Source organism: Melospiza georgiana, chromosome 3 (genome assembly GCF_028018845.1).
Source record: "Melospiza georgiana isolate bMelGeo1 chromosome 3, bMelGeo1.pri, whole genome shotgun sequence".
Lineage (NCBI taxonomy): Eukaryota > Metazoa > Chordata > Aves > Passeriformes > Passerellidae > Melospiza > Melospiza georgiana.
Window position 1 is genome coordinate 137,883 of NC_080432.1, and position 264,100 is coordinate 401,982.

The 264,100-nt window shown below is 60.7% G+C and overlaps 22 protein-coding genes and 8 non-coding genes across 43 annotated transcripts; 15 read left to right on the forward strand and 15 right to left on the reverse strand.

The window, feature by feature from the left end:
• Positions 1-1,047: 1,047 nt before the first annotated feature.
• FNDC4 (fibronectin type III domain containing 4) lies at positions 1,048-12,057 on the forward strand. 2 transcript variants are annotated; one of them, XM_058019728.1, is made up of 6 exons: positions 1,048-1,164; positions 6,802-6,917; positions 7,414-7,618; positions 8,453-8,542; positions 9,753-9,886; positions 10,828-12,057. In XM_058019728.1, the coding sequence occupies exons 1-6, from the start codon at positions 1,092-1,094 to the stop codon at positions 10,861-10,863; spliced, it is 654 nt and encodes a 217-aa protein (XP_057875711.1). In that variant the 5' UTR covers positions 1,048-1,091; the 3' UTR covers positions 10,864-12,057. The 2 variants fall into 2 exon arrangements, with proteins under 2 accessions (XP_057875711.1, XP_057875712.1); XM_058019729.1 differs by having other exon boundaries at positions 10,831-12,057.
• Positions 12,058-13,756: 1,699 nt separating this feature from the next.
• On the reverse strand, positions 13,757-20,668 carry LOC131080946 (low density lipoprotein receptor adapter protein 1-like). Of its 3 annotated transcripts, none has more exons than XM_058019727.1 (9): positions 20,584-20,668; positions 18,851-18,993; positions 18,244-18,356; positions 17,307-17,421; positions 16,922-16,994; positions 16,450-16,562; positions 15,507-15,556; positions 14,512-14,549; positions 14,108-14,349 (listed from the first exon to the last, which is right to left on the reverse strand). In XM_058019727.1, exons 1-9 carry the CDS (start codon positions 20,666-20,668, stop codon positions 14,192-14,194), a joined length of 888 nt encoding a protein of 295 aa, XP_057875710.1. In that variant the 3' UTR covers positions 14,108-14,191. The 3 variants fall into 3 exon arrangements, with proteins under 3 accessions (XP_057875708.1, XP_057875710.1, XP_057875709.1); XM_058019726.1 differs by having other exon boundaries at positions 14,512-14,552; XM_058019725.1 differs by lacking the exon at positions 14,512-14,549 and having other exon boundaries at positions 13,757-14,349.
• A 444-nt stretch (positions 20,669-21,112) lies between these two features.
• Positions 21,113-60,549, forward strand: IFT172 (intraflagellar transport 172). 3 transcript variants are annotated; one of them, XM_058020073.1, is made up of 48 exons: positions 21,113-21,197; positions 21,622-21,765; positions 21,880-21,992; positions 22,474-22,513; positions 25,063-25,128; positions 25,514-25,593; positions 26,863-26,950; positions 27,783-27,997; positions 28,089-28,212; positions 29,742-29,837; positions 30,435-30,596; positions 32,326-32,379; positions 32,892-32,995; positions 33,616-33,701; positions 34,442-34,554; positions 37,276-37,443; positions 37,758-37,894; positions 38,688-38,795; positions 39,305-39,389; positions 39,694-39,786; positions 40,101-40,178; positions 40,550-40,798; positions 42,319-42,397; positions 42,785-42,905; positions 43,241-43,385; positions 43,458-43,547; positions 43,946-44,043; positions 44,271-44,406; positions 45,748-45,864; positions 46,836-46,978; positions 47,584-47,677; positions 47,895-47,959; positions 48,084-48,264; positions 48,793-48,902; positions 49,318-49,447; positions 50,045-50,143; positions 50,497-50,606; positions 51,098-51,161; positions 51,746-51,832; positions 52,911-53,027; positions 53,514-53,624; positions 54,452-54,571; positions 56,037-56,132; positions 57,166-57,225; positions 57,755-57,853; positions 59,244-59,397; positions 60,081-60,169; positions 60,393-60,549. In XM_058020073.1, exons 1-48 carry the CDS (start codon positions 21,159-21,161, stop codon positions 60,480-60,482), a joined length of 5,247 nt encoding a protein of 1,748 aa, XP_057876056.1. In that variant the 5' UTR covers positions 21,113-21,158; the 3' UTR covers positions 60,483-60,549. The 3 variants fall into 3 exon arrangements, 2 of the variants coding, with proteins under 2 accessions (XP_057876056.1, XP_057876057.1); XR_009114243.1 differs by lacking the exons at positions 60,081-60,169; positions 60,393-60,549 and having other exon boundaries at positions 54,452-54,629; positions 59,244-59,334; XM_058020074.1 differs by lacking the exons at positions 54,452-54,571; positions 56,037-56,132; positions 57,166-57,225; ... (2 more) ...; positions 60,081-60,169; positions 60,393-60,549 and adding an exon at positions 54,247-54,390.
• A 248-nt stretch (positions 60,550-60,797) lies between these two features.
• KRTCAP3 (keratinocyte associated protein 3) lies at positions 60,798-63,003 on the reverse strand. Its single transcript, XM_058020075.1, has 6 exons — positions 62,794-63,003; positions 62,653-62,712; positions 61,956-62,156; positions 61,637-61,771; positions 61,277-61,368; positions 60,798-61,145 (listed from the first exon to the last, which is right to left on the reverse strand). The coding sequence occupies exons 1-5, from the start codon at positions 63,001-63,003 to the stop codon at positions 61,285-61,287; spliced, it is 690 nt and encodes a 229-aa protein (XP_057876058.1). The 3' UTR covers positions 60,798-61,145; positions 61,277-61,284.
• Positions 63,004-63,256: 253 nt separating this feature from the next.
• NRBP1 (nuclear receptor binding protein 1) lies at positions 63,257-98,122 on the reverse strand. 2 transcript variants are annotated; one of them, XM_058021086.1, is made up of 19 exons: positions 98,058-98,122; positions 97,664-97,883; positions 81,603-81,725; positions 81,132-81,233; positions 80,960-81,049; positions 80,358-80,398; positions 79,246-79,340; positions 75,594-75,617; positions 68,725-68,808; positions 68,411-68,469; positions 67,154-67,252; positions 66,945-67,077; positions 66,594-66,696; positions 64,976-65,026; positions 64,750-64,885; positions 64,601-64,654; positions 64,196-64,259; positions 64,059-64,114; positions 63,257-63,886 (listed from the first exon to the last, which is right to left on the reverse strand). In XM_058021086.1, the coding sequence occupies exons 2-19, from the start codon at positions 97,865-97,867 to the stop codon at positions 63,788-63,790; spliced, it is 1,617 nt and encodes a 538-aa protein (XP_057877069.1). In that variant the 5' UTR covers positions 97,868-97,883; positions 98,058-98,122; the 3' UTR covers positions 63,257-63,787. The 2 variants fall into 2 exon arrangements, with proteins under 2 accessions (XP_057877069.1, XP_057877070.1); XM_058021087.1 differs by lacking the exon at positions 75,594-75,617.
• A 545-nt stretch (positions 98,123-98,667) lies between these two features.
• Positions 98,668-114,315, forward strand: PPM1G (protein phosphatase, Mg2+/Mn2+ dependent 1G). The gene is made up of 10 exons (XM_058021580.1): positions 98,668-98,855; positions 103,040-103,109; positions 108,213-108,298; positions 108,576-108,708; positions 109,982-110,451; positions 110,870-111,007; positions 111,738-111,972; positions 112,980-113,109; positions 113,235-113,337; positions 113,652-114,315. The coding sequence occupies exons 1-10, from the start codon at positions 98,736-98,738 to the stop codon at positions 113,844-113,846; spliced, it is 1,680 nt and encodes a 559-aa protein (XP_057877563.1). The 5' UTR covers positions 98,668-98,735; the 3' UTR covers positions 113,847-114,315.
• A 2,504-nt stretch (positions 114,316-116,819) lies between these two features.
• Positions 116,820-121,785, reverse strand: LOC131081393 (E3 ubiquitin-protein ligase RNF19B-like). Of its 2 annotated transcripts, none has more exons than XM_058020496.1 (9): positions 121,732-121,785; positions 120,466-121,031; positions 119,864-120,039; positions 119,208-119,358; positions 118,724-118,886; positions 117,761-117,875; positions 117,556-117,690; positions 117,269-117,461; positions 116,820-117,153 (listed from the first exon to the last, which is right to left on the reverse strand). In XM_058020496.1, exons 2-9 carry the CDS (start codon positions 120,891-120,893, stop codon positions 116,994-116,996), a joined length of 1,521 nt encoding a protein of 506 aa, XP_057876479.1. In that variant the 5' UTR covers positions 120,894-121,031; positions 121,732-121,785; the 3' UTR covers positions 116,820-116,993. The 2 variants fall into 2 exon arrangements, with proteins under 2 accessions (XP_057876479.1, XP_057876481.1); XM_058020498.1 differs by having other exon boundaries at positions 117,066-117,153; positions 118,732-118,886.
• An 802-nt stretch (positions 121,786-122,587) lies between these two features.
• On the forward strand, positions 122,588-127,197 carry ZNF513 (zinc finger protein 513). 2 transcript variants are annotated; one of them, XM_058021109.1, is made up of 3 exons: positions 122,588-122,816; positions 125,209-125,802; positions 126,125-127,197. In XM_058021109.1, exons 1-3 carry the CDS (start codon positions 122,603-122,605, stop codon positions 126,874-126,876), a joined length of 1,560 nt encoding a protein of 519 aa, XP_057877092.1. In that variant the 5' UTR covers positions 122,588-122,602; the 3' UTR covers positions 126,877-127,197. The 2 variants fall into 2 exon arrangements, with proteins under 2 accessions (XP_057877092.1, XP_057877090.1); XM_058021107.1 differs by having other exon boundaries at positions 122,594-122,642.
• A 143-nt stretch (positions 127,198-127,340) lies between these two features.
• SNX17 (sorting nexin 17) lies at positions 127,341-133,890 on the reverse strand. The gene is made up of 15 exons (XM_058021106.1): positions 133,723-133,890; positions 131,803-131,877; positions 131,547-131,664; positions 131,124-131,188; positions 130,903-131,013; positions 130,449-130,539; positions 130,193-130,280; positions 129,800-129,869; positions 129,611-129,703; positions 129,294-129,497; positions 128,876-128,998; positions 128,683-128,760; positions 128,433-128,507; positions 128,110-128,151; positions 127,341-128,021 (listed from the first exon to the last, which is right to left on the reverse strand). Exons 1-15 carry the CDS (start codon positions 133,783-133,785, stop codon positions 127,902-127,904), a joined length of 1,416 nt encoding a protein of 471 aa, XP_057877089.1. The 5' UTR covers positions 133,786-133,890; the 3' UTR covers positions 127,341-127,901.
• A 251-nt stretch (positions 133,891-134,141) lies between these two features.
• EIF2B4 (eukaryotic translation initiation factor 2B subunit delta) lies at positions 134,142-139,902 on the forward strand. Of its 4 annotated transcripts, none has more exons than XM_058020525.1 (13): positions 134,142-134,204; positions 134,278-134,321; positions 134,431-134,569; positions 134,949-135,158; positions 135,355-135,437; positions 135,636-135,727; positions 136,065-136,179; positions 136,447-136,523; positions 136,712-136,814; positions 136,998-137,125; positions 138,268-138,448; positions 139,280-139,460; positions 139,659-139,902. In XM_058020525.1, the coding sequence occupies exons 1-13, from the start codon at positions 134,189-134,191 to the stop codon at positions 139,856-139,858; spliced, it is 1,569 nt and encodes a 522-aa protein (XP_057876508.1). In that variant the 5' UTR covers positions 134,142-134,188; the 3' UTR covers positions 139,859-139,902. The 4 variants fall into 4 exon arrangements, with proteins under 4 accessions (XP_057876508.1, XP_057876509.1, XP_057876510.1 ...); XM_058020526.1 differs by having other exon boundaries at positions 134,952-135,158; XM_058020527.1 differs by having other exon boundaries at positions 134,431-134,539.
• A 1,528-nt stretch (positions 139,903-141,430) lies between these two features.
• On the reverse strand, positions 141,431-141,594 carry LOC131082157 (U1 spliceosomal RNA). Its single transcript, XR_009114315.1, has one exon. It is a non-coding gene; the product is annotated as a U1 spliceosomal RNA (small nuclear RNA).
• A 1,475-nt stretch (positions 141,595-143,069) lies between these two features.
• On the forward strand, positions 143,070-143,233 carry LOC131082169 (U1 spliceosomal RNA). The gene has a single exon (XR_009114326.1). It is a non-coding gene; the product is annotated as a U1 spliceosomal RNA (small nuclear RNA).
• A 1,426-nt stretch (positions 143,234-144,659) lies between these two features.
• Positions 144,660-144,823, reverse strand: LOC131082177 (U1 spliceosomal RNA). Its single transcript, XR_009114333.1, has one exon. It is a non-coding gene; the product is annotated as a U1 spliceosomal RNA (small nuclear RNA).
• A 367-nt stretch (positions 144,824-145,190) lies between these two features.
• On the forward strand, positions 145,191-155,943 carry GTF3C2 (general transcription factor IIIC subunit 2). The gene is made up of 18 exons (XM_058020984.1): positions 145,191-145,323; positions 145,430-145,745; positions 146,514-146,805; positions 147,473-147,567; positions 147,989-148,066; positions 148,306-148,404; positions 149,050-149,277; positions 149,491-149,602; positions 149,689-149,806; positions 152,237-152,268; positions 152,447-152,576; positions 152,972-153,116; positions 153,349-153,510; positions 153,935-154,022; positions 154,129-154,257; positions 154,416-154,547; positions 155,109-155,216; positions 155,324-155,943. The coding sequence occupies exons 1-18, from the start codon at positions 145,191-145,193 to the stop codon at positions 155,525-155,527; spliced, it is 2,601 nt and encodes an 866-aa protein (XP_057876967.1). The 3' UTR covers positions 155,528-155,943.
• Positions 155,944-156,048: 105 nt separating this feature from the next.
• On the reverse strand, positions 156,049-160,677 carry SLC30A3 (solute carrier family 30 member 3). The gene is made up of 8 exons (XM_058020986.1): positions 160,587-160,677; positions 158,870-159,033; positions 158,651-158,797; positions 158,422-158,575; positions 157,673-157,871; positions 157,463-157,568; positions 157,038-157,172; positions 156,049-156,685 (listed from the first exon to the last, which is right to left on the reverse strand). Exons 1-8 carry the CDS (start codon positions 160,667-160,669, stop codon positions 156,540-156,542), a joined length of 1,134 nt encoding a protein of 377 aa, XP_057876969.1. The 5' UTR covers positions 160,670-160,677; the 3' UTR covers positions 156,049-156,539.
• Positions 160,678-162,782: 2,105 nt separating this feature from the next.
• On the forward strand, positions 162,783-172,066 carry LOC131081905 (uridine-cytidine kinase-like 1). The gene is made up of 14 exons (XM_058021300.1): positions 162,783-163,059; positions 163,288-163,394; positions 163,625-163,795; positions 164,231-164,302; positions 164,546-164,735; positions 164,829-164,890; positions 165,170-165,186; positions 165,809-165,907; positions 170,202-170,295; positions 170,401-170,463; positions 170,563-170,685; positions 170,760-170,867; positions 170,939-171,095; positions 171,216-172,066. The coding sequence occupies exons 1-14, from the start codon at positions 162,798-162,800 to the stop codon at positions 171,287-171,289; spliced, it is 1,599 nt and encodes a 532-aa protein (XP_057877283.1). The 5' UTR covers positions 162,783-162,797; the 3' UTR covers positions 171,290-172,066.
• A 714-nt stretch (positions 172,067-172,780) lies between these two features.
• Positions 172,781-175,816, forward strand: DNAJC5G (DnaJ heat shock protein family (Hsp40) member C5 gamma). The gene is made up of 4 exons (XM_058020767.1): positions 172,781-172,939; positions 173,913-174,126; positions 174,285-174,438; positions 174,959-175,816. The coding sequence occupies exons 1-4, from the start codon at positions 172,827-172,829 to the stop codon at positions 175,036-175,038; spliced, it is 561 nt and encodes a 186-aa protein (XP_057876750.1). The 5' UTR covers positions 172,781-172,826; the 3' UTR covers positions 175,039-175,816.
• Positions 175,817-176,553: 737 nt separating this feature from the next.
• TRIM54 (tripartite motif containing 54) lies at positions 176,554-180,687 on the forward strand. The gene is made up of 10 exons (XM_058020663.1): positions 176,554-176,721; positions 177,151-177,323; positions 177,927-178,098; positions 178,176-178,271; positions 179,113-179,346; positions 179,540-179,562; positions 179,640-179,764; positions 180,062-180,163; positions 180,278-180,316; positions 180,493-180,687. Exons 1-10 carry the CDS (start codon positions 176,554-176,556, stop codon positions 180,501-180,503), a joined length of 1,143 nt encoding a protein of 380 aa, XP_057876646.1. The 3' UTR covers positions 180,504-180,687.
• Positions 180,688-197,181: 16,494 nt separating this feature from the next.
• Positions 197,182-206,673, reverse strand: MPV17 (mitochondrial inner membrane protein MPV17). Its single transcript, XM_058021750.1, has 7 exons — positions 206,601-206,673; positions 201,465-201,580; positions 201,043-201,135; positions 200,727-200,822; positions 199,061-199,093; positions 197,957-198,009; positions 197,182-197,872 (listed from the first exon to the last, which is right to left on the reverse strand). The coding sequence occupies exons 1-7, from the start codon at positions 206,671-206,673 to the stop codon at positions 197,803-197,805; spliced, it is 534 nt and encodes a 177-aa protein (XP_057877733.1). The 3' UTR covers positions 197,182-197,802.
• A 64-nt stretch (positions 206,674-206,737) lies between these two features.
• Positions 206,738-224,205, reverse strand: CAD (carbamoyl-phosphate synthetase 2, aspartate transcarbamylase, and dihydroorotase). Of its 2 annotated transcripts, XM_058020913.1 has the most exons (45): positions 224,108-224,205; positions 223,755-223,894; positions 222,681-222,810; positions 222,369-222,511; positions 222,127-222,268; positions 221,481-221,652; positions 220,458-220,643; positions 220,267-220,379; positions 219,955-220,100; positions 219,739-219,870; positions 219,281-219,514; positions 218,955-219,176; positions 218,467-218,655; positions 218,147-218,271; positions 217,937-218,070; positions 217,752-217,864; positions 217,417-217,667; positions 217,100-217,346; positions 216,802-216,900; positions 216,487-216,711; positions 216,230-216,412; positions 215,921-216,139; positions 215,673-215,840; positions 215,420-215,602; positions 215,244-215,348; positions 214,918-215,166; positions 214,632-214,713; positions 214,294-214,460; positions 213,858-214,022; positions 213,643-213,774; positions 211,506-211,707; positions 211,245-211,435; positions 211,036-211,176; positions 210,833-210,928; positions 209,948-210,086; positions 209,809-209,856; positions 209,316-209,360; positions 209,058-209,212; positions 208,898-208,972; positions 208,426-208,638; positions 208,117-208,242; positions 207,888-208,043; positions 207,712-207,813; positions 207,532-207,626; positions 206,738-206,863 (listed from the first exon to the last, which is right to left on the reverse strand). In XM_058020913.1, the coding sequence occupies exons 1-45, from the start codon at positions 224,190-224,192 to the stop codon at positions 206,761-206,763; spliced, it is 6,768 nt and encodes a 2,255-aa protein (XP_057876896.1). In that variant the 5' UTR covers positions 224,193-224,205; the 3' UTR covers positions 206,738-206,760. The 2 variants fall into 2 exon arrangements, with proteins under 2 accessions (XP_057876896.1, XP_057876897.1); XM_058020914.1 differs by lacking the exon at positions 209,809-209,856.
• A 406-nt stretch (positions 224,206-224,611) lies between these two features.
• Positions 224,612-224,775, reverse strand: LOC131082178 (U1 spliceosomal RNA). Its single transcript, XR_009114334.1, has one exon. It is a non-coding gene; the product is annotated as a U1 spliceosomal RNA (small nuclear RNA).
• Positions 224,776-227,017: 2,242 nt separating this feature from the next.
• Positions 227,018-227,181, forward strand: LOC131082179 (U1 spliceosomal RNA). The gene has a single exon (XR_009114335.1). It is a non-coding gene; the product is annotated as a U1 spliceosomal RNA (small nuclear RNA).
• Positions 227,182-228,669: 1,488 nt separating this feature from the next.
• On the reverse strand, positions 228,670-228,833 carry LOC131082158 (U1 spliceosomal RNA). Its single transcript, XR_009114316.1, has one exon. It is a non-coding gene; the product is annotated as a U1 spliceosomal RNA (small nuclear RNA).
• A 2,262-nt stretch (positions 228,834-231,095) lies between these two features.
• LOC131082159 (U1 spliceosomal RNA) lies at positions 231,096-231,259 on the reverse strand. Its single transcript, XR_009114317.1, has one exon. It is a non-coding gene; the product is annotated as a U1 spliceosomal RNA (small nuclear RNA).
• A 4,055-nt stretch (positions 231,260-235,314) lies between these two features.
• LOC131082160 (U1 spliceosomal RNA) lies at positions 235,315-235,478 on the forward strand. The gene has a single exon (XR_009114318.1). It is a non-coding gene; the product is annotated as a U1 spliceosomal RNA (small nuclear RNA).
• Positions 235,479-236,167: 689 nt separating this feature from the next.
• ATRAID (all-trans retinoic acid induced differentiation factor) lies at positions 236,168-239,395 on the reverse strand. The gene is made up of 7 exons (XM_058021759.1): positions 239,312-239,395; positions 238,727-238,857; positions 238,370-238,441; positions 237,557-237,628; positions 237,277-237,398; positions 237,088-237,188; positions 236,168-236,530 (listed from the first exon to the last, which is right to left on the reverse strand). Exons 1-7 carry the CDS (start codon positions 239,393-239,395, stop codon positions 236,426-236,428), a joined length of 687 nt encoding a protein of 228 aa, XP_057877742.1. The 3' UTR covers positions 236,168-236,425.
• A 287-nt stretch (positions 239,396-239,682) lies between these two features.
• Positions 239,683-247,190, forward strand: SLC5A6 (solute carrier family 5 member 6). The gene is made up of 18 exons (XM_058021760.1): positions 239,683-240,181; positions 241,139-241,203; positions 241,286-241,697; positions 241,838-242,319; positions 242,465-242,530; positions 242,682-242,733; positions 242,809-242,876; positions 242,964-243,118; positions 243,634-243,774; positions 244,396-244,525; positions 244,594-244,682; positions 244,772-244,884; positions 244,976-245,043; positions 245,168-245,254; positions 245,348-245,535; positions 246,286-246,389; positions 246,455-246,576; positions 246,712-247,190. The coding sequence occupies exons 1-18, from the start codon at positions 239,683-239,685 to the stop codon at positions 246,859-246,861; spliced, it is 2,991 nt and encodes a 996-aa protein (XP_057877743.1). The 3' UTR covers positions 246,862-247,190.
• A 1,113-nt stretch (positions 247,191-248,303) lies between these two features.
• PREB (prolactin regulatory element binding) lies at positions 248,304-252,324 on the forward strand. 2 transcript variants are annotated; one of them, XM_058020622.1, is made up of 9 exons: positions 248,304-248,451; positions 248,915-249,107; positions 249,492-249,712; positions 250,258-250,338; positions 250,410-250,537; positions 251,333-251,506; positions 251,575-251,647; positions 251,717-251,876; positions 251,968-252,324. In XM_058020622.1, exons 1-9 carry the CDS (start codon positions 248,317-248,319, stop codon positions 252,060-252,062), a joined length of 1,260 nt encoding a protein of 419 aa, XP_057876605.1. In that variant the 5' UTR covers positions 248,304-248,316; the 3' UTR covers positions 252,063-252,324. The 2 variants fall into 2 exon arrangements, with proteins under 2 accessions (XP_057876605.1, XP_057876606.1); XM_058020623.1 differs by having other exon boundaries at positions 250,413-250,537.
• An 892-nt stretch (positions 252,325-253,216) lies between these two features.
• Positions 253,217-255,165, forward strand: CGREF1 (cell growth regulator with EF-hand domain 1). The gene is made up of 5 exons (XM_058021765.1): positions 253,217-253,299; positions 253,685-253,756; positions 254,187-254,257; positions 254,338-254,459; positions 254,536-255,165. The coding sequence occupies exons 1-5, from the start codon at positions 253,217-253,219 to the stop codon at positions 255,163-255,165; spliced, it is 978 nt and encodes a 325-aa protein (XP_057877748.1).
• A 364-nt stretch (positions 255,166-255,529) lies between these two features.
• On the reverse strand, positions 255,530-259,136 carry KHK (ketohexokinase). Its single transcript, XM_058020995.1, has 8 exons — positions 259,021-259,136; positions 258,706-258,822; positions 258,425-258,559; positions 257,723-257,795; positions 257,458-257,604; positions 256,739-256,827; positions 256,513-256,670; positions 255,530-255,676 (listed from the first exon to the last, which is right to left on the reverse strand). Exons 1-8 carry the CDS (start codon positions 259,134-259,136, stop codon positions 255,591-255,593), a joined length of 921 nt encoding a protein of 306 aa, XP_057876978.1. The 3' UTR covers positions 255,530-255,590.
• Positions 259,137-264,100: the final 4,964 nt, after the last annotated feature.

A 264,100-nucleotide genomic window follows, 5' to 3' on the forward strand; every position in this document is an offset into this window, starting at 1 on the left:
CCATGTCTGTACACATGCCCGCACTGATGTACTTCTGCTGTGGGCTGATCCCATCCAGGGCATGGTCTAAGCTGCCATTGGGGTCCAGCTATGCTACACAGCAGGACAATGCAGCTGCAGCCAAGGACACCAGCTGGACGGAGAGGAGTTCCTCAGGAGTTCCCAAGTCTGCCCAAAACCACAGCTAGGCTGAGGCACCTTAGCAGCCCTTGGAACCATTGATTCCATCTTGGCTTGACTCCTCCTTCCAGTCTGCATTGCTCACAGAAATTAGTAGGTTAGTGCTGCAAGGTAATGGAGGATGATTTGGGTTCATTTCCTTATTTCTGTACTGCTTCATTGGGCACACCCAGTGCTGCCTTTCCTGGGGATGGGGCAGCCCCCATGCCTGTGTCCTCAGGCACACGGAGAGGAGTACCCCGGAGGGTCAGAGCGCCCGCAGGTGCAGAGGAGCTGTGGGAGAGTGCCAGGGGCACCAGCCCGAATGTCGGCATCTGCCGGTGGCCAGCAGCGGCGACACCGGTGCTGCTCGCTGCCCACGCCAGGACACGTGTGCTGCGAACCCGCTGTGGAGCCTCCCGTGCCGGGGATGCCGGCGGTGCAGCACGGGAGGAGCTGGCACCGGGGATGCCGGCGGTGCAGCACGGGAGGAGCTGGCACCGGGGCTGCCGGCGGTGCAGCACGGAAGGAGCTGGCACCGAGGACGCTGGCGGCGCGGCACGGGGAGAGCGGACGCTCGGGGCTGCCGGGGGTGCAGCCTGTGGCGGGGCGTTGGGGGTTACCGGAGAACGATACCGACAGCGGCGCTGGCGGTTCCGGGGCTCCGCTGATAGGGCAGGGGCGGTACCGGCGGTGCCGGGGTACGGCGGGGGGCTGGGGGCGGTGCCGGCCGCTCCGGGACACGGCCGAGAGGCGGCGCCGGAGCCGCCGCGGTGCCGGAGCCGCCGCGGTGCCGCTCGGGGGCGGGCCGGGCCCGGCGGCCGTTCCGCCCCCCCGTGCTGCGGCCGGGGCTCGGCCCCGCTCCGTCCCGCGGTGCAGGGAGCCGGGCCGGTGCCAGGGCCGCGCCCGGCCGGGCCGCAGCCCCCGCCGCCATGGCCCGCGTCTCGGCGATGATCAGCCCGGTGCTGGTGCTCTTCGGCTGCGACCTGTGCTTCGTGCGAGCCAGTAAGTACGGCCGGGCCGGGAGGGCACCGGGGCTGCCGGGCGGGGACACCGTGCCGGCCGGGGACACCGTGCCGGACACCCCGGGGGCTGCGGTCATCGCCGCACGCCCCCGCCGGCCTCTCTGCATTCCCGGCGTGGCCTTTGCCGCGATCCCCGAGGGCTCCTCGGGCACCCCGCGGCCTCCGAGTCCCCTCCCCGGGGCGGCCGCTGCCGCGCTGCCCTTCCCGGGGCTCCCGGGGCTGGAAACGGGCGCTCTGCCCCGAGGGAGCTCCTGCCCCGGGCACGGACACTCCGGGCTGCGGCGGGCTGGGGCCGGCCGGATGGCGGGGATCCTGTCCCTTGCTGCCGGTGTTTGCTGGAACATCGAGCTCCGCGCACCCGAGGTACCGCTGTCCTTGTGTCCTTTGACTCGCCGGGGTGGCCTCTGTCAGCAGCCGCTTCCTGCTGTCTGTTTGCCCCTCGACAGGTCGCTGAGAAATCGAATTGCGAGTACCGGACGTGTTCTGCTACATTCTGCCGTGTTGCAAAACACGTACTGACGGATTCAGGAAGAGATGCAGTCAGGAGTGTTAAAAAGGGGCCACTTATTTTTAGATGTGCAGTCTGGTGCTTACTCCCTGCTGCAGCAGTAAGTTGGGCAAACATCTGGGTGCCCTTGAGCGGCAGCCCCAAGGGCATGGGCCGGGGGGCAGGGTGGCCCACTCTCCGGATCACAGCAGGACGGCGAGGGCACCGGTGGAGACGTGCCCCATCCCTCATGCCTCTGCAGCACCACTTGTGCCAGCATCCCTCAGGAAGGATATCTGTCCGGCCCCTTTGCTGACCCATGGAGCTGGGATGCATGGCATATCTGGTCCCATGTCCAGCTGCCCACCACCCATCCCTCCCAGTGCCCTCTGGCCATCCCTATCCAGCACAGGCTGCCGTGCTGCTAGCTCCTGTACACAGCCCAGCTCTTCCCACCCCTTCATCAGGCCCAAAAGGAGCATGCTGCTGTGCAGACAGCACAAATCCTGTGCCAGGCCTTAAGTTAGTGACTGTGCTTTCTGTGGGGGTCCCCCTTTTGTAATATGGCTTCAATAAAAAGTGAAGCTGGATCATTTATCAGTGATGTAGAATTATTAGCAGTTAATGCATTGAGATAAACAGTGGCACACTTTTCCCAGAGAGCCCAGCAGCATCTTGACTTTATAGCCAGGATGTGTTGGCTTCAGAGAGCATGCTTTTTGGTGCCCTTGCATTCACAGACCTTTATGGCAACAGCTTTGGCACCAAACTGCTCTGATCTCAGCTGCAGAACAGGCTGAACAGTATTAGATGCAATGTGGGGATTATACACAAAGCTTTGTCCTTTGGAGGCCTTAAAACAGCTTTGAGGTGTCATCTTGAATTTCATAGAATCCTGGGATGGTGTGGTTTGGTAGGGACCTTAAAGCCCATCTCATTCCACCCCCTTGGTATGGGCAATGGCAGCTTCCACTACACCGAGGTGCTCCAAGCCCCATCCAGCCTGGCCTTGAGGACTTTCAGGGATCCAGGGGCAGCCGCAGCTTCTCTGGACAGCCTGTGCCAGGATCTCACCACCCACACAGGGAACAACTTCTTTCCAATATCCCATCTAACCCTGGCCTCTGTCAGTGAAAAGCCATCCCCTTCTTGTCCTGTCACTTTGTCCAAAGTCCCTCTCCAGTTCTCTTGGAGCCCCTTTAGGCACTGGAAAGTGCTCCAATATCTTACCAGAGCATTCTCTCCGGGGTGAAAAACCTCAGTTCTCCCATTCTCCCAGTCTCTCTCCAGAGCGGAGGTGATTTGGATTAGACACTGCTCTGTGTATCTAGGGTGAACTTCCCACGTTTTGACTTCTGAGGCTTCTTGTCTTATCTCTTCCTGACGGATGTGCAAATCCCATGTGCTCAGAAGTGTATTTTCTGCAGTTCATTCAGCATCAAACTGATCAAGGCACGCTGGTTGTTGTAATGCAGAGCTGTAGCCTGGACACCAGGTGTCCTGTCACACAGGCCCTGCTGGCCTGGGTGTGCACCAGGTGTGCTCAGGTGCGTGGGGTGTGGTGCATTGACAAGCCATGTGTGTGGTGGCTCCGCTATGCCCCCATGTCCTCTCACCCTTCTGCTGCTGGTGAGTGACAGTCCCTGCACAGGGCCTGTGCAAACTCTGGCTAAATACAGCTGGAGCACTTGTCACACCCATGTGGACTCGGCAGAATGGCTTGTGGATTGGTGCAGTACCGTTGTTCTCAAATCATCAAGTGACTCAGTCCCTGGGCAGCAGCCCCAGTTTGAAAACCTCATCTGGGACAGGCTGAACACCTCACAGAAGCCTAGAAAATTCTTGAGCAGAGCTGGACAGCTGCGACAAACTCCATCCACAAACTCCTATGTCGCAGAGATGTCAGACCCCATCTTTAATTTCCTCACGTACACTTAGAGGTTGGTAGTCAAACTGCCCCCATCACGCATATTCAGGACTTTTAAAATGTGTTAAAAAAAAAAAACAACCACCTACACCTAATTCATTACTATGGATGTATCCTGTGAAGCACAATGTCCTGTTCTTGTCCCGAGGCCAGCTGGCAGGGTCTGCTCATATCCATGGTATTAAACTCACGAGTTCCAAAGAGGGAAGCACGTCAGTGCTACTGATGAGGAATGGTTTTCTGGCTTGTCCATGCCCAAGAGTGCTTTGGGCACATACTGGCTGGTGCAGACCAAATCAATCTTGGACCAGTCTCCACCCCTGGATTCTTGGGCTGTTCTGACCCCGTTATGTCTGCTAGCAAAACCTAGCTAGCAACCTAACTAGTGGTAACCTGGGACAAGTGTTGTTATTCTTGCAGAGAAGCAGAAATGTGCAGCCCCCCATAGAGCCCCCCTTGGAAATGCCTGTGTCTGGGACACAGCCCAGGCAGGGGGCAGCTGTTTGCACGCTGACAGGGTGCTCCTGGACTCAGCTGTGGGCTGAGCAGCTGACCCGACCTCAGCCTGACCCCAAAATCCAGACAATGATGGAAAATGGCCCAGTGAGAAAGAACCTGGGGGTGCTGGTTGACAGCAGTTAAATGTGATCTGGTCAAGAAAGCTGAGAGCATCCTCCTTGTGGCAGCAATAGTGTGGCAGTAGGAGCAGGGCAGTGACTTTCCCCCCGTGCTAGACACTGCTGAGGCACCTCAAATCCTGGCCACTCACATCAAGAAAGACATTGAGGGTCTGGAGCGTGTCCAGGGAGGGGAACAGAGCTGGGGAAGGGACTGAGGCACAGGTCTCGTGGGTGGCTGAGGGAGCTGGGGGAACTCAAACTGGATAAAAGGAGGCTCAAGGGGGGGGCTTCTCATTCTCTGCAACTCCTTGACAGGATGGTGGAGACAGGGGGGAGGTTAGGCTGTGCTTCCAGAGAACAGGAACAGGACAAGGGGAAATGGCCTCAAGCTGTGCCAGGGCAGGTTCAGATTGGATATTGGGAACAATTCCTTCACTGAAAGAGTGGTTAAGCACTGGACGGGCAGTCCAGGACAGTGGTGGATTCATCGCCCCTGGAAGTGTTCAAGAAATGACACTTTGCAATATGGTTTTGTGGGCATGGGGTGATGCAGTCAAAGGTTGGAGTTGATGATCTTGGAGGTCTTTTCCGACCACAGTGATTCTCTAATTTAATCTACAGGAAGCTCAGCTCCTGTGCTGACAGAGTATCTACAGCAGGCAATGGACAAGGCTGGGTCTGCAGCTTTGTTCAGCCTGTTCTGCTGTTGGCTCATAGGCAAGCAAGGTGTGCATGCAGACAAGGCTTAGAGATTCCCTCCCTCTCATAGGTTATGTAGAGATTCCCTCCCTCTCATAGGTTAGTGATGAAGCAGATCCCCACGGGCAAAACTCTATACAGACACACTCTTTGTGGGATAAAGAATGTTTGAGTGTATCTTTGAATCCTTTCCAGTTTTCCAGACTCGTTTTCTGAAGGAGATAATCAGAACACTGTGGTGTCCTTATCTTTGGCAACCCTCTCTTCTGGTGGTGTGTCAAACTTCTGGAGACACACTCAGTCCCAAGGTCTCTCTTAGAACACGTTTTCTGGGCTCTCTTTTCTGTTTTAATTGCCCCTGGCAGACCACAAGCCTGAATTTCTCAGAGTGGGAACCAAGCCTTCCTCTGGTTTGATCCAAAGCTGGGTATATTCAGATGTGAATGAATGCACTTAAACAGCTGGCCTGCAAAAATTGCCTTTTTTGCAGTCACTGTAACTGGGGTTTTTGCTGGTGTCATAGTTGTCCTTTCTCTTGTTCTCAGGTGCCTCCTGGAACTCTTTTTCTATATAAATCACAGCACTGACCCTGTAGCCCTAGCTACTATGCAGGCAGCTTGTGGAAGGGCACTGACTTGGATGTGGGGAGTTGGAACACACAAACAGCAGCTTCAGTGTCTTTCAAGTGCTCCTGTGTCTAACTTCCAGACAAAGCTTGGCTTTGTGTGCAGGACTGTGTGGGATCCTGTTGTGCTCTCAGTGCTGTGAAATCTCAAAGTGGCCATGGTGCAGACCATGGGTCAGTCAGGTCAGCTTGCCATAGAACAGCAATGGCCAAGCATTGTTGCCAGCTTTGCAGTCAACGGCCCTGCACTGCTGGTGATGCCTAAGATTATTGGGGTTTTATATTTTTCATGTCTTTGTGGCTATGTAGATTGTTAATGCATGGTTGTAGCTTCTAGTACTTTTCCTATCTTTCTTCCCCACATTTAAGAACAATAAGCTAACCTTATAAATACATTCCTAAAAATATTGTTTAGTCTAATTCCAAGAAGAGAGATAGCTACAAGGACGTTGTGTTTTTCAATCACAATCTGGACCAGGCATAACAAAAGTGGGGCAAGAAAAACTTCTGGACTCCTTCCAGTGGGGCAGGACCCCAGGAATTACTACCTAACCAACTAACCTTTTAATTGGACAGTATATGATAAGTACACTAATTGACTAACCTTACAAAAATTGTAGCATTACTATACCACGTGCGATTTTCACAACACTGTGTGCCTGAAAGCCTTCAAGTAAAGGTTTGCTTATATATTCACTCTTAAAGTTGTTGGGAAGATCTATTTTCCAGGCATTACTGGGACAGCCAGCTCTGCCTTTGGCATTGGCCTTCTCCCATGCCCTGGAGCAAGGAGTAATTCCGGGCAGAGGAGATGCCTAGATTGAGTGTAGAGTGTGTCTATTCCAAGGTGCCCCATTTTTCTGTTGCAATCAATATATCATCCCTGTGTCTGGGCTGCTTCCTACGCAGTTCTGGGTGGTGCGCCAGGCATTTGTGGCATGCCCATCTGTGGGACAGCCCCAGAGCTCTGCACCTGCACACTCCTCAGGCACAGAGTGGGCACTGCCTGCCAGCCCAGGAAGCACCGTGCTGTGCATGTGTTGCTGCTGGCAGGGCTCAGGCTTCCCCATCTGCTGTGCCACTCATCTCCTGGGGCCAGGTTCACCAGGGAAGGTGTCCCTGTAGCCCTAGCCAATGTGCTGCCATTGGCAGGTGTGGGAGAGGCCCCAGGGTGATGTGCAGGGCCGCATGCCTGTTCTGAGACATCTTCTTTTGCCTCTTTCCTGTGCCTCACCACGGTCCATGCCTGGCTCACCCAGACAGGCCACCGTCCCCTGTCAATGTGACTGTGACACAGCTGAAGGCGAACTCTGCCACAGTCTCCTGGGATGTACCAGAAGGAGATGTGGTCATCGGCTACGCCATCCTACAGCAGGTATCCAGCATCTCTCCCAGGGGCCTGGGGACACTGATTACCAGCATGCTCCTATGTCAGTCCTTTTGCTGCACTCCGGGGTTCCTCTGGCATTTGCCCAAGGACAGCTCTGCTGCTGAGCAGCCCTTGCCAGGGTGCCCCACGTGAGCCATCCATCCTGGTGGAAGGCAGAAGACTGTGGCTGCATTGGGTATAGTCCCTCCAATAGTTTCCCTGGGATTTCTCTAGGTAAGGATGGTGCTTTGGCCATGACATAACCCTTCTTTGCTTCCCTTGCTCCACCTATGCAGCCCTGGGTGATGGTGGCTTCTCCAGGAGGTGTCTGGCTCTCAGGCCATGCAGGCATGCTGAATAGGCCGTGCTGGCCAGTGTGGCCCACCCTGGGCTGGATGGTTGCCTGGGAAGGGAGGAGTGAGGCACAGCCCTGCAGCTGGGGGCCTGTGCCTGGTGCAGCTGGCAGCAGCCTCCTGGGGGTGACAGCTCTTCCCTCTGGCAGAGGCAGGATGGGCAGATGCAGCGCTTCATCCGGGAGGTGAACACCACCAACCGTGCCTGTGTGCTGTGGGACCTGGCAGAGGATGCTGACTACATCATCCAGGTGCAGAGCATTGGCCTGTATGGGGAGAGCCAGGCTAGCAAGCGTGTCCACTTCCGCACCCTGAAGGAGACCGACCGCCTGCCTTCCAACAGCTCCAACCAAGGTGAGGCACCTCCTTCCAGCCTGACCAGGTGCTGCTGCTGGGGCCACACCTGGAGGCCTGTACAGCAGATGGGCAGGGATTCTGCAACCAGTGAGGAAGGTGCTGCACTGAGCAGCAGGCTGCTGGGGACACACAGGGCTGTACAGGCTGCTGTCGTGTCGACTGTGTGTCCATGCTAATGTCCCCAAGTAGTTTGCAGCCCTCCTGTCTCAGGTCTTGGCACCTGTTCAGCTAGGCAGACTGGCCAGGACAGCTGCTGGGGCCTGCCCAGCTGCTGCCTGTAGGAAACCAGTACTGAACAGACACTCAGATCTCCCAGTCTGCAGGCTGCCCAAGGACAAATGACAGAGTGTCATGGTCTCCTTTGCTACTCATGTCTGTGTTGCCTTGGGGTTGCCTGCATGCTGGTCCATGAGAGAGCATCAGGAATCCAAGAGAGATGATGCCCCATGGAGGGCACAGCACTCTGTCTCCAGCACTAACCATGAGAGGGGTCCTGAGTATGGCAGGGCAAGCAGATGGCTGCCTTTCCTCAGAACTTCTGTGTTAAACTGACCTGACCTACCCTGTTTGCTGTGTAGAGAGAGACCTTAAGGCATTGCACAGTCCCTACATGAACCTAAACAAGCCTTGGAATCCCTGACTACCTTTGTAGCAAGGATGTTCTATTTGAGCCAGGAAGGCCACAGGATGCATGTCTTCTCCCCATACAGGATGTCATCCCACACCCTTCCTTGTTTGGGGGAGGTGGGCTTCTCTGCTTTGGGTTTCTCAAATCCCACTACAGTGGGAGGGTATCTGCTGCCAGCCCTGCTTGGGGTCTGTTCTCTGCAGGTGACATCACCATGGAGGGGCTGGACAAAGACCGGCAGCTGCAGACAGGCGAGATTATCATCATTGTGGCTGTGCTGCTCATGTGGGCAGGTGAGTGCCACAAGCAGCGTTCTAGCGGGCTGAGGCAAAGTTACAGTCCATGGTTCACAAAGAGGATGTGGCTCACGAGAGTTCAGAGGCACATTGCTGAGGGTCTGGCACCCTGCCTCATCAGTCCCTTGAGAATCTGTAGGTGCTGGGGTAAAAGGAGCAACCACAGGCACTGCTCAGCAGTAATGGCCTGGAGTATGTTGAAGAGCAGGAGACAGAATGGGACCTGGAATTACAGGGTGGGAGCATCCCAGCTGACAGTGACCATTGAGTTGCTTGGGCCTTAGATGTCATGACTGATAACAGTACTTCACTAGCTGGTGGACGCTGTGCCTCAGTCTGCTAAAGCTGCAGAGTGGGTGCTTTGCTCCTGTATAGCACAGCAAGAGCCAGTGCAGGCAGGGGCTGCCCTGGGAGCATGGCAGCCTAGGAGGTAAGTCAGCTCCTGACTTGTCACATACAGCTGCTGTGAATGGGAAGTCATTGATCCCCCACTCCCTCCCCAGTAAATGTGGATTTTGTAGTGGCATCTTGCAGAAATTTCTTGTTGCCCTGGCCTTGACACTTTCCTAGGGCACTGGGAAAAAAATGCAAGATGACTGCTGGTAGTTTACACCTGGCCCAGGTTGATGTGTACCAGCTGGGAGGAGGCAGGCCCAGTCTGTGTGTGCCTGTGTGTTACCACACACACACTGGGGATGAGTGAGTCCAGCATGGTCACCCCTGGGGCCATTGCTCCAGACTCCTGTGCCCAGGGTTCCCAGGTGTGGGACATGCTACTTGGGATGCACACTGTGAAAGCATTACAGAGGGACTGACCCCACAGCCAGTTTGCATAGACAAGGGCTGGCTTTTGTGAGGGTCACAAGCACCAGCTCAGTAACTTTAGTGAGGCACTCCAAAAGCCACACAGCTGCCCATCGACTTCACTGTCCCTGTTTGAGTGCCTCAGCATCTGCCTTTGGTGAGTGCTGAGCACCTCACGTGTGGCCCAATGGCCTTAGCCACATCCGTGCCCATCTGCCCAAGGAAGCTGGCCTGGCCGCACGTGCAGAGGTACCTGGGGTGGTGCAGGCTGATGCAGGTGGGGGTGTGGGTTTGCAGCACCCCAAGGAGCCCTGGGCACACCTGCCCTGCAGCTGGGATGCTGTGGGGAGGGCAGACAGGCAGGCACTGCGAGGGATCCTTCATGCAGTGTGTCTTTGGGCAGCGGTGATCGCCCTGTTCTGCAGACAGTATGATATCATCAAGGATAATGACTCCAACAACAACAAGGAGAAGACAAAGCCCTCCTCAGAGCACAGCACGCCAGAGCGGCCGAGCGGAGGGCTGCTGCGGAGCAAGGTGAGTGGGGAGGGCTGCCAGCAGGGGTGGCACGGGGCTGCCTGTCTGCTGGGGCTTGCAGCCTGCACAGAGTCTGCCTCTCTCCAGGAATGGAAACGCCCCAGCTTGTGCTCTCACCCCAAAGACTGAGGACTTTTAGGGTTCAGTGAGCCCTGGTCTCTGGGGCAGTGTGTATACCCCATGGGTGATTGCAGGAGAAACACTGGAAGAGACAACAAGGTGTGTAACAGCTGGGATGGCTCTTGCACTGCAGGGTGGTACCTGACCTCTGACTGTAACAGAGCCTTCATCATGCCCCTCCAAGACTGCACCTCTCCTGCACACACGGACAAATGGACACGCTAGGCAGCTGTTCTCATGGTTCCTGCACTGGTCTGTCACTGCTCCCTTTCTGCCTTCACTGCAGCTGGCTCTGAGTCATCAGCACACAAGTCATTGCAGAGCCCCTTCCTCACACTGATGAAGTGCTGTGCCAGGCTGTGGATGGGGAGGGAGCAGTACCTTCGTCTGGCTGTTCCCTCAGCACCTGACATTTCTCCCTTTGTTACCTGCCAAAGACAGTGATTTATAGCCCAAATGCTCTAATGGGACCATATGTTAGGGTGTTGCTTGTGTTTCATCTGCTGCCTCTGTCAAGGGTGGGAACTCCCCTCACTGTGTTGACTGACTGCCCCACTGAATCCACATCTTGGTTTCCAGCAGATGTCAGGAGCAGAAACTTCCTGTTTGGACTTGAAATCCCCAGTTCCCCTCCAGATTTTTCAGCTTGCTGATTACCCTTTGCTAGGAGATCTCTCCTCTTGGATCCCTACTCCAAACTGACCCTGCTCTGCTGAGGTCTGCTGGTCTTGATGCCTGCTGCAGGCTGAGGGGCTCTGACATTGGGTGTGATCCCAGAGGTGCAGCAAAGCAGGTTCTTAAAGCAGATTTTTCTCTCATAGAAGAAATCTCCCTCGGTCAATATCATTGAGGTGTAAGTGCAACACCAGCTCTGCCGTCTGGGATCTTGGGTGTCCTGCCAGAGCCACAGCAGGCCTTGGAAGAAGAGGCAGCACCAGGCGCGCCGCCTGGAACTCAGCATGCGACGATCCACGTACCAGAACTCCCGCTTTCCTGAGGGCACCTGTCTGCGGATGAGCATGGAGCCGGCTCCCAGCCATGCATGCAGAGCGTGGCTCTGCCCGTCCCACCCAGCCCTCCTCCCCTCCGGGGGAAGCATGACCATAAGGATGGGTGGGAGGGAGCCAGGGGGAGCCGACGGGCTGAGGCAGGGGCCTGAGGGGAGCCCACGGCCCTGTGCACCGCCTCGGCCTAGGCCCGGGCTGCAGCTGAGGCACTGCATGGCTGTGGGGCAGGGGCAGATCTTGCTCTCAGCTGCCCGTTTGGCCTTGGGGCTGCTGCAGAGAGCAGGAGCTGCTCCCCTCAGCGCCCCGGGGCTGCAGGAGCAGGGCGGTGCAGGCACTGCCCAGCACTGCTGGGAGAGCTGCGGCCTGTAGGAGGGTTTGGTTTGTCTGTGGGGCTGGGCCCAGCCAGCTCCGAGGATGAGTGGATTGCTGCTGGAGAACAGGGCTCTGCTGTACCCTGTCACGGCTGTGCAGGGCCTTCAAATTCTCTGTCTACTGCAGAGGACAAAGACACGAGGGACAATGAGGGGCTGGTGCTGTCACAGTGCCTGGCAGCCCGCAGAGCCTGCAGCAGGGCAGGCAGTGCAGGGCAGGGGGAGCGGGCACTGTCAGGGCATGGCTGTGGCTGCGCTGTGTCCCCACAAGGGCTCGGTGCTGGCACATTCAGGCTGCCTGAGGGGAGCTGCAAAGAATTTTCTGAGCAGCATGGTGCCTGTGCTGCCTGGAGGAGACAAAACGGTGAGGCCTGCAAGGTCTCAGTTGGAGGGAATGGGGTGAAACGAGGAAGCTCCCTGCTGCCCTGGCTGCTGCTCGCCCTCCATGCTCTGCTTTGCAGCCTGCCACAGACAGGCTCTGCAGCCCTGGACTCAAGCATCACAGGATCCAGTGTCTTCCAGGAATAAATCTCCTAGTAAAAGCACTTTCAGGACTTTTCCTTCCAGGTGCTACTCAGCTCCTGCTGCAGGACTAGGTGGGGAAGGGACAGGATAAGCAACTCCTGTGGCAGGGTCTTTTCAATAAAAGCATCCTGGCTCAAAGGCAGCATCAGAGCTTCAGGTCTCTGTGTGTGTCCATGCACGTAAAAGTTCTTGAATGTGTGTGTCCTAGCCCATAAGAGATCTGCTCCTGCATGCTGTGAAAGAGCTGGAGGTCCTCCATGGTCACCTCGCACCCCCCCTGGCCCTTGAGGGAGAGCTGCTGCTGCTGCTGCTGCAGGCTGGGCCCTGTGGTGCTGCTGGAGCAGCCGCAGGCTGTCCCACTGAGGGGACATCGTGGCTGCTTCTCTGCAGAGAGCAGACACATCCCAGCAGCAGGGCCGAGAAGGGGGACAGGGTCTGAGCCCGACAGGCTGCTCCCTGCTCAGGTGAGGAGAGGGGTACCTGAGGAGCAACAGCACCATGGTAGTGGGATGCAGCTGCTGCTGGACTGTGACCTGGGCTGCAGGGAGCATGGCCACAGCTCCGGAGACATGAACACCTTGTTTTGCCTGCTAGCTTTTAGTAAGGAGGTACATTAGAAAAACTAGGGCTGTCAGGGAAATACAAGAGTTTTAAGAATGTTCTAGTGCCCTGGAAAATGTTTAGAAGTTCTATCTTGGAAAGTCATAGCAGACATGCCTGCTATCATGAGATTTTTTAGCCAGGCCAGAGGCACACACAAAGAATCACAAAGGGTCAGACTGTGTAGCAGAGGTGAGGAACTAGGGCAGGCACAAAAAACCATCAAAATGCAGAGGTTTTGACCAAATTAAAAAAGGAACACAATTCTGACATTAAATGTAAAATCAGGGTTTGTTGTTGAGGAAAAAGCTCTTTGCCTCTAAAAAACCCAAAAAACCAACAAACCAAAAAAAACCAACCCAACAAAAAAACCCCAAACCAAACCCCAACTCACCACTTCTTCTCAGACTATGGCTGTGCAGGAGGGCAGGGAAGTGCAGAAAGGAGTGCTGGAAGCTGAGGGCCTGACAATGACCTGCTCACCCTGACAAGTTACATGTTGCTCTGTACTACCAGGTGAGGGAGAAAGGCATGACACCACATTCAATATGCAAAACCTCAAGTGAAACAAACCATGCACAGCTCCTGAGTGGACCATGGCACCCCAGGCCTCCCCAGTGCCTATGGCACTTGCTGGGAGCCTGGCCCTGCCACCCCAGCTGCAGCCAGCCAGCAGTGCCCAGCTGGGCTGAGCTCTCAGTGCCACCAGCTGGGAGGGGCAGCTGTGCAGAGATGTGTCAGGAACCCAGCAGTGATGGGCTTGGCCAGAACACAGCTGCAAGCTGGCACTTGCCAAAGAAACCAGACATGCTGCAGCCTCCCCTGCGCCATCTGGGAAGGAAACCAAGCCCGTGGCTTGCCTCTGTAGGGCACAGCTGGGGTGCAGCAGGGCAGAGACACTTCAGAGCAGCTGGCACACAAGGGCTTGTGCCTGCCCTGACCTCAGTGTGGTCAGCATCAACTCCTGTCAGTACAGGTGACATTCACAGGTGCTCAAGACACCAGGGCAGCACAGCCTGAACCTGCTCTTCCCAAGTCACAAGGCACCCTGGGCCCTGGCAGCCCTCAGTACAAGGAGGAACTGCTCCCTCAGGGCTTGCAGCCAAGGAAGATGTGGGAGTTCAGGCTCCATGAGCTTGGGGCACAGCAACCCTCACCACAGAGTGCAGGAGACACAGTGCCCTGCATGCTTATGCATGGTGCCTATCCAGCACCCAAATCCAAATGACAACAGTAAAAAACTCAGTTTATTTCTCTCTAAAGGCAGAGCAGCTTTCCTTTAAAAACCAGGTCATTTCACTTGTGAGAGAGTGTGGGGCTGAACTGCAGGGAAAAGGCCTTCATCACACACTGCTCCAGGCCAAGAGCTTTTGCTCCCTGAGGGTGTACACTGCCTGCATCAGGCAGGCTCAGAGCATGCAGGGCAGCCTGCACGGCCTGGCAGTGGGCAGAGCAAGGAGCATGGCTGCCCCGCCCCAGCTGGGAGCAGCTGCAGCTCCAGGCGGTTCATGCAGGCGGCACAGGACGAGGAGCAGGTGCTGCAGGCTGTGCACTCCATGGCAGCAGTGCCAGCAGCCCCCGTGCCAGCAGGGCGGTGCCAGGGCGGCGGCAGGCACTGGCTGGCCCAGGTGCAGGCACAGGGTGAATCCTGAGTGGCTGGTCTGTTGTTGCAGAGGTTTGGCTTAGCCCAGGGGAGCACTCGGGCCAGCAGTCCTGGTGCCGGTGCTGGGGGAGCCTCCAGCCCCTCCCAGCCCCGTCCAGCTGTGCGGGGGTGGCCCCAGGTGGCAGCACAGCAGCTGTGCCCGAGGAGAGCTCGATGGGGGCACAAGAGGTATTAATCCTGAAAAGGGAGAGAAAGGAAGACACGCACCATAAGGTGTACAGCTGGGAGCCCAGCACAGCCTGCAAAGGGAAGCAGATGTTCCCAGGCGAGCATCAGCCCCACCTTGCCTTACAGAGGACATGCTGGGGGATGAGCCAGTGCAGCACTGAAGAAACTTACCTGCTGGGCTGTGGAGTCCCCTCCCCAGCTCCTCCATGCTGCTTTGGAAGAGAACACAGCATCCATCATACCCCAAGCATGGCCTCCTGAGAGACACAGCATGCTCACAGCCCTGGCACGGCAGGAATGGCACAGCAGCAGCAGGCACTGGGGGTGCAGAAGGCCCTAAGCCCCTTTGCTACCAAACTCTCCTCCCAGGTCAGCCTGTCCCGAGATTGCAAAGCCATATCTCCTTCCCATCAGGAGCTCCATGTCCAAAGGGCTGTGTTTCATTGGGCTACACATACAGCTCCCGCCTGTGCACACACTGGCTCCCGGCTGACACTGGCTCAAGCCAAGCTCAGACATGCCAGACCCAGCTGGGTGCCCACTGCATGTACATGGAGAACAGCCATGATGGAATGAGCCTCACCCACAGGCCTGCAGACCCACAGGCCTCACCCACAGGCCCACCACCCACAGGTCTGCAGACCTGCAGGTTAATCCTCTGCTGCTGGACTGTTCCATCAGCTCCTCCCCAGCACAGCACACACACCATCAAGCTCAGTCCACAGCCCCAGTCCACGCAGAAGTCAGCATGACCCAGCCTCCATCCAGGTCCAACCCCCAGGGAAATCAGTGAGAGAAGAGGGACAAATGAGTCCCCTGTGAGAGGCATGTCTGGACAGGCTGGCCTCATCAAAGACTGGCAGAAACAGAGTAAGAAACATCTCTGGGTGCATTCTGGGGGCCAGCATCTGTACCCCAAATCTCTGCTGCAAAAGCTGGACTGCATGGTCTGTTCCTCCACCACTCAACCCTCTGTTCACTCGAGCTCTCAGCGGATAGAGGCAGAGAAATACCAGGAAGCTTCCCCCTTGGTTCCATGCAGCTCTCCTCCATGATCCCACCATGCCCACGGCCCGAGCAGCTCCCCTTGCACGGGGCACAGAGAAGGAGACAAGACAGGCTTCATCAGAGAGATCCCTGAATACAAGCAGCAGCTCACCACCTACCCAGACAAGGTTTCACTGACATTATCATCTTCCTCCTCCTCTTCCTCCTCCTGGCAAGCAAACAAACAAAAACCCACCATGACATGCCATTGCACAGGGAGGTCTCTGCCAGGAGTGAGGCTGGGCCCCTGCACAAGACAGTCACTACCAGGCACAGTACAAAGGTTTCCCACAAGCAGTGAGGGACAGACTGGAGTGCTGGGTTGCTAGAACCCTCTGGGCTCAGGCACACAAGGACAGACAGGCTACAGCTCATCCTACATCCCCTCCAGGTGCAAAGCCCCAAACACAAGTGTGAGCATGGACCATGCTGACAGAGCTGCTGATACAGTGCACCTCTGCCCAGGGACAGTGGTGGGTGGTGGGTGGGCACACCCTGCAGCTGGAGGGGCAGGCAGAGACCACCAGGCTGTGCACAGCTACAACCCCAAGCACTGCCAGGCTGGACTCACACTGGAAGCATGAGGCCAAGGACCAAGCATCCAGAAGTTCCCATACAGGGATGTAGTGAGACCAGTATGACAATGCTCCAAGTGCTGTGGCCATGCAGGAGGTGCAGTGTAGATGGGCTGGGCTGAGCCTTAGCCCAGGCTGGCAGGATGATGATCCAAGGGTCCTCTCCTTCAGAGGCAGCTCTTATCCTAGCCATGACACCAAGTGTGCAGCCCAGGTGCCAGGTCCCTGTGTGACAGGGCCAGCAGAGCAGGGCTGAGGCTGCAGCAGTGCTGGGCCTGACAGCAGAGCTCCTGGAGCACAGACACCAACCAAGGAACTGCCCCTGTGTGAGCACAGTGCACCTCCTCACATCAGACTGCCACGTGCGACAGGGACTGTGCAGGTATCAGCAGGGCTCTGGGAGGAGCAGGGAGCTGCAGAGGGGCACTCTGTCCCTGCCCTAATTGCAGACAGCCCTCAGCACGGGCCTGACTTGCACATACTGTACCCCAAAGTGGTGTGTGAAGGGAGCTCTCCCTGGGGGGGCCGGCTCACGGGCTCTGCTGGCCTCACTGCTCTCCAAGACACATGAAGGGTGAAGGGGCTGATCCTGCCTAGAGCCTGGCACGGGGCAAAAGCAGCAGAGTTAGTGCCTGCAACCTGCAGAAAGCCCAGCTGGGAATGTACAGGCAGGACTGTGGGTGAGGAACAAGGAATCCCTGCTGTGCTTGCAGGAGGGTGCAAACAAAGGTGAGGGGGCACTGCTCAGGCCAGGTACCAGCAGCCCTGAGCTGGGCTACAGCTCAGGCCATGCACAGCAGCTCAGCATAGAGAGCAGCTACACCTCCCAGCCCAGCTGAAGATGGGGGAATGGCAGAGAACACCACCATAGGGACAACATTCTCCCTGCCTGGTGTGTTTCACCAGAGACACTGATTCCAGAGCTATGCAGTGAGATACATCTGAGAAATTCCTCCTACCTGCATGTGCTGCTTCCCAGAGATCCAATGCCATCTGAAAGGCCTGGGCCACAGTCAGAGTCACAGCCTGGGCCTGTGTACATGAAAGAGAGGGAATGCCTGCTTCCACCTGGGCCATCAATGCAGGGTAACATTCAGATGGAAGGCCAGAGCTCAGTTCTGTGTCTGTCTGCCCCTGGGGGCCAGCACCCCCAAGAGCAGACCCTCAGGAGCTGGGACAGGAAAGCCCTTTTGCTCACTGCCTGCCTGTGCAGCACGTGAGCACACCTGATCCCTGGCTCCAAACCCAGCTGAGGCTCTCCCCTTCTCTCGCTGAAGCGGAAGAAAGCAGGACCTTGCTCCCACCCACACCTCATGGAGCCAAGAGCAGAAGGTGAGTGCTTACAATCTTCTTCTTGGGTGAGAGGAAGGCATGGCACTCCAGTGCCCCGCTCTCCTGGCTCTGGGCGACATAAGCAAAGACTTTGTTCTGCAGCTTGTCTGTTGTGCAGTAGGAGATCCTGTGGGCAGAAAGGAGCTGTCAGATGCTGGCATGGCACTTCTGCTGCCCTCCCAGGACATCAGCAAGCACTGCTGACAACCTGAGGCTTTCACCTGCCCAAGCTGACGAGGCAGGCCAAGCCCCCAGCAAGGGCCAGAGGCTGCCTGGTGCCTGCAGTAGGTAGGACATCACTGCATCCACAGGCACTCCCTCCTGTGCCATCCCCGAGTGCCCTGCAGCTTTCTGATGGCCAGCTCCACCCAGTGTGTGAATTCAAGCACTGGGACAAGAGGAGCACAGAAGGGTGGGCGATTGCCTCCCAGGACACAGCTGGGGGCCAGGCAGAGATGTCCTGTCTCTGCTCCCCATTTGGCCACCAGACTGCACACTTGCTGCCCCTTACACCCAGCACCCACAGACACCCAACCCAGCCAAAGGACAAGTGGCAGCAGGAGAAATCAACATCAGTTCTCACAGCAAATGCCTTTAGCCTGTCTAATAAGCTGCAGCCAGAAGGGTGGAACCATGGCAGTGGAGGCAGACATGCAGTCCTGTCCTAACTGTGGGGCTTTCCAATCGCAAGCCTCACAATCCTGCTGAATGCCAGAATAGAGAGGCAGGGCACAGGAAGATGATGAACTCAAGAGCACCCAGGACCCTGCCTACACTCAGCCTCAGGCAGTGCTGGGAGCACAGCAGAGAGGGCACAGGCCTCAAGGAGCCAAGACCTAAGCTTGAAGGTACTGCTGACACAAGGCCCAGCCCTCCCTGGCTTCTCAAATTCCCATCAGTCTTCAGCTGGCTGCTGGGGAACACCCAGCCCATACCGTGACATGCCCACCTGTAGATGGAGATGTTCTCCACCATCTCCTTAGTGTCTGCATCCTGCAGTGAGATGCCCCTTGGAGACACTGTCAGAATCACCTTCTGAAACTTGCGAGCTCCAACCCGTGCCTGGCAGTGGAAAAACACCAGCAATCTCTGCAAACCTGGCAAGGGTCTTCACCTCAGCCCCTTGCTGGAAGGAGCCCCACAGACTCTGCACAGGACCACTCACTTGGATATTTGCTGCAAGGGCTCCTGCTGTAGGATGGGACAGCAGAGCCTGGCAATCAGGCATGCCCTGCACAGAACACTCTTCAAACCTGTTCACCTACTGCCACACACAGAGGGAGGGACAGACCCCACTCCTCCCAGTCCTTCACCCTTCTGTCCTTGCTGTGGCAGGCACAGCTCTGCTCCCAGCCAGGTCCAGGTGTGGGAGCAGGTGGCTGTCCTGCAGGAGGACAGCTTCCCTACAGCACACAGGCAGACACCAGCAGCCTCCTGCATGCCACCCTCCTCTTGGGAAGGGCACAGCCCCTCACTGGAGCTCAGGGCTAGGTCACAGACACTTCCCTGTGCAGGGGCTGGGCTCTGACCCCACACACCAGGGCCCAGGGTCTCACCGTGGCCACGATCCTGCGGATGGCAGCAGCAGCCATGTCTTCTCCTTTTGGTTTTTCTACCAGCGTCATGCCCAGATACTTGAGGGTGAAGCACATCCCCTCAAGCAGTGGCTCCTGCATATCGGCCCAGCTCTCAGGAAGCTCTGCAAAGACAAAAGCCCTTAGATAGAAGCCATGTGCCAGCAGCCCCACAGCTAGTCCTGCCAGAGTCACCCCACCCATGGATCCAGCAGCAGTGTTGCTTTCTGCCCTCAGCAGGAGACTCTCCTGGCTCTGTGACACTCTTATAAGAGGAACAGAAGGAGTGGGCGGTTCACCCTTGAAGCTTTAGTCCTCTAGCCCTGGAAGTCCAGGCTCTGTCAGCACTGACAGACAGCTCCTGCATATCTGCACAGGGCTGCTCTATGCAAAAACCTTGCGTTCCTGGGTCTCACCTGTTTCATTACAAACAAAATGTTCTCTGTAGTGCATTCATTTCAGCCACCTGAGTTGCTGGCACACCTGAAGAGCAGCAGCATTCACTGCCACGCTCAGATCAAAATCCTCAGGTTGGCCCACTGTAAGCAAAGCCAAACCCCTTGGCATCTCATCTGCAGCAGCAGGGTGCCAGGGCAGGGGCAGCTCAGTCAGCACTTGTGGTCCCAGCTGGGGTGACTGGGGAGCAACTACATCACAGATGCTTTGTTAAGAAAGAGATGGGAATTGCCAAAGTATGTACTGTTCACACTAAGCTAATACTTTTCAGGGTTATTTTCACCTCTTCCCTGGGATTTGCTCCCTGAGAATTACTGGCACACTTGCAGAAGGGTCCAACTCGTAATTGGAATAATCTGAACCCACAGGGAAATCAGGAGACCTTATTTGCACAGCATACTCTTCCGCAAGTGACAACTATCAGGGAGGCTGCCTGGTGCCATGCAGGCACCAGTGACCTCCACCCTGGGCACTAGGACCCTGTGTCACTCCAGACTCTGAGGACAGTCCATGTATACCAGGCCTGCCAGGGCAAGTGCTGGTGCTCCAGCAAAGCCTTGGGCAGCTGCTGAGAACAGCCAAACACAGCCCTGCTGTGCCACAGGGTACCTGCAGGGTCACAGGGTTATGGAATCATGGAACAGTTTGGGTGGGAAAGGACATTAAAGTCTATCCAGTATCACTCCCGCAGGCAGGACACCTTCCACTAGACCAGCTTGCTCCAAGTCCCGTCCAACCCAGCCTTGAACGCTTCCAGGCAAGTGTCATGGGTCGGTCTCGGACCCTGCCAGGCCGCAGAGAGCAGGGGCTGGCCTGGCACGCTGGCACAGAGCCAGGCGTGGCAGCCCGAGGCGCCCGAGGAGCTCCCCGGGGCAGTGCAGCGTGTTCCAGCGCCTGGCACGGCCGCCCAGGCCCGCCAGCCCCCGGCGCGGGCGGCCTCGATTCACAAGTGGGGCAGGAGGCGCCAGCGCGGGGAGCGGGGCAGGGAGAGCTCGGCCAGGAGCGGCAGCGCTCGGTGCCCCGGCCGGCAGCGCTCCGGCCCCTGCGGCCGCACCCCCGCTCCCCTAACCCGACTGACCCGACTAACCCGACTGCACCGACTGCCGCTACGGCCGCTCCGGCCCCCAGCCCTCCCGGCCCCTCCGACTGCCCGGCAGCAGGCAGGGGCCCCATTCCGAGCCCGACTGCGCCGAGCTGCGGGCTCCCCGCCCGGAGCGATGCCCGGCTCCGGCCCCGCGCCCGCACCCGTCCGCACTCACTGCGCCGCCGGCGGAGACCCAGACCGTGCCGGGCGAGGCGCGGGCTCCGCAGCACGGCGCGCCCCGCCGCCCGCAGCGCCTCCATGGCGGAGCCGGGATCGAGCCGAGCCGAGCCGATCCCTCCCGGTGTGCGGGGGCCGGTCCCGCGGGCTCGAGCCGAGCCGAGCCGATCCCTGCCGGTGCGCGGGGGGCCGGTCCCGCGGGATCGAGCCGAGCCGAGCCGATCCCTGCCGGTGCGCGGGGGGCCGGTCCCGCGAGTTCGAGCCGAGCCGAGCCGATCCCTGCCGGTGCGCGGGGGGCCGGTCCCGCGGGATCGAGCCGAGCCGAGCCGATCCCTGCCGGTGCGCGGGGGGCCGGTCCCGCGAGTTCGAGCCGAGCCGAGCCGAGCCGAGCCCTGCCGGTGCGCGGGGGGCCGGTCTCGCGGGCTCGACGCGCTCGCGTCAGCGCGGCGGAGGCGGCGGCGTTGCCACGGCAGCGGGGGCGGGGCGAGGCGGGCTCCGCGGCGGCGGCGGCGGCGGAGCGGGCCCGTGGGACCCTGTGGGACCGGCCCGGGCCCGGGCCCGGCGGAGGGCGCGATGCAGCTGCGGCACGTGCGGACCCTGCTGGCCCCTCAGGTCGGACAGGGCCGGGCTGGGGGGGATCGGGCCGCGGGGGAGCGGGCCGGGCCAGGCCGGGTCGGGCAGAGCGGCCCTGACGCTCTGGGGCGCGTAGCGGCGACCCTGAGGCTGTAGTGTGACTGCTGAGCCGAGTGTGCCCGCTAAGCCCTGTGTGCCCGCTGGGGCTCGGTGTGTGCCCGCTAAGCCGTGTGTGCCCGCTGAGCTGTGTGTGCCCGCTGAGTCGTGCGTGCCCGCTGGGCTCGCTGTGTGCCCGCTGGTGCTCGGTGTGTGCCCGCTAAGCCGTGTGTGCCTGCTGGGGCTCGCTGAGCCGTGTGTGCCCACCGAGCCGTGTGTGCCCGCTGGGGCTCGTTGTGTGCCCGCTGAGCCATCCTGTGTGTGCCCGCTGAGCCGTGTGTGCCCGCTGAGCCGTGTTTGCCCACAGGATGGGACGGCGCGGGTGACCTGCATGGCCTGGTCCGCCAGCAGTGCCCGCTTCGCCGTGTGCACTGCGGAGCGCGTGGTGCTGCTCTACGATGAGCAGGGCGAGCGGCGCGACAAGTTCTCCACCAAGCCGGCGGACGCCAAGGTGAGCGGGGCCGGGCCGGCCTGGGCATGGGCCGGGCATGGGCCGGGCATGGGCCGGGCAGCGCTGGGGCAGGCAGGGGCAGCCTCCCCACAGTCACACCGAGCCTCTCTGCAGTACGGCAGGAAGAGCTACGTGGTCAAAGGCATGGCCTTCTCCCCGGACTCCACTAAACTGGCCATCGGGCAGACGGACAACGTTGTCTATGTGTACAGGATCGGCGAGGAGTGGTGAGTGTGCAGTGGGGTCCAGCATGCTCCGTTCTTAGCCTGATCCTCACCCTGGCACACGCTGCAGTGCCCATCACCCGGCCCCAGGGAGCCATACAGGTGTCCATGGGGAGCAGCAGGTGAGGTTTCCTCGGCAGGGCCCTTATGGAGCTCGGGCTGTGCATGCAGCTAGCTGGAGCCAGTGTTGCCATCATGTGTCGCAGCTGTGCAGCAATGGCACGCATCTGGCCCAGTGCAGCCTCATCTGCTGGCAGGAGTTGTGCTAACGGTACTCAGAAGGGCAGTTCATCAGGAGTTTGGAAGCTCCTGATGAACTCTAGGGGTCTTTTTTGGTTTTTTGCCTAAAGTTGTGATAGACTAGCAGCACACAAGATTTCAATGGACTGTGTTTGGCAATATCAAACCAGACTGGGTATAAACAGTAGGGTGATCAGAATGTTTAGGGTTGCTGATAGTAATTTTTGTTTCTGTTTTTCTGTAGGGGTGACAAGAAGGTGATATGCAACAAGTTCATCCAAACGGTGAGACCCAGACTTCTGTTTTACTTCATTTTCTCCAGCATGTGTAGGAAAAGACAATGAGAGGTCTCTCTGCTCATAGTCACAGGTGTACTTGGCCAAACTGTACTTGGCCTTTAAAGAATCTCTAAATTCTGAGGCACATATTGCTCATCAAGCTTCAGAGGTGTCCTAATGCCTGGGTACAATGGACTAAATTGTTGAACGATCAATGCAGTGAGTTACAAAACTTTAGGGACTACTTTAGGCATCAATGGACAGACTGTTTTAAGGGAGTTGAAAGGGAAAGATATGCAACACTCAGAGCCCAACTATTTTTCCCAGGTTTGCAGTTCTAAACTCCAAGATGCCTTATTAAGCAAAATGTAAAGTGTGCAGAATTCAAACTGTGCAATTTCCACATGCTCAATTGCCTCAGGTTTATGATTTCCGCCCGGTTTGCTCCTTGGCCACCTCTGTGTTGTGCTGCTCTGGCCTGGCCTGCCTGTGTCACAGAGCAGCCTGCCCAGTAGGTGTTTGCCAAGGCTTGCCCTGAGATCTGGCTGGAAAAGGCAAAGGTGTTATGAATTCCTTGCACAGAAAGCCATCAGAGTGAGAAAATACAGTGCACTGACTGCTTCTGCCTTCAGAGGCAAAAGTCCAGCAGCTGCCCCAGGCTTTCCAGGGAAGTGCCATCACCACATAGTCTCTGTGTCACCAAGAAAGTTCTCTGCAGGGTAGAAGGTAGGAGGAATCATCCTTCATGTCCAAATCTCAGAAGACATAGACAGAGCTGCTCCGGGTGGAGTTGCTGGAGTCTGTGCCAGGCTTTCTCAAGCTGTCTCTCAGGTGAAGGGTGGCCTCAGCCTCTGGTTGGAAAGCTTTCATCTCAGGGTTGGGTCATGGCCTGCCCCTGTGGCTGCTCTGACTGCTGCAGGGAGCCTGGGGAGTTCTGTGTCTGTGGCAGGAAAGCTGCTTGCTGCTCAGCCTCTGTTTTGTCTGCAGTTGAGCTGCTGCACTGAGTGGTCATGAGAATAGTGTCATGAGGAAAAGATAGCAACAGGGCCTTGGTGTCCATTTGTCCCTTTGCTGAGCAGGGTGGCCATCCCAGGTGTGGGCACATTTAGCCTCCCTGCAGAGCTCTTTCCTTGTGTGCTGCTTGCTGCCTGCCCCTCCAGCTGCCAGCCCAGGGGGGTCTGCTCACCTCTCACAAGCTCAGATGCTGTGCAGGGCACATGTACAGGATTTTGTATTCTTAATGTAGAAATTCTGTATTTTTTTTCTCTCATTTCTCATTTCCCCATGCCTTTTCTATCATTTGTAACACATTAAATCCTTTATTTTTTTCTGATGCTGTTTGTCTGGGGGTTTACTACTGTGTCTGGCTTTCTCCTGTAACTAAGTACTGTTATTTACAAATTTTTGAAATGTTCAGTGAATATGAGAGGTCATTTATTGAGTCTTTTCCCTCTCCTGCCTCTGGGCCCTCTCACACACACAGTGATCCCAGTGTGTGCTCACACTGGCAAGCCAAGCCTCCTGCAGAGGGCCAGGAGGACAAACAATGACCACATCACCACTGTGTGAGGCTTGTTCCCAAGCTTCTGTTGTGTTAGAGTGGAAAATAAGCCTGACAGATAATGGGGGAAACACAAATTCCTGGGAAACAGGGGTAATGAAAATGGGTCTTGGTCATTTAAATTGTGAACAGTTTGGTTACCTTGAGACATTTTGCTGTCTGATTGTAGCTGTGTTTGCTGATGTGAATGATCAGAGCAGGGATGGAAGATGAGATAAATAAATGAGGAATGAACAAATGCTGAAATGTATCTTAAGCAGTCCCACGTGCTTAAAATGGACAGAGAGCCAGTGAGGCTGGTGCTGTTGGCAAACACCATCCTTCTTACTGACTGAAGTTCTGCAGGGTTGATGTGAAGGGCTTTCCTAAACTTTCTTGGCCCTCTCTTACAGTTGGATTTTGTGGTCAGCTTTGTTCATTCTGACTCCACCTCAGGTTTTGAGAATACCTTTAGTTTGGATTTAATGAGCCTGTTTCTACCTGGCCCGCTTGGAGCATCTAATAACCATCTTACTCGTCAATGAAAAAATAAACACTATTTCTTATTCATCAAATAAAGATCCAATGGACAAGTGTTCTCATAGCTATTACAGAAGTTGTCACAGTGAAATAATTTTTATATTTTATACTTGTTGCAAAAAACCTTTTAAAACAGCCATGATTTTATACATTCACCAATAGCATGTGGCAAGCCAAGCACTGCTCACTAAGTAGTACTCACAAAAGAGCTCCAAACTGAACACATCCCTGTAACTTTCTTGCCCTCCCATAGTCCTCCTGTGCTCAGTTACTTTGCCCCAGCTCTCTTTTGTCTAGTTTGAGCTTCAGCATGAAGTAAGGTTTGTCCAGTATCTTCAGCTAGTGTAAGGCCTGTCCACATGCCCCATCTGTCCTGCCTGAACAGTGTCTGTTCATGAACTGTTTTAGGTGGCAGTGGGGCAGGGAGCTGGGTAGGGTGGAGCTCTCACCTCTCTTTTCACCTCCTCCTTTGCAGAGTGCTGTGACCTGCTTATTGTGGCCGGCAGAGAATATTATTGTCTTTGGTCTTGCTGAAGGAAAGGTAGAGAAACTTGTTGTTTGTGTGACTTTCTTTCCCTTGTGGGGGCTGTCAGGGTCTGCCAGTGGCTGTGCTGAGGGGTAGGAGCCATCCCTGGGTGCCCCAGTAACAGCAACAGAGGGATTACACTGTGGACTCAAATTTTCTGGTTCACAGTTAGTCCCTGGAGGTTCTACTGGATCTCTTGGATCTTTTGGATCCAAACTTTTCTAGAAATGTAGGAACGTGACTCCAGCTATTCCTCTTCTATAACATACTGGGAGTCAGTGAGCTTCCTGTGATTTCTTTCCGTGATAGTGAACAAGGAAACCTCTGGGAGCATCACTTACACTGGGGGAGATCCACATTCTACTGATGACCGCAGCACTGCTCATTTTCTCTTTCTCAGGTTCGTTTAGCAAATACAAAGAACAACAAGTCTTCCACTATCTATGGGACAGATTCCTACGTGGTCTCACTAACTTCCAAGTGAGTGTGGCATTGTTTTGTCCTGCCCTGCTTCGGCTCAGTCTCACCCCTGCTGCTGGCTCAGCATAACAGGGACCAGGGTGGGAGCTTGCCAGTGTTCTCTTGCTGTCACTTTGTTCTTAAGATAATAGCATACTGTGCTCTCCAGAAGGAATTCCTTCCTAAAAACCTGGTACCTGGCTGTGCCACACGGGCAGTGCCACTGACTGTGCTCACTGGCTGTGCCACACGGGCAGTCTGGTTGTTCTTCAAACACAGTAGAGGATGAAAGTCTCCACAAGCTTACTAATATTCATTGATGTATTTCAATCTGTGACTTTATAAGGATTACATTTGTCAGCTTCATCTAAGTAGTAACTAACATTAATCATGTTTAAGGGCTAAAAAAAGTATCATCATTCTGCCAGATAAAACCTTTGACAAGACTGTAATTAGGAAAATAACCATAAAGTGCAATTTATGGTTATTTTGAAATGAATTTATAATAGATTTATAAAAATATTTCATTTATAAATGAAATCTTCATTAATAAGATTTCATTTAAACTACTTTAGTATTCTTTACCTAAAAATTAAGATGTGTCACGGTCCTAGGAGTGGAATTTTCACTAAATGCTGTCATTCTGGTGACAGGTACATGATTGCTGGATTGCTACAGTGTCCATAGAATTTGTTTCTGTTCTTGAATCTTCTAATCATCACTAAAAAGTGTTTCTCTGGGTACAAAACCAACAGTTTTTTGGCCTGTTTCTTTTTCTTTGCTCTCTTCTCCCTGCTTGTGTCGAGAAGCACAAGACATCAATGCTATAAAAAATGGACTTGGGCCTGGATTTTTTGCCCAGGTGTTTTTTTGCCTACATTGTGTTTCTTTTAGGGATTCCCAGTATCATTATACCCAGCCTCACTTCTGGAGCAGTTCCAGTGCAAGAGCTGTTTGATGTGCATTGCTGTAAGCACTTGTGAGCACAGTCATTATTCCACTGAATAATTCCACTAGCTTCTGGGTTTTAGTGATACAGAAAGTTTTTTATTGTGATTTTACATGATAAAGACACTTAACTGGTCACTCTCCTTTCCACTCTGGATTCTTTTGTCTGCTCTCTTTTTACAGGCACTGGCACAGGTACTTGATATTTGTCTTGTCTTTGGGGAAGGTTCCTTTGATGAGGAACATCAACCATGACCCTGGGAGTGGCTGCTCTGGGCAGGGATATGAGTGTGAAAGTGCAAGTGTTCCTGTAACATTGCATCATTCTGTGTTTTTCTGCAGTGTGTCGGGGAAAGGAATCCTGTCTGGCCATGCAGATGGAACCATTGTGCGCTTCTTCTTTGATGATGAGGGCTCAGGTGAATCACAGGTACCAAAGATCCTTCCCAGTGAGCAGAGTTTCTATTTGCACAGCCTGCTTCCCAGCTCCAGAGCTCTGGAAAGGGATCAGGCTGTGGAGAGAGTGCAAGTCTGGAGAGGAGCTGCAGGCTGTGCTTGCTAGCAAGGGTTTTGGGAAGCTCTGATGGAGGCAGAACAGTGATTAGATGCTTTGGAATACACTGAGGGCAGTGCTAAGGGGGGAATTCATGTTTTTGTGTATGAGGCATAAGGGTTTTCAGGTGTCTGGAAAGATCTGATGTTCAAGTGTCCAGGAAAATGATGCTTGAAGAGGTAGGGTTCCATGGAGTGGCTACTATTGCCCCACACTTAGTAGGGTGTAGTTACCACAGTTAATGTTGACTGTCAGGCTCAGATTTTGTCCTTGGACACCCAGCATTTCTCCTGAGCCTCCCACTCCTCTATGCCAGGAGTCTCTCTGTGTTTCAGGCTGTGGTGAAGGGGATGCTGTTCTCAGATCTTTTGTCTCCAGCTGAAGCAGTTTGAGCATGGCTGCTCTTTGTCATGCTATCATGAAGATCCATCTATACTCTGTTGTGTGGGGAGTTCAGTCTCAGTCTAGTTAATGGTATCAGTGTTCTTACTGGCATTACAATTTTTCTCACACAGCTGATGAATGTAATAGTTGATAAATCTCTCAGTTCTGGTTTGTCTTCCTACAGACTAGGCAGGCAGACAGAGCTGCCCCCATGGACTGGGCTTTGCAGAAGGTGCCATACTGGTCCCCACTGGGATAGCTGAGCACAGAGGCCAGCTGGGAGCTGGGGCCGTTCAGGTGTTGAGGGTGTTCTTGTCTGTTGTAGGGTAAGCTGGCAGTGCATCCCTGTCCTCCTTACGCCCTCGCCTGGGCCTCCAGCAGCATTGTGGCTGCAGGCTGTGACAAGAAGATTGTCGCTTACGGGAGGGAGGGCAGCGTGATCCAAACCTTCGACTACAGCCGGGACTCGTCAGAGAAGGAGTTCACCACAGCAGCCACCAGTCCCAGCGGCCAGTCCATTGTCCTGGGCAGCTATGACAGGTACCATGGACCTGACAGAGAATTCTCTTTGTAGTCCTTCCTTTGGCAGCCATAGACAGTTTTTAATGTCACTCTGATCTCTCTCTCCCAGGTTACGGGTTCTGAACTGGAGCCCGCGCCGCAGTGCCTGGGAGGAAGGCAAGCCCAAAGAAATAGCTCACCTGTACACCATCACAGCTCTGGCATGGAAGAGGGATGGCTCACGGATCTGTGCGGTTTGTGTCGTCAGCCAGGAGGCCTGAGCCCTCCAGGGTCCCACCAGGGGGATGTTTGTGCATGGGAGCAACTTGGTGTGCTCAGAGGGGGGCTTTGGACATGGTCATGCTGTGTGGGCACAGCTCACCCAGGCTTTGGACATGGTCATCCTGGTTACCTTACCCAGGGGGAGGCTTTGGACATGGCCATCCTGTGTGGGCACAGCTCACCCAGGCTTTGGACATGGCCATGCTGTGTGGGCACAGCTCACCCAGGGGGAGGCTTTGGACATGGCCATCCTATGTGGGCACAGCTCACCCAGGGGGAGGCTTTGGACATGGTCATCCTGGTTACCTTACCCAGGGGGAGGCTTTGGACATGGCCATGCTGTGTGGGCACAGCTCATCCCAGGGGGAGGCTTTGGACATGGCCATCCTATGTGGGCACAGCTCATCCCAGAGGGAGGCTTTGGACATGGCCATCCTATGTGGGCACAGCTCACCCAGGCTTTGGACATGGTCATGCTGTGTGGGCACAGCTCACCCAGGGGGAGGCTTTGGACATGGTCATCCTGGTGTGGGCACACCTCACCTGGGTTGCAGGGCAGACACTGGGGCCGGGACCTTGTGCTGGGTTCCTGCTGCAGTCAGGTGTGCCAGTGTGGAGCTGCAGAATCTTCTGCATGCTGCTGTGGTGGCTGACTGGGTGCAGCAGCCCTTGTCTTTTCTCAGGAGCCTGATAAGGTCAGCACAGCTTCTGCAGAGCAGTCTCAGGAGCATTCTTTCCTCTGGGCACTCATGAGAAGCAGTATACAAACTGACCTGCTCATCACATTCTGTGTTTCTGTGCTGTATTTTCAGTTCAGCCTTCTCTTTCTTTGACCTTTAGCCATCAAGCCTTAATCTGCCTTTCTCTAAAGTTAGATTATTCCTTAAATCCCTTTAAATTGATCTTTCTGCATCTTTTCTGTAGTAAGTTGACTAACTTCAAACACTTAAATTATTTATGAATGATGTTATTTATGACTTTTCCTTATTAGTTTCTTGTGGTTTTCTGTTAAACAATCAAGAATCCTTGAAATGTTTTCAGACCAAGAATTATTGATCATGTGAATAAATATTTTCAGAAAAGGGGAAGGGGCTGAGGAATAGGAGATCAGTGGAAAGAAGGGGGATGTTATAAAGAAAGAAAGAAAGGTGAAAGGATTCTTCTGGAAGGAAGGCTGGGAGGCTGGGAGACGGAGAAGTGGGAAACTGAGACGAACAATGGGAAAGATGAGGATAAAGGTGGTTTTTAACCCCACCTCCTCCCATCCCAGATTCATGCCAGCATTTGGTAATCTTCATTTTTCTGAGAATGGCTCCATCTTTCTGTTGTCTAAAGAAAGTCAAAATAGGGCTGGTCCTCCTACATGTGGGTGCTTGTGCCTTGTTTTCCAGAGCAGCTGGGACTGGTGTGTTTGTGTCTGACCTCTGATCCCCTTCATGTAAGCAGGGTCTGGAATCATCCTCCTTAACAGAGGTCACTGACTGTGTGTTTTCATCCCCAGGGTACGCTGTGTGGAGGAGTTGAACAGTTTGACTGCTGCCTTCGCAAAACCATTTACAAAAATAAATTTGAAATGACATATGTGGGACCAAGCCAGGTAAGAGACTATCTAATGAGGTATGAAAATGGGATGTTTGCCAGAAATGGGCATGTTTGGAGTTGTGCACCAATGGTTTGTTCATACCAACTTGTTGAGAAAGGCATAGGGGATATGCCTGGAACAGGGCTAAGGTTGGGTGGGAATTGGATAGCATAAGAGACCATGGAGTTCATTTCCTGCCTTGTGAATTTTTGTGAGGTACCTCCATGTCAGGTGCAGACTTCTGAAGTGATTTCATTTCAGCCAAATTGACCTTGTTCAGAATGTGGCAGTAAGGGTGAACTGGCAGCCTGGGCAGCCCTGTGCAGTCAGGGGAGAGAGTACAGGACTCTGCAAAGGAGGCTCATCCTTGGGGGCCTGAATGGCTCTCTGGTTAGGCCAGTAACTTGTGAATGGCAGAGGTAAGAATCCCACATGTCTACTACAGCTGTCATCCTATGCAAAAGGAATGGTAAGGATTGTAAAAAAAGCAGAGGGAATTGATGGGGATATCTAAATATCCTGGTATCATCTGTTGCCTGATCTTCCACAGGGCAAGAAGTCTGTGCTGTTCTCTGTGCATGGCCTCACATTGCTTTTCCTCCTTTTCACTAGGTCATTGTGAAGAACCTCTCCACAGGAACCCGAGTTGTGTTGAAATCCCAGTATGGTTATGAGATTGATGAGGTGAAGATCTTGGGGAAGGACAGGTACCTGGTGGCCTATACCTCAGACACGTTGCTGCTGGGTGATGTCAGCTCCAACAAGCTCAGTGAGGTACTGGAAAATGGGTGGCATTTCTGGAATGCCAGAAACTTCATAACTCAGAGGATATGATTTCTGCATGGGAACAATCCCTCTTTCCAAAGAATCATAGAACAGTTCAGGATGGAAGGGGTCTGTTATCAAACTTACTGCCCAAAAGGAAGTCAATATTAAATTCAGATTTAATTGCTTTAGTCCTCTATTCCAGTGCTTTACTGTACTCATGGAGGAAAGTATTTTTCTAAGTCATCTTGGTATTTTGACTGCTATTTTATCATCATTTTTCATCCTTTCACTCTGCATCTGCCAAAAAAAGCCTGGCATCACTGTATTAGAGGTTTCCTAAGCCCTCCCTTCTCCAGGCTGAAGAAGCCAAATTCCTTCAGCCTCTCTTCACAGTGTGAGTGCTTCTTGATGGGCAGTGTGCTGAACTTGCTCCAGTTTATCAGTCTTTCCTGTACATGGGGGCCCAAATCTGGATCTTTTACATGTATACATTCCAGATGTGAACGTACAAATCTTAGTGCGTTTGAAAGAAACAAAATAAAAAATCGTCAGAAAATAGTTCATGGCTGTTTTCCCACAGCTTATGCCAGTGCCATTTCTGGTAGCAGACAATTCACACAAAATTGTCCATCCCCTGATCCTCACAGTGCACTGACTACTGAGGCTGGAGAATGTGGGCAATAGACTTATGTCTAATAAAAGCATTAAACAGGCCTCAAGGACATATTTGCTTTGTTCACCAAGTTGAACACATACCTTTAATTAGACTGATGGTGAGCTAATTAATCTCTCTTGGAGCAGGAGCTCTGACTGGAGTTTTGTGCTGGAGAATGCTGATAACTTGGTAATACAACTGAGAATTTGGCCAGAATGAATCTCCCAGCTTTCTCTACATCTTACTGCACTGAGTTTTTCTTTCAATTACACAGCTATACTCAGAAAGAGCAAGGCTGTGAGATGTTCATTTGCTCTCTTGCTGTCTGACTGGAGTTCCTTTGAGGCAGTAAGTTGGAGTTTGCACTCAGTGAGGGAAGAGGACTGCTGTAGCCTTAGCTTTCAGTGTTCTGCTCCTCTGGTCACTTGTCTGTTGTTACCACAGCAGCTGTTGTATTATCCAGTGCTCTATGCAAATTTCCAATCAGTTCTTCCCCCACTGGCACTGTGCTGATGAGCCATTGCTAGAATGACTCTAAAAAAAGGGAGTTCAGCTACATGTGGTGAGGAGATTCTGCTCCCACAAGTGTTAGCAGTGATTCTGTGGCTGTGATTAACAGAGGCAAAGGATCTGTTTGGGTGCTTTTTAAATAAAGCTGGTCTGGGGAAGGTGGAGAAGGGCTTGTGAAGAATAGGATAGGATAGGATAGGATAAGAATAGGATGGGATAGGATGGGATAGGATGGAATAGAATGGAATAGGATGGAGTAGGATGGGATAGGATGGGATAGGATAGAGGGAGTACCTTGTTCCCATAAAGGCCTCTTGTTTGGAAGGCAGTAATGTACTATACAAAGAGAGCTGGAGTCTGAAGCTGAGTCTAAAGAGAGGAGAGGACTGTGTGGAATATGCAAGCTGGGAATGGCTGAAAAGCAGTGTTGGCAGCTAAAGAGATGGGTTATGATCCATTGTGCAGTGTAAGTCATGCTGTCTGAGGGAGCCAGAAGCTGGACAGAGGAGCCCATCAGGTGCAGCTGGTGCTGGTGGGGCTGTCAGCCTCACCCCTGGCATTGCTTTGCAGGTGGCCTGGCAAGGATCCGGGGGCAATGAGAAGTTCTTCTTCGACAATGAGAACGTGAGTAGGATGGGACAGAGTGCTCCCCATGAATGGTGTGTGGAGCTGTGTGTGCATCAGCAAGAAAAGTGTCACCTGCATTTGTGGAAAACCCTGTTTCTCAGCAGTTTCTGGATTTAGCTTCTTCATGCAGATTCCAATCTGCTTCTTCCCTTTTCCACATGCCAGGTACAGAATAAACTCGGTGTGTGGACTGATGAGTTATATAAGTGATAACCCTGAAGGAGAGAGAAGCAATAAAAGATCAGTGGCCAGAGAGGGTGTTAGAGATGCAGAATACAGCTGTCATGGGGACAGCTTGACTCCTGCAGGACTGATAGGCCCACAATTAAAATCCCCAACCTTAAGGGAAAGCTGTCAGTCACAACAAAAAGGCAAGAACAGCTCCTTAGTCATCCCAGAGTATTCAAATTTAGATTTGTGTGCAGCAGAGTTCTTTCCTGCACCCTTCACTGGTAGGTGCGAGTGTTTCTGTCGTTCACTCTGTAAGTGAATTCCCCTCTCACCATCAGGTCTGCATGATTTTCAATGCTGGAGAGCTGACACTAGTGGAATATGGAAGCAATGACATCCTGGGGTCTGTCCGCACGGAGTTTGTGAACCCTCATCTGGTCAGGTAAGGGTTACACCTGCCTGTGTGAGCAGCACAGGCAGTTGGTAGAGTCAGATCAGATATATAACACTGGAGGTGTCCCACAGTGCAGCATGCAGCCCCCAGACACCCACCTCTCACAGGGACCACTGATGGGTTTAGTGCCACCTTACTGGCTGTCAGGTGTTAGAAGCACAGGAGCCTCTTTTCCTCTGATCCTGGTGCAGCCTGCCATGGCTGTTGCTGAACCTCCTGTGCATATTCTCAGGCAACTCTGCATCCAGCTGCTCCTGGTACAGCATCATTAGGGACTCAGTTGCCAGCAGGACCTCCTCTGTCCCTCCAAAATTCTATACCTCATGTTCTGGTTCAGGAGAAGTGGTGATCATGGGCTGCTCAGAGCAATGTAACTAATGTGTTATTGGGGACCCCTGAACCAGAGAGGCAGCTCTGGGGGGAAGCCATGCATCAGAAAGCTTTGTTCTCTCTTGAGGCAGCTATAGCTACTGGGCAAGTGTCACAGGTCAGAGAGCTGCCAGAGGGAACATGTGCTCAGGGAAACTGCAGGGGAGTCAGGGAGGGACTCTGATTCAAATGTGAATTTGGGAATAGTGAAGGTAATAGTCATTCCCTTCAAATCACAGTGTCCGTATCAATGAGAGACAGCAGCGAGGCGTGGATGAGAACAAGAGGCTGGCTTACCTGATAGACATCAAGACTATAGCAACAGGTGAGTGTGACCCTCCTTCCCCTTCCCCTTCCCCTTCCCCTTCCCCTTCCCCTTCCCTGTATTTTGCCAGCCTTCCTCATTCCTTTTCATTTTTTGTGCCAGGCAGCACATCCCGGAAGCTCCTCTGTGATAACCCTGTACCAAGCAGCAGATTCTCAAGTTCCCCTTTGCATTCCTTGTACCAAGCAGCAGATTCTTGAAGTTCCCCTTTGCATCCCCTCTGCCTGGCAGCAGGTTTTTGGTGTTCCCCTTTGCATTCCCTCTGCCTGGCAGCAGATTTTTGAAGTTCCCTTTGCATCCCCTCTGCCTGGCAGCAGGTTTTTGGTGTTCCCCTTTGCATCCCCTCTGCCTAGCAGCAGATTTTGGATGTTCCCCTTTGCATCCCCTCTGCCTGGCAGCAGCCCACTGGAAGCCAGGCTGTCCTGCTTTGGGCAGGATGGTGCCTGTCATGGACACAGCCATGGGTGGCTGGCACTGTGTCCTGGACCCAGGCTCTGTGTTGCCTGCACTGCCCACGAGCTGTACATTATCACAGACAGTGGGAGAGAGCTGCTGCTGCTGAGAAGGCATCAGAATAAAATGTCACTGCTTTTTGGTGTCCATGTCACAGTGCAGTGTCTGTGCTAAGGGTCTTGCCGTAAACAGGTCCCAGGCGCCCGATTCCCCTGGCACAGCTGTGGGTGCTGAGCACTTTGAGGTACATCAGGTACTGACACCGTTTCCTTTCTTTCCTTCCCCAGTGGACCTTGTTGGTGGCTACAACACTGGCACCATCAGTCATGACAGCAAGATCGACTGGCTGGAACTCAATGAAACAGGCCACAAACTGCTCTTCAGGGACAAGAAGATGAGGGTGAGGCAGCCACCTCAGGCCACGTGGCAGGATGGTGTGTGTGGGGAGAGGTGGGGACAGATATGCCTGAATGGAGGGAGGGAGGTGAGAAGCACATCTGAGACACTCCTGATTTTTTGCTTACTGCTCCTTTGGGGCAGATTGACCATGGCCAGATTGCATGAGCTGGCAGTATTGCATTCGTGAGTCCTAGCTAATGCTGAACTTAGTTACTGGATGTCTTGCTTCATCTCATCACACCTGACAATGAAAATCATGGGTTCTCCTGCAGTACTTATGTCTGTGGTGTTCAAAATCATGTCAGTCAGGTGAAGCCCCAGTGACTGGGAAAAGGAGAACCTTGTACCTATCTTTAAAAGGAGTAGGAAGGAGGACCCTGGCAGCTACTGGCCAGGTAGCCTCACCTCTGGGGCTTGGAAGGTCATGGAACAGATCCCCCTAGAAGCAGTGCTAGGGCAGATGGGGAATGGGAAGGGGATTCAGGACAAGCAGGGCAGGTCATTCAGGACAGCCAGCATGGTTTCACCAACAGAGAGTCCTGACCAGCCCAGTGGCCTTCTCTGATGGAGAGACTCCCTCAGTGAGCAAGGGAAGGACCATGGATGTCATCTAGATATCTGTAAAGCCTTTCACACAGTCCCCCACAACATCCTTCTCTCTCAGCTGGAGAGGGATGGATTTGATGGTGGACTGTCTGCTGGATAAGGAATTGGGTGAACATTCATATCCAGGGGGAAGTGGTCACAGCTCAGAGTCCTGGTGGACATCAGTGACAAGCAGTGCCCCTCAGGGGTCCATGTGGGCCAGTTCTATTTTATATCCTCATTGTGGTACAGAGGGAGGGATTGAGTACACCCTCAGCCAGCCTGCAGGTGACACCAAGTACAGATTGAGTACACCCTCAGCTGCCTGCAGGTGACACCAGTACAGATTGAGTACACACCCTCAGCAGCCTGCAGGTGACACCAAGTACAGATTGAGTACACACCCTCAGCAGCATGCAGGTGACACCAGTACATTTTGAGTACACCCTCAGCCTGCAGGTGACACCAGTACAGATTGAGTACACCCTCAGCAGCCTGCAGGTGACACCAAGTACAGATTGAGTACACCCTCAGCAGCATGCAGGTGACACCAGTACATTTTGAGTACACCCTCAGCCTGCAGGTGACACCAGTACAGATTGAGTACACCCTCAGCAGCCTGCAGGTGACACCAAGAACAGATTGAGTACACACCCTCAGCAGCATGCAGGTGACACCAGTACAGATTGAGTACACCCTCAGCAGCCTGCAGGTGACATCAATACAGATTGAGTACACCCTCAGCTGCCTGCAGGTGACACCAAGCTGAGGGTGCAGTGACACACCTGGAGGACAGGGCCATCCAGAGGAACCTGGACCAGCTCCTCAGCTGTGCCCATGGGAATCCCATGAGATGTAGCAAGGCCAAGCATAGGCTGTGTCCTGAACCAGTCCCACGGTGAGGGCAGCAGGGGAGGGTGAGCTCTGTTCCTCTGCCCTGTTTGGGTGAGACCCCCATCTACTCCTTCCAGATGTAGGGTCCCAGCTCAGGACGGACATGGAGCTGCTGGAGCAAGTCCAGAGGAGGCCACAGAGATGGTCACAGAGAGGCCTGGAACACCTCTGCTATGAGGAAAGGCTGAAAGAATTGGGGTTGTTCATCCTGGAGAAGAGAAGGCTCCAAGGAGACCTTAGAACCCCTTCCAGTGCCTAAATGGTTCCAAAGGAGCTGGAGAGGGGCTTTGGACAAGGGCCTGGAGTGAGGGGATAAGGGGGAATGGCTTCTCACTGCTGGAGGGCAGGGTTGGATGGGATACTGGGGAGAGATTCTCCCCTGTGAGGGTGCTGAGAGCCTGGCACAGGCTGTCCAGAGCAGCTGTGGCTGCCTCATCCCTGGAAGTGTTCAAGGCCAGTTTGGACAGGACCTGGAGCAACCTGGTCCACTGGAAGGTGTCCCTGCCTATTCTATGGCAGGGGGTTGGAACAAGATGATTTTTAAGGTTCCTTCCAACCCAAACCATTCTGGGGTTCTATGGTTTCTCCAGCCATTTTGGTACAGACTGAAACAGGGACATTCTTGTTCTCTTTTGATAGGTGTTTCATGAGACTAGCACTGTTCTCTCTTCTGTTTCTCATCTTCTCTAGGTGAGGACAAGGAATAGAGACAGTCTGGGACTTTTCAGTCACAAGACATCATATACATAGCAAAGTTATGCCATATGTCAGGTTACACCTTCCAAAGTGTTGTGTTAGGTTTGGGGCAGTGTGTTCCACAAACAACTGACCTCTCACCTTATTGGTAGTAGTCATTGCAACAGGGCTGTGCCTGGGATGGAGAGTTCAGCCCAAAATTGCAGAGGAAGGCCCTTCTTGGTCCCTTAGCTTGTTTCCATGAAGGATTTCAGAGCCCATTTTCCTGTTCCAGCTCTGCAGCTGAGAGGCAGCTGAAGTAGCATGAGGCATATTCTGGCTGATATGTGGCTGTGCCGAGCTCTAAGGGAGGCAAGAGTTTGAAATGCTGCAAAGGTTTAGAAAGGTCTTATAGGAGTGTGTAAATAAGTATGAGATTTTAGGATGTGTGTCTTGGAAAAGGTCTCTTTCCTGGTGGGTGATGTCTGTTTCCAAGATGCCTGCTCAGCTCAGGTCCTGTGGTGAGCCTGCCAGAGCCCAGTTGAGCCTGTGCTCCCTCCCTCTGCAGCTGCAGCTCTATGACATCGAGAGCAGCACCAAGACCACCATCCTGAACTACTGCTCCTACGTGCAGTGGGTGCCGGGCAGCGACGTGGTGGTGGCTCAGAACAGGAACAGCCTCTGCATCTGGTACAACATCGACGCTCCAGAGCGGGTCACCATGTTTCCTCTGAAGGTAAAACTGCAGGCTTTGATTGCCTCCTGCAGTTCCTTCTTCTTCCTCACGTGTGTGGGAGTAGCAAGGGTGGTATGGCAAAAGGGAGACAGAAGGGAACTGTTAGTTTCTTCTGGACAAAATACAAGCTCATTTGTCAGCTTTGTGGCAGATATTTCTGGCAGAAGATGGAGCAAGGAGCTGCTTCATGGCTCAGTGCTCACTCATTCAGAAGAGCCATGACTGGCAGAGCTGTTGCAGTGCTGCCCTCACACCCTGAAACCCCCCACACTTCAGATGAGCAGGGGAGTATTGACAGCTGGTCCTCTTTCTAGGGGGATATCGTAGGCTTGGAAAGGAGTGATGGAAAGACTGAAGTGATAGTGTCTGAAGGGGTGAACACTGTGCCCTACACCCTGGATGAAGGCCTTATAGAGTTTGGAACTGCCATTGATGATGGGGACTATCACAGGTGAGTGCTGGATGTGCCGGGGGGGATGGCAGGTGGCTCATGGCACATGCCAGGCACCTGGGAATCAATGACCCATGAATGGCAGCAGCACAACTTTCCAGAGCTGAACTTCAGACTCTCAGCGTGATGTTGCTGCCACGTCTGGCTATAATGAACACCAGAGTCCTTCAGGAGAGATTCCTCAGCTTTTGCCTCTTTGCAACCTTGTGGTTTCAAACTCAGGGAGAGACTGGCCAGTCTGGTCCCACAGACATCAGCAGGGTTTTGCTGAAGGTAGCTGTCAATTAATTGCAGTGAATAAGAGTCTCCAGAGCAGCCAGATGTGCAATGGTGCTTGGGTGCTTTTACTGCTGCCCCTCCAGGGATGCTGGCAGTACCATGGAAACATCTAGGAGCTGTGCAGAGTGAAAATTGACTGCCTCAAGTGCTCATGGCAGCTGCCTGGATACTGCTGACACTCTTAGAGGGCTTTTAAAAGCAACCAGGGAAGAAAACTTCACCTGTTCATAGCACTGTTGTGTCTTCAGAGACTTTCTCAGTGGGGACTTGTATCAGACAGAACACCTTAGATTTGTCCCACACTGCTGCAGCCTTCTGCTGATAATCTGCCTCTAGGTACCTTAGCCCAGGTAGGAATAACCTGGATGTCTGAATTTCCCCCTGCTCTGTCAGGCTCTGTGTTACACTCTGCAGAGCTGGGCACCCAGCTCTGGTTAGGAAGCTCCTGTCTCATTCTGGGATTTTCTTCAGAGGGCTCTTCTGTCACTGAAAGTCTGCAAATCTCTGTCTCAAGGGCTGCTGCATTTTTGGAGACGCTGGAAATGTCCACAGAGACTGAAGCCATGTGGAAGACCCTCAGCAGACTGGCTTTGGAAGCGAGACAGCTGCACATTGCAGAGAGGTACATCACACCTTCATGGCTTCAACATGCTCTTTGCTGAACCGCAGAAACCAGGGTCCAGCTGACGATGTGGCTCTGTGTATGGTCTGGAGTATTCCCTGCACTGGAGACTTAGCTGTTCTCTGTGCCAGGCCATGGCTTTGCCTTTTCACCCCAGCTGGTAGTGCCAGGAACTGGGAACACCTCTGTAGCATAAATGTTTGTTGATGTTGGCCCAAAGCTGTGTGTAGCAAGGACTCACAGAGCTGACAGACATCAACAAGCTTGGGGCACTGCTGAAGCCTGGGGAGGTGAAACATGAGCCTTGGTCATGTTCCTGGATTCCCCCATGGAGCAGGGCCAGAAGGCACATCTGAGCATAGGTCTTGGCAAAATCCTTCTCTTGAGCCAGGGCCGCCCCACCTCTCCCACTGCTGAGCTGAGTCTGCTGCCTGGTTTCTATGTTCTTATCTTGGACCAAAAGTGGGCAACAAAGCCTGGCTGTTGACTAACTGCTTTGCATTTTCCAGGTGCTTTGCAGCTCTGGGAAACATGGCAAAGGCTCGATTTCTGCATGAAACCAATGTCATTGCTGACCAGGCAGCTCAGGAGCATGTAAGTGAAACATTTCCTGCTCCTCGGAGCAGCAGTTTCCCTGTAAACACTCGCACGCACAAGATCTTGTGTGTCCTTGCTCACCAGTGTCATGCTGCAGACCAGTATCTGTTCATGTAGAAAGTGCTAACATTGTCTTCTGTCCAAGGCTGGCCGTTTTATACTGTCCTGGCTTGTCACTGCTGGGATTCTCAATGTCTTAGTTTCTGTAGTGAGCCGGCCTCCAGCTGCAGTGCCCTCTAGAGTGTTCCATTCCAGAGCTGTTCTTTCCCTCAGCACACTGAGCTTGCTGTGTTGTCTGCAGGGTGGGGATGGCACAGACCATTACCTGGTGCGGGCCCGCCTGGCCATGCTGGACAAGAACTACAAGCTGGCAGAGATGATCTTTCTGGAGCAAGTGAGTAAAGGAACAAGGAATGGAAGAGGTTCTGTTTAATGCTGGGTGGGGAGGTGTGTGCCCTCTGCTGGAAGAGGAGAGGAAGATGTTGCTTGTTCCTAGCAGAAGAATTTTCCCCATGAAGTAGAAAAGGTATTCCTTGTTCTGAGGTGTGCAATTACCCTGAGGTGTAGGAAGAGTGTGAGGGAGGGTGTATATCCAAATGATGGAGACAGTCCACTTTTCCAAGTGTTTTCTGCACATCTCACCCTGCCTGCTGTGAGAGCTCCTTGGCAGGGTGTCTGCTGGGGTTAACACTTTGCTTTCCAATGCAGAACGCCCCAGAGGAGGCCATGGACATGTACCAGGAGCTGCACATGTGGGATGAATGCATTGTGGTGGCCAAGGCCAAGGTACAGAGTGCTGCTGCACTGGCTGTAGGCTGGTCTTGCTTGGTAAATCTTCTGGTTGGGAGCTATTCAGGGATTCAGGGTCTGTGTTCTTTTCACCTGCCCTACCTTGCTTCTGCTCAGAAGGGCTCCAAGTAGAAGGGAAGGTTGCACTGGTGTAAGTACAGACCTAGCTGAAGCTACTGAAATTGGTTTAGGAGTATCTGTGCTTCAGAAAAGAATGGATAGTGCCCACTGGTACACAGGGCTGGCATTGTAGTTTCTGATAACTGGGCAACAAGAGGCCTGGTGCTGTGAGCAGCTGCTCAGAGCCTGCAGGATGAGCTGGACAATATCTCATCCTCCCCAGGACTCCCAGTTCTGTTTCTCCACAGGGACACCCAATGCTGGAGAAGCTGCGTCGGGGCTACTACCAGTGGCTGCTGGACACCCAGCAGGAGGAGAAGGCTGGGGAGGTGCAGGAGGGCCAGGGTGACTACCTGGCAGCCATCAGCTTGTACCTGCGGGCAGGGCTGCCAGCCAAAGCAGCACGACTGGCCATGAGCAGGGACGAGCTGCTCACCAACGGGGACGTCATCGACAGGATCTCCTCAGCCCTGATCAGAGGGGAGCTCTATGAGCAGGTGAGTGCCTTCCCTCTGGGCTTCCAGCTAAGGTGCATCACGACCTTCCCCATCCTGTCACCTGTGAGGCACAGGGCCACTGAGCTGGAAAGTAGCAGAGGTAATTCTGGGTCAATGAGGTTGCAGTTAACATTTATGAGGAAATCCTCACTGTACCCATTGTACGTGGGTGAGGTCTAGAAATACTCAATAATCAGGAAAAAGATCACATCTGATTGGTAACATGTATCCAGAATATAGAGTGTCAGTAATAGTTGAGGAGGCCTTAGGAAGATTTGGAACAGAACAGAATTATGAATCAAATGGAAAACTTGATATCACTGTGGAAATGTCAATGCTTCCTCATATCAGAATAAAATATGGTGTAAGGATGGTCTGAATGGAGGAGTTAAGGAAGGAAAACAAAGAGTTGAAGACTGTCTGTAAAGCCATGCATATCATAAAGAAGGGATGTGATTATTCTCTGTGTCTAATGACACCAAAAATGGGTAACTTATTGTGAGGTGGCAGTTTTAAAACCAAAGGGTGTTTTTTCCATAGCACATCATGTTAATGCAGGAAAGCAGTGCTGAGTCTGCTCAGCATCCTGGCCAACAGGGGCTTCTGGCAGGGGCTTAAGAAATAAGCACCTGCTAGAGGCACTGATTTAAAATAAGCATAAAAAATAAAGAACAGGGCAAGCAAATACAGAGTGGCACTTCCTCTAGTGTGTTTTCACTGAACTGAACTAGGGGTTCAGCAGTTTGAAGCCTGTAATGTACCTGAACAGCTCTACTTCTGTGTTTGAGAGCTCTTGATAGACTTTACTTTTATGAGCTTGTCAAATTATTGCTTGAACCACATGTAGATTTTAAGTTACAATTTTGGCTATGAGTTACCCAGTTCAGTTAGATGTTATGTGAAAAAAAAACACTGCTTTTTGTTAGCTTGTTTTATGTTTCCTTTATAAATTACACTTCTTTTGTCTCAATTTATCTTCAGCATTTTCTGGCCATTTCAACACAAGACAACTTTGTACTTTCTCAAACCTGTCATCTTTTCTTAAGCTTTCAGTTGAAAGACTAACTGGAGCTCCCAGCTGCTGGATGTTGTTACCAAAAGTATAAATAGTCCAAGAATTTTTAGACAAATCATGGAGGTAGAGTCTGTCCAAAGCCATTAAATACAATGATGTGAGAGCATCACAACAAAGTCAGGCAGCTTCTGCTGTGCAGGTTGTCAGAGATGGACAGAGAGGGGAAAGGCTGGTATATGCTTGCTCTGTTTTTACAGTTCTTTGGATGTGTGGTGTTGGCACTGTTCAAATGCTGAAGGGGATGAGCCTTTGGTCTTGCAGGATGGCTGTGCTGGGGTCAGGAGCAGGAAGGACAGTGGTCTGGGCTGTCTTTCCTGGTAGTTCATCAATCCCCATGCGCTCAGTTAGCTGGGAGGGCAGAGCTGGTGCAGGAGGGCATGGAGCTGGTGGGGTGTGATTACGTGGGGTTGGTGGCTCTGGAAACTGGTTCTTGTCTCTGTCCTAGGCTGGAGACCTGTTGGAGAAGGTTGGCAACACACGAAAGGCTCTGGAGTGCTATGGCAAGGGCAGTGCCTTCCTGAAAGGTACTGTGCTCAATGTGTTCCTCCACTCGTCTCCAGCAGGAGCCCAGCTACTCTGGCCTGGTGGCAGCTTGAAATATTGCCCTGGAGCCTGGAGATGCCTGGGTGCTCTGCAGCTCCCACCTATCCTGTAATTCAGTGTATTTTCACATAGCTGTACTTGCACATGCAGTGCCAGGAGAGTGTCTTGTTCCCAAGCCCGTGGCCATGCTGACTGCAGCAGCAGGGCTTTGACCCAGCTCTCCACAGGGTCTGGGCTGCTGGGGAGCCCATGGGAGCTGGAGTGGCTCAGGCAGCAGCATTGCCCTCCTCCTGTGCCAGCTCCAAGCCCATGTTTGCCCCACAGCTCCCCGCTGGCCTCAGCATTACAGCTGCTGTGTCCCCTTGCAGCTGTGGAGCTGGCTCGCCTGGCGTTTCCTGCAGAGGTGGTGAAGCTGGAGGAGGCCTGGGGAGACCATCTGGTGCAGCAGAAACAGCTGGATGCTGCTATCAACCACTACATCGAGGCCAGGTGGGAGCAGGGCAAGGCTGGGTAAGCTGCAGGGTGCTGCCAGGGCAGGGAGTTGGTACCTGCAGGAGCTTTGCCTGAGTGAGCCCCACTACACTGCTTAGCAATGCCCCACTTGCTTGTGTGCAGCAGCCATTGATGGCTCCCACATCTCTCACAAGGTCTCACAGTGCTGATTGCTCTTCCCTGCTGTCCCAGTCCTTTCATCCCCCTCAGCACTGCCAGTTCCTCAGCTGCTTTATGCTGAATCAGGCAGCAGAGCACTCTAGTCTCCCTGGCACGGTGCAGCTGGAGGAGATGCTGCTGCCTGGCTCTAAAGGCTGATGGTTTGGTGCCAGGTGCTCAATTAAGGCCCTCGAGGCAGCTTTGGGAGCCCGGCAGTGGAAGAAGGCCATCTACATTTTGGACTTGCAGGACAGACAGACGGCAGCCAAATATTACCTGAAGATTGCCCAGCATTATGCAGCTTTGCAGGAGTATCAGGTGAGGCACAGACACAGTCACCTCTGCTCTGTGTGTCCCTGGGCTGTACTGAGTGTGGTCCTTTCCTGGCAGGTTGCAGAGGAGCTGTACATCAAGGGAGGCCAGACCAAGGATGCCATCGACATGTACACACAGGCTGGGCTCTGGGAGCAGGCCCACAAGGTGAGGCAGCAGCCAGAGCTTCTGTGCTCCTCACCCCACTTGGTGAGATCTTCCATCAGCAGGTGGTTGTGCCTTGTGCAGCAGTACCTGATCAGCCAGGACTCTTCCCAAATGCGTGTGCAGGGACATCCAGTAGCCAGAAAAAATCCAGTGTTCCCATCCTGACCCGTCCTGGCCTTGTCCCTCTCACAGCCCTGTGTGGGTGCACCCCTGGCACAAATGGCCTTCTCCAAGAGCTGGTCCTGTGTGCTTGGTGACAGTGACAAATGACTGCCTGTTCTTTGCAGAGCATACAGCACAGATATCTCTGTCAGATGGGAAGGAAATATGTTTTCCCTTCTCCTGTCACATGTCAGGAAATTGCTGTGCATTTCTCCCCTGTGCGTTCCTTTTGGCAGCTGGCACTCAAGTGCATGAGCCAGGAGGAGGTGACAGTGCTGTACATAACCCAGGCCCAGGAGATGGAGAGACAGGGCAAGTACAAAGAAGCAGAGAGGTGAGTTTCCCCCAGTACTGCTGTCAGCCCAAGAGCCCTGGAAAATCAGCTGCAGTGAGGAGAAGCCCTTTGCTGGGTTAGAGGGAGAATTTGGGACTGGGGTTTGGAATGGTCAGAGGAGCTTTCTCCACACACGGGGAGCTGAAGCTGGTATTTCAGGATGTGGAAAGGTTTCAGGGACTCGTCTTGTCCTTGGCTGAGCTGTGTGGATGTGCTCGTGTTGCCAGGCTGTACATCACTGTGAATGAACCCGATCTGGCCATCACCATGTACAAGAAGTGCAAGATGTATGATGAGATGGTTTGCCTGGTGGCCAAGTACCACAAGGACTTACTTGGAGATACTCACCTGCACCTGGGCAAGGTGAGTGCATCTCATGGCAGGGGATCAGCTCAACCAAGCAGGGGCAAGATTGTTGTTGTGGACGAGGTTTTGAGATTGCTTAAAAAATCAGTGGCAAGGGTATGAGCAAACATCAGGTTTAATATTAAGTATTAAAGCAGAACAAGTTTGTTGTTGAGATTCACTCTACTAAGAGGACAGCTAAGGCACAACAAGGAAAAACTAGCAACAACAAAACCAAACAAAGTGCAGGCAATCAAAGAAGAAATTAACTAAGAACTGTCTGTGGGGATGGGTGGGTGTGACAAAAGACAGTGTGGGCAAAGATAAAAAAGAGCACAGCCTAAAAGCCTAACAGCACTCAAACATAAGAGTACTTTAATTTAACTTACACCTTAAGACTAACAATTTAACATAGGAAAACATTTAACTTACATCTAATTAAACTTATGGCTTAACTGTAACAATCTAACAGAGGAATAACACTTAACAGCATTTAGCCTAACTTATAACTTTGAAGTTATACTTAGCAAGTCAGCAGAAGAGTAACACTTGGCAACACTTAGCTTATAACTTATGTTTAACAACTTTGCAAAAGAACAACACTTCGCAGCATTCAAATAAGTTTATAACTATAATTTAACCTTACTTACAGGCTAACTTACTTAGATATCCAAGATACTGAAACATTTAAGAAAGCCACATTTCCCACAGATTTGCCATAGCATATGTGCATCTTTATGCACCCAGACAGAAACAGTCAGTGCCTTCAAGGTACCTGTGAAGAATTTCTCCCAGAAGTCAGTGAAATCCTCACTTTGGAGGCCTTTGCATCTCCCAGTGGGTGAAGGATCAGGCCCCAGGAGTGAGCTATTGGCCCAGCATACATTGTGTTTGGCAATCCTCCAACAGCAAACCTGAGGGTTTGCTGGCTCTGACAGGTGCCCCCCAGAGGGAGGTTGCTGTGGTGCCCACAGTGGTGCCAGGACAGCTCCAAAGGGTCTCATTTTGGACTGCTGTTTATAGGATCACCAAGGGCTTCAGTCATAGCAGTGCTTCAGCCTGGCCAGAGTTTGGGTTGGCATTTTCTTTGAAAGTGTGAGAGCAGGAGTGTTGTGCTATTCAGGCAAGAGGAATATTTTCCAAGGCTGGTCATAAGGGAAACAGAAGCTCATTAAACAGCAGCAGTTCCTTGGAGCAAGGCAGTGTTTCTGATAAGCTCAGGAAGAGCTGAGCCCAGGTGGTGCTGTCAAGGCCAAGGGCTAACAAGCATTTCTCAGCTCACACTGCAGCCTGTGAAGGAGAATGGGGGAATGCACAGGTGTCCACACGAGTGTCACTGCCTCATTGCTCTGCCCGCAGGAGCTGGAGGCAGAGGGGCGCCTGCAGGAGGCTGAGTATCATTACCTGGAAGCCAAAGACTGGAAGACCACGGTGAACATGTACAGAATGAATGACATGTGGGAAGAGGCATACAGGGTAATAATCACTCACAGGGGTCAGTTTTTCTGGCTGTGGGATCCTGGTGGAAGCGCCTTTGTCTGTGTTCTCTGCAAGACCAGAACACTTGGTGTGCCCTGCCCAGCCTCAGAACTGTCCCAGCCCTGGAGCCCTATGTGCCTCCCAGCCAGCAGGGTTTGAGCCTTTCTGCTGGGCTCCTTCCTCGAGGCTCTGCCCTGATCACTCATCCTGTGGTACCTCAGGGGTGTTGCTGTGGCCACAGCGCCCAGCACTGCTCTGCTCAGTGCGCCCATGGAGCGCTGGGCTCCCTTTGCTGTCCCAGCAGGGATGTGGCTCTGCTGAGGAGTGCTGGCCTCCCTTCTGCTGTCCCAGCAGGGATGTGGCTCTGCTGAGGAGTGCTGGGCTCCCTTTGCTGTCCCAGCAGGGATGTGATGTGGCTCTGCTGAGGAGTGCTGGGCTCCCTTTGCTGTCCCAGCAGGGATGTGATGTGGCTCTGCTGAGGAGTGCTGGGCTCCCTTTGCTGTCCCAGCAGGGATGTGGCTCTGCTGAGCAATGCAGGGCTCCCTTTGCTGTCCCAGCAGGGATGTGGCTCTGCTGATGAATCTGGGCTCCTCCTGCAGTCCTAGCAGGGATGTGGCTCTGCTGAGCCATGCTGGGCTCCCTCCTGCAGTCCCAGCAGGGATGTGGCTCTGCTGATGAATCTGGGCTCCCTCCTGCAGTCCCAGCAGGGATGTGGCTCTGCTGATGAATCTGGGCTCCCTCCTGCTGTCCCAGCAGGGATGTGGCTCTGCTGAGGCTGCTCTGCTGCACCCTGTGTGCCTTTGCCTCACTGTCCCCTCACCAGGGCAGTGGTGCTTGCAGAAGCGTTTGTTGGGAGGGAACAGATGGTTTTGGGGCTCCCTCCTGCTGGCAGGCAGCACGTTAGAGGGGCTCAGTCTGCTGAAGGTGGAACGTACTCTGGGTTTTTCCATTTCCTTTCCTTTGGACAGGTGGCCAAGGCATACGGGGGTGCAAACTCCCACAAGCATGTGGCCTATCTGTGGGCAAAGAGCCTGGGTGGAGAGGCAGCTGTGAAACTCCTCAGCAAATTTGGACTTCTGGAGATGGCCATTGACCATGCAACAGACAGCGGGTATGCAGGTGCCCAGCACCTCCCTCTCCTCTGCCAGCAGAGAAAAACGTGTGGGCCTGATAACCTGTGCACATGGCATTGCAGGTCCAGAAAATGACATGTCTTCCATCCCACCGTGCTTCACACAGCCTTCCACACCCTTGGCACATCCCACTTCTCTTCTTTGTGTCAGTCTCTCAAATGCCACGTCTGAGCTGGCAGGCAAATGCAGTTTGTCCTCTGCAGGGGAAGGCTTGTGGGAGCCTCTGAGCATGAGAGGGTTGCTCCTCATGTCACCATGAGTAACTGTCTGCCACAAGAGCTCTGGCCCTGCTCTGCAGCTGGCCAGGCGTCTGCCTGCATGGCCACTCATTGCTGCTCTTCCCGAGGCTCCCACATCTCTTGGCTCCTGCCTTGGGCTCTAACAGCAGGTGGGAAGGAGCCAAATTTCCTTAGCAGGGACTCCAAAAGCTCCTGGTCAGGAGCAGGAGGAACAGACAGTGCTAATTCACTTGGGGCCCCCTGTATTCCACTCTCTCCTCTCCCAGTGTCTTGTGCTCTGCCTGATGTCTTGTTCTTGACGAAGGCACACACTCACAGCACAGTCCTTCTCTCCTTCATTGCAGGGTCTTTGAATTTGCTTTTGAGCTGGCCCGCCTCTCCATGAAGCAGAAGATGCCAGACATCCACCTGAAGTATGCCATGTTCCTAGAAGATGAGGTAATTTTCCCCCTGGAACAGGTGCAAGTCCTCCAGTCCCTCAGGTAACTGAGCAGTTGTCCCTGGGCTGCTGCAGCAGTCCCTGCATTCCCAGAGGGCTCCATTGCCAAGCTCCACACACCTGTGTTCCATAAACGCTGCCTTGGATGAGTAGAGGAGGTCATGTGGTGATGCCAGAGCAGGAAGGTGTGCAAACAAATCCCTTCTTCTCCTCTAGGGCAAGTTTGAAGAGGCTGAAGGAGAGTTCATTAAAGCTGGGAAGCCCAAGGAAGCTGTGCTGATGTGTGTGTCCTCCCCATCCTGCTGTGTGTGCTCTCTCCATGCAGTGCTAGCCCGGTTGCCTCTCCAGCACTGGGCTGCTCCTTGTTATCCCTGTTGTTCCACCTGGTCTCCCTCTCATCCCCAGGTTTGTGCACAACCAGAACTGGGATGCTGCCCAACGTGTGGCTGAGGCTCACGACCCAGACAGCGTGGCTGACGTGCTGGTTGGGCAGGCACAGTTTGCCTTTGAGCAGAGAGAGTTCCAGAAGGCAGAGGCCTTCCTCCTGCGAGCACAGAGACCTGAGCTGGCCATCAAGTACTATAAGGTGAGTGCAGCCTGTAGCAGCATCCTTGCCTTCCTCACTGGACAAGAACCCAATTTAGATGAAGGAGTGAAATTCACCTCCCAGCTCCCCCTGTCAGCTGAGTAGCCAAAGAGGTTTAAACCACTTACTCAGGCTTTCTGGAGGAACTGAATTCTGGCCTGAGGACTGAGCCAGTGGATTTCATGTCATAGCTTTGCTCTCTCACCGTTCTGGAGGATGGGTGGTCCTTGGGGTAGCGCAAGTGGGTGCATTTGGAGGCTGAAGTGCCCATTCCACTGAGGTGGCTGAAATGGATGAGCCCATTCCCCTGAGGTGGCTGGAATGGATGAGCATGTTCCCCTGAGGTGGTTAGGGCAGGTGGACAGACACAGGTGCCATTCTCGGGGAGGAAAGAATTGGGTGGTGCTACTGTGGTTATTTCTTCTAGTCAGTTCTCTGGCAAGATGAGGATGAGGGGATGGGTGTGTTGTGTGATAGCAGGAGCGTGGGGGATCCTGGTGAGAGTTTCTCCCCGCTGTGCCTGTGCAGGAGGCTGGCATGTGGAGCGAGGCCCTGCGGATCTGCAAGGAATACCTGCCCGGGCGGCTGGCAGAGCTGCAGGAGGAGTGTGGCAGGGAGGCTGGCAAGAAAGGCTCCAGGTAAGGAGAGCTGTGGTCAGGCTGCAGGAAATAGCCTGGAAGCTCTTCCCCATGGCCATTTTGCTGATGCCTTACAGAGACAGCCCGATGGGACCCCTGAGATCCACTTGTTTCCTTTTTGAGGACTCCGGACTTCTTACTGCATAGGTTTCCTATCATCCTTCCTTATTTCTCTGGGAGTCTTATTTCTGCCATCCAAGATTTCCCAGATGGCATTTGCCCCACTTACAAATCTCCATGGTCTCCTGGACTGCCATTGCATCTCCCCAGGGTCCTTGGTCAGTTCTTTCCTCAGCCCTGTGCATGTTCTCTGTCTGAGCTCCCTGCTTGCCTGCCGTGTGCACCCCTGCCCACCCCTGTCTGAGGATCTCTGGCAGCATGTCCGTGCTGCTCACAGCCTGCGTTCCTCCTGCAGTGGGCCTGAGGGGCTGCTGGAGCAGGCCCGCGAGTGGGAGCAGGCTGGGGAGCACGCCAGGGCTGTGGACTGCTACCTGAAGGTGCGGGACCCCAGCAACAGTGTCCTGGTGGAGAAGTGCTTGCTGAAGGTACTGTCAGGGCCTGGGGTTCCCTTCACTGCCCTTCTGCCTGGGAGCTCTTCCACATCCTGAGTGCCCTCAGGGATCTGTGTCACTGCCGGGCTCAGGAGAGCCTGCAGGGCTGAGAACCTTTAGAGCTGTTCTCTTGAGCCATGACAGGCTGTGTTTATCCTGCTTGGTGCTGCCTCCCTTGCTCTGGCACCTGTGCCTGTGCCATGCCCTGTGCCCGTCTGTGTGCCCATGGCTCCCTGCACTGCAGAGCTGCTGCACTCTGTGATTCAGCCCTTCCTGTGCTCCCTGCCACCAGCCTTTGTGATTCAGCCCTTCCTGTGCTCCCTGCCACCAGCCTTTGTGCTGTGCTCTACCTCATGCTTCTCACCACACCCATGTCCTTGTACCACCTTCAGCTACAGTTATGTCCTTGTCTGATCTTCTCCCGTGGGTGAAAGTGGCTGGGCCTTGCTCCTCTGAGTTGCCATTGCTCCCCTTCCTCCATCACTCAAGTGCTTCCAACTGTCAGTCTTGTAGTGGGACTGAGCACTTCCAGCTTCATCCCACCCTCCCACCATTTCCATCAATTGAGCTGCTGACAGTTTCTCCTCACAGGCTGCTGAGTTGGCTGTGAAGTTCTTGGATCAGTCACAGAGCACGGAGGTGACACGGACCGTGGCTCCTCAGCTGGTGGCCATGAAGAAGTACAGCTTGGTGAGCAGTGGCTGCTGCCCCAGGGCTGCTCAAGGAGCAGTGACATGGGAAGGGAGAGCTCTGTCCCAGGGCAGGAGGTCAGGTCACATCCTGGGGTGATGGGTGGATGGGTGGCCTTCTCCTGAGGTAGGCTGTGCAGAATCTTCAAGGAGGATGGAAGAGGGGAATGAATCAAGTCCTGGAAGAGTGTGAGAGAGCCAGGCCTTGGGAGAAGGCAGGAAGTAGAGGAGAGGCTTATCTTTTGGGAAGAGATTTTCTGTGGTGTCTGTGTGCTGGTCCAGCACCAGCTTCAGCCTGGGACACAGGGAACCCGTGGGGTTTTGCCTCCCATGGGAGTGTCTCTGGCCCTGCAGGCAGCTGAGCTCTACCTGAACTTGGACCTCGTCCGAGAAGCCATTGATGCCTTAATTGAGGGGGAGGAGTGGAGCAAAGCCAAGCACACAGCCAAGGAGTTTGACCCCAGGTATGCCCTGAGCTTTGCAAACTACACCCTTCCTGTTCCCCCTGCCACCCCCAGCTGCTCCCCTGTCCTGTCCTGCACTGTCCTGTACTGTCCTGTCCTGGATTCTCCCCACAGTGGCTTTCTTTCCCATGTTCAGCAGGGTCCATTCTCCACCCTTCCCAAGCCATTTCACATTCTGGCACTTTGCTATTGCCACACATCCCACAGAAACTGTTTTCCCCTTTGGTTTCACCCCCATCCCTACCTCCCTTTCCCTTGCCATGACTCTGTGCATGCACTTCCTTCTGGAAGCCCTGTGATCCCTTGTTCTCCTCACATATTCTGCTGTGAAGAGCTGCTTGGACCCTTTCCTTCCCCGTCCATCTGTGCTCCAGCAGTCTGCTAGCCTGCTAGAACCAGCTGCAAGTGTGCTGGTTCCAAAGCTGAACCCAGCCCCTGCACTGCTGCAAGCCATGAGTCTTGCTGCCTTTTGGGGTTCTTTGTGCCCGCAGGTCAGAGGAGTACGTGGACCAGCGTTACAAGGAGTATTTAAAGAAACAAGGAAAGGTGGATTCGGTATGTGGGATGCCTGCAGGCTGGGCAGGGGTGTCAGGGCCTGTGCAGATCCTTTTGCCTGACTGTGGGCACGAGTGAGGAGTCTGTGTGTGCCTGTGAGCCATGGCTGCTGCATGCCAGAGCACAGAACCACAGAAGGGTTTGCTGGGAAAGGACCTTACAGCTCGCCTCAAGCTCATCTCAGTGCACCTCCTGCCTTGGCAGGACACCTGGCACTAGAGTGGGTTGCTCCAAGCACACACTGCTAGCTCATGTCCAGTTTGTTGCCCACCAACACCCCTAAGTCCTTCTCCTCTGTGCTGCCCTCCATTCTCCCCCCGGGCTGCCTCTGTGTTTGGGGCTGCTCTGACCCAGGTGCAGCACCTGTCACTTGCTGACCTCCATAAGCTTCACTTGGGCCAACCTCCTGAGCCTGGGCAGGTCCCTCTGGTGGCAGATGGGTCACACAGGCTCTGTGGTTTCCTGCTGTGGAGGGGAAGAGATTGTGTCTGGGAAAAAAGGACATGGCTGACCTGGTGCTTGTGTGCGTGTGAGTAGGAGGCCTGGCCTGCGCAATGAATTCATGGCACTGTTTCCTTCCTCAGCTGGTGGGAATTGATGTCATGGCAGCTCTGGATATATATGCAAAGCAGGGGCAGTGGGAGAAGTGCCTGGAGGTGGCAGCCAAGCAGGTGAGTGCCCGTGTGAGCCCTAGGGACACACCTGGGCTGCTGGAGCCTGCATGGGTGGGCAGCACTGCACCTGGGGTGCTCCATACCTCTGTCCCACCGTGGCCAGGGAGGCTGGGTGGGGAAGTGCTAGAACCTGCAAGCATATTGTGTTTAAATTTTGTGATTAATGGAGCACTAGAAGAAGCTAAATGAGTTGTTTGGGCTGGAAGTAATTGGTGCCATGGAAACAGGGATCTGTAGAAGAAAGCCTTCTTTCTCTGTGTTCTTGGGAGCAGTGGTGTCAGTCAGAATGAGACATCCTAGTCAGGAAAGCCAATCTGACATTTTTTTCAGTTTTACTGACCTGAAACTAACAAAATTACCTCAGCAGAGTAATAAAATGGAGAAAAGCAAAATGAAACTGTTTTACAGTGCTCTTTCAAGGGAGTAGCAGGAGAAGACAGCTCTCCATTACCAGGATGTACTTTGAGGGATGGTTATTGATTGGTGATTGGCTGTTAAACAGTTATTGGTTAAATGGTTGTTGATCATGGAGGTAACCAAGGGCAAGCAGTTCTTTGGAGTGAGATATTGGTTCAGATTGAATAACAGGACAACCTTGGCAACAGCATCTGCAGTTAGTAGGGACATCACAGCCTGTCACCCAGGCCAGCTGGAGCCTTGGAAAAGCTCTGGGAATGTCTGGGACTGTGGTTTATAACTTTGGTTCCAATAACCTACCTTTGGATTCTGTAGAGTGGACTTGGTGTCTCTGTGATGCAGATGGTCTCTGTTGAATCCTTGTTCTTTGGGAGGCTCCCCTATTGATGCTCTGCCCATCAGGAGCCAGACAATAACTGCACACTCCATTGAATGGGGAAGGCTCAGTTTATTGTGTTGGGCACCACAAGGCCACGCTGAGTCTGAGAACATCTTGGTGTCTGCTCGTGCCTCCAGGAGAGCCTTGGCATGGTCCTTTTCCATAGCCAGGACAGAATATAATCACTGTGACTCAGCTGCTCTCCAGTGATTATACAGCAGGAATGGTGCATCCATACCCACCATGAGCCTCATGTGCTGCTTTCTGTGTCTCCTCCAGAGCTACCAGGTGCTGCACAAGTACGTGGCTCTGTATGCAACACACCTGATCTGTGAGGGCTGCTGGGACAGAGCCCTGCACCTGTACAGCCAGCACGGAGCCCCTGCCAACCCCCAGGTGAGGAAGGCGCCCAGCAGGGCTGTCCCTGTGCTGCAGGAGCTGCTGCAGGGTCTGCTGCAGGGTCAGGCTGCAGCATCTGCTGCAGGATCAGGCTGCAGGGTCTGCTGCAGGGTCAGGCTGCAGCATCTGCTGCATGGTCAGGCTCCCACCTGGGCTGGGATTGCCTCAAGTTCAGCATGCCCAGCCCTGCAGGAGATTCTTCAGAGGGCTGACGGAATCTCCCAGCTTGTTCTCCTTGGGAAGGAGCAGGGAAAGTTGAGTGTTTGTGCTTGTTTTGAGCACCAAGTTCAAAACAAAAGGAACGATTTGCCTCTCTGAGAGCATTGGCTGCAGGAAGCATCCCTGCATCCCTCTCTGTTTGCCTGCCTTGTCCCCAGCCCCCTTCCTGCAGCACTGCCCCTCTGCAGCCCTTTTCTTGGCAGCAGGAGAGCTCTGCTGGCCCCTCACCTGTCTCCTTCCACACTCGTGTCCTTTTTGTGGCAGAATTTCAACATCTACAAGCGGCTGTTTGTGGAGATGGTGAACGCTCCTGGCAGGAACTGTGCCGAGGCGTACGCGGGCTGGGCTGAGCTGCGGGACGTGCTCCTGGCTCTGGTGAGTGTGCCCTGCCTCCCCTGCCTGCCCAGCCCCTTGGGAGAGGAGCCAGCCTCTCCACAGGTGACAGGGACAGTGTTTGCAGGGCACAAGCTGAGGGCAGAGAGCTGGCAGTGTGGACAGTAGGAAAACAGGATCCTGGAAAGTGGATGTGGCTGAGCTGGAGAAAGCAGAAAGGAGACCCTGTGCTCCAGACCAGATCCTGGGAGTGGGGAGTGGGTCTGGCCCCTGGCCCTTGCTCCAGGCCAGATCCTGGGAGTGGGTCTGGACCCTGGCCCTTGCTCCAGGCCAGATCCTGGGAGTGGGTCTGGCCCCTGGCCCTTGCTCCAGGCCAGATCTGAGGAGTGGGTCTGGACTCCAGCTCTTGCAGAGCTCCAGGTGTCACTGTGACATGGGAGCTGTCGTGACATCTCTTCTGATCCTACCCCAAAATCAGCAGCCTGCATGGGGAAAGCACAGAGCTGCTGAGCCTGGAAAATATGAATTCTCCCCATGGAGGCTGAGAGCTTTCTCCTCACTCCTCTCCAGAACACTTCAGCCAGAGCCACAATTACCTTATGTCTGTTTCTGCCCTTACTGCAAACATAAGCAAAATCAGAAAACCCTCCCTTTGTCCGTGCAGGCTCACCCCTGCTCGCAGTGCTGGCTGTTGTTGCAGTGCTGGTGACTCCCCCTGGCTCCCACAGCCTCCTTCCTTCAGCATGCTTCCAGAGTCCCAGAGGTGTCTGCATATTCCAGATCCTTCTCTCTGCTGACTGCCCTGTCTCACGTGCAGTAAGTGCCCTTGTGCTTTCCTGCCCTCAGTGCCTCTCATTTTCTCTTCTCAGTGTGAGAACCTAGCGAAGAGCAGCGAGGCAGAGCCTGCAGCCCAGGAGGAGTTTGAGAGGATGCTGCTCATCTGCCACTACTGCGCCGCCCGCGCCGCCGCGCAGGGCCTGCCGCAGCTGGTGAGGCTGGGGCTGCTCTGCCAGGGCCTCACTGAGGGGAACCCATGGGTGTCTGCAGGTTTGGGTCACTATTGCCATAAAGCACCAGGAGAGGGGAGCCCCATGGGCACCTGCAGCTTTGGGGCTGTTCACGGGTCACTATTGCCATAAACCACCAGGCGCCTCCCAGAGCAGGGAACCCCATGAGTATCTGCAGGTTATGGGTCACTATTGCCATAAATCACCCATCATGGATGCATAGAATGGGACTGCAGTAACCTGGCACCCACCACGACAGGTGGAACTGTAGGTGGTGTTTTCTGCTTACCATGGGTACCATCCCAGCCTCTGTGGCTGAGCTGTAAACCAGGGCAGGAGCTCATCCTTGTGCTTGGCATGACTTGTGAGAGCAGAGGCGGTAATAGAAAATTAGGAATCACAAAATCTCTGATGTTCCCAAGAGAGGGATGGCTTCCTCTCTGCTCTCCTGGGCTCTGAGAGCTGCTGGGCTTCACACGTGGGCTGCAGAGCAGATCCTCTGCCCAGGGCTGCAGCAGGCCCGGTGCTGTGTGCTGGGCCTCCTGTGGGGCTTGGGGAGCTCATGGGCCTCTCTGGGGGCATCACAAGGCCCTGTGATCTCGTGTGTGCTGGGATTTGTTGTTGGCCTCCCTGCTGAAGTCTTGATCCCTGTGGACTGTGGAACTGTTCTAGAGCTCTGGATGGATGTGGCACTAGAGTTGTGATGGAGGAGGCTGGGAAAGGGAAAAGAACCCCAGTGAAAGCCACAGGGACGACTGGGATTCCCCATGGCTGTGTGTGTGGATGCTGGGGGTCCAGAGACATCAGACAGCAAGAGCCAAGTCTGATGTCTTGGAGACCTGTACAGATCTCCATAGCTGTGCAGTGTTGGGCTGGGCAGTCTGTTTGGGACCATGAAGAAGGGGGGGCCTTGACATTTCTTGTGTGACAATGGGTGTCTGGCAGCAGAAAAGTGAAAATACCCTTCAGTTCCTCACCCCTGCTTCAAAATTCTTACATAATTGCATACAAGAAAAAATGCATTGAGACTGTGGCTGGAATTGTTTTGTGGAGGGGCTGGAGAGTCTCCATTCCTTGAGATGGTGAAAAGCTGAGCAGGCATGTTCCTGAACCAGGCCTGCAGCTGCCTCTGCTTTGGCTGGGGGCAGCACTGGGAACTGCCAGCAATGTCAAGCCACCAGTGCCTTCCAACCTCACCTGTTCTGTGACTTAGATGGGGGTGTTTGGGTGGAAAATAGCAAGGCTTCTAAAGCAGAGGAATTTCACCCTCAGGTGACAGTCCCATGTGGGCTGTAGTGAGGGAACTCAGGGTCAGGACTGAGGGGTTTGACCGTTTTTACCTGTGAGGCCTGTGTGGGTGCAGAGCCCTTGCTGTGAGTGAGGGGAATCTCCTGAGATCCCCTCCAGGCTGTTTTTTCTTTGCTGAGTTCTGTGTCTCTGTGCCCAGGACACCATGGCTGCCCAGCTGTCCATCTCCCTGCTGCGCCACACGGATCTGCTCCCTGCAGACAAGGCTTTCTACGAGGCTGGCATGGCTGCCAAGGTAAGGGCTGCCCCTGCAGACAAGGCTTTCTGTGAGGCTGGCATGGCTGCCAAGGTAAGGGCTGCCTCTGCAGACAAGGCTGTCCATGAGGCGGGCATGGCTGCCAGGGTAGGAGCTGCCTCTGCACCCTGTGTTGGTCCTGTCCAACACAGGACCCCTCAGCTTTACCTCCCCAAATCCTGGGCTCTCTCTGGAGGCTGCTCCTCAGGCAGCTGGCCAGACCCCAGGCAGTGAGCAGATGGACCTACAGGCCCAGGGCTGGACAGAGGCCATGCTGTGGCTCTGTCAGTGGGGATGTGAGGCTGCTCTGCATCACCCCAGTGTCTGACAGTCTGCCTGGCCCCTGTGACACGTGGCAGGGACAGCAGCATGTCCTCACTGCCTGCAGGGATAGAATCATGGAATGCTTTGGGTGGGAAGGGACTTTAAAGCTCTTCTTGTTCCATCCCCTGCCATGGGCAAGGCCCTTCCACGGTCCCAGGCTGCTCTAGGCCCCATCCAGCCTGGCCATGATGCCTGTCTGCATTCTGTGGTGGTGGGCTGGGCTGGGTGGGCACTGTGGCACAAACAGAGCCACATCCTTCCCAGCCCTGGCTCTGGGAGAAAAGCTGCCTGTGAGGATGTGTGCCAAGGTTGCCTTTAAAGGGAGGTGCAAACCCAAAGCAGATAACATTTTACTGACCAATAAGTGACCCTAAGGGATGGGTGTTGGGGGATGGACATTTAGGACAGCGTATGGGGCAAGGTTTGGGGGACTGACCCCTGGCCTCTGGCTGATCACTCGACATCCTGGGCTGAAGCTTCTAGATGGAGGGGATGGGATGCTGAGTGATTGACAGAGAGCCTGGGTGGGGATTTGGGGGTGATCTCATCCAGGGAGAGGGATAACACAGGTAAAGGGAGGGGGGTACAGTCTGGGATAAACCATTTGGGAAAAATATTGGGATACAAAACAAAACTACTTCAAAGTATTACAAAAAACTACTTCAAGGATGAGCTGCCCACTCTCACCCAGGGCTCCTCTCCATACCAGGCAGTCAGCTGGGAGAACATGGCATTTGTGTTCCTGAACCGCTTCTTGGACCTGTCAGATGTGAGTATGCTCTGTGGGGCAGGCCCCCACATGCCCTGCCCAGGTCACCTGGGCGTGCCAGTGCCACCGGGCATGTGGCAGCAAAGAGCACGTTGGCAATCTAGGCCTGAAATCCTCATGGCTGCAGATGCCATTACAGCATTCAGGGTGATCACTCAAGTTGTTCCAAGGGAAGAAAAGCTCTTGGGAGGTGGAGGCCATGGCACAGTGCTTTGCCCCCTGTGATGCAGGACTCAGGAGTCCCTTACTTGTGCAGCAGGCTGGCCACCAGAAACCCCAAATCCAAGGGGCTGACACCTCAGTGTGCCCCACTCTGAGGTGCTGTCAGCAGCAGCTGGGACAAAACAAAAGCACCCAATTACAACTTTCCCTTCTCCAAGGCACCTGCACAGGGCAGAGTCTGAGACACTGCAGAGTGTGCTCATGGGGGGCAGGAGGGCCTGGTCACCAGCGGGCAGGGCCATGCTGGCATGAGCTGTGCTGTGGGCGCTGCAGCTGGCACTGCCCACTGCTCTGCCCTTCTCTGCAGGCCATCGAGGAAGGGAACCTGGACTCCCTGGACCACTCTGATTTTCAGCAGACAGACATTCCCTTCGAGGTGCCCCTTCCAGCCCATCAGCACGTGCCTGTGAGTGTCACCCATCCCTTTCAGCAGTGCTGCACTGCAGGGCTCTGAATGGGGACTGGGGTAAGGCTGGCACTGCAGAGGCTGCAGGGATGGAAACTGACCCAGAACTGGCCCCTGCTGCCTGTCCCTCCAGTGTGAGCACACAGACAGACAGACAGACAGACAGACAGACACACACAGACACACAGAGACACAGGCCCCTGCTGCCTGTCCCTCCAGTGTGAGCACACAGACAGACAGACACACACACAGACACACAGAGACACACACACACACAGGCCCCTGCTGCCTGTCCCTCCAGTGTGAGCACACAGACAGACAGACACACACACACACAGAGACACACACACACACAGGCCCCTGCTGCCTGTCCCTCCAGTGTGAGCACACAGACAGACAGACAGACAGACACACACACAGACACACAGAGACACACATACACACAGGCCCCTGCTGCCTGTCCCTCCACTGTGAGCACACACACACACAAAAACACACCTGTGTACACACACACACACACAGACATGCACACAGCTGTGAACACAAACACGTGTGCACAGACTTGTTGCACACACCCAAACACACACGCACAAAAATACACCTGTGTGCCCACCCACAGACACACATACCTGTACACACAGACATATACCTGTACACACACACCCGTGTGCATGCACACACACCCCTGTGTGCACACTCACACACAACTGTACACACACACACCTGTACACACACAAACATACACACATACCTGTACACAAATACACTCACACACTCTCCCTCTCTCTCTCCTCAGCACACACACATCCCCGCACTCAAGCCGTGCCGTGCACCATGCAGTGTGTGCTGTGTGCACATCACGCCCGCCCGTCCTGCTCTCCCCTGTGCTCCCCTGTGCTCTCCCCTGTGCTCCCTGCTCTCCCCTGTGCTCTCTGCTCTCCCCTGTGCTCTCCCGTGCTCTCTGCTCTCCCCTGTGCTCTCCCCTGTGCTCTCTGCTCTCCCCTGTGCTCCCTGCTCTCCCCTGTGCTCCCCTGTGTTCCCTGCTCTCCCCTGCTCTCCCAGCTCTCCCCTGTGCTCCCTGCTCTCCCCTGTGCTCCCTGTGCCCTCTGCTCTCCCCTGCTCTCCCCTGTGCTCCCCTGTGCTCCCTGCTCTCCCCTGCTCTCCTCTGTGTTCCCCTGCTCTCCTCTGTGTTCCCCTGCTCTCCCAGCTCTCCCCTGTGCTCCCTGCTCTCCCCTGTGCTCTCCCCTGTGCTCTCTGCTCTCCCCTGTGCTCCCTGCTCTCCCCTGTGCTCCTGCTGCCGTGGGGCAGTCCTGGGGCTGCCTTGGGGCAGCAGCAGCAGCAGCCCGGTTCAGCCTGGCTCCGGTTGAGCCCGGCCCTGGCTTTGTCCCAGGAGGAGCAGCGGGAGGAGGTGCGGGACTGGGTGCTGACGGTGTCCATGGACCAGCGGCTGCAGCAGGCGCTGCCCCAGGACGAGCGCGGCACCTTCGAGGCCTCGCTGGTGGCAGCGGGGACAGGGGTGGCCTCCCTGCCCTGCCTGCTCACAGGTGAGCTCCGGGACAGCTCCTCAGACAGGATGACACAGTGCAGGGAGTGGGAGCTGCAGGGTGGGCCTGGGCTGTGCTCTGAGAGCAGTGCAGGGACTGTGTGTCTGTGGGGAGCCAGCTCTGCTGCAGGACATTGGGCATTTTTACTGTGGGGCGGGTGAGCACTGGAACAGGTTGCACAGAAATTGTGAGAGCGCCATCCTTGGAGACGGTCAGAAGCTCTGGACACAGCCCTGGGCTGTGTGGCCCTGCCTGGACAGGAGGTTGAACCATACAGAGCCCAGAGCAGTTCTGAGCTCAGACACTCTGTGGTTCAGGGATGGCTCAGGCTGGCACAGCACAGCCAAGAATGGGCAGCACCTGGCCCTGCTCTCTAGTGCAGGACTAAAAAAGGGTCAGAGACGGGGAAGCAGGAGAGGGCCACCAGGAACGGGACTGTGGCTTGAGAGTCAGAAGCTGGGTGCCATTGTTGGACCTACACACTTGGGTGTCATTGCCCAAGGGCAGTTCAGCCTTAATCTTCATTTGATCCCCCCACTTTGAACAGCCCTTCTCCCTTTTGGTCTCCTAGAGAGCAAGGCAGCATTATTCCCCCTACACTCTGTGCTGTGGGGCAGTGCACCAAGTGGGGGGATGCTTGCTGTGGGGCTCAGCTAGTTCTGAATGTGTCGCTTTGTGCCCAGGGTACCCAGTGCTGGGAAACAAGATTGAGCTGAGGCCGGGCCGGGAAGTGAAGAAGGATGCGTGGTACAAATTCGTGATGGCTGTCAAGGTGAGCCAGAGCCCCCAGGCAGGGACAGGCTGTGGGTGGGTTCAGCCCTTTGTGCTGGCAGGGCAGCATCCCTGGGTGAGTGATGGTCCCAGGGCACTCACTGCACTGGCAGTGCTGCTTGCTGGGCATCACCAGACCCAGCCCTGCCAGCCCACAGGGTGCCTTCAGCCAGGGGCACAGGGGTGCAGTCCCTTCCAGTGCCAAGGGCTGTCTCTCTCTGCAGACATCCCACAGCCCAGCAGGCCAGGATGTGATCGAGTTCCTCCGACGGTGGTGTGGGGGAATCCCAAGCACCAGCTTCTCCTTCCAGTGAGCAGGACTAGGGCAGCTTTCAGGCCTGTTCCTCAGCACCTTCCACATGCAATAAACGTGTTATCTCAGCCCTGCAGTGCTCCTGTTTGCCAGGGGATGCTGGGCCCAGAACCCTGCAGCTGCTGGGCACAGAGCTGTAATCCCCATGTCTGTGGGTGAGTGCCACACTGGGGCCACAGCTCTGCCACCATCCCTGTGCTTGGGCAGTGGCAGGCACAGGGACAGGCTCACAGAGCAGCTGCCCTTCCCTTCCCTTGGCATGCCTTGTTCCCAACCAGCACTCACCTGGCAAAGCCACTTAGAACAGCCAGTGTAGAAAGGAAAAGTTTATTTATTCAAGAAAGCTAGAGACCTACACCAAAGGGATTCTTCCCTTTCTGTTCCCTGAGATATCTGGGCACAGGCACAGCCAGCTGCCATGCCTGCAGTGGCACCAGGACTGCCCACCCCCATCATTGCAGCCAGAAACCAAGAACTGCAGCACACCAGGACGGGCCCAGCAGCTTGGGGCGAGCATGGGAGAGCATCAGCACCTGCAGGGTCTGTGCCAGGTGGGCTGATGGAGCTGGGGGCAGGGGGCAGGGCACATCCTGAGCCCCCTGCAGGAGCTGTGACACCACCCTGGCCCCGACCTGGCTGGGTCACAGCGCTCCTGCAGCACCACCTGGGAGCAGAGGAGCAGTGTCAGCGCCAGGCTGTGCTGCAGGGCCCAGCATCACTGAGCCCTCTGCCCACGTTCCTGGACAAAGGTGTTCTGGGGGCTGCTGTGGGCATGGGCCCTTGTGGGGCACTCACCTCTCCAGCTACACTGCAGAGTCAGAAATTCCTGCCAGGAGCTGCTGCCTCTCACGGAGTGGCTTCTCCATTGCTGTACTTGGCCTGACCAGCTAGAGAGGAAAAAAAAAGACAAAAAGAAGTTAGGGTGGCAAGGACACACGATGGGCAGTGTTCTCACAAACAAAGAACAGGCCTGGCTACCGGGGGATGAAGAAGAGGGTCCCTCTGCAATTCCCCATGAAGGGGTGCTGGTCTGGCACTGAGGCTGGCTAGAAGAGGTTCCAACTCAGCATCCCCCTGCTCCTGCACAGCCTCCTCGTTCCCAGCACCTCACAAAGGCAGCAGCCGTGTGGGAGGGAGATCCAGGGAGAGCTGTACCTGCTCTCTGCCATAGCCGTGTGCGCAGGGCCCGATGCCCCGGAACACCAGAGCCACCAAGCAGCTCCTGCCCGAGAGCACGGCTTCCGCAGCTGCCAGCAGCAGGGAGAGGAACCAGAGCGCCAGGGCCGTGTCCTGTGGGACAGGGGGTCACAGAACGTGGGCACCGCACCAGGCTGGCTGAACACACCCAGCAGAGACTGTGCGGACAGCGGGGGAAAGAGGGGAGAGGGAGAGAGAAGGGCAGCGGGAGGGAGAGTGAAAAGACGAGAGGCAGCAGAAAGGAGCTGCTGGGAGGAGCGGGGCTGTGCAGACTCACGTAGATGCGCGTGGTGTTGAAGGGACAGTCGTTGGTCGCGATGTTTTCACGGGCGTCCAGGGGCAGCGCGGAGCTGTCGCAGCCCCGCACCAGGTGCGTGCCCCGGCTGTGCACCGTGAGGGCGAAGGCGAGCGCCAGCCCCACGCTGCACGCCATGGACAGCAGGCAGTTGAGCAGAGAGACGCCCAGCAGGGTCCAGTGCTGCAGGCGGCAAGAATGCGAGCGGGATGGCAGGAGCTCGGGCAAGCGCTGGGGCCGGGCACCCGGGTCTGTGCAGAGCCGCTGCCCCGAGGGGCACCCGGGACCTCCCGCCTCGGCCGGGAGGGCTCAGCCGCGCCCTCGGGTGAGGCTCTCGCACCTTTCGCATCCCTCCACCCCTGTGAGCTCGGTACCGCCGGCCGCCCCTTGGCTCGGGCTCCGTGGGGACCCCAGGCAGGCTGGGCCGGGGTCCGGGAGCCCCCAGCCCGGCGCCCGCCCCGTGCCCGTCCGCCCTGCGAGCCCCCCGGGACCCCCGGCCCGGCCGCAGCCTCGGCTCCGAAGCGCTCCCGCCCGAGAACGGCGCTGCCGCCCTCCGGGAGCGGCCGAGCAGGGACAGGCGGCACCGAGCGCCGGCAGCCGAGGCGGAAGGAGCCGCGGGGCCAAGGTCCAGGGCAGCGGCTGCCGGCAGCGCCCGGGCCCCCCACAGCCCCGCACTCACCAGGACCGCCCGGGACAGGTTGTGCGACACCAGGATGGCCACGATACCCGCGGCGATGCTCTGCGGGGAGAGCAGCGCTCAGCGGGGCCCGGCCCGGGCCCGCCGCCCCCCGCCCGCCCCGGCCCGGCCCGCGGCGCTCACCAGCAGCCCCGAGCACACCGACACCACGTTGGCCGCCGCGTACTCGGGGGTGACGGCGCGGCGGGCGCCCGCCACGTGCCGCAGCACCGAGCCGTGCACGATGGCGCCCAGCACGAGGCTGCCGTGGCCCAGCACGATCAGCCCCAGCCCGGTGCGCATGAGGCGCCGCGGCTCCGCCAGCGCTCCCGCCGCCCGCCGCCCCCCGGCCATGGCGCCGCCAGCGCCGCCGCCGCTCGCGCCGCCCCGGGGCAGGCACGGGCGGCTCGGCCCGGCCCCCGGCCCGCCCCGCCCCGGCCCGCAAGAGGCGGCACTCGCGTCTGTACAAAACAGTTTATTAAAAATAGGAAATGATAGAAATGAGATGCAGGAGCCGCGGCTCGGCCCCGCCGCACGCCAGGACGACACCGAGCCCGGGGCCGCTGCAGCCCCGGGAGCCCCGGTAAGGAGCGGGGGCCGCGGGGCCGCACACGCCTGACCCCGGCGGTGCGAACAGTAAACAAAGTGCAGCCGGCGGCGGGAGCGAAGCGCCGGGCGGGGAGCGGGGACGAGCTCGGCCGCCCCTGGGCCCGTGGCGCGGCAATGGGGGGGAGTGACCGGGGGTGCAGGGCTTAGGGGCTCACCCCTGCTTACCTTTAAATTAAAAAAAAAAAAAAAAAAGGAAAGAAAAAACCCATTTCTGTGCTGTGCAAAAGACACTGTACAATTCAAACAGAACAAACTCCATGCACATGAGTGGGGCTGCAGAACGCCCCAAGCCAGGCCTCAGCTCCGCAGCACAACCTGGCAAATCCCAACAAAAACAGGGCTGGAAATAATACTGATGCGCAAAGTCCCCTTGAGGAGGCGGGCAGGGAGGACTGTCATGAGCCCAGCCACGGCACATGCAGGATGAGCTTCCAAGCACTGCAGCTGGGGCCTTGCGGCGCCCGACAGCGAGGGCAGACACGCATGGTCGCAGGCAGCGAGGCCACGCTGGCTGCCCGGAGCCACGGGGCTAAGATGACACAGTCACGGCCGTCAGGGCTCCGTTCCGAGTGTAGTAGAACTTGCTGAACGCCTCTTCAAGTAAACAGGTGAGTCTGCTCTGGTCAGCCTGGGCAGAACAAGGACAGTGAGGGGTCAGCCCCGTCCACTCAGAGCTGAGAGCATGGCTGGAGACCCCCAGGGCAGGGACCTGGCTTATTCCTCCTGCCCGAAAAGCGCACAAACCACTGAACTCTGAGGAAGGAACGCAGGCCCATGGCCCTACCTGAGTCCCTGCTTACCTCGCTGATGAACCCAAGCTGGACCAGTTCAGCTGCCAGCTCCTGGATGTTGTCATCTGCAACACAAGGAAAGGAGTCAGTCCTTGCTGCAGCGTGCTGCTGGCCCAGTGCCCCTGGCAGGGGCAGGAGGTACTCACTGGGCTGAAGGTCACAGCTCAAGTGTCGATTCAACTTGTCTTCCAGTTTCAGCAGCAGTGTCAGCTGCAGGGCAAAGAAATTCTCATGAGGAACTGCAGTCCTGCAAGCTGCCATGGCAAGCCCAAAGCAGCCCCAGCAATGCCCTTGGGATGGGAACCAGCCCTGCAGAGCCCCTCGGGGATCTGACAGAACAGCCACAGCCAGCTCCACCCTGAGCTGCAGCTGCCAGCCCCATGCAGGGCCTGGGGTGGGCCGGGTGCCAGGGCAGCAGCAGGCACAGGCCTGGCACAGGCTCTCTGGTGGCAGCTGCAGCCCTGCAGGGCTACCCCAGGCCCCAGCAGCACATCAGAGCCACGAGCCCTGCACAGAGCTGTGACTCTCCCTGCCCAGCCACAGAAACCTACGTGGTGCTTCACGCCCTCCTCCACGGACTCGATGTTGCACTGCATCAGCACCACCTGGAACAGAGGCACAGAGCCCTCAGCAGCTGCCCCCCAGCCCTGCCCGGCCACGGCAGCGGGGCTGAGCCCCCTCAGCCAGCCCGAGCCCTCACCTTGCGGGTCTCCACCTCGGCGGGCTCTGGAGTCGGGGTTTTCACCGACGGGGGGGCAATGGGAGATTTCACCACCACCTGCTGGGGCTGCTGGGGCCGGGGCATGCCAAAGGCCGTGAGGGGATAGATGCCATTCCTGCAAGGAAGGAGCAGCATCTGAGTTATACCTCTCCAGAACTTTTCGTCTCACACACGATGGAAGGTGTCTTTAAAAAATCCCTCTTACCTCACATCCTCCAGGAACTTGTCCAGCTCCAGCGCTGGAGATTGTGAGAAGCTGGAAAACAAAATGTCCTGAGATGAGAAATCGTCTCACAGTACCATCCACTGGGGTCTGTTGGGGTGCAGTTTCACATCCCCATGTCCTGGGCTGTGTCCACAGGCAGGATGGGCATGGACAGGCAGCCACTGGTGTGACAAGCTCTTCTCTTCCCTCGCGTACATAACCAGCTGTGTGAGCTGAGGGTGAGGCAGCAGCTGTGGCAGAGCCAGCCCCACAGCCCTCACACCTGTGCAATGCAGTCATCTGGAGGGTGGCCCAGTGACACTGCCCTGGTGAGCTGTTTCACAAATACCTGCCATGCCACGTCCCTGGCTGCAGCAAACACTGGGGACAGCCAAACCCCTGTCTCAAGGCTGCTCTGAAGCATTCCAGAGATGAGGTAAGGACTACACAACTGCTGGAAGCCTGACAGGATGTCCTCGAGTGCTTTATGGGCTGCACACCTGCCCCAGCTCCCAGACCACCCTCCAGCCCCTGCCACAGCCCCAGCAGCTGGGATCATCCTATCCTCTGACACAGCAGTCGGTTCTAACAAAAACTTCCAACTTTTCTCTAGCAGCTTGGTTTGCATGGCAGTCTGATGAACCATCCAGAAATGATGCTGACATTTCAAGTGATTGCTGCTTTCTCTCCCTTGTCCAGCACCTCTGAGGTATGGCACCACCAAAAGGAAAGTTCCAGGCTGGCACCCCTGCACAGCCACACCTGCAGAGGCTGACATCCCGTGTGTGTGTGAGGATCTCTCCTTACAGCTCTGGTCCTTCACTTGTTGTCCTCCATTTTGAAACTGTATCCAAGACATTCCAAAGGGAATTTCACACCACATTTCCTAGCACCAGGACAACTGGAATGCCAGCTTTTGGAAGGGTCTCTGTGGCTCAGAGAGCTGCTTATACAGACTGAGCTGTTCTTGTCATCTTACTCTTGTTCAGCAGCCTGGGCACCCCAGAACTCTGGGCTCCCTGGAAGCACCCTAGGCTTCCTAGGAACACGGGAGTCACATCTTAGTCTTCAGCTAATCCCTTGACTGGCCAAGGCTTTGTTATCCAAAATGTACACCACTTTTTTGGCACTCTGCTTGCTCCCTTAGGGGCCACCCCTCCAGTGCAAGCAGTGCTGTGTGTCACTGCCAGCTGCCTCTCCCTGTGCACAGTGTGGAAATTAGGAGAACACCGAGGAACCCTTTCTCTGAAGTGAGAAAGTGACTCCATCTGGCCAGTCTGTGATTGGTCAGAACACTTTCCCAAACTGTTCAGCCACGTTTTGCTGGTGTCTGCTCCAACTACAGCGTGTTCATTTAATCTGCCCATTTGGGGAACAATTCATCTCAGCTGCACAGAATCTACTCGCAGGAAACAGGTGCAAGGTCTCCTCCCACCCAGGAACAGCCCTCCCCAGAAGTGTGTGTGCCCAGACAGGGACTGCTCCTTCCCCTCCAGCTCCAGCAGCTCCCACTGGCACCCAGTCAGGGGGAAACACCAACTCTGAGGTGATGGGCAGCGTCCCAGTGCCCACACCAGTGCCCCAGCACTGCTCCCCTGAGCACACCACGGGGACTCACATCATCTTGACTCCTTCCCTGTCCTCGTGGTTGATCTCTGCCAACACTGCGTTCATGTCAAGGTTTTTGGTCATTTCTTCTAAAGCATTTTCAGGAATCATATCTATTAAAAAGAAAAGGAGTAACTTGCAGCAATTGCAGTTTCTCTCCAGCCTTAGAAAAGCAATGAAAAGCGCAGAGATGCTCTCACAGCAGGTGGGACACCACAGCCCTCCCAGCCCTGTGTCCGACAGGCAGGAACCCGCAGAGCAGCAGGGCATGGGGAGGGCGTTCCCAGGGTGCCAGCTCACCGAGGGGCACTGCCAGCCCAGCAAGGCTCTGCAGAGCCCTGGCCACGTGTCTGGTACTCACGCTGGTGCCCGACGATGCAGTGAGCAGCCAGCAGCTTCAGCGAGGGCACCTCGAACAGCGCCGGGTGGAAGAGCAGCTCCCGCGCCGTGGGGCGCCGGCCCGGGTCCTGTTCCAGACACTTCTGGATGAACTCCTGCAGGGGAAACCTGCGTGAGACCACGAGCAGCAGCAGCAGCAGCAGAGCATGCAGAGCCCGAGGCCGCGCTCACCCGCTGCAGGGGATCCTCCAGCAGCTGGATGGCACTGTTGATGGCTTCCTGCGGCACGTAGGAGGACTCCCCGTTCCCCTGGATCTCCAGCACTGCCATCTGCAAACACACACAGGGCACAGCCTCAGACTCCCCTGGCAGTGACAGACTGCAGGGCACACAGGCACAAAGAGACCACTGCCAAGCATGAGATCAGCACAGCCAAGCTGCCTGGGGGAACTTAAGGTCACATTGGGAGAGACAGAGAGAATGGCTGCCTCATTACAACAGCTTGCTCCTGGTACCCGAGACTGCCAGGGAGCCCTGGGAGCTCTGCCAGCAACAACCTGGACAGCAAGTGTCTCCATTCTGAACCTCACGATCCATTGGGCTGTTACTCTGTTTGGTAATTCCATAATGAAGCATGACTGGATCACTGCCAGGACCTGACAGGGTCCCTTCTGGCGGTGTGAATAGCTCTGCATCGCACAACAAGAGCAAGCACACAACACATCAAGAGTGGGCCCCAGCCAACCACACAGACACTCATTCTCAGCTAGGAAAGGCTGGAAAATATTGCAGAGAGTGTCTCTGCATTCAGCTTCAGTTTTGTTCCCTACAAGTTGTGTCTTTCCACAGTTCTCTTCCTGCTTCACTAATGGAAGGTGCAGCACAGGTTGAGGGTTCCTGTACTGGCACTTTCTGACAATTCTTCTCAGAAAATAATCCTAACAACAGCTCCCATTACCTGGACTTGGACCTACTGACTGCAAGGACAGAGGAAGAACAAAGCTGCTATGACCAGGTGTGTCAGACTCACATTGACTGCAACCTCCCTCAGATGGGCACAGGCTGGCCCAGACAAAGTGACAGATTACAGACTCTGCTCTACACAGGCTGGCCCAGACCAAGTGACAGACTGCAGCTGTCCCCTGCTCCAAACAGCCCAGGCACTGTCACACACATGGACATTACATAAGAGTCTGCAGCAGGGACTGTTCCCTCCAGCCAAGGAGTCTGACCTCAGGACTGGCCAAGACCCACTAATTCATTACCCATTAGGAATTTGGGAAGAACTGCAAATCCCTGAGCCATTTCCTGCTTGGTGAGGCACTTGGGGGAGCCTCCATAGGGATCCCTCCAAGGCAAAGTGCACTTGGCTCTGAGAACAAAACACATTTGTCACTGAGCAAACCCACCCATGGCCATGGCCCTTGCAGAGCTCTCTCTCTCCTCAGATTCAGCATCTCTGTCCCAAAGCCCATGTCTGACACTCACCTCCAGTGCACACATCCCAAAGGAGTAGATGTCCACAGCAGTGGTGACATTGGCAACTTCTGTAACACAGAAACAGCATTGTTATCAGTCAGCTCTGCACGCAGCAGCACCACCCTGCACCAGGCTGGGACAGTCCTGCAGCTTCTCCCTCCTCTGCTACCAAACCACAGAGGAGCTGAAGCATTTCAGCAGGCAAATGGCTCAGGACTGTTAATGTTGCATCTGTCAGGAGCCTGGAACTGACAACAAGGTGCAGGACAGCTTGGAAGCATCAGTAAGGCCAAAAAATGCCCAGGCTTGCAGGCACAGCATACCTCCATACTCTGGGGCAAAGAAGTGCAGGTTCTTCTGCTCCTCACGACAGGTCTTCACGTGGTTGTTAATGGTGTCTGGCGCCACTGGAAGAGAACCAGGAATGCTCAGGATACAGAAACCACACCCCATCCCTGATGGGATCCCAGGGAACGCCTGCAGCTCCAGGCCCGTGGCACCCAAGGGGGCAGAGTGGTGGCATTAAGGTACAGCATCCATCTCTTGTCACCTGCCCCAACCCAACACATCCCTGCACTGTTTCCTTGGCAGCTTGGCACCACTCTCCAAGGGCAAACCTGGAGACCACAACTGCTGCTGTCAGCAGGACAAGGTGGGAACAACTCCCAGCAGAAATGCCTGACTTCAAACAGATCCACAGCTTTTGTCACCAGCAAGTCACTCATTCAGAGCAGCAGCCAGAGGTGCCACTGCAGTTGGTCACAGCTCAGGGAGGATGGACCTACCACACAACTCTTGCACGCTTCAGGAGGATGCTGGTGCCAAAGCACCTCCAGACAAGAATCAGGGCAAGCTGCTGAGGGAAGGGAGGTGACCACCCAGACAGCAGAACCTCCCAGCAGCCAGCAGCTCCACAAACCACTCCCAGCTGTGGGGAGGAAATAACTTGCAGCCAAAGAACAGTGAGCAGGGCATAATTATGGACCCCCATGAAAGATAACTTTTTGGGACAGCCACCTCTGCAGAGACTGCAAACAACTCCCTGAAACTAAGCAGCTGCCTGCCAGGGAGAAACACTGAGGAGAGCAGGGAGCACAGAGCCACCAGCCATTAGAAGCTCTGCTGTCACACGGGAATGTGCCCAGTGCCAGTCCCATGTCCCACCTGGCCACCCCCCGGACAATCACCATCAGAGATGAATTTTAGAAAAAGGTTCAGCCAAATCCAGTGTCTGAGCAGGACAGGTGGTAGGAAGAGGTGTGAAGCACAGCAGAGGGTGGGGCAAGCAACCTGTCCTTCACCAGCTGAACTCAATCTGGGCACTCAACGGGCACTCTTACAGGAATATGCTGTAGCTGGTCAGGCTTCCCAAACCCTCAGGAATGTGCAAAAGGAGGTGGCCAGAGTAAGTGGGCAGTCTGTGTGCCCCCTGGGTGCTAGCAGTGCCAGCCCTGGAGGCAATGGTGGCACTCCTCACTCCTTCCTGGCTGTGCCCTTGGCAGGTTCAGCAGGGCTGCCTGGGCACCCAGCCCTGCTCTGGAACCTTCCATGCTGCAGAGGACACTTCCCTCCTGTGCAGTGTCCATCTCACAGCCCATCTCTGCCTTTATCCTGCACTCAGAACTTCCCCTTGCAGGCACCCAAGATCTCCAGTGCCACAGCCCTGCTCGCCTCCTGCAGGCCCCTGGGCTGTTTGGGTTCTTGTGGGCATGCAGAGAGAACAGGACTGCCCTCCTCAGCCAAGGGCAGTGCCCTGGCCAGCAGAAAGCAGGGGAAGCAGTGCCAGTGAAAGGATCAACAGCTGATTTCTGAGATTGTCCCAGGCTCGCTGTGCAACCCAGCAATGGGATTGTTCCACCAGGGACCTAAAAATTATCAACTGACCCCAGACCACCCTCTGCAGCTGTGAGGGGGCGAGCACGGGGCCAGGAGAGCTGTGAGGCCACATTATCATCCCTGCACTCATACCCCAGGCACTTCCACTCCTGCAAAAGGGTACACGGCTGCACAAACCCACAGTGTTAGAGTTTCCTTTCTCTGCACACAGGCATGACAAAAGCTCTTTTATTAGGGAGAGCAAGGCCTAGAAAATAAGGAACTAGGAAGTTATTTGGCATAAAAAGAAGGATACAGCCATTAAACAAGGAGTCAAACAGGAAGAAGTGTCATATTTATGCTGATCACAGAGTAAAAGCTTCCTACAGCCATCAGATCTGTATCAGGGACTGCAAACAGTATTTGCAAAATGTTTGCAACACTGAGTCACCAGAAGGAACAGGATTTTATTATTTCTGGCAGTTGAGTATCATTAACTGAGGGAGCAAACAGACTCAGAGTATGAAAAGTTCACCACACACTGTTCCCAGTGCAGGTGAAGCTTACACACATATGCACACATCTACTGACATGGCTTCCAGCAGGAAACCAGCCTCTGCCAAAGCACTGCCCATGGCTCCCTCCAGAGGAAACACTGCTGGAGCAGCACCCGTGGCACTGGCGAGGGAGAGCTAATGTCACACAAAACTGGAGAAGGCAATCTCCAAAGAAATCAACACAGAATCAAAGTCATGGCATGGCTCTTGTGGGAAGAGACCTGCCCAGATCACCCTGTCCAACAGCCCTGTTCCAGCAGGGACACCCAGAGCTGGCTGCCCAGCACTGTGTCTGGGTGGGAAACTCCAGAATGGAGACTCCATCCCAGCCTTGGGCAACCTGTGCTTGTGCCACCTCCACACTGAGAATGCCCAGGTCCAGAGGGACCACCTGGGCTCCAGCCTGTGCTGTGGCCTGTGCTCCTGTGCCCTGGCTCACCTGCACTGCCCTCCCTGGAGGTGATCCCCACCCCGGGGGGCTGCTGGGGGCTGTCCCCAGCCTGTCCCTGTCCCTCATGTCCTGGGCACCCAACAATGAGCCTGATCTATGGGGGGCTGCACGGAGCACAGGGCCAGGACCATCCCCTCCCTCCTCTGGCAAAGTTTTGCCTAATGCAGCCCAGGTCATCATCAGCTACTGACTCCCAGGGCCATGGCACACGCTCCTGTCAGTGAGCCACAGAGGGACACGATCACACTGTGTCACGCTGCTCATGAAGCAGCAAGTGGTATTTTTACATTTAAAAGATTGCTTAAGAGCTCTAAGCTGACGTGTCTGACCACATGCATTACATGGAAGCAGAAAGTAGAAGTAGGCAGAGCAGGAAAAACAAGAACAGATAAAAAAGAGCTGGGGGATTAGTACCTGTCAATCCTGGCTGCATGCAGGCTCTTAAACTGTGACTTAGGGGCTTATTGGCACTTCAGCTGGAAGAATCCATTATACAAACAACTTCATCCCTAACCAAGTGTGTTGGGAGATCTGCAATTTGCACCCAAAACCAAGTTCCACATTCTAGACCAGAAGAATGGAGGCTTCACTGACCATGCAAACAAACCCCTGCTTGGGCTGCACCAATGCAATATTGCTATGAAATAGATATACATGTTCACATCACAGTGCAAGAATTGCATGCAATCAGAAAAACCAAGAACAGACACTCACTGAATGCTACAGACTGAGCTACTCTGGAGCAGCCATCTGCTCCCAGAGGACACGTGTGCACTGGAAAACAAGCCCTCAGAAACACCACTGTGAGGATCATCTTCTGCTGTGAGCAGCTCTGCCTAACAGAAGCAGGAACTGAACCAGTATAAATGCACACTCTAAAACGCAATTGGGGCCCACAAGATCAAGAATTTCAAGTACAACTTTCCCAGATTTCAAGCTCCACATCTCTGATTATCATTATTCCACAACGTGCCAAGGGACCTGGGGAGGTTTAACCCACAGCAAAGCTCACCCTGGGAGCAGTGCCAGAGGGCCCACACAGCTCCAGACTGACCCACAGAGCTGTCCAGGCTGGGTCAGGCACAGCCAGCACCACAGGCTGCCCCTGCCTGTTGGTGCCTCAGTGATCCTTTCACAATGGCACAAAGGAGCTCCCTGAACTGCTGAGGCTCACAAAGCCTTCAACCCAAGGGCCCTGGAAGGAACAGACACCTGCAGCTGCTGTGCTAATGTGAGAATGGGTGAATGGAGACCTGGATGACTACAGTTCACATCCCCATGCCCACGGGGAAAGTCACATAAAAGCAGAGAAAAAACAGAGCTGAACAAAACTGAAGCAGCAGTGCCTTCAGTGCAACACAGAAATAACAATGACCTCTGAAAATGGATGTTCCACAACCTGAAGCACTAAACAGAGACATTCAAACCTTTTAAAATATTTTACTTAACTGAAAACAACAACCAGTCTAGGTGGCTTTCTGGTGTTTTCATGGATGAGGTCAGTCCCAGCAGCACACAGAGGCTACTCTGAGCTAGGGAAATAGGAACTAGGAGAGCTGGCTTTTAAACCTTCTGCAAAACAAAATGAGTTTATTACTATCACAGCATAGAAGGAGGAGAATCTTGGCCACAAGGCCACCAAGGTGACCAGTTCCTCCCACTAAAGTGGACTGTAAAAATGCCACCAGCCTCCCCAGACACAGACCCTGAACACGGGGCCAGCAGGAGTGAGTGCTGGAGCCTCCAGCAGGACAGAGCCCATGGATGGCACTCCCCATGGCTGCTGCTCCTGCTCTAACTCTGTGCTCACAGGAAAACCCAGGGCAGCTCTCTGGAGCTCTTTCTGCCCCTCTGGTCACCACAGCAGCAGCTACAGCACTGCAGCATTACATTGTACCAGCACCATTAAAACCAACCTCACGCTGTTCAACCCGCCTGTCCTACAGCTTCTCATGAACAAGCCAAATGAGAAGTGCCTTCACTTGGAGACAGGCTCTTACACCAAGAGTTTCACACACAACACAGACCCACGGCAGTCAAACCTCTAAAAGGAAATCCAGCCCCCTCAAAAAACTAGCCTGGATCCAACCTTGAACTTTTATATAGCAGAAAGTTCCACTCAAAACAATTTCCTTGCCCAGTCTCTTTCCCAGCAGCACCTGTAGTCACAGAAAAATCTCATTATGAATTTCTGCCTTAGTTTTGCCAAGTTTCTAAGGAACCAAAAATGTTTGGCTTGATAGACAATGTGCTTGACTCACACATAAAACTGTACAGTTAGAAAAGCTAAACTACATCTATTCAAGTTACATTTTCCTAAATCAGTGCTAACACACCATTTTTATGGCAGATTTTTTTAATGTCTGATGACTTAAATTATCCATTATTTTCCTTTTAAAACTACACCTGCCATAGTTGAAAAAACAAAAAAGCCAGATCCAAGATATCCTACTAACCTCTTATTTATGCATCACCTCAGGTGTCTGTTAAGAATGTGGAAACCAGCATGGCATTTAAAGATCAGGCAACAAAATCCAAGGGAGTGAAGTGATGACTAAAATAAGATTAGTTATGAAAGCATGTCACTCACAGCCTCACCAGATCAATGCTCAAGCAAAACAGGAGCCTTCCACCCTAGATTCAGTGTTTTCAAACCCAAATCACTGCTCAAGATTTAGTGTTTTCAAACCCAAATCACTGCTCAAGATTTAGTGTTTTCAAACCCAAATCAATGCTCAAGCAAAACAGGAGCCTTACACCCTACATTCAGTGTTTTCAAACCCAAATCACTGCTCAAGGTTTAGTGTTTTCAAACCCAAATCACTGCTCAAGATGCCCAGCTCTCATATCAACAGCATCTCCTGGTACAACAAGTTCAGAGTCCAGGAAAGCTCAGTGTTCCAAGGCCATCGGATGCTGTTCCAGCACAGCTGAGGCACCACAGCATCTCCTTGTGCCTGCAGAGTGCTGTTCCAGGCTTCTCCTGCCCTTCTAGAACCAGGGCCCTTGGCTCTGCTCACAGGGGTGCCTGATTCTGGAGGAGGGGCTGGCCAGCCCTCAGCCTTGCTGCCCTCAGCCTCAGGGCCCAGGCTCAGCCCCAGCCCCGGGTCTCAGGCCCAGCCCTGGGCCCAGGCCTCAGGCTCAGCCCCGGGCCCCAGCCCTAGGCCTCAGGCTCAGCCCCGGGCCGGTCCCCACTCTGTGGGCTCATTCCTGAGCCAGTTCTCTGGCTGCTGCTCTGCCACCCTGCAGCCATCACCCTGACACCTGCCCTGCTCTTCAGGCCTCCAGCCCTGACCACATCCCCATCCATCCCCTCAGCCACTCCAGACTCCAGCCCTGACCACATCCCCATGCCCTCAGCCACCCCAGATCCCAGGCTGAGCTTCCAGGAGCCTCTGCCCCGCTGGCAATGCAGGGTGGCACAGCACATCCTCCTGCCAGCCTGGAAGGCACAGAGCCCATCTGGTCAGGCCCTTGCCCTTCCCACCACTTCAGCTGATGGTTGGTAGGTTCCCAACTCAGTAGAAACAAACTCTAACCATCGAGAATAACCCTGATGGTAAAAAATAAAATAAATAATTATTTTAAATGTAAACACGGTGTTCTACGCAATAGGGTTACAAATTGCAGCACTCGAATCCTTCTCTGGCTCCCACCAGCCCAACTCCCTCCTCATATGCACACATCTCCCCAAAACCAGAGATTTATCTGGGGAAACATCAATAGCCAAGCTTACTTCAATCCAGGGACTCATTTGGGGCAGGAGGGATCTGGCCATCAGGAGCCAGACACATTCACTGAAACATTCATCTTAAAACCAACACATCTAAGGAGTTCAAACTACAAGCAAGCAATTGGATAGCCAAGCACACAGTGGGGGCTAGTCCAGGGCTGGGCCCCAGCCAAGGGCAGCAGAGCAGCAGCAGGGAAGAGCCTGATGGACGTGGGAAGTTCAGCTGGGAAGAGCTCAGAACAAGGCATGGCTTGTTGACATGCAGGAGCTGGCATGCACGGGGCCCGTGGACTAGCACACGCTAAGAACATGGAGAGGGAGAAAACTAACAACCAGGAGACTTCACAAAGGGCAGTGCTCCCTCTCTGTAAGGCTCTGGCCAAGAGCACGAGGAACTGTTGGCATCCCAGCACACAACAGGAGCTCTCCAAGCAGGATGCACCTAAGCCAAACAGTTTTACACACAGCCTTATAGCAAGGGAACACTGTAAATACATCAGTGTGTATGTCTGTGTGTTACAAATATAGATACACACACATATATATATAAATATATATATACAGATACACACAGAGGTAAAATCATGTACATGACATAAGTGGAGTCACATCACAGGAGCGGAGAAGTTTGCTCACCATTAGCAAATATCCTATGAAAGACTGTTGTAACAGAGCAGCCCGTGAGCGGGAAGTAAAACGAGATAAAGTCAATGAGTTGGTGAACAGCAAAGCACTTACATCCATAGAGACAGCTGGGTCAGAGTCAGGGCACACAGGGACAGGACTGAGCACCGGGCCCTGCCTCAGCCACCTCTTCAAAGAAATCTACCTAGGGAACATCAGGGCTTCTACCTGAGAACCAGGCTGGGCAGGGGACACAAGGCAGCTCTGACCAAGCAGAAGATCATGGCAGACTGAGACCAAGAAGCCAGAAATTCTGTTCCTCTGTGAGTGTCCTACAGTCCCACCCACCCCACCCTTCAGCAGAGAATTCCCTTTCTCTAATCCCAGCAGCTTCTGGCCACAGATCTCAGCAGGAGAACCCACACTTACACACCTGGCCACACGATAAACAGCAGAGCTAACACCCATAGAGTCCTGCCCCATGGCCTGGGACTGAGGGCAGAGCCTGAGCAGACACAATTAAACAGACTGAGGCTCAGTCAGGGGTGGTGCAGCCAGGACAGACACACAGCAGCAATGCCTGGGGGCACAATCTGCACTGCATTCCCCTAGCCTCCTCTGGGCTCCATTGAGGTCTCACTCAGCAGATGCTGACACATTGCCACATCTCAGGAGCACCAGAAGACACTGAGACCCCCCAGCCCGAGGCCTCCCTTCTGCTGGGGCACTCCCAGAGCTGCCCAAGAGGAATTTCATTCAAACACATCACTTCTTTCCACCTGTGGATGGTTCTTAGGCTGCCAGTGGGAGTTCCAGGAACAGCTGCCAGCAATGCCACCAGGAGCAGGCAGCAGCACCAGGCACCTGTGTGAGTGTACACCCTGCTGTACACACTGTGTGTGCAGGCTGTCCTTCCCACACTGAGAGCAGCCGCAGCCCCAGCACACCCATGTTCTGCAGCACAGACACCCACAGAGGCAGCACTGTGCTGCCCCTGGGCTCTGGGAACAGTGCACAGGGCACAGCTTGGGCTTATCACAAGGAATTTCATCTGACCCCAGCCCCACAGAGCAGGTGGGACGTTCCAGTCTCTGAGTGGCAAGGTTAAGAGCTGTAAGTGTCCTTCCTATCCTCATCACAAGTTCTCCGAAGCTCTCCACTCACTTGAAACATTCTCCTTAAATCTATAACCTCTGCACTTTATGGAACTGGGGAATAAAACATAAGCAAACGAATGGATTATGGATGGCTTTTGCATTTAAACATTATGCAAAATCTTTCCTCCTTCCCAGTCCCTTTTTCTCTCACCGCTGACCCCAGCACACAGATTCACAGGCTGAACAGAGAACCAGTGCCCAGTGCAGCCAGGGCAGGTGCTCCTGCCTCTGAGGGAGCAGCAGGGAGCACAGGGCTGTTCCCACCCTGAACGAGTGTCACAGGGACCCCATCAGGCATTTCCAGGGTGCTGCTGCTCCCTGGCACACCCAGCAGACAGCAGGATGTCCTGCAGTGCACCCAGCAGCTGCCCTAGCCAGGCTTTTGCCCCACATTCAGCAAGTATTCTCTTTGCCAAAGCCACAGGGAGAGGAGCTTGGGGAGCAGCATCCAGCACAGCACTGGGGACACAGACAGCACCAAAGCACAGCTCACAGGGCACTGAATCCTTGTTCCCCATAAATCCACAGGAATTGCTGTCCTGCTGCTTTAAGTGGACACAGGGAAGTGCTCAGACACCAGCCAGCTGTACAGAACAAGGACAGGAGCAGCAAACATGGGCCTGGCATTGTCAGTGATGCTGGAGAGCTGCTGTTCCAGGCACAGAACTCAAACCCAGCCCATGTGGCACTGCAGAGGCAGCAGGGCCAGGGAGAAAGGCTCCAGCTCCAACACAACCAGCAGTCCTGGGGATGCAGCTTTGCCTTTTCTGGTTGGCATTGCAGGAACAGGAATACATCCTGCAACACTGCCAACTCCAATTCCAGCCTGCACTGGAGCCACAGCTTTCCCATCTGGGGGATTCCTCTTCTGACCACAAGCCCACTTGCAATCACTTCCTTTTTTATTTAGGAAAGGAACAGAATCTTTCAGATGAATTACTTGACTCCTGAATGTGAGGTGAGGCAGGCAGCCCACAGCTGTGGAGCAGAGAGGTCAGGAACAGCTGCACACAAGCACTGCAGCTGCAGCACATCCTGCAGCTGGAACAGCACAGACACCCACCTCTCCTGGCACGAGCACACACACGTCCCTGTGCTGCACCTGACAGCAGCAAAGCTGTGTGAAACTGAGGGGAGCCAAGGTGTGAGGCTGAGGCCACCACTCACCCACAGCTGAAGGGCCTGTGAGCAGCAGCCCTGGAGCTGCACTCTCTGGGAATGGCAGGGCTGAGGAGCTGCAGCATCTCCCTGGGGTGAAAGCAATGCCAGCTCCATGGGTTTGCTTTTACAGACAGCACTGGCTGCCCTGCAGAAACATGGCAGCTGCATGGTACCTTGAAACTAAACTGAAAAAGGGAATTTCTGGAGTACTCAAGTCTTCCCATCAGTCTGAGCTGAATGCCAGGGAGTTTGCCAGCATACAGGTACTAGATGTGCTCACTCTTGGAAATCTGTCCCACTTGGAGAAAGTCAGGAAAACACAAAGTCTGTGTGATGACATGGTGACATCAGCTTGTGTGAAGTCCCCAAGTTTACAGGCAGGTCAGGAGCAGTGAAGTGGCTCCTTCTGCCACAATCCTGTCTCCCTGGTACAAGCACAAACCTGCTACCCCAGCTCTGGGACAACACAACAACACAGGAGTTCTTTGATGGGAAGAAAAGCCACAGGTCTGCAGCTGATGGAGAGGCTATTTCTGGATGACAGGTGATGCAGAGCATCCTCCCTGTACACTCCACATCAAAGCAGAACTCACACAGACAACAGCTCCAGGAAAGCAGAGACCTATTCCCAGATTGAGAATACTTGCCGAAGTTGAACAACAGGTAGCAAAGCTGTCCCTTGAAAGGTCGTGTCAAGGAGTGAAATAATGCATCCTGACTGCAGACAGATCTTCAGAGACATGGGAACAGCAGGAAAAGCCAGAGCATGCAAGGATGCTCTGCACTGCCAGAAGCATCACTGCTCACTTATGAAATAAACCATTCTGGCACAGGGTGGCTGCTCCAGCAGGGCGCGTGGGTGCCAAGCAGGCTGAGGGCAGCTCAGCAGCCTGAGGCAGCTCCATTGTCCCATGGGATAATGGCATGCTGGATAAGCCACTGGCTGCTGCCAGTCTGTCCACTTTATAATAAACATGGGCTGCTACCAGCAGCACTCCTGTGGCTGCACGAACACAGCTCCCAAAGCTCCACAGTGCATCAACATGAAAACCTGCAGAGCAGATGAACCCACAGATTATGTGCTTACAAAACCTCCAGGTTTCAGCATCATTTCCTGTGCCATCCCCTTGAGACAAGAAGCTAAAGAAGAGGCTAGAGAAGAGTCACTCCTGCACTGACAAGGGTCCAATCACCAGTGAATCCTGCTCCCAGTGTCTGGCACACCTGATGTGGAGGTGGAGAAGCACCTGTACACACGCCTCTGGTGCCAGGCAGCTGGAAAGGAGCAGTGCCTCTCTCTGTGTGGGCAGTCTCTGGCAAGGCAGGGGCACCCCAGCAAGCATTACCTGACCCGATTTTGATCAGCCCGTTGTGCTGGATGAAGATGGTGTCACAGGTCAGGTTGCCATGGATGATGGGAGGATCACAGGAGTGGAGGTAGCTGCAGATGCAGAACAGAGCACTGGTCAAGGCCTTGAACCCCTCCCTTCACACCCTTCCACATCAGGAAACCTCAGAAGAGAACAGGAGAGCAAAGGGCACATGCCAGGGATTTACAGCAGCTGGGAGATACAATTCCATGAGTGTACATCAGCCTCTGGCTGAGAACCAAACAGGGATTGCCTCTAATGAATCTCCAGAACATGGCAGAAGGGACGAGAAAGATTTCTCCTATCAGTTCCCAAGAAACTCAGGGTACCAGAGGTAAAGACACAATTTCATCCAATCCAGTACTGCTGAGTGCATTCTAAAAGGGTTACAATTTTATTTTTATACCAAAAATACCAGAGCCTTAGTCTGCCCCTACTCAAAGGGGCACTTAGTGCTATACACACACAACTGGGCATGTTTGTCAGCAGGCACAAATAAGGCTTTTCAGTGCTGGGTCCCAGGTACACTCTGGTTTTGCATCTCACTCTGCTGGGGTTTATGTTAGCAGCTAGCACAAAGGAGGACAGTCAGCTCCCAGAGGCTTATTAGAACCCAAACTATTCACCAATAGTTGTAATTTAGCCAAGTGGCACCAGAATTTCCTCTATGGAGTGCAAGCCATGCTCTGTCATCCAGGCTGTTGTTTTCCTAAGGTTCTAATTAGATACTCACCAACTCTAGCTCAGGTGGAAAAGAGTTTTTAAAACCCATACCACATTCTACCCAGCTGTATAGCACAAAGATGGCTGCAGAAAGGCTGCACCATCAAAAAATGTACACACACACCTAACAACACTATGCCTCAATATCCCTGAATCCACTGCCTGCAACAGGCCTGCAGCCTGCCAACACTGTGGAAGTTTTCCTAAGCCCCCTCACATGGAACTTGAATTCCCTGTCATTGTTGCAACATCTTCCTGACCAAGGAGAAACTCAGATTATAAAGCTGGATACTCTGGAGACCTCCCTAATACTTAACTGCCATCAGTCCCAAAGGCTGGGACCTCAAGGTCAACACCCCACGTACCTGAGAGCAGAGAGGATCTGGGTACACCACCGTTTCCATGCCTGCAGGTACAAGAGGAAAAGGAGAAAATCATCCCCAAGGAGCTAATCAGCTAATCTGTAGTTCTGTGATTCACAGCCCACTCGCAGGAAGCAATACCTGCCCCAGCTTTTACTCAGTGCAGGTGTACGGAAATCAGTACTCCTATGGTCAGCTTGTTTCTATATACTCCCATGGGTCCAGGAACACACCTGGGCTCCAGTCTCCCGTGTTACAGACACCTTCCCCCCTCCCTGTGAGGCCCCTGGACAGGGCCATACCAGTCACACCTGAACAGGGCCATACCAGTCACACCTGGACAGGAACACACGCCCGGCACACTGTCACACCCGGACAGGGCCACGCCTGCCACACCACACCTGAGGAGCTGCAGAGCTGCTGGCAGTACAGCAGCCAGCACAGAGCTGCTGTCCCAGAGAACCTGCAGCTGACCTCAGTCACAGGGACACAGGGCAGCTGCAGCAATGTGTTATCACCAGTTCTCTCTGGGATCCTCTGCTGAAAGGGATTTCCAGGGGCTGATGGCTCTAAAGAGTTACGGTCACACAGAAAACAAGAGTTACCTTTTCATTCATGGTTTTGTGGTTTTTCTTTGTCTTCTTCAGGAACTGTTTCAAGCTCCCTGAAGACATGTACTCAGTGATGAAGATCACCTGTGGGGCAGCAGGACACGTTACCCTCCACCTTGTTAATTACCCAACAATGAGAACCCAACAGCCTGATGGCTGCACTCACCCTGGCCTTGTTCTCTTTGACATCAGCCCAGTATTTGTGGAACTTCACAATGTTGAGATGATCCAGCTGAATCAAGTTGTCAAACACTGCTTTAACTTTTTCCTTAACATCAGAAAGACAAAAACATGTCATATCAGAGACCACACCAAATATCCTTCTCTCTTCTTTGCTCTTGGTCCCCTCAAACACTAACATACATGTGCTAAGAACAGGGAGGATCCCATTTCCTTCTGCACTGCATCTCACAGAGTGTGGTTTGATGGCCAAGTCAAACTGAACACAAGGGCTCATGGAAATAGCCCAACAGTCTTCCAGGACATTTCCTATACAGGCCAGGCTTAAGCCAAATTTGCTACATTTGGACAGCACAGCCTTCCAAACCCAGGCAACAGTCAACACAAAAAGCATCCACAATCCCACCCCAGGGCAGGGCGTGCTCCTCACATCCTGTTGGGAGACACATCAACTCACTTCCTGAAGCTTGAAGTTCTTCCTCTCAGAGAACTGCACTTCATTCCAGACAACCTCCACGCCCTCCTCGGTGTCCATGGCCAGGTAGGCGCTGTCAATGCCCGGGACATTGCGCTGGTTCACCTGCAGGGAAGGGTGGAGACACCTGTGAGCCACACCTGACCACTGCCATGCAGCACCACTGGAAAATCATCAACTCTGCTCATTAACTTTAATTAATGAGGATTCCAGGACAGCATCTGCACATGGAGCAGGGCATATCCCCAACACGAGTCACTGCAGAGCATGTGAGCAGCCAGTCCTGAGCACACTGGTGGGGAAACCTTGTGTGCACAAACGCTGTGCTGCAGCAAAGCTGCCTTCCACCAACAATATATTAGATTCTCATGGTTCAGGACACCTGCAGCTCATTCCACCACAAAAAAACACTCCAACAATACAAGAGGGATATAGAAATGTCTCAGTAACTCAGATACAACTTTGTGAAGGAATCCCCTGAAAGGTGATGACACCTGAAACTCAACCAAAGCACAGAGGAACAAGGGGAAAGCTGAAGCTTCAGAGGGGGAAGCAATGACACAAGGGAAAGCACGAGAGTAACTTCTTTAGTTAATAATTGTAAACATGGACCCAGCACAAGGACATCCACACTGAATATTAAAGACACAGATGAGCACTCAGACAGCATCAAGATAAGGGGAGGGGATTGAGAGTTTGGAGCCCAGCACGAGGATGGCAAGGGCTGTGGGAGGACATAAGGCTGAAAGAGCTGCAGAGATCAGAGGTGAACCCTGCTCCCAGCACCAAAGCTTTCTTCAACATTGTTCTTCAGATATCTAGCAGCATTCCAGATGAACATGGTCTCTTTGATCCAGCATCCATGGCATTTACTGCAATGCCTTTGCAGGCAACCTCACAGGCACACAGCAGCCACAGTGGATATCCCTCTGCACTGGATTCAAAGCACTTAGAGAGGACAAGAAGGCAGAATTCACCTTTTAATTGTCAACCAGCAGTCATTGCTGCTCCCATCTGCTGCCCACACACCAAGAATCACTTCACAGATCCACAGGACAACCTGAATTGGAAGAGATCCCCAAGGATCACTGCAGCCCAGGTTCTGTTCCTGCACAGGACAGCCCCAGGAATCCCCCCTGTGTCTAAAGCACTGTCCCAGCACCCCTCAACTCAGGCAGGGCTGGTGCTGCTCTGATCACCAGGCCTGGCAGCTTCCAGCTGATCCAGCTTCCCCCTGAGGTAGCTGATAACACAGATTTGCCTGGAAAATCCAGACTCATCTTTATCACCTCCAAACACTCCAGAGCTCCTCCTTCTCCTGGCAAATCCAGACTCATCTTTATCACCTCCAAACACTTCAGAGCTCCTCCTCCTTCTCATATTGTGTCACCTTCTCTTCCCTCACTAGGGACCCCATCAGCATCCCATTGCTGGAAACTTCTCACCTTGTAGAAGAGCTCCCTCAAAAATCCCTTCTCCCTTGGCAGCCACTTTCACATGACCAAATGTACCCAATTCCATCATTCCAGCTGAGTTACTCCATTCCATTCTGCTCCCTCCATAGCCTGACCACAGAGGGACAGGCCACCAACACAGGTGGGGTTCCTTATGATCTCCCAAGGGACTGAGCAGGCCCAATGACATTTAACACTCTGGCACTGCAGGTGACACTGCAGCTCAGAGGGTGCCAGGCACAGTGAAAGCAGAGTGATACAGAGTTCTCTGGCAGTAAACTCAGCAGTAAAGGAGAATGACACAGCAGCAAGGTGTGGCACGGGCAGGAATGGGGGTACAGGCCATAATTACACCATAATTACTGCCTGAGTACAGAGGACAGCTATGGGAAATCATCACAGGAGGTGACAGCCCATCATGAACCACCCCACCTCCTTCCACCTGAGCTGCCTACACAACTGAGGGGTGAAAGGACTGAGGTTTGGTTTAGAAGGCGTTCATATTGATTCTAAAAACTTGATTTTTTAAATGTATATATATGCATATAAACATACTGATACCAACAGGCCAGGCCTGTTATGTTTCATCATTAAAGAAAGCTGAAGGAATAAAAGTAATTAAGGATAGAAGATTTATTCCTTCAAATTTTAGAATAACAAATATCTTGGGGATGACAACTGCATAAGATCACCCAGCACAATTACTAAAGCTGAATGGCAAAAGGCTTTAGCTTCAGGGAAGGTTAAAGAAGCCCAAGGCAGCAGAAATGTCTCAAAAACTCAGATACAACTTTGTGAAGGAATCCTCTGAAAGGTGATGACACCTGGAATTCAATCAAAGCAGAGAGGAACAAGGGGAAAGCTGAGGTGTGTGAGCAGTGCAAGGACAAGGTGACAGCCACCACACTGACACTCAGTGCATCCCTTGGATTCTCCCTCTGCATCCCACCTGCTGCCTGCTCACAGCAACTCCTAAACAAATGATGGAGTCCAACAGCTAAAGGCCCTCTGCAGCTTTACTGCATTGAGTAAATCCTCAGGAACCAGAAACTGCTGAAATTCTGCCCCAGTGATGCAGCTGGGGCCGTGGACCTGCCACATCTCCCACTTGTGGCCCAGCTGCCCGAGCATGAATGATTTCCATGACTCATAGGCAATATCCCAGAGCTCCAGATATGACTCAGGACACCAAACCCAGCTGACATCACCCATGGCAATTCTGTTCCTCGGGAGATTCAACAGCCTGGGGAGAAGAGCAAAAGGGGAAAATGCAGACAGACAACTGAAAGGCAACAGCAGACTCCTCCTGCTGCCTGCCAAATCCCTGCTGCACATCCCTTCCCATGCTCGGCAAGGCAGAATCCTGAGCCCTCGTGAAAGCATTGGGATAATTTATCACTCTGGTGTTTGTCCCAGAGCAGGCAGCTTCTACACCCCGAGGGAGGAAGTGATCTGAGCCCAGCTTAGCCCAATTTCTGCAGCACAGCACAGGAAGCAGCTCTGCACTACAGAAGAGCAAACACAGCTCTGAGTCCACGTAAGCAAAAGGCAAGGAAACTCAACGGGAATATTAAATACTTAAAGGAGTATGGGTGGAGTGGCACAGTAGCTCTAAGGGGGAAAAAGCCTGGAAGTTAAATTTCCCTTTGGAAAGCTATTCCATTGTCCAGAGCATATTTTTTGTATAGCTCTCAAACATCTGTGTATCTGTAGCTGAAAGAGCATAGACCTTTGGAGAGACATTCTGCAGTTCACATGATCTGTCAATTGAACAAAAAACAAAAACAGCCTAAATCACAAGTCACAGTGATGATTTACAATCTAGGGATAAAAGGTATAAAAACTGGGGAGAAGATCACAATAACTAGAGTGTCAGTACAGAACGGAGTTGCACATTGAAAAAGAGCTGGGGAGGGGCAGCACACCAGGCCACAGCCTCACAAGAAGCCCCAGACCTGGTTCAGAGCAGCATGACTGTGTTACCCAGTTTTCCTGGACACCTGTTTAAGCCAGAGAAAGGTGAAAGCTCTGTCCAACCACCTGGGAAATGGTTGGGACTAGAGATAAGAGACCCCCAGAGCCAGCAGCTGGGCCATGAGCAGCTCAGCTTCTCTCTGAGCTGTGGGGAAACTAAAAACAGCAAATTTACCCACAGAAATTGAACAAAAAGGGCTCTCTGGCATCTGAGGCTAATCCAGAACACAATAAAGAACACAATAAAGAATGTCAGGTCCACTGCAGGCAAAGGCAAAAGAAATCCAACAAAGCAAAGCAACAATGCTACTTCATGTTTTAAATAAACTGACATATTGGCCTTGGCAATTACAGTCATGGTAGTGAAAAGCTGAAAGGCTTTAATTCAACAAGAAAATTAAAACAACCAGTGTAATTGAACAGCAGCAAGGAAAGGGTGGTATTGATTATTACCATGGCTGTGCAGACACCTCATGCAGCAACTAAACTGTAAGGAGAAGACAACCTGATCATCAGCACTACAGTAATTGGTTCTTCCAGACATGCTGCAACAAGTAACAGGATCAAACACATCCCCAAGAGTTGGTCTGTTAACCCAAGGCACACATCTGGACCGTTTAAAGACAGAGCTGAAAGCCCTCCATGTGCTGAGATTGCTCTCCCTCACTCCTGCCTTCAGTGCTCCAGCTCAGGAGCTGCTGTGCTCAAACCCAGGCCACAGCTTGGTCCCTGTCCCCTGCCATGGGCCCTGCCCCGTGCTGCCTGCACGGCTGAGCCCTGCTGGGAGCCAGGGCTGCAGCTGCTCCACGGGAAAGGGACAGTTTTGGAACCCTGCACAGTGTCACTGCTGTCTCATACATCACAACACTTCTATTACCCTTATGGTGCAAGGATTTCATATCCTCAGTTTCATACCTCCTCTAGGACTGTTCTTGGTCCTTGCAGCAGCCATCTGACTTTTCCTCCCACCAATCCACTCTTTTATACCACCAGCTCTTATTTGCTACAGGTGTTGCCTGTTATCATCCTACTCTTTTGTATTAGGGTCCAGCTGCAACTCGTTGGGGGATAATTACATTCTACATTCATTACCTTCATTTACCCATACTGTGTCCCCCTACATGTCACACCACCGTTCTACAGGCTGTCACCCAGTGGCCATCCAGCCTCTCCAGAAGCACTCTGACAGTTCTGGCTTACACCACACTGCAGGACAGACCTAACCACAAACTCCCACCAGGAAACTCTCCAGGCAGCAGATCAGCAGTTTACAAAAGCACAGAACTATGACAGGAGTCAAGATACTCTGAATAGAAACAGGCCTCCTCTGGATACAGTCACTGAGATTGGAAAAGCAGCCTCAGATCATCGAGTCCAGGCACTCCCCCAGCACTGCCAAGGCCACCACTAACCCATCCTGCACAGTGTCACATCCACGCTGCTTTTAAATCCCTGCAGGGATGGGGAACACTGCTTTAAATTCCTGCAGGGATGGGGACTGCACCCTGCCCTGCTCAGCCTGGGCCAAGGCTGGACATGGCTTAAAGGAAGGAGTTTTCCTTAACACCCACCCTGAGCCTGCCCTGGCCCAGCCCGAGGCCATTTCCCCTTGTCCTGTCCCTGTTCCCTGGCTGTCCCCTCCTGCCAGGGACTTGTGCAGAGCCACAAGGTCCCTCCTGAGCCTCCTTTTCTCCAGGCTGAGCCCCTTCCCAGCTCCCTCAGCCCCTCCTGGGGCTCCATTCCCTTCCCAGCTCCCTCAGCCCCTCCTGGGGCTCCATTCCCTTCCCAGCTCCGTTCCCTTCCCAGCTCCATCCCCTTCTCTGGACACTCCCCCGCCCCTCAGTGCTCCCTCCTCTGGAAATTCTCCAGCCCCATTCCCTTCTCTGGGCACTCTCCAGCCCCATTCCCTCCTCTGGGCACTCTCCAGCCCCATTCCCTCCTCTGGGCACTCTCCAGCCCCATTCCCTTCTCTGGACACTCTCCAGCCCCATTCCCTCCTCTGGGCACTCTCCAGCCCCATTCCCTCCTCTGGAAATTCTCCAGCCCCATTCCCTCCTCTGGGCACTCTCCAGCCCCATTCCCTCCTCTGGACACTCTCCAGCCCCATTCCCTTCTCTGGACACTCTCCAGCCCCATTCCCTTCTCTGGACACTCTCCAGCCCCATTCCCTTCTCTGGGCACTCTCCAGCCCCATTCCCTTCTCTGGGCACTCTCCAGCCCCATTCCCTTCTCTGGGCACTCTCCAGCCCCATTCCCTTCTCTGGACACTCTCCAGCCCCATTCCCTTCTCTGGACACTCTCCAGCCCCATTCCCTTCTCTGGGCACTCTCCAGCCCCATTCCCTCCTCTGGAAATTCTCCAGCCCCATTCCCTCCTCTGGAAATTCTCCAGCCCCATTCCCTCCTCTGGGCACTCTCCAGCCCCATTCCCTCCTCTGGGCACTCTCCAGCCCCATTCCCTCCTCTGGGCACTCTCCAGCCCCATTCCCTCCTCTGGGCACTCTCCAGCCCCATTCCCTCCTCTGGGCACTCTCCAGCCCCATTCCCTCCTCTGGGCACTCTCCAGCCCCATTCCCTTCTCTGGGCACTCTCCAGCCCCATTCCCTCCTCTGGGCACTCTCCAGCCCCATTCCCTCCTCTGGGCACTCTCCAGCCCCATTCCCTCCTCTGGGCACTCTCCAGCCCCATTCCCTCCTCTGGGCACTCTCCAGCCCCATTCCCTTCTCTGGGCACTCTCCAGCCCCATTCCCTCCTCTGGAAATTCTCCAGCCCCATTCCCTCCTCTGGGCACTCTCCAGCCCCATTCCCTCCTCTGGGCACTCTCCAGCCCCATTCCCTCCTCTGGGCACTCTCCAGCCCCATTCCCTTCTCTGGGCACTCTCCAGCCCCATTCCCTTCTCTGGGCACTCTCCAGCCCCATTCCCTTCTCTGGACACTCTCCAGCCCCATTCCCTTCTCTGGACACTCTCCAGCCCCATTCCCTTCTCTGGGCACTCTCCAGCCCCATTCCCTCCTCTGGAAATTCTCCAGCCCCATTCCCTCCTCTGGGCACTCTCCAGCCCCATTCCCTCCTCTGGGCACTCTCCAGCCCCATTCCCTCCTCTGGGCACTCTCCAGCCCCATTCCCTCCTCTGGAAATTCTCCAGCCCCATTCCCTCCTCTGGGCACTCTCCAGCCCCATTCCCTCCTCTGGGCACTCTCCAGCCCCATTCCCTCCTCTGGGCACTCTCCAGCCCCATTCCCTTCTCTGGGCACTCTCCAGCCCCATTCCCTCCTCTGGAAATTCTCCAGCCCCATTCCCTTCTCTGGGCACTCTCCAGCCCCATTCCCTCCTCTGGGCACTCTCCAGCCCCATTCCCTTCTCTGGGCACTCTCCAGCCCCCTTCCCTTCTCTGGGCACTCTCCAGCCCCATTCCCTTCTCTGGGCACTCTCCAGCCCCATTCCCTCCTCTGGGCACTCTCCAGCCCCATTCCCTTCTCTGGGCACTCTCCAGCCCCATTCCCTTCTCTGGGCACTCTCCAGCCCCATTCCCTTCTCTGGACACTCTCCAGCCCCATTCCCTTCTCTGGACACTCTCCAGCCCCATTCCCTTCTCTGGACACTCTCCAGCCCCATTCCCTTCTCTGGGCACTCTCCAGCCCCATTCCCTCCTCTGGAAATTCTCCAGCCCCATTCCCTCCTCTGGGCACTCTCCAGCCCCATTCCCTCCTCTGGGCACTCTCCAGCCCCATTCCCTCCTCTGGGCACTCTCCAGCCCCATTCCCTCCTCTGGAAATTCTCCAGCCCCATTCCCTCCTCTGGGCACTCTCCAGCCCCATTCCCTCCTCTGGGCACTCTCCAGCCCCATTCCCTCCTCTGGGCACTCTCCAGCCCCATTCCCTCCTCTGGGCACTCTCCAGCCCCATTCCCTCCTCTGGAAATTCTCCAGCCCCATTCCCTTCTCTGGGCACTCTCCAGCCCCATTCCCTCCTCTGGGCACTCTCCAGCCCCATTCCCTTCTCTGGGCACTCTCCAGCCCCCTTCCCTTCTCTGGGCACTCTCCAGCCCCATTCCCTTCTCTGGGCACTCTCCAGCCCCATTCCCTCCTCTGGGCACTCTCCAGCCCCATTCCCTTCTCTGGGCACTCTCCAGCCCCATTCCCTTCTCTGGGCACTCTCCAGCCCCATTCCCTTCTCTGGGCACTCTCCAGCCCCATTCCCTTCTCTGGACACTCTCCAGCCCCATTCCCTTCTCTGGGTACTCTCCAGCCCCATTCCCTTCTCTGGGTACTCTCCAGCCCCATTCCCTTCTCTGGACACTCTCCAGCCCCATTCCCTTCTCTGGGCACTCTCCAGCCCCTCACTGTCCCATTCTCTGGGCACTCTCCAGCCCCTTGCTATCTCTCTTGCTGGGAGAGGCCCAGGATTTGATGTGCATCCCCACCAGTGCCACGTATCCCAGAGGGAAAGAAGCATCATTCCACCTATTCAATGGATACCAGAAATTAATACAAACTGCAAGACCAAAGGGAGGAGTGCTCAGTTGCACTCGGCGCTTCACAACAAACACGGAATCCGGTGGAGCCCGAGAGCTCAGCCACACTGAGCTGGTCTGTGGCAGGAGGAAGAGGCAATGATTCCTCATCCCTAACTCCCAAGGGGAAACAAACATCAAAATAAACAAGGCAGTGTGGAAGAAACCCCAATATCTGTGAATGAGCCCATTCAGACAGCTCCTCAGGAAGGTTCTGTAACTGCACTGGGAAAGAGTGCCAGCAGAGTGACACTCAAGGAGAGAGGGAAAACCAGACAGGACAAACTCCATGTGACAAACCCCCAGTCTGCTACAGCCCATCCTGTTCTTCTGTGACACTTTCATTGGCAGAGAGACCTTGAAATCACTGCAGGTAACTGAACAGCATCAGTCACGCAGGAGGGGCTGAAAGATCAGTACTCTGAACAGAAAATGCCATAAAAATTGGTATGCTGTGGAAGCGCCACTCTTGGAAACAATCCCTGAAGTCACATAAAACACTAAAGAAAAGCTATTATTTCATGTTTTCTGATAATACCGGAGAAAGCAGGCAATGAGGGGAGCAAACAGCATATTTTAAACAGGACCATGACCACCTGATCTTGACACACATCTCTAAATGGCAAAGCTGACTGCCATAAGGTGTCAGAAGTAAAAACGCCTGCAAGGTGAGATTATCAGTAATTCTGATATGGAATAATTGTATTTGTGTACACTGTTCATGGGATGCTTGAGGGAACTTCCAAAGGTACACAACAAGAACGATCAAGACAAGTGTCAAAGCCAAGCCCTCAGCCTTGTCACCATCACCTGTACCGTCCTTATGTTAAACTATTTTTCAAACCATTTTCCATGCCAATGTGCTTCTCAATCTGTGTGTGTGTGCACAGGCAAGCACACATCTGCAAGCAACCTTCACACCAGATGAGCCAGAGCTGGGACAAGAGCTCCTGGGGTTGGGTTCTGCAGAGAAAGAGGGCCTGGGAGACAGGTACTACACACCTGAGACGGGATTTCTCCTGAGCACTGGTCAAGAGAAACAGGGGGCAGCTGTCCTGCCATCCATGTCACTGTGGGATGCCTGAGGAGCACCACAGGATGCTGAAGATCACCATGGGATGCCTGAGGATCACCATGGGATGCTTGAGGAGCACCACAGGATGCTGAAAATCACCATGGGATGCCTGAGGAGCACCGTGGGATGCCTGAAGATCCCCATGGGATGCTTGAGGAGCACCACAGGATGCTGAAGATCACCATGGGATGCCTGAGAAGCACCGTGGGATGCCTGAGGATCCCCATGCTTTCAGGCTACCCCAGGTCTGGCTGTGCCTGTGTCCATCAGGATTTGCCAGGCCCCTCCCTGCAGCCAGAGCCCCACAGAGCCTCTCTCTGTCCCCTGTGCTGGCCCAGCAGGCAGGAAGCCTCTCCCCAGCCAGTCCAAGCTCCCCCAAAGCTGTGGCAGCTGTCAGGACACCACTGTGGCTGCCTGGGCCCCCAACACAGAGGGCTGACCCGTAAGGCTTTGGCGCTGCTGCAGACCAGGGCCACCAGGGCAGCTGTCAGGACACCATGGCATGTGTCCTTCCCCAGACAGAGGGCTGGCTTTGGCGCTGCTGCAGACCAGGGCATTTTTAGAACAGCTCTGTGAGGAATGCAGAGGGAGCTCAGCCCAGCCCCTGCAGCCTCCCAGGAGCAGCTAGCCCTGCAAGGATGAGTGCCAGCTGTCCGTCACAGCCTGTGAGCACGGACACAACGGGGCTGTGACAAATGCTCGGCACCCCCGAGTGCCCCTCGGCCATTTCTGGCACTTCCCATTTCTGTCAGGAAGCCCCACATGAGCCAATAAAAATGTTAAAAGGGCTTCACAAACTCCCTTCTTCTTAATACCTTCCCTGTGGTCAAGGAATGCTATAGAAACTACAGCATGGCATTGGTTTTCTGCACCAACAGGAAAAAAACCAAACCCATTGTCAAAGCCTGTCAGGGAGCTGGCAGCCCTCTAAGTGCCAGCCTGCTTGGAGGACTGGTGCTTATCTTTTACTGCCTCAGCAAGTTTCCTTCCAGTCACAACAGAGGCTGAGAAAATCAGGCTCCAGCATCCCACAATCCAAACACTCAGTATGTTAGCATTTTTTCTCCAAGAATCCTGCACTCTGTCCCCTTGAAGAAATCCAGGGGTACAAAAGTCACCAACTGCCTTCAAATGAAAAATTATTCAAGCAACTGAGACTCCCCCTGGAAGTGAGAAGACAACAAAGAGATAAAGATGCAGCAGACCCAGTGTTTCGGTTCCTGTCTCTCTGAGCTCAGGTCCTCATCAGTCACAGCTCTTTTCTTAACATGGTTCTTAACATAGTTTCAGCATAGATTGAGAGCATCTGTAAGCCTGAAATCCAGCTGTAACATCCAGCCATCAGCAGCTGAGGAGTGCCAATCCAAACGACAGACAGGTCTTCCATAGAAAAAAGAGAACCAAACTCACAGCAGTGTGCTGCCTAAATGAATTTTTTTAACTTCCAGCATCCACTGAAGAACAGCAAGACTGGATTCACGTGCACAGGTGCACAGTGTCTCAAACTTTGCTCCCTGAGCTCTGCTCCTGAGCTGGCAGCCAGGCCCACAGGGATCTCAGCCCATCACAATCCAAACGACAGACAGGTCTTCCACAGAAAAAAGAGAACCAAACTCACAGCAGTGTGCTGCCTAAATGAATTTTTTTAACTTGCAGCATCCACTGAAGAACAGCAGGACTGGAGTCTCGTGCACAGGTGCACAGTGTCTCCAGCTCTGCTCCTGAGCTGGCAGCCAGGCCCACAGGGATCTCAGCCCATCACGCTGTCACAGTCTGCACGCCACCCTAAGGGAAGCTGTGCAGGGCTGCAGCTTCCATCCCACGGTGAAAAACCCCACACAGAAAACAAGAATTACTCAACGTGGCAACCACTGCATGCACAGCCCCACTGACACGAGGCAGAGAGGAACATCTCGATCTCAGCAGTCACTGAAGTGGGGCAGAACACGGAGAGTGCAGCAGGGGAAAGTCCAGCTGCTGATCCAGCACTGAGTGAGTAACACACGAGCCACAGAGCAACAATCAGCCACAAGGTCATCCTTGGCTACCAGGAACTGAAACGTCCCTTCAGCCAGCCCAAAAACCCCCTCAACACTCCAGAGGCCGTGGGACAGCTGCCCAAACCCTGTGCAGGACAGCACAGGACAAGTTTCCAGAGGATGGGCAGGACACAAGCAGGGCTGCAAGAACTGCAGACATCTTTTCATGAAAAATCTCTTCTTTGGGATTTTTCCTCCTGAGAAGCTGAGAGGCCTCAGGAACAAAAGGTAAATAATGGTTATCTGCTGCTGTGGAGTGCAACAGGTGCATCTGTGATTGGCCCACGCTGGTTTGTTTGTAATTAATGGCCAATCACAGCCAGCTGGCTCAGACTCTCTGTCCGAGACAGAAGCTTTGTTATGATTCTTGCTAATGCTATTCTTAGCTTAGCTAGCCTTCTGGTGAAACCTTTTCTGCTATTCTTTCAGTATAGTCTTAATATAATATATATCATAAAATAATAAATCAGCCTTCTGAAACATGGAGTCAACATTCTCGTCTCTCCCCTCATCCAAGAACCCCTGTGAACACCGTCACACCCAGTGCTCTCCCGCTGCCCGAGCAGCCTGGCACATTCTCTGGGAAAACGCAAAGGTATTTAAGCACAGATCAGTGCTCAGTCTCCCATTTTCTGCCTCTTCTGCTCCAAGCGCCAGGCTGAGGAGAGCAACAGCACTGGATGAGAGCAGCACCACCCTGAGCAGGCTGTGCCTCCTCTGTGAGGAGCCCCCAGAACAGCCAGGCCCAGGCTCTGCCCTCCTCACCCTGGCAGACACAGCCACACACCCCAAAAGGGGACCTGCTTGTGCCCACACACACGTGGCACGGACTCCTTCTCTCCAAAGCACACCACAAAGATGCCAACAAAGTACTTCTCCTAAAGCCTTGGCTCACACAGTCACACGGCGCTCTCCTCCCCAGAACACGTACAGACAGAAACTTGCTCGAGAGGCAGCCCTGACACACAGCAAACCCAAGGACAGGGCCATCGAGGAGAGGCCGAGCCTCTCCCACTCACACGAGCTTGCCAAGCCCAACACCATTAACGCTGGGCTGGAAATGAAGGCTGTGCTGCAGCGGTGCCCAGCTCTTCCTGCAGCCCTGTGTCACCCACGGAGTGCCAGCAGGGACAGCAGGCACCCAGCTCTGTGCCAGGAGGCTAAACCTGACCTGCCAACGTGGTGCTGCACGCCTGCTCCATTAGGGAGTTTCTACTCCTAGGAGGCACAGCAGATGATTCTCGAGATACTCGGACAACCCAAGAAAAGCAAGCTATGATCATGCGGACTGCAAGGAGGAAATGGAAATGGAAATGTCCTGGCACAGCAGGGCAGCACGAACAGAGGTTTTCAGGGCCAGCAAGCACAAGAGAGCCAGGTGAGCACAGGCTGGAGACCCCACCAGCCCTGTGACCACCCTGCCCTCACGCTGTGGGGCCTGCCCTGTGCTCCAGCCACGGCACAAGACACTCTGTAAAGCCTCACCCGTGCGCTGGTCGGGAGAGAAACCAGGGATGTGGCACCATCCCAGAGCCAGATTCAGCTCTGGGAGGAAAGCAGCACAGTCCACAACACTGCAGGAACCACGGGTGCTTCCCCATGTTCCACAAAAAATGGAATGTGGGGAACACAAGCTTTTTCTATCTTGTTAAAAAGGGTTTCTAATTAAAAATGTCACAGAAGCATTTGATTTTATTAAAACTACTCTGAACTTTCATGGGAATTACACTCTTTGCACTACAGAGCTCCCTGTTTATAGGAAGAATTACAATCAATGAACTCAACACTCAATCCTTTTTTATATCTGAAATTTAAGCAGGAATAGAATACAGAATAGCCAGCTGGAAGGGACCTCCACAGATTTCCTGGTTCCACTGTTGAACCCAATCAGGGCTGGCCCATGTCACAGCATGTTGGGCATTGTCCAAATGCCCTGACCACGGACAAGCCTAGGGCAGGTGTGACCCCCTCGTAAGGAAATGCTCCCTCTTGCCCAGCCTGAGCCTCCCAGATGAAAGCTTGGAGCTGTTCCCTGGTCCTGCCCTGGATCCCGGGGAGAAGATCTATACAGGGAGCATCCCCTCTCATCAACACCTGGCTCTGCCATGTGCAACAGCCCCAGGATGGGGTTCCATGCCGTCCCACGAGGTTCGCCCTCTCGATGCCAGGGAACGTGCTCGCTCCAGCCGAGCTGCTGCCACCCAGGACCGATCCCTGTGGTTCCTTTCTGCAGGGCTGCGCTCCATCCGCTCCTGCCCCGCTCAGCCCCGTTCCCCGCAGCATTTCCCCTTGTGTGTTTCCGTTAGCGGGCACGGTTCGGTCCCGCTCGGTCCCGTTCCCCGCAGCATTTCCCCTTGTGTGTTTCCGTTAGCGGGCACGGTTCGGTCCCGCTCGGTCCCGCTCCCCGCAGCATTCCCCCTTGTGTGTTTCCGTTAGCGGGCACGGTTCGGTTCGGCTCCGCTCGGTCCCGCTCCCCTCCCCGAGCCCGGCGCAGCCCCGAGGGTGTGGCCGCCTCGGGGCGTGGCCAGAGCGAGCCGCAGCCAATGGAAGCGGCCGGCGGTGATGTAAGGCTCCGCGCCGCCTGCCATTGGCTGGCGAAGCCGACCCGCCGGCCCCGCCCTGGCCCCCGGCCCCGCCCCGCGGTGCCCCGGGACCGGCCCCGATCCCGGTACCGGTCCCAATCCCGGTGCCGGTCCCGGTTCCGGACGGGCCGCGGGCGCTAGCGGGGGCCCGAGGCCGCTTGCCCCGAACCGGGAGCGGCAGCCCGTGCCGGGACCGGCGGCGCGGGCACCGTCCCGCCCAGCGCTGCGCGTTCCAGTAAGCTGGCACCGACAGCCCCGGCGCACAGCCAGTCTGCCCCTCCCTGCACTGTCTGCACAGCTCCACCTCTGCTGCAGCGAGCGCATCGCATCGCTCATGGATGGTAAAACTATCTTTAAAAAAATAAATAAATATAAAGGTGAGGCCATTACATTTCAAAACCTATAGCCGGAACACGGCACTCGGAGCAAGCAGGAAAGGATGTCACACATAGGAAGTACCAGAGCAGAGGGAGAACACGCTGTCTCAATGCTGTGTGTGCACCCATTCCTCTCCAGATTATCATGTCTCATTGTTTCCACGGTGCCAGCTCATCCCACATCCAGCAGACACTGCCACAATAAAAGATCGGGATTGCATCACCGGGAAAAGGTCGGCAAACGCTTTTTCCACAGTGACACCATCTCCCTGAGAGCGCCAGTGAGTAAGAGCCTGTCAGCACACTGCACAGACAGGAATAACCAGTGTGGACAGGGGAACAAGGGCACTCTGCTCTGGGACAGGCAGCAAAGCTGCTACACCAAATAAACCCCAGGTCAGGACAGCTGCAGTGCCACAGTTTGCTCCAGAGAGCACAGCAGCCCGATGATTGTGACAGCAAAGAGAGTCTGCTGTCATGCAGCCCAGGCAACAAAAGCCTCTCCACAAGCTGGGGGCTGACTGAGACACAAATTCGCAGCAGGATTTCAATGCAGGGTCAGCTGCAGCTGAGGCTGCTCCCAGTCTGAGCTGAGTGAAGGCTCCGGCAGCAGCAGCAGCCCCGAGCCCACCCAGATCACCCAACAATGATGAGTTCTGCAGCCCTGACACCCACTCCTCAGCCTCTGGGGGTACAGCAGAGCTCTGGCCTCCACAGTGGCAACCTGAAGCCGTAAGACAATCATTTAGCCACGCCGAAATGTCAATGAATTTCATTTGCCTGCTGAGGGCCTACTGAAAACCAAAGAAAACACTAGAGCCTCCCAGATGTTACTTGATGTGTAGGAGAGCACAGAAAACCCTGTGTCTCTTTGCGTCAAAATGATCAGTACTAAATAAAACACATTGAAAAGACAACACAAACAAGCCAGCTTTGTTCTCCAGCACGTGCCCCTTCAGTGCAAAGCAAGAGATAAAGCACTTCAGGTATGGAATATACTGTGAAGGACACAGCCAGACATTCACACTTCTCTAAAAAATAGAAAAAGGAAACTTTTTTTTCCTGTTAAAGCTACATTTGTAACCAATCTGCAGAGCCACACCAGAACAGGCACATCCTGAGCACACCAAGCCAGCGTTTGGCTCACGTTAAACCAAACCATGACAGCCCTCAGCAAGCAAAGGTGAAGAACTGCAGGGAATCCCTGACCTTACTCTGACCTCCAAATTTACATCAGAACAAACGCCTCTCTCACCACCCCCGGGGTTCGTGCTGCCCTTTTCGCAGTGCTGGACAAAGCAGACAAACGCCTGTGCTCAGCCCGAGCCGGCTGAGAAAAGCCCCATCAGCACTTGGTTGTGTGGCTGTCAGCACCTGCCAGGGCTGCACAGCCTGCCCAGCCAGGGAGAGGCACCGTGCCAGCACAGAGCAGAACCAGTCCGTACAGACAGCCCCCAGGAAGGAAAACAGGAGAGGTCCCAAACACCACGATGTGATCTCCCTGTGCCCTGACACAGCACGCTGCCAGCACACGCACCGGGGCGGGCAGGGCAGCACAGGCCGAGGAACGAGGCTGTGAGAGCTCACTGTGCGGCATCCTGGCTGCAGACCACACAGCAAAGCCAGCTCTCAAAGCCAAGGAGCCGGCTCGAGAACCGGCAGCAGGTACACCCACTCCCCAGAGAACACCCAGAGCTGTCCAGCCACCGCTCCTCGCCGCTCCCGGAGAGACACATCGGAGAATCTTGCACCGGGAGGGCCGGAGCCACTCCCCGCGCCCAGCAACTGGCCGTGACAGCGGCCTGCGGCAGGGCACGCATCCCTGGCCGCGCTCCAGCCGCACGCTCCGGGCCGAGGAACGGCAGGAGCTGGGCCCCGCATCCTCTCCCCGCCTCCCGGGAGCGCGGCGGGCCCGCTGCGGGGCCGGGCTGTCCGGGAACAGGCGGCAGGAGGACCGGGGATCGGGGGGAGCGCCCGCCGGGCCCCGCCCGGGCTGCCCGCAGCTCCGGGAACCGGCTGCCGGCACTGACCTCCTCGCGCCGCTTCTGCCAGCGGCCGCACGGCGACTCCTCCAGGATCTCGGACTCGTCCTCGCTCTCCTCCTCCTCCTCCTCTGGGGGCGCCGCGGAAGTCACCGGCGCAGACACCGAGGTCATCCCCGGGCCAGACGAGGCGGGCTCCGGCTTGGGGTCGGAGCCGCTGCTGGGCACCTGCTTGGACTCGCCCTCCGACATGCTGCGGTCGCACACCCTGCGGGAGAGCCGCGCTCCGTGAGGCGCCGGGCCGGGCCGGGCCCACCGGGCCGGACCGGGCCGCGCCCGCCGGGCCTATCAGCCGGGGCCGCGCCCCGGGCCTGCCAGCAGCGGCCGACCCGGCCGGTCCCGGGGCGAGGCGGGGGCCGAGGGGTGGGAGCCGCGCACTTACCGGGCCCGCAGCGCCTCCCGGTCCCGAGCACGGCCCCGCCGCAACCGCCGCGCTGCGTAACGCGCCGAGCGGGGTGGGGCCTCCGCCGCAGCCAATCAGCGCCGCGAGCGGCGCGTCAGCACCCGCCAATGGCCGGCGGGCGGGGCCCCGCGCTGCGTCACGACAGGGGGCGCCCTGCGCGAAGGGCCGTGAAGGATCGTGAATGGGACGGGGCAGCCCCGGGAAACAGCCAATGAGATAGCGAGAGCGGGCCCTCAGGTCGCTGATTGGCCGGTGGGCGTGACTCAGCCTATATAAGGCGCTGTGTGCGCAAAGGCCTTTCATATAGAGGGGCTGGGCAATTATTCTGCTAGTTGTGAGTCTGCGCGGTTTTATCTGTGCGAGCGGCCGCCCGCGGCACCGGCTGGCGGCGGCAGCGCCGGTCCCGAGTGAACTGTTCCCCCGGAGGAGCCTCAGGGCAGGCCGAAGCCGCCTGCGGGCCGTGTAGGTAGTCCCGGGGCGGAGCGGGCCGCGGTGCCGCTCTAGCCGCGCCTCTATGGTCGGCGCTTCCGGCCGCCGAGCTTCCGGCCGCGCGACTTCCGGTCGCCGCCCGCCGGTGCGAGGTCCCGCCGCCTCCGCAGTCCGCCCGCGCCCCCCGGTCCGGTCCGGTCGCCGCCGACCGAGGCCGCCGCGGCCGCAATGGGCGCCTACTTGTCGCAGCCCAACACGGTGAAGAGCTCCGGGGACGGCGCCGGGCTCGGGCCGCGCCCGCTGCACTTCGGGTTCAGCGCCATGCAGGGATGGCGCGTCTCCATGGAGGTGAGGGGGTGAGGCTGCCGGGGCGGCGGCGTCCGCGCCCGGCGCTCCTCGGGCTCCTGCCCCCACCGGCGCCCGGTCCGGGGCTCTCGGTCACGCCGTGCCTCCCTCACGGGGCCGGCGGGGGCACTTCGGCGCTCCCGGGGCCGCCCCTGCCCTTCCCGAATCCCGCACGGCGGCCGCGTGTCCCGGCTCCTGCCCGGAGAGTCCCCCGAGTGCTGCGGGACACGTGCGGCGGGTGAATCCCTGCGAGAAATGAGGAATGCGGGGTAAAAAGCGAAGGGAGGGAGCGATTGAGTGAAAGCAGTGGGAAATTCTCAGGGGAAATGCCGGGTTTTGTCCCCTGAAATGAAACCTTGCTGTGCTTCCTCCCTGCTTTTATTTTTTTATAGGGAAATCTGTAGGTAGGATTCTCATGGCTGCTCTCAGTCTCCTGGCTTTGCCGGGCTCGTTGTGGGCAGAGGAGCTGCCCCAGACCCACATCTGGCTGAGGTTCCAGGTGCTTGCCTGCATTCCCCAGTGCAGGAGGCTGCAGGAACTGCTCTTGGCTGTTGCGAGGGCAGTGTGGGGCTGCTGGCCCTGCACTCTGTGAGTACCAGTAATGTGCTGCTTTGTTTTCCCTTTGGGGCAGCCAGCTCACAGCTGAGTTCAGTAAGGATTAATCCCTGCAGCCACCCCAGGGGCATCTCTGTGTTTGCTTCCTAGCCCTGTGACTGGTTTAGAGAGGATGTCCCATTCAGACTGTCAGACATTGAATTTTTGCTGATCTAGGTCCATAAGCCATTTGGTCAGACACTTCTCTGCCTCTTGGAGTGCCAGAGCAGCCACACAGGTGACAAATCCGTGACCAGAGGTGCTCCTTCCTCTGTGTGTGCAGCCCTGGGCTCTGGTTTTTGGGTAGAAGATGCAGAACTGGTGCTGAGATGCACACTCAGGTGCCTGTGCTCCTGAGATTGCCTCAGAGGGTGTGTGTGGGGCTGGCTGGGAGGGTCTGAGTGTGTCCAGTGGCACAGGGACATTGCTGGGGCACTGAGTGTGACCTCCAAGGTGTTAATATGTGTGTGTGAGCAGCTCTGGCATGCCTGTTCACAGAGCTGGGGGACCAAACACCCCTGTGCTCAGAGCTGGGGTGTCCCAGGGACCCAGCACCCCTGTGCTCAGAGCTGGGGTGTGATGGGGACCCAGCACCCCTGTGCTCAGAGCTGGGGTGTCAGGGGGGACCCAGCACCCCTGTGCTCAGAGCTGGGGTGTGATGGGGACCCAGCACCCCTGTGCTCAGAGCTGGGGTGTGATGGACCCAGCACCCCTGTGCTCAGAGCTGGGGTGTGCTGGGGACCCAGCACCCCTGTGCTCAGAGCTGGGGTGTCAGGGGGGACCCAGCACCCCTGTGCTCAGAGCTGGGGTGTGATGGGGACCCAGCACCCCTGTGCTCAGAGCTGGGTGGTCTCGGGGGGCCAGGCTGGGACGAGGGGGGCAGACTGACCCTGGTTTATGGTGTGGTCACCCTGGCCTCCCCCAGCTGGGCCAGGGCTCTGCCCTCCCTCCCCAGGGCTGTCCCTGGTCCCTGAGCAGAGCCTGGGCACGGCCCCAGCTGCAGGGGGGTTCTGCACTCCCCAGCACCTCTGGGCTCTCCCTGCTGGCACAGGCAGCTCTGAGGCCATCACTGTGGATGTGGTTTAGTTGAGTTATCCCAAGAAGGGAGCAGATGGCCGGAGCTGGACGTGCTGCCGTTTGCTTCTGAGCCTGAGAGAAATGGGAATTTCTGGGAGAGAAATGTGTGTTGTACACACAGGTGAACAGCCAGTTTTCTTGCATTCCAGCACTCTGTCTTACCTTGTTTTGTTTTGTCATTCTCTTCCTGTTCCGTTTTGCTCTTTACCAGGCTTGGAGAAAGCCCTGAGCTGGTGTTTGTGCTCATTGCTGTGGTTCTGTGTGTCTTGATGAGGCCAGTCAGTGTGCACCTGGTGAGACACAGGTGTTTGGGTGTGAAGGAGCTTTTTGTCACCTTGTCCTTGGGTTTTTGGAGCCTTGAGTGAGGTGGGTGCACAGGGCTCTGAGGAAACACTCTAGCTGAGTCCAGAGAGGTTCCTTTGGGACTGAGGAAATGTTTGGGGCAGTGAGGGACCCCAAGGATAAGGATACACAAACAAATGGTAATAGGTACTAGGTGCAACAGAGAAAAGGGCTGAAGTGAGGTTTATGGTGCAGAGGAGTGCTCTGGGATACAGAGGGAGGCACAGGGTGTGCTTGGCTGGGGCTTCTCCAAACTCTGCCCCTGCTTTGCCTGCACCCCCAGTGAGGCACCAGCGGCCCCAGTTTGCAGCTTCACTCCTGTCCCAGGCTCAGGGCAAAAACTGACAGAGTTTGGTTCAAAACGTGGAGATTTGTTAAATGAGCGCTCAGGTTAATTTATTAATTTGCTTGCTCATTTCAGCTGAATTGGGTGTTTGATGTTTCAGTTTTTCACCAGCGTCACAGTAACCACTCAGGCGGGTGGGGAGAGTGGGGGATCCCAGGGTGCGGGAGCTGCCTTTGGAGCCTCTGAGAGCTCTTCCAGCACACGAGGTGACAGCGAGAGGGCAGTCAGTGCCTGCAGCTCCCTGGGCAGCGCCTGGAGCCTTCAGAGCCCTGCTGGTGGCCTTGGCAGTGCCAGGAGACCTGGCTGTGCCCCCGGGCAGGGCCCGCAGTGCCGGGAGCGGGGCTCTGTGACCCGAGCCCTGCCCGTGTGCCAGCCCTGCCCATGTGCCAGCCCTGCCCGTGTGCCCTCGGTGGCGCTGCTGAGGGAACACATCAGGACAGGCCCCAGGGGCTCAGCAGGGGCAGCACGGTCTGGTTTTGGTGCCAGTGCTGGGTTTCCTCTGCAGCAGCAGCATTTGCATCTCTTTAATTACACTGCTGTTTGGTCACCTGGGGCTTATCCCAGTTATTGTGTTGGGGGTCACTGTCTGTCTCAGTGGCTTCTGTGAGTGCTCGGGAAAGTGAGCACTGAAATGCTGCTGCTTGGTTTGTCTCTGTTTCCATTTGCTCTCCAGTGAGGGTTGGGGACATTTCCTGCATTGCTGTTCAGTCATTGCTCATTTTGAGCTCAGGTGGTCACTGGCCTGTTCAGAAGCTCCATTGCAAAGAGTGCTGCACAAACCCAGAACCTCACTGTTCCTGTTTCCTGAGCAAGGAAAAAAGTTCTCTTTTTACAGAAAACTGCAACTCTGGGGAGTCAGGAGACCTTGTCCAAGGAGTCATACCTAAAAAAGCAGTAGAGCTCGCTGGTTGCTGGGCTGTGATCTAGTTCTCTCTGTGTGTGTGTGTGTGTGTGTGTAAATTTTGGAATATTTCTGGCAGCATGGACATGTCCAGATATTTCAGACTGGTGTCTCGGTGCAAGCCCAGTGTTTTGGGGCAATTGGAGCACATTGAGGGTGATGAAGCACAGAAGAGATCACACTGTTGAACATATTACAGGATCCGTGTCTTCCCTGACCAGGAGTGCGGGATGTGCCAGGTGGGGAGGGAGTGGAGGAATGTCTGGGGTCAGCTGGGCAGGGGAAGGGCTGGGAGGAGGTTCAGCCTGGCCATCTGTTCCAGGCTCTGCATTGCAGTAGCCAATAGCCTAGGTGGGTTTGCCTGCCCATAGGGGAAAGGGTTCAGGCTGTAAAGATCACAGGGGTGCCTCCCTCAAAGCTGGCTGCTCCACAGAGCCCTTGTGGAGAGAAGGGCTGTGCTCTGTCCATGGCCCGGGGGGGTGTTGAGCCTTGAGCTTTGCCCAGAGATGGGAATGGAGCTGGGGAAGGTTTGGAGCATGGGGCTGAGGGAGCTGGGGAAGGTTCAGCCTGGAGGAAAGGAGGATCAGGGGGACCTTCCCACTCTCTGCAGCTGTGATGGGAGGGTGCAGCCAGGTGGGGATCATGGACAGGAGAAGAGGAAGCAGTCTCAAGCTGTGCCAGGGCACTTTCAGGTTGGCTGCTGTGAGCAATTCCTTCATGGAGAGGTTTGTCCAGCCCTGGCACAGGCTGGCCAGGGCAGGGATGGAGTCCCCATCCCTAGAGGGGTTTAAAAGCAGTGTGGATGTGGCACTTTGGGTTGGCAGTGCTGGAGCAATGGTTGGGCTCAGAGGGCCTTTCCAACCCAAACAAATCTGTGTTGTATGATTTCCTGTGGGTCTAACGCAATCCCCTTGCTCTCTCTTTCAGGATGCCCACAACTGCATTCCTGAGCTGGACAGTGAGACAGCCATGTTCTCTGTCTACGATGGACACGGAGGTAACTGCACCACTCTGTCTGTCTGTCCTTCTGTGGGACCCCCTGGGACATCCAATTGTTGTTGGGAATTCTGCTCCTCAATGGAAGTGTCTTCTTCCATGGATACCATCAGCAGAGGTTCTGAACTCTTAGGGGTCCTGGGAGGAAGGGTTTGATCTGAAATTGAAATCAGATTTGTATTCCATCTTTATACCTTTTGAGAATGGCTGGTTCTATTGTGGATAAGCTGGGCAGGAGAGTCACAGAAGAAAAAGTGGTAAGAAAAATCACCTGAGATTGACTCTAGGCAGTGTGTTCTAGTGGATGCCCAAGGAAAGAGTGAAAATCAAAACAGTCAGATCCATTCCTGTAAGGGTTCCTTAAACTGGAGATTGCAGCCATTCCATCCTGGAGACATGGTGGAGTCTTCTGGATGAGCTAACTCTTCACAAATTTGTCTGATTGCATTTTGAGAAGGTTTCTGTGTTTGATGATTGTTTACACTGTGCATTTTGCATAGAATCATTATTTGAAAAAGATATGGTTAAATCTGCTACCTGATAATTTCACTGCACTATCCATGACACAAGGAATGACTGAATACTTTTGCTTTTGAACTCCATATCTTTTTTTTTTTCCAGTCAAGAGGAGTCCAAAGCTTCTCTCTGCTTGTATGACTGAATATTGGTATTAAATATTATTGCTAATATTATTACAGAATTTGCTCTGCCAGTATAATGTCAAGCAGCTCAAGATGCTGCTGTTAAATCTTGCAACTTATTTTAATTTTGATCATCCTGAGTGATCCATCATGGTTTCCTGACCTCTTTTCCTGCTAGTTTATGTAGATGTTGAACACCATAGCTTTCCAAGGAGCTCTCCCAGTGGCCATCCCCCATTGTGAAAACTGCTCCTATCTATCCTCCCTGCTTTTCTTGTGGCAGCTTAGTTTGGAAAATGTTTGATGGTTTATTTGAAGGCTCTTTGGAAATCTGTGTGCAGAACTGAGCTGCCTGTTTCCTCCTGTTCATTGGCTCTGTGGCAGTGTCCAGTTTGTGACTGTCACTGCTGGGATGTAGCAAACAGCTCTTCCAAAGAGGTCATCCCACTCTGAAGAGTGTATTTCATATCCTGAAATTACTTTTTTCCTGAACTTCGCCTTAGAGTGTGCAGAGACGCTTGTGGAGCAGTCACTGGTGTCCTGAAGGGTCTCTCTGAGGGCCTGGGGATGATGAGTTGTGCTGAGAGGCAGGGAGTGACAATGGGTTGTAGGGATCAGGAGCCACCCACCTCAGAAACGGTGTGTGTGTGTCAGGCAGAACTAAAGACAAGGAGCATCTGCCAGAGATGGGTCAAGAATGAGGAGTATGAAACCATCTGCTCTCCTCTGAGCTCAGTGTTGGTTTCTCAGCTGCCAAGGTCTTACGCCATGTGCTGGGTTTTACAGAGGCTTTGCACACTCGTGACATTCCTGCTAGTACAGGACATTAACTATTGTGTTTGGGGTTCTTAAATACAGTAGGGAAGATCTGAGATAGCCATGGGATGGCAAAGCACTGGCATGAGTTTCTAACTCATATTTTAGATTTCTAGTGATTGAATCTCTACATCTCTCCCTGGACAAGCTGTATCAGGAAGGACATGGATAGATATATGTAGATAGATTCATTATATTCATAGATAGATGTATATAGATTCAACTATGTCATGGATACAGTTGAATCTGAATTAGAAGAGCAGCTTTTGCCCACCCCCTACTATTGTGTGATTTTATTGATGCATTAGTTCTTAAGTTTGAAGCAATTTCTCAGGTCTGTCCCATGTAAGAGTAGGGTTTTGGGTGGGAACTTGCTAAGCTTTATTAGCTGGCAGTACAGAAACTGAATTTAGCTTCTCTTATACCTTGCTCATCTCTCAGCCTGGAACATTCCAGTGAGCTTCCTGCTCCAGATAGGTTGGGAAAAGTTTTTATTACTGTCTTATTTGAAAAAGAGTGAGTTTGGGGTTTTTTTTACATATTAGCATTTTCCATTTGATTGATCAGTTTTTCTCTCATGTTCCCCTCTTGTGGACAAGGCTTTGAAAAATGCTGCTGGGCAGGTTTTTTGCCTTCCCCAGCTCATTTTTGATGTGCTCTGGCCTCCCTGCCCCCAGATTGTGGAGGGTGATATTTGGGCACTGTGCTCCTTGGGTGGGAGGCAGGCAGTGTTGTGTCTGTCAGCAGCTGCAGGTCTCTGTGCTGGTTCCATGTTCCCAAGGGCCACAGGGGTTTGTGTCTGTCAGCAGCTGCAGGTCACTGTGCTGGTTTGGTGTTCCCAAGGGCCAGAGGGGTTTGTGTCTGTGAGCAGCTGCAGGTCTCTGTGCTGGTTCCATGATCCCCAGAGCCAAAGGGGTTTGTGTCTGTCAGCAGCTGCAGGTCTCTGTGCTGGTTCCATGTTCCCCAGAGCCAGAGGGGTTTGTGTCTGTCAGCAGCTGCAGGTCTCTGTGCTGGTTCCATGATCCCCAGAGCCAAAGGGGTTTGTGTCTGTCAGCAGCTGCAGGTCTCTGTGCTGGTTCCATGTTCCCAAGGGCCACAGGGGTTTGTGTCTGTCAGCAGCTGCAGGTCTCTGTGCTGGTTCCATGTTCCCAAGGGCCACAGGGGTTTGTGTCTGTCAGCAGCTGCAGGTCTCTGTGCTGGTTTGGTGTTCCCAAGGGCCAGAGGGGTTTGTGTCTGTCAGCAGCTGCAGGTCTCTGTGCTGGTTTGGTGTTCCCAAGGGCCAGAGGGGTTTGTGTCTCTGAGCAGCTGCAGGTCTCTGTGCTGGTTCCATGATCCCCAGAGCCAAAGGGGTTTGTGTCTGTCAGCAGCTGCAGGTCTCTGTGCTGGTTCCATGTTCCCAAGGGCCACAGGGGTTTGTGTCTGTCAGCAGCTGCAGGTCTCTGTGCTGGTTTGGTGTTCCCAAGGGCCAGAGGGGTTTGTGTCTGTCAGCAGCTGCAGGTCACCATGCTGGTTCCATGTTCCCAAGATCACTTTACCTGACCCACACCACACTCTGTTCTGTGCTCTGCCGGTCACAGGCTGCCTGGTTCCTGCTCTTTGCTGGGCCCTGCAGTGATTAGTGGTGTTTGACCAAGTTACCATTGTTTTCTGTTATTCGCGATCTGTTATTCAAACACTGACCTTGAGCCTCAGCTGGCACCTGGGCTCTGCACTGAGGACATCACTGTCCTTCAGCTTCCATCTCATGGAGACAACTAACATTTTTTCACCTCCCTCCAAGCGGTGTTTTTGGAGAAAACAAGGAATGGCCACGGCCTTACAACCCTCACAGGCAAGATTTTCTGCCTAGTATCCCATCTAGCACTGCCCTCTGTCAATGTGGAGCCATTCCCCTTGTCAGAGGTGCTCTCCAGTGTCCCCAGGTCAGAGCCAGTCTCTCTGTTCCCTGCACCATGGAATGCTTTGCAGCACTGGGTAGCAGCAGCCACTGGGCTGTTTCTGTTCTCTGTCAATGGCCACTTGATCCCTTCTCTGCAGGTGCATTGGCAAAGTCCCTTGTCTGTCTTTCTCCCAAGTCTCCCCACTTCTCTGCTTCCCACTGTGTTCCCTTTGTGCTGAACTGATGGCTGGTTGCTGCTTTCCTCTCATTCCCTTGCTCCCCATTCCCCCACAGAGCCTTGCTCCTGCCTGCACAGCTCCTCCCAATGCCCAGCTGCCCATGCCGTCCCTGCTGGGCTCAGAGAAGGGCAGGAGGTGGGAATGTGCAGCAGGGAGATCAGGAGCTGTGTGGCTGGTCCATCCTGTGAAAAACCCCCTGTAGCCCAAAGGAGAGGAGCCCACAGGCTCTGGTGGCACCTGCAGGAAAGGCCCAGGTGCAGGCAGGCTCTGCCTTGCTGTGTCCTGCCATCCACCCTGCTGCTTCTTTGCACTGTCACAGGGAATGGTTGGTCCAGCACAGCCTCAGGATGTTCCTGGACCCTGCACTGGGGCCCTCCGCCTGCCTGCAGCTTGCCCTGCTCCTCTCCCTCTCTCTGTGCAGTCATTTCATTTGTTTCTCAGTTTCTGCCTCTAATTTTCCTCTTTGTGAGGTGTGAGCCACGTCCACATTCCTATGTCCTGCACTGTTCTTTGCTCATGTAAAAACCTCAATGAAGTGTGATCTCTTACAACTCACACTACTCTTTCTTGCCCTGTTCAAGATAAACTACAGAAATTCATCATCCCTCAATGTTTACTCTTCCTTCTCTCTTAATAGCACCTTCAGGATCTGAACAAATGCCCCCCCATGCCCTATTCCACACCTGACACCATTACTTACCAAGCTGGGGGAGCTTCTGGCTTTTCAGAATCTCTCAGCTGCTCTAGGATGAGCCCTGGAGCTGTCTCTCAGCACAGAGTTCTGGCTGCTGTTTGTCTTGCTGTGCTCTCTCCTGTACCGAGTGACTGCCCTGTCTCCTGAGAGGTTCATATTACATTATAACTATACTAAAAAGGAAATACAAGGAAAGTTCTCAGAAGGCTAGTTAAGCTAAGAATAGAAAAAAACGAATAACAAAGTTCTGTGTCTCAGCAGAGAGCGAGAGCAGCTCTGCCGTGAGTGGTCAGTAAATGCAAACATCCACAGGAGACCAATCACGGATCCACCTGTGGCATTCCTCAGCATCAGATAACCATTGCTTACACTTTGTTGCTGTGGCCACAGCTTCTCATAAGGGAGAAAAATCCTAAAGAAAGGATTTTTATGAAAAGATGTCCGTGACAGAGACAGAATATTTTTATGTGCTCACTGCACACTGGTAATGCTCCAATAGAGTCTACAGTGAGCAAAAGCTTCCCTTTCCTTCTGCTTCCACTGACACGTGCAATTAAAGATTTCCAGGTAGGCTGGACATAAAGAGTCAGCCTAAGCTCCCTCTCAGGAAGTCACAGCACTGGCCACACCTGGTGTTTTGGATGTGTGTGCCAGGGCCATCTGCCCATCCCACTAGGGAGGTGTCCCCTGATCCCCACACTCAGCTGCTGTGTCACTGCTGTGTCTGGAGCAGCTCTGCCTTCTGTCCCAGGATTTACCTCAGCAATTCAGCTGCTCAAGGGCAGCTTCTGTCTGGAAGGAGCAGCCTCTTTAAATAGTTTCTGCTCTTTTTCAGGAGAAGAAGTTGCCCTGTACTGTGCCAAGTACCTCCCTGAGATCATCAAAGACCAGAAGGCCTACAAGGAAGGCAAATTGCAAAAGGTGAGGAGCCAGGTCTGCCCTGCACTGAGTGCCAGCACAGAGGAAAGCCCCTGTGTCAGTCCCCAACTGGGTGTGGGTTCTCCAGAGAGTTATGGAGTCTCCATTCCTGGAGCTGGGCAGGGTCCTGGGTGTCCCTGCTGGAGCAGAAGCCCTGGGTCCCTGCCGGCTGCAGCAGTGCTGTGGTTAGTTAGAGTGTGCAAGCTGAAGAGACTGGATTGCACACATGGCATCCTGTGGGGAAGGGCGGCTGCCCACTCGTGTCTTTGCCCACACACAGGCCCTGGAAGATGCATTCTTGGCCATTGATGCCAAGCTGACCACAGAGGAAGTGATCAAGGAGCTCTCTCAAATGGCTGGGCGGCCGCAGGACGATGAAGATGAGAAGGAGAAGGTTGCTGATGAAGATGATGGTAAGTCAGATGCCACTGCACAGACAAGGCTGCAGCTCCAGGACAGGGATGTAGAGCAGCAGGGTCAAGCCTCCTTGGGCACAAGGTTTTCTGTCCCAGTTTCTCAGTTAAATTTTGGCTGACTTGAGCTACTGCCCCTTAGCATTGTCTGTGGCAGAGGGGGGAACCTTTATCCATTTCCAAGCTTGATGCTATGAATAACAAAACAGCCTGTCCCCATTTTCTACAGACCCTCCTCCATGGGTTGCAGGGCTCCAGGGTATGTCAGGAATTCTGAGCTGGCCTCAGATGTGGAAGGGGAGTGATGTGGTGTGCAGTGCTCAGCTCCCCCTGGCTGGTGGCAGCCACCAAGTGCAGATAGGATTGAAGCAGAGCCTGGCCTTTTCAGCAGTTCTTCTTCCCACAAAGAAGCAAGTGTTCCACCAGCAAGTGGCTGCCAGCCCAGGAGGTGTTTCCTGGGGTGGAATCCTGTGCTGCTCCCACTGGGTACCTTGTGACCAGCCTTGAGACAGATGCAAGGTGATCCTGTCACCTGGAACAATATGTCAGTCTGGAAATGCTGGATTTGTTGTTTTGTTGTTTCTCCAGCTGACAGGGATGAAGTGGGTGGTTGGGTTTTCTTTTTTTTTGTTCTGTATTTTCAGGAGCATTTGGGATATCTGTATTTGTTTTCCTTTTGGGATTAAATAGCAAAGCAGACTATATGCAAGGGGATGTCAGTAGGGAGCAGTGGTGTTTGGCCCAAGGTCACTGGGGAAAGTCATCCCACTCTCTGTCCAGTCCCACCTGGGAGATGGCCAAAGCTCTGCTCTCACCTGTTGTAGCTGTCTAAATGACAGCTGGTGGGCATCCCTGGGTGTTTCAGCTGTTCTCTTGTTCCTAGCTGCAGCATTAATGACCAGACCTGCACAGGGCAGTGGTGGCTCTGCTTCCCTGCAGCTCCCAAGGAGCTTGGGCAACTGAGGCTGTGCCCCCTGGGCACTCACCTGATGTGCACACTGTGCTCCCACCAGCCCCATGATGGCTGATGCAAATGCCCTGTGGTGCTGTCAGTGGGCCAGGGAGCACAGCTCTGGGGCTCTGGCAGGCTGTGCCGTGCTCAGAACTGTTCCATCCTGCTCACCTGGAGCTGTGGCAGGGCACAGCCTGGCTGTGTGCTCAGAGCCAGCCTGGGCAGCAGCCTCGGCTGGGGCAGCTCAGCACAGCACCCAGCGTGCTGGGGTCCTGCTCCCTCACCCTCTCTGTCCTCGTCCCCTCCCTCCTCCATTTGCAGTGGACAATGAGGAAGCTGCTCTCCTGCACGAAGAAGCCACAATGACCATCGAGGAGCTTCTCACACGCTATGGACAAAACTGCAGCAAGAGCCTCAAAGCCAAGTCTGTAGCTGCAGCTGGGGATGGCGCTGTGGAGGGGACAGGCAAGCAGCATGATGGGGAGTCAAATATGAATGGAGAGGCTGACCCAGGGGAGCTTCCCGACCACAAGGAGAGGAAGAACGGGAAGCCAGACGAAGAAGTCACGGGTATTTCCTCCACCTCAGACAAAGCCAGCGCTGGAGGCAACAGCCCTGCTCTGCAGAAGCCTGACCTAGGCAAAGGTGACGAGGCCGTCACCTCTTCCACTGGGGAGGCCGGGCCCTCCTGCTCCTCCACGGGAAAGCCCCAGCGCACAACCAAATCCAAATTTTTTGAGGACAGTGAGGATGAGTCAGATGAGGTTGAGGAAGAGGAGGAAGACAGTGAGGTAGGAAACAGCACTGGAACAGAGTGGCCTTGTGGCTGGGCAGAATGCATTGCTTATGGTGGTACTTGAGACGAGCCTCTGGCCCTTCCTAGGTGTGTTCCTAGGAGCAGGTGTTTCAGGCTGATCCTTTGAGGCCATCCCATGGGAATGTTTGGGATTTTTGAGCTAACCCCGAAGAACGCACCCTCATCCTGCAACAGCCATAGCTGATAGCCCCTGGTCCTGCTGCATGCACCATCCCTTCATCCACTGCTGTAGTGGTGCCAGCTGCCCTGGTTGTAGCCATCGGTGTGGGGGACACGTGGCAGGTCACCTCACACCTCTGGGGGACTGACCATTGGTCCCCAGGATGGAGGGACCGGGGGGGACAGCACCAAGGGGCGTGTGTGACTCCTGTGGTGTCTCTCCTTTCTTGTAGGAATGTAGTGAGGATGAGGACGGTTACAGCAGCGAAGAGGCAGAGAATGAAGATGATGAAGATGACACTGAAGAAGCAGAGGAGGATGAGGATGAAGAGGAGGAAATGTTGTTACCGGGCATGGAGGGGAAAGAGGAGGTGCAGACCCTGGTTTTGTGTTCTGCAGCTTAGCGTGGAGCCAGGGGCACTTGGGAGACTCAGCTAGGGGTTGTTGCTGTTCATGTGGGGACAGAACACCCTGTGCACTCTCCTGGGGCTGGGGGAGCTGCTGACAGCCTGGGTTTGTGCAGAAGCTGAGGGATGGGCCTGGGTCTGGACGGCAGGTTGAGACCAGAGGCTGATCCTGCTGCTGGGTGTGAGGTGCTTGGAAAGCACTGTGGAGGGGGAGCGTGGGCAAGAGCAGGAGGGCTCTGCTGGCACCTCTGCTCCAGGGCACAGCACAGCTCCTCACCGGGCAGGGCTGTGGCTCTTCAGCCCATGATGGTGCAGGCAGGCAGGCCAGGGACCCAGGGCTCAGCAAAAGGGGACGTGGCTTCCAAAGGTGCCAATTTCTGCCTTTGGGGAAATGTCCTGACCTGAAGTGAGGATGTGCTCAAGCTGGGCTGAGGTTGGAATTGGCACATCAGAGCCGAGGGTACAGACCTGTGGAACGCCACAGAATCCTGACCCGGCACCCTGCACAGGACTGGGATGGAGGTGCTGCCTGCCCCTCGGTGAACACACTCCTGGTGTTTCCCAATCCCTTGGGCCTTCTCCATTGCTTACCCTGGGATCTGGGACACTGCTGGGGCTGTGCAGCTGCTGCTGGTGTCTACAATGACCTGGCATGGAGCTAGAAAAATAAATGTGACCAGAGCTCTCTCTGCAGCCTGGCTCAGACAGCGGGACCACGGCGGTGGTGGCGCTGATCCGCGGCAAGCAGCTGATCGTGGCCAACGCGGGCGACTCGCGCTGCGTCGTGTCTGAGGGCGGCAAGGCCGTGGACATGTCCTACGACCACAAGCCGGAGGACGAGGTGGAGCTGGCCAGGATAAAGAATGCTGGTGGCAAGGTCACCATGGACGGGAGGGTGAACGGCGGCCTCAACCTCTCCAGGGCCATTGGTGAGCAGGGAGGGGGTGCTGGCAGGGCTGGCCTCGGCAGAGCCACAGTGCTGGCAGCACTGCCAGCCTCTGAGGCTGCGGGACAGTATTTAATGAGATAGTGAAACCTCTTCAGTGTTTGATGGGAGATTTAGTCTAATTGGAGAAAACAGCCGTGAAGCAGTTGGACGCCAGTGGAAAGCAGCGTCTGACACATGCCAGGCTGCTGTGCCAGCAGCTGGGTTGTTAGAAACTGCCTCATGTAAATTGTCCCAAAACCAGACTGCTGCCTCTGGAACAGGACTTTTCCTGCCTACTGGGTTATTGAGGAATCTTGGTGTGTTGCTTCCTGGGGACCTGCCTTCATGGCAGTTTGAGCCCATTTATTTGTCTGAGTGTGTACAGAAGGACCCAAACCACTGAAATCATTCTGTCAGTGTAAAAGATATAAAACATACCTCTAGGATGGAAATAAGGAGTTTATCCAGGGAGACACTGGCACTCCCACCTGCTATTTTGTGGTGGCCCTGGAAGTCCCTTCATAGGATGATTCCTGATCAACTGCTAGTCAGAGCTGAGGGCCAGTTTTCTCAAGGGAGCTTTGTATCATACAATGAACCCTGGAATGGTTTGGGTGGGAACAGGGACCTTAAAGCTCAACCAGTTCTAGCCACAGCCATGGGCAGGGACACCTTCTCTAGATCAGGTTGTTCCAGGCCCCATCCAGGCTGGCCTTGCAGGCCTGCAGGGATGGGGCAGCCTCAGCCTCTCCAGAGGTGACAGGGGCTGTGTGCTCTTGGCCCCAGGAGGTGGGGAAGGGACACTTGGTTTGGAGTAAAGACAGGTGAGCTGGCCATGACCCCTCTTCCCTGGGCTTGCCAGAGCCTACACCTGGAACCTGCAATGGTTCCTCTGCTTGGTGGCCCACAGCCTGATGCCAGGTTGTGGGAGCACCTCTGATCCCACTGGGAATGCCCTGTGGCAGGGCACACACTGCCTGTGCCCAGACATCTTCCTCCCCACCACAGGGGATCACTTCTACAAGCGGAACAAGAACCTGCCTCCAGAGGAGCAGATGATCTCTGCCTTGCCTGACATCAAAGTGCTGACAATAAACGATGACCACGACTTCATGGTCATTGCCTGTGATGGAATCTGGTGAGTGGGGCCTCTGGGGCATCACTGCTCCAGCCTTCGTGCAGAGCTGAGCCTGAGGAAGGTCTGTTGGCCACTGTGGCACATGTGCTCCCTTTGCCTGCCTTCCTGACCCCTCTGCTCTGCAGGAACGTGATGAGCAGCCAGGAGGTGGTGGATTTCATCCAGTCCAAGATCACCCAGAAGGATGAGAATGGAGTCCTGCGGCCACTCTCCTCCATTGTAGAAGAGGTAAGGGGGGAGCAGTGTGACATTCCTGCATTCCTGCATCCCTGCTCTGTGCTGGCTCTGCCCTCCCACTCCCTCAGAGGGTTCCCTGGGCACTCCAGCCAGTGTCTGACCCAGGGGTGCTGTGCAGCCCAAGGAGTTTGTGCCCACATTCACAAACCCGGGGCTGCCAAGCCCATCTCTGTCCCTTGTCTGGTGGGAACAGCGTTTGCTCCTCCTGCACAGGTGTGACCTGGCAGCCCCTGGCCACTGTCAGGTGCTGGAGCGGGCCCAGTGTGTGTCTGCTCTCTGTCCTCACCTGCCCTGTCCCTCCCCAGCTGCTGGATCAGTGCTTGGCTCCGGACACGTCAGGGGACGGCACCGGCTGCGATAACATGACGTGCATCATTATCAGCTTCAAGCCCCGCAACACACACCCGCCTGCTGAGAGCGGGAAGCGGAAACTGGGCGAGGCAGCGGCACCGGCAGAGGAGAACGGTGGGGACAGCACCAAGAAGGCCAAACTGGAGTAGCAGGGCCCGCCTGGGGACTGGGCTGTGCTCACCAGACTCTCGTTTCTTACCCATGCTGAACTCAAGACTGCAGGTCTTGTCCCTTTTTTAGCCTTAGCAGAGGCCTTGTTTGTCCGTGTCCTGGTGGGGGGTGGGCGGGTCTGGTTAGCGAGGGCATGTCCACTGTTCATCCGTAACCATTCCAAAGAGGGAGCCGGGATGAGCCGCGCCCGGGAGCGCCGCGCCGACGAGCAGGAGGAGATGTCCCCCCATTGTCTCCATGTGGTTGTTGCCATTTCTGTGCCTGTGAATTTCTGTTTGGAGGGAAGAACTTTTTCACTGTTGAGGTTTTTTTAATCTGCACCCAATTATTTAAGGCCCTTTCTGGTTTTTTTTGTGAAACAATCTGGCGGTGGTGCTGCGGCCACGCCGTGTTCAGTTGTACACTTTCAATCAATACTTTTTTCAAACTAAAAGACCAGAAAATACAGGTGTGGTCTCGGTCCTTGGTTCTTTCCTGGAGGGGGCGGTGAGGTGGGGAGGAGAACGTTTGTCCCTGTGGTCTTGCATCAGTGCAGGGTTTTGGATGTGGCTCTCAGTTTCCCCAGGCTGGCTCTTCTGAGGTGTCCCACAGAGTGGACATTGAGCCTCTGCAGAAAGTCTGTGTCTGCTCAAGGGATGGGGCACCAGACCTGCCCTGAGCTCCCCTGCCCACAGCACCCACAGAGCTGCACCTTCTGTCAAGGTGTGTCGGGAGGCAGCTCCTCCCTGATGCACAGCTCGGACAAGGGCGGTCAGTACCTGTGGCTGCTCCAGCAGGAGTGGAGCCCGTGGGCTGTGAAACACTGATGGAAGGGTGTGGGCCATACAGGTGGGCTCTCCCTGTGTGCCAGACACAGCCCACTGGAAAAGAAGAGCACTCTGTGGTGGTACATTATTTCTTTCCTTGTCACACACACACAGCTGGTGCCTTTCATGTGCATTTCCCACCCTTGTTCTTTCCCCCACAGCCTGGAGCTTGGAGCTGTCCCACATGCCCCAGGATTGCAGGGAGCCAGGAGCTCTGTGGGCAGCACAGGGGCGCCCCTGGACCTCAGGGACTCCTGTCTGACCCTCCTGGGCACCTGTGCCAGCCAGAGTCACACTGGAGGTGACCAGGGCACCTCCCTGCCCAGCCCCAGGACCCCGTGCTCCTCTGTTCCTGGTCAGCTGCCAGGAAGGCACAGCCCCCCTGCACCTGTGCCCTGAGCAGCTGCAGCAAGGCAAGGCAAACACCTGCAGCTCTGAGGGCCTTTGCTGTGGCACAGGACACACCACAGAGCGTTCTGAGTAAAATCAGCACCATAAAACACCAACAGAGCACACAGGAAATGGTCATCATGGTGACTAATGTGAGGTCACCACGAATCAGAGCCATTCTGGGGACTCCACAGAGACTGGAGACTGCATCACAAACCTTGATGACCAGGAACAAAGTTAAAAACCAAACCCTCTGGAGATGGATGCCTGGCAGCAGGAACGGGATGACAGCACATGGCAATTGAGGCAAAGTGGTTTTAATGTCACCAAGCAAAGCTGCCTCAGCTCAGGCTCTCAGGGACTGCAGAAATAACTAATACTTTAGGGCTGCTTGTCCCTGTGACTGTTCATTCTGTTTATTCAGAATCTGGAGTAGCCTTGAGCAGGATGTTGATAGCAGGAAGGAAGTGTGAGGTACTGAGCAGTCCCTTCCCAGTGACCCCGAGATAAACCCAGCATCAGCAAGTGGAAGTTGTGCTGAGAACAAACCCATTTTGCAAAGGAGAAAAGTGTTCCTGAGAGGTGTCCACGGGAACGTGGGCACAGTCCGAGCAGCACATCCAGCTGCAGCACCGGGGTGTGTGAGGCTCTCAGGGGGCTCACACAGGGCTGCAGGGCCCAGCTGGACACTGCAGACACCAGAGCATGTCAGGGCTGGACAATTCACTGCAGAGCCACCAGGCAGGGTGGGGAGCTGAGGCTTGGGCTGCCAGGGAAGGGTGAAAGGTGCCAGGAGAGGCAGCACCTGGGCTGGGGAGGGACAGGCTGAACTGCAGAAGCCAAGACAACAGCCCCAGGACCTGAAGAGTTCATCCTGGGAAAGGGAAGATCTGTAGTGCAAGCACTGCCAAAGGCACAGCCCCATCACATGGGAGTCCCAGAGCAGCTGGAGGAGGCTGCACAGGTGGGACAACCCACAAACCTCACCTGCTGTGGGGACAGGCTGGGACAGCTGGGGATGTTCAGCCTGGACCAGAGAAGGAACCAGGGAGAGCTGAGAGTCACAGGGCCTAAAGGGGCTCCAAGAAACATGGAGGGACGGGCAAGGGGAAATGGCTTGCCACTGCCAGAGAGCAGGGTTAGATGGAGTATTGGGAAGAAATCCTTCCCTAGTGAGGCCCTGGCACAGAGAAGCTGTGGCTGCCCCATCCCTGGAAGTGTTCAAGGCCAGGCTGGACAAGCCTGGACCAACCTGGTCTAGTGGAAGATGTCCCTGCCCATGGCAAAGGACAGCAATGAGCTTTAAGTTCCCTGCCAAGCCAAATCCTTTACTCACTCTGTGACTGCCCACCTCTGAGCAGCAAACCATTCAGGAGCAGCTTTTTTTCCCCAGGATGCTGCAGTGGAGTCAGTGCCAAGGATCCCAGGGCCTGTGGCTATGCATCCCATCTGGCACTAGGTCCCCTGCAGCCCATGCTGCTCCCTGCACACTGGCCTGGCTGCAGGATGGATCCCTGAGGGGACCAGAGCAGAGATGGGAGCTGGGGGGGGCGCTGCCCTCCCCTAACCCTGCAGCCTGCTCTGGGGCACATCAGCTGGTACAGGCAGGGCAGAGGCCACACAGATAACCCAGCATGGCCTGGGTGGCCTCTTCCTCACCCAGGTCAGATGTGATGCCTCTTGTGCACACCAGTGGGCTGCCAGGGGGGAGTTTTGGCACAGGCGACAGAGCAGCTTTATTTCCTAGTGAAAAGAAAGCAGAGCAGCTTTATTTCCTAGTGGTGCCTCTGGGAAGGGTGGACAGGGCTAGTGCAGGGCGCAGCAGTGCTGGGTGCAGCTGGCACCCGCCCAGGACCAGCTCCCAGGGCTGGGAGCGCTGGCAGAGGGCACAGGGCCCGTGTGTGGATCAGGACCCCCCTCGGGCCCCCGTCACTCCACAGGGACACCCACGGAGCTGCCCCTGTCACTGGTGGCACCCAGGGAGTCCCCAGAGAGGCTGTGCCCACTCAGGGCACTGCTGAGGCTCTGCTGCCGGGCAGAACGTGGCACCGCCTCCACCGACACCTCCACCTCGATGGTGACACCTTCCCTGCAGACAGACAGACAGGCACGGGCCTGAGGGCAGCGGCCCCAAGGGGAACAGCCCATCCGTGCCGAGCAGAGCTGCTCGAAGGGATATGCCAGCCTCTCGGCACCCTGCCTACCTGTCAGAGGCGTCCTGGCCCTCGCTCAGCATGCTCCCGGCCAGGGCCACGGTGCTGGCAGACTGGCTGTGCCCCTGCGGCCGTGCCGGGCGCTGGCTGCGGCCGCTGCTGGGCAGGGACAGCGAGGCGGCGCCGTCCGGAGCTCCGTCCTCGGCCGCTCTGGGGCTGGGCAGCGCCGACCACAGCTCGTTCACTGCAGAGAGACACAGAGGAGGGAGAACACGCCGTTCCACGGACCGCCCCTGCACGCGGGGCACGGCCCAGCCCTGCCAGCTCCAGGCACCCACGCTTGGCCAGGTTGTCCAGCTCCACCACGCCGAGCTCGCCGGGGGCACGGCCGCCCCTGCAGCCCCAGCGGCTCCGGCACAGCGACAGCACCACGGTCCCGTACACGTAGGTGAGCACCAGGGGCACGCCGACACCTGCGGGCACACCGAGGGTCACTGCCAGCCCCAGACACGTCCTCAGTGCCACCCACCCCTTGGCACTCACCCACGGTGAGAGCTGTGATGATGGGGGACACGAAGAGGGACAGGAGGACACTGCTGGTGACAGAGAGGCACTGCTGGCACCCGGACAGGCTGCTCCGCCGGCTCTGGCCCAGCACCTCGGGGACAAACACAAAGGTGAAGGCTCTGCCAGGGCCTCGGCACAGCCCCGGGCACTCAGCCCCTTCCAGCCTGGCAGAGCTCCAGCCACAGGCACACAGACACCCTCCCTGTCCACAGGGCCAGTGCCACCAAGCACTGCCACCACAGGGACAGTGCCACCACAGCACTGGCACCCCAGCACTGCCACCACAGGGACAGTGCCACCCCAGCACTGCCACCACAGGGACAGTGCCACCACAGCACTGCCCCACAGCACAGGTGTCCCTGGAGAGCCCCCCTAGGACCCTTCCTCCTTTCCCCCACCCTGACCCCACTCCCCAGGCTGGGCACACCTGCACTGGCAGGGGCTGCTGGGGGCAGCACCAGGTCCTGGCAAGGCAGGATTGGGCGGTCAGGGTGGCACAGGGATGTGCTGAGGGTAGCCATGGGTGGCACAGGGATGTGCTGAGGGTACTCAGGGTGGCACAGGGATGTGCTGAGAGCTGTCAGGGTGGCACAGGGATGTGCTGAGGGTAGCCAGGCTGGCACGGGGATGTGCTGAGAGCTGTCAGGGTGGCACAGGGATGTGCTGAGGGTAACCCGGGTGGCACAGGGATGTGCTGAGGGCAGTCAGGGTGGCACAGGGATGTGCTGAGGGTAACCCGGGTGGCACAGGGATGTGCTGAGGGCAGTCAGGGTGGCACAGGGATGTGCTGAGGGTACTCAGGGCGGCACAGGGATGTGCTGTGGGTACCCAGGGTGGCACAGGGATGTGCTGTGGGCAGCAGGAGCACTGCAGGTCTGTCCAGGCCAAGGGCCAAAGGGTACCAGGCTCAGCAGGGAGCAGGACCACAGCTGCCAGTACCTTCCTACCCATGTAGATGGGGATCCCAATGGTGATGACAGGGACAGCAACGCCTGCAGCAAGGGAGATGACCATGGGCGCTCCCAGCACCATGCCCAGCTGCCACAGGATCCTGCGGGTCCGGGACCACGGCCTCTTCCCCCAGAAGGTGCAGCCAGAGGGGCTGTGGGCACAGAGCCAAGGTGGCAGCAGAGCCTGGCCCCATGTCAGGGACACCCACGAGCCCACCTGAGAGCAGGCAGCCAGGCTCCCCAACCCTGAGCTCCAGCTGCCTCCCACGGGGTGCCAGCAGCAGCCCCAGCCCTGCCAGAGCCAGCAGCACAGAGCACCCTGCTCCCCCTGGCTAACCCCAAACCTGGGGCAGGGCCTGCCTGCCCCCATGCCAGCTTCCCATCCTGTGAGAGCCCCCAGCTCCAGCCCAGTGCAGTCCCTCAGAGCCCCCGGCTCCTGCCAGAGCCCCCAGCCCCCAAGGCCCCACACTGACCTCAAGAAGTGCACGTCAGAGATCTCCTGCAGGCAGAGCCAGCAGAAGAGGCAGCCACACACCGTGCAGTTCATGCGGTTGCAGCTGCCGTCGTTGATCTTCATGATGAAGGCGCTGCAGCGAGGACAGACCTTGATGTCCTCGGCCTCAGCTGGGGGAAGACAAGATGGGATGGGGGAGCAGGACAGAGCAGTGTGCACCCATGCCAGCCTGTCCCTGTCCCAGTGTGCACCCATGCCAGCCTGTCCAGTGTGCACCCATGCCAGCCTGTCCCTGTCCAGTGTGCACCCATGCCAGCCTGTCCCTGTCCCTGTGTGCATCCATCCCAGCCTGTCCAGTGTGCACCCATGCCAGCCTGTCCCAGCTTGTCCCTGTCCAGTGTGCACCCATGCCAGCCTGTCCAGTGTGCACCCATCCCAGCCTGTCCCTGTCCCAGTGTGCACCCATGCCAGCCTTCCCCACCCCACAGGAACCATGGGGGGAGCTGAGGTCCCTCTACACACCCCGGCCCAAGTGGCACGGGGGCTGTGAGATGCAGCAGACGGAGTTCTGGCTGGCTCCTGGCTGCAGCAGCCCCGCAGGCAGCAGGCACAGGGGCACAGGGCTGTGCCAAGCCCCAGCCCCACAGCTCCCACCCCTGCCCAGGTTTGCCTTACCGTGGGCGGGCTCCTCGGGCTGTGCTGAGGGCGTGGCCAGGCCGGGGGGCGGTGGAGCACAGGGGCCCTCGGGGTGCCAGGGCTGCCGGCAGTGGTAGCAGAACTCGGTGCCACAGCCCTCGCGGCCGCAGGTGAGGCGGGGACACTCGGCACAGCCATGGGCGAGGACGGCGTAGCTGTGGGGAGAGGGCAGCAGGGGCTGGGGCAGCAGCAGGGGCTGGGCACAGCAGGGCACCCTCCCCACACAGCCAGGCCAGCCCTGGTCCTGCACTGAGCTGGAGCCACAGCCCTGGCCCAGGAGAGCTGGGACCCACCCTGAGCTGGGATCCCCCCCTGCCCAGCAGCCCTGGGGCTCACAGAGTACCCAGCACAGCCAAGGGCACCGGCCCTGGCAGACAGAGCTGCACAGGCTGCACAGCCAGACCAGGACCGGACACTGCCCTGGGCACAGCCAGCGCACGGCAGGACACAGGGACGGGAGCCCAGCCTGGGCAGGGCTCACGGGACACGGGCACACCCCGCTGCTGCTGCTGCTGCCGCTGCTGCTGCTGCTGCTGCTGCAGGAGGGGCCCGCCCCGCCCCGCCCCGCATTGCCGCGGTACCTGCAGTCAGGAGCGGGGCACCAGCGGGTGCCGGGGTCCGCCACCAGCAGCCGCCGCAGCAGGAACTCCTCGTACTTGTCGCGGAGGGCGGGCTCGGGGAGCAGGCCGTGCACGTGGTGGGGCGGGATGGCGGCGGGGCAGTGCGGGCAGGCCACGGGCACGCGGCTCTCGGTGACGGCCAGGCGCAGGTACTGCTGCAGGCAGCCGCGGCAGGAGCGGTGCGAGCAGCAGCCCAGCGCGGGGAACGCCTCGGGGGGCTGCGGCAGCAGGCACAGCGGACACTCCTGCAGCGCCTCGCCCAGCGCCAGCACCACGCGGGGCTCCGCGGGCTCCGGCTCCGGCGGCGTCTCCCCCCCGGCGGGCCGAGGCTTCCTCCTGAAGCAGCCCAGGAGGCGGCGGGGCCCGGGCACACGCGTGGGCTGCTCCATGGGCGCTGCCGTGAGCTACCGAGGGCAGCGGGGAGCAGCGGGCCCGGCTGCGGCCCCCACGGCCCGGCTCCTAGCGGGCCTCACCGCGGGCGGTAACGGAGCCATCCCCGGCGGCAGGGGCGGGCGGTGCCGCTCGGCCTGCGGAGAGCAGAGAGAGAGAGCTGAGAGCCCTGCAACAGCGTCTGTGCCTGGGATAGCCCCCGAGAGCCAGCCTGTGCCTGGGACAGCCCCCGAGCGTGTCCTGCCCCATCCCGCCTCCCTCATCTCCGCATGACGTCTCCAGGAACCACAGAGCACCCAAATCCCCAGCGTGGGGAAGAGAGTGGCAACACCGAGACAGCCAGCCCGGGCACAGGCAGGGTGACACTCCCGGCCCAGCAGCCGTGTCGCCCAGCCCCTGCCCCGGGTGACACAAGGCTAAAGCTCCTTTCACTGCACTTCACTGCCAAGGGACCCCAGACCCCGTTCATTCAGCGCCCAGGAGCCAGGCGAGTCCTGCAGTGGGGTCAATCTGTCCTCACTTAGAGCTCACCAATCCACAGCCACAGCACACTCTGTCCCCTGGTCCCTCCCTCTGTCCCCCCAGAGCTGCCCCTGCCCTCCTGCACCGCCACAGCGCACGGAGCTCTCCCGTGCCAGGGCCGGGGCCAGCGACGCTCGGGTGAGGCTGAGGAGCCCCAGCACAGCTGCTCTGCCGGGCCGGGCGCTGCGGGCTCTGCATCCCACAGGGCACACGGCAATCCCCGGGCACACGGCGATTCCCAGGGAGCGGGCAGGGACAACCGGGCAGCAGGGGATTTCCGCGGTGACCGGGATGGGCACACGGCCCGGGCCGTACCTGTCAGCGGGGAATCATCGCCGGCAGCGCAGCGCGGCACGGCCACGGCTCCCCGGACGACCCGGCCCGGCACCCGCGGCACCTGCGGAGGGACAGCGGCGATCGTGACGGGCCGAGCGCGGCTCACGCAGCCCGGACACGGAGCGGAGCCACCGGGAGAGCCCCGCGAGGGAGCGGCTGGGGACGGCACGGCCCGGGGACACGGCCGGGCTGCACCGGCCACCTGCGGGCCCGGCCGGGCAGCGGCGGCACCGGCCAGAACCCGGCGGGACCGGTCGGGCAGCGGCGCTCGGGCCCGGCCCCGGGTGTGCCCGGTGTGACCGCGCGGGGACACCGGCGGGGACAGCGGCGGGGACTCACCGGGGCCTGCCCTCCGCGCCGCTGCTCGGCGGGGCCGGACCCGGAGGGCACCGGAGGAGGAGCCGCAGCCGGTCCTGACGGGGCACAGAGACCGGCAGCGACCGGCAGCGGCCCCGGTGCCGCCGGTGCCACCGCCTCCCGCCGGCCGGAAGGGGCGGAGCCGCTGCTGTCCCGGCCCGCCCGAGCCCCGGGCGCTGCCCGCCTGTCCCGAGCGCCGTGCTCGGTCCCGTCCCGTTCCGGCCGCGCGCCCCCGCCGGGCCCGGGCCCGCTCCCCTCATGCCGCGGCCGCGGGAGGGCGGGGCCGGGGGCGGCACCGCCTCTGCGCACGCGCCCGCTCCGCTTCCGGGTCGCGCGGGCGCTTCCGGGCCAGCCCCCGCGCGCCCGGGGGGAAGCGGAAGCGGAAGTGTCCGGTCGAGGCGGGGCGGCGGCGGCCGCCCCGGGCTGGCGGGGGCGGCTGGCGGGCCGCGGGCGGGCGGGCGGCGGGGCCGGGCCGGCGCCGGGGCCCGCCACGATGCCCCGGCGGAAGCAGAGCCACCCGCAGCCGGTGAAGGGTGAGTGCGCGGCGGGCCCGGGGGGCGGCGGCGGCGGCCCGGCGGGGACCCGCGGCGCTCGGAGCGCTGCAGCGGACGCCGAGGATGGCACCGAGGAGACGGCAAGAGCGGCGGTGGTGCTGCCCGGGGACCTGCTGCTGGGCCGTGGCCCGGCCTCCGAGAAGGGACCGCCAGGTGCGTGCGGCCCCGCGGGGACGCCGCCCCTCTCCGGCAGCCCCGCCGGCGGCGACGCGGCCCGGCCGGGCCGTACCGGGCCCGTGCTCGGCGCATCCGGCCGGGCCCGCCCTGCCACGGGCCCGCCCGGCGCGGGCTCCGGCCGAGCTTCCTCTCGCGGGGGAGGCCCGGCCCCCGACGGGGCCCCGGAGTGGGTTCCGCCCGCCCGGCATCGACCCCCGGCACCGATCCCCGAACGCCCCTTCCCGCCGGGGGCCCGGGCACGACGCGTCCCCGCGGTGGGTTCGGGGCCGCGCCCCGCGGCCGAGCTCATCCCAGAGCCAGCGCTCAGCCCCGGGTCCCGTTCCACCGGGGTCCCGTTCCACCGCTCCCCTCGGCGCTGCGGGCCGAACCGAGCGCGCTCAGCCCCGGTGCCGCGGGCAGCGCCTGTCCCGCCGCGGCTGCCGAGCCTGGGTCAGCCGCGGCCGAGGCAGCCGGAGCGGCGAGCGCTGCTCAGCTCCGGGAGCTGCTCACGGGACCGGCGGGAGGCGCTCCCCGCCCCGAGCAACGCGGGAACAGAACGGCCGGAGAGGAGGGCACGGACTGTGCGGCCCCGTGCCCGTGCCCCGCTGCCCCCGGGGCCGTGCCCTGCTCCGTGTGCTCGCCTGGGCCGTGCCGTGTCCTGCTCTGGCACCGAGGCATGGATGGGGCTGCTCGAGGGCTCTGCTTCCCTGCCCCGGAACGGCTGCTGGGAGCCTGCCGGGGGTCTGGGGGCACATTCCACTGGGAATTCCTCTCTATCCTGCCCAAATTCTACCAGGAATTCCTGTCCTTCCCAAATTCTACAATTCCTGTCCTTCCCAAATTCCACCAGGAATTCCTGTCCTTCCCAAATTCTACAATACCTGTCTTCCCTACATTCCACTGGGAATTCCTGTCCTTCCCAAATTCCACCAGCAATTCTTGTCCTTCCTAAATTCCACCAGAAATACCTGTCCTTCCCAGTTTCCACTGGGAATTTCTCTCATTCCCAAATTCCACCAGGAATTTCTCTCATTCCCAAATTCCACCAGGAATTCCTGTCCTTCCCAAATTCCACCAGGAATTCCTGTCCTCCCATTCAGCCCCACGCTGGGAGCAGGACCAGGAGCTCGGCCCACTGACCCAGGCAGGACAGACACGCTGTGCCACGTGGGCACTGGTGGCCCTTTAGGGGACGGTGCTCTGGGGGTGCTGGGGCACTGCTGGCCTGAGGGCACAGGGGTTCCCTTGGTGTGGCTGGGGCTGAGCTGAGGAGAAAGGGGGTCCCTTGGCAGAGGGCTCGGGGCAGGGTCAGGAGCTCCCCCGTAAGAGCCAGGCCTCGGCAGGACGCCCTTTTCTGGTGTCTGTGTTTCCAGCAGTGCTCGGGGAGGAGGCTGGAGGGGCTGCCCCGTCCCACAGCACAGGGCAGGCTCATCGGCTGGACACAGCCCGGGTGGCAGCAGCAGGGGGACAGGCCAGGGGGGTGCCAGGAGGGTGGGCAGCTGCTGAGCCTGGCAGACCCCAGGAGTGCAGGGCAGGCACACGACAACGGGGCCAGCAGGGCACGGCTCTCAGCTGCTCCTGCTGAGCTGCCCTGGCACAGAACGGGGCCCTGCTCTCAGCTGCTCCTGCTGAGCTGCCCTGGCACAGAACGGGGCACGGCTCTCAGCTGCTCCTGCTGAGCTGCCCCTGCAGCCCCGAGCACCAGCCTGGGGCACTTGTGGAGCCCAGGGGCTGCAGCAGGATGAGTCTGTGCCCAGCTGGGAAGTTCCCGTTGAGAGCCTGGCACAGCGTTCCCTGCTGCCACAGGACAGAGCTCTGTGGGGGCAGGGAAATGTTTCCTGCAGGGTGGAAAGGGCTGGTGTTGGAGCTCCCTTGCCAGCCATGCCAGTGTCACCAGCTGCCACCCCGGGGCTGGGGCAGTGCCACAGTGAGAGGGGCACAGAGCAGCTTTAAGGGCAGCCCTTTCTCCAGCCTGGGCCAGGCTGTGCCCACCTCCTTCTACCCCCCAGGCCCAGCAGTGCCAGTGTGGATGATGCACCCACCCGTCCTCCCACCCTTGCTGGTGCCGGGGTCCTGCCCAGCCATGCACAAGTGTCAGGGTTTCCTGAGACACCCAGAGCAGGCCTCAGCAGGGCGTTGGGGCAGGCTGTGGGGCTGCTCCCTGCAGTGCACGGTGTGGGGGGCTCCTCCCGGGTGGCACAGGGGGCGCAGGCACAGGGGCAGTGCCCCACGGTGGCACGGGGGGCGCAGGCACAGGGGCAGTGCCCTGGGGTGCCCCAGGGGGTGCAGGCACAGGGGCAGTGCCCCACGGTGGCACGGGGGGCGCAGGCCAAGGGGCAGTGCCCCGGCCAGCCGGGCTGACGCCGCCCCGTGCCCGCGGTGTTCTCAGCAGACACCCTGGTGGGGAAGATCGCCATCCCAGCGTACGCCCTGAGCGACGACGACTGCTCGTCCGGGTACCAGCAGCTGAGCGTGGAGAGCGACCCCGAGGAGGGCGGCGAGCCGGGCCCCGCGGCGCTGCCCTGCCGCCAGTGCGGGCTGCAGCTGGCTGCCAGCCTGGGCCAGAGCTGCCTGCAGTGCGCCGGCGCCGAGGGCGGCCGCAGCCAGCGCATCGTCTACTCCTGCCAGCTCTGCCCCTTCGCCTCGCACTACTCCAGCCACCTCAAGCGCCACATGAAGACACACAACGGGGAGAAGCCCTTCGCCTGCCCGCAGTGCGCCTACGCCTCCGCCCAGCTGGTGAACCTGACGCGGCACCTGCGCACGCACACCGGCGAGAAGCCCTACCGCTGCACGGGCTGCAGCTTCGCCTGCAGCAGCCTGGGCAACCTCAAACGCCACGAGCGCGTCCACAGCCAGGACAAGCCCTTCCAGTGCGCCGCCTGCGACTACCGCTGCAACCAGAGCCGCAACCTGAAGCGGCACATGCTCAGCCACCGCCTGCCCGAGGGCGAGGGGCCGCACCGGCGGGACAAGGACCCAGGTAAAGGTGGGAGGGTGTGGGGATGTGGGAGAGCTACCGTGGGGGCTCTGGGGCTGGCGCAGGGCACGGATCCTGCTGCTGACCCAAAGTCATGTTACTGCCAGGCTCACCGGAGCACTGGGGCTCGTCACTGAGCCAGTCCTCGCTGGCGCTGTGGCTCATAGAGCCAGTCCTCACTGGCACTGGGGCTCGTCACTGAGCCTGTCCTCACTGGCACTGGGACTCGTCACACAGCCAGTCCTCACTGGCGCTGTGGCTCATAGAGCCAGTCCTCGCTGGCGCTGTGCCACCCAGCTCACAGCCCCATCTCTTTGTCCCGCAGAGCCGCTGCTGCCAGAGCTGAGCCTGCACGTGGGCAGCGGCAGCGGCCCCTTCCTGCCCGGCTGTGCCCGGCTGCGGGGCGAGGAGGCGGCCGCGCTGCCCGAGCTGCTGTTCCCCTTCACGTGCCGCATGTGCGGGCTGGTGCTGGACGACGGCTTCGCGCAGGACGAGGGCCTGGCCGAGCAGGTGTGCGGGCGCTGCAGCCTGGCGGTGCTGGGCACCGAGCCGGGTGCCAGCCCCCGCAAGGGCGCCGGGGACAAGGGCTTCGCCTGCAGCCTGTGCCCCTTCGTCACGCACTACCCCAACCACCTGGCGCGGCACATGAAGACGCACAGCGGGGAGAAGCCCTTCGCCTGCCCGCTCTGCCCCTACGCCTCCGCCCACCTGGACAACCTGAAGCGGCACCAGCGCGTGCACACGGGCGAGAAGCCCTACAAGTGCCAGCTCTGCGACTACGCCTGCGGCAACCTGGCCAACCTCAAGCGTCACGGGCGCATCCACTCAGGCGACAAGCCCTTCCAGTGCAGCCTCTGCAGCTACAGCTGCAACCAGAGCATGAACCTGAAGCGGCACATGCTGCGGCACACGGGCGAAAAGCCCTTCCAGTGCCGGGACTGCTCCTACACCACCGGGCACTGGGACAACTACAAGCGCCACCAGAAGATCCACGGCCACACGGCCGAGAGCTGGGTGAACCCGCGCAATGCCAAAGCCCTCCTGGCCCCCCCAGCCGTGGGCACGGCCCTGCCCTGAGACAGCACTTAGCCCGGCAGGGGCCCGGGGTGCCTGCCCTCCCTGGGGGAGGGAGGACAGGCGGGCACCTCCGGGGGGCTCAGGGCTGCCTTACAGCAGGCCCAGAGGCACACTGGGCCTCGGCAGCCCCGTCCTGCCTGGGCAGGGTGAAGTGATGACCGGCGGCTCTGAGCCCTGCCCGTGTGGCAGCACGGCCACGTCTCCAGCCACCCCAGCTGCCTGATTCTGCCTGCCGGAGCCTTCCTCTGCCGGCGTTTGGGGACAAGGGGGGAGGGGGGAACAGGACTGGTTCCATGGCGGTCGCCGTGCTGGTCGGTGTAATTTATATTGTGTATAAAAGCATTAAACAGTCGGTTTTGTTATCTGCTCTTCACCCTGGGGGCCTTGTTCTGCTACTGCGGACGACTGCACGGGGCTGGCACGGAGAGGGGAGGGACAGCAGCCACCCCCCAACAGACAGCCTGGTACCAATCAGGATCCGTTTTAATCATTGTTGCAAGTGTGTAAACATCAGTTACTGTCCATTAATGCTCTGTCGGGCTGAGCAGCAGGAGATACGTGGTTACAAGCCTAGATTATGCTGGCGTCTATGAGCGGGTTAGAGGGGACTCTGCGCGGAGCCCCCCGAGACAGCTTACTGCACTCTGCCTCGGAGCACGAACCTAAATGCTAATTTGGCATTATGGAGCCTGCCTGGCTCTGCCCCCAGGCTGGGCCAGGCCTTCCCAGCTGGGACAGGAGCAGCTCTGCCCCCAGGCCGGGCCGGGCCCTGCACTGCAGCTCCAGGGCTCTGCCCGGGCCAACTGTTCAGGTCAAACGAGCCCTCTCCCAGCTGGAGCCAGCAGCGGGAGGAGTTCAGCTGCCCCCGCCCCAAGGCAGTGGCGGGCTGGGGGGAGCTCCCAGCCCCGAGGAGCAGGGAAAGGTGGATGGAGCATGAGAGGCACGTTGATTGCAACCTGGCTGCAGGTCGTACATTCCTCAGCGAAGGCCCTCGCTCAGGCCGGGGCTGTCCTGGGCAGGGGGCACTACAGATCCTCATCGCCAATGCCCTCAAAGGCGTAATTGCCATGGAAGTCGTTAGCGCCCACGTCGTTAGCAGAGCTGGAGTGGCTGATCCCACGCAGGCTGACAGAAGTGAGCTTGCTCTGTGGAGAAGGGAGATGTTAGGGAGGACAGCCCTAGCTCCCCTACCCACTTAGCCTGAGGTGTCTGGTGCACCCACACACAACTCACCGAGAGTTTGGCCATGGGCTCCCAGGAGGCGTCAGGTGAGTCCTGTGAGGGCAGCACAGTTGGGCAGCACAGGGCCATGGGACACAACACCCACCCCTTCTTCCACCTGCCCCCTCTGTCCCCAGGGAGTCTGGCTCACTGCAGGACCTCTTTCCCTTGGCAGGGCTCTGGAAGCAGGGCACCAACGCCCTGCTGTCCTCTGGACTTGCCCCAGCCCTGCCCCGGGGCAGTGCCTCCTCTGGAGGCAATGAGTTCTGATTCACAACCCGTCAGAGCCTGTGACTGCCCGTGTCCCTCACCCAGGGCTGCAGGGTCGCACTCACCAGCAGCGGGGGTGACTTCACGGCTTGCTGGCTGTCCGAGCGCCGCAGGGCCCCGTTCACGCGCCGCCGGAACATCTGCAGAGCAGCTCAGCTCAGCCACGGCGCCCAGCGTCAGCCCTGGGCTTATAACCAGCCCTGGGATGCTGGCCCCATCCCGAGGGGAGCGCTCAGGACCCAGCCCAGGCCCTAGGAAGTCACAGGGCCAGGCTTGGATCCCACTCCAGAGCCATCATCCAGCCCCAGCCCTCACCTTGCGGATGCTGCCTCCAGATTTTTTCACCATCAGCTCATCCACCATGGACTGCAAGCAGATGCTCAGCATGATGGCCTGCAAGGGAGAAGTGTCACAGGGCTCTGTGCACCCCACAGCCTTCCCACACCCTGTGCAGGGCCCAGCCCTTCCCCTGACAGCCACCCCCAGCCCGCCATGCAGGCAGCTCTACCTGTGGGCTGGTGATGGTGACCCACTGCAGCCGGTCCTTGCTCATCAGGTACTCAAAAGCCAGCTCCAGCTTCACCTCGGACTTGCCTGGGCTGCTCCCCGAAGGGCCATTGTTCATGGGCACCTGCAGGGACACACACCAAGGCTGGGAGCCTCCAGAGGGGACGGAGCAGCTCCCCACACACCAGTGCAGCTCGAGGGCAGCACCAAGCCAAGCGTGGGACACCTGCCCAGTGCCCACCAGTCCTCTGCCACTGTCAGGTCCCCTCCAGTGTCCTCACACCAATGATCCCCTCAGCCCCAAGGCATGACTCAGACCCTCTCCAGGCCTGCTGGGCCAGAGGCTGGAGTCAGAGCCAGCACCTTTCCTAGGAAGGGGTGTCCCCCCAGCCCCTCCCTGCTCCCCAGGCGTCACTCACCGAGGATGTGACCCGCCAGCACCGCATGCGAGTGACCTTGAAGCTGCCCTCCTTGATCTGCTCGTTGGGCAGCCGCACCTGGAAGTTGAGCTCGTTGTTGCCTGCGCTGACCACGACGTGGCAGCCCTTCTCAGGGAAATCCGTGACACAGGGGTCGAACTTGAGATAGCCGTAGTACTTGAGGGTCTGCGCCAGGCGGATGAACTGCAGGCAGGGCAGGGGTGCTCAGCAACAGGACACCACCCGGTACCACACAGGAGAGGGCTGGTGCAGAGCCAGAGCTGCCCCGGTCGTGGTGGCACTGTTCCCTGTCCTACCTCCTTCTTGGAGACCTTCTCCTGCAGGGACTTCAGCTGCCGGTGCTGCTCCTTGTTGACAAGGATCCACCCGTGTTCGATGTCTGACACCGTCTGCAGGCAGCAGAGGCTGGTGAGCGCCTGGGACCGGAGCCCCCCAGCCCCTGCACAGTGTCTGTCCTCACCTGGCTGTGCCACACCAACCCTCACCTGTGCATACAGCAGGTTCAGCCCCACACGGTGCTCCATCACATCGTCGTCATAGGCTGAGTCCCAGTAGCTGGAAGGGAACCACAGGGGTTAGCCTGCTCCAGCAGTGAGGAGAAAATCACCCTCCTGTGGGCTGGTAACCATCAGTCATCATGCCCTGCTCCCCATCTAAACCAGCTGCCATGGGAAGGCAGGAATGAGCTGAGCACAGCAGGGCAGCCCCTGCTCCAGTGTCATGGTCAGGGATGCTCAGGTGCATTCCTGGGGGCCAAAGCATCAGTGGGCAGCAATGGCAGGAGGGGAGGGTCCCTCTGTGGGCAGCAATGGCAGGAGGGGAGGGTCCCTGTGTGGAACCAGGAGCCCTGGGCACCACCCCAGTGCTGCCCCGCTCACCTCTTGCGCAGGATGATCTGGAACTCGGGGTTGTGCAGGCTGGTCACTGACACGTAGGGCAGCTCAAACTCCTGCAGCTTCCTCACAACTGCGGGGAAACAGCAGCTCAGCAGCCCCTCTGGGCAGCAGGATCCCCATGGCCCCACACCAGGGTGCCCCCAGGAGCACAGCTGTGCCCCCAGCCAGGGCAGGGGCACACAGCCCTCACTCCAGGCAGGGGCACAGCACGTGTCCCACCACAGCGGGCTCTACTCACAGGAGAAAGCTCCATCCTTGGTCTCCCTCACTAGGAAGAGGCTGAAGTAGCCAACCAGGTCATCCGGCAGATCCAGCTTGGAGGCCACAGCCTGGGAGGAAGAGCAGGATAGTCCCAATATAGTCCCAGCATGGTGGCCAGACCCAGCCCATGTGCATTCCGAGGCCTCCCAACAGCAGGAAGGCAGCACCTCTGCTGCCCTGAGCCAGGCCTGGGCTCCTGGCAGCCAGGAAACAGCGAGGGAACCCCAAACACCAGCCTGGACCCAGACACACCCTGCAGCACACCCATCCCAGCTCCCAGCTCTCAGCCCCACCAGGGCAGCCCTGCTCCAGGGTGGGCAGGGTGCAGGGGAGGGCAGGGGGGCTAGCAGGCTGAGAGAGCCCCAGCCGTGAGGGGAAGCCCAGGAGGCAGCAGGAGGGGCTGGTCCCAGCCAGCAGGACAGCTGTGGCACCTCGAGGACATCCTCTGTCTGGTCCGACGTCAGGATGGTGACCTTGACCTTCTGCCCGTTGGAGAGCAGCACCTCCAGCAGCACCTCCTCCGTGGGGATCTGCTGCGTCTCCTGCACAGAGAACAGCGCTGGCACCCAGCCCCTCCTGCACAGAGAACAGCGCTGGCACCCAGCCCCTCACACAGCCCGGGGGCACGCAGCTGGCACAGGTGTGCCCTCACCTGCTGGGCCTTGCGCAGGAAGCTGTTGAAGGTCTCGCTGCCGCCCAGCGTCGGGTCCTGCCGCACTGCAGGAGGGGCACGAGCGGTCAGGAGTCCCGTGGGAAGGGACAGGGACACAGAGCCCTTCCTGGCCCTTGTGCTGCCCTGGGCCAGCCAGGGAACCCCTGCACCCCCACTGTGCCAGGGCAGGGCAGGGGCTGGCACAGGAGCTGGCACCCGGGGGACAAGGCCATCAAACACCAGGGCTGGCACAGGAGCTGGCACCCGGGGGACAAGGCCATCAAACGCCAGGGCTGGCACAGGAGCTGGCACCCGGGGGACAAGGCCATCAAACGCCAGGGCTGCCCTGGCAGGTGCAAGAGGGACCACAGGGAACGGAGCGGGGCAGGGAGGAAGGCATGGGCCGTGCCCTGCCCAGCTTACCGGCCTGCATGTACTTCTCCAGCTGCTCCCGGCGCTGCTCTACCTCTGCTGGGGTGAGCGTGAAGATCTTCTTTGGGGGGAAGGCTGGGACCACGTTGGCGCCATACTCCTTCCTCAGCTGGGACAAGAACAGAGTGCTGCTGCAGGACCCCCACCTCGCTGACCCCAGGGACTGGGCAAGGGGAGCAGAGAGCTGCCAGCACCAGAGCCCCGCTGGAAGGTGAGCAGCAGGAGCTCTGCCCCGGTGTCCCCGTACCTGCTCGTGCAGGCCCAGGAGCTGGCTGTAGCGCACCCGGCAGTGCAGCACCCCGTTCACGTGGATGTTGTAGGCCTGCAGGGAGAGAGGCCCTCAGAGCCAGCACTGCCAGCTGCAGGAGCCACCCAGGAGATGCCCAGGGAGCCCCAGGAGAAGGCAACATCCCTGAGCACCCTGCCCAAGGGCAGAATGGTTCAGGAATATGAGCACACCCAGGAGATGTGCCACTGGACAGCAGGAAGGTCTGACCCTGTGTGCCCAGCCCTGGGGAGCACAGGGCCACGCTGCAGCCCCACGGGCAGCCCTCCCCACTGCCAGGGCTTCACAAGGAACAGGGCCCTGGATGAGCTCTGGCTCAGCCCCTGCTGATGCCACAGGCTGGGCACAGCTGTGAGTGCAGAGCACAGGGAACATCTGGCAGAGCACAGCTGTGAGTGCAGAGCACACAGGAACACCTGGCTGAGCACAGAGCACACAGGGAACACCTGGAACACCTGGCAGAGCACAGCTGTGAGCACAGAGCACACAGGGAACACCTGGCAGAGCACAGCTGGGAGTGCAGAGCACACAGGAACACCTGGCAGAGCACAGAGCACACAGGGAACACCTGGAACACCTGGCAGAGCACAGCTGGGAGTGCAGAACGCACAGGGAACACCTGGCAGAGCACAGAGCACACAGGGAACACCTGGCAGAGCACAGCTGGGAGTGCAGAACGCACAGGGAACACCTGGCTGAGCACAGAGCACACAGGGAACACCTGGCTGAGCACAGAGGGAACACCTGGCAACCCCATGGTCCGGCTCCCAGCACCTCACCCTACAGAGTCCCTTCACGGACAGCAGTGTCCTGCCGCCCCCACAGCACCGTTTGGGAGGGCATGAGGATGGCCATGAGCCCGCAGCCAGCCACGGCAGCCCAGCCCGGCCTCCAGGGATGGCCCGGTGCCCTCCTGCTCCTGGGCACTGCCCAGCCAGGCCGGGGCTCACACGGGCACCTCCCCACCCAAGCCAGCCCGGTGCCTCGGGGCTGCTGCGGGACACCGGGAGGGACGAGCAGCCCCACACCCGCCCGCATCAGGGCTCCGCATCAGCCGCGGCTCCTGCCCAGCCCCGGGGAGCCTCGGCAGCGGCGGAGGGCAAAGGGCAGGGGGGTCACAAGGACGAAATGCCTCGAGGGCTGCCCGCTCCTGCGGCCCGGGAGCAGCTGCAGCTCCCGCGGATGGCCAGGGCTCTGCATCGCCGCTCACACCGGCACCGGGCTGCCCCCCCGGGACCGTGCCCCACCGCGGGGTCCCGGGGCATCCCCGGAGAGCGATCTCGGCACCGGGGGCCAGCGTGGGTGTTGGAGCGCAGGGCTGCCCACCCTCCCCCCGAGAGAGAGCAGCGATCCGGACCCTGGGCCAGCCTGCGGGCTCTGCCGGCACCGGGAAGGGCTCCGGGCACTCGGAGTCCCGGCCCCGCTCCGAGGCGCTCCCGGCGCAGGGACCAAAACAGGAAGCCGGGACAAACGGACGGACGGGCGGGCCAGGACGAGCCGGGGCTGGGATGGGACCGGACGGGGCCCCCGCGGGCTGCCCGCCCCCGGCCGCGGCACCGGGCAGGGCAAGGTCCTGACACCCGGGGCTGCTCCGGGACCTCCCGCGCCCGATCCGGAGCCGCGGGGGCGGCGGGGCCCGATCCCTGCTCGGCCCTGGCACAGGGCGCCGGCCGGGGATGGCGGCGGGCCGGGACCTGCCCGCCTCGCCCGGCCCCGGTCCCGGTCCCGATCCCGACCCGCCACCGCGCCGGGGCTGCGGATCCGCACGGCCCCAGCGGGGCCGCACCGCGCCCGGGCCGAGGAGCCGCGCCGCCCACTCGGCTCCGTTCTGCGGGGCGGCTCCGTGCTGCGGGACAGCTCCGCTCCCTCGGCCCCGCTCACCACGTAGGCGGGGGCGCCGCCGTCCCCGGCGCGGGTCTCGGTCTCGGGAATGGAGAAGTGCATGGCCGGGCCGAGCGCGCCCCCGCTACCCGCCTCCCGCCGCCGCCATCTCGGGCCAGCACTCCCCGCGATGGCAGGGAGTGGGCAGCACCGCCCGCCCCAGGGCCGCCCCGCTCCGCCCCGCCCGGGGCCGTCGCTCTCCGCCCGCCCCGCTTGGCCCCGCTCCGCCCGCCCCGGGGCCGCCCCGCCGTGCCGTGCCCGCCCCGCCCCGAGCGGCCCCGCCGGGGCTGCAGGCGCGCCCGCGGCGCGTGCCCGCGGCGGGACGGGACCGGGGGGCGGGGCCCGGAGGGAGCCCCGGGAACGGACCGGCCCGCACCGGGGGTGACGTCACCGCGTCACGGAGAGCGGCGGACGTGCGCGGTCACGTGGCGCCGCCCGGCCGGCAGGGGGCGCTGAGGGCGGCGCCATGGCGGAGCGTGAGGGTGAGTGCGGGACCGGACACGGGGACCGGCTCCGGGACGAGACCCGGCCGCGCTCACGCTCCCGTCATTCTAGGTGCGAACCCCGAGGGAGCTGCGCCAGTGGCGGCGGGACCGCAGGTGAGCGGGGCCGGGGCCGGTGTGAGGCCGGGCTGCGGAGCGGGGCCGGGGCCGGTGTGAGGCCGGGATGCGGAGCGGGGCCAGGCCGCCTGACGGTGTGTGCCCACAGGCGCCGGAGCTCTCCCGGGAGGAGAAGCTGCAGCTGCGGAAGGAGAAGAAGCAGCAGAAGAAGAAGAAGAGGAGCGAGAAGGGGCCGTCGGCCGAGCCCGCGGAGCTGGGTGCGCCCCCCGAGGCGGGGCAGCCGCGGGGTGAGCGCCGCCGTCCCCCGAGCCCCGAGCGGGGCAGCGCCGGGCTGGCAGCGCCCGGAGCCCGCAGGGTCTTACAGCGGGACCCCTGGGGTGTAGCCCCGGTCCGGGCCCTCGGCCCTCGGGCGGCCGCGTTACCGTGGGCACTGCAGTAGAGAGAGCGCAGTCCCCTGCCCCGGGAGCGCGGGGCTGCCCCGCCGTGCCGTGCCGTGCCGTGCCGTGCCGTGCCGTGCCGTGCCCTCGGCGTGCCGAGTCAGCTGCACCGTGCCGAGGGCCTGGAGCCCCTTAGGGCCCAGAGGGCTCTCCCTGCCGCGGGCTGCCCCTCACACTGGGCTGCATCTCCCGGCCAGACTGGGCACAGACTCCCCTTTCCTCCCCGCAGCAGCTGCTCAGCCCACGTCCCCCCCTGCCCCCGCTGATGGCCCCGGTGACGGCGAGAAACCCGCGGGGGGCAAGAGCAAAGCGGAGCGGCGAGCGGAGCGCCGGGCTAAGCAGGAGGCTGAGCGGGCCCAGAAGCTGGCCAGGAAGGCAGAGCTGAGCCAGGCAGCCACGGCGGCCAAGCCCCGGCAGAGCCCCACCGAGCCGCAGTCCAGTAAGGCTGTCAGCACCACGGGGTGGGGAGCAGAGGGCGGGCGAGCAGGATGGGAGGCTCTGCTGTGGGCTCGGGCCAGGGATGCCTGTGTCATTCATCCATGCTCTGGGTTCTGCCTGTCCCTGGGTGCTGCCCTGCCTTCCCTGAATTTGGGGGGCACCAAAGCAGCTTGGTCTCATCCCAGCCATCCTTGCAGTGGTGAAGCGGCTGCCAGAGCATGTGCAGGTGGATGACCCTGCTGCCCAGAGGAAACTGGCCAAGAAGCTGGAGAGGCAGCAGGTAGGAGGAGGACTGGGTGACAGGCTGCACACCTGGGGCAGCTGTGCTGCAGAGGGCCTGGGGGGCTCATGGTGGGACCAGGGCCTGCTCTCTGAAGGGCAGAGGGGAACTTTGCGTGCCCTGAGCAAGTGCTGGGTGTGACTGGTGACCCTGGAACGAGCAGAGCACAGGATGAGCCATCACCACACTTGGCTGCAGGTACCTCTGAGGCAGGACTATGGCACCAAGGTGAACCTGTTCTCCCACCTCCACCAGTACAGCCGCAAGAAGCCACTGACGCAGCAGATGAGGTACAGGGCCTCCCCAGCCCAGGGCTCTGCTCTGGCTGGCCTGGCTGCAGAACGGCTCTGCAGGAGGGCTGCCATAGTCCTGCATGTGGGATACGCCTGATGGAGTGGTGCGGGACATTTTGCTTGCTTTGGGGACTGGCAGAAGGGGCAGCCTAGTATCTTTGTTATGAGGAGAGTGCAGGGCCACAGGAGAAGGGGCTGTGGGGTAAGCCTGGCTCCTCAGGTTACTGCCAGCCCCCTTCCTGGGCTGTTCCTTGGGTTGTTGGGCTGGGGCTCATTAATGTTGGGTGTTCTGGGCCGCAGAGGTGCTGACAGCTCCCTCCCCTGGTCCCTGCAGCATCCCCTCCACAGTGATCCACCCCGCAGTGATGCGCCTGGGCCTGCAGTACTCGCAGGGCATCATCAACGGCTCCAATGCCCGCTGCATCGCGCTGCTCGAGGTCTTCAAACAGGTACCTGAGCAGCCCCCTGGCAGCAGGGGCTCTGTGCTGCGTGCAGGAGTGTGTTCTGTACCCTCCCTGCTGGGGCTGTGTCTGTGCTCAGTCATGCTCAGCCTCTTCCTTTGGGTCGTGCACGGCAGGGTCCTTGTGTGGCGCTGCCACTGCTGTTTGTGTCCCTGGAGCACCCTTTGCCCCTGCAGGCAGCGTGTCAGGCTGTGCAGGACGTGTGTGCCCCAGCACCTGTGCCCTGAGATCACCCTCCCTTTCTTCTTGTCCCAGCTGATCCGGGATTACTCCACTCCCCCCAACGAGGAGCTGTCACGGGACCTGGTGGCCAAGCTGAAGCCACACATCAGGTGAGGGCTCCCAGTGCCAGAGCAGAGGGACCAAAGCTCCACAGAGTGTGGTCCATTGTTCACGTCTCTGGGTTGGTGTCCACCCAAACTTTGGCTGACTTTCCTAGGCTGCTGCCTTCCTGCCCACCGTCCCTCTCCCTGCCTTGGCCCTCCAGGCTGCTTTGGAGCTAAGCCCCTTTCTTCTGCAGCTTCCTGAACCAGTGCCGGCCTCTCTCAGCCAGCATGGGCAATGCCATCAAGTTCCTCAAGAAGGAGATATCGTGCTTGCCTGACACCCTGAGAGAGGAGGAGGTGAGTGGCCTTGCTCCGTGGCAGGCTCCAGGCCCCGGGTGAAGGAGCTGAGCAGGGATGGGATGCAGACTCACAACAGTGGAATTGAAAGCTTGTTACTAGGGGGAAGAGCCTGATCCCGACCTGGCTCAAATCAGGGAGCTGCTGAGAGCAGGAAAGTCTGTATGTGATGTCTCTCCCCAGGCAAAGGAGAAGCTCCAGGACGTGATCGACAAATACCTGCGAGAGAAGATTGTCCTGGCAGCTGAGGCCATCTCAAGGTCTGCCTTTGAGAAGATCAATGACCACGACGTGATCCTGGTGTATGGATGGTGAGCACGGAGCACAGGCAGCTGATCCCACGGGTAGGAGGAGGGAATGGAGCAGCGTGGGAGGGGAGGCTGTGCTGGTCCTGCACAGGGCTCAGCACTGTCCTACCTGGTGTGAAGTTGGATTCCGAGAGCCCCAGAGCCACAGCTCCCTCCACCCAGGGCACTTACAGAGCAGCCAGGGCTGTTCACTGGATTTTAAACAAACTGCAACAAAGTCAAATGTCGGGAAGCAAAAATACAGCAGTTTGCATCCCAAGAAGTAGAGGTGGGGAAAAGAACCAGAGATTGCTGCAGCAGGAGTCTGGGTATGCTGTGTGTGCTGGGCAGAGCAAGGAGCAGGGGCAGGAGGCCAGTGCAGGGCAGGAGTGTGGTGAGAGGCTGTGGAGTGGCAGAGTCCCTTGTGCTGTCACAGACAGGGAGGTCAGTGCTGCTTCCAGGCAGGGCTGAGACCTTTCCCAGGGTGCATCCTTGTTCAAGGACAGGGAGACATTGTGCCCTGGGAGCCATCGTGGCAGGAGGGCTCTGGAGGGTCAGCGCTCACCAGGGTGAGGGTGGGCATTGAGGATGAGGGTGGTTATTGAGGATGAGGGCGGGTATTTAGGATGAGGGTGGGCGTTGTGGATGAGGGTGGGTATTTAGGGTGGGCATTGAGGATGAGGGTGGGTATTGAGGATGAGGGGGATGAGGGTGGGCATTGAGGATGAGGGTGGGTGTTGGGGATGAGGGTGGGTATTTAGGGTGGGTATTGAGGATGAGGGTGGGCATTGAGGATGAGGGGGATGAGGGTGGGCATTGAGCATGAGGGTGGGCATTGAGGATGAGGATGGGTATTTAGGGTGGGCATTGAGGATGAGGGTGGGTATTGAGGATGAGGGGGATGAGGGTGGGCATTGAGGATGAGGGGGATGAGGGTGGGCACTGAGCATGAGGGGGATGCGGGTGGGCATTGAGGATGAGGGTGGGCATTGAGCATGAGGGTGGGCATTGAGGATGAGGATGGGTATTTAGGGTGGGCATTGAGGATGAGGGTGGGCATTGAGGATGAGGGGGATGAGGGTGGGCACTGAGCATGAGGACGGCGTCGTGGCCCGGCGGGAGCCTGCTCCGGAGGAGGGCAGCCCCTGACAGGCGGCCCTGTGCAGCTCGTCGCTGGTGAACCGCACGCTGTGCGACGCCCACGCCAAGCAGGGCCGCGCGTTCCGCGTGATCGTGGTGGACAGCCGGCCGCGCCTGGAGGGCCGCGAGACGCTGCGGCGCCTGGTGCGGCACGGCATCCACTGCACCTACGTCATGATCAACGCCATCTCCTACGTGCTGCCCGAGGTGAGGGGCTGCCGTGTGCTGGGGAGTGGGGGGTCTGTCAGGGCCCCAGTGTCACAGACATATTTTATGAAAAATCCTTTCTTCGGGAGTTTTCCTCCTGAGAATCTGAGAGGCCTCAGGAACAAAATGTAAACAATGATTATCTGCTGCTATGGAATGCAACAGGTGCATCTGGGATTGGCCCATGTTAGTTGTTTCTAATTAATGGCCAATCACAGTCAGCTTTTGTTATCGTTCTTTCTTTTTCTATTCTTTCTTTCTATTCTTTCTTTCTATTCTTTTCTAGTCTTGTCTTAAGGATTTCTTAGAAGAAATCCTTTCTTCTATTCTTTGAGTATAGTTTTAATATAATATATATCATAAAATAATAAATCAAGCCTTCTGAAACACAGAGTCACATCTTCATCTCTTCCCTCATCCTAATACCCTTGTGAACATGGTCACACCCCAGGACAAGGTGAGAGATGAGAATCTGACTCCAAGTTCTCAGAAGGCTCATATCATATCATATATCATATCATCTTATGCTATACTAAAACTATACTGAAGAAAGAGAAAGGATACATCAGAAGGCATACCAAGAATGAATAATAAAACCCCGTGACTCCTCAGAGCCTCGAGATAGCTGGGCCATGATTGGTCATTAAATCAAAACAATTTGCATGCTGGATGAACAGTCTCCAAATCACATTCCAAAGCAGCAAAACAGGGAGGAGCTGAAGCTTCCCAGGAGAAGAAATCCTGGCAAAGGGATTTCTCAGTTAACAGCATGGTGAGAGGGGAGGCTGCAGCGTGACCAAAGGTGTGACAGAGGCTGTGTTTCCCCGGCAGGTGTCCAAGGTGCTGCTGGGAGCCCACGCCCTGCTGGCCAACGGCTCTGTCATGTCCCGCGTGGGCACCTCGCAGATCGCGCTGGTCTCCAAGGCCTACAACGTGCCCGTCCTCGTCTGCTGCGAGACGTACAAGTTCTGTGAGCGGGTGCAGACAGATTCCTTTGTCTCCAACGAGCTGGGTACGCCTTCTGTCCCTTTCCCCCCAGCTGGCACCTTCTCTCCCAGTCCCTGCCATACCATGACGGGCTGCTCGGCCCTGCCATCCCCCCTCCTGGACAGGGGTCCCTTGCAGGCAGGGGTGGTATGTGCTGCTCCAGGGGCAGGATGGAGAGGTGCTGTCCCCCCCACGATCCTGATTGCTTCTCCACTCTCTGCAGATGACCCTGATGACCTGATTGTGCTCCGGAAGGGGCAGGCCCAGCTTGGGGGCTGGGCAGAGAACAAGTCCCTGCGCCTGCTTAACCTGGTCTATGATGTGACGCCCCCAGACCTGGTGGATTTGGTCATCACAGACTTGGGCATGATCCCCTGCACCTCAGTGCCTGTGGTCCTGCGCGTGAAGAACGTGGATCAGTAGTTGGAGCAGCTGCATGGACACTAATAAACCAGGCCCCAGTACTCTGTGTGTGCCATCTGTGGTGTGGCAGAGCCCTGGCACCCGTGTCATCCATGTCATCCAGGGCTGGCACAGCTCCGCACCTTCCTTGGGGCCTCTCCTCCCACTCCATGCTGCAGCATAGACGGGTCTTCCCTGTCCCCAGGCCGTCCTCTGGGGAATCCATGACAGTGTGGCGATGGCCCCTGGCCGAGCTGGGCTGGTGGGGGACAGCCAGGGTCCCTCTGGAACCAGCCCCGGAGCGGGCCCGTACCCCGCGGGGCCGGCCGTGCCCGAGCGGGGAAGCGGGAACGACCGGCGGTGCTCCGGGGCCCGAGCGGGACCGGCACCGGCACGCGGCTCCCGGACCGCCGGGGGCGGAGCCTACCGCCGGGGGCGGGGCCATGCAAATCTCACTGCTGCTCTGGCAGGGCCAGCCGAGCCCTCACGGGGCGTGTCCATGCAAATTGACTCCGCCGCGCGGCATGACGGGACACAGCCCGGTCAGGAACCCCTCTGCCCTCCCGCGTGCGGGCCGGGCCGGGCCGGGCCGTGCCGTGCGGGAGCTGCGGGCTCACAGCGCACGGAAGGAATTACACCGGGCAGATAGCTGCAGTCCGGGTGTGCTGGCCCGTGCGACATCACCACTGCAGCATAATTTGTGTTAGGGGAGATGGTGCTGGTATTCTCTGATATCCTTGTTTGGAGGGAGAGTTGTGATCAGGGCTGCCTGGCTACAGGTGGTGTGCACACGTTGTTTGTAGCAGTCTGTACAGCAGCAGTGTTGCCAGCCCGACTCCACGGGGCCTCGGCGCCCATCCCTGCCCCATCTCCATCTCTGCTTAAATGCCCCAGGCTCTCTCCAGGCTCCGGCCCGCGGGTCCAGAAGCGCCTCCGGCCCCACAGAGCGCTCGGTGGGACGGCAAGACTCGGATTAGCGTGCCGGCCAGCCCTCCGACCTCGCGGGAGGGACACACGGGCAGAGAGACTTGGTCCGACTCGAGGTGCACCAAATTCCCACTCTCTGTAAGTCCGGCTGAACTGGCAGACTCGGCCGGGTGTGACCCAGACGGTGCTCACCGAGGACCCCGTTCACCGGGGTGTTTCCCTGCTCCTGCAGACACGGCGTGGGACAGGCCGGGATCATCCCCCCTTCGATGGCAGCAGTCCTTGGGCCCCTTTAGGGATCTACTGCCAAGTACTGCAGGGAATGGGGTCTGTCTCCTGGGCACCGGCACGGCCTGTTCGGAGAGAGCGCCCTGGGATGCCCCTGAACCCACGGCTATCCTCGAACCGGACACCGAGAGCACCACCGGACCGGGCTGCCCTCGCTGCTTGCCGGACCTGCAGGAGAATCCCAGACCCCTCGCGGGTCGCCTTCAGCACCCGCGGGTCCCAGATCCCGCGGCTCCCGCGGCCGCCGGCTGTCCACCGCCCGGTCACCGACCACGGAGAACAGAACCCGCGGCTCCGGTCCCGTCCGAAACCGAGCATTAGCGGTAAGGCAGAACTTACACCGGGGTATCACTCAGACCTGTCGTTAACCAAGAAAACCAGGGGAGAGCGCGAACGCAGTCCCCCACTACCACAAATTATGCAGTCGAGTTTCCCGCATTTGGGGAAATCGCAGGGGTCAGCACACCCGGAGTGCAAGGGATGAGCCTCGCCCTGGGAAAACCACCTGCCTGATCATGGTGTCTCCCCTGCCAGGTAAGTATGCCCGACCCGCCCCAACGCCCGCCCGCCCCGCACAACGCACGCCCGCCCAGCACACGCCCGGCCCGGCCCGGCCCCGACCCCGCCCGGCCCTGCCGCGCTGCGGCCCGGCCCGCACGGCCCGGCACGGCCCGGCCCGCGCCAAGCCCGCGGACGCGCCGGGACAGCGCGGGCTTGGCGCGGGATCGGGCCCGGCATGCCGCGCGGCGGCGATCTCATTTGCATGGACACGCCCCCAGCCGCGGCAGCGCCGGTACCGGCCCCGGGCTCTGCTCCCGCCGCCCGGGCCGGGGCTGCGCCGCTCCGCGCCCCCGGACCCGCGGCAGGGGCACCCGGACAGCTCCAGCGCTGCCTCCTGATACAAAATTTAACATCCAAACCGAATTTTATTTCTGTGTTTCTTTATTTTAAAGAGAGCAGGGAAGCAGCGCTGGGGGGCCGGGCAGGCACCGCTCCCCTCACGCACACACCGCTTACAAGTTCACCAGCGGGTACGAACTGTTTCTAAGGCTACAACGCATTTTCCAGTGCGCTTGGTTAGTCCGAATCGGCAAATATCAATGAGCTGGGATCAGCCATTTCATACATTTCATAATTTTTCCAAGTAGTTGTCGGCTTCCTGTCCTTCTTGTGGTCAGCTGAAGGGAGGCATTTCACTCATGTCTCCTGCAGAATTTTTGTCTGGTACCAGTGCACCAAGCTTTTTATTATACATAAGCATTTCATTGCTTTGTTGCAATATCCTTTAGCTTTACCACCACTTCCTCTATTTTATTCTAAGCATCAATCGTTTTTGCTTCCTCATCTCTTTAACTCTACTATACTTCTTCTATTTTTTTTTTTTTTGTTCTATGCTTTATTTGGTCAGAAAGTTTCAAAACCGTTCTTTGTAGCTATCCCAGGGGACTGGGTTAACTTTTGCAGCAGCAGATACAAGCATTTGCTGATTCCATTGCCCATCGACACGAATCACAAAAAAACATTTTTCACACTCTCCTTGCCGGGGCCGGTCCCTCGTTTGCTCAGCCCTGCCGAGCGCTGACGGCCCGGGTCGGTCCAGCTCCTGTCCCAGCTCCTGTCCCGTGCCGTGGGGCTGGCCCAGGTCGGTCCAGCTCCTGTCCCAGCCCCTGTCCCGGTGCCGTGGGGCTGGCCCGGAGCCGGCGCGGGCGGGGAGGGCACCCCGCAGCCCCGGCCCGGCGGGCGGGAGCAGAGCCCGGGGCCGGTACCGGCGCTGCCGCGGCTGGGGGCGTGTCCATGCAAATGAGATCGCCGCCGCGCGGCATGCCGGGCCCGATCCCGCGCCAAGCCCGCGCTGTCCCGGCGCGTCCGCGGGCTTGGCGCGGGCCGGGCCGTGCCGGGCCGTGCGGGCCGGGCCGCAGCGCGGCAGGGCCGGGCGGGGTCGGGGCCGGGCCGGGCCGGGCGTGTGCTGGGCGGGCGTGCGTTGTGCGGGGCGGGCGGGCGTTGGGGCGGGTCGGGCATACTTACCTGGCAGGGGAGACACCATGATCAGGCAGGTGGTTTTCCCAGGGCGAGGCTCATCCCTTGCACTCCGGGTGTGCTGACCCCTGCGATTTCCCCAAATGCGGGAAACTCGACTGCATAATTTGTGGTAGTGGGGGACTGCGTTCGCGCTCTCCCCTGGTGTTCCTCGTTAACGACAGAATCAATGTAACACCTTCTGAACGCGTATGGAATTTCGTTACCTTGTGTTCTTGGCAGTTACTTTGTTCTCATTCGCTCTTCCGCTCCTCCTTTTCAGAGCGGGTTTTTCCGCATTTGCAGCTAAAAGCCTCCTTTGCTGCGCATTTCGTTTGTTACGGTTCAGCACTCTCGGAGGTCTCTATGGTCATGGTGACCCCGAGATGTCTTAGGGAGTCTCTCTTCCCAGTCCGGCAGCCGAAGAAGGAGTCAGGATTCTTCTGTTCTCGTTCTCAAGGTTGTTTATTATTTCTTATCTATAACATTCTTTCTCTGACCCCCGAGGTGTGTCCGGCAGATCGGGTTCAGGCACAGTGACCACCTTCAGAGGCAGCTTTTTCTTTTGTACAATAAACTCCGTGTACATTATTTACAATAATTTCCCCTTACCTATCACATATGTTAGACAGTCTGTCTCTACCCTGAACCAATCCAAAAGTGCCACCATCACAGCAGAAGATGGAGGCCTAGAAGAAGGAGAAAGACTGGACATGCCCAGATTCCTCCATCTTGCCTCCTGACCCTCCTTCTAAAAACTCCAAAATCCTACATTTCACCCTGTGATAAACTATCATTCTACTTAAACTTTCGTAAAGGCTTGTGAATCCTCATACAAGGTTGGCAATTGGTTTTTCCAAGAGCTAAAATGGAAAGCACAGGTGTTTTTGACTCCGTGTCAAGGTCTCCGAGCCCCCGTCAGGGTCTCGATTTCTCCAGGTTAACCAGAGGAATTTCCTGCGTTCCGACAAAGCACAACATTGTATGCAGTTTGTTCTATTCAGCAAGAAAGGGGATGAATTCTCTTTTATATCAACTCTTGTGGTTCGCAAGGACCCTGAGTTCCCGTCGCTGGAAGTGTGGCAGCACTCGCGGACCCGATCGGTGTGACCGGGACAGCGATCACCGAGCGGGACCGGCATCTCTGCGCCTCCTGCCCGGCTCGGACCCGCTCGGAACTGCTCGGGGCAGTTCGGAACAGCTCAGAACCGCTCGGAACGGCTTTCCGCCACGTGTTCCCCTGGGCCCGCAGGTCGGGGTGGGACCGGCCAGGATCATCCCGGCTCCAGACGCGGCATTCCTGACCCCCCTCGGGAGCCGCTCTCCAATTCCAGCGGGGAATAACCGGGGCACCGGCAGCGCTCGTTTGCGGAGGGCACGGCGGGAGCCCCTTCAGGACCCGAGGCTGTCCCTGAGCCACCTACCGGGGACGGGACGGGGAAGCTGCGATCGAGCAGCGTGCGCGCCGTCTGCTGAACGCATCTGCGCGCCGGAGCGCGGCTGCTGAGGCGCCGACATTGACAGCCTTCAAGAACTAGTAGCTGTTCTGAATGACCCAACGCAAGTTACGTCTGTTTTTGACCAGGAACACCAGGGGAGAGCGCGAACGCAGTCCCCCACTACCACAAATTATGCAGTCGAGTTTCCCGCATTTGGGGAAATCGCAGGGGTCAGCACACCCGGAGTGCAAGGGATGAGCCTCGCCCTGGGAAAACCACCTGCCTGATCATGGTGTCTCCCCTGCCAGGTAAGTATGCCCGACCCGCCCCAACGCCCGCCCGCCCCGCACAACGCACGCCCGCCCAGCACACGCCCGGCCCGGCCCGGCCCCAACCCCGCCCGGCCCTGCCGCGCTGCGGCCCGGCCCGCACGGCCCGGCACGGCCCGGCCCGCGCCAAGCCCGCGGACGCGCCGGGACAGCGCGGGTTTGGCGCGGGATCGGGCCCGGCATGCCGCGCGGCGGCGATCTCATTTGCATGGACACGCCCTTTAAGTGCTGGCTCATTGACCGGCTCAGCCCACACTCGTCGCGTCCTTTTGACGTCATCCATTGGCCGTCCCCGGTTCCGGTTCGGTGCTGGCGGCGCGGCCCGCACCGGGGCCGTGGCTCTGGGAGCCCCCGATGGCGTCAGGCGCCGCCCGCGGGCCGCCGTGCCGGGAGCGGAGCGGCCGGGAGCGGCCGGGACGACGATCGGGTTCTGCCGGGCGGAGCCGGAGCCGTAGTGGGGAGCGGGAGGGTGAACAGAGAGCGCTCCGTACGTACCGGGGGCGGGCGGAGCGAGGCGGGGCCGCTCCCCGGGTGCGAGGGGGTGCCGCCGGGCCCGGTGCTGCGTGCTGCGCTAACCGCGGTGTTTTGGGCAGGGGAGGAGCTGCCGGCGGGAGCTCTGCACGGTGAAGATGGAGCAGCGGCCGCCAAATCCCCGAGGAAACCGGGGCGGCCCCGAGCCGGTGCCCACGGCGCGGCGGAGCGGCGCGGCGAGAGCTCCGCCAACGGGGCAGCGGCGGCGCCGCGGGCCGGCGGGCGGCGCGGCAGGAAGGGCAAGGCCGAGGTGCTGCTGCTGGAGCTGTCCCGGGCACCGGAGCCCCTCCGGGCCGACAAGGCGCTGGGCGGCGGCGAGGACGGGAACGGCCCCGAGAGCCCGCGGGGCGGGCGGCCCAAGAGGAAAGCGGCCAAAGTGTGAGTGTGGGTGGCCCGGGGGCAGCTGTGCTCTGGTGAGAGAGCAGGGAGTGCTCAGGCTGGATAAGGAAAGGCTCCAGGGAGAGCTCAGAGCCTCTGACGGTGCCCAAAGGGCACAGAATAATTGGAGAGGGGCTTTGGACAAGGGCTGTAGGGACAGAACGCAGGGAATGGCTCCCCACTGCCAGGGTTAGGTGGGACATTGGGAATAAACCCCTCCTTTTGGGGTGGGCAGGCCCTGGCACGGGCTGTCCGGAGAAGCTGTGGTGCCCCATCCCTGGAAGTGTTCAAGGCCAGGTTGGATGGGCCTTGGAGCAGCCTGGGCTGGTGGGAGATGTCCCGGCCCGTGGCAGGGGGTGGAACTGGATGAGCTTTAGGGTGTCTCCCACCCCAAGGCATTCCCTGATTCCATGATTCAAGGATCTGTGTCCCCAGAGGGTCTCAGTGTCTGCCCTGTAGCACTTTGTCCCCTGCTGGTGGCATGTGCTGGTTCCTCACAGACCAATCCTTCCCCACTTTAGGGAATGTGTTTGGATCCGGGAGCCCCTGGCAGGGCGCGGCAGCTGCCTGTGGCAGGAGGAATTTCCTTGCTTCCTGACAGAGCAGGAGGAGTTGTTGGTGGTAGCAGGGCGAGCTCAGGGAGGGGGAGGCCGGTGCTCAGAGCAGACTCATTGCTCATTGCCCCGAGCACGGCCCGGGGGAGGCAGGGCTGGCCCGCCCGTGCCGAGCCGGGCCGTGCTCACCTGCCGGCGCTGCCCTGGTGTGCAGGGCCCTGCTGTACCTGCAGGAGCTGGCCGAGGAGCTGATGCCGGCGTGCCAGCCCCCTGCCCCCGCCGAGGAGCCCGAGCGCGGCCCGGGGAAACGCCGCAGGAGGAGGAGGAGGAGGGAGGAGGACACGGACAGCGACGACCCCGCCCGGGACGCTGACTTCGTGCCCTCGCAGGAGGGGCTGCAGGCCGAGGAGGAGGAGGAGGAGGGCAGCGACACGCTCAACAGCGAGGCGTCGGAGCCAGAGCTGGAGGCACCCCGAGGGCACGGCGGGAGGACGGCGGCCGCAGGGGTGAGGGCAGGGCTGGCTCCCTGTTTGTGTCCCTGCACCCACAGCTCCAATGGCCCTGCTGTCCCTGTTTGTGTCCCTGCACCCACAGCTCCAGTGTCCCTGCTGTCCCACAGTGTCCCTGTTTGTGTCCCTGCACCCACAGCTCCAGTGTCCCTGCTGTCCTTGTTTGTGTCCCTGCACCCACAGCTCCAATGGCCCTGCTGTCCCACAGGGTCCCTGTGTGTCCCTGCACCCACAGCTCCAATGGCCCTGCTGTCCCTGTTTGTGTCCCTGCACCCACAGCTCCAGTGTCCCTGCTGTCCCTGTTTGTGTCCCTGCACCCACAGCTCCAATGGCCCTGCTGTCCCACAGGGTCCCTGTTTGTGTCCCTGCACCCACAGCTCCAATGTCCCTGCTGTCCCACAGGATCCCTGCTGCCAGGGACAGGGTGGCACAGGGGCAGGCACAAGGGCAGTGGGAGCAGGGACAGGAGCTCTGGGAGAGGGAGCAGGGGAAGGTGGAGGCAGGTCCTGAGGCCTCCTGGGAGTCCCCACAGGTGCTGTGTGTCTGCAGCCCAGTGTGGCATGCTGGCAGGGGCTGGGGAGGGCTCTGTTCCTGGGGGCTGTGGTGGTTCCCTCTGGGACAGGTGGTCCCCCAGGGCTTGCTCTGAGTGTGCTCTTGTGCCCAGAGATCCAAGCCCCAGTGCCGAGGCCTCGCCCCCAACGGCTTCCACAACTCCATCATGGCCCCCGTGGAGAAGAGCTCCAGCCTTACCTGCAGCCTGTGAGTGGGAACCCGGGGAACTCGGGGTGCTCGAGGCTCAGGGGGGCGGCAGGGGCAGTGCGTGTGCCCTGGTGCCACCGTGGCACAGGTACAAGGGTGAAGGAATGGGGGGCTGCAGGGGCAGTGCGTGTGCCCTGGTGCCACCCTGGCACAGGTACAAGGGTGAAGGAATGGGGGGCTGCAGGGGCAGTGCGTGTGCCCTGGTGCCACCCTGGCACAGGTACAAGGCTGAAGGGGCACCTGCCTCGGGAATGTCGCTGTTCTGCTGGGGTGGGAGGGCTGCCAAGGGCAGGGGCTGTGCTGCAGGAGGGGAGGCTGTGCCCAGCATGCAGGCAGGGGTGCTGCTCGTGCTTGGGGAGGCTGTGAGGAGGGGCTGGCCATGCCCACGCAGACCATGGCTGAGCTCTGCTGTGCCCTGCAGGCGGGAGCAGAAGCACTCGCAGTGGGAGTTCCCTGACTGGATCCCAGTGGCACACAGGTGGACGTGTCTCTCTGACAGGTACCCTGGGAGCAGGGAGGGAGCAGGCCAAAGGAAAAGTGGCTGGGGTGAGCAAGGGGATGGGTGGCCTGTGCTCCCACACCCCTGTGTGTATCTGCTGTGGGCTCTGGGATCTCTCGGGTTTGGCTGTGGAGGAGCACGGCCAGCAGCGGGGCTGTGTGGGGACTGGCATGGTGCTGGGTGGCTGGCAGGGGTGGCTGGCAGGGGTGGCAGAGCTGCTCTCACTTGTGCCTGCACAGCGAGGCTGCCCCGTACCTGCCCGCAGAGGAGGAGTCTCCCCTGTTCTCCATCCAGCGCGAGGGCATCAAGGACGACGGTGCCCTGTACAGGCTAAGCAGGTGTGTGACAGGGTGTGCCAGGACAGCAGGCTGTCCGTGGCCTGGCAGGCTGTCCCCTGCCTGGCATGGCAGTGCCTGTCAGGTGTCCCCAGGCCCAGAGGGACAGTGCCTGTCAGGTTTCCCCAGGCCCAGAGGGACAGTGCCTGTCAGGCTGTCCCCAGACTTGTCTGCACCACGGGTTACCCTAGGGCTGCCCCCATGGGTTGGGCAGCCAGCCCGTTCTGTGCCCTGGGGTGCCACCAGCCCCTGACCCAGCTCTCTGAAGCCCTCACCCCTGTGCCCCCAGGTTCAGTTCCCTGCAGCTTTCTCCCCTGTGCCCCCAGGTTCAGCTCTTGGCTCCCTCGCCCCTGTGCCCCCAGGTTCAGCTCTCAGCTCCTTTCCCCCTGTGCCCCCGGGTTCAGCTCTCAGCTCCCTCACCCCTGTGCCCCCAGGTTCAGCTCTCGGCTCCCTCACCCCTGTGCCCCCAGGTTCAGCTCTCAGCTCCTTTCCCCCTGTGCCCCCAGGTTCAGCTCTCAGCTCCTTTCCCCCTGTGCCCCCAGGCTCAGCTCTCAGCCCCTTTCCCCCTATGCCCCAGGTTCAGCTCTCGGCTCCTTTCCCCTGTGCCCCCAGGTTCAGCTCTCGGCTCCTTTCCCCCTGTGCCCCCAGGTTCAGCTCCCTGCAGCCCCACCACGAGCGCCGCGATGTCTCGTTCTTCGTGGGCGGCCCGGTGTGGGCCATGGCGTGGTGCCCGACGCCCGAGGGCTCCGCAGCCCCGCAGCTCGTGGCCGTGTCCTGCCACAGGAGCATGGAGGAGACCCACAGCGTGTCTGGGCTGCACTCGGGGCCTGCCCTCCTGCAGCTCTGGGACCTGGGCACGCTGCAGACGGAGCAGGGGTGAGTGGCCAGGCCATGGCTGGGCCCTGCCTCGGTTTGTGTCCCCATGGCTGTGTGGGTGGTGAGGCTGGTCCTCTCCAGAGCCACCAGCCCCAGCCTGAACCCTGAGGGGGCTGTGCTGCTGGCCAGCCCTGCTGGTGGTGTACCCTGGAGGGTTTTGGAGCTGCTGGGCACCAGCTGCCGTGTTGCTCATGGCCAAACTCACGCCCACAGCTCTGCCAGCAAGGCCAGGCTGGCCTATGCCATCGCTGCTGACCACGGCTGTGTGTGGGACATGAAGTTCTGCCCCAGCGGGGCCTGGGAGCCACCCACTGCAGCCCGCGTGGTGAGTGCTGCTCAGGGCTGCCCCTGGGCTCCCCGGGGATCCTGGGAGGTGCCCCCATCCATGTCTGAGCCATCTGTCCATCGCAGCACCCGGAGATGAGCCGGCTGGGCCTGCTGGCCGCTGCCTTCTCGGACGGCAGGGTGGTGGTGTACGCCCTGCCCCACCCCGAGGCCCTGCTCCACGCCAAGGCAACCCAGGTAAAAGGTAGGAAGAGCCACTCTGCTGAGCAGGGCGTCCTGGCCCTCCTCCACCCGTGCCAGGGTGGGACTGCCAGCCCCGGGCTGGGCACCTCTGCCCATAGGAGCCTACTGTGCCAGGGAGCTGCCAGAGGGCTGTGCCCACCCTGGGGGCTGCATGGTGGGGAATGGGCCCATCTGATCCCCGGGACTGGGACCCTGCTGCCCCCAGCCTGGCATCTGCCACAGGGATTGTGTGGGATCCCAGGCTGCTTTTTGGTGCTGGGGGCTGTTTTGAGTACCCTTGTGCCCAGAGATCCAAGCCCCAGTGCCAAAGCCTTGCTTCCAGCAGCTTCCACAATTCCATAGTGGAATTCCAGGGGAGCAGGGCTCCAGCCTCACCTAGGGCTCATCCAGAAGGGCTCGCAGCCTGTGTGAGAGGAGGCCACGTGCAGAGTGCTGCTCTGGTTCTGTCTGAGGGGCCCTGCAGCGGCCTGGCTGGGATGTGGCTGGGCACTGGCAGGGGGGCTCTCAGCAGCGTCCCTGTGGGTGCAGCGTGTGGCAGTGCAGCCACAAAGCGTGTCCCCAGCCATTCCCCATCTCCCTGCTGCTCCCTCCAGCCTGCTCCGTGTGCGAGGGCAGGACAGGGAGTGCTGGGCCAGCTCAGGCTAATGGTGCCTGTAATGACTGTGCCGGGCTGAGCGGGATTGATGGCCGGCGCGTGCTGGCGGTGGGCACTGAGCTGTGACCAGCACACGGCACTCCCCCTGGCAGTGGAAACGGCTCCCTGTGCCCCCAGTGCTGCTGTGGGCACTGAGCTGTGACCAGCACACGGCACTCCCCCCTGGCAGTGGGAACGGCTCCCTGTGCCCCCTGTGCTGGCGGTGGGCACTGAGCTGTGACCCGCACACAGCACTACAGCACTCCCCCCTGGCAGTGGGAACGGCTCCCTGTGCCCCCTGTGCTGGCTGTGGGCACTGAGCTGTGACCCGCACACGGCACTCCCCTGGCAGTGGGAACGGCTCCCTGTGCCCCCCTGTGCCCCCCGAGCTGCTGTGAGCACTGAGCTGTGACCAGCACACAGCACTCCCCCCTGGCAGTGGGCACGGCTCCCTGTGCCCCCCGTGCCCCCCCGAGCTGCTGTGGGCACTGAGCTGTGACCAGCACACAGCACTCCCCCCTGGCAGTGGGCACGGCTCCCTGTGCCCCCCGTGCCCCCCCGAGCTGCTGTGGGCACTGAGCTGTGACCCGCACACAGCACTACAGCACTCCCCCCTGGCAGTGGGAACCCCTGTGCCCCCCCGAGCTGCTGTGGCACTGAGCTGTGACCAGCACACAGCACTCCCCCCTGGCAGTGGGAACGGCTCCCTGTGCCCCCCTGTGCCCCCCCGAGCTGCTGTGGGCACTGAGCTGTGACCAGCACACAGCACTCCCCCCTGGCAGTGGGAACGGCTCCCTGTGCCCCCCGTGCCCCCCGTGCTGGCTGTGCCCGCGCTGCTGCGGGTGCCAGGCGCTGCCGCAGCCCCCGGGGCGCGTCGTGCAGGGCCCCCCCATCACTGGCTGCAGCTGCACGCACGCTCCTGGTACTCAGGGCTGGGCTGGAGCTGCTCTCCAGCCACAGCAGCAGCGCCAGGCTGTGCTGACAGGCCCTGCTGGGGGCTCCCAGACCATGCTGGCTGTCCCTGGGGCACTGGGGATCACATCCCTGTGCTGTCCCTGGGGCACTGCGGACCCCCATCCCTGTGTTCCTGTGGGGCAGAGCTGGGGCTGGCACTGCATTCTGGCTGTCACAGCCATGCCCAGGAGCATGCACATCTCCTCTGTGTCTCCCCCCGTGGCTGCCAGGTTCCAGACTGTGACGTGCCTGTCACTGTGCTGGGGACAGCCCCACGCTGGGGGTCAGGGACCCCAGGCCCGATGGATGTGGCACAGGTCCCCACAGCTCCCCTCTCTCTGGAGGGGAGGATTCTCTGCTAGACAGGTGCGTGGTGCTCCTGTGGGTGTCCTGCCCTGAGCTGTTGTGTGTGGGGTCTCTGCAGCCTGCCCTGCACAGGAGTGCTGCCTGGCTGCTGCAGTCCTGTCAGCCATGGACCCTGCACAGCTGCTTCCTGCTGCCTCCCTGCAGTGCCCAGAGTCAGGTCTGGCCCCTGTGTGTCACCGTGTCACCTCAGCTTTGGGGCTGGTCACGGTGGGGCAGGAGCCCATCATATCTGCCTGAGGGTGTTTCAGGGGCTGCTTCCTCCAGCACAGAGGCAGGCCTGGCTCCTGGGGGTCCCGTGCCACCCGTTTGCTCCTCCCTGTGCTTCAGCTCCTGCTGCGCTGGGGCACTGCTCCAGGGAATGGTGGGACAGGGGCTGGGAGCCCTGGGCAGGGCCGTGAGGAGCTGCCATCCAGGCTCCAGGCAGGGAGCTCCCAGGACAGCCAAAGCCTGCCCTGACCCCCTTCTGCTCTCTTCTAGATGGGTCCCTCCACAAGCACCTTATCTGCAAGGTCAGTGTTCCTGCCGTGGTGATCCCTGCCAGCTTCCCCAGCGTGCAGGTGGCAGAGCCTGGGGAGCCGAGGCACCTGCACAGCATTGGAGGGGCACAGCAGTGCCGTGCCCCCCCAGGCCCTGGGGCACGGGTGGCACCGTGCAGGGCTGTGACCCAGGGCTCTCCTTGGCCCCCAGGTGCAGTGCATCGCCACGCTGCAGGTGGGCTCCGTCCAGGCAGGCCATGCCCCTGAGTGTGGGCAGTGCTTCAGCCTCTCCTGGATGCCCTCCAAGCCCCACCATCACCTGGCAGCAGGCTTTTATGACGGTGAGTGTCTCTCTGTGCCCTGCAGCAGCGCCGGGCGAGCAGCCCTCGCCCTGGCAGAGGCACTGCAGCCCCAGCCCTGCCCAGGGGGAGGCTCCTCTGGGCTGGCTGTTGTCATTCTGACACACCTCCAGGCTGGTCACTGGGCATCCCTGTCTGTGGCTCTGGGCTTGTCCCCATCTGTTGAACTTGCCTGCGTGGAATTTTGTGCTGAGCTTGCAGTGATCCGCAGCTCTGTGCTGTGTTGCCAGCACCTGCTGCCATGCTCTGCTTGGAGCCCCAGCTCCAGCCTGGCCCCTGTGCTCTGCAGCTCCCACAGCCCTGCCCGTGCTGCTGCTGGTGCCCTGCTGAAGCACCCGTGCCGCTGGCAGTGCCTCATGGACACGGTCTCTCCACAGGCACCGTGGCAGTGTGGAACCTGCTCACCAAATCCCTGCTGCAGTGCGTGCACCAGCCCGACGCCTCCCTCAAGCTCTACCCTTTCCGCTGCTTCCTGGCCCATGACCAGGCAGTCCGGAGCATTGAGTGGTGCAAGGCTGACAGGTGAGGGCAGGAGCAGCCGCAGGTGCTGCCAGGAGAGGAGCTTCCTCCTGCAGGAGCAGCTCTTTTGACAAGAAGGGCTTGAGAGGCCGTGGTGCCAACGGCAGCCCCAGAGGGGTTGGGTTGGGCTTTCCAGGGTGAGGGCACTGGAGCCACTGCAGGGCTGAGGCCACCTGGGCCAGAGCACAGCTCCATGCTGGGCTCTCAGCGCTGCCTTCGTGCTGCTGCTCCTCAGCAACTTCCTGGTGACGGTGGGCAGCGACCGCAAGATCAAGTTCTGGGACCTGCGGCGGCTCTACGAGCCCATCAACAGCATCAAGCGCTTCCTGAGCACCGAGGTGGCCTGGCTGCTGCCCTACAACGGCATCACCGTGGCCCAGGACAACTGCTACGCCCCGTGAGTGCTGCCAGGCCTGCTCCAGCTTCCCCCTCCCTGGGACTGCGCTGCTGTGCCATGGCAGGAGCAGGCTCTGCCTGTCTTGTGTCACACTGCAGCAGCAAAGCGTGGCATCCTTTCTGCCATGCCACCCTGGGCAGGGCATGGCCTACCCCTGGAGTGAGCAAGAGGTGTGCTGCTAAAGGGGTTTGGGAGCTCAGTGAGTCCTTGGCCTCTGGGAGCTGCCTTGCCTGTGCTTGCTGTGGGCTCTGTGCCATGCTGCTGGAGCAGGAACAGCCCCCTCACCCTGGGCCAGTTCTGTGGAGGTGGCTGTGCCTGGCTCTCACACCCTGGGCCAGTTCTGGGGAGGTTGCTGTGCCTGGCTCTCACACCTCTGGTGGCAGCAGAGTCAGGCACCCAGGCCTCATTCTGTGCCTTCCCACAGGTACGGGCTCTGTGGGATCCACTACATCGACGCCGGGTACCTGGGCTTCAAGGCCTATTTTGTGGCCCCTCGCAAGGGCACCGTGTGGGTAAGGGCCAGGGCAGGGCCCTTCGGTCCCCGTGGCCAGGTCAGGCCCAGCTGGGCCCCGGGCTGGTGGCGGGAGCCCCGTGCCCTCCAGCCCTGTGTCCCTGCAGAGCATCTCTGGCTCGGACTGGCTGAACACGGTGGCTGCGGGTGACATCACCGGCGAGCTGGTGGCAGCCGTGCTGCCTGACCTGGCTGTCAACCCCCTCAACGTCAAGCGCTCCTCGGACCGCAGATTTGTAAGAGACCATCACTCCTGGGGGGCCCAGCTCAGCACACAGCCAACGGGGACAGGGGACCACAGGAGAGCCCCCATCCCACCGGAGCCCCCATCCCACCGGAGCCTGGGGGTGCCTGTGTGCAGAGCAGCAGCAGGATCTGTGCCTCTCGCCCACAGCCCGTGTACAAAGCTGACCTGCTGCCGTGCAGCCCTGAGGGGCCCCAGGGCAGCGAGCAGAGCCTGCCCCGGACCCATCGCTACAGCGAGATGGCAGCCAGGAGCTACCTGCGCTTCCAGGACACCGACCTGGTACGGGAGGATGGGGCAGCCGGGGTCTGGGCAGGAGCAGGAATGGGGGCTTTGGCTGGGCTGGGGGCTGGCAGGGTGGGAGATGCTCCTGGGGGGCTGTGGCTGGGCAGGGGGGTGGCAGGGAATGACCCTGAGCAAGGCTGGGGGCTGTGGCTGGGCAGGAGGTGGCAGGGTGGCAGATGCTTCTGGGGGGGCTGTGGCTGGGCAGGAGGTGGCAGGGAATGACCCTGAGCAGGAATGGGGGCTGTGGCTGGGCAGGGGAATGGCAGAGTCTGACCCTGAGCAAGGCTGGTGGGGCTGTGCCTGGGCCCTGAGTGGCAGGCTGGAGATGCTGCTGGGGCAGGGCTGGGGGGCTGTGGCAGGGCTGGAGATGCTGCTGGGGCAGGGCTGGGGGCTGTACCTGGGCAGGGGGGTGGCAGGGTCTGACCCTGAGCAGGAATGGGGCTGTGCCTGGGCAGGGGCTGGCAGGGTGGGCGATGCTGCTGGGGCAGGGCTGGGGGCACGCTGCATGCCCTGCTCCTGCCCCGGGCCCGCAGCCCAAGGTGGTGCCTCCCCTCGCAGCGCAGCTTCCAGAACCTGCCGAGCCGGGAGCCCATGCGGCGCATGCACGTGCAGGAGCTGAAGGCAGAGCTGAGCCTCGACCGCCTGCAGCTGGAGGCCCTCCACAAGGTGGGTGGCACGGGGTGAGCCCAGCCCAGCGCTCGGGTGGCTCTGCTGTGCCCTGGGGCCGAGTCCCAGCAGCCAGCCCTGTCCCTCAGGGGCTCCTCTCTCCGCAGGTGCGCTTCAGCCCCAACCTGGACTCGCGGGGCTGGCTGCTGTCGGGCGGGCAGGCGGGCATCGTGCGGGCACACTGCCTGGCAGGGCTGGCCTCCGTGGGCCGCCAGCTGCTCCCAGAGTGCCAGGCCCGCTTCAGCGTCCTCTATGGGGGCACACCCGGCAGCCCTGGCCCCCCTGAGCCCTCCCTGCTGCCAGGGGAGTAGGGCATCAGTGCCTCACCATGCTGCTGCCAATGTGCTCACCCTGGGCAGGGCTTGGGGCTTGGGGCTGGGCCAGCTGTGCTGGCATGGGGCTGTGGGCCCTCTCTGGTGGTGCTGCTTTCCTGATGGGTGTCTGCTGCAGGGGGACAGCTGCTCCCAGCCGTGCCCTGGGATGCTCTGGGCCTGGAAGGGTCTGTCTGCACCGTTTGGTCTGAGCTGGGCTGGTGGAGCTGGAGTGGCCAGGGCTGAGCTGTGGGTGTGACCCTGTGAAGCCGCATGGGCTCCACCAGCTGGAGCTGTGCTTGTGCTCGCCTCCATCCCCAGGGAGTGCCCCGTGAGGGCGGGGAGGGCCGGGAGCCGTGGAGTCGCTCACATTGAGCTGTGTTCAGCTGTGCACAATAAACGTGGTTGGTTTTGTATGGCTGTGCTGGTGCTGGCACCAGGGCAGGTGTGGCTGTAGGGGCCCCACCCCCAACTCCACCATTTCCCTCCCCGTGCCCCTCTGTGTGCTGCACTGCTGCTGCTGCTGCTCCAACACATTTATTGGCAGCGCTGGCACCGCTGCTGGCACAGATGGACAGATGGACACCAGGGACACAGGCACGACTCAGCAGAGGGAATGGGTCAGGGCCAGGCACAGAAGGGTTCAGACAGAGCCCAGGCAGCAGCACGGGGGGCTGGGGCCAAGGCCGGGTCTGAGGGCCCCCATGGGGGATGTCCCTTCCTGCCAGGACAGACGGGCTCCTTGGGGACCGTGTGGTGGGGCAGGATTCCACCTGCTCGGGAGCTGTGGCACAGCAGGGAGTGAAGATTCCAGGGGGCCCCTGTGCTCCACAGGCCAGGCCTTGTGTCTGTCCCCCCAGGACACCATACTGGAGTCGCTGTCCCACCCCAGGGCTCTGCAGCAGCAGTGGGGTGGCTAGAGGGGAGATGGGATCACAAGCGCTGTCCTGCTCTAGCACAAGGAGCTGGGGCCAGGGCCACATCTGGCCCAACGTAGCGGCAGGTGGGGGTCTCAGGTTCGGGGGTCCTGGCAGTGGGCGCAGCCTGCTGACTCCTCCTGGTGCTGCTCCACTTGTACCGTGCACAGGGCAAAGCCAAACCTGCTCTGGAGCCGGGCAGTGACCTCCTGCAGCACCATCTCCGTGTCAGCGCCGGCATCTAGGAGCAGCAGGGCAGGGGCTGGTTCCTGGCACGGCCATGGGACCCTGGCAGGGCAGGGGCTGGTTCCTGGCACGGCCATGGGACCCCGGCCATGGGACCCCGGCCATGGGACCCCAGCAGGGCAGGGGCTGGTTCCTGGCACGGCCATGGGACCCTGGCAGGGCAGGGGCTCGTTCCTGGCACGGCCATGGGACCCCGGCCATGGGACCCCAGCAGGGCAGGAGCTCGTTCCTGGCATGGCCATGGGACCCCAGCCATGGGACCCCAGCCATGGGACCCCGGCAGGGCAGGAGCTCGTTCCTGGCACAGCCATGGGACCCCCCAGCCATGCCCCGTGCAGGTCACTCACCCACTGCCACGTGCACCGACACGGCGGCGTGGTTCAGCGTCAGCGCCCAGAGGTGCAGGTCGTGCACGCCCCGCACGCCGCGGGCTCCCAGCAGCGCCTCCTTCACCGCGTCGAAGTGCAGCCCTCGTGGGGCCCCTGCCAGCAGCACCCCCGGTCACACGGACACAGCACCCACCTGGCTGGGGCCGGGGGCTCCCCCAGGGCAGCCAGGCTGGGCACAGTGGCTTTGGGGTGACACAGGCCTCACCTTGGGGCCAATGCACCTGGCTGGCTGGAGAGGAAGAACTGGGGGGGGTTCAGGGAGGGCAGGGGAGGCACAGAAGAGGGGAGCTGCCTCATGGCAGAGTGCTGCGGCAGATGGAGCTCCAGGAGCTCCTGTGCCCACCCTGTGCCCGGGTCTCGCACCCCTCTCGCCCAGTGCTCACCTTCCATGAGGACCATGAAGACGTCTCTGAGGATGGTGATGGTGGAGCCGAGGACGAAGACGGAGAAGAAGAGGGTGCTGATGGGGTCTGCGATCTTGCACTGGGGCTGCAGAGAGGGGATCTCTGTGAGGCTGGGGGCAGAGCCCACGCGGCACCATGTGTGGCACCGCTGCTCCCACGGGCAGCGCTGGGGCGGCCCAGCCCGGGCACCTTGAAGTAGATGATGGTGGCAGCCACGAGGACGCTGACGCTCTGCAGCAGGTCACCCACCACGTGGACGAAGGCTGCCCGCACACTGGTGCTGCCAGGCACGGGGCTGGGCTGGCAGCACCCTGAGCTCTCCAGCCGCTCGTAGGCTCCTGTGCCATGGCCGTGGCCAGCGGGGGACTGGTGCAGGATGTAGGCCATGCTGCAAGGAGCAGGATGGCTCAGTGCCACACTGACAGGGCGTGTGTGAGGGCCCTGCTTGGGCAAAGGGGGCACAGGTGTCACACCTGGGGCTGGGGACAGTGGGAGGAGTGGGGCTGGAGGTGTACAGGGCTGGCAGGTGTGCAGGAACAGGGCATGGGTTTGGTCCTGGGGCTCGTGACAGGGCTTGGGAGGTGCTGCAGGGCTGGAAGGTGTGCAGGAGCAGGGCAGGGGTTTGATCCTGGGGCTCATGGCTGGGCTTGGGAGGTGCTGCAGGGCTGGAAGCTGTGCAGGAGCAGGGCAGGGGTTTGGTCCTGGGGCTCGTCACGGCTTGGGCGGCGCTGCTTGAGGGACCCGGGAGTGTGGGGAGTGGAGACATGGGCACATGGACTGGAAGCCCTGAGCATGTGGGGGACAGGGAAGTGGCGGTGGCAGTGCCTGGGGACACAAGGCTGGTGCACGGGGACACAAAGTGACCTGGGGGCACAGCTGGGGTCACAGAGGGGCAGGACCCAGCTGATGGGGAGCACGGCTGCACACGTGGCACATACACCAGATTGACACCAACAGCACAGGCAGACGTGGCCAGCATGGCTCGCGCCTCGATCTCGTAGTCGTTGCTGATGATGCGGGCGGCCGCCAGGTAGACCAGGGCCGCGGTCACAACCCAGATGGAGAGCACAGAAGCCAGCGCACCCAGCGTCTCTGTGGGACGACACCCATCAGCGCCCACCCGACCTGGGGTCCCCGGAGCCCGCAGGGCCGCGCCCCTGGGCTCACCCGAGCGGTGCCAGCCGAAGGTCATGGTCTTGGTGGGCGGGCGGCTGGACACCCAGAGGGAGAAGAGGCTGACGGACATGCTGCCCACGTCCGTCAGCAGGTGGGCCGCGTCCGTCATGATGGCCAGGCTGTGTGCCAGGTATCCGCCTGCGGGCACAGAGCAGCTGGCACCCCGCGCCCTGCCGGCACCCCGGGGCCCGCCTGGGGGACAGGCGTTACCTATCACCTCCCCGACCATGAAGAGGCAGCAGACGGCGCAGGCGACGCTCAGCTGCCGGCGGGCCTGGAGGCGGCCCTGCCCGGGGCTGGGGCTCGGGGGGCTGCAGCGGCAGCGCGGGTCTGGGGCCGCCGGTGCTGAGGGGTCTCCAGAGCCTGTGAAGAGACTGGGGCCGGGGGTCACTGCCGGCTGCGCCGGCTCCGGGCTCCTGCCCAGGCCCCCCGAGGGTCCCGCTGCCGCCCCCTGCTATGCGGCCGCGTCGGGCACCGGCGGAACCCCCGCTCCCAGCGGGACGAGCAGCCACGGACCGGCGGCAGCAGCAGGCGGTGGCACGGGTCTCCCGCCGGAACCGAAAACTGGCGGGGGTACCGCGGGGAGGTGCAGCCGGGAGCGAGGTGTTGCTCCCGGGGCCAGGCTGCGGGACCGGCCAGCGGCGCGGAGACGCGGGGTGTGGGGAAGGGGCGGCGGGGGCCGGGTCCCGGTCCCGGTGCGTGGGGCAGCAGTGCGGGAGCGGGGACGGGCAGCCCACCGGGACGGGGGCTAACGGATGAACGGCGCCGGTGTGGGTGGGTGATGGATGGATGGATGGATGGATGGATGGATGGATGGATGGATGGATGGATGGATGGATGGATGGTACCGGTGTGCGTGGGTGACGTTGGGCGCCGATAGGTGCGGGACGGACACCCGAGCGGGGAGCGGGGCTGGCGCACGGCGGGGCCGGTTCCGCTCGAGCGGAGGTGCCGGCGGCGGCTGAGCGTGCCGGTGGCGGGGTGGCGGCGCAGGCGGCGGGCGGGCAGCGCTGGCGCGGGGACTGCGGAGGTGCCGGTGTCCGCTCGGATGGATGAAGGCACGGGGGCGGCCGGGGAGGGACGTGCCGGGGGTGCCGGTGTCGGCGGTGGGAGCTGCGCGACGTGCCGGGGGCTTGCGGGGGTGCCCGAGGAGCCGAGGGCGATGGGGGCGATGGAGGTGCCGGGGATGATGGGCGAGCGGGTGCGGGAGGACCGGGGGTTGCAGATGCGGGAGATAATGGGGGTGACGGTGCGAGGAATTGCCGGGGAGCCTGGGGGTGACAGAGTGATCGGGGTGCCGGTGACGGACGTGCTAGCGCCGGTAATGGGGCTGTCGGGACGATGGTGTGCCGGTGCTGATGGAGGTGCCGGTGGTGACCGGAGTGTCGGGGGTGCCGGTGGTGGGAGCGCCGTCGGTGCCGGAGGCGCCGGTGATGGAGTTGTGCTGGCGGTGGTGGGGATGCCGGGGTGATGGGTGCCGGTGATGGGTGCCGGTGATGGGTATCGGGGATGGGTGCCAGGGTGATGGGTGCCGGTGGTGGGTGCCGGGGTGATGGTGCCGGGGTGACGGGTGCCGGTGATGGGTGCCGGGGTGATGGGTGCCGGGGTGATGGGCGCCGGTGATGGGTGCCGGTGATGGGTGCCGGGGTGATGGGTGCCGGGGTGATGGTGCCGGGGTGACGGGTGCCGGGGTGATGGGTGCCGGTGATGGGTGCCGGTGATGGGTGCCGGTGATCGGTACCGGGGATGGGTGCCGGGGTGATGGGTGCCGGGGTGATGGGTGCCGGTGATGGGTGCCGGGGTGATGGGTACCGGGGTGACGGGTGCCGGGGTGATGGGTGCCGGGGTGATGGGCGCCGGTGATGGGTGCCGGTGATGGGTGCCGGGGTGATGGTGCCGGGGTGATGATTGGCGGTGCCGGCGGTACCTCTTGAGGCGCAGGCTGCCGTCGGCGCGGCCGCCCCGCGGGCTGACCAGGCGGGCGCTCTCGGTGCCGGTCGGGGGCTCCATCCCGGGAGCGAGCGGCACCGCGGGCACCGGCACCGCCGAGCCCGGCCCCTGCCGTGACTCCGCCCCTGGTCCCGCCCACACGCGGGTGGCGGGGCGGTCCCGCCCCGCTGCCGCCGCTCCGGGCTCGGGGCGGGGGCGGCCCGGCCCGGCGGATCTCCGGGAGAAGACACCGGAGCTGCGTGTAAGGGCGCTGCTTTCGCGGGAGAAGCTCTTCGGGGCCAGGGCTCCGCCGCGCCTCCCGTCCCCGGCAGGCGATGACAGAACTGATGCTGGGATCCGTCTGAGCACGGGAGGGACAGGAGGGGAGCTGGGGAGCAGCGGGCACGGCGGGGATCGTGCCTGACCGCGCGGATCGCCTGCCGCGGGGCCGGAGCCGGTGCACAGGGCAGCAGGAAGGATTTTGGCGCTGTCCCCCCGCGATCCTCCGAGAGAAGCGCCGGGAGCGCGGGCTGGCTGGGCCGGAGGGGCTGCACCGGCACGGCCGGGCCCGGAGCAGGGCGTTCAGCGCTCAGGAACCACCGGCGCCCCCCGGGCTTGGTGCCGAGTCCGGCCCCGTCTGCGGCCAGGCAGAGCCCCCTCAGCGCGGCGACAATGACACCGAGCGTGCTGCTCCGTGCTGCGGAGAGACTGGGGACGGGCTGCGGAGCCGGGCCAGCAGCCTGGGCAGGGCCAGCACGGGGCAGGGCCGGTCCTGACCGGGCAGGAACAGCCTCAGGACGGGCAGGGGCAGCCGGCTGCGAAAAGGCTCCGGGGGTCCCCGGAGACACCCGGCAGACCGTGAACCAACAGCGCGCCCTTGGCGTGTCCTGGACACCGCCCAGAGGCGCCGGGCCCAGCGCTGGGTGCCCAGGACACCTGGGACAGGGGCAGGCTGGGGACAGCCCCGAGCAGCCCGTGATGCTGCAGGGCTGGAGCGGCTCTGACCTGCCAGAGGGAGGGCTGTGCAGGTGAGCCCCGGTGTGACAGCCCCGGGGAGGGCTGTGCAGGTGAGCCGCGGTGTGTGTGACAGCCCCGGGGAGGGCTGTGCAGGTGAGCCCCGGTGTGACAGCCCCGGGGAGGGCTCCACACGTGAGCCGCGGTGTGACAGCCCCAGGGAGGGCTGTGCAGGTGAGCCCCGGTGTGACAGCCCCGGGGAGGGCTGTGCAGGTGAGCCCCGGTGTGTGTGACAGCCCCAGGGAGGGCTGTGCAGGTGAGCCCCGGTGTGTGTGACAGCCCCAGGGAGGGCTCTACAGGTGAGCCGCGGTGTGACAGCCCCAGGGAGGGCTGTGCCGGTGAGCCCCGGTGTGACAGCCCCACTCTGCAGGTGAGCCCCGGTGTGACAGCCCCACTCTGCAGGTGAGTCCCGGTGTGACAGCCCCAGGGAGGGCTGCGCAGGTGAGCCCCGGTGTGACAGCCCCGCTCTGCAGGTGAGTCCCGGTGTGACAGCCCCAGGGAGGGCTCCGCAGGTGAGCCGCGGTGTGACGGCCCCAGGGAGGGCTGTGCCGGTGAGCCCCGGTGTGACAGCCCCACTCTGCAGGTGAGTCCCGGTGTGACAGCCCCAGGGAGGGCTCCGCAGGTGAGCCGCGGTGTGACGGCCCCAGGGAGGGCTGTGCAGGTGAGCCCCGGTGTGACAGCCCCGCTCTGCAGGTGAGTCCCGGTGTGACAGCCCCACTCTGCAGGTGAGTCCCGGTGTGACAGCCCCAGGGAGGGCTGTGCCGGTGAGCCCCGGTGTGACAGCCCCGCTCTGCAGGTGAGTCCCGGTGTGACAGCCCCAGGGAGGGCTGTGCAGGTGAGCCCCGGTGTGACAGCCCCGCTCTGCAGGTGAGCCCCGGTGTGACAGCCCCAGGGAGGGCTGTGCAGGTGAGCCCCGGTGTGACAGCCCCGCTCTGCAGGTGAGCCCCGGTGTGACAGCCCCAGGGAGGGCTGTGCCGGTGAGCCCCGGTGTGACAGCCCCGCTCTGCAGGTGAGTCCCGCTCTCCCGGGGCGTCTGGGGCGGGGCCTCGATAAGGGGCGGGGCCTCACACTAGCAGGCGGGGCACCGGTTGGGGCGGAGCCTCTATAAGGGCGGGGCTTCACTCAGGGGCGGGGCCTGTTCCCCGCGCCGTGCGCAGCCCGTCCTGTCCCGGCAGCCCCCGCGGCCCGCGCGGCGATGGCGGCGGCGGGCGCTGAGGAGCGGCGGGGGGCGGCGGGGCCGGAGCGCGCCCACAGCTCCGCTCCCGGCCCCGGCCCGCTGGGCTCGCTGCTCAGCCGCCTGCCGCTGGCGCCCGCCCCGGCCCCACGGCGCCGCACCGCCAGCCAGTGCAAGCCGGAGCCGCCGCTGCTGCGCACCAGCAAGCGCACTATCTACACGGCCGGGCGGCCGCCGTGGTACAGCGAGACCGGCGCGCCCGTAGATGAGGCCTTTGTCATCGGTGAGCGGCGGGACGGGGCCGGGAAGGGGATGGAGCCGGATCAGCAAGGACATGGAGCCGAGAGCGGGCCGGGAGGGGATGGAGGCCGGACCGGGGCCGGGGTCGGGCTGCGGTCGGGAATCGGGGAACGAGGCCCCGAGGGAGGGGCTGGGAGCGGGCCGGAGCCGGAGCCGGTTCCGGGCCCGTGACGGATCCGGGCCGGGGCGGTGCCCCCGCCGCTCCCCGCAGGCCTGTGCGGCGGCAGCGCCTCCGGCAAGACCACGGTGGCGACGCGGATCATCGAGGCGCTGGACGTGCCCTGGGTCGTGCTGCTCTCCATGGACTCCTTCTACAAGGTGCGGGACGGGGCCCGGGCAGCGCCGAGCCGGGCCGACACTCCGGTTCCAGTGTACCCCTGGGTGTTGCCGGGGATCGGGGTATGGGGATCGGGTGGGTGCCGGGATCCGGCACGGCGCTCAGCGGTGCCGGGGATCGGGCTGCGGGGATCGGGTACGGCCCTGAGCGGGGCTGGGGTGCGGTGGGTGCCAGGATCCGGCACGGCCCCGAGCAGTGCCGGTGCCTGCAGGTGCTGGATGAGGGTCAGCAGGCGCTGGCAGCCCGCAGCGACTACAACTTCGACCACCCCGATGCCTTTGACTTCGAGCTGCTCGTCAATGTCCTGCGCAAGCTCAAGAAGGGCAAGAGCGTGAAGGTGCCGGTGTACGACTTCACCACACACAGCCGGCGCCGCGAGTGGGTGGGTGCCGGAGGCCGGGCTCAGCCTGGCTGGCAGGGTTCTGGGAACGGGGAATGCCTCTGGGCCCTGCAGGGCTAAAGGGAGGGGGTGGCTGGGGTCATCAGGAATGGGGTACTCATTCATGGAAGACTGTGGGGAGATGTGCCAACAGGCCGGTGCAGATATGAGGGAGGGACTCAGTGGGCAGAGGTGCTGGGAGGATGGCACTGAGCAGAGGCTTGGGATCTAGAGCAAGGTTCGGGGTCCGTCCTGGCCTGGAGCATCACGCACAGGGATTGACTACAGCTCCAAGGCATTCGGTGCTGCAGGATGGTTATGGGGAGCCCCAGCACCGTGGTGAGATCCCAGGGGGGTCAGTGCCCTGTGTATGTCAGTGTTGGTGCTGCTGTGGCATGTGAGAGAAACAGGACAAACCCAGCTGCTGTCTGCCTGCAGAAAACAGTGTATGGGGCCAACGTCATCGTGTTTGAAGGGATCCTGGCCTTCGCCAACAAGGAGCTGCTCAAGGTATCGCTGCCTCAGGTGGCCGCTGGCCCGAGAGGATGCTGTGCTGCAGCAGGGCGGGCACTGGCCCTGGGTGCCACAGCAGTGGGGCTGTGGAGGGAGAGCTCACCACGCTTGCTGGCAGAGCACTCCGTGTCAGAGGCCTCAGGGGAGGTGATGCTGGGTGCCCCTGTGGGGTGGTGGAGGGGAATGGCTCGGGTATGATGGGAGCTGCATAGGGGGTGCTCACCCCTCCCAGTTTTCCAGCTGCTGGACATGAAAGTGTTTGTGGACACGGACTCCGACATCCGGCTGGTGCGGCGGCTGCAGCGCGACATCATGGAGCGCGGACGCGATGTGGCGGGCGTCATCAAGCAGTACAACAAGTTTGTGAAGCCAGCCTTCGAGCAGTACATCGAGCCCACCGTGCAGGTGGCCGACATCGTGGTGCCCAGGGGTGAGGCCGGAGCTGAGCCTGGCACGGGGAGCGGGTGCTGTGGGGCAGGTGGCTCAGCGCCCGCCCCACCTGCCTCCTCTGCTCCACCCGCAGGTGGGGAGAACTCCGTGGCACTGGACCTCATCGTGCAGCACGTGCACAGCCAGCTGGAAAAGGTGAGCCGGGGCTGAGGAGGGGAAGGGTCCTGCATGCAGAGGGCAGGATGTGGCTGCACACAGACCTGTGCTCTGGGAGAACCTGGGGGGTGTTGGCATCACCTCTCTCTTCTCAAGACACCCCGACATGGAGCTTGGGGGAGCAGATCGGTGCAGTGGGCGCTGGGGAGGAGGGTGGGGAGCTGGGCTGTTGGGATGGCTGTGCTGGCCTGTGAGTGACTGACAGGGTGTCTGTCCTTCCTGTTCCCCTGCACTGCACCGTGACCTCTGCACCACCAGCGGGAGATCACAGTCAGGTACGTGGGACCCAGGGCTGCACAGGAGCCTGTTCTGGCCTGGGGGGCTGCTGGCACCCACTGGGTTCTGTGTCCCTGCTGGCAGAGCTTTGCTGAGGTGCCTGAGCGTAGCTGCTGCTCCCCAGGGCTGTGCTCAGCTCCTCAGGGCCCGTCTGGTTGCAGCCCTGGGCTCTGTGTGACACACCCCACACTGTGGCTGATGCCTGTGGCCAGCTCCCTGCCCTGCTCCTGTCCTGGCTGGAGCAGGGCCCCTTTCCTGGCTGCTGACTTACCCTGGGGTGCTCACTTCTGTGGGAGAAGTGCCCTGCATGGTCCCTGTTCCTGGCACTTCGTGTTCCCTTTGGGCAGGACAGCCCTTGTCCCTTGTGGTGACAGCCTGGTCCCAGGGTGCCCTGCAGAGGCTGCAGCAGCCGTGCGTGTGGTCTGGGAGGTTCTTTTTGGGCAGTCCAGCTCTGGGGTCTCATGCCTGCTGACAGACTTGGGGTGTTATTCAGGGTCCAGGGAAGGCCGAACACGGTGCTGACCTTTCAGAGGGGTGTTTCTGGAGCCTTCCTTTGGCAGGGTGGCCCGGGGCTGTGGGTGTGTGTGTGCTGCACAGCTCTGAGCACCTTCCTCCCTGCAGGGCAGCCCTGGCCTCGGCCCACCAAGGACAGCCCCTGCCCAAGACGCTGAGTGTCCTGGAGAGCACGCCGCAGGTGCGGGGCATGCACACCATCATCAGGTACATCCCTGCCAGCCCCTGCCCTGGCACACCACAGCGCCTGGCATGAGTGTCTGCCCTTTGCCCTGGGGCTGCACTCGTGGGGGCTGGCCTGGAGCAGAATGGCTGAATGGAGCTGGATGGCTGGAGCAGAATGGTTGGAGCAGAATGGCTGAATGGAGCTGGATGGCTGGAGCTGGATGGTTGGAGCAGAATGGCTGAATGGAGCTGGCCCTGGCCCCATGGGCACATGGTGACCAGAGCTCTGCACATCTGCTCTGGGTGATTCCTGACCCAAAAGTAGGCTTTTCGTGTAACGGGAGGGGTTTGGTTGGCCCTTTGCACACTGGAGCACAGGTGGAGCAGCTGGTGGCAGGGAGCAGGGTACCCCTTGCCCCTCTCCCAGGGCACTTGGTTTAGAGCTAGCTTAGAGAAGGGACCTGGGCAGCTGCTGCTGCTGTGACTTCACCACTCCTGATCTTTGCTTTCCCCTCTGATGCTCCTTTTTCCAGGTGACAGTAGCATCACTTAGTGAAGGGTTAAGGGCTGAGGCCTTTAGCACTATGGAGAGGTTCATTGTTTTTACAGCTGCAGAACCTGGCAGCCCCAGGTGTGTTTCCCCACGGCAGAGAGAGGATATTGAGGTCAGTCAGGTCCTCCTCTGGCACCTGTGTGTTGGTTTGGACGGTGTCAGCTCATGTCCTTGTGAGGGACCTGGACAGGACTGAGTGCACTTTGAGTAAGCTTGCAGGGGAGACCAAGTGGGGTGGGATGTGGATCTGCTGGAGAGCAGGAGGGCTCTGCAGAGGGGTTGGGATGCTCTGGATCAATGTGCTGAGACCAGCAGGGTCAGGGTCATCAAGGCCAAGTGCCAGACCCTGCCCTGGGGTCACAGCAGCCCCATGAAGCACTCCAGGCTGGGGCAGAGGGGCTGGAAAGGCCATGGGAGCGTTGGTGGAAAGTGGCTCAACATGAGCCCATGTGGGCAAGAGGCCATTGGCACCTGGGCTGTGCCAGCTGGGCACTGCTGGGGCACCTCCAGGCTTGGGGACAGCTCTGGGCCCCTCCTAAGAGAGACATTGAGGGAGCCTGTCCAGGGCGGGGAATGGAGCCCCAGGAGAGGCTGAGGGAGCTGGGAAGGGGGCTCAGCCTTGAGCAAAGGAGGCTCAGGGGGAACTTTCTCATTCTCTATAGCTTCCTGACAGGAGGATGCAGCCAGGTGAGGGTCAGGCTCTGCTCCCATGACAAAAGGGACGGGACAAGAGGAAGGTGCCTCAGGCTGCTCCAGAGGAGATTTAGGTTGGATATTGGGAGCAGTTTCTTCATGGAAAGGGTTTTCCAGCCTCAGCTCAGCTGCTCCAGGTGGTGATGGAGTTCCCATCCCTGATGGAATTCAGAGACCATGTGGATGTGACACTTGAGGGTGTGGGCTGGTGGTGGCCTGGCAGTGCTGGGGGAGCAGCTGCACCCGATCTCAAAGGGCTTTTCCAACCCAAACAATTTATGGTGTTCTGATACTCATGGCCGCATCCAGGCTGGGCACCTCCTTTCCTTCTCCTGGCTCCTTCCTCCTGTGGAAGCACAGGCTCCAGGGCAGGTCCTGGCAGTAGGAGCGGTGATGTGGCACCTCGGGTGTGCCAGGCAGAGCCTGTGCCAGTGGCTCCACCTTGGTAGCGCAAGTGCTTGGTGACCTTAATCCGCGAGGCTCAGGGCTCTGCTGGGGCTGCAGGGCTCTGGCACCCCTGGCCTCTCGTGGCTGTGCTGGTGCCGTGCAGGAGCAGGGCCAGGCTGTGGGCAGCACTGAGCCCATCCCAGATGGTGTCTGGGAAATGCCACATGCCTGAGGAGCATCTGCAGCCCCCTGCAATCCTGCTGGGCCAGTGCCTCTCCAAACCTATGTGCTCAGGAGCTCTGCTGGGTCTGTGTCAGGGGACAGGCAGAATGTGTTTCTGGTGAGATTTGGTGGCACTTGCTGGCTTCTGTGTCACTTGGGCACGGCATGGGGCTGTTGCTGGTCACAAATGTCACCCTCCACTCCTGAGGTTTTTGCCTCCTGCCCTTCTCTTGGGCTGCCAGAGAGCTCCAGGCTGGTGAGACTCAAACACACCTTTAGCCACATTTCCTGCACCTCCATGTGCTGTTATTGCATCTTGGCAGAGCTGTCTCTTGTCATTATTAATGTATTTCATGTTTAGACTCATGTGTTTATTATTTTTTATCAGTGAAACAACCTCACAACTGTGAGTTCTACAGTCTTTCATTAGCAAAACACAAAATAGTTTTCTTTTGTTACAAAGCCTTTTAAGATTAAACTATCTAATTAAAAACTAACACTTAGATTATTTTCCCTTTTAACCTAGTAACTAATCTCTCAAAGCTTACAATGTAGACTTTTCTGTCTAATTACAAAACATCGCCCAAACTGATGAAAAAGAAGAGAAAGGTAAAAAACAACAACTTACCTCTGCCCCAAAACCTCCATTTTCATATTTAATTTCTATATTCTAAAACCCCAGACTCTGTTTTTCACCCTGTTATATTACACACTTCTAACCAACTACACACTCACAATCCTAATGCTATTAATTAATTTTAAAATCTCCTCCACAACCTCAAGTCAAATACAGCACTCTTTTACGAGTCTGTGCCTTTCAGCACAGAAAATTTAAAATTCTCAACATCTGAAATTGCAGCATCCTGCAGTGGTTTGGGTGGGAGGGTGGTCCTGCTCACCTGCTGCTGCCCAGCCTGTGGGGGCTGCCCTCCCTGGCACAGCCCTTCCCCTGCCCGCTTGTGCCCTGGGCAGGGAGAAGCTTCATGGCTGTGTCTGCCCTGGGGTTCCCCAGGGGTTCCCCCTCCCCACAGGTGTCACCGTGTGAATGTGACATACACACACATGTCATCAGGGTTTGAGCCCCTCCACACAGAGGAACCTCTGCAGGAGCAGTGTGGGGCCTGTCCCAGGCAGCCAGGGGCCAGCACAGCTGGGCTGGGTCCCGGTGGGCACAGCTGGCTAGGACAGCACAGCACAGGCTGCAGGGGAGGCTCTGGCTCGTGCTGCTCCCAGCACAGCAGACTGGGTCCCAGTGGGCACAGCTGGCTGGGACAGCACAAGCTGCAGGGGAGGCTCTGGCTCGTGCTGCTCCCAGGCTGCTGTGGGTGGATGTATGGGTGCAGCCCACCCGTGAGTGCTTGCTGACAGCTCACACTGGGAGCTGTAGGCAGGCTCTTCCAGACCAGAACTGTTTTCTTTGCCTTCCCTGGGGCTGCTGGCTGTGCCCAGGGGTTTGGGAATGTCTGTGTGCCACGATCACTGCAGGTGCTCGGCTGTGAGTGACCCTGGAATGGCTGCAGGAGCACACGAGGACAGCAGTGACTGCTCGTCCTCCTCCACACGCCTCAGTGGGGCTGTCTGTCATCCCCCGAGGTGTAAGAAATGGCAGATGATGTCTTAAAATACAGAGTAAAAATATTCAATATCCTTCTGCCTCTTCAGGAGTGTTGCCAGCTCCACTTCTTCCATCTGGGAACGGGCAGGTGTCTGTGGGACTTCTGTGTCCTCGTGTCCTCACGAGGCTGGTGGCCAGGGTACTCCTAGTAGGAACAGTCATCTACTTTCCCTCTGCTGTGGGGTTAGTGCCCTGCATGCAGGGCTGGCTTACCCCTCCTGGGCGAGGGGAGAGGTTTCCTGGGCATTGCAGCCCCATGGCAGCTTTGTTCTGGTTTGTGTTTGTTTTACATCTCGGTGCCTTCAGTACATCGGAGCTGTGAGTAGGGCACACCATGGTATTTCAGAGTCACCTGGTTCTTAGCAGTGCTTTATCTGTGACTCGGGACATAGAGGGGGGAGCTGGGGACATGTGCAACTCTTTTCTGTCACCCAGCATGCTCAGCCACGGTGCATTATGTCCCCTTCAATGGCAGGGTCCTGTCCTATCCCGGCTCTGCTCCTGTTCCACCCCGGGCTCCCCAGCACTCACCCACTGCTCCTGAGTTTGTGCTGCCCCTGACGGTCCTGCCTGACCTGTCCCTACTCCCCGTTCTCTCCCTGCTCTCTCTCATGGCTCTGAGTGGTGTTGCACCTCCCTCCAGGGTAGTTAAGCCACTCTCTTGCCTCTGTAGCCCTGTCTAAGACAGAAGCTGAGGTGTCAGTGAGCCCCACAGTGCTGGTGGTCACTGACTGTCACTCCAGGAGTGCTCTGGCTCCCACAGCCCGGGGCTGCTGTCCATGCTGGTTGGCCCCTGGAGCCCCACGTGTGGTCTGCAAGGGATGGCAGGGGCTCTGTTCCCACCTCACCTGTGTCATCCCTCCCAGGAACAAGGACACGACCAGGGATGAATTTATCTTCTACTCCAAGCGCCTGATGCGGCTGCTGATCGAGCATGCCTTGTCCTTCCTGCCCCTGAAGGTGAGTGCCCGCTGCAGGCTGCAGCCCCAGCCCCAGCCCAGCTCCCCTGTGGGTGCCCCTGACGGCTCTGGCTGCCCCCACTCTGTGCTCCCCTCTGTGCTGCAGTCGGTCACGGTGGAGACGCCGCAGGGCACCACGTACGAGGGGAAGCGGTTCCACAGGCAGCGGGTGAGACAGACATGCCCCAGCTCCTGCTCCCCTTGGGGGCACAGCTCCTGGCTCAGCAGGCACCAGGAGCACCCAGCACGTGTCCCTGCCCTTTCCCAGATCACGGGCGTGTCCATCCTGCGGGCAGGTGAGACCATGGAGCAGGCCCTGACCGCCGTGTGCAAGGACATCCGCCTGGGCAAGATCCTCATCCAGACCAACCTGGACACGGGGGAGCCCGAGGTGAGTCCTGCTGCAGCCTGGCGCACAGAGCCGTGCCCTGCTGGCACGTCACCAACCCCTCCTTCCCTCGCCAGCTGCACTACCTGCGCCTGCCCAAGGAGATCAGCGAGGACTACGTGATCCTCATGGACAGCACGGTGTCCACGGGGGCCGCAGCCATGATGGCCGTGCGCGTGCTGCTGGTGAGGCCCGGGCTGGGGCTGGGGCTGGGATCCTGTGCCCTGCCCGGCTCTCACAGCCCCCTGTGCCGCAGGACCACGACGTGCAGGAGGACAGGATCTTCCTGCTCTCGCTGCTGATGGCGGAGATGGGCGTGCACTCGGTGGCCTACGCCTTTCCCCGCGTCCGCATCATCACCACCGCCGTGGACAAGCGGGTCAACGAGGAGTTCCACATCATCCCGGGCATCGGTGAGGGGCTGGGCTGTGCTGTGCCTCTGCCTGGGGCCAGCAGCCCTGCAGCCACACCCGGGGGACACTGGTGGGGCTGGCGCTGCTGCCCCTCACTTTGTCCCTTTGTCTGCCTGCCAGGTAACTTTGGAGACAGATACTTTGGCACCGACGGCCCCTCGGCCTGGTGTGACAGCGACAGCGTGGACTGCTGAGCTGGCTGGCCTCAGGACCAGGGGCTGGGCTGGCTGCAGGGCTGGCTGCAGGGCTGGCCCCATCCCTGCCCCCAGGAGAGGCCCTGAGCTGCAGCTGTGCCCACCTGCCAGCCCCAGCTCTCTGGACCTGCACGACAAGGCCCTGCTGCTGGTCTCCCTCTGCCCCCAAGGACCAATCCTCCCCAGGGAGGAGGACAAGAGAGGGATGGCCTCTCCTGGGACCACGGAGAGGGGATATTTAGGGACATTCCTTGCTCCCAGAGCCCTGCCTCTGGGCCTGGGCCAGCCGTGCCTGCAGAGGGAGAGGTGGCCTCCCCGCGGCTGTGCCTGAGGGGTGCTCACCTTCTGCCCAGGGGAACGGGGATGGGGTCCAGTCCAGGCCAGCTCCATGCCTGGAATCCGTATTTATTTGTATTTATTGTGGGCAGCCCCCAGCTCCAGCGGGACCCTCTGACATCAGGGACTGGACCTCACGCATCCACCCCGTCCCTGCAATCCACACTCCATCCCTGGCCCCAGGAGCTGGGGGCCGGCATGGGGCTGGCTGCCTTCCCGGTGCTGTCCCACCCGCGGTGCGCAGTGCTGCTGGTGCCCGGGGCGTGCTGAGGTGTCCCCGGTGCTGCCCTTGTTGCTCAGGTTCTTTTTCCAAAGGGCAGCGGCAGCCTTGCCCCCCTCGCCCCGCCACCGGCGGCAGCAGGAAGGGCCGGGGCCGGGGCTCTGTCCCGGGCCCGGCCGTGCCGCCACCCCCCCTCGCCGCCGTTTTGTACCAATAAAGGAGCAGCGCGATGCCCGTGTGCCGCCTCCTGCTGCCGCCGGACCGGGGCGGGCGGTGGGGCCGGGCCGTGCCCTGTACCGGGTGTCGCCGGGCTGGGCTGTGGTCTGTACCGGGTGTCTCCGGGCTGGGCTGTGGTCTGTACCGGGTGTCGCCGGGCCGGGCCGTGCCCTATACCGAGTGTCGCCGGGCCGGGCCGTGCCCTGTACCGGGTGTCACCGGGCCGGGCCGTGCCCCGGGTGTCTCCGGGCGGGCCAGGCCCTATACTGAGTGTCGCCGGGCGGGCTGTACCCCGTACCGGGTGTCACCGGGCTGTACCCTGTACCAGGCCGGCCGTGCCCTGTACCGGGTGTCGCTGGGCTGTACCCCGTACCGGGTGTCACCGGGCTGGGCCGTGCCCTGTACCGGGTGTCACCGGGCTGGGCCGTGCCCTGTACCGGGTGTCACCGGGCTGGGCCGTGCCCTGTACCGGGTGTCTCCGGGCTGGGCCGTGCCCTGTACCGGGTGTCGCCGGGCTGGGCCGTGCCCCGGGTGTCGCCGGGCCGGGCTGTACCCTGTACCGGGTGTCACCGGGCCGGGCCGTGCCCTGTACCGGGTGTCGCCGGGCCGGGCCGTGCCCTGTACCGGGTCGCGGGCGGCGCCTGCGCAGAGCGGCGGCGGAAGCGGCGGCGGGCAGGCCCGTGGCGGCGGGCAGGCCGTGGCGGCGGGGCAGGCCCGTGGCGGTCGCTGCCGCGTCCCGTGCGACCCCGCGAGCCTCGGGCGGCCATGGCGGAGCCCCCGCGGCCGCAGCGGAAGCTGTCCCGGGTCGGGGAGAGCCTGTACCGCGTGCTGGGGCTGCAGAAGGGCAGCTCCCCCGAGGAGATCAAGAAGGCCTATCGGTACGAGGGGGTCCGGCGGGGTCCGCGGGGCCGTCCCGGGAGCCCCGGCACGAGGGGCCGTCCCGCCAGCGCGGCCGGGATCCCGTCCGGACGGTCCCGGTCCCGTCCCGGCGGCCAGGGTCTGTTCCGGGAAGTGAGGCTGTGACCCGATACCGAGGGCCCTGCAGGGTGTGGGCTGTCCGGGGCAGCGGGGCTGTGACCCCATACCAGGGGTCCTGTGCGGTGTGGGTTGTTCGGGGCAGCGGTGCTGTGAGCCCGTGCCGGGGGTCCTGCGGGGCTGTGGGCCCATACCGGGGGTGCTGGCTCCATCGCGGGGCTGTGGGCCCATACCGGGGGTCCTGGCTCCATCGCGGGGCTGTGGGCTGTCCCGGCAGTGGGGCTGTGAGCCCGTACCGGGGGTCCTGCAGGGCTGTGGGCTGTCTGGGCACCGGGGCTGTGAGCCCATGCCGGGCTTCCTGGGGAGTGTGGGCTGTCCGGGCAGTGAGGCTGTGACCCTGTGCCGGGGGTCCCGGCTCCTTGGAGGGGCTGAGGGCTGCCTGGGCAGCAGCAGGGCTGTGGGCTCATACCAGGGGTCCTGTGCCGGGCAGCAGAGCTGTGGGCCCATACCGGGGATGTGGGCTGTCCTGGGCAGTGGGGCTGTGGCCCTATGCCGAGGGTCCCATGGGGCTGTCCCGGGCAGCAGGACTGTGACCCCATACCGGGGTTCCTGTGGGCTGTCCCGGGCAGCAGGACTGTGACCCCGTGCCGGGGGTCCTGTGGGCTGTGGGCTGTCCCGGGCAGTGAGGCTGTGACCCCATGCCGAGGGTCCCATGGGGCTGTCTTGGGCAGTGAGGCTGTGAGCCCATACCGGGGTTCCTGTGGGCTGTGGGCTGTCCTGGGCAGCAGGGCTGTGACCCCATGCCGGGGGTCCTGTGGGGCTGTCCCGGGCAGCAGGACTGACCCCGTGCCGGGGGTCCCCCCGCTGCACCCGCAGGAAGCTGGCTCTCAAGTACCACCCCGACAAGAACCCCGATGACCCAGCGGCAGCCGAGCGCTTCAAGGAGATCAACAGCGCCCACGCCACGCTCAGCGATGTGGACAAGCGCCGCCTGTACGACCAGTACGGCTCCCTCGGCCTCTACGTGGCCGAGCAGTTCGGCGACGATGCTGTCCGGCACTACTTCCTCATGTCCAAGTGGTGGTTCCAGGTGAGCCCGGTGTCCCTGGGGCTGCCTGGTGGGGCTGGTGGGCCGGGTGAGCTCAGGGCTTTGCCCTGCTGGCAGGCTGGCGTTGGACTGGGCTCTCAGGACTAGTGTGATGGGTCAGGGGCTCGGGTGAGCTCACGGCACGTCTGTCCCTGGTGCAGGCACTGGTGCTGTGCTGCGGGGCCCTCACGTGCTGCTGCTGCTGCTGCTGCTGCTTCTTCTGCTGTGGGACGTGCTGCCAGCCCAAGGAGGATGAGTCCTACAAGTACGTGGACCCCAAGGACCTGGAGGCGCAGATGCGGGCAGAGGACAGCGGTGAGTCAGGCGGGAGCCCGGCAGCTGGGAGCGCCTGTGTTTGCTTTGTGGGGGCTCTGGGGTCTCCCGTGTCCCATCTCGTGTGGGGACAGAGCTCTGGCTCAGGCCTTGGGTTGGCTTTAGCCACAGCTCTTACTTCCAGCCAGCCCTTGGTGTTTCCTGTGTGGGCCAGGGCTGGTGGCAGTGGCAGAGGGAGCCGCTGCATGGGCTGTGGGTGCACACCTTCTCCTTCTCTCTGGACAAAGGCCCCCTGAACAGGCCTGAAGCTTAGAGACCCTTTGGGGCACAGAGCACGGGAAGAGCAGCTGTGCTCTGGGCCAGCTGTGTTCCTGGCACTGGCCATACTGGTGACAGTGGGGCTGGGTGGCTCTTGCAGCTTCCCTTGGGGTCAGGGCACTCTGCACTGGCCAGGGCTGTGGGGGCTTTGGGCTGTGGGAGCCCTGGAGGCAGTGCTGTGACATTCCTGCTCTCTGGCACCTCCGGCTGGGGCTGAGGCACTGATGTGAGCTTTCCTTTGCAGATCCTCCGGGTCCTGTGGTAGCGCAGCCCCCGCCTGCCAGCACGGAGCCGCTGCCAGCCAGCGCCAGGAGCGATGCCTGAGGCCGGCCCACCCCGCCGGCTCCCAGCACTGGGCAGGATCCTCCTCCCTTGGGACTGTCACTTTCCGGGACCGCGGTCCCGCCCCCGGGCCGCCTCATCGGCCTCGGAGGGATAGAATCTCAGGTTAATTTGGCCAGCATCAATGCACAGGCTGCCGGGCCCCTGCTCGAGCTCCAGGGCAATGCCCCCGTGTCCAGCGCTGGTGGTGGCAGTGGCCTGGAGCCCGTGCTGCCGTGGCCCCTCGAGTGCCTTGCCCGTGCCCAGGTCGGGCACCGAGCCCCGGGCACGAGCAGAGATGCTCCGGGCCGAGCTCTGTAGCTCTGTGAGACCATTAGCACTGTAACCTCGGGGCTGGGCTGAGCCCGCCCCTCTGCAGCCCTCCCGACGGGTGCTGGGTGCCAAACGCTGCTGTGGGCTTGGGGTGCTCCTGCGTGTACCCCTTCCCTCTGCCCTCTGGGATTGTCTGGGTTTTGTGGGCACCATTAAAGGCCGACGGGAGGGGAGTGTGTGTGTGTGTGCCTGGGCTCTGTGCAGGGCAGCAGGATGTGCCTCTGCCCGGTGTTTCCGTGCTGGGGCTGTGCTCGTGGATCCTGCGGGTGCTGGACTAACCGGGGTGCAGAGCGGGCAGCTCGCGTCCTGTGTGGGGTGGAGTGAATGCCACGTGTGTCCTGTCCCCCACCCCACGTGGTGCCACTCTCTGTGCCCTGCTGCTGGCTCCCGCACCTCTGCTCTCCCCACTCCTGCTGCTGCAGTCCTGGAGCCGAGCTCCTACCCCCTGCTCCTGCCCCTGCGGAGCTCCCTGCGGAGGGCTGGCACCGAGGGGTGGCACCGAGGGGTGGCACCGAGGGGTGGCACCGAGGAACACGGGGAGCTGCTTGCTCGTTCTTCCCATCTCTGGTCGGTCACTGCCTCTGCCCGCGGCTGCATGGGCTCTGCCTCACTCCCTAAATATAGCCAGGGTGCCAGGGCGAGTGGGGATGGAGTGTCCTGGCACCAGCCCTCTGCCCTGCCCTTCGGGGAGGCTGGCACCGTGGGGTGTGCGGGAGCCCAGCCTCCCGCAGCCCTGCTGCCTGCACAGCGGGGCACATTGTCCTCAGCCTGACTGCCGGCCCTGCAGCCCCTGCACCGGCCAGCCCTGCAGCCCCAGCCCTGCAGCCCCAGCCCTGCAGCCCCTGCACCGGCCAGCCCCAGCCCCAGCCCTGCAGCCCCAGCCCTGCAGCCCCTGCCCCGGCCGGCCCTGCTCCCCCGAACCCCGGCCGCTCCTCCCGGGCAGGGATCGGCGGGTCCGGAACGCAGCTGGTGTCCGGTGCCGGGCCCGGCCGGTGCCGAGGGAGGGCCGGAGCGGTGACTCAGTGTCACCCGACGCCGCCGACAGCTGCGGCCCCGGCGGGGCGGGGGCGGCTAAAATTAGCGCGGGGGGCCGGGGCCGGGGCCGAAACAAAGCGGGCAGCGGGCGGCCGGAGCGGAGCCGCGGGACAGAGCCGGGCCGGGCCGGGCCGGGCCGGGACCGCGGCCATGAACTTCGCCGTGGGGCTGAAGCCGCTTCTGGCGGAGGCGCGGAGCATGGAGAGCCTGGAGAAGCAGCTCATCTGCCCCATCTGCCTGGAGATGTTCTCCAAGCCCGTGGTGATCCTGCCCTGCCAGCACAACCTCTGCCGCAAGTGCGCCAACGACGTTTTCCAGGTGGGAGCCGCGGTGGGGCGGGGGGAGGCACCGGGAGCTCGGTCCCTGGGACCCCAGCCCGGCGGGGCTGGCCCCGTTATCCCGGGATCCCCGGCCAGCGGGGCCGAGGGGCGACCAGGAGCACCGGGATCCTCTTCACGGGGGCCTGGTCTGGCGCTGGCGCCGGGAATCCCGGCCCCGGGAGCAGCCGCTGGCAGCTCCGGTGGGCTGTGCCCGGTGCCGCTCCCGGCTGGCGGGGACGGTGAACGGGGAGCAGGGGCCGTGTCTGAGCCCCGGTTTGTGCCCACACCCGTGGCCGTGCGGTGCCGGGAGTGCCGGGGGTGCCGGTGTTGCGGGGTTCCGGGGGTGCGGGGTGCCGGGCGTGCCGGGGGTACCGGCAGTGCGGGATGTGCGGGATACCGCCGCCGTGACGCCCCGCGTCCCCCCCAGGCCTCCAACCCGCTGTGGCAGTCGCGGGGCTCCAGCGCGGTGCCGTCGGGCGGGCGGTTCCGGTGCCCGTCGTGCCGGCACGAGGTGGTGCTGGACCGGCACGGGGTGTACGGACTGCAGCGGAACCTGCTCGTGGAGAACATCATCGACATCTACAAGCAGGAGTCGGCCCGGTCCGGAGGCGCGGGGACCTGCGGGGGGCGGCGAGCCCACCGAGAGGGCTGGGGTGGGATCCCAACAGGACCTGGGCAGTCATGGGGACCGTGCAGGGCCAGGGAATATCCCTGGGGCAGCAGCTGTCTCCGGGGACAGGGGCGTTTCTGTGTCCCTGGGGCTGAAGGGTCCCTGGGAGCCGGAGGTGTCTCAGGGCTGGGCAGGACCCGGGGCTGGGGCTGTTTCTGAAGCCGGGGTGTGTCTGGGGCTGGAGTGTCTGTCTCTGGGCCAGGGTGTCTCTGGGGCCGGGGTGTCTCTGAAGCTGGGGTGTCTCTGAAGCCGGGGTGTCTCTGGGGCAGGGGTGTCTGTCTCTGGGGCCGGGGTGTCTCTGAAGCTGGGGTGTCTCTGAAGCCGGGGTGTCTCTAGGGCCGGGGTGTCTGTCTCTGGGGCTGGGGTGTCTCTGGGGCTGGGGTGTCTCTGGGCCAGGGTGTCTCTGGGGCCGGGGTGTCTCTGGGGCTGGGGTGTCTCTGGGGCCAGGGTGTCTCTGGGGCTGGGGTGTCTCTGAAGCTGGGGTGTCTGTCTCTGGGGCCGGGGTGCCTCCCTGACACCCCCAACCCCTGCAGACCCCTTCACGCCAAGGCTGAGCAGCACCTCATGTGCGAGGAGCACGAGGACGAGCGGATCAACATCTACTGCCTGCGCTGCGAGGCGCCCACCTGCTCGCTGTGCAAGGTGTTCGGGGCGCACAAGGACTGCGAGGTGGCCCCGCTGCCCGCCGTCTACCAGCGACAGAAGGTAGAAGGGGGCCCCCGGGGGTCTCGGGGGGCCGGGGGTACCCCCACAGCCACCCTCACGCCCAGCCTCACCCCCAGAGCGAGCTCAGCGACGGCATCGCCATGCTGGTGGCGGGGAACGACCGCATCCAGGCCATCATCACGCAGATGGAGGAGATCTGCCACACCATCGAGGTGGGCACCGAGGGAGGCAGTGGCAGTGGGAGTACCCAGCTCCGGGGTTGTGCTGGGGCACACGGAGTAGCCCTGCAGCCGGGCAGTGCCAGTGGAGGGACGTGATGGCACTGCGATTGCCCAGCCCCGGGGCTGTGCCGGGCACACGGAGCAGCCCTGCAGCAGTGCCAGCTGAGGGATGTGGTGGCACTGCGATTGCCCAGCCCCGGGGCTGTGCTGGGGCACACGGAGCAGCCCCGCCTTCGGGCAGTGCCAGAGGAGGGATGTGATGGCACTGGGAGTGGCCGGCCCCGGGGCTGTGCTGGGCACACGGAGCAGCCCTGCAGCAGTGCCAGCTGAGGGATGTGGTGGCACTGGGAGTGCCCAGCCCGGGGCTGTGCCGGGCACACGGAGCAGCCCTGCAGCCGGGCAGTGCCAGCTGAGGGATGTGGTGGCACTGGGAGTGCCCAGCCCCGGGGCTGTGCTGGGCACACGGAGCAGCCCTGCAGCCGGGCAGTGCCAGCTGAGGGATGTGATGGCACTGGGAGTGGCTGGCCCCGGGGCTGTGCTGGGCACACGGAGCAGCCCTGCAGCAGTGCCAGCTGAGGGATGTGGTGGCACTGGGAGTGCCCAGCCCCGGGGCTGTGCTGGGGCACACGGAGCAGCCCTGCCTTCGGGCAGTGCCAGCTGAGGGATGTGGTGGCACTGCGATTGCCCAGCCCCGGGGCTGTGCTGGGGCACACGGAGCAGCCCTGCCTTCGGGCAGTGCCAGCTGAGGGATGTGGTGGCACTGGGATTGCCCAGCCCCGGGGCCGCGCCGGGCACACGGAGCAGCCCCGGCCCGTCCCGTCCCGCCCCGCAGGAGAACGGCAGGCGGCAGAAGCAGCACCTGGGGCTGCGCTTCGACGCGCTCTACGGCATCCTGGAGGAGCGCAAGAAGGAGCTGCTGCAGAGCATCGCCGCCGAGCAGGAGGCCAAGCTGCAGCGGGTCCGCGGGCTCATCCGCCAGTACGGAGACCACCTGGAGGCCTCCTCCAAGCTGGTGGAGTCGGCCATCCAGGCCATGGAGGAGCCCCAGATGGCCGTGTACCTGCAGGTCCTGCCGGGGATCGGGGGCTGGGGCTGCCCGGGGCAGGGCGGTGGGGCCGTGGTGCCCTGAGGGGCAGGGGGCTGCTCACAGGGGCTGTGCTCACCCAAAAGGATCTGTGGTGCCCCTGGATGTGCGGGGGTGCTCCTGTGCCGGGGGTGGTGTCCAGGAGACACTGATCCCCCCTCGTTTTCCCTCACAGCACTCCAAGGAACTCCTGAAAAAGTGAGTGGGGACAATGGGGGGAAGAGGCCCTTGGCTGGAAAAGGCCCTGCAGCCCCCGGGGTGCCTCTGCCCTGCAGGATCACAGACATGTCCAAGGCATCAATGAGCAGCCGCCCTGAGCCCGGCTACGAGAACATGGACCACTTCTCCATCAACGTGGACTACGTGGCCGAGATGCTGAGGACCATCGAGTTCCAGACAGGTGCCTGCCCTGGGGAAATGGCTGTGCTGTCCCAGGGGCACTGGGGCTGCCCGGGGTGCCCAGAGCCCCCGGCAGAGCCCCTCACCACACGCCCTGTGCCAGGATCCCACACAGGACTGGGGACGTGACCCCACCCGGGGGCCTGCGACCCCACTGGGGACCCGAAGGGTCTGTCCTGCCCCAGGCTTCCCCTGGTTCCCACACTGGGCTGGTCACATTCCTCCTGGGAACACCCTGGAGTGTCCTGGTGTGTCCCATGGTGCGGGAAGGTCCCACCTGAGCTGTCCCTGCCCACAGAGCCCCTGGGTGAGGATGAGGGGGACACACCTGGGGACGGCAGCGAGGCTGCAGCAGACGAGGAGCGGCTGGACAGCCTGGAGGTGCCCGAGGCTGCTGAAGGTGAGTGCCTGCCATGGCTGCCCAGGGCCATGTCCACGGTCCCCGTGGGGCAGCAGGGTCCTTCAGGCTGCTGGGACATCCCTGCCCCAACCTTGTCCCTCTCTCCCTCTGCAGATGTGGGGCCGAGGCAGAAGCCAGCAAGCTCTCCCCATGGTGAGACCCTCGTGGGGAGTGAGATGGGCACGGCCATGGGGTGCCCTGGGAGTGGGGATGGGGGCATGGAGGGGCAGATCACACCCCAGGCTCCCCCAGGCCATCCCTGTGTCCCTGCTGCACGGGGTGGGAAGGGGATCCTCGGGTCACAGGGCTCAGGCTGCTTTTCTGCACAGGTCAGCACTGAAGTGAGGCCGTGGGGTAAGACTGGCATGCCCTGAGCTCTGCCTGTCCCTGTCACACCCGGCTATCCCTGTCCCTGTCACCCCGCCCTGGCTGTGCCATCCCGCGCTCTCAGGCGAGCTCCATCCCTGCTGCTGGAATTGCCCCGACGGGCGCTGCCCCTCTCCGACATTAAAAGCGTGTGAGGACCCGTTGTGCCGTGCGCTGTGCGGGTGCGCTGGAGGCCAGGGCCGCTGAGACCCCCGAGCCCCGGTGCAAGGCGGGCTTTGAGCCCCGGGCCCGGTGAGCGGCTCTGCCCTGCCCACAGCCCCTGCCGGGGGGCGGCGACCCTCCGGTGCCCCCTCCCACAGCCGCGCCCCGTGCCCGCCGCAGCCCCGGGAGCCGGGATGGGATGGGATGGGATGGGATGGGATGGGATGGGATGGGGTGGGATGGGGTGGGATGGGATGGGATGGGATGGGATGGGGTGGGATGGGGTGGGATGGGGTGGGATGGGATGGGATGGGATGGGATGGGATGGGGTGGGTTGGGATGGGGTGGGGTGGGTTGAGATGGGGGGGGGAGCAGACACGGCCGGGATGGGCCGGGCGGGAGCAGACACGGCCGGGATGAGGATGAGCCGGCTGGGTACACACGGCCGGGATGTGCTGGGTACACACGGAGCCTCCGCAGCGCTGCCCGGGGCCGCTCCCCCGGGAGCCGCGGCTGCGTCACCGCCGGCCCGGAGCCGAGACGGAGCGGCTGCTGATGCACATGGCCAGGGGTCCGGGATGGTGATGCACATGGCCAGGGGTCCGGGATGGTGATGCACATGGCCAGGGGTCCGGGATGATGCACATGGCCAGGGGTCTGGGCTGCTGATGCACATGGCCAGGGGTCCGGGATGGTGATGCACATGGCCAGGGGTCTGGGCTGGTGATGCACATGGCCAGGGGTCCGGGATGATGCACATGGCCAGGGGTCCGGGATGATGCACATGGCCAGGGGTCTGGGCTGCTGATGCACATGGCCAGGGGTCCGGGATGGTGATGCACATGGCCAGGGGTCTGGGCTGCTGATGCACATGGCCAGGGGTCCGGGATGATGCACATGGCCAGGGGTCCGGGATGGTGATGCACATGGCCAGGGGTCCGGGATGATGCACATGGCCAGGGGTCTGGGCTGCTGATGCACATGGCCAGGGGTCCGGGATGGTGATGCACATGGCCAGGGGTCTGGGCTGCTGATGCACATGGCCAGGGGTCCGGGATGATGCACATGGCCAGGGGTCCGGGATGGTGATGCACATGGCCAGGGGTCCGGGATGGTGATGCACATGGCCAGGGGTCCCGAGTGATGATGCACATGGCCAGGGGTCTGGGCTGGTGATGCACATGGCCAGGGGTCCGGGATGGTGATGCACATGGCCAGGGGTCCGGGATGGTGATGCACATGGCCAGGGGTCCCGAGTGACGATGCACATGGTCAGGGGTCCGGGATGATGATGCACATGGCCAGGGGTCCCGAGTGATGATGCACATGGCCAGGGGTCCCCGGCCCGGGGTCCCCGCAGCCACACCGTGCCCAGCCTGGGGACAGCGAGGGCCGAGCCCTGCGGACCCCCAGACCACGGCTAGGGGTGGGGTGTGTGGTCCTGGAGGACAGGGGACACAGGGGACAGCTCTGCTCTGTGTCCCGACCGTGCTGACCCCCATCGCTCTGACAGCTGTGCATTATCAGGGACAATGATTTTAGGGAGGAAAGAAGAGTTCTGGTGTGGAGGGAAGTGCAGCCAGAGAGGAATGATGGCACGAGAGAGCCCCCAGGTCAGGGCAGGGCAGCAGGAACGAGAGGGGGTGATCCAGAGCTGGAGCAGGGATTCCCCAGAGCCTGGGGTGCCTCGGGGCAGCAAGGACCCACCCAGGGTCCTGGCAGGACCTGTGACCCTGTGGGGTGATTTAAATCTGAAATTAAAATTCCCCAATCCAAAGGACTGATTGTGACACTGGGAAAATCCATCAGTTTTACTGCTGGAGTTGGAATTTTCCTGTGCCTTTGGACAAGCTGTAAAGTAACAACATATTATATAGTGGATCACCATAAAGTAACAATATATAATGGATCTCCATAAAGTAACACTATATTATATAATGGGTCACCATAAAATAACAATATATAATGGAACACCAAAAAATAACAATATATTATATAGTGGATCTCCATAAAGTAACACTATATTATATAGTGGGTCGCCATAAAATAACAATATATAATGGATCGCCAAAAAATAACAATATATTATATAGTGGATCACCATAAAGTAACAATGTATAATGGATCTCCATAAAGTAACAATATATTATATAGTGGATCACTATATAATAACAATATATTATATAGTGGATCTCCATTATATAGTGGATCACCATAAAGTAACAATATATCGTATAATGGATGTCCATAAAGTAACAACATGTTATATAATGGATCACCATAAAGTAATAGCATATTATATAGTGGATCACCATAAAATAACAATATATTATATAGTGGATCACCATAAAATAACAATATATTATATAATGGATCACCATAAAGTAGCAACTTATTATAGAAGTACTTCACTTGCAAAATTAATTTGCATAAACAGGTTAAAAAATTAAAGAACGTGCTTCTGTGTCTGAGTGGAACTTCAGGTCTCCAGTTTGGTGTGAATTCCATGGATCCTGTCCAGGTTCAGGGATGTTTTTCACACGTGCCATGGATCCAGGCGTTGGTTCCTGTCCTTCTCCCTTTTCCCTGCAGTGCACACCCCGAGCTCTCCTGGGAAAGCACCTTCCCATCTTCCCACCTATCTTCCCCCTTTCCCTCCTTTCCACCTTTCCCCCTTTCCCACTTCCCACCTTTCCCACCTTCCCAGCCTCATCCTTCCGTGTCCAACCCTTCCCCACACTGCAGGGACTGTCCAGGGGTACCCGAGGGGAGGGTGGGGCTGATTCCAGCCCTGGATGGGATAAAGGCAGCGAGAGAGAGCTGGAATATTTCCTTGTGGCCTCTCACACACCTGATCTCCGTGTGGGCACGGGGTTTTGCCTTCCAGGGTGTTTCCAGAGTGCTCATTCCTGCTCTGACCTGGGACTGACACTCCTGTAGCAGCCAAAAGCAATGCCCCACTGCAGCCTTTCATTGTAATTTGGATATTTGCCCCTTTGCTGTAATTTGGATATTTGCCCCTTTGCTGTAACTTGATATTTGCCCCTTTGCTGTAATTTGAATATTTGCCCCTTTCCTGTAATTTGCATATTTGCCCCTTCGCTGTAATTTGGATATTTGCCCTTGTTGTAATTTGGGTATTTGCCCCTGCTGTAATTTGTATATTTGCCCCTTTGCTGCAATTTGGATATTTGCCCCTTTGCTGTAACTTGATATTTGCCCCTTTGCTGTAATTTGAATATTTGCCCCTTTCCTGTAATTTGCATATTTGCCCCTTTGCTGTAATTTGGATATTTGCCCTTGTTGTAATTTGGGTATTTGCCCCTGCTGTAATTTGTATATTTGCCCCTTTGCTGCAATTTGGGTATTTGCCCCTTTATTGTAATTTGGATATTTGTCCCTTTGCTGTAATTTGGATATTTGCCCCTTTGCTGTAACTTGATATTTGCCCCTTTGCTGTAATTTGGGTATTTGCCCCTTTGCTGTAATTTGGATATTTGCCCCTTTGCTGTAATTTGGATATTTGCCCCTTTGCTGTAATTTAGGTATTTGCCCCTTTGTTGTAATTTGGGTATTTGCCCCTTTGCCCCTCAGGTTCATCCTTCCTGCCTTCCACTGGACTGTGGGACCCGTGAGGGATGCAGTTCCCAAATAAACTGTGAAAATTTGACATTTCCTGCACCATTTCTGCTGTAAACCGTGTTCACCATCTGCAGAAATTCCTTCTGGGACACCCAGTCTGGGAATTGTTTCTTTTAACAAACCCTGATCATTCTCTGCTCTGGTTGGTGCAATGGGGAGAGCCCTGGTGTCGCACAAAATTGGGAAATAAACTCTCCAACCAATTTGCCAGGCTGGAAAGCTAACACAGCTTTATGAGGAGTGCTGGATGCAGGGGGGATTCTACCCAAAGCATGCCCAGTAACCCCACAGACCAGGTTATATTCCTGAAACTAACAATATTCACCACAGCTCCTGAATACAAACATGTATGCTAATGATTTCTGAGGAAATTACTGAGAAATTTCTGAAAAAACTATTTTGGTGTGGTTCCAGATATTCTGATGAATCTTTTTTCCCTGGAGAGTATTTAAAATACGTGGTGGGGTCATAAGGAACTTCTCTTATCATTCTTTGTTCTGACACACCATCCTTGCTCTCAAAGCTGAGATGTTGGCTAGTGCATATTAATCATTAATATAAATTAGTAAGGAAGCACAGGACTCAGTCACAGGCCGCTGCCTTTCCTGACAGTCCTGGGTGTGGCCCCTCTGATTTGATGTGTGTTGTTCTTTAAACAAAAAGTTTAATAAACTTTAAACAATAAGAGTTTAAAAGCAGTTTTTAATGATGCTTTTTATGATACCTGCTATTTTTACACTCAAAACTTGAAATATAATTTTTACTCTGAAAACCTCAATGCTTCTGCCAGAGACTCCATTTCCCAGTGAGCTCCCCTGTGCTCTCCTCTCCCATTTTCCTCAGCAGGTGTGGGGGAATTATCACCTGTTTGCTGGATGCAATCCACCACCCTTCAGGGCTGATTTCAGGACCTAAATCTGCCACTTTCTCTCGTTGTCAGCCAGGCCTTTTCCAATATTCACTGGGGTTCTCTGAGTGGATGAGCTTCGCATTGCGTTATTGCCACTTTCCGAGGCAGGAGCCTCCCCTGAAACAGAAAATGTAAACCCCCTCCCTCTGAATTATTATAGTTTTGAAATTAAGACGCTCTCAGGGAAAGATATGGGAGCAGGAATAATAGATTTTTATTAGGGAATAAATAAAAATAGTTCTTAATTAGGAGAAAAAACATGCAATATAGATAATAAAAAGATATATATATATAAGATATATATTATATATATATATATATGTTATATATAAGATATATATATTATATATTATATTTATATATAAAAATATATAAGAAAGCTGCTCCTCTGGCAATGAGGTGGGCAAAGGCTGCTGGGTGTCCCAAACCTCAGATTGTACCCAGGTAGGAATGCCTGGCTCCTCCCCTGGGCGGAGCATCTCCCCATGGGATGATGGAACTGGATCAGCCCTGCAGGGACACTCACTGGCCCATGAGCAGAAGAGAGTTAATTATTAATGGCCCATGAACAAAAGATAATTAATAAGTAATGGCCATGAACAGAAGAGATCTCCTGGAGGGAGGGCTGGTGTGTAAGGGATAAAGAAAACTGCCCCATGAACAGAGGATAAGTGCCCCAGCTCTGACAGAGGGCAATAGAACACACACATTCCTTGCAATCCAGGACACCTGTCCATGTTCCCTGGGGGATCCCTGAGGGGCTCACAGCCCTCTCTCTCTTTCCAAAGGGCTCCACAGGCACAGAGCCCTGCCTCTGCACACCTGGAGCACACCTGGAGCCAGCCCATCCATTCACAGCATTCCCACAGCACACCTGGAGCCAGCCCATCCACTCACAGCATTCCAGAGCACACCTGGAGCCAGCCCATCCACTCACAGCATTCCAGAGCACACCTGGAGCCAGCCCATCCATTCAGGGATCCCAGAGCACACCTGGAGCCAGCCCATCCATTCAGGGATTCCCAGAGCACACCTGGAGCCAGCCCATCCATTCACAGCATTCCAGAGCACACCTGGAGCCAGCCCATCCATTCAGGGATTCCCAGAGCACACCTGGAGCCAGCCCATCCATTCACAGCATTCCAGAGCACACCTGGAGCACACCTGGAGCCAGCCCATCCATTCAGGGATCCCACAGCACACCTGGAGCCAGCCCATCCATTCACAGCATTCCCACAGCACACCTGGAGCCAGCCCATCCATTCAGGGATTCCCAGAGCACACCTGGAGCCAGCCCATCCATTCACAGCATTCCCACAGCACGCCTGGAGCCAGCCCATCCATTCACAGCATTCCAGAGCACACCTGGAGCCAGCCCCTCTGTCAGCATCAGGAACTCATGATCACAGAATGATTAAATGCAGGTGCTTTTATTGAAGAGCTCTGGGTGTCAGGGGTGCACAGACCCAAAGCTGACCCACCATGGTTTCCAGCTGAACATGTTTTATGTTCTATCATTATATAACTTACATAGTAATTATTAAACTGACATTGTTCCATTGTATACATTGATTTCATCCAAGCATGGGTTTCTCGTGATCCCCCTCAAACCCCTAACATAGTTCCTCATGATTCTTTAAACGATAATTATATCTAATCACATCTAACAATTATATAATTTATCCTGTACTGACTGCACAGGTGCAGTTTCACATGGTACAAGGACTGACATTTCACAGGGCCTACCTTTAACATTTTCCCAGGGCCCACTAAGCCTTACTTTCTTTCTAGCTCCCCAAAAATTTCTGTGATTTTAAAATGTTTTACTGTCACATCCATTCACAGGAATCCAGGGCTCTGCCAGAGCCTCCAGCTCTGCTCTCTGAGCCCACGGTGGGGTCAGAGCTCTGCCTAATCCTGCTCCACATTGAGCCAGCAATGCATTCCCCACGCTGAGCCATCAATGCATTCCCCATGCTGAGCCAGGGCTGCATTCCTGCTTTGGAGCAGCCAGCGCTGCATTCCTGCCTTGCAGCAGCCAGCGCTGCATTCCTGCTGTGGGGCAGCCAGTGCTGCATTACTGCCTTGGGGCAGCCAGCGCTGCATTCCTGCTTTAGAGCAGCCAGCGCTGCATTCCTGCTTTAGAGCAGCCAGCGCTGCATTCCTGCCTTGCAGCAGCCAGCGCTGCATTCCTGCCCTGGGGCAGCCAGCGCTGCATTCCTGCTTTAGAGCAGCCAGCGCTGCATTCCTGCTTTAGAGCAGCCAGCGCTGCATTCCTGCCTTGCAGCAGCCAGCGCTGCATTCCTGCCCTGGGGCAGCCAGCGCTGCATTCCTGCCTTAGGGCAGCCAGTGCTGCATTCCTGCATTGGGGCAGCCAGTGCTGCATTCCTGCCTTGCAGCAGCCAGCGCTGCATTCCTGCTGTGGGGCAGCCAGCACTGCATTCCTGCATTGGGGCAGCCAGCGCTGCATTCCTGCATTGCAGCAGCCAGCGCTGCATTCCTGCTTTCCAGGCCCCACCTTGCCCAGAGCTGCTCCCATCCATGCAGGATTTGCCCTCATCTCTCTCCAGAGTCTCCTGCAGCTCCTCGTGGCTGAGGGCGCCTCTTTACAGGTGGGTGCTGCACCCCAAGCCCATCCTGCACTGTCCACATCTCTCATCTTTCTGCTCCAGGTTCAGGACTCTGCAGCAGATTTCACAGAATTCACTGAATCACAGAATCACAGAATTCACAGATTTCACAGGATCACAGATTTCACAGAATTCACATATTTCACAGATTTCACAAAATTCTTAGAATTCACAGAATTCACAGGTGTCACAGAATTCACAGAATTCACAGAATGACCAGGTTGGGAGAGACCTCCAATTCCATTGAGTCCCATCCATCCTCAACCCCTCAGCTCAGCCGTGGCCCCCAGTGCCACATCCAGGCTTTGTTAAACACACCCAGGGGTGGGGACTCCTCCACCTCCCTGGGCAGAACATTCCAGAACTTTATTCTTGGGTTTGTGGCTGCTGGAACGGCTCCTGAGGTATTAAAGAGTCTTTTTTTCCCAGCCCCACACTCGATTAAGAAGTCAGGATTCCTCAGCTCTGGTTCTCAAGGTTGTTTATTTTCTCTTATCTCTCCATTATTTCTCTGACCTGCTGAGATCTGTCCTGCAGGTTGGGTTGTGGCACAGTCCCTGCCCTTGCAGTAGTGTTAGTTTTTTTATACTAAATTCTACCTGCACTTCATTTACAATTACTTCCCAATACCCATCACCTATGTTAGACAGTCTGTCCCTGCTCTAATCCAATCCAGAAGTGCCACCATCACAGCAGAGGATGGAGGACAAGAAGAAGGAGAAGAAGGACAGGACACGCCCAGATTCCTCCATCTTGCCCCCTGAACCCCCACTCTAAACTCCCAAAATTCTACTTTTTCACCCTGTGACAAATTCACTGTCATCCTACTCAAACCCTTGTGGCCTGTAACTCCTCACACAAAGCTGGGAATTGTTTCCATGGTTAAAATAGAACGCACAGGTGGTTTTGGTGTTTCTGACTCCGTGCCAAGGTCTCTGAGCCCCTGCCAGGGTCTGGACTCACCCAGGGCAGCCAGAGCAATGTCCTGGGTCCCGAAACTTTATTGCCCTTTCTGTAAAGAACTTTTTCCTGATAATCAACCCATATTTCCCCTGGTGCAGCTTGAGGCTGCTCTATCCAACAAACAGACTTGGGCTCACAAGGCCTTTTTTCCAGGAGTATGAAATGTTTGGCAACACCAGCCAACCAGAAAAGTGCCTGATGAACACCAATAAATGTTTTCATTAATTGCAGCTGGGTGATTCTGTAAAATCCATTTTCCAGTGTTTCTCAGGGGTTATTCCTTGCTTTGTGCTTCCTCCCTGTATTTTCTCTCCTGTTTTGGGGTGATTAACAGAGCAAAGGATAAATTTTTAACTACTCTGTCTGCAAAACTTCACATCTTGCATCCAAAATATGTTTTGCTGAAAGCAGGGATGCATCTGCTCCTGCGTGTGTCTCTTGATGCAGCCTTTTAACCTGGATTTCCATTATGTCCAGGAGCAGCTTTCCAGGTGTTTTCCACACCCTTCTTTATTTCTAGTAAAGTCAAGCTGTTCCCCTCTTTGTTTCTCTCCTTTGGTACGATTTCTAGGTGAATCTACACAGGTTTGTGGAATCCAAGCTCCTTCACAATTTGGTTTCCTCAATGCATCTTCTTCCACTGCTGGATCTGCTCTTCTGTTTCCCTTTTCAATATTTGGATTCTTTTTTTCTGGGGAGCTGTGCAGTGCATTATTGTGATGTTCTTTGCCTGAAGAACTGCTTTCCCTGTCTTTGGAATTTCAGCTACAAATTTTTCTGAGCTCCCCTGTGAGGTCAAAGCTCCTTGCTGGTCCCAAACTGTTCCACGAGCATGGGCTGTGCCAAAGGCAGGTTTTGAGTCGGTATAAATATTTTTATTTTTATTTTTATTTTTATTTTTAATTTTAATTTTAATTTTAATTTTAATTTTAATTTTAATTTTAATTTTAATTTTAATTTTAATTTTAATTTTAATTTTAATTTTAATTTTTTTATTTTTATTTTAGTTTTAGTTTTGGTTTTAGTTTTTGTGTTTATATTTTTATTTTTATTTTATTTTTGTTTATTTTTATTTTAGTTTTAGTTTTGGTTTTAGTTTTTGTGTTTATTTTTATTTTTATTTTTATTTTTATTTTTATTTTTATTTTTATTTTTGTTTTATTTTTATTTTAGTTTTAGTTTTGGTTTTAGTTTTTGTGTTTATTTTTATTTATATTTATATTTTTATTTTTATTTCATTTTTATTTTTATTTCAAATTTTCATGTTTATTTTTATTTTTGTTTATTTTATTATTATTTTTGTTTTATTTTACTTTTATTTTTATTTTTATTTTTATTTTTATTTTTATTTTTATTTTTATTTTTATTTTTATTTTTATTTTTATTTTTATTTTTATTTTTATTTTTATTTATTTAATAAAATAAAATTCCTGTCCTCAGCCCAATGGCAGGGCCCAAGGTAGAGCTCCCAGTCTGGTTTTCTGGAGGAAGTGGATTGTTTTCCAGTGCCTTCGTGGCAGTGCCCACAGTGTGCCCCCATTTCCCATCTCCATTCTGTCAGTAAACACCTGCACAGCTGGCACAGCTGGCACAGCTGGCACAGCAGATCCCTCCCCAGCGGTGCCAAAGGACACTCTGGCATGCAGAGAAGGTGACGGGGCCACATCCCCAGCAGCCCCAGCCCTGCTGTCAGGGCTGGCTGAAGGCGGCTGTCCAAGTCCCTGTCCAGGCTGGGGTGAATGTCTCCTGGGAGGGACTGTCCCCCCACAACCCCTCTGGCCAGCACGGCCTTCCAGCTCCAGGGCTCTGAATTCACACTGAATTTCCCCATTCAGCGCCAGGGGCCGCAGCTGGAGCAGCTGGAGCAGGGCCTGCAGTGGGGATCTCCAGCCCTGAGCTCGTTCCCAAGGCTGTGCTCCCCACTCCTTTGTCCCTTGGAGCAGAGCCGGGGGGCACTGAGAGCAGCTGCTGTGGGGTGGGAGTGGATGGCTGCACCCCTGAGCACTGACCCCACTGCTGCCACATCCCCACGTCCTGCCAGGGACCCCATCAGGAGCAGCACTTGTGCTCCAGCCCTGCCCTGCTGCCCTTCCTGCAGCTGCTGGGATGTTATCAAGGAATTTCTGCCTGGTTTGGTGGGGACATGCAGTCCCATCCACGGCCACAGGCAGGGACACCTCCACAGGCCAAGCTGGAGACCCCGGTGAGGGCCAGGGCCCCCCAGCAGGAGCCTGAACCTCCCCCAGCTGCCTCAGCAGCTTCATCCCTGTCCTCAAGAACCAGAGCCCACCACAGTGCCCCATCCCACCCACAACTCCAGCCCCGACCCACCCAGCAGCACCGAGGGTCCCTCAGGGCTTCCCCCCACTCCTGGAGCTCCCACGTGGGTTTGGCCACGTCCCCCGCAATGGCCTGTGTCTGTCTGTCTGTCCCTCCTGCAGCTCCCCCATCCTGGGGAGGGCCTTTCCCTGCTCGTGTCCCACCTGTGGGCAGTGGGTGCAGCCCCCTGTGCCTGGCTCAGGGGGGGTGAGGACCCCTTGTTCCCATCCCTCTGCCCCATTTGCTCCCCTCTGCTCCCACACCGGGGGCTGTGAGCATCTCCTCCCCCTGAAGGACGCGGTGTGTCACTCCTGGCCCACAGCACACACATGGCCTGCGGGGTTTTTGTGCTGCTGGCCCGGCTGCTCCTACCCAGCCCTGGCCCAGCTCACCCTGTCCTGAGCCCTTGGTCCCTTCCCAGTGAGCCCTTTCCCTATTCCCAGCGAGTCTGTTTGTCCCTTACCAGTAAACCCATTCCGCCACTCCCAGTGAAGTTGTTTCCCCATCCCTGGTGAGCCCCTTCCTCATTCCCGATTGGCCCATTCCCAGTTCCTGGTGACCCCACTCACTCATTCCCACTGAGCCTATCCCTCATTCCCCATTCCCACTGAGCCTATTCCCTCTCTCCCCATTCCCACTGAGCCCCATTCCCCATTCCCACTGAGCCTATTCCCTCATTCCCCATTCCCACTGACCCTATTCCCTCTTTCCCCGTTCCCACTGAGCCTCTTTCCCCGTTCCCCATTCCCACTGAGCCTCTCTCCCCATTCCCACCGAGCCCCATTCCCCATTCCCACTGAGCCCTTTTCCCCATTCCCACTGAGCCCTTTTCCCCATTCCCCATTCCCACTGAGCGTCTTTCCCCGTTCCCCATTCTCACTGAGCCCATTCCCAGTTTGCCCAGTCCCTGGCCCCGCACAGCCCCAGCTGCCCCGCACTCGCTCACGCCTCGGTTTCCACCACGTTTTATTACAAAACCGCTGCGGGCCGGTCCCGGGGCCGCTCCCGGTGCCGCTCCCGCTGGCGGCGGGCTCAGCCGTGCCGGTGCCGGTGCCGAGCGCTCTCAGCGCGGATGCCGAGGCGGCGGCCGGAGGCGGCGCAGCCCCGGCGGGTCCGGGGGGTTTCGAGATGTCCCGGGGGGTGTCCGGGGTGTCCCGGAGGGTTCGGGGTGTGCGGGGCTCAGCGCCCCACGGCGTCGAGGATGCGGCGGTTGGAGTCGGCGCGGGCGCGCTGGCTCTGGGCGCGGGCGAGCAGCAGGAGGTGCCGCAGGAGGTGGAACGTGAGGTCGATGGAGAGCGGCGGCGGCTCGTCCCGCCGCCCTCGCCACGGCCCCGGGGGCGGCGGCGCCAGCGGCGGCCACAGCGGCGGGTCCGGATCGCCGGTCGCGGCCGCCGGGACGGAGCCGTCGGTGGTGGCGGGGCGGGCGGCGGCGGGCGGCGGGCGGGCGAGCAGCAGCAGGAGGGTGAGCAGTGCCCGCCGCATCCTCGGTCCCTCCGCACCTGCGGGGCAGGGGCTCAGCGCCGCGGCAGAGAGCGGGGCGGCGGCGGAGGCGAGGCCCGACGGGGACCGCGGCCCCTCCGTTCCCGGCCGCCCCGTCCCGTCCCCTCCGCGCTCCCCGGCCCCGGTGCCGCCCCTGCCCGGTTCCCGAGCCCCGGCCCGTACCCGGTGCGCTGTGCCCTGTTCCTGCCGGTGCCGGTGCCGGTGCCGGCGGCGCGGAGAGCGCGATGGGTCCCGCGGGAGCTGAGCCGGCGGCGCGGCCCGGGGTTATATGGGCCCGGGAGCCCGGGCTGACGTCAGCGCCGGGCACGCACCGGGCGGCGGGGGCGGGGGACCGGGGGCACCGGAGCGGCGGGGAGCGGGCCCCCGGCGGCGGGACGGGCTGCGGGACGAGGAGCGGCAGCGGCAGAGCCCGCTCTCCTCGGTGTGGGGAGCCGCCCCTCCGGTTCTGCTCTGCCGCCCACCAAAGAGGCACGGCGGGCCCGGGGCCGGTGAGAGCAGGTGCCTCGGGCCGTGCTAACCCTCGCTTCCCCGGTGCCCCGGTTTCCCCGGTTCCCCCGAACCCTCGCGCGGCTCTGCCGCATCTCCAGCCTCGTTCTCCGCCGCTGTCCGCGGTGCTGAACGGCCGGGACCCGCTGGGGCACCGGGGCCGGTGAGCTCCCGGTGAGCCCCCGGTGAGCCCGCAGTGAGCTGCACCGGGCTGAGCCGCGGCTTCTCGGCGTGGAATCCTCGCGTTCCCGGGCGGAACGGCCGCGCCGAGCAGGGGCGGCACCGGGCCCGGGACGGCGGGGGGATCCCGGGGCGGAGGCGGCGGGGACGCCCCGAGCACCGGCGGCTCCGGGACGGGGCGGTCACGGTGGGACCCCCATCCCGGCCGTGGCTCGGTGTCCGGGCAGGGCGGGCGGTGCCGAGGTCAGAGCGCGGGCCGGGGCCGCAGACGCCCCGAGCGCAGCGGCGGCACCGGCCAAGTCCTGTGAGTCATAGCATGGAGGCACCGGAGCTGGCAGCGCCGCGCTCGATGCAGGGTGTTCCGTCGGGGCACCGGCGCCGCTGCCAAACGGTGAGGTGGCTGCTGGGGCTCCTCGCTCCTGTTGGCAGCCCCCCGAGCGCGCCGCACTGCTGGCACTCCCCCCGAGTGATCCACACCCCTGCCCGCAGCCCCCGAGTGCCCCGCATGGTGCCAGCGGCCCCCCGAGTGCACCGCACTGCTGGCATTCTCCCCGAGTGCCCCTCATGGTGCCTGGAGCCCCCCGAGTGCCCCGCACTGCTGGCATTCTCCCCGAGTGCCCCTCATGGTGCCAGCAGGCCCCCGAGTGCACCGCACAGCTGGCATTCTCCCCGAGTGCCCCTCATGGTGCCTGGAGCCCCCCGAGTGCACCGCACAGCTGGCATTCTCCCCGAGTGCCCCTCATGGTGCCTGGAGCCCCCCGAGTGCACCGCACAGCTGGCATTCTCCCCGAGTGCCCCGCATGGTGCCAGCAGCCCCCCGAGTGCCCCTCATGGTGCCAGCAGCCCCCCGAGTGCACCGCACGCTGCCAGCCGAGCGCAGCCGAGCTGACACCGAGTGCCGGTGCTGCAGGGGCCGGATCAGTGGGGCAGAGCCGGGATCAGTGGGGCAGAGCCGGGATCAGTGGAGCAGAGCCGGATCAGCGGGGCAGAGCCGGATCAGCGGGGCACAGCCCGGACCAGCGGGGCAGAGCCGGGATCAGCGGGGCAGAGCCGGGATCAGTGGGGCAGAGCCGGACCAGCGGGGCAGAGCCGGGATCAGCGGGGCAGAGCCGGGATCAGTGGGGCACAGCCCGGATCAGCGGGGCACAGCCCGGATCAGTGGGGCACAGCCCGGATCAGCTCGCAGAGCCCGGACCAGCGGGGCAGAGCTCACCCGGCCCTGGCACGGTGTGTCCCAGCCCGGGGCACGGGGCTGGCGGGCACGGCCCTGCCCGCAGCGAGCAGCACACGGTGCCGTGCCCCGTGACGCGATCCGGCACGAAGGCTGGCACCGAGGGCTGGCACCGGCCCCGCTCCCGCGGCGGCGGGGCAGAGCCCTCGGCAGGGCCGGGCTCACCCCGAGCCCCGGCTGCAGCCCTGCTGTGCCCGCTGCCCCTGGGGACGAGCGGCCCGTTCCACGCGGCTCCTGCCGTGCTCGCAGCGCTCGCTCTGCTGACAGAGAGCCCCCTGCACGATCAGAGGGAGCTGCAAGAGGCTCAGCGCTCAGAGCTGCAAATCCCTGCCACCCCCAGCACCCACCCCGCTGGCTGCAGAGAGCCTGAGCCCCACACAGAACGGGGGCTCCGAGGTAATGGTGCCATCCGTGCATGTCCCATCCCCGTGTGACACAGCCCCACAGAGAGCCTGAGCCCCACGCTGAACAGGGCCCTGAGGCGCTGGTGCCCGTCCCTGTGTGACACAGCCCCACACAGAGCCTGAGCCCGGCACAGAACCGGGCCCTGAGGCACTGGTGCCCATCCCTGTGTGACACACAGCCCCACACAGAGCCTGAGCCCCACGCTGAACAGGGCCCCCAGGCACTGGTGCCCATCCCCGTGTGACACACAGAGCCCGAGCCCCACACTGAACAGGCCCCCAGGCACTGGTGCCCATCCCTGTGTGACACAGCCCCAGCCCTGTGCTGCTGCACCGAGCACTGCTGGGGGGCAAAGGGCGGCAGCTGCAGCCCCTCCTGTCTCTGCCTCACCCCCCAGGCCTGGGCAGCGTTTGCCCCCTCTGTGTGCCAGGCTGCACCCACCTGGCTGGAGCAGCCCCAGAGCTGGCTCAGCACAGAACCAGACTGTGGGGAGGATGAGGAGGGAGGAGGGCAGATGGTGAATACCCTCCTGAAGGCCACACTGGCAGAGCCCAGGGGGTGCTGCAGCAGGGGGATTGCTCTGTCCAGCTGTGTGGGGCTGCAGCAGTGCAGGGGAGGGGGCCAGGGCAGCAGAGAGCTGAGAGGAACCACCGTGGTGCCACTAGATCCATTCTGCTGCCACCAGATCCATTGTGCTGCCACCAGACCCACCATGGTGCCACCAGATCCACCGTGGTGCCATCAGATCCACCGTGGTGCCACCAGGCCCACTGCGGTGCCACCAGATCCATGACGGTGCCACCAGACCCACCGTGGTGCCACCAGATCCATCGTGAGGCCACCAGATCCATCGTGGGGCCACCAGATCCATCGTGGGGCCACCAGATCCACTTGGAGGGTGTGGATGTAATGGGCAGGGACACTGTGGGAGCTGGACACTGTGTGTGTGTGGGACATTGTGTGCGCTTACTGCCACTGTAGGGTGAGCATGGACACATGTCAAACATGGACACACATCCCAGGGCATGGACACACATCCCAGGGCATGGACACACATCCCTAAACATGGACACACATCCCAGACATGGACACACATCCCAGACATGAACACACATCCCAGGGCATGGACACACATCCCAAACATGGACACACATCCCAAACATGGACACACATCCCCAGACATGGACAGACATCCCAGGGCATGGACACACATCCCAGACATGGACACACAGCCCCAGACATGGACACACAGCCCAGGCATGGACACACATCCCAGGGCATGGACACACATCCCAGACATGGACACACAGCCCAAACATGGACACATATCCCAGGGCATGGACACACATCCCTAAACATGGACACATATCCCAGGACATGGACACACATCCCTAAACATGGACACACATCCCCAGACATGGACACACATCCCAGGGCATGGACACACATCCCACACATGGACACACATCCCAAACATGGACACACAGCCCCAGACATGGACACACATCCCAGGGCATGGACACACATCCCACACATGGACACACATCCCAAACATGGACACACAGCCCCAGACATGGACACACATCCCAGGGCATGGACACACATCCCCAGACATGGACACACATCCCAGGCATGGACACACAGCCCCAGACATGGACACACATCCCCAGGGTGTGGCTACGCATGCCCAAGGGCAGCAGGCAGTGGCATCAGTTCCGTGGAGCTTCTCTCGGGCACTACAGGCTGGGTATCTCATTCATGGCACAGGTGGGTTGTGGCCCTGGCCCAGACCCAGCTCCAGCCCTACCCCAAACCCTTCCTGAACCCTCCCTGGATGCACAGCCCTGCATCAGGCAAGCCCTGGCCCTGGGGGAACTCTGCTCCCAGCATCATTTGGCTCCGTGGACCTCATTTCGCTGGTCTGCAGCCGTGGAGGCACAATCACAGCCCGTGGAACAGCTCCAGCAGGACCTGATGGCCCCTAAAGCACCATGCCCCCCTGTGCCAGCACCCCCTCCCCTCTCCAGGCCATGGAACAGCTCCAGCAGGACCTGATGGCCCCTAAAGCACCATGCCCCCTGTGCCAGCGCTCCCTCCCCTCTCCAGCCCTGGGGCAGCCCACCCCAGCAGCCTGCAGCCCCCTGCCCATGCTGGGTGCCTCGAGATGGGGCAGAGAGGAGCTGTGGAACCACAACAGAACAGAACAGAACAGAACAGCTGCTCTAGAGCTGCGCCTTCAGCGCCCGGGGACGCGTCGGGCCACAAGGGCCGTGGCCATCAGAAGCGAAGGTTCTGTTTATTGATGCTTTGCCTGCCCACAGCAGAGGCACAGCAAACGCCGTGTTCAGGGGGAGCGTGCCCAGCCTGCAGTGCCCGGCTCCGTGCCCCTGGCACAGCCAGGGCCAGCCCTGCCCCGCTTGCACTGCTCTCGTCCCTGGGATGAGCCGCGGGGAAGGTCTGAGCGCCACTCGGGGCAGGAGCACGCTGTGGGCAGGGCTGGCAAAGGGCTGGGCACAGCAGGGCAGAGCTGCTGCACAGCACGTGAGCAGAGCCAGGGCTGCCCTGGCACCATCCCCTGCCCAGGGCAGCTGTGCCCACCGGGGATGGTGCTCCCCTGAGAGAGGAGCAGGGGGCTACTGCAGGACCCTGCGTGCCCCAGCCTGCCCATGCCATGTGTGCCCACTGCCAGGGCTCAGCTGGGCACTGCCAGGGCTCAGGTTTCCAGTGGATCACGCAGGGCTCAGCTGGGCACTGCCAGGGCTCAGCTGGGCACTGCCAGGGCTCAGGGCTCCTGTGGGATCACGCAGGGCTCAGCTGGGCACTGCCACGGCACTCGGCTCCTGCCTCACATCCGATTCGCCTTCCAGGACAGGTAGCAGTTCCAGACGATGGCAACACACTGGACAACAGCCAGCCTGGGCACAGAGGGGACACAGGGGACAGGGTCTGCAGCTGCCAGCTCAGGGGGCAGGGACTGGGCACCAGGGCCACAACCCTACCTGTGCTGCAGAGGCACAAAGTAGAAGTTGGCAATTTGCACGGGTGGCCAGATCTGGGCAGAGAAGGGGAGGAGAGGTGAGGAGCCCTGCCAGGGTCCCTGTCCCACACCCAGCCCTGCCTGGCACTCAGGGTGCCCCACAGAGCCCACGGCAGCGCCACGGGACAGGGGCAGGGGCAGGGACAGGGGCAGGGACAGGAGCAGGGATGGGACAGGGACAGGGACAGGGATGGGACAGGGGCAGGGACAGGGATGGGACAGGGACAGGGACAGGGGCAGGGGCAGGGGCAGGGACAGGGGCAGGGATGGGACAGGGGCAGGCACAGGGACAGGGACAGGGACAGGGACAGGGAGAGGGATGGGACAGGGACAGGGACAGGGACAGGGGCAGGGACAGGGGCAGGGGCAGGGACAGCGACAGGGACAGGGACAGGGGCAGGGGCAAGGGCAGGGAACAGGGATAGGGACAGGGACAGGGACAGGGGCAGGGACAGGGACGGGGACAGGGACAGGGACAGGGGCAGGGACAGGGACAGGGATGGGACAGGGACAGGGACAGGGGCAGGGACAGGGACGGGGACAGGGACAGGGACAGGGGCAGGGACAGGGGCAGGGACAGGGACAGGGGCAGGGACAGGGGCAGGGACAGGGGCAGGGACAGGGACAGGGACGGGGACAGGGACAGGGAAAGGGACAGGGGCAGGGACAGGGACAGGGACAGGGGCAGGGACAGGGGCAGGGACAGGGACGGGGACAGGGACAGGGACAGGGACAGGGGCAGGGACAGGGACGGGGACAGGGACAGGGACAGGGGCAGGGACAGGGACAGGGACGGGGACAGGGACAGGGACAGGGACAGGGGCAGGGACAGAGACAGGGACAGGGGCAGGCACAGGGACAGGGACAGGGGCAGGGACAGGGGCAGGGACAGGGAGAGGGACAGGGGCAGGGACAGGAGCAGGGACAGGGACAGGAGCAGGGACAGGGGCAGGGACAGGGACAGGGACAGGGACAGGGAAAGGGACAGGGGCAGGGACAGGGACAGGGGCAGGGAAAGGGACAGGGGCAGGGACAGGGACAGGGGCAGGGACGTGCCAGCACTCACACAGTAATTGGTCACCAGGGCATCCATGTAGTCCTGGAAGAAAAAGGAGGTGTGAGCACTCAGAGGGCCCCATCCCTGCCACTGGTGCCCAGCTCCACTGCTGGGCACGGAGCCCCTGCAGCCCTGGCCATGCCCTGCACAGCCATGAGGGTGACCAGAGCCATCCCCCCGAGAGCCCTTTGTGCCACAGCCAGGGCACACGGCTTGTCCCCCGGGGTGGGCTGTGAGCCCTGCCCAGCTCAGCGCTCCCCAGGCCCCTCCTGGCAGCAGAGACGCAGCAGGGCACTGAGCTGGGCACTGCCTGGGAGCCCAGGGTGCTGCGGTGTCCCGGTGCCACAGCCACGACCGTGTCACAGCCCCGTCCCCGGGCAGCCTGGCCGCGTCCCAGCCCTGTCCCAGGACAACGGGATGAGTCCCCGGGCAGCCTGGCCGTGACTCAGCCGGCAGGGCAGGCTCCTGGCGGCGCTGGCAGCAGCCCAGCCCGGGGTGATGGATGCTCTGCTGACGCTTCCTCTGCGTGGGGACAGGCGGATGCGCCCCCAGCCAGGGCGGAGGGTGCTGCCAGCGCTGCTCCAGCCCGGCCAGCACCCCCATCCAGGCCAGGGATCCCGGGGCCACAGCCTGCACCAACCACCAGCCACAGCAGCGTGCCCTGGGGAAGGCAAGGCAAGATCCACGGCATGAGCTGGTCAGGATGAGCAGGGCACGAGGGACAGAGTGCTCATGGAGCGCTCGTGCACGTCAAGATCCACGGCATGAGCTGGTCAGGATGAGCAGAAGATGGATGGAGTGCTCATGGAGTGCTCATGCAAGGCAAGATCCATGACATGGACTGGTGAGGATGAGCAGAGGAAGATGGATGGAGTGCTCAGAGCGCTGCCCGTGCCCACGATCTGTCCACGTGTGCCCTCAGGGAGCTCAGAGCACCCCATGCCCCGGCCGTGGCTTGCACAGAGCCTGAGGAAAGCAGAGGGGATGTGATCCTGCCCCGGGATCTGCCTCCTGTGCTCTGGGGCAGGACAAGGGGCACGTGCTGGCAGTCCAGGTGTGGCAGGCTGGTGACTGGGTGCCCATGCAGAGGAATGAACCCAGGGTGGTGGCACTCAGCTCCAGCCAGGCTGGCAGTCCCGGTGTGGCAGCCTGGTGACTGGGTGCCCATGCAGAGGAATGGACCCAGGCTGGTGGCACTCAGCTCCAGCCAGGCCGGGCCGTTCACAGGCAGCCCCCGTGAGAGAGGCTGGCGTGGCTGTTGCTGTCCTGGCAGCCACACGCCCACCCCACGGTGCCTCATCCTGTGGCAGGTGGGCACCCGCTGCCCAGTGACTCACCCTGCACACGCTGACTCAGCGTCCACACCGGTTTCCAGCAATTACCGTTAATGGGAGTCATCTCGGTAATTGCTCCGGTGCCCCAGCCAGAGCAGGGCTGGACAGCACGCCCGCGGCACCCGTGCCTGGCCCAGGTGGGACCCAGCGCTCGCCCACGGGAACCCGTGCCAGAGGAACTGGCCCTGGCAGCAGCACCTGGACTGGCAGCACTGGGCACCCAACACCGCAGGGCCGTGGGCCCCACGCCTGGGCACGGACACGAACGGGAGCAGCCAGCAGGGCCAGCCCAGGGGGAGCTGCCAGGGCCCCACAGCGCCCAGGGCAGAAGCAGCACTCACCTGCTGGATCTTGGCCCAGTTCTCGTGCAGCGAGAGCCCGTTGGTGGCCCCTGTGACAGCCAGGAAGCAGCCAAGGAAGCACGGAGCGAAGCCCCCCTGCCAGAGAGGAGCCCGGGCCGAGGGATGAGGAGCTCGTGGTGCTCGGAGCCAGGCTGGCCACGGGCAGCCTCCGAGAAAATGCCCACCCGGCCCTCTGTGGCACTGGGCTGGGCCCAGAGCAGGCACTGGGCTCCCAGAGCAGGCTGGGCACCTGGCACAGGTCTGTCCTGTGCCCACTGCCCAGCCCCACACAGCACCCTCGCCATGTCACACCAACCTGGTCCAGGATCACCTTCTTCACAGCCACAACTTTTGTGTTCCCTGGGATGAGCCAGTCCAGGATCCTGTACCAGCTGCCCACAACAGGGCCCTGCAGGAGCCAGGGGGTGAGGAGCAGCCTCTGTCCTCAGGGGTCAGGGCTGGGGCCTCCAGGGCTGGTTACACGGCCCTGCTCCAGCTCTGGACCACAAACACGAGCTCATCCTATGCTGCTCCTGCGCCATGGAACTGGCCCTGCCCATGGCTGCTGGAGGTGGCACCAGGATGGCCCAACTCACAGCCCACCACCCCAGGCACCTTCAGCAGGCTCCCACCCTGCTGAAGGAGCCCTCCCATCCCACTATCCCATCCCACTATCCCATGCCAGGATCCCGTGCCAGGATCCCATGCCATGATCCCTCCCCGTCCATCCCCACTCACCACAAAGCAGAGGCCAATGCCCATCATTTTCAGGGTGCGGGGACACTGGTGCCCACGCAGCCCCCGCTGCTCCACCAGCTGCTGTGCAATCACATCCCCAGCTCCCATCAGGGCCCCTGCAACCAGCACGGCCCACTCAGGCAGGCCAGGCCCCGTGTGCCCCCTGCCCAGGGTGCCTGAGCCTGCTCAGCCCTGGTGGGGCTGTCCCAGCTGCAGCTGCCACGGCCTGCACCAAACCCCATGGCACCAACCCCATGGCACCAAACCCCATGGCACCAAACCCCATGGCACAGGAGTCCCACCCTGCCAAGTGCCTCAGGGCTCTCACTGCAGCATCTCTGCTCCAAACGGTGTCCAGCTGCATCTGGACATGGGGCTGACCCATCAGCCAGGCTCCACGGTGCTCTCAGAGCAGAGCCTGCCCAGCTGCTGCCCATGATCTCCGCGGCAGCCTCTCCCTGGGCACCGGGCAGGCTCTGCCCACTGCGATGCCCTCCCTGCAGACCCAGGCAGGCTCTGCCCACTGCGATGCCCTCCCTGCCCGCGTCCCCCGCCCCACCAGCCGGGCTGGGCACGGTGTGTGCTCCCCGCTGCCCCAGCCCCTCACCACAGCCGGCAGCTGGCACGGCTCCTGGCCCCGTTCCTGCTCCGTGTCCCGGTGTGGCGCTGCCCGGCTGGGGCTCTGGCAGCTCCCGCTCCATCCCACACCCCTGACCCCTTCGACGCAACTCAGCTGGCCCGGCGCTGCCCCGGCAGCTGCTCCCCGGCCCCGGCGGCTCCTGCTCCCTCTGCCCGCTCCCCCGGGACGGTTCCCTGGCAGGTCTCCAGCCCCGCTGCCGCTCTGCTCCGTCCTCGGGAGCCCCGGGCCCAGCAAACCCTCGGTCTGAGGGGCGCAGCCCCAGCCTGACAGCCCCAGGGTTGTGGTACCAGCCCTGTCCTGGGGACTTTGTCAGCAGCTCCTCACGGATAAGGGCCCAGCTCCCTGTCCCCACACCGTGCCAGGTGGTGCCTGAAGCTCACCGGCAGCGCCAGCCCGGGTTCTGCCGCCCACAGAGCACTACTGCTGCTTCACAGGCTCCATGTCCCAGCCCCGACCAGCCCCAGGATCTGGGGGTCTGCCCCCACACCCCCCATGACGGCAGAGCAGCCCCTCCAGCTCGCGGGCCACAACGGCGCCGGGCAGGGCATGGGGGCAGGCAGGGGACTCCAGGCCAGGACAGCCAGAGCTCCGGGGCTGGCACGGCAGCGTTCCTGGGAGCTGCATTCCCAGAGCTGCATTCCCCAGAGCTGCACTCCCAAAGCTGCACTCCATGGAGCTGCATTCCCCAGAGCTGCACTCCCCAGAGCTGCATTCCCCAGAGCTGCACTCCATGGAGCTGCATTCCCCAGAGCTGCACTCCCAGAGCTGCATTCCCAGAGCTGCACTCCATGGAGCTGCACTCCCAGAGCTGCATTCCTGGGAGCTGCATTCCCAAAGCTGCACTCCCCAGAGCTGCACTCCCAGAGCTGCATTCCCAGAGCTGCACGCCCCAGAGCTGCACTCCATGGAGCTGCACTCCCCAGAGCTGCATTCCCAGAGCTGCACTCCCAGAGCTGCATTCCCAGAGCTGCACTCCATGGAGCTGCACTCCCAGAGCTGCATTCCCCAGAGCTGCATTCCCAGAGCTGCACTCCGCAGAGCTGCACTCCATGGAGCAGGGGCACAGCTCTCATGGAGACCACAGCAGACACTGCTGTTACTCATCCAGGGCCGAAGGCTCCGGGTACAGTGCCCACAAGTGATGAGGCTGTGGGAAGGGACAGAGCTGTCTGTGCATCTGCATCCCTTCCTGGGGCTGGGGATGCAGCCAGATCCAGCCCCCAGCAGTGACTTCGGCAGCAGTGCCTGCCCAGGGTGCCAGCAGCACTGCCCAAGCACAGCTCCTGTGGGGCTGGAGCCTTCATCCCAGCCTAACCTGGTGCCCAGGATGCCACTGGCACTGCCCAAACACAGCTCCTGTGGGGCTGGAGCCTTCATCCCAGCCTAACCCCATGTGCCACTGGCATTGCCCAAACACAGCTCCTGTGGGGCTGGAGCCTTCATCCCAGCCTAACCCCATGCCCAGGGTGCCAGCAGCACTGCCCAAGCACAGCTCCTGTGGGGCTGGAGCCTTCATCCCAGCCTAACCTGGTGCCACCAGCACTGCGCAAGCACAGCTCCTGTGGGGCTGGAGCCTTCATCCCAGCCTAACCTGGTGCCCAGGGTGCCAGCAGCACTGCCCAAACACAGCTCTGAGTGGGGCTGGAGCCTTCATCCCAGCCTAACCCCATGCCCAGGGTGCCACCAGCACTGCCCAAACACAGCTCCTGTGGGGCTGGAGCCTTCATCCCAGCCTAACCCCATGCCCAGGGTGCCAAGCCGACCCCCAGGTCCATGTTCTTGTGGCCAGAGGACCCTGCACGGGGCCCAGACCTAAGTAGGACACCTCCATCTCCTTGGGCACGGCGGTGCCCTGGCAGCAGCAGGGCGGGCACTGCTCTCCACAGGCAGGGGACAGCAGGTCACAGCTGCAGGCACGTGCTGCTGCTGCCCACTGTGTGCAGGCCCTGCTGGCAGCCTGGCCCAGGCCCAGCATGCAGGAGGCAGAGCCCTGCTGACCCGCAGCCCTGGGACCGCAGCGTGGCCAGCAAGGGTGCCCGGGCACAGAGGGCACGGCCAGCTGCCAGCAGAGCCCTGGCACGGCCCCAGCTGGCAGCACGGGGGTCCCTGGGAGCAGCAGGACAAGGCTGGAGGCTGGCATGGAGCTGGCACAGGGCACGGGAAGCTGCACGGACACTGCACAGGCAGCAGGTGAGGGGCTGAGCCTGGCCGTGGTGGGGATCACCCGTGGGAGCTCCGAGGGGAGCAGGAGCGAGGGGAGCAGGAGCAAGGGGAGCAGGAGCGTTCCTGCCCTCGTGGCTGGAGCAGGGAGAGCCGGGCAGGGAGAGCCCAGCCCCAGGCTGGTGCGGCCCTGTCCAGCAGCAGCCCAGCACACACAGAGGCCGTGCCCAGCCCCGCAGGCGGGCAGAGCCCCGGGCAGGGCTGTGCCGCAGCTCCCAGGGAAGCAGCAGCAGCGGGCAGAGCGCAGCCGAGGCCGGGGCCAGCTCGGGGCCAGGCCGGCAGGGGAGGCGAGGGCAGGGCCAGCCCCGGGCAGCCCCTCCCAGCTCTGCCCCGGCCGCTCGCCAAGCACAGCGGGCCGTGCTGCCAGCAATCGTCTCCGTGACAGCCGATAAAAATAACAGCGGGAACAGCTAAGCGGCCTGGCAGTGCCCCAGGCATGGGGGGCACCGTGCCACCCCCCTGCTGCCACCGGGGCTGAGAGCCAGGGGCTGCAAGGGAGGGGAGCCCCCAGCTCAGGATGGGCACCCCAGAGCCCCCAGCTCAGGATGGGCACCCCCAAGTCAGCAGAGACAGTCAGGGCGGGGGTGGCAGGGGGGCTGCAGCAGGGGGGGCAGCAAGGAGCACACAGGGACCCCCCAGCTCCCACCCACCCGCAGCACAGCCCCTGCCCAGGGCTACAGCTCAGCATCCATCCCTCCAGGTGAGGGGGGCCTGGGACAGCGTCCCCCCGGGTGTGGGTGTGAGGGCTGCGCCTCCTGACAGTCCCCACGAGCGCTCTGGCTCCGGCACAGAGCCCTGACAGAGCTGTCCTGAGCTGGGAGCGGCTCAGGGCCCCTCCCTGGTGTGACACACGGGGTCCCTGCCGAGCCCAGGCCACGGCAGCACCTTCTCCCCCAAAGTCAGATCCCTGAGGCACTGCAGACCTCCTGCCCTGCCTCCTGCACTGTGACGGTGCCTGCACAGGGCAAGGGGCGTGTGCCGGGGCAGGCTGTGGCTGTGGCAAGGAGGGGCAGCCAGGAGGGGCATGGGCTGTGTGCCAGGGCAGGGCAGGGGCTGTGTGCGGGGCAGGGGCAGTGTGCCAGGGCAGGGGCTGTGTGCAGGGCAGGGTCTGTGTGCCAGGGCAGGGGGTGTGTGCCAGGGCAGGGGCTGTGTGCAGGGCAGGGCAGGGGCTGTGTGCCGGGGCAGGGGCAGTGTGCCGGGGCAGGGGCAGTGTGCAGGGCAGGGGCTGTGTGTGGGGCAGGGACTGTGTGCAGGGCAGGGGCTGTGTGTCGGGGCAGGGGCTGTGTGTGGGGCAGGGGCTGTGTGTGGGGCAGGGCAGGGCAGGGGCTGTGTGCCGGGGCAGGGACTGTGTGCAGGGCAGGGGCTGTGTGTGGGGCAGGGCAGGGCAGGGGCTGTGTGTGGGGCAGGGCAGGGCAGGGGCTGTGTGCCAGGGCAGGCTGTGTACCGGGAGCGGGGCAGGGGCTGTGTTCCCGGCTAGGGGCTGTGTGTCGGGAGCGGGATACGGGCAGTGTGCCGGAGCAGGCTACGTGCGGGGAGCGGGGTACCGGCAGTGTTCCGGGGGAGCTGTGTGCCGGGGGTGGGATACGGACAATGTTCCGGGGCAGGCTGTGTGCCGGGAGCGGAGTACAGGGAGCAGTCTGTGTGCCCGGAGCGGGGCACGGGCAGTGTTCCGGGCTAGGGGCTGTGTGCCGGGAGCGGGGTTACGGGCAGTGTGCCGGGGCAGGGGCAGTGTTCCGGGGCAGGCTGTGTACCGGGAGCGGGGTAGGGGCAGTGTTCCGGAGCAGGGGCTCTGTGCCGGGAGCGGGGCACAGGCAGTGTGCCGGGGCAGGGGCTCTGTGCCCGGAGCGGGGTTACGGGCAGTGTGCCGGGGCAGGGGCTCTGTGCCGGGAGCGGGGCACGGGCAGTGTGCCGGAGCAGGGGCTCTGTGCCGGGAGCGGGGCACGGGCAGTGTGCCGGAGCAGGGGCTGTGTGCCCGGAGCGGGGCACGGGCAGTGTGCCGGGGCAGGGGCAGTGTGCCGGGAGCGGGGCACGGGCAGTGTGCCGGGGCAGGGGCAGTGTGCCGGGAGCGGGGCACGGGCAGTGTGCCGGAGCAGGGGCTCTGTGCCGGGAGCGGGGCACGGGCAGTGTTCCGGGCTAGGGGCTGTGTGCCCGGAGCGGAGTTACGGGCAGTGTTCCGGGCTAGGGGCTGTGTGCCCGGAGCGGGGCACGGGCAGTGCAGTGTGCCGGGGGCTCCGTGTGCGGGGTCTGAGGGCGCGGGGGCCGGGCCCGTCCCTTACCGGCCGTGAGCGCCTGCGCCGCCCCGGGCCGCCGCGCCAGCAGCCGCGCGCAGCCCCTCCAGAGCGCCGCCATGGCCCCGCGCGGCGCGGCGCGGTGACGCGTGTCGCGCTGACGCGTGTCGCGGCGCGATGCCGTATCGCGACCCAGGGCGTTTATTGGTCAGTAGCGGCCCAGCACCGTGGCCAGCAGCGCCATCCGCATGTACATGCCGTTCTCCGCCTGCCGGAAGTACGCGGCGCGCGGGTCCGAGTCCACCTCCACGCTGCGGAAACGCGCCATCAGCGTGCGCCGCCCCGGGACCCCGAGCGGACCCGGCCCGGGACCCCCGAGCGAACCCGGCCCGGGACCCCCGAGCCAGGCCCGGCCCGGGCCCCCGAACGAGCCCCGGGGCCTCTGAGCCGCCCGCCTCGGGGTTCCTGAGCAAACCCTCCCGGGGTCCCCGAGCCCGCACTCGTCCCGGGACCTCTGGCACCCCCATGGGACTCTAAAGACCTCCCTGACCCACGCGGAAGTCCTGACACCCCCCGGACCCGGCAGCCACCGCTCAAAGCGGGTTGGCTCCCCCAAGCCCAGCAAGTGCAGCCCCCGCGGCTCCGAGCTCTCCCCAGCCCTGCCCGGCACACCGCAGTCCTCCTCCCCTGACCCCCGGTGCCTTCCCGGACACCCTCAGCACACCACAGCTCCCATGGCCCTGCCAGTGTCCCAGCGACCGCACTACCCCAGCGACACCACTGCCCCAGCGACACCACTGCCCCAGTGACACCACTGCCCCAGCAGCACCACTGCCCCAAGGAACCCACCGCCCCAGGGACCCCAGTGCCCTCCCACAGCCCCCATGCCCTGTATATTTCATACCCGTTCTCCCAGACACCCCCTCCACACCTCCCCTGGCCCCCTGCAGCCGCCCCAGCCCCGCTGCCCCCTCCCCACCTGATCTCGTTGACACGGGGCAGGGGGTGCATCACCACCATCCTCTCCTTGGCCCGGGTCATGATGTGGGGTGTGAGGATGAACTTCCCGAAGCACTGAGGGAACAGACAGGGCCCTGAGCAGGGCAGGGGAGTGCCCGGGCCCCCCGAGGGCAGCAGGAGCCAGGCTCCCCTCACTCACAGCCTCGTAGTCCTCGGCCCGCTGGAAGCGCTCCTTCTGGATGCGGGTCACGTACAGCACGTCCGTGTCCGGCAGCGCCTCCTCGATGCTCCCGAACTCCTCCTGCACAGCACCGTGAGGTTGGGGGGGGACACAGGGCTGGAATGTGTGGGGGCCACCCCCGGCGTGCCCCTCACCTGCTGGATGCCCCTGGAGGCCACGAAGCTGGTGATGTCGGCGGGCATGCGGAGCTCGGGCGGGGTGACGTAGCGCAGGTGCACGCGGTACAGCGTGAGCAGGCGCGCCAGGGAGTGCACCGTGCGCCCGTGCTTCAGGTCCCCCACCATGGTGATCTGGGGACAGCGGTCAGCCCGGCCTGCCCGGGGCCCCCTGAGCCCCCGGCCGTGCCTCTGCCCCCCAGCTCACCGTCATGCCATTGACCGTGCCCAGCTCCTCGCGGATGGTGAAGATGTCCAGCAGCGCCTGCGTGGGGTGCTCGCCCACGCCGTCCCCCGCGTTGATCACCGGCTTGCGGCAGTGCCTGGCGGCCAGCTGGGCAAGGCAGGGCGGTGAGGGCAGGCGGGACACAATTGCCATGGCCCCAGGGCAGGGGAGCCCAGCCCGGGCCAGCCGGGGAGCCCAGCCCGGCCCAGCCGGGGAGCACAGCACCATCCCTGCCCTCGGGGCAGTCCCCGGTGCCCCCAGAGCAGGAGGCAGCTGCCCTGAGCCTCTCACCTCGACAGCGCCGGGCTGGGGGTGCCGCAGCACCAGCACGTCGGCGTAGCAGCACATGGTCTGCACGGAGTCAGCCAGCGACTCGCCCTTCTGCACCGAGGAGGTGGCCTCGCAGAAGGACAGCACGGAGCCCCCCAGCCGGCTCATGGCTGCCGCGAAGGAGCTGCTGGTGCGCGTGCTCACCTCGTAGAACATGCTGGCCATCACCTTCCCCTGCAGGGCCGGGCTGTCAGCTCGGGGAGCCCCGGCACCCCACCTGCCACGGGGCTCCCTTAGGGTGCACGGGGCTCCTCGGGGTGCCCAGGGGTCCCTCGGGGTGCCCTGGACTCCTCGGGGTGCCCGGGACTCCCTTAGAGTGCACGGGGCTCCCTTAGGGTGCACGGGGCTCCTCGGGGTGCCCAGGGCTCCTGTGGGGTACACAGGACTCCTCGGGGTGCCCATGGCACAGGTGAGTGCTCCGGGCACGGCTCACCTTGAGGATGTCCAGGCTGCGCTCCTTCTGCACCAGCATGCGCAGGGTGTGTGCCACGTTGAACAGGTGGGACAGCTGCGGGCACAGGCGGCGCCGGGGCTCAGCGGGGGCACGGGAGGCACCACAGCCCCCAGAGCCCCCTGCCCGCCCGGCCGGGCACCTGCTCCTTGGAGAACTGCCGCACAGAGAGCACGTGCTGCCCGACCAGGGGGTGCAGCAGCGGGGACGTCTGGAAGTGGGGGGCGCGCTGCGGGGACGTCTGGCGCGGGACGGGGCCCAGCGTATGGAAGTGGCTGTCCTGGGTCACTGCCGAATCTGTGGCATGGAGAGCAGCCAGTCAGCCCACAGGCGTGCCCTGAGGGGCCCAGCCACCAGCCCCAGAGCCAGCATCCCCACTGTGGGCCCCTGCTGCACTCACCCGGTTCCGCTGCCTTCCTGCTGCCCTTCTCTCGAGTGTCCTCAGCTGGGTGGGAGAGGGGAGCAGGGCTGTTAGGGATGTGGCAGAGGTGGCACCCCAGGCCCTGCTCCCATCCCAGCGCGCTGCCAGTGTGGCACAGCCCTGCAGGCGCGTGGCAACACCAGGTGAAACCACGATGGCGTGACGCCAGAGTGATGGTGAACCAGAGACAGGCCGTCCGAGCCCCACGCTGTGCTGTGACCCTCTCCCTGCTCGCCCCGCAGTTCCCAGCTGGCCACCCCCAGGTCACACCGGCAGTGAGGGTCCCCGAGGTGCCACGCAGGCTGGGGCAGGAGCGAGCGGGCGGCACGGCCGTGCCCTGTCCTACAGCGCCCAGCCCTGGTGCTGGGTGCCACAAGGGGCCCTCGGGGGGCACGTGGGCAGCCCGGGGCCTGCAGGGCACCTGGGGGAGGGGATGCACTCATGGGTGCCAGCAGCGAGCCCCCGACATTACCGGTGCCTCGGGCGCCCGGGCGGTGCGCGGCTCCCAGCCTCTGGAACGCTGAACGGGACACAAGGGCTGGCGTCAGCGGGGCGCCCAGCCACGCTCCCCCCCGGCCCCGGAGCGCGCCCGCTGCCCGCCCGCCCCGTACCTGGCAGCTCGGGGTCCGAGGCTCGGTGGATGCGGGGCGGGAGGTGGAAGCGCGTGTCCCCCGTGGGGCCGGGCCGGCGCGGGCTGGGCGCCCGTCCACGCAGCGCGTCACCCGCCACGGGCCGGGACTGCTCGGGGGGCTGCAACAGAGACAGAATGGAGCCAGGGCACAGAGGGACCCCTGCCGGATCTGTGCACCCCGGTACCTTCACAGTCTCAGCACATCACCAGCCACGGGCCGGGACTGCTCGGGGGGCTGCAACAGAGACAGAATGGAGCCAGGGCACAGAGGGACCCCTGCCGGATCTGTGCACCCCGGTACCTTCACAGTCTCAGCATGTCCCCAGCCACGGGCCAGGACTGCAATGAGAGACCAGGCTGGAGCCACGGCACAGAGGGACCCCTGCCAGCTCTGTGCACTCCAGTACCTTCACAGTCTCAGCACGTCCCCAGCCACGGGCCGGGACTGCTCGGGGGGCTGCAACAGAGACAGAATGGAGCCAGGGCACAGAGGGACCCCTGCCGGATCTGTGCACCCCGGTACCTTCACAGTCTCAGCACGTCACCAGCCACGGGCCGGGACTGCTCGGGGGGCTGCAACAGAGACAGAATGGAGCCAGGGCACAGAGGGACCCCTGCCGGATCTGTGCACCCCGGTACCTTCACAGTCTCAGCACGTCACCAGCCATGGGCTGGGACTGCTCCGGGGGCTGCAACAGAGACAGAATGGAGCCAGGGCACAGAGGGACCCCTGCCGGATCTGTGCACCCCAGTACCTTCACAGTCTCAGCACGTCCCCAGCCACGGGCCGGGACTGCTTGGGGGGCTGCAACAGAGACAGAATGGAGCACAGAGGGACCCCTGCCGGATCTGTGCACCCCGGTACCTTCACAATCTCCTTGCTGGGGGCAACGTGTGGCAGCAGTGCAGCTCCTGCGGTCCACTTCCTCACATCCTGCCCATAGCCAGGGGGCACCAGCACCTGCAGCCACGGCAGGGATGGGATTAGGGAAATGGGGTCAGCACTGGGAGACCCCCTCTGTGATGGGGGCACCCTCAGTACAGGAAGGAAAAGAGCCAGGACCTTACCTGCCCATCGATGTAGGCAACCTCCCCACGCAGGACCACCCTGCGCACGGTGCCCTTGACCTGCATGCCCTCAAAGGGGGTCCAACGGGCCTTGGAGAACACTGTGCTGCTGGGGATGATCCACTCCTGCTCCAGGTCCACCTGCCGGGACAGCGGGTCAGAGGCAGAAGGGTGGGGGCTGCACCTGGGGCGGGAGGGCAAGGACACACCTCCACATAGGTGTCCTCCTGAGCAGGCAGCCCAAAGATCTTGCGAGGGTTCTCATAGAGGCGCTGCACGATGTCCTCCACGCTGAGCCTCCCCTCGGAGACGGCCGTCAGCAGCAGCGGCAGCATGGTCTCCAGGCCAGGGTACCCAGGGGGCGGCTCCTGCCCCTGCTTCTCCTCCAGCGTGTGGGGAGCTGCAGCACGGGGCTGTCACCGGGGCTGTCCCCACTGCTTTCCCCGCGGCCACCACCCCCGGGCACTAACCGTGGTCAGTGGCAAAGCAGTCGATGACGTCCATGTTCTCCCAGAGCGCCTGCACGTCCTGGCGGGTGCCCAGCTCGGGCCGCACGGCCGCACGGCCCTGCCCCAGGCGGCCCAGGTCGTCCTGGCTCAGGAACAGGTGGTGCGGGGCCACCTCGCACGTCACCGGGACCCCTCTCTGCTTGGCCGCCTTGATGAGCAGGATCTGGGGCAGCCGAGGTTAGGGGGGGGCGTTGTGATTTCAGGGGTTACCCCAGAACCCGGGTCCCTCCCATGATCATTCCCTCCCAGGTGTGTCAGTGCCCTCTCCTTTCCCCACCCAGCACTGTCTGTCAGTCCTGCCATTCCAGAAGGGCATTCAGTGATTGGCAGAGTCACAGGATGCCCTCTACCCCTGGGGGGCATTGGGCCATCCAGGTGTCCCTTGTCCCTTTGTCCCTCCCCTCCTGTCCCTGCTTGGTGGCTCCCTGCCCCTTCCCTGCCCTCTGCCCGGGGTTAAAGGAGCAGCACCCACGGGCTCAGGGAGTTCTGCTGGAGCTGGTGCTGCATTCAGAGGCCTGTGGGCCAGAATAAAGCTCTGCATCCAAACCCTCCATCAGAACCGACTCCTTTCCTTCACCATCGCCTCAAAGCTTCTCTGGCAGAGGGAAACCTGAGGAGCAGCCCCTGTTATGGGAGGAAGCTCCATCCCAGCACCACTGGAGTCCCGGCATGCCTGGCCTTGTCCCCACGGGCCCAGCTGCAGCACCCAGCCAGCCCAAAGGGTCTGTGGGGTGACACACCACACACCCAGCCAGCCCAAAGTGTCTGTGGGGTGAAACACCACACACCCACAGCCAAAAGTGTCTGTGGGGTGAAACACCACACACCCAGCCAGCCCAAAGTGTCTGTGGGGTAAAACACCACACACCCAGCCAGCCAAAAGGGTCTGTGGGGTAAAACACCACACACCCAGCCAGCCCAAAGTGTCTGTGGGGTGAAACACCACACACCCAGCCAGCCAAAGGTGTCTGTGGGGTGAAACACCACACACCCAGCCAGCCCAAAGTGTCTGTGGGGTGAAACACCACACACCCACAGCCAAAAGTGTCTGTGGGGTGAAACACCACACACCCACAGCCAAAGGTGTCTGTGGGGTGAAACACCACACACCCAGCCAGCCAAAGGTGTCTGTGGGGTGAAACACCACACACCCAGCCAGCCCAAAGTGTCTGTGGGGTGAAACACCACACACCCACAGCCAAAAGTGTCTGTGGGGTGAAACACCACACACCCAGCCAGCCAAAGGTGTCTGTGGGGTGAAACACCACACATCCAGCTGGCCAAAGGTGTCTGTGGGGTGAAACACCACACACCCAGCCAGCCAAAGGTGTCTGTGGGGTGAAACACCACACACCCAGCCAGCCCAAAGTGTCTGTGGGGTGAAACACCACACACCCACAGCCAAAAGTGTCTGTGGGGTGAAACACCACACACCCAGCCAGCCAAAGGTGTCTGTGGGGTGAAACACCACACACCCAGCCAGGCAAAGGTGTCTGTGGGGTGAAACACCACACACCCAGCCAGCCAAAGGTGTCTGTGGGGTGAAACACCACACACCCAGCCAGCCCAAAGTGTCTGTGGGGTGAAACACCACACACCCACAGCCAAAAGTGTCTGTGGGGTGAAACACCACACACCCAGCCAGCCAAAGGTGTCTGTGGGGTGAAACACCACACACCCAGCCAGCCCAAAGTGTCTGTGGGGTGAAACACCACACACCCAGTTAGCCCAAAGTGTCTGTGGGGTGAAACACCACACACCCAGCCAGCCAAAGGTGTCTGTGGGGTGAAACACCACACACCCACAGCCAAAGGTGTCTGTGGGGTGAAACACCACACACCCAGCCAGCCCAAAGTGTCTGTGGGGTGAAACACCACACACCCAGCCAGCCAAAGGTGTCTGTGGGGTGAAACCCCACACACCCAGCCAGCCTAAGGTGTCTGTGGGGTGAAACACCACAGTGCCACTATTTGGTCCAGGCGCAGGGCCAGGCAAGCCAAGGCATGTCCCGTCTGGCAATATTGGTAATGTTCCAATAAGTGTGGAACCCAGAGGGCCCCGTGCTCCCTCCCTGGAGCCCAGAGCTCGCCCTGCTCACCTCCTCCCTGCGGGCCACGTGGCAGATGTGGACGGGGCGCTGGTACAGCTGGGCCACCATCAGCACGGCGGCCACCGTCTGCCGCTCGGCGTGCGCCACGATGGGCAGGTGCCGCGGCCACTGCTCCAGGTGCTGGGGGCACAGGGCTGGTGGGCACCGGGGCCAGGGGCCACCTGCCCCTGCCAGCCCCTGCCAGCCCCGGCCCCCCTGCTCACCTCCATCCACAGCGACACGTCGTCCATCCGCAGGCTGGAGAAGGTGTCGTTCAGGTACATCTTGAGCCCGGCGGCTGCCCCAGCCAGGGGGCCCAGGGTGCCAGCGTTGTCCACGGAAGCCCCCAGGAAGAGAGCAAAATCACAGCGGGCCCCAGCCTCAGCCAGCTGCACGACAAGAGGCAGTGGGTGCTGCGGTGGGACCATCCTGCCACCAGCAACGAGCCCACTGTGGACAGTGAGCCCATCATGGACAGTGAGACCACCATGGATGTGAGCCCACCACGGATGTGAGCCCACCATGGATGTGAGCCCACCACGGATGTGAGCCCACCATGGACAGTGAGCCCACCATGGACAGTGAGCCCACCACAGATGTGAGCCCACCACGGCCAGCACAGGAGGGCATGGGAGCACCAGGCTGGCAGCAGTTCCTCACCTTCTGTGCCAAGGCGAAAGAGGTGGCATCGGTGACAGCAGGGCTGGTGTTGGGCATGGCACACACCATGGTGACGCCCCCGGCCAGGGCAGCTGCCGTGCCTGATGCAAAGTCCTCCTTGTGGGTGCCACCCGGCTCGCGGAGGTGCACGTGGACATCGATCAGGCCTGGGGGTGTCAGTGTCAGCACTGGCAGCTGCTGGCCACAGGGACACGAGGGACAAGGCCATCCCCCCAGTGCAGCACGGAAACATCTCTGCAGCACCTCCAGATGTGCCCGGCCCGCCTCCCAGCACTGTCCCTGCTCTGTGCTCTGCCCCAGGGCCACTGAACACCCACCTGGCAGACGGATGAGCTTCTGGGACGTCATGCAGTCCACGTGCATCTTCATTGGGGGCGCTGCCCCAATCTGGCCCAGTGCCTGCAGAAAGAGCAGCCGTGAGGCAGGACCAGGGGCAGGAGCAGGGGCCAGGGCATGATGCCTGTCCGAGGTGCCCCCCAAAACCAACCCCTGCGCAGCGGCACCCGCACACAGAGCCTGCCCCGCAGCACCCACAGCAGGGCTCCCGCTGCCCCGCTCTGCTCCCTTTGCTCGCACCCGCGGTGCCCAGGCGCCCCAGCCCACCTCGACGAAGAGCTTTGTGCACTTGATGTCGATGATGAGGGGCACGGAGTAGTCGACGGCCAGGCGCCGGGTGCGGTAGCCCTTGGTGACGAAGGAGGAGAGGCGGCGGCCGCCCGAGTTGCGCATGGACAGGTTAATGACCATCTCAAAGTGGTTCTCGGCCAGGTAGTCCAGGATGCTGCGCTGGCTCTCCCGGGCACCGGCCTCGCTGCTGTCAGCCTCCTCAAAGTGCCAGTCCACGGCCTTCACCTGCGGGCAGCGACCCCGTCAGGGCCCTGCGGCGCCCCAGCAGCGTCCCGGCCCCGCAGGGAGCCCCCAGCCCTGACCTTGATGCCGTGCTCGGTGTAGAAGTCGGCGGTGCCAAGGCTGGCATAGAGGTTGTAGCCGAGGCTCTCCAGCGTCCGCACCGTGGGCAGCAGCTCGCTCTTGTTCTGGAACCAAGCGGGGCCGGTCAGAGGGCAGAGAGGGACCCCCGGCCTCGCAGCAGCCTGACCCCACACACCTTGTAGCTGCCGATGGTCAGCAGAATGTTCTTCTTGGGGATCTTGAAGCCGGTGCTGAGCATGGCCTTCAGGTACGCCTCGCAGCGGTTCTCCCCGAAGCAGGCAACCTCGCCCGTGCTGGTCATCTCCACACCCAGCACCACGTCAGCGCCCGCCAGGCGAGAGAAGGAGAACTGGGGCACCTGGGGGCCGGGGGATGCTCAGGGACTGCCTGGCCCTGCACCCCAGCCCGGCCCCACGGCCCCCACTCACCTTGACACCAACAATGCCTGTGCCCGTCATCAGCCCCACGGGCTCCACATCCTCACCCATGATCACCTGGCTGGCCAGAGCCACCAAGTCCACGCCCAGGGTCTTGGAGACGAAGGGGAAGGAGCGGGAGACACGAACATTGCACTCTATCACCTTCAGCTGGTCGTCCTGGAGAGAGGGGACAGGATGAGGCAGGGCTGGGCGTGTGGGCTGCTCTCCCCTGGCCATGCAGTCCCAGTCCCAGGCACCTTGGCGATGAGCTGCAGGTTGAAGGGCCCTGTGACCTGCAGCTCCTGCCCAATGGCGTGCACAATGGCCTTGATGCGCTCCAGCGTCTTGGGGGTGATGTCCTGGGGGGGTGTCACCAGCGTGGCGTCCCCCGAGTGCACCCCAGCGTTCTCCACGTGCTCTGAGATGGCGATGGCCACCACCACGCCGTCGCAGGCCACCGCGTCCACGTCGATCTCCTGTGAGCAGAGCGGTCACAGCCTGTCCCTGGGCTGGGGGCTGGGGCTTTCAGGGGGCACCCCGGGGCTGGAGCAGCCTCCCGCACGGACCTTGGCCTCCTGGATGAACTTGGAAATGACAACGGGCTGCTCCTTGGACACAGCCACAGCGTTGCTCAGGAACTTCTCCAGGTCGCTGTCTGAGTAGGCCACGTTCATGGCAGCCCCGCTCAGCACGTAGGAGGGGCGCACGACACACGGGTAGCCCACCTTGCAGCAGAAGTGCTTGGCTGACTGCGGACAGAGGGAACTTAGCACACACACACAGAGCCACGCTGGGGCAGCCCTGTCCTGCTCGCTGGGCCCACCTCCATGTTGGAGAGCTCCTTCCAGAGGGGCTGGCTGATGCCGATGGAGTCCAGCAGGCGGGAGAACTTGAAGCGGTTCTCGGCGGAGTCGATGGCCTCCGGGGAGGTGCCCAGGATGCGGCACTGCTGCCGGTGCAGCGCCATGGCGATGTTGTTGGGCAGCTGCCCGCCCATGGACAGGATCACACCCTCGGGGTTCTCCAGCTCGTAGATGTCCATCACCACCTGCAGCACGGCGCGGGGCAGGGGCAGGGCTGGGACGGAGCCATGGCAGCCCCCACCCAGCCCCGCAGCTGGCAGGCCCCAGCCCCTCACCTCAAAGGAAATCTCGTCAAAGTAGAGGCGATCACACATGTCATAATCGGTGCTCACTGTCTCAGGGTTGTAGTTCACCATGATTGTCTTGAAGCCCATCTATTGGAGGGTGGCACAAGGTGAGACCAGAGCCCCCAGCCTGTACCCAGCCTCATCCTCTGAGCAGGGACACCCACCCCTCACTCCACAGGGTAGAGGTGGGACACAGTGAGCCCAGAGCCCCCAACCCCTGCCCAGCCTCATCCTCTGAGCAGGGACACCCACCCCTGCCTCCACAGGGAGCTGGGGCCCGCCTGACCTTGCGGAGCTCCTGGATGCAGCCCACAGCACACCAGTCAAACTCCACGCTGCTGCCGATGCGGTAGACGCCGGAGCCGATGACCATGACGTGGGGCTCGCGGAAGGCCAGGTCGTGCTCAGAGCCGTTGTAGGTCAGGTACAGGTAGTTGGTTTGGGCCGGCCACTCCGCGGCCACGGTGTCGATCTGCTTCACCACCGGCAGGATCTTGAGGTCGCGCCGCATCTTCCGCACGGCCAGCTCGGTGCTGCACAGAGCGGGGTGAGCGCCGGGAGCCGGGCAGGGAGCAGAGCAGGGCTGTCCCCTCCCCGCCTCACCTGAGCACGGCCAGGGCCACCTGCTTGTCGGAGAAGCCGAGCTGCTTGGCGCGCTGGAGCACGGCGGGCGGCATGGCGCCCTGCTGGCCGCGGTAGGACTCCAGCAGCACCGCGTGGTCCGTGATGTTCTTCATCTTGTGCAGGAACCAGCGGTCAATCTTGGTCAGCTCGTAGAGCCGCTCGATGCAGTAGCCGGCCCGCAGCGCCGCCGCCAGCACGAAGATCCGCTTGTCCGTCGGCGTCTCCAGCTCCTGCCAGGCCGAGGGGTGAGGGCGGCCCAGGGGGCAGGTGGGCACCTCTGCCCCCCGAATGGCACAGCCAGCACCAGCGCTCACCATGTCTGAGACCGGCTTCACCGTGTGATCAAAGCCCACGCAGTTCTCGTCCACCATCCTCAGAGCCTTCTGGAACGCCTCCTCAAAGTTCCTCCCAATGGCCATGACCTCCCCTGCACAAGGTGGGGTGAGCAGGGGGTCCTGTGCCCGCCACGTGCCCACCAGCGCCGTCCCTCTGTGCTCACCCACGCTCTTCATGGAGCTGCCGATCTTGGTGCTGACACGCACGAACTTGCTGAGGTCCCAGCGCGGGATCTTCACCACGCAGTAGTCCAGGCTGGGCTCAAAGCTGGCCGTGGTGGAGTTGGTGACGGAGTTCCTGAGGAGGTGACGGGGTCAGCGGCTGGGGCCGTCCCACCAGGGCAGCACCCTGTCCCACGCTGGTGGTGCCTCACCTGAGGAGGGGCAGGGGGATGCCCAAGGCCAGTTTGGCAGCCACGTAGGCCAGCGGGTAGCCGGTGGCCTTGCTGGCCAGGGCCGAGCTGCGGGACAGCCGCGCGTTCACCTCGATGATGTAGTACTGCGGGCAGCAGGCAGGCAGGGTCAGGGGGGCCGTGGAACAGGCCAAGGCAGGGACACGGTGACACGGCCAGGCCCACAGTGTCCCAGGGATGCTGCGGCACGGGGCCTGCTGTGGCACAGCTGGGGCAGGAGCCAGATCCCCCAGGCCGGGGATTGGCAGAGGGAGCCAGAACCCGCAGGGGGCTGCACGTACCTGCTCTGACTCGGGGTTGAGGGCAAACTGGATGTTGCACTCGCCCACGATGCCCAGGTGCTGCACCACCTTGATGGCTGTGCGCCTCAGCATGAAGTACTCGGTGTCATTGAGGGTCTGGCTGGGTGCCACCACGATGGACTCGCCCGTGTGGATCCCCAGCGGGTCCAGGTTCTCCATGTTGCACACCTGGCAGCAGAGGGGTCACTGCTCCACGTGCTGTGTGTGGTGTGTTCCTCCCAGTTCCCAGCACATCCTCCCCTGCCCAGTCAGGACTGGAATACACGATGTGTCCCACAGGGTGGACACCCAGCATTGGGTGCAGGGCTCTGTTCACAGGGTGCAGCTCCCAATGGCACACAGCAGCTGTGCCAGCCCCACCAGAGGCACTGGGGAGCCCTCCCTGGGGACAAGGAGCAGCACAAGCCCCCAGCCCCTGCCCCACGTCCATCCCCCTGCAGCAGCCCAGGGCCTCCTCCATCCCGTACCGTGATGCAGTTGTTGTAGGCATCCCGCACCACCTCGTACTCAATCTCCTTCCAGCCCTTCAGGGACTTGTCCACCAGCACCTGGGAGGTGTGGGTGAAGGCCTGGCTCACCAGAGCCACCAGCTCCTCCCTGTTGTTGGCGAAGCCAGAGCCCAGCCCTCCCAGGGCGTAGGCAGAGCGCACCAGCACCGGGTACCCCAAGCGCTCAGCTGCTGCCTGTGCCTGCGGGGAGCAACGGGGTCAGCAACAGGAGGGTCAGCAACAGGAGGGTCAGGACAGCAGGGACAGGACCCTGCCCGGCCCCACAGCCCCCACAGCCCCCAGACCTGCTCCAGGGAGGCAGCAGCCTCGCTGGGCGCCACGTGCTCCCCGATCTCCTCCATCTTCTCCACGAAGACCTTGCGATCCTCCGTCATCTCAATGGAGGCCACGGGGGTGCCCAGCACCCGCACGCGGTACCGCTCCAGGACGCCCGCCTTGGTCAGCTCCACGCCGCAGTTGAGGGCTGTCTGTCCCCCGAAGGTCAGCAGCACCCCATCAGGCCGCTCGTTCCGGATCACCTGGGGCACGCACGGCGAGGGGGACGGAAACCACGGTGGGTCCTGTGCTTTCCAGCTGCCTCCTCACCCGTGCTGCCCCCCAGGTGCCTTCCAACCCCATCCAGCCTCCAGCCCCACCGCACCAGGCTCTGGGCCACCCCCCAGCCCAGCCCTCCCTGATGCCCCAGCTCTGCCACCCCTGCACTCCCAAATCGCCCTCTCCCAGCCAGCACCCCGGTGCTCACCTGGGTGACGTACTCCGGGGTGATGGGCAGGAAGTACACCTTGTCTGCCAGTCCCTTGGAGGTCTGCACGGTGGCGATGTTGGGGTTGATCAGCACCGTCTGGATGTTCTCCTCCTTCAGCGCTTTGATGGCCTCATGGGGAGCAGAGGGGTCACTGCTGGTGGCCCTGGGCCCCTGAGGCCGCTTCCACCCCCCTGCCCTGGGACTGGCGCTCACCTGTGAGCCCGAGTAATCGAACTCGCCTGCCTGCCCAATGGAAAGGCCCCCGGAGCCCAGGATCAGCACCTTGCGGGGCCGGGCTTCCTCCAAGTGCCCCGCTGGTGCCTTGCTGTAGGTCAGCCACTCCTGCAGGCGCTCCCGCACTGGTGGAGGGGATGTGGCACGCTGGGGACAGGGCTGGGGGACACGCACAGCCCCGTCCTGCAGCCCTCGACCCAGGGTCCGGCTGTCCCTCACACTCACACTCACACTCACACTCACACTCACACTCACACTCACACTCACACTCACACCCACACTCACACCCACCTGTGCGGGCGCCGCCCTGCCCGTCCCGCAGGTCCCGCGCCGCCTCCAGGAAGACATCAAAGAGACCCTCCAGGTCGGTGGGGCCGGCGCAGTGCTCGGGGTGGAACTGGACACTGTGCAGGGGGTCAGGCAGGGCACGCCCCACACCCCCATGGCCCCACGGCCCCCCAGCCCCACAGCCCCAGGCCCACCTGAAGAAGGGCTTGCTCTGGTGCACCAGGCCCTCGTTGGAGGCGTCGTTGGCGTTGGTGAAGAGCGGCAGCCAGCCGGGCGGGAGGCTGCCCGCCTGCACCGCAAAGCCGTGGTTCTGCGCCGTGATGAAGCAGCGCCGCGAGTCCTCGTGCACGCACGGCTGGTTGTGCCCGCGGTTCCCGTACCTGGCGGGGTATGGAGCTGTGACATTCTCTGGAAAATCCTTCCCTTAGGGTTTCTGCTCCTGAGGAGCTGGGAGGCCTCAGGAACAACACGCAAACAATGGTTATCTGCTGCTGTGGGATGCAACAGGTGCGTCTGGGATTGGTCTCGTGTGGTTGTTTCTAATTAACTGCCAATCACAGCCCAGCTGTCCGGACTGTCTTGGTCAGTCACAAGCCTTTCATTACCTTTCTATTCTTAGCCAGCCTTCTGATGAAATCCTTTCCTCTATTCTTTTAGTATAGTTTTAATATAATATATATCATAAAATAATAAATCAAGCCTTCTGAAACCCGAAGTTAGATTCTCTTCCCTCATCCTGGGACCCTGTGAATACCACCACAAAGGCACACACACAGCTGTCAGCCAGCTCCACAGCCAGGAGCCCTGTGCCAGCTCTGGACCCACAATTGTTGCGGTTCATTTGGGGGATCCCCAAGCTGTGTGTTCGCTGGTAGCAGCAGGCAGGCAAGGGCTCCACACGGCTTCTGAGGGTGCTCATTAGATGAGGGTGCTAATTATTGTGGGTCCCAGCCCCGGGAGCAGCATGGCTTCTGAGGGAGAAGGGGGAGAGAGGGAGAGCCTGGGGGGAAAAGGGCCAAGAGAGGAAAAGGCCAAGAGAGACTCCAGCACAGCCCAACAGGGAGATTCAAAGTGGGCACGGAATAAGATTTGGGCCAACGGGGTTACAGATCCATGATACCGCAGGGGAGGATCACAGGCTTGGAATAAAATGTACATTTTCGAGGGGTGAGACAGAGCAAACCATTTAACTAAAATGTACCACCACACCCACTCACTTCATCTTGTAGGTCGAGGCACCGAGGGCCAGGGCGAGCAGCTGGTGGCCCAGGCAGATGCCAAAGATGGGCTTGGGCTGGGGCGCATCCAGCAGCTGGCGTAGGCTGGACACCGTCTCCTGACAGAGCTGTGGGTCCCCTGGGCCATTGCTGATGAACAGCCCATCGAAGGCTGCGTCCAGAGAGCAGCAGGGTCAGAGTGGGGCCCCCAGGTGCCCACAGGCTCAAGGTGCCCCCAGGCTCACTGCAGGCACTCCCGGCAGAGCAGCACCCTGAGCCTGTGGCGCCCCAGACACCCAGCAGGGTTACAGCCAAGGTGCTCTGAGCCCACAGCACCATTCGGGGGGCAGCGAGGCCCTGCCAGTTCCCTATGGTGCCCCGAGCCACACCAATACCACAGACCAGAGTCCCCCATGCCACCACAGCAAGGCATCCCGAGCCCATGGCCCTGCTCCTGTGGTGCCACACTGAGGGCCCGAGCCCCAAAGCCCCCAGGAACGATGGCGCCAAGGTCCCGCACCCCACAGCACTGAGCAGGACGCAGGTGCCTGCTGTCCCCAGCACTGAACACGCAGACGTGGCTAGCTCCCATTCCCCCCATCCCCTCAGTGGGACCCCAGCCTGTCCCCAGGCACTGCCGCCTCACCTGCAGGGTCCAGCGGGTGGTCCCAGGGCACCACGGTGACCGCGGCCCCCCGCCGGCACAGGCAGCGGATCTGGTTGTTCTTGAGGCCGCAGTCGAGGGCGGTGACACGCAGGGACCCGCCCGCGTTGAACACTCGCGGCGCCTGCGGGCGGGGAGGATCACCGGGGCTGTGCGGGGGCAGCCCCACAGGCAGGGCCGCACAGCCCCTCCGCGGCCCCCGGCCCGCCCGGAGCCCCGCGCACCTTCAGCGACACCTCCCGCACCAGGTGCTCCGTGTTGGGGTCCTCAAAGGCGACGCTGCCCTCGGGGGTCCCGTCCGGCACCAGCTTCCCCAGCAGCGTCCCCTTCTCGCGGATCTTCTTGGTGAGCGCCCGGGTGTCCACCCCTGCGAGGGGCTGTGAGACACGGCCCCGGGCCCCGGCCCGCCCCAGCCGCACCCTCGCCCCAAATCCCAACGGAGGCTCCAGCCCCGGGTGGGCAAAGCTCAGCAGAGACGGGTCTGCCTTCAGAGCGTGCAGAGCCACAGCCCCACCCTGCCATCTCCCCAGTCCCACCTTCCAGCCCGGGGATGTTCTGCTCCTTCAGCCACTGGTCCAGGGACTGGGATGCGCTCCAGTGGCTCGGGGTCTCTGAGCACTCGCCCACCACCAGCGCAGCCACGTGGATCTTGCTGGACTCAAACCACTGCAGGGACAGAGGCAGGGGTCACCAGCCCAGGAGAAGCCCATGGATCACAGACCCCGTGCCCAGAGCACAGGACCAGCCCTCCCACTGCTGGGCTGCCACCTGCCCCCACCTTGCCCACACCTATGCAGCGAGGCTGGGCCTTAGTCCAGCAAAGTCCCTCTGCATCAGGGAGCCCCAGAATGGGGTACCCAGGCCCCCACAGCGCTGCTGGACCACTGCCCACATGCCAACACAGCTCATGCCACGGGAGCCCTCAGCTTGGCACAGCGGCAGCACAAAGAAAGCCCGTGGGAAAGCACCACTCCCACCGCCCACGGCGGTATGTCCCGTGCCATGGGATCAGGGCACTGGCACCCGCCCAGCACGGCCCAGGGAGGGCTGCTGACACGAGACCCCGCAGGGTGGGCGTGGGGAGGCCGGCGGGGCACGGCCGCAGCAGCGCTGGACTCTGCCCCAGCACGGACAGCGTGGAGGCCAAGGGGCTGGAGGGGGCTGGGGCTGAGCAGCCCCTCTGGCACAGGGGCTCGAGATTCCCACCCTGCAACAGAGCCCGGCTGAGGGAACACAGAGCCTGCACCCCCCGGGCTGCCAGGGACACCAGGGACACACACCCTGTGCCATGGGCTGAAATGGACACACAGCCCGCGCCCCCCGGGCTGTCAGGGACACACAGCCCGCACCCCACACACGGCCCAGAGCACCCCACGGGCTGCCAGGGCACCCCGACCCCAGCGCTCGGGGGTCTCCTCTGCCCAGCCCCGGCCCTCCCCATGTCAGACCCCACCGCAGCCCTGCACGTCGGAGCCAAACCGCTCCGTGCCACCATGTGCCGCTCGCTGTGCCCTGGCACCGTCCCGCCCTGGCACCCGTGCCGCCCTGCAGAGTCCCGTAGTGCCACCGCCACAGCGGCACCGGGCGGGACGCGCAGCCCCCCTGCTCACCCTGCTGAGGCCGAAGGCGTCGGGCTCGTCGCGGGGCACGCCGTAGTTACCGACCAGCGGGTAGGTGAGCACCAGGATCTGCGCCTTGTACGAGGGGTCGGTCAGGGCCTCGGGGTAGCCCACCATGCCGGTCTGGAACACTGCGGGGATGGGCACGGGGTGATGGGGGCACCGGGCCGGGCACGGCCGGGCCCATCCCGGCCCCGCGCCCCGGACAGGCCCCACGGCGGGCCCCGGGCGGAGGGAGGCACCGAGCCCGGCCGGATCCGCTCCTTCCCGCTCCTTCCCGCTCCTTCCCGCTCCTTCCCGCTCCCGCGCCGCCCCACGGCATCCCGGCCCCCGGCCACACGCACCGACTTCCCCCGCGGCCGCGGCCCCGACGGCCCCGAAGGGGCGGCCGGGCAGCACGGACCCGTCCTGCAGCACCAGCCGGGCCATGGCGCCGCCACGTGCGCTCCGCTCCGGGACTCCGCGGCGGCCACCGAGCGCGGAGAGCCCGCCCGGCTGCAGCGGCGGCGGGAGGATCCGGGGCGGGGCGGCAGCGGCACCGCCCCCGGGGCGGGACAGCGGCGGCACCTGGAGCACCGGCGATGGCGGGACAGCGGCGGCACCGGGAGCGCCGGCGATGGCGGGAAGCATCGAGCCAGGGCCTGACAGCCGGTTGGCGGGGCACGGCTGGAGATGCCGGTACAGGGGAGCACCGGAGCTCCACCGGTATCACGCCAGGCACAAGGCTGGATAGGGAATTCGCGGTCCTGGACCGCAAAAACGGCTCCATAATAGAGAGAAGCGGGCAAGTAGAGCTCTCACGGTTAACCTCTCATCCCATGTATTCATTCTATCATTAAACAGAAAACCAGGGGAGAGCGCGAACGCAGTCCCCCACTACCACAAATTATGCAGTCGAGTTTCCCGCATTTGGGGAAATCGCAGGGGTCAGCACACCCGGAGTGCAAGGGATGAGCCTCGCCCTGGGAAAACCACCTGCCTGATCATGGTGTCTCCCCTGCCAGGTAAGTATGCCCGACCCGCCCCAACGCCCGCCCGCCCCGCACAACGCACGCCCGCCCAGCACACGCCCGGCCCGGCCCGGCCCCGACCCCGCCCGGCCCCGCCGCGCTGCGGCCCGGCCCGCACGGCCCGGCACGGCCCGGCCCGCGCCAAGCCCGCGGACGCGCCGGGACAGCGCGGGCTTGGCGCGGGATCGGGCCCGGCATGCCGCGCGGCGGCGATCTCATTTGCATGGACACGCCCCCAGCCGCGGCAGCGCCGGTACCGGCCCCGGGCTCTGCTCCCGCCGCCCGGGCCGGGGCTGCGCCGCTCCGCGCCCCCGGACCCGCGGCAGGGGCACCCGGGCAGCTCCAGCGCTGCCTCCTGATACAAAATTTAACATCCAAACCGAATTTTATTTCTGTGTTTCTTTATTTTAAAGAGAGCAGGGAAGCAGCGCTGGGGGGCCGGGCAGGCACCGCTCCCCTCACGCACACACCGCTTACAAGTTCACCAGCGGATACGAACTGGTTTTAAGGCTACAACGCATTTTCCAGCGCGCTTGGTTAGTCCGAATCAGCAAATATCACTGAGCTGGGATCAGCCATTTCATAATCTTTCCAAGTAGTTGTCGGCTTCCTGTTGTGGAAAATGCATGTATTTTATGATTGGCTTTTCACAAATATTAAAATGAATATAATATGTGTTGTGTTAGAAAGCAATGCTGCATTAATTTTCTTAAGTACTGCGTTAAATATAGTTTCAAGTTATAAAAATTGTTAAAATAGAAACTGTGCTATGGAAGATGTTTTGTTTAAAAGAAAGGACTGGCAGCGAGATAGCAGCCACAGGACATCTAGTTCTTTCAGAGAAAAAGAATTTACGCCCTTCTTATCGGAAGAAACTAACTTCTTCCTGCCTCGAAGGAGCTATTAGGATTAGAGGGGAGAAGTTGATGAAGACCAGACAGAATCCTGTGTTTGAATGGAATTTATGCATCATGGATGAGCTGTATGAATATGCAACGGGCTATTGTTCTTAAGGGTCAATCCTTTGTTAACGGGGGTCCTTTTTCGGGCTCGTGCTGCCCAGAAAAGGTACCTGGACGTCCGTAACTCTTTGTTTTTATTGTCTCATATTGTCTTAATTCAATTTGTCCAAATTGAATTATTACTCTAATTGTGTTACTATTTTTATAACTATTTTATTACTACTAAACTTCTAAAAATATTAAAAACAAGTGATTGGCGTTTTGCACACTGTCTTCCTTGTGGTCAGCTGAAGGGAGGCATTTCACCAGCATCTGCTACATGATTTTTGTCTGGTACCAGTGCATCAAGCTTTTTATTATACCTAAGCATTTCATTGCTTTATTGCAATATCCTTTAGCTTAACCACCACTTCCTCTACTTTATTCTAAGCATCAATCGTTTTTGCTTCCTCATCTCTTTACTATACTTCTTCTATTTTTTTAAATTTTTTGTTCTATGCTTTATTTGGTCAGAAAGTTTCAAAACCGTTCTTTGTAGCTATCCCAGGGGACTGGGTTGACTTTTGCAGCAGCAGATACAAGCATTTGCTGATTCCATTGCCCATCGACACGAATCACAAAAAAACATTTTTCACACTCTCCTTGCCGGGGCCGGTCCCTCGTTTGCTCAGCCCTGCCGAGCGCTGACGCCCCGGGTCAGTCCAGCTCCTGTCCCAGCTCCTGTCCCGGTGCCGTGGGGCCGGCCCGGGTCAGTCCAGCTCCTGTCTCAGCTCCTGTCCCGGTGCCGTGGGGCCGGCCCGGGTCGGTCCAGCTCCTGTCCCAGCTCCTGTCCCGGGGCCGTGGGGCTGGCCCGGGTCGGTCCAGCTCCTGTCCCAGCTCCTGTCCCGGTGCCGTGGGTCTGGCCCGGGTCGGTCCAGCTCCTGTCCCAGCTCCTGTCCCGGTGCCGTGGGGCTGGCCCGGAGCCGGCGTGGGCGGGGAGGGGACCCCGCAGCCCCGGCCCGGGCGGCGGGAGCAGAGCCCGGGGCCGGTACCGGCGCTGCCGCGACTGGGGGCGTGTCCATGCAAATGAGATCGCCGCCGCGCGGCATGCCGGGCCCGATCCCGCGCCAAGCCCGCGCTGTCCCGGCGCGTCCGCGGGCTTGGCGCGGGCCGGGCCGTGCCGGGCCGTGCGGGCCGGGCCGCAGCGCGGCAGGGCCGGGCGGGGTCGGGGCCGGGCCGGGCCGGGCGTGTGCTGGGCGGGCGTGCGTTGTGCGGGGCGGGCGGGCGTTGGGGCGGGTCGGGCATACTTACCTGGCAGGGGAGACACCATGATCAGGCAGGTGGTTTTCCCAGGGCGAGGCTCATCCCTTGCACTCCGGGTGTGCTGACCCCTGCGATTTCCCCAAATGCGGGAAACTCGACTGCATAATTTGTGGTAGTGGGGGACTGCGTTCGCGCTCTCCCCTGGTGTTCCTGGTCAAAAACAGACATAACCTGCGTTGGGTCACTCAGAACGGCTACTAGTTCTTCAAGGCTGCCAATGTCGGCGCCTCAGCGGCCGCGCTCCGGCGCGCAGATGCGTTCAGCAGACGGCGCGCACGCAGCTCGATCGCAGCTTCCCCGTCCCGTCCCCGGTAGGTGGCTCAGGGACAGCCTCGGGTCCTGAAGGGGCTCCCGCCGTGCCCTCCGCAAACGAGCGCTGCCGGTGCCCCGGTTATTCCCCGCTGGAATTGGAGAGCGGCTCCCGAGGGGGGTCAGGAATGCCGCGTCTGGAGCCGGAATGATCCTGGCCGGTCCCACCCCGACCTGCGGGCCCAGGGGAACACGTGGCGGAGAGCGGTTCCGAGCGGTTCCGAGCTGTTCCGAACTGTCCCGAGCTGTTCCGGGCCGTTCCGAGCCGTTCCGAGCTGTTCCGAACTGTCCCGAGCTGTTCCGAGCCGTTCCGAGCGGGTCCGAGCCGGGCAGGAGGCGCAGAGATGCCGGTCCCGCTCGGTGATCGCTGTCCCGGTCACACCGATCGGGTCCGCGAGTGCTGCCGCACTTCCAGCGACGGGAACTCATGGTCCTTGCGAACCACAAGAGTTGATATAAAAGAGAATTCATCCCCTTTCTTGCTGAATAGAACAAATTGCATACAATGTTGTGCTTTGTCGGAACGCAGGAAATTCCTCTGGTTAACCTGGAGGAATCGAGACCCTGACGGGGGGCTCGGAGACCTTGACACGGAGTCAAAAACACCTGTGCTTTCCATTTTAGCTCTTGAAAAAACCAATTGCCAACCTTGTATGAGGATTCACAAGCCTTTACGAAAGTTTAAGTAGAATGATAGTTTATCACAGGGTGAAATATAGAATTTTGGAGTTTTTAGAATGGAGGCTCAGGAGTCAGGATGGAGGAATCTGGGCATGTCCAGTCTTTCTCCTTCTTCTAGGCCTCCATCTTCTGCTGTGATGGTGGCACTTTTGGATTGGTTCAGGGTAGAGACAGACTGTCTAACATATGTGATAGGTATGGGGAAATTATTGTAAATAATGTACACGGTGTTTATTGTATAAAAGATAAAGCCGCCTCTGAAGGTGGTCACTGTGCCTGAACCCGACCTGCCAGACACACCTCGGGGGTCAGAGAAAGAATGTTATAGATAAGAAATAATAAACAACCTTGAGAACGAGAACAGAAGAATCCTGACTCCTTCTTCGGCTGCCGGGCTGGGAAGAGAGACTCCCTAAGACATCTCGGGGTCATCATGACCATAGAGACCTCCGAGAGCGCTGAACCGTAACAAACGAAATGCGCAGCAAAGGAGGCTTTTAGCTGCAAATGCGGAAAAACCCGCTCTGAAAAGGACGAGCGGAAGAGCGAATGAGAACAAAGTAACTGCCAAGGACACAAGGTAACGAAATTCCGTACGCTCTCAGAAAGTGTTACATTGATTCTGTCGTTAACGAGGAACACCAGGGGAGAGCGCGAACGCAGTCCCCCACTACCACAAATTATGCAGTCGAGTTTCCCGCATTTGGGGAAATCGCAGGGGTCAGCACACCCGGAGTGCAAGGGATGAGCCTCGCCCTGGGAAAACCACCTGCCTGATCATGGTGTCTCCCCTGCCAGGTAAGTATGCCCGACCCGCCCCAACGCCCGCCCGCCCCGCACAACGCACGCCCGCCCAGCACACGCCCGGCCCGGCCCGGCCCCGACCCCGCCCGGCCCTGCCGCGCTGCGGCCCGGCCCGCACGGCCCGGCACGGCCCGGCCCGCGCCAAGCCCGCGGACGCGCCGGGACAGCGCGGGCTTGGCGCGGGATCGGGCCCGGCATGCCGCGCGGCGGCGATCTCATTTGCATGGACACGCCCACTCATCGGTACCGCACCGCTATTGCCGCCTCTGCCGCGCGCCCCCACTGCCCCGCCCCCCGGCCCGGCTTCTCCAGGCCCCGCCGCCTCGCCGACCGGAACCGGCTGCTGGTCCTGGTCCGGATCCGGTTCCTGGTCCCGGTGCCGGTGCCGGTGCCGTGGTGCTGCCGGGACTCGGTGTCAGAGCACCGCGGAGCCGCAGCCGCAGCAGAGCGCGGCCAGCACGGGAGCGGCAGCGGGAGCGGAGCCGGGGGGCAGCGCCGGGCCCGGGGAAAGGGACACGGGGTTGTGTCCGGGACGCCGAGAGCTCCGCCGGTGGCTGGGCCTGCCCGGGGAAAGGGGCACGGGGCTGCGAGAGACCGGCGGGGCTGCGCGGGACCGCGCTGGGTGTAATGGTTTGTACTGGGCTCAAGGCAGGGTGACAGGGTGGCACCTCGCTGAGTGTAATGGTTTGTACTGGGCTCAGCACAGTCCAGGACAGCACACGGACAGGGTGGCACCTGCACAGTCTGTTGCCTTGTGATTTCAGGGGTTACCCCAGGACCCGGGTTTCTCCCCTGACGATTCCCTCCCAGGTGTGTCAGTCCCCTCTCCTTTCCCCACCCAGCACTGTCTGTCAGTCCTGCCATTCCGAACGGGATGTCAAAGGATGCCCTCTACCCCTGGGGGGCACTGGGGCCATCCAGGTGTCCCTTGTCCCTTTGTCCCTCCCCTCCTGTCCCTGCTTGGTGGCTCCCTGCCCCTTCCCTGCCCTCTCCCTGGGGTTAAAGGAGCAGCAACCACGGGCTCAGGGAGTTCTGCTGGAGCTGGTGCTGCATTCAGAGGCCTGTGGGCCAGAATAAAGCTCTGGATTTAAACCCTCCATCAGAACCGACTCCTTTCCTTCACCAGCGCCTTAAAGCTTCTTTGGCAGAGGGAAACCTGAGGAGCAGCCCCTGTTATGGGAGGAAGCTCCATCCCAGCACCACCAGAGCTCCTGCAAGCCTGGGTTGTCCCCATGTGCCCAGCTGCAGCACCCAGCCAGCCCAAAGTGTCTGTGGGGTGAAACACCACACACCCAGCCAGCCAAAGGTGTCTGTGGGGTGAAACACCACACACCCAGCCAGCCAAAGGTGTCTGTGGGGTGAAACAGCGCAGTTGCCCCTATTTGGTTCAGCACCAAGGGCCAGACAAGCCAAGGCACGTCCCATCCACAATATTGGTAATATTCCAATAGAGGAGTTCTTCAGCTTTATTCGAATAAAGGCAGAGTCTGTGGGGGCGTCTCCCTCCGGTTTTGGAGGGTGCAGCCTCCTTTCATCCCAGCTCCCAGCTGCACGTTGCTCTCTTCCTTTCCCCACTGGCAGAGGCACCAGGAAGGCACAGCCCTCCCGCCCCTCCTCCCACATTTTCCCCCCTTGCACCGTCATTTTACCCCACAGCTCAGAGGCTCAGCCTCGTGCAGACCCTTGTGTCCTTCAGGAGCCAAACTCTCTGGGCTCTGCAGCAAACCTGCTGCCCAAGGTCAGCAGAGGCATTCGGAGCCATTTCAGGGATGTTTACACCCAGGGGTCCACCCATAAAATTACTTGTAAAGACATTTGCACACATCTTTCCTGTCATGACCACGGCCCGCACGAAAGGCAGGAGTTATCCCTCCTGCGCCCGGCATGCCGTAATGAACAATTCCTGCTCAACGAGCACCCAAAGGCGCTGCGGGGCTCCATTTGATTTCTGGGTGTCACTGCCCAAAGCCGATCCGGACGGAACCTCTGCTGCCATCCGTGCCAGCGATGGGAGCGGGTGCGGGGTGCGCCCTAAAGCCGAGCCGAGCGCGGGCGGGCCGGGAGCGAGAGAGGCGAGAGCCGGAACAGCGCCCGAGGGGCTGCGGATCGCTGGGGGCTCCGCACGGACGGGACAGCGACGGGCGGGGACGGGCGGGAGACAATTTGAGTATTCCTAATAACCGCGAAAGGCGAGGCTGCCGATATTTAAGAAATTAAGTAATTCTTCAGTTACTGTACTCATTCTGTCATATGACGAGGAAAACCAGGGGAGAGCGCGAACGCAGTCCCCCACTACCACAAATTATGCAGTCGAGTTTCCCGCATTTGGGGAAATCGCAGGGGTCAGCACACCCGGAGTGCAAGGGATGAGCCTCGCCCTGGGAAAACCACCTGCCTGATCATGGTGTCTCCCCTGCCAGGTAAGTATGCCCGACCCGCCCCAACGCCCGCCCGCCCCGCACAACGCACGCCCGCCCAGCACACGCCCGGCCCGGCCCGGCCCCGACCCCGCCCGGCCCTGCCGCGCTGCGGCCCGGCCCGCACGGCCCGGCACGGCCCGGCCCGCGCCAAGCCCGCGGACGCGCCGGGACAGCGCGGGTTTGGCGCGGGATCGGGCCCGGCATGCCGCGCGGCGGGGAGCTTATTTGCATGGACACGCCCACTCATCGGTATCGCTTCCTGGCACCGCCCTCTGCCCCGCTGTGATTTGCATGGCCACGCCCCCGCCCCAACCCCGCCTCGTGTCTCGCTCTCGTGTTGGCGCCCCCTGGCGGCGCGGCGGAGCCCGGGCGCGTCCGGACCCTCCCGAACGGAACCGGACCCGGAACGGAACCGGACCCGGAACGGATCCCGAACGGAACCGGACCCGGAACGGAACCGGACCCGGAACGGAGCCAGATCCAGAGCAGAACCAGTCCCCGAAGGGCCCCAGACCCGTTACGGGCAGCAGGCGCGGCGCTGTCTCTCTCTCACGGCGCTGTCTCTCTCTCTCACGGCGCTGTCTCGCACTCGGGGCCAGCTCTGGGATGGGAACTCCGGGAAGGACATGGGGGGCACAGAGGGTGGGCAGTGCCCAGGGGGTGCCCAAGACACAGGAGGGAGCGCCAGGGAAGGAGAAGAGACACGAGAAATGAACAAATCTGTGCCAGGGGCAGCAATTACCAAATCTGTGCCAGGGCAGAAATGCCCAAATCTGTGCCAGGGGCAGCAATAGTGGGCACTGGAATATCCTGGTCTGTAGTTACTGGCTGTGAGGGACCGTGGAGTAACAGGGCATTGGTGTTGTTGCTGCAGCGGGAGGAAATCCCTCGGGGCAGGAAATCCTCAGGGCAGGAAATCCCTCGGACATCCCATGGCATTCGGGACTGAGAACACAAAATGACCCCATCGCTTTCTCCACGTGCCCGAGTGCCCTTTGCCGCTGCTGGGGCAGGGTTTGCTGTGCAAAATGCACAGTTAACTTCTCCAAAGGAAATGCACAATTAACTTCTCCAAAGTAAATGCACAATTAGCTTTCCCAAAGGACTCTGTTTGCATATTCCCCTGGAAATGCATGGAAAGTGCAGCTCTGCCCATTCACCCAGGAAAGTTTTAGGGTTTCTCTTTGAGTGCGGTCTTAGGAGCTCTCAGAGAACTTGTTACACTTGGGATAGCTCAGCTACCCCGAATGGCATAAAATCAGCAGGATGGCTTCTGAGGCACTGTTGGAAACAGAAAAAGTTTTATTAAAAGGCAAAATAACAAAGCTCTTACAGAGAAAAATCGAGCCAGGGGCAAGAGGTTCTTACTCCTACTAAAACACCCCACAAAAGCGATTATTTCCTTTGTTCTCTTCTTTCTCTAGTGAATTTCCTAAGTGAGACTTTTTATCCTGTGTCTAATTAGATAACCTTAGGTTTGAGGTGAAGTCTTGAAGGTCCTGTGAGGTGTGTGTTTACCAAAGTGGGGAGAGAAACTTCTGGGCTCTTTGCCTTTTTAGACAGACACAGAATGATTTAATCACTCCCTCAAGAGAGAGCCCATTCCCACATTTGGGTGCCCTCGCAGCTCCGGTTTGGTCTTTGGGGACCCTTTGGCCAAGAGGAAGAAGAAGGAGAAAGGACAGGACATGTCCAGATTCCTCCATCTTGCCCCCTGAACCCCCATTCTAAAACCCCAAAATCTATTTTTTCACCCTGTGATAAATTCACTATCATTCTATTTAACCTGTCGTGCCTTGTAACCCTCCCTATAAAGGTTGGTGATTGTTTTCCCAAGGGCTCAATCAAAGGCTCAGGGGGGTCTGGGGCTCCGTGCCAGGGTCCCTGAGCCCCCTGGGCAGGGTCTGGAGCCCTGCAGAGGGATTCCCTGGGTTCCCACAGCCTGGCAGGGTGGAAAGGCTCTTTAGTGCAGTTTGGGGCACTGCCAGCCCCAATTTACCCCCAATGCCCCTGAAAAGGCTCTTTGGTGCAGTTTGGGGCACTGCCAGCCCCAATTTACCCCCAAAAAGGCTCTCTGGTGCAGTTTGGGGCACTGCCAGGTGCAGTTTGGGGCATTGCCAGCCCCAATTTACCCCCCAAAAGGCTCTTTGGTGCAGTTTGGGGCACTGCCAGCCACAATTTACCCCTGGGAAAGCTCTTTGGTGCAGTTTGGGGCATTGCCAGCCCCAGTTTAGCCCCCAAAAGGCTCTTTGGTGCAGTTTGGGGCACTGCCAGCCCCAATTTACCCCCGGAAAGGCTCTTTGGTGCAGTTTGGGGCACTGCCAGCCCCAATTTACCCCCAATTTACCCCTGGAAAGGCTCTTTGGTACAGTTTGGGGCATTGCCAGCCACAATTTACCCCCAAAAAGGCTCTTTGGTGCAGTTTGGGGCGCTGCCAGCCCAAATTTACCCCCAATTTACCCCTAGAAAGGCTCTTTGGTGCAGTTTGGGGCACTGCCAGCCCCAATTTACCCCCAGTCCCCCCAGGGATGGACGGGGCAGGGCACGGGAGCTCAGAGCCAGAGCAGCGGTGGCCCTGAGGGCACGGTGGGTTTGGCCGTGCAAACAAACCTGTGGCTGCTGGCAGCTAAAACAGCATCGGGGATAAAGGAAACGCTGGGGAGGATTGCGCTGATTGATGGATGGAAAAAGAGATTTGCTTTTATAAATAAACTCTGGGTTTGCTGGTGAGAAAAACGCCAATCAGTTGTTTTAACATTTTAAAAGTTTAATAGTAAAAAAAATGGCTATAGAAAGAGCAATACAATTAGAGTAATAATAATTTGGACAATTTGAATTAGGAAAATATGACACAATAAAAACAATGAGTTACGGACAGTCCGGGTACCTTTTCTGGGCAAAACAAGCCCGAAAAAGGCCCCACGTTAACAGAGGATTAGCCCTTAAAAACAATAACCTGTTGCATATTCATACATCTCATACATGATGCATAAATTCCATTCAAACACAGGATTCTGTCTGGGCAGTGTCAGCTCCTTCCTCTTAATCCTAACTGCATCTCCAGGGCTGAGCAAGGCAGGAAGAAGTTCGTTTCTCCTGATAATGGAGCAATACATTCTTTCACTCTGAAAGATTCAGGTGTCCTGTGGCTGCTATCTCGCTGCGAGTCCTTTCTTTAAAAAAAGTATCTTACATAGCACAGTTTCTATTTTAACCTTATGTTATGACCTAAAGCTAGATTTAACACACTACTCAAGAAAATTAATACAGCATAACTTTCTAACATAACACATATAACATTCATTTGTATATTTGCGAAAAGCCAACCATAAACTCCGCATTTTCCGCACCCCGAACGCCGCTCGCCCGGCCGATGGTGCCCGAGGGAGCGGAGAGCCCCGGGAGGAGCGGGCGGAGCGGAGCGGGGGCACCGGGAGGGGCGCGGCAGCACCGGGCAGTGCCGGGGAGAGGGAGCTCCGGCAGCGGGAGAGGCGGCCCCGAGCCCCGGCAGCGGCGGCAGCGGAGCAGGAACGGCCCGGGGCAGCGGCGGGAGCGGAGCCCGGCCCAAACCGGCCCGGCCCGGGGCAGCGGCGGGAGCGGAGCCCGGCCCAAACCGGCCCGGCCCGGGGCAGCGGCGGGAGCGGAGCCCGGCCCGAACCGGCCCGGTCTGAGGCAGCGGCGGGAGCGGAGCCCGACCCAAACCGGCCCGGCCCGGGACAGCGGCGGGAGCGGAGCCCGGCCCAAACCGGCCCGGTCTGAGGCAGCGGCTCCGCGGCTCTCGGGGCTCCCGGCGGGGCCGGGCCGCAGGGGGCGGGGCTTGAGGGGAGTTGTGGGCGTGTCCATGCAGATTTGTCCCCGCCGCGCGGCATGCCGGGCCCGATCCCGCGCCAAGCCCGCGCTGTCCCGGCGCGTCCGCGGGCTTGGCGCGGGCCGGGCCGTGCCGGGCCGTGCGGGCCGGGCCGCAGCGCGGCAGGGCCGGGCGGGGTCGGGGCCGGGCCGGGCCGGGCGTGTGCTGGGCGGGCGTGCGTTGTGCGGGGGCGGCGGGCGTTGGGGCGGGTCGGGCATACTTACCTGGCAGGGGAGACACCATGATCAGGCAGGTGGTTTTCCCAGGGCGAGGCTCATCCCTTGCACTCCGGGTGTGCTGACCCCTGCGATTTCCCCAAATGCGGGAAACTCGACTGCATAATTTGTGGTAGTGGGGGACTGCGTTCGCGCTCTCCCCTGGTGTTCCTGGTTAATGATAGACTGAATTAATTAATTACGGGTGTCTATTGCGGCCGCTGTGTTCCTTGCCCTGCCGGCTCTCGGAGCCCGCCCGGCTCCCGGTCATCCCCCGTTCCCCGCGGCCGCAGCGGTGACCGTGGGCGGGCACCTCCCGGTGCAGACGCTCCTCCGGCTCCCCCCCGTTCTGGCCCGAGCCCCGAGCGCGCAGCCAGCGTGGGGAGCGTGCTGAGGAACACACGTTCCCTCTCCTATGAAAATTTTAAAGGTTTCATAAAGGACAATGGGAGACGAGGACCATGGAGCAAAGGTTAATGCTGCCAGGGGCATTGTTGCACTCAGCCAAGAGCACCCTGTTATCTTCGGGGATACCCCTGAAATATCTTTTAATGACATCAGCCTGTTGCATATTCATGGCCCTTATGCATATCCATAAACGAGTAAACGAGTTTCCATTTTCCAGGAACTATTTTACATGCCCCTCCTTTGATCTGCCTTTCTAGAGCGTGTGTGTTTCTTGGCTGTGCTTTTGGCTCCTTCTTATCTCCTTCCGTTTGGGCTTCGGTCCACGATGTCCTCAGACGGTGAGTGCTGATGGTTGGCAGATCTGTATCAGGTGTGCTCATCCTGTGTTCATCAGATGTTATCCCATCCCAGCAGGCGTTTTAACACAACCACACTGATGTCAGCTATTGCACTACTATGTCTAAGCTTAATTATTAACAGAAGTAAAAACTATATCACAAAGTTACTCTAACACTGCCCACACAAACCCATTTTAATATTTGCGGAAAGCCAACATTATAATCTGTATCTACAGCAGTGGGAATTTGCATGGTCCCCCTCCCATGGATTCCACCCCACACCCGTTTTCCTGGGAAGGAAGCAGACGGACACACGGCGAGGACCTGCAGCTTTAATGGTGCCCAGAGCCTCCAGCCCTGCCCTGCTCAGGGGCTCTTGGCCTTCCTCCGCTGCGTGCCCCACAGCAGCAGCGACAGCGACACGGTGGCCGTGCCCAGGATTCCTCCGAAGAGAAGCGTCGGGAACGTGTCCTGCCAGGACAGGAGTGAGCACCAGGGCTGCCCTGCTGCTGCAGGCAGGGCCCAGGGGCAGGGCAGTGCCACAGTGCTCACCTCACACAGCCAGGGCAGTGCCACAGCGCCCATCTCACACAGCCAGGGGCAGGGGCAGTGCCCTCACACAGCCAGGGCAGTGCCACAGCACCCATCTCACACAGCCAGGGCAGTGCCACAGTGCTCACCTCACACAGCCAGGGCAGTGCCACAGCGCCCATCTCACACAGCCAGGGCAGTGCCACAGCGCCCATCTCACACAGCCAGGGGCAGGGGCAGTGCCACAGTACTCACCTCACACAGCCAGGGCAGTGCCACAGTGCTCACCTCACACAGCCAGGGGCAGGGGCAGTGCCCTCACACAGCCAGGGGCAGTGCCACAGCACCCATCTCACACAGCCAGGGCAGTGCCACAGCACTCACCTCACACAGCCAGGGGCAGGGGCAGTGCCACAGCACCCATCTCACACAGCCAGGGGCAGGGGCAGTGCCACAGCGCCCATCTCACACAGCCAGGGCAGTGCCACAGCGCTCACCTCTCGCAGGCACCTGTAGCCATGGAAGGGACCCTCACAGAGGCACTGGACGAGGCCGGGCCCGTCGGGGGCACACACGGAGTTTTCAGGACATGGCCAGGCTGGCAGAGCAGAGCAGAGCAGGGGGTCAGGGCCAATGCCAGGCTCCAGTGCCAGCCCCGCACACCCAGTGCCAGCTCCACACTGTACCAAGCTGCTCGGAGCTGTTGCAGGTGTTCCTCTGTCCCTGGCACAGCCGGCTGCTCCTGTCCACTGTCACGTCCTGCCAGGCGTCACTCCCACCCGGGCACTCCAGCGCCGGCGGCACCGCGCTGTGGGCACAGCTCAGTGTGGGCACAGCTCAGTGTGGGCACAGCTCAGTGTGGGCACAGCCCAGCCCGGGCACAGCCCAGCCCGGGCACAGCCCAGCACAGGCACAGCCCAGCCCGGGCACCGTGGTGACTCCCAGCCCCACTCCCCCAGCACTCACAGGCTCTGCAGTTGGGTGAAGCCCCGGAAGGAAGCACTGGGGACGGCTGTCAGCGGGTTCTCACTCAGGTCCCTGCAAGCACACGGAGCCCCAGTGCCACCCTGTACCACAGTGCCCCTGGCACCGCGCTGAACTCAGGCGGTGCCCATGCCCCCAGCGCCCCCTGCCCGCCCCAGGCCCTGGGAGTGCAGCCCTGCAGCCCCACAGGGCTCAAAGGTCTCTGCAGAGCTGCCGAGGGAGCGCTTGGTCATTAACCAAATCACTGATAAGCTGAGGTGTCACGGTGCTTGGTCATTAACAAAAACATTGAGGAGCTGAGGTGTCACGGTGCTTGGTCATTAACAAATACCCTGCCAAGCCGAGGTGTCACGGTGCCCTGAGGGCCAGCACGGCTCGCTGGGCTCATCTGGACACTGAGCCCTGGACGTGGCAGCTCCCTGACTGCTGTCTCCCCAGCCCGGGGATGAGGACACCGTGGCACTGCGGCAAAAGCCAAGGTGTGACCATGTGGCTCATCCAACGTGCCAGCATGGGCCCAGGGAATGTCCCACCACCAAACCTGCCCCAACTCCTGGGCTGGGCCCACGGGGATGTCCCACCACCAAACCTGCCCCAACCCCTGCGCTGGGCTGGGCCCACAGCAATGTCCCACCAAACCTGCCCCAACTCCTGGGCTGGGCCCACAGCAATGTCCCACCAAACCTGCCCCAACTCCTGTGCTGGGCCCACAGCAATGTCCCACCAAACCTGTCCCAGGCCCTGTGCTGGGCCCAGGGAATGTCCCACCAAACCTGCCCCAACCAGGGAACTCACAGGACGAAGGCAGCCGTGGCCTCGGCCAGTCCCGGGGGAACGCTCTGCAGGGAGCAGTTGCTCAGGTCCAGCCTGGGAAGGGGCAGTGCTTGGGGACACAGCAGCAGTGCCTGTCCCCCACACCTCCCCTGAGGCCCCTGTGACCCCCAGCTCCATCCCAGCCCCGGCCTGTACCCGATCCCCCCGCACCACCACGCAGGATGCCCCACCCGGCATTGCCCAGCCCCGCCGCTCCCCTGGCACCGAGCGAGCCCCAGACCCAGCCCGGCACCCTCCATCCCCCTCCATGCAGCCCCCGACCCCCCAGCACCCGATCCCCCCAGCCTGGGCATCCCCGCCCTCCCCGGGCCCCCGTACCCCAGCAGCAGCCCCGGGGCCGGGCCCCGCTCCCGGCAGCAGCGCCCGTCGCTCTCGGCGTCCCGCTGGGACTCACAGAACCGGGACACGATGGAGCCGTTCCGCGGCGGCCCCGGGCAGAGCCCGCACACCTGGGGAGGCCGAGGGGGAATGGGGAACATCCCCCGGGTCTATGGGGCACGGGCACCATCCCCGGGTCTATGGGGCACGGGCACCATCCCCAGGGTCCAGGGGGCACGGGCAGCATCCCCAGGGTCCAGGGGGCACGGGCACCATCCCCAGGGTCCAGGGGGCACGGGCACCATCCCCAGGGTCCCGAGCATCCCGCCCCCGGGCGTGGCCCAACCCCCGGTACCGGCGCTCCCCGGAGAAGGAGAACCTCCCTGGCCTTAGGGCGACCCACGGCTTCCCCAAACCGGGCACCTCCAAGCCGGGCACCTCCAAGCCGGGCACCCCCGGCCTCAGGACAGCCCCGACCGGGGACTCCCTGACCCCTGGGCACCCCTGATCCGTGACAGCCTGCGCCCACCGGAGCCCCCGTTTGCGGCCCTCCCCGGTTTCCGCGGCCCCGCTCCCGGTGCTCACCGCGGCCCCGCGGGCGGCCCGGGGCAGCAGTAGCAGCGGCAGCAGCAGCGGCAACAGCGCGAACCCGCGCACGGCCCCGCTCATCCCCGCGCACCGGGCACCCCGAGCGGCTCCGTGCCCGTTCCCCCCGCGCCGGCACGGCCCGGGCGCCCTCTGGAACCGAGCCAGGCCCCGGCGGGCGCCGGCAGCGCGGGCACCGGGGCGCGGTGACCGCCCGAGGGCGGGGATGGGGCCGGGGACGGGGATGGGGACCGGGACCGGAGCGGAGCCCCGCGGGCCCCCGGTGATGCCGTCAGCAGCGGCGGAAGCGGCGGCGGGAGCGGCCCCGCCTGCCCCGGCGTCATCCCGGCGCGCCCCGGCTGCGGCGGCACATGTGGAGAGTGCTGCCGCCGCCGGTGAGTGTCGCGCCGGGGCCGCGGGACAAGGTCACCGCCGCCTCCCGCCGCCGGCACCGGGCGCTCTGCGGGCGGCGGGGACCGGGGCTCCCGGGATGGGCACGGGGAGGAGAACCCCGGGATGGGGACACCGGGGATGGGAGCGCTGGAGGCGAGGAGCAGAGCCCCCGGCTGCGGCCACCGGGCACACCGGAGAGGGGGAGCGGAGCCCCGGGATGGGGACAGCGGGGACAGGGAGCGGAGCCCCGTGTTAGGGACACCGCGGACACCGCGGACACCGGGAAAGGCGAGGAGAGCCCCGGGATGAGGGCACCGGGGACAGCGCCGGTGGCACGGGGTGACAGGGAGGCTGTGATGGAGCGTGAGGAGCGGGGCACCGGGGCAGGCGGGCTGGGCACGGCCGGGACCGGGCAGCGGGCTCACCACGCGGGGACACCCTGGGGCCGGGAGAGCCCGGGCTGGCGCTGCTGCGTTTGTGGGGCACACTCTGGGCGAGGGGCAGCAGGGCTGGGGGTCACCACACCAGGGACGGGGTGTGGGGACACCGGGGCTGCGGGCGGCACCGAGGGGGCACCGAGCCCTGGGCTGGGCTGTGCCGCGCCCGCCGGGGCCGCCCGTGACCTCCCGCCCGTGTTTAGTCTGCACGGGGAGTGCGGGAGCGACCTTGGACCCTGGCCATGAGCTGCCGCACGTGGCGCCCGTCCTGCTCGGGGACAGGCCGGGGCGGGTGGCGGCACAGGCGCTGCCCTCTCACCCCATTCCCCACCCTGGCACCGCTGGCGCTCCGAGCCCCGTGCCAGCCCCGTGCCAGCGCCGCTGCCCCCGGCCCTGTGGGGCGGGCAGGCCCGGGCAGGCTGTGCCAGGGCTGCCAGGAGGGGCTCAGCCTAATCCCACCAAGCGTTGCCCAGGCAAGCATTCCTGCAGGGATCACCGTGGCACACGGTGGGCACCGTGCCACTCCCTGGCTGCCACCCCCGCTCCACACTTGTCCTCCCTGTGCCCCCAAGGCTGCCCTGCTGGGACAGAGGGTCCCCTCAGCCTGCTCCCCCTCCCAGGCCGGGACAGGGGCTATCCTGGCACAGCCCTGTGGCATCTGCTGCTCCCAGGTGCCCTCTGGATGCCCTCTGGGTGCGGGGGCGGGCAGGGACAGCAGTGCCCGGCTGTGCCCTCCTGTTCCTCAGGAGCCAGGCCGGGGTCAGAGCGCAGGGGGGTCAGGGTCAGAGGGCTCAGGGTGGATGCACAGGTGTCTGCCCCACCTGGCTGCTGCCCTGCGGCTGCCAGCCGCCCCCTGTCCATCTGTCTGTCCGTGCCAGCCGCCCCCTGTCTGTCTGTCTGTCTGTCCGTGCCAGGTGCCCCCTGTCTGTCTGTCCAGCCGCCCCCCGTCCGTCTGTCCGTGCCAGCTGCCCCCTGTCCGTCTGTCTGTCCGTGCCAGGTGCCCCCTGTCTGTCTGTCCGTGCCAGCCGCCCCCTGTCCGTCTGTCCGTTCCAGCCGCCCCCTGTCTGTCTGTCTGTCTGTCCGTGCCAGGTGCCCCCTGTCTGTCTGTCTGTCCAGCCGCCCCCTGTCCGTCTGTCCGTGCCAGCCGCCCCCTGTCCGTCTGTCCGTGCCAGCCGCCCCCTGCCCGTCCCTCTGTGCCGGGGCAGCTCTGACGGGGCCCTGTGCTGCTGGAGCGGTTGGGCTGGGTTCCTCGGCTGCCGGTGGGACCGGTGCTGCCGGGTTTGGTGGGGCCGTGCCGGGCTCGGTGGTTGGGTCAGGCTGGGTTTGGCTCGCTGGGAGCGGCGCTGCGGGCTCCAGGCTGTTGGGCTCCGGGGGTGGTCCTGTTGCCTTTGGCTCGCTGGCACCGGGGCCGTCCCGCACCGGAGGCGGCCGTGTTGGGCTTGGCCCGTTCCGCCGGGACCGGCGGTGCCGGTGCTGCGGGGGTCCGGGTGGGACTGTTTGTGCAGCCATTGTCTCGGTGCTCTTTGAAGACTCTCCAGTTTCCTTCGGCGGGGCAGGTGGGGTGGCCCGGGGGGACGAGCCCGGCCCAGAGGGGGGAGGAGGAGGAGGAGGAGGAGGAGGAGGAGGAGGAGGAGGGACGGGCGTTTTCCCCGCTCTGGCTCCCTGGGGCTGAGCAGAGCGAGCCCGGGTCCCGCAGCACTGACACGGCGCTCCCGCAGCTGGCAGCGCCGCGCCGGTGCCGCTCGGGACGCGCTGCGGGCTCCGGTGCGCCCATGCGGCCGGCGGGACAGCGGCGGGACAGCGGCGGGGACACGGCGGCGGGGACACGGCGGGGACACAGCGCTCGGCATGGAGTTCACGGCCATCGACTACAGCATCTTCGCGCTGCTCCTCGTGCTCTCCTCCGCCATCGGGCTCTTCTACGCGCTGAGCGGCGACCGGCAGCGCACGGTGCAGGAGTTCCTGCTGGCCAACCGTGACATGGGCTGCCTGCCCGTGGCGCTGTCCCTGCTCGCCTCCTTCCAGTCGGCCGTGGCCATCCTGGGCGTGCCCGCCGAGATCTTTCGCTTCGGCACCGAGTACTGGTTCCTGGGCTGCTCCTACCTGCTGGGGCTGCTCATCCCCGCGCACATCTTCATCCCCGTCTTCTACCGCCTGCGCATCACCAGCACCTACGAGGTGGGCAGGGACACGCGAGGGGACAGGGGGGACACGGGAGGGCACAGGGGGGAACATGGGGAGGGCAGGGGGGACACAGGGAGGGCAGGTGACGCGGGAGCACACAGCACTCTGCAGTCAGGTGCCCTGACCTCTCTCCTGGCAGTACCTGGAGCTGCGCTTCAACAAGACCGTGCGGATGTTGGGCACCATCACCTTCATCTTCCAGATGGTCAGTGGGGCGGGGGCCGTGGGGCTGCAGGGTCTGGGGGGCTGGCTGTGGGGCCGTGGGGCTGCAGGGTCTGGGGGGCTGGCCGTGGGGCCGTGGGGCTGCAGGGTCTGGGGCGCTGGGCACAGCTCAGCACCGCTCTCCCTCCCCACAGGTCATCTACATGGGGGTGGTGCTCTACGCTCCTGCCCTGGCCCTCAACGCAGGTAGGATGGGGACAGGTGTGGGGCCATGCTGGGGGTGCTGCCCCTCACCCCAGTAATGTCCTCTGCCACCTCCAGTGACGGGCTTTGACCTCTGGAGCGCCGTGCTCACCATGGGGCTGGTCTGCACGCTCTACACCACACTGGTGAGTCCCTGCTCCCTGTGCCATGCCGTGCCATGCCATGCCAGGTGAGCGCTGCCAGCCCGTGCTGACGCTCCTGTGTCCCCACAGGGTGGCCTCAAGGCTGTCATCTGGACAGACGTGTTCCAGACGCTGGTGATGCTGGCGGGGCAGGTGGCCGTCATCGTGGTGGGCGCCTGGCGGGTGGGGGGCATGGCCCGAGTGTGGCGCGTGGCCGAGCAGCACGGCAAGATCGCCGGCATCGAGTGAGCCATCCCCGGGACCCTGGGCTGCCATGGGGGCACCTGGGCTGCCATGGGGGCACCTGGGCTGCTCTGGGACCCCTGGGCTGCCATGGGGGCACCTGGGCTGGTCTGGGACACCTGGGCTGCTCTGGGGACACCTGGGCTGCTCTGGGACACCTGGGCTGGTCTGGGGACACCTGGGCTGCTCTGGGGGCACCTGGGGCACCTGGGCTGCTCTGGGACACCTGGGCTGCCATGGGGGCACCTGGGCTGCTCTGGGGGCACCTGGGCTGGTCTGGGACCCCTGGGCTGCTCTGGGACACCTGGGCTGGTCTGGGGACACCTGGGGCACCTGGGCTGGTCTGGGACCCCTGGGCTGCCATGGGGGCACCTGGGCTGCTCTGGGGGCACCTGGGCTGCTCTGGGGGAATGGGACCCTGCAGTGCTGGTGTGGCCCACCCCTGTTACCCTCCTTCCCCTGGGGTATGGGGAGGCAGTGAGGACCTTCAGCATGACCCCCCCCGTGCTCCCCACAGCCTGGACCCCAACCCCCTGGAGCGGCACACCTTCTGGTCGCTGTCCGTGGGCGGGATCTTCATGATGCTGTCGCTGTATGGGGTGAACCAGGCGCAGGTGCAGCGCTACCTGTGCGCCCGCAGCGAGCGCGAGGCCAAGCTGTGAGTGAGTGGGGCTGGGCTGGGCCGGGCCGGGCTGGGCTGGGCTGGGCTGTGAGTGGGGCTGGGCTGGGCCGAGCTGGGCCGAGCTGGGCTGTGAGTGGGGCTGGGCTGGGCCAAGCTGTGAGTGAGTGGGGCTGGGCTGGGCCGAGCTGGGCCGGGCTGGGCTGTGAGTGGGGCTGGGCTGGGCCAAGCTGTGAGTGAGTGGGGCTGGGCTGTGCCGAGCTGGGCTGGGCTGGGCTGGGCTGGGCTGAGAGTGGGGCTGGGCTGGGCCGAGCTGGGCCGGGCCAGGCTGGGCCGAGCTGGGCTGGGCCGAGCTGTGAGTGGGGCTGGGCTGTGAGTGGGGCTGGGCCAAGCTGTGAGTGAGTGGGGCTGGGCTGGGCCGAGCTGGGCTGGGCTGGGCTGTGAGTAGGGCTGGGCTGGGCCGAGCTGGGCTGGGCTGGGCTGTGAGTGGGGCTGGGCTGGGCTGTGAGTGGGGCTGGGCTGGGCTGGGCTGGGCTGGGCTGGGCTGGGCTGGGCTGTGCCGAGCTGGGCTGGGCTAGGCTGAGAGTGGGGCTGGGCTGGGCTCCCCCAGCCGGGGTGGGCCCCACCAGTGCCCTGTCTGACGGCCCCACGGCCCCGCAGCTCCTGCTACGCCGTGTTCCCCTGCCAGCAGATCGTGCTGTGCCTCAGCTGCCTCACGGGGCTCGTCATGTTCGTGTACGACCTGGAGCACCCGCTGGCGCCCGGCCATCGCCCTGCCTCCTCTGACCAGGTGGGCTGAGAGCCCCTCGCGTGTCCCCCGCTGCCCCGAGCCCCGCACTGACCCCCCTCCTGCCACAGCTGGTGCTGTTCTTCGTCATGGACGTGCTGCGGGACCTGCCGGGGCTGCCCGGGCTCTTTGTGGCCTGCCTGTTCAGCGGCGCCCTCAGGTGAGTGCCGGCCCTGGGCGGGGCTCAGGTGCGCTCAGGGGTGCTCAGGGGTCCCGGCCGAGCCCCCTCCTGCTCCCTGTCCCCCCCAGCACCATCTCCTCCGCCTTCAACTCGCTGGCCACGGTGACCATGGAGGACCTGGTGCGGCCGCACCTCCCCGGGCTCTCGGAGTCGCGGGCCACGCTGCTCTCCAAGCTGCTGGGTGAGCGATGGGGGTGCCCGGGGGGCAGCCGCGGGGCTGGCGTGCTGCGGGGGTCCCCAGCACTGCCCTGACAGCCCCCTCCCCTCCCCAGCTCTCGGCTATGGGCTGCTCTGCCTGGGCATGGCCTACGTGTCCTCCATGCTGGGACCCGTGCTGCAGGTAGGCACGGGCGGTGGCACCCCAGAGGGGTGAGGGACCCCGGCCCTGGCGCCCCTGGCACCCCAGAGGGGTGAGGGACCCCCGGGGTCCCCAGGGCACGGGGCTGAGGGCCGTGTCCCCACAGGCAGCCATCAGCATCTTCGGCATGGTGGGGGGCCCGCTCCTGGGGCTCTTCTGCCTGGGCATGTTCTTCCCCTGCGCCAACCCCACCGTGAGTGTCCTCACCCAGACAGTGTCCCCAGCCCTGCACGGCTGCGTGGGGAGCTGTGGGGCTCCCCAGTGCCCTTGTCTGTCCCTGTCACAGGGAGCCGTGGTGGGGCTGCTGGCCGGGCTGGCCATGGCCTTCTGGGTGGGCATTGGCAGCTTCCTGCAGAGCGCAGCACAGGCCGGCGGGGTGCCCCCGGCCAACAGCACGGCGCTCCCCGCCGTGGGCAACCTCAGCACTGTGCTGGGCACCACGCTGCTGCCCCCCACCTCAGCACCGCCCCCGAGGTGAGTGCTGGGTGTGCGGGGTCTTGGGTGGGTGTGCAGAGTGTGCAGGGTCTCGGGTGTGTGTGCAGGGTCTCAGGTGTGTGTGCAGGGTCTTGGGTGGGTGTGCAGGGTCTCAGGGGGGTGTGCAGGGTGTGCAGGGTCTCGGGTGTGTGTGCAGGGTCTCGGGTGGGTGTGCAGGGTCTCAGGGGGGTGTGCAGGGTGTGCAGGGTCTCGGGTGGGTGTGCAGGGTCTCAGGGGGGTGTGCAGGGTCTCGGGTGGGTGTGCAGGGTGTGGGGTGGGTGTGCAGGGTGTGCAGGGTCTCGGGTGTGTGTGCAGGATCTCGGGTGTGTGTGCAGGGTCTCAGGTGTGTGTGCAGGGTCTCGGGTGTGTGTGCAGGGTGTGCAGGGTCTCAGGGGGGTGTGAAGTGACTCAGGTGGGTGTGCAGGGTCTCAGGGGGGTGTGCAGTGTCTCAGGTGGGTGTGAAGTGTCTCAGGTGTGTGTGCAGGGTCTCGGGTGGGTGTGCAGGGTGTGCAGGGTCTCAGGTGTGTGTTCAGGGTCTCGGGTGGGTGTGCAGGGTGTGAAGTGTCTCAGGTGTGTGTGCAGGGTCTCGGGTGTGTGTGCAGGGTCTCAGGTGTGTGTGCAGGGTCTCGGGTGGGTGTGCAGGGTCTCAGGGGGGTGTGAAGTGTCTCAGGTGGGTGTGCAGGGTCTCGGGTGGGTGTGCAGGGTCTCAGGGGGCTGCTCCACCCCTCGTGCTCACACCGTGTCCCCCAGCCCCACGGGGCTGCAGCGTTTCTACAGCCTGTCCTACATGTGGTACAGTGCCCACAACTCCACCACCGTCATCGTGGTGGGGGTGCTGGTCAGCCTGCTCACCGGTGAGTGCGGGGTGCTGGGGGGCTGCCCCGGTGCCCCTGCCCCGCTCACGGCCCTGCACCCCCAGGCCCCACGCCGGCCGCGGCCCTGGACCCCCGCACCATCTCCCCCGTGCTGCCCTGGCTGCTCTGCTGCCTGCCCCCCAAACTCCGCCACTGGCTCTGCTGCGGGGCAGCCGACCCTGCCCAGGTGAGGGAGAGACCCCCCCAGAACCCCGGGGAAAGGGAGGACATGGGGGTACCCCGTGCCCCCCTGTGCCTCCCCTGTGTCCCCCACGCCCCTTCTGCCCCTGCTGCCCCCCTGTGCCCCCCTGTGTCCCCACAGGCCCCTGGCCATGGGGACAGCTCGGAGAAGAGCCACGGGGTGCCCAACGGGCTGTCCGCCCCCGGCCCCGAGCTGCGAGGGGACGAGGGACAGGGCTTCGTGCGCAGCGCCGGCGCCCCGCTCTACGCCGTGCAGGAAACCTCCTTCTGACAGCCCGGCACGGGGGTCCTGGGCACCCCCTGCCCTGCGGGGCATCCTCACACGGCCGGGGCTCCTGGCACCCCCTTGGAGCACCGCCTCGGGACGTGCCCGCGGTGCCGAGGAACGGCGGGGCGCTGCTGGGCTGCCCCGCCCGCGGCTCTGGGACCACGGCCGGGGGGTCGGAGCGGCGCCCCCCGCCCTGTGCAGGCCGGGACGTTGTGTGGTGCCCCCGGGCCAGCCACGTGCCTTACACACCGCTCCGGGGCCGGGGCTGTGTGCCCTCGAGCCCTGGCGCCTGTCTCTGTGTTCGGTGTTCCCCAATAAATGGTTCTGGGGCTCAGGCGCTGTGGGGTCCCGAGGAACAGCCCGACGCTGCCGTGTCCCCAAACACGGGGGGATCCCACAGGTGCCCCATGTTCACAGTCACTGGGGTCCCCATGGGGCCACAGCACGGGGGTATCCCCAGGTTTGGGGGTCCCACTGCCCCCCAGGAGCCGCCATTTCCCCCATTCCCGGGCTGTCCCTGCTGTCCTCCGGGATCCCCGGTCCGTGTCCCCCCCATTCCCGGGCTGTCCCCCCGGGATCCCCGGTCCGTGTCCCCCCCAGCACCGGGCTGTCCCTGCTGTCCCCCCGGGATCCCCGGTCCGTGTCCCCCCCATTCCCGGGCTGTCCCTGCTGTCCCCCCGGGATCCCCGGTCCGTGTCCCCCCCATTCCCGGGCTGTCCCCCCGGGATCCCCGGTCCGTGTCCCCCCCATTCCCAGGCTGTCCCCGCTGTCCCCCCGGGATCCCTGGTCCGTGTCCCCCCCATTCCCGGGCTGTCCCCCCGGGATCCCCGGTCCGTGTGCCCCCCATTCCCGGGCTGTCCCCCCGGGATCCCCGTTCCGTGTTCCCCCCACTCCCGGGCTGTCCTCTCGGGATCCCCGGTCCGTGTTCTCCCCAGCACCGGGCTGTCCCCGCTGTCCCCCCGGGATCCCCGGTCCGTGTCCCCCCAGCACCGGGCTGTCCCTGCTGTCCCCCCGGGATCCCCGTTCCGTGTTCCCCCCACTCCCGGGCTGTCCCCCCGGGATCCCCGGTCCGTGTCCCCCCCATTCCCGGGCTGTCCCCCCGGGATCCCCGGTCCGTGTCCCCCCATTCCCGGGCTGTCCCTGCTGTCCCCCCGGGATCCCCGGTCCGTGTGCCCCCCATTCCCGGGCTGTCCCCGCTGTCCCCCGGGATCCCCGGTCCGTGTCCCCCCCATTCCCGGGCTGTCCCCCGGGATCCCCGGTCCGTGTGCCCCCCATTCCCGGGCTGTCCCCCCGGGATCCCCGTTCCGTGTTCCCCCCACTCCCGGGCTGTCCCCGCTGTCCCCGCCCCCCGTGCCCTCGTGGCCACGCCCCCCTCCCGGTTAGCCACACCCCCGGCGGGTGGTGGGGCGTGACGCAGCAGCGCGTGACGTCACGGCGCGCTGACGCCACGTCCGTGCCATGGCGCCCCGGCGTCCCGCCGAGCTGTACCGGGCGCCGTTCCCGCTCTACACCGTGCGCCTGCACCCGCGGCGCCCGCTCGCCATCACCGCCGGCGGCGGCGGCGCCGCCAAGACCGGCATCCGCAATGGCGTGGTGCGGGGAGCGGGACGGGGCTGTGGGGACAGGGGCGCGGCGGGCTGAGGGGGCGGAAGGACCCGGGTGTGTGTGGGGGCCTGACACGGCGGGGCCTGGGTGCGGGTGTGGGATGCGGTGCGGAGGGGCCCGGGTGTGTGTGGGGGCCTGACACGGCGGGGCCTGAAGGGTGCGGGTGTGCGGGGTGTGCGGTGCGGAGGGGCCCGGGTGTGTGTGGGGGCCTGACACGGCAGGGCCTGAAGGGTGCGGGGTGTGCGGTGCGGAGGGGCCCGGGTGTGGGGAGGTTCTGAGGCGTTTGCGCTGTGCGGGGTGCGGAGGGGTTCGGGGACGGGTCTGACGCGGCGGGGCCTGGGGGGTTTGCGGTGTCCGGGCCGCGGTGTGCGGTGCGGAGGCGCAGGTGTCCCGGGCAGCCCCCGCGGCCGGGCCGTGACCGCTCCTCCCGCCGCCTCCTCCCGGCCCGCAGCACTTCCTGCAGCTGGAGCAGATCGGCGGGCAGCTCAGCGCCTCGCTGCTGCACTGCCACGACACCGAAACCCGCGCCACCATGACCATGGCGCTGGCCGGGGACGTCATTGCCGCCGGGCAGGACAACAGCTGCCACATCCTGCGCTTCAGCCTGCAGGAGCCCGAGGCTCCGGGCGCGGCCGGCAAGGACGGTGAGACGCTGCTCCGTGTCAAGTGCTCGCCCCGGGGCTGTGCTGTGCCTTGCGGATGGCCCGGAACTCCCCTCCTGTCTGCCCTGCATGCTGTGGGGAGGGATGAAGGGTGTTGTGGAGATAAGGCATTCTGTGAACAACCCCGTGCCCACCCTGGGTCTCCCCTGTGCCTGCCCTGAATCCCCTCCCCCTGGGTGCCATGGGGCAGGCTGGGGGGAGCCGTGGGGCTGTGGGGCAGGGTGTGGGGGGCCGTGGGGCAGGGTGTGAGTGGGACTGTGGGACAGGCCGTGGGGATCCTGGGTGCCGTGGGGCCCGCCGTGGGGCTGCAGGGCGCCCTGGGGAGGGCAGCCCCGGTCAGGCCGGTGCCAGCCGTGTGCCCAGCAGGCAGCGGGGACAAGGGCCCGCGGCGGCGGCGGGGCGGCAGCGGCGGCGGCGGCGGCGGGGCCCAGGGCGCGCAGGGCCGGCCCCGCGAGGTGAGGGTGGAGAGCCTGCAGCGGGTGCGCACCGACTTCAGCCCCGACGCGCTGCAGAAGGCCGTGCGCTTCAGCGCCGACGGAGCCCTGCTGGCCACGGGCGGCGCCGACGGCTTCCTGCGCCTCTGGGAGGTGGGCACGGCCTGCCGGGGGCACTGGCTGGGCAGCGGGGCTGAGGGGAGCCTGGTGGGCCAAGGTGGGCACAGGGAGCTGGGGGGACGTGGGAAGGTGGGGAGATGTAGGGGAATGGATGGATGTGGGCACAGTGGGTTGAAGGGCAGGCATGAAGGAGCCAAGGTGGGCACAGGGAGCTGGGGGGATGTGGGAAGGTGGGGGGATGTGGGCACAGAGGACTGAAGCGCGGGCATGGGGAGCCAGGGTGGGCACAGGGAGCTGAGGGGATGTGGGGGAGCAAAGAAGGGGCACGGGGGAATGGATGTGGGCACAGAGGACTGAAGGGCAGGCATGAGGAGCCAGGGTGGGCACGGGGACCAGGCTGGCAGGGGGAGCTGGGACAGACCCGGAGGAGCAGTGGCCGCCGTTGCCGCGCCGATGGCAGCGGGCATTGGGCAGGGATGGCTGGATGGGCAGCACCTGTGCTCACCTAACACTGCTCCCCACGGTACCACGGCAGGGCCTGGCCCTGCCCAGTGCCCACACCAGCTCTGCCCCTGCAGTTCCCCAGCATGAAGAAGACATTGGAGTTCAGAGCCCACGACGGGGAAATTGAGGACATCGCTCTGGGCCCTGACAACAAGGTGGGTGTCAGGGGCTCCCCAGCTCCCTGGGCCCGCAGGAGAGGGGCCTCAGACCCCTGTGCTGTGTGCAGCAGGTGGTGACGGCGGGCAGGGACTTCCAGTGCTGCGTGTGGCAGCGGGACCAGCTGGTGACAGGGCTGCGCTGGCACGAGAACCTGCCCGGCATCCCCGACAAGGCCTATCGCTACCAGGCGTGCAGGTGAGGGCTGGGCACGGGGCTGGGCAGCTCAGACAGAGCTGGAGCTGGGCACTGGGGCTGGGCAGCTCAGAGAGAGCTGGGGCAGCTCAGAGGGCTGGAGCTGGGTACTGGGGCTGGGCAGGGCAACAGGGAGGGGCATGGGACTGGGCAGGGGCCTGGGTCATGGGGCAGGAGGTGGGGAGGAGCCATGGGGCTGGGAACGGGCCACCCCTGGCTGCTGCCCTGCCCTGTCACTGTTCCTGCTGGGTCTGTGGGAAGGGGTCTCCTGGGCTCTGCTGGAAGCTGTAGGGGGAGGGGGCTGGGGCCATGTGTGGATGGGACAGTGGTGGTGGTGAGGGGCTGCGCCCCACGTGCCCCCCGTGCCCCTGTCCCTGTGGCAGGTTTGGGGCTGTGGAGGGGTTTGGGGCCATGTGGGGATGGGACAGTGGTGGTGGTGAGGGGCTGCGCCTCACGTGCCCCCCGTGCCCCTGTCCCTGTGGCAGGTTTGGGGCCGTGGAGGGGGCTGGGGCCATGTGTGGATGGGACAGCGGTGCTGATGAAGGGCTGCGCCCCACGTGCCCCCCGTGCCCCTCTCCCTGTGGCAGGTTTGGGGCCGTGGAGGGGTTTGGGGCCATGTGGGGATGGGACAGTGGTGGTGGTGAGGGGCTGCGCCCCACATGCCCCCCGTGCCCCTCTCCCTGTGGCAGGTTTGGGGCCGTGGAGGGGGCTGGGGCCATGTGGGGATGGGACAGTGCTGCTGATGAGGGGCTGCACCCCACGTGCCCCATTCCCCCCGTGCCCCTCTCCCTGTGTCAGGTTTGGGGCCGTGGAGGGCAGTGCTGGGGCCCTGCGGCTCTACACGGTGCAGGTGCCCCACAAGCGGGAGCGCCGCCCCCCGCCCTGCTACCTGACCAAGTGGGATGGGAAGAGCTTCCTGCCACTGCTGACGCGGCCCTGCGGCTCCGAGGTGGTCTCCTGCCTCTCCATCAGGTAGCCCGGGGCCGGTGGGTGCGGGCCGGGGGCCGTGGCAGCCCCCGCTCACCGTGCTCCCCTCGCAGTGACTCGGGCACGTTCCTGGGGCTGGGCACGGTGACGGGCTCCGTGGCCATCCACATTGCCTTCTCGCTGCAGGTGAGTGGGGCAGGGCTGGGGGCAGCCCCGGGCTCCCCCCGCAGCCCCTCACCTCCCGTGTGCCCCCAGAGGCTGTACTACGTGAAGGAGGCCCACGGCATCGTGGTGACCGACGTGGCCTTCGTCCCCGAGAGCCGGCCCGGGCGGGAGCTGCTGGGGGGCCACGAGGCCGCCCTGCTCAGCGTGGCCGTGGACAGCCGCTGCAAGCTGCACTTGCTGCCCACCCGCCGTACGTCTGGGGCTGCCCCTGGGCTCCTCTGCTCCTCCGTGCAGGGGGCTGCACTGCACTGCAGCCTGCGCTGACCCCTCCTGTCCCACAGGCTCCCTCCCTGTCTGGCTGCTGCTGCTGCTCTGTGCCGGGCTCATCGTGGTCACCATCCTGCTGCTGCAGCTCGCCTTCCCGGGCTTCCTGTAGCCCCCTGCCCCCCCGGAGGGACCCCCCAGCCTCCCCGCACCCCACACAGACTGTGAAGCACACGAGGGACCAGCCCTGGCCCCGCTGTCCCCGCTGGCGCTCGGGGAGCAGGCGCGGGTCAGGGAGGCACGCAGGGCGCCGTCCCTGTGGGGCCGTGCTGGCAGCAGGGCAGGGCTGGCCCGGGACAGGGCCATCTCCTAGCCCGGGACAGGAGGGTCCTGCTGGCCCCTGCCCTGCTGCTGCCATTAAACTGGAGCATGAAGGCAGTGCTGTCCGCGTGTGCTGGGGGAGCGCGCCTGGGGCCGGGGGCACCGTGATCCGGGCCGGGTGTGCCCTCGGTGTGGCACGGGGGCTGGCTGTCTGGGGCTCCGGGCCGGGTGTGCCCTCGGTGTGGCACGGGGGCTGGCTGTCCGGGGCTCCGGGCCGGGTGTGCCCTCGGGGCCGGTCTGGCACGGGGGCTGGCTGGCTCTCCGGGCCCCCGGGACCGTGTGTACCGGCACGGCCCGACCCGGTGCTGCTGCGGCGCCGGGGGTCGGTGCCGTTGGCCTGGCCCGGCTCTGCCCGGGACCGTGGGGGTCTTTGGGGGGTCCCACCCACCTGCGTGGCCCCGTCCCTGCTGTGACCACGGATCCCGGGCCCGTTTGGAGGGGCAGGTCCCGGTTACCCCGGTGCTGCCCCGGGGCACCTGCGTGCGGCCGAATCCCGGCAGGGCCGGGCCGGGCGGGGCCGCTCCCGGCCGCGGTGGCAGCGCCGGGACGTGTCGGCTACGTGGCCCCGGGGCGGGGCGGGCGGCACCGACACGCGAACGGGGCTGCGTGAGTGGGCACCGGGGGGCACCGGCGGTACCGGGCTGGGCTGTGCGGGCTGGGTGCGTACCGGGGGCAGGGGCGGTACCGGGCTGGGCAGTGCGGGCTGAGCGTGTACCGGGGGCTGCGCTGGGTGAGCAGCGCCCGCCGGTCCCACGCGCTCTCCGTGCCCCGCGCACCCCCCGGCCGTGCCAGCGCATCCCCGCCGCCGCGCGGGAACCGGAGCAGCTCCCGGAACAGCCCCCGCCCCTCTCCCGGGTTCCCACGGGCCCGACCCCGGCAGCGCCAGCCCCGGCTCGCTGTTCTCGAGTCCGCTGTTCTCGTCCTGCCGCAGCCCGAGGCCGCGGGATGAGGAACCCGCCGGTGATGCTGCTGCTGCTCCTGGTGCTGGGGCCGGCGGCGTGGGCTGCCCCCAGGGCGGGCACCGACAGGTACTGGGGCACGGCCGAGGGAGGGCAGAGCTGTGGAGCACAGGGGAGGCAGAGCTGTGGGGAACAGGGAAGGCAGAGCTGTGGGGCACAGCCAAGGCAGAGCTGTGGGGAACAGCCAAGGCAGAGCTGTGGGGAACAGCCAAGGCAGAGCTGTGGGGCACAGGGAAGGCAGAGCTGTGGGGCACAGGGGAGGCAGAGCTGTGGTGTTTCCGTGGCTGCAGGGACACAGGGGGAGCTCAAGGTGGCCATGGCAGGGGCAAACACGGGGGCCCGAGCTGCACAGCGAGGGCTGGGACCCCTGGATCTGTGGGGGCCGTCGGTGGGGGGCATCAGGCCTGGTGGGCAGCCCCAGGGCACAGGGGACCAAGCCCTGTCTCTCGGCCAGGCCTGAGCCCCCCGTGGCCACAACCGTGGATCCCCAGCCCGACCCGCTGAGCCTGGAGCCGCCGGCCCTGCTGTGAGTGCCCGCCCTGCCCTAGTGTGAGTGTGAGTGTGAGTGTGAGTGCCTGCCCTGCCCTGGTGTGAGTGTGAGTGTGAGTGTGAGTGTGTGAGTGCCTGCCCTGCCGTGAGTGTGAGTGTGAGTGTGAGTGTGAGTGCCTGTCCTGCCGTGAGTGTGAGTGTGAGTCCCTGCCCCGGTGTGAGTGTGAGTCCCTGCCCTGGTGTGAATCCCTGTCCTGCTGTGAGTGTGAATCCCTGCCCCGGTGTGAATCCCTGCCCTGGTGTGAATCCCTGTCCTGGTGTGAATCCCTGTCCTGGTGTGAATCCCTGTCCTGCCGTGAGTCCCTGCCCTGGGGACCCCCCCCCGGCCCGGGGCTGAGCGTGGGGCTGGGGGCACAGCCCGGGGGTGGCAGGGACAGTGCCCAGCCTGCCCAGCCCTGCTCCCCCAGGCTGCTCTGGAGCGCCGTGCAGAGCCTGGGGCCCCCGCAGCAGGACGTGCAGGCCATGACACGGGAGCAGGGTAAGGCCATGGGGGTGTGATGGGGGCTGAGGGGCTGGTAGAGCCAGGGACCCCAGCCCCACAGCCCCTGTACCCCACAGCCCTGCTCTACCTCTTTGTGCTCCACGACCACGACCAGAGCAGGCGCCTGGACGGGCTGGAGCTGCTGCAGCTGCTTGGCACGGTGCTGGCCCAGGCTGGGGGGCAGCCAGACCCCGACACGGTGGGTGCCAAGGGACGGCTCCTCACGCCCCCCCGAGCCCTGGGCCCAGCCCTCATCCTGATCCCCACCCCTGCAGGTGGCTGCGCTGGTGGACAAAGCCCTGGCAAGGCAGGACCTGAATGGGGATGGGCTGCTGGACCCCTCCGAGCTGCTGGAGCCCCCCGAGGCGCCCTTGTCTGGCCAGGACAGGGGTCCCCCAGGACAGCCCCCACGGGAGCAGCAGGCAGGGCTTGGGGCTGTGCCTGGGGAGGGCACGGAGGTGCCAAGGCAGGACCTGGGGTTGAAAAGCCCAGGACAGGCAGTCCCCGAGGCTGGAGAGCCCCAGACTGGAGTGTCTGAGGATGGAGAGCCCCAGACTGGAGCCCCTGAGGCTGGAGAGCCCCAGACTGGAGCCCCTGAGGCTGGAGAGCCCCAGACTGGAGTGTCTGAGGATGGAGAGCCCCAGACTGGAGTGTCTGAGGCTGGAGAGCCCCAGACTGGAGCCCCTGAGGATGGAGAGCCCCAGGATGGAGCCCCTGAGGCTGGAGCCCCCAAGCTGGAATCCCTCGAGGTGGAATCTCCCGATGCTGAGGCCGTGGAGGCAGAAGTCGTCCCTGGGGCCCAAGCCCCCAGTAGTGACGCCCCAGAGGAAGAGGAAGCCCCTGAGGCTGAAGGCCCTGAGGAGGAGCAGGCAGCCCCAGCCTGGAGGGACCATGGCGAGGGGTAGGCAGGGGGGCTGTGGGGTGCAGTGCCCCGGCTGCTCCCTGCCCTGCTCAGGGCACAGAGGGGCTGGGGGATGGCCCTGGCCGGGCTGCTGGGGCCGGGGAGGGCTGGGGTCTCCTCTGTAACGCATTGATGGAGAAATAGAGGCACTGCAGGTGACCTTGGCTGTGCTCAGTGCATCCCTGGGGCAGTGGGAGCCAGCCAGGGCACAGAGGGCACAGCCAGGGGACGCGGGAGGCAGCAGTGGTGCACGGGGGGCTTTATTGGGGGCTCTGGGTGCCGTGGAGATGTTGCTGGGTGCAGTGGAGGTGTTGCTGGGTGCCATGGAGATGTGCCGTGGAGATGTGCAGTGGAGATGTGCCGTGGAGATGTGCAGTGTCGCTTGCGCAGGGCTGTGCCCGGGCCCTGCAGAGCTCTCCAGGCACGCGCTCAGACGATGCCATCGAAGCCCTGGACCCCGCATTTCCTGCCTGCGATCCGGCAGCCGAAGGTGAGGGCGTCCTGCAGGCTGCTCCCTGCGGATGGGGCCCGGGATGAACCGCGGCCGTGCCAAACTGAACCGCGGCCGTGCCAAACTGAGCCATGGCTGTGCCAAACTGAGCCGTGGCTGTGCCAAACTGAGCCATGGCTGTGCTGCAGCCGTGCCAAACTGAACCATGCCCGTGCTGTGGCCGTGCCAAACTGAGCCACGGCCATGCCAAACTGAGCCATGGCTGTGCTGCAGCCGTGCCAAACTGAGCCATGGCTGTGCTGCGGCCGTGCCAAACTGAACCGCGGCCGTGCCAAACTGAGCCGTGGCCGTGCCAAACTGAACTGTGGCTGTGCCATGCTAAACTGAACCGTGGCCATGCCAAACTGAACTGTGGCTGTGCCAAACTGAACCGTGGCTGTGCCAAACTGAGCCGTGGCCATGCCATGCTAAACTGAACCGTGGCTGTGCCAAACTGAACCATGGCCATGCCAAACTGAACCACAGCCGTGCCAAACTGAGCCATGGCCGTGCCAAACTGAGCCGTGGCTGTGCTGTGGCCGTGCCAAACTGAGCCGTGGCCATGCCATGCTAAACTGAACCGTGGCTGTGCCTAACTAAACCGTGGCCGTGCCAAACTGAGCTATGGCCGTGCCAAACTGAACCACAGCCGTGCCAAACTGAACTGCAGCCGTGCCAAACTGAACCGTGCCCGTGCTGTGGCTGTGCCAAACTGAACCGTGGCCGTGCCAAACTGAACTGTGGCCACGCTGTGGCCATGCCAAACTGAGCTGTGGCCGTGCCAAACTGAACCGTGCCCGTGCTGTGGCCGTGCCAAACTGAACTGCGGCCATGCTGCGGCCGTGCCACGTCTGTGCCCACCTTCTGCGAGCGCAAAGATGACGGCGGCGTTGAAGGTGTCCCCAGCGCCCAGCGTGTCCACCAGGGTCTCTGGGGGGAAGGCGTCCGAGTGCACCAGCTGCCCGTCGGGCCCCAAGGCATCGGCGCCCTCCTCAGCCCAGGCGCAGATCAGCGTGGCCCTGGGGGAGGGTGAGGTGGGTCTGGGGCGCACCGTGTGCCCCCCGGCCCCTCTCGGGTGCCTCCCTACCCTGGCTGGATGCGGCCCCGCAGCCCCCGCAGTGCCTCGGGGGCCGATCGGTACCCGAAGTGCCGGGCCAGGTCCTTGCTGATGAACACCTGCGGGAGAGGGGCTGGGGAGGGGCAGCCCCGGTACCCCCAGCCCGCTGCGGTGAGATCTGTGTCCTGGTGGGGTCCCCAGAGCCCTCCTGAGCTCCCTGAGCCCACCTGAGCTCCCAGAGCCCACCTGAGCTCCCTGACCCCACCTGAGCTCCCAGAGCCCACCTGAGCTCCCTGACCCCGCCCGAGCTCCCGGACCCCACCTGAGCTCCTGACCCCACCTGAGCTCCCTGACCCCACCCTGAGCTCCCTGACCCCGCCCGAGCTCCCGGACCCCACCTGAGCTCCCAGAGCCCTCCTGAGCTCCCTGACCCCGCCCGAGCTCCCTGACCCCGCCCGAGCTCCCGGACCCCGCCCGAGCTCCCGGACCCCGCCCGCACCCCTCGATCCAAACCCACCCCTGCACCCCCCGAGCCCGACTCCCCCGGAGCAGGAATCCCAACTCCGGCAGCTCTGACCGCTCCTGTCCGACCTCGCCCCCGCCACGCCTTTGGCCTCACCCGGGACAGGGGGTCGGGACAGGGAATCGGGATAGGGGATCGGGACAGGCACTGGGGACAGGTGATCAGGACGGGTGATCGGGACAGGCGATCGGGACAGGGGATCCCGCCCACGGCCCCGGCCCCGCACCACTTGTCCCCGCCCCATCAGAGGCAGCAGCTCCTCCCGCGGCTTCTCCAGCTCCACCGAGACCCGGACCCGCCGCTCCGGCGCCGCCGCCCGGTTGTACCGCTCCAGCCGCTCCAGCATCGCGCCCTGCTCCGCCGCGTTCCGGGCCTGCGGACACGGCTCCGGCATCACCGGGGGATCCCCCCCGGTCCCGGGCTCAGGCACAGCCCGAGGGATTTTCCCCAGCGCCGGGGGTCCCCCAGCACCCCCCGAGCCTCGGGCTCACCTCGAAGTGGATCCACCTGTACTGGGAGAGGTCGACGCGCTCGAAGTCGCGGGCTGTCACGTCGGGCAGCTTCCTGTGGGACGGAGGCCGGGGGGACATGGGGACCCTCCGCCTGTGCCGTGCCCGGGCCGAAGGGCAGCCCCGGGGGCCGCGGAGGGCCCCACGGCACCGGGACAGAGGTGCCGAGGCGGCACCGCCGGGTCAATCATTAATGACGGCACCCTGAGCCGGACTGAAGGGCAGCGCTGGGGCCTGGGGTCAGCCGTGCCCAGCAGCCCCTGAGCCCCCCTGGCACGGCTGAGGGAGCCGGGTTATCCCCGCGGGGCCGCACCGGCTGTCCTGCACTGCGGAGCGGGGGACATCACCCAGTGCCCACCTTTGGGTGGGGACATCACCCCAGTGCCCACCTCCGTGTGGGGATACCAGCTCCGGTCCCCACCTCCGGGTGGGGATACCACCCCAGTGTCCAACCCCGTGTGGAGTACCAGCTCCGGTCCCGGCAGCGGCACCGGCGGTGACAGGGCTGCGGGGACACGGGCCGTGACAGGGCTGCGGGGACACCAAAGGTGACAGGGCTGCGGGATCACGGCCGCTCGCCCCATCCGGCCCTCGGCAGCCCCGGCAGGCAGCGGAGGGGCCCTCGGGGCAGGGCTGGCAGCGCTCGGAGCCGGCCGAGCCCAGCGCTGCCCCCGCCGCCCTTACGTGTCGTGCAGGACGATGGTGCGGGAGCCGCTGGCCGCGTTGACGAGGCAGCAGGCGCAGGGCACCTCTCCGCGGGGCTGCCACGCCACGTGTGCCGTGTCCACCCCCCGGCGCTGGAAATCCGCCGCGATGAAGCTGAGAGCGGACAGGGAGCGGGCTGAGGGCCGCCACCGGAGCCGGGGGACGGGCGGGCGGCCGGGAGCCGCGCCGAGGGGCCCGTGGAGCGCCGGGGCCGGTGCCCCGTGGGTGCGGGAGCCCCGCACATCCCGCACCGCACTTACTCGGCGGCGGGCCCGGGCGCCAGCGAGCCCATGAAGGCGCAGGGCGCTCCCAGCAGCGCCAGCACCGTGCACGAGTTGGAGGCGTTCCCGCCGCGCTGCCAGCGCTGAGAGAGGCACCTGCGGGCGGGAGCTGCCGTGGGCACGGGGCCGGTGCGGGCACACCGGGCACCCCCGCTGCCAGTACCTGGCGGGAGCTGCCGTGGGCACGGGGCCCGTGCGGGCACACCGGGCACCCCCGGGGCCGGTACCTGGCGGGAGCTGCCGTGGGCACGGGGCCCGTGCGGGCACACCGGAGGAGCCCCCCGGTGCCGGTACCTGGTGTCGGAGTCCTCGGCCGGGAAAGCCTCCACCACGCTGATGATGTCCAGGCACACCAGCCCCACGCACATGATCCGCCGCTTCTCCGCCGCGCCGCCCGCCGCTGCCGCCATCCCGGGCCGCTGCCGGGCGGGACCGGGGCCAGGACGGGCCAGGGGCGGGACCGGGTCAGGGACAGGGACGGGCACCGGGGCGGGCACAGGGACGGGCACCGGGGCGGAACCGCGCCGGGAACTGGCACTGCCCTGGCCCCGCCCCCTCGCGCCGCCGCCAATCAGCGCCCCCCGCCCCGCCGGGCCCTCAGGGGGCGTGGTCATGTGGGCCCGCTCCCGGCCACGCCCCCACGGGGAAGGGCGCGCGCGCGGCGGGACCGGGCAGGGGGACAGACGGACACAGGGACAGACAGACACGGGGACAGACGGACACACAGGGACAGACAGGGACAGACGGACACACAGGGACAGACGGACACACAGGGACAGACAGGGACAGACGGACACAGGGACAGACGGACACGGGGACAGACAGGGACAGACGGACAGACAGGGACAGACAGACACACAGGGACAGACAGGGACAGACGGACACGGGGACAGACGGACACACAGGGACAGACAGGGACATAGACACAGGGACATGGACACAGGGACAGATGGACACACGGGGACAGACGGACACGGGAACAGACGGACACAGGGACATGGACACAGGGACAGACAGGGACAGATGGACACACAGGGACACACAGGGACAGGTGGACACACAGGGACAGACAGACACACGGACACACAGGGACAGACGGACACACAGACCTGTGCCACAGACCAGGTTCAACACCTGATAACTCCTTTAGGGCACTGCAGGAGCTCCTCTGGCAGCCGCCAGAGGGACAGATGGACACACAGGGACAGACAGACACACAGGGACACCATAGGGACAGACGGCCAGATGGACACACAGGGACAGACAGACACACGGACACACAGGGACAGACGGACACACGGACCTGTGCCGCAGACCGTGTTTAATCTCTGGTGACTCCTCAGGAGCTCCTCCGGCAGCCGCCAGGGGCAGGGGGTGCCCCGACCCCACAGCCGGAGCGCAGACACGCTCGGGGGGGCTGCTCGCTCGGGGGGCTGCACTGGGGACCCCAAAAGCGGGGTCCAGGGCGGCCAGAGGAGCCCCGGCTGCACCCCGAGCTGTCTGTCCGTGTCTGAGGGGCTGCTGGGCTGCGCAGCCCGAATCCTGCGCCAGCAGCGCCCCAGAGGGAAATGCCAGCTGAAATTTGCTGTATTTGCTTTGTTTTGGTGTCTACACAGGATTCCCGGGCTGTGGTGCTTGTAATGGGGGCTACCCTGTGTGTGTGTCTAAAATCTGTTCCAGGAAGGAAGGAAGGAAGGAAGGAAGGAAGGAAGGAAGGAAGGAAGGAAGGAAGGAAGGAAGGAAGGAAGGAAGGAAGGAAGGAAGGAAGGAAGGAAGGAAGGAAGGAAGGAAGGAAGGAAGGAAGGAAGGAAGGAAGGAAGGAAGGAAGGAAGGAAGGAAGGAAGGAAGGAAGGAAGGAAGGAAGGAAGGAAGGAAGGAAGGAAGGAAGGAAGGAAGGAAGGAAGGAAGGAAGGAAGGAAGGAAGGAAGGAAGGAAGGAAGGAAGGAAGGAAGGAAGGAAGGAAGGAAGGAAGGAAGGAAGGAAGGAAGGAAGGAAGGAAGGAAGGAAGGAAGGAAGGAAGGAAGGAAGGAAGGAAGGAAGGAAGGAAGGAAGGAAGGAAGGAAATCCACATTTTATGATTGGCTTTTCACAAATATTAAAATGAATACTACACGTGTTATGCTGTATTAATTTCTAGTACTGTATTAATCCTTTTTAAGTAGTGTGGCAAATCTAGTTTTGGGCTACAGCATGATATTAAAATAGAAACTCTGTGATGTAAGACACTAAGTGGCTCAAGGAATGGGTGAGATCATCAAGAAATTCCTGGCACAGAGAGAGCAGCAGCAAGACACCAAAATCCCAAAGAGAAGAATTATTGTCTCCTTATCGGGAAGAACCAGAATCCTTCCAGATCCCGAGGAGCTGAACACTGATTTATGAGATGAAGGGAGGAAGCTGGCAATAAACAGAGCAATCCCTGCTTTAAGGGAATGTTTGATCCCTGTATGAGATACGTGAATGTGCTACAGGCTGCTGTTTTGAGGGTTTGTTAGTGAGGTGTGCTCTGGGACAGAGCAGAGCACCCGGGCTCTGTAACTCTTTGTTTTTATTGTCCCTTACTGTCCTGACTCTCATTGTCCAAATTCTTATTGCTCTAATTTGTATTGCTATTTTTATAACCATTTTATTACTACTAAACTTTTAACATTTTAAAAGAAGCTATTGGGAAGTTTTAACCCAAGTGATTTTTCACATCCACCCTGCATGGACAGGGCCATTCCAGGGCTGCTGGGGGGACAGGGACAGTGAGATCTGGGGACACTGATTGTGGGGAACAGCGGGGAACAGAAAAACCCAGCCAGGTGCAAGAGGTCCTTGCCCCTGGTATAACACCTCACAAAAGGGATTGCTTTCTATGTTCTCTTCCTTTTCTGGTAAATTGCTCAGGCAGGACTTTTCGGCTTCTGTCAAATTGGCTATCCTTAAATTTGAGGTGAAGCCCCCCAGGTCCTATGAGGTGTCTTTTCACCTAATTGAGGAGAAGAAACCTCTGGGTTTATTTCCTTTTTAAGGGGACAGAGGAGAGTTTTGTCACTCTGTCAACAAAAGGCACATTCCTATAGTCAGGGGTGCAGTGTGGCTGCCAGAGGGCTCCAGGGCGCTGGGACAGGGGGGTTTCTGTACCACGGACACACAGACAGACAGACAGACAGACAGACACACATGGACATGCAGACACATCTCAGGTGCCTGGAGCGACCTGTTCTAGCGGAGGACGTTCCTGCCCATGGCAGGGGATGGAAAGAGCTCTAAGGTCCCTTCCATGAACCCGAATCGTTCTGCAATTCCACAAAATCCCCGGGGGTTTCTTTGTAAATTCCCTCCCAACCTGAATCGTTCTGCAATTCCACAAAATCCCCAGGGCTTTCTTTGTAAATTCCCTCCCAACCTGAATCGTTCTGCAATTTCACAAAATCCCCAGAGGTTTCTTTGTAAATTCCCTCCCAACCTGAATCGTTCTGCAATTCCCCAAAATCCCCGGGGGTTTCTTGGTCTGGGTCCCTCTTTGGAGGCAGGAGATGTGATTGATCCGTGCCATGGATCCCGGGGATGTGAGAGCCTGGTGCCAAAGCTTCCTTCACTGCTCCCCCAGGCAGCAGCGCTTTGCTGATTCCAGTTTAGAGGGGGAAAAGGGCTGTTCCCTCTCTTGGGAACATGATGGTGCCCGTGTTTGGGGCATTTTCTCTGCAGCTGCCATCCTGGTGCCTCTGCAGCACGGGAGTGAGACTCTGCATTGGAACTGCACCTCTGGAAATGCCCAACACCCTCCCAGGGCTCCCTGCACACCATCCATCCCCAGGGCTCCTCCCGTCCATCCCCAGGCACACGGGACCCCCACCTGGGGGCTTTGGCTTCCTTTTCCTGCCTCTGGCGAGGTCGGGATTGAAGGCACTCGAGGGGATAATTCACATCCAGACTCAGGTGTTGGTTATTTCTTACCTGTGTTAGTGTCACAGCAGTGAGTTCTGCAGTCTTTCATCAGCAAGGCACAAAACGGCCAACTGTCTCTTGGGCCGAATTACCCAATTAAGAAATGACACCTAAATTATTTTCACTTTTAACTCAATAACTGATCCCTCAAAGTCTGCAGGGTGGGCTTTTCTGTCCAGTTACAAAATACCACCCAAACCCATGGAGAAGAAGGTGAAGAAGACAGAGAAGACAGAGAAGACGGAGAAGACGGAGAAGACAAAGAAGAAGATGAAGAAGAAGAAGATGACGACGACGAAGAAGACGAAGAAGTAGAAGAAGAGGAAGAAGAAGAAGAAGAAGAAGAAGAAGAAGAAGAAGAAGAAGAAGAAGAAGAAGAAGAAGGTGAAGAAGAAGAAGAAGAAGAATGAAGTAAAGAAGAAGGAGAAGAAGAAGATGAGGAAGGAGAAGGAGAACCAGGAGAAGAAGGAGAAGAAGGTGAAGAAGAAGGACCAGCCACCACCCTAAAGTCTCCATCTTGCCCCAAATTTATTCCATATTCTAAAACCCCAAGCTCTAAATTTTCCACCCTGTCACATCACACACCTCTACCCAACTCCACACCCACAATCCCAGTGCTCTCAATCAATTCTGGAAGCTTCTCCATGGCCTCAGGTCAAATGCAGTGCTGTCCTGGGGTTCAGAGTCTGTCAGCACAGAAAGTCTGAAATTCCCAGCACAGAAAATCTGAAATTCTCAGCTTCCAGGGCTCCAACACCCAACTAATTAATTAGGAGCCCTCTCACTTCCCAGCAGCTGCAGCAGACCCAGCTGATCTCCCCTGCTCAGGGGCTCGTTGTGAACCTCCCTTCCTGGAGAGCATTCACGGATAGTGAGGGTCAATGGACAACGGATAAAGAATAATCGATAATAGGATTAATCATAATTAACAATAAAGGATAACCTTCCTCAGCTGGCCCAGCCCCACCCTGCTGTGCCCAGAGGAGCTGCAGCACCCCCAGCTCTGCTCTGCCCACCCTGGGGCCTGCAGGAGATTAACCCTGCGGTGACCACGGCAATGCCCCTGCAGTGACCATGGCAATGACCCTGTAGTGACCATGGCAATGACCCTGCTGTGACAAGGGCAATGCCCCTGCAGTGACCATGGCAATGACCCTGCAGTGACCATGACCCTGCAGTGACCATGGCAATGACCCTGTAGTGACCATGGCAATGACCCTGCTGTGACAATGACCCTGCAGTGACCATGGCAATGACCCTGCTGTGACAATGACCCAGCTGTGACCATGGCATTGACCCTGCAGCGACCATGGCAATGACCCAGCTGTGACCATAGCAATGACCCAGCTGTGACCATGGCATTGACCCTGCAGTGACAATGACCCTGCTGTGACAATGGCAATGCCCCTGCAGTGACCATGGCATTGACCCTGCAGTGACC

Bases quoted from the DNA above. Each gene is read 5' to 3' on its own strand.
- FNDC4 (XM_058019728.1), top strand. From the start codon at position 1,092: ATGGCCCGCGTCTCGGCGATGATCAGCCCGGTGCTGGTGCTCTTCGGC. The intron at 1,165-6,801 runs GTAAGTACGGCC...TGGCTCACCCAG, and splicing joins CCTGTGCTTCGTGCGAGCCA to ACAGGCCACCGTCCCCTGTC. The intron at 8,543-9,752 runs GTGAGTGCCACA...GTCTTTGGGCAG, and splicing joins TGTGCTGCTCATGTGGGCAG to CGGTGATCGCCCTGTTCTGC.
- LOC131080946 (XM_058019725.1), bottom strand. From the start codon at position 20,668: ATGGAGGCGCTGCGGGCGGCGGGGCGCGCCGTGCTGCGGAGCCCGCGC. The intron at 18,357-18,850 runs GTGAGACCCTGG...TTCCACTGCCAG, and splicing joins TCCGCAGGATCGTGGCCACG to GCACGGGTTGGAGCTCGCAA. The intron at 14,350-15,506 runs GTAGGTGGTGAG...CTCCCTTTTCAG, and splicing joins GTCAGTGAAACCTTGTCTGG to GATTAATACCTCTTGTGCCC.
- IFT172 (XM_058020073.1), top strand. From the start codon at position 21,159: ATGCAGCTGCGGCACGTGCGGACCCTGCTGGCCCCTCAG. The intron at 22,514-25,062 runs GTGAGACCCAGA...CCTCCTTTGCAG, and splicing joins GCAACAAGTTCATCCAAACG to AGTGCTGTGACCTGCTTATT. The intron at 39,787-40,100 runs GTGAGTAAAGGA...TTTCCAATGCAG, and splicing joins AGATGATCTTTCTGGAGCAA to AACGCCCCAGAGGAGGCCAT.
- KRTCAP3 (XM_058020075.1), bottom strand. From the start codon at position 63,003: ATGGCCGGGGGGCGGCGGGCGGCGGGAGCGCTGGCGGAGCCGCGGCGC. The intron at 62,713-62,793 runs GTGAGCGCCGCG...CTCTCCCCGCAG, and splicing joins CGGTGTGCTCGGGGCTGCTG to AGCATCGCCGCGGGTATCGT. The intron at 61,772-61,955 runs GTGAGTCTGCAC...CCTGTCCCACAG, and splicing joins TCAACACCACGCGCATCTAC to GACACGGCCCTGGCGCTCTG.
- NRBP1 (XM_058021086.1), bottom strand. From the start codon at position 97,867: ATGTCGGAGGGCGAGTCCAAGCAGGTGCCCAGCAGCGGCTCCGACCCC. The intron at 67,078-67,153 runs GTGAGCGCGGCC...TTTCCCCTGCAG, and splicing joins TGGAGGATCCCCTGCAGCGG to GAGTTCATCCAGAAGTGTCT. The intron at 65,027-66,593 runs GTGAGTCCCCGT...TTTGTTTTCCAG, and splicing joins AGGGAAGGAGTCAAGATGAT to CTTCTCACAATCTCCAGCGC.
- PPM1G (XM_058021580.1), top strand. From the start codon at position 98,736: ATGGGCGCCTACTTGTCGCAGCCCAACACGGTGAAGAGCTCCGGGGAC. The intron at 108,299-108,575 runs GTGAGGAGCCAG...GCCCACACACAG, and splicing joins AGGAAGGCAAATTGCAAAAG to GCCCTGGAAGATGCATTCTT. The intron at 111,008-111,737 runs GTGCAGACCCTG...CTCTCTCTGCAG, and splicing joins GCATGGAGGGGAAAGAGGAG to CCTGGCTCAGACAGCGGGAC.
- LOC131081393 (XM_058020496.1), bottom strand. From the start codon at position 120,893: ATGGAGCAGCCCACGCGTGTGCCCGGGCCCCGCCGCCTCCTGGGCTGC. The intron at 120,040-120,465 runs GTACCGCGGCAA...CTCTCCCCACAG, and splicing joins TGCCCCGCTCCTGACTGCAG to CTACGCCGTCCTCGCCCATG. The intron at 117,154-117,268 runs GTAGGCAGGGTG...GTCTGTCTGCAG, and splicing joins GGCCAGGACGCCTCTGACAG to GGAAGGTGTCACCATCGAGG.
- ZNF513 (XM_058021109.1), top strand. From the start codon at position 122,603: ATGCCCCGGCGGAAGCAGAGCCACCCGCAGCCGGTGAAGGGTGAGTGC. The intron at 122,817-125,208 runs GTGCGTGCGGCC...CGGTGTTCTCAG, and splicing joins CTCCGAGAAGGGACCGCCAG to CAGACACCCTGGTGGGGAAG. The intron at 125,803-126,124 runs GTAAAGGTGGGA...TTTGTCCCGCAG, and splicing joins CCGGCGGGACAAGGACCCAG to AGCCGCTGCTGCCAGAGCTG.
- SNX17 (XM_058021106.1), bottom strand. From the start codon at position 133,785: ATGCACTTCTCCATTCCCGAGACCGAGACCCGCGCCGGGGACGGCGGC. The intron at 129,704-129,799 runs GTGAGGGTTGGT...TGCTGCCTGCAG, and splicing joins TGAACCTGCTGTATGCACAG to ACGGTGTCAGACATCGAACA. The intron at 128,022-128,109 runs GTGAGTTGTGTG...CCTTCTCCACAG, and splicing joins AGCCCATGGCCAAACTCTCG to AGCAAGCTCACTTCTGTCAG.
- EIF2B4 (XM_058020525.1), top strand. The intron at 138,449-139,279 runs GTGAGGGGCTGC...TTTCCCCGGCAG, and splicing joins TCTCCTACGTGCTGCCCGAG to GTGTCCAAGGTGCTGCTGGG. The intron at 139,461-139,658 runs GTACGCCTTCTG...CACTCTCTGCAG, and splicing joins CTTTGTCTCCAACGAGCTGG to ATGACCCTGATGACCTGATT.
- GTF3C2 (XM_058020984.1), top strand. From the start codon at position 145,191: ATGGCGTCAGGCGCCGCCCGCGGGCCGCCGTGCCGGGAGCGGAGCGGC. The intron at 145,324-145,429 runs GTACGTACCGGG...TGTTTTGGGCAG, and splicing joins GGGTGAACAGAGAGCGCTCC to GGGAGGAGCTGCCGGCGGGA. The intron at 155,217-155,323 runs GTGGGTGGCACG...CTCTCTCCGCAG, and splicing joins AGCTGGAGGCCCTCCACAAG to GTGCGCTTCAGCCCCAACCT.
- SLC30A3 (XM_058020986.1), bottom strand. From the start codon at position 160,669: ATGGAGCCCCCGACCGGCACCGAGAGCGCCCGCCTGGTCAGCCCGCGG. The intron at 158,798-158,869 runs GTAACGCCTGTC...CTGTGCCCGCAG, and splicing joins CATGGTCGGGGAGGTGATAG to GCGGATACCTGGCACACAGC. The intron at 157,872-158,421 runs GTATGTGCCACG...TGCTCCTTGCAG, and splicing joins GCTGTTGGTGTCAATCTGGT to CATGGCCTACATCCTGCACC.
- LOC131081905 (XM_058021300.1), top strand. From the start codon at position 162,798: ATGGCGGCGGCGGGCGCTGAGGAGCGGCGGGGGGCGGCGGGGCCGGAG. The intron at 170,686-170,759 runs GTGAGTCCTGCT...TTCCCTCGCCAG, and splicing joins TGGACACGGGGGAGCCCGAG to CTGCACTACCTGCGCCTGCC. The intron at 170,868-170,938 runs GTGAGGCCCGGG...CCTGTGCCGCAG, and splicing joins TGGCCGTGCGCGTGCTGCTG to GACCACGACGTGCAGGAGGA.
- DNAJC5G (XM_058020767.1), top strand. From the start codon at position 172,827: ATGGCGGAGCCCCCGCGGCCGCAGCGGAAGCTGTCCCGGGTCGGGGAG. The intron at 174,127-174,284 runs GTGAGCCCGGTG...TCCCTGGTGCAG, and splicing joins TGTCCAAGTGGTGGTTCCAG to GCACTGGTGCTGTGCTGCGG. The intron at 174,439-174,958 runs GTGAGTCAGGCG...TTTCCTTTGCAG, and splicing joins GATGCGGGCAGAGGACAGCG to ATCCTCCGGGTCCTGTGGTA.
- TRIM54 (XM_058020663.1), top strand. From the start codon at position 176,554: ATGAACTTCGCCGTGGGGCTGAAGCCGCTTCTGGCGGAGGCGCGGAGC. The intron at 179,563-179,639 runs GTGAGTGGGGAC...TCTGCCCTGCAG, and splicing joins TCCAAGGAACTCCTGAAAAA to GATCACAGACATGTCCAAGG. The intron at 180,164-180,277 runs GTGAGTGCCTGC...CTCCCTCTGCAG, and splicing joins GGTGCCCGAGGCTGCTGAAG to ATGTGGGGCCGAGGCAGAAG.
- MPV17 (XM_058021750.1), bottom strand. From the start codon at position 206,673: ATGGCGGCGCTCTGGAGGGGCTGCGCGCGGCTGCTGGCGCGGCGGCCC. The intron at 200,823-201,042 runs GTTGGTGTGACA...CCTCTCTGGCAG, and splicing joins AGAAGGTGATCCTGGACCAG to GGGGGCTTCGCTCCGTGCTT. The intron at 199,094-200,726 runs GTGAGTGCTGCT...TTTTTCTTCCAG, and splicing joins ACTGGGCCAAGATCCAGCAG to GACTACATGGATGCCCTGGT.
- CAD (XM_058020913.1), bottom strand. From the start codon at position 224,192: ATGGCCCGGCTGGTGCTGCAGGACGGGTCCGTGCTGCCCGGCCGCCCC. The intron at 209,213-209,315 runs GTGAGTGCAGCA...TCCATGCCACAG, and splicing joins CAGGAAGGCAGCGGAACCGG to ATTCGGCAGTGACCCAGGAC. The intron at 208,044-208,116 runs GTGAGCTGGGGG...CGCTGTCCCCAG, and splicing joins GCACGGTCAATGGCATGACG to ATCACCATGGTGGGGGACCT.
- ATRAID (XM_058021759.1), bottom strand. From the start codon at position 239,395: ATGAGCGGGGCCGTGCGCGGGTTCGCGCTGTTGCCGCTGCTGCTGCCG. The intron at 237,629-238,369 runs GTGAGTTCCCTG...GTGTGCTTGCAG, and splicing joins GCCACGGCTGCCTTCGTCCT to GGACCTGAGTGAGAACCCGC. The intron at 237,399-237,556 runs GTGAGTGCTGGG...CTGTGCCCACAG, and splicing joins TTCACCCAACTGCAGAGCCT to CGCGGTGCCGCCGGCGCTGG.
- SLC5A6 (XM_058021760.1), top strand. From the start codon at position 239,683: ATGTGGAGAGTGCTGCCGCCGCCGGTGAGTGTCGCGCCGGGGCCGCGG. The intron at 242,877-242,963 runs GTGAGTCCCTGC...GTGTCCCCACAG, and splicing joins GCACGCTCTACACCACACTG to GGTGGCCTCAAGGCTGTCAT. The intron at 246,390-246,454 runs GTGAGTGCGGGG...CTGCACCCCCAG, and splicing joins GCTGGTCAGCCTGCTCACCG to GCCCCACGCCGGCCGCGGCC.
- PREB (XM_058020622.1), top strand. From the start codon at position 248,317: ATGGCGCCCCGGCGTCCCGCCGAGCTGTACCGGGCGCCGTTCCCGCTC. The intron at 248,452-248,914 runs GTGCGGGGAGCG...CCCGGCCCGCAG, and splicing joins CCGGCATCCGCAATGGCGTG to CACTTCCTGCAGCTGGAGCA. The intron at 251,877-251,967 runs GTACGTCTGGGG...CCTGTCCCACAG, and splicing joins GCACTTGCTGCCCACCCGCC to GCTCCCTCCCTGTCTGGCTG.
- CGREF1 (XM_058021765.1), top strand. From the start codon at position 253,217: ATGAGGAACCCGCCGGTGATGCTGCTGCTGCTCCTGGTGCTGGGGCCG. The intron at 253,757-254,186 runs GTGAGTGCCCGC...CTGCTCCCCCAG, and splicing joins CTGGAGCCGCCGGCCCTGCT to GCTGCTCTGGAGCGCCGTGC. The intron at 254,460-254,535 runs GTGGGTGCCAAG...CCACCCCTGCAG, and splicing joins GGCAGCCAGACCCCGACACG to GTGGCTGCGCTGGTGGACAA.
- KHK (XM_058020995.1), bottom strand. From the start codon at position 259,136: ATGGCGGCAGCGGCGGGCGGCGCGGCGGAGAAGCGGCGGATCATGTGC. The intron at 256,671-256,738 runs GTAGGGAGGCAC...ACCCTCCCCCAG, and splicing joins CGGGGCCGCATCCAGCCAGG to GGCCACGCTGATCTGCGCCT. The intron at 255,677-256,512 runs GTGGGCACAGAC...CCCCATCCGCAG, and splicing joins CATCTTTGCGCTCGCAGAAG to GGAGCAGCCTGCAGGACGCC.